Genomic DNA, 288,358 nt, shown 5'->3' with positions numbered 1-288,358 from the left:
ACAAGCAGACCAAGATGGCAAGATCCACCTCTTGTGGTTAAGCTCCAGCATCTGGTACTCCAAGGGAATACACCTTTGAGTTCCAGATGCTGGGGCTTCATCATAGGAGATGGGTCTAAAATGGCGGTGCATTTTTTGTCTGAGCCTATCATCTTTCATATATTCATCGGGTCCTTTTTTAAAAGCTCTCTGTTAGCATTGCAACTTGCGGTGACAGGAATGTGCTTCATTCGGTTGGGGAACCTCTTTTAGTCTGAGGGCTGAATTCAATTTCAGGGAAGCTCGGGGGCAGGGGGCACATTCCAGCAGTGTGTGTGAGTGTGAGTGTGTGATGGTAAAGGCAAAGGAGTAAGGCCAAAAGTAAAAGGCATGTGGCCCAAATACAAAAACACCCCCAAACCCACCCCACCCCCCATCATATTGTAGCTTAAAGCTCTTACTGATAATAACTAAGCCTTAGGAGAGGCATTTCAATCTCTTAGGACAGGAAAAATACGGCGCAATAATCTGGAAACAAGCAAATGACCGCTGGTTGGCCCAGAGGGCATGGCCTTCCGTTTGCTGAGGGCCATGTCCCCTTTCCCTGGGGTGTGGCCATCAGCAAACAGGTGGACCCAGCCAGGAGGGCAGGATTCAGACCCCAGGGGAAGTGGACTTGCCTGCCCCCTGGCCTGAGGTTCTCCACTCTTGTATGAAGCCCACTGGCCAATGAGCATTGATTTTTTGTATTATGAGAGTCTGTGAGCAATTTCTCCTATTCACTACCCGTTCACACGTTCCACCAGATTCATTTAAGTTGCTTGTTGGTACTTATCAATATTCTATTGTGGATGTACAGTAAACTCAAGTAATCATTTGCATATAATTCACTCCATTCTTATGTATGGCTCTTATGTATGGCTCAGTCCTATGCATGTTTAGAAAAATGTCCTACAACGGCTAGCGTTTCCCAGTCAGCATGGGAGTTGCAGGACCTTTTCCTGCCTATACATCCATAGGATTGTGCCCTTATTTGTTTATATTTTTAAACTACCCAATAACAAAAGTTATATGGGTGGATTACATAAGGGTTAAAGAATAAAATGCAATACTAAAAATAAATAATTCATACCTTTACTTGTTCTAATCTAGGCAGCATAGATTAATTAGAAGTACTCAAAAGACATGGATTAACTATACTTTTGTATGAATATATCTTTGAACATTGTAGATTGAATTTATAATACCAAGAAGTCCAACTGGCATTTCTAAGTGAGCTAGAAGGCTTTCCCCCTTTTCTTTGCTTCTTCACCTCTCTGTCTCTGCCCCCCTTGCAACACTGTTGTATATATTGCTGTATAAAAATGCTTTACCTGAGTATTCTTAATTAAAAATTTGGCTTTAATATCAATTCTACATTATATTAGTCTAGGGGGATTTTAACCCAGTTACTCATCCCCTGAAAGGTTAGAACCTCTCATTTTTATGAGATTGCAATCAATTTCTGAGCGGATGAGTTCAAATCTGACTTTTGCAGAGACTGGGGAATGGGGATACCTTTGTACACTAGAAGAATGTATTTATATTTTATTTCCATCTGGACCTCTATTTAAATCAATTTCTTTTTAGTGGCACATGGTAAGCTCAATAGTGTGTTAAAGGCCAAACTATTTTACTATATTTCTGAGGTATGGGAAACAACGCAAAGACTGTTTCCAAAGTGGAATTTCTTCTTACTGTAGTGTAAACCACTTCAGTGCAGAATACACTGGATAAGATGGCCACTAGAGGCTTGGTTGGCAGCTAATTTTTAAGATGAACTGAGGAAGGGCTTGATGGGAGACTCCACGTAATGATTCACTGACTCGGTTTTTATAATCAATGCAGTTTAACTGCAGTGCATGCTGGGCACCATTTGCCTAATTACCTGCCCGGTTGCCACTTGTCCTGTTGTTTGAGGGGGAAGCAGCTCTCAAATAACCCAACAACAGGCTATGGGTTATTTGAGAGTTGTTTCCCCCTCAAACAAGCCATGCCGCCCGCTTCAGATGACATGACAAGCAGTGCTTGGGCAGGTAATTAGGCAAATGGCACCCGGTATGCACCGCTGTTTAAACAAGCTGTGGTGATTGTCATGTCTGAAACGTTATTAATAATAATAATAATAATAATAATAATAATAATAATAATAATAATTTATCTGTATCCTGCCTTTTCCCCAATACTGGGACTCAAGGCTGCTTTACAAAATTAAAACATATACAGTTAAAACATATAAATAGAATATACAAAAGTTAAAAATATAATTAAACCATGTATAGTATTAAAACATTTAAAAGATTAAAAAGCAAATAAATAAAAACAAATCCAACACATTAACACAGGCCCACACTATTCCCAAAGGCATACCAGAACAAAAAAGGTTTTGCCTGCCTCTGGAAATACAGCAAGGAGGGAGCCAATCTAGCCTCGCTGGGAAGGGAGATCTAGAGCCTTGGAGCATCCATTGACAAGGCCCTCTCCTGTGTTCCCACCAAGTGTGCCTGTGATGGTGCTGGGACCGAGAGAAGGGCCCAGGGAGAGTCTTCTGATGTAGATCAGGATGTGTATCCACATCCTGAGCCACAAGTTATTAGCAGCGGTGTAGTGAAGCCATTATTATTAATGTCAGGGATGCAGCCCTGACATTCATCATCATCATCATCATCATCATCATCATCATCATCATCATCATCTCTTTCTTGCTCATGGCAGCTTTTCTAGACAAACATGACAGGCTTTGTCAAGTCATTCAGGAATTTTCTGACAATTGAGCATGTTTTAATTATGACTGCTTTCTGGATGTTGGTGTGGATGTATTTTGGTAGGTCCAGTTTCTGAAGATTTTCTGTATAGTTTTTTGATGTGATGCCAGTAACTGATAAGATTAATGGATTAATTGTGACATTTTCCTGTTGCCATAGTTATTTGACTTCCATGGCCAGTGGTGTATATTTTTCTCTCTTTTCCTCTGCCTTTTCAATGACATTTTTGTCATTCGGTATTGCTATGTAAATGAGGTTTTTTTTTCTTATTTACATTTGTATAATGCCTCATAGCTGAGGCTCTCTGGGTGGTTTACATAGGATAAAAACACTTAAAAACAATATACAGAATTTAAACTCACAAAAACATACAATTTAAAACCACAAAACATACAAAAACAAACCCAGGCTAATTACATATAGCTAAATGCCAGGGAGTAGAGTAAAAAAAGATACTATAGAGCTGGAAAAAGTGCAGAAAAGAGCAACTAAAATGATTAAGGGGCTGGAGCATCTCTCCTCCGAGGAAAGGTTACATCAACTGGGATTGTTTAGCTTGGAAAAAAGGAGGCTAAGTGGAGACATGATAGAGGTGTACAAAATTATGCATGGTGTGGAGAATGTGGATAGGGAGACATTTTTCTCCCGCTCTTAAAATACTAGAACCTGTTGCACCATGTCCTGCTTGTTCATCCCTGGCTGATGGCTGGTTGGCCACTGTGTGAACAGAGTGCTGGACTAGATGGACCCTTGGTCTGATCCAGCATGGGACTTCTTATGTTCTTATGACCTGGCGCTGAAAAGATAACAATGTTGGTGCCGGGCGGGCCTCGTCAGAGAGATTGGTCCACAATTGGGGGGTCACCACAGAATGTCTGGTCAGCTGCAAAGTATTGTTTTGTCAGTATGAATTGTTCTGTCCCAGTATATTTTATGATCTATTATTATTGTGCTGACATAATTTGCTACTCCCTAGGATTCCCTTTTCTCTCTGAGCTTAACTGTAGTTTTCACAGTAGCTGGGGTCGGGAATGAAATTTCCTAACCAGAATATATTGCTCCTTGTTGTAATGCAAAAGCATTGGTTGGTATGGCTCAACACAGCTGCCTGCTGCTGGGGGATTGGCTGTGGAGACTGTCATGATGAGCAACTGCACTTCAAAATTTAGACCAAAGTTGGATCAGGGCCACTACTTATAATTAAATAAAAAGCTGAATTTGCTATACAAAAGTAAAATCTTCGGGAAAGTGTGTGTGTGTGTGTGTGTGTGTGTGTGTGTGTGTGTGTGTGTGAGAGAGAGAGAGAGAGAGAGAGAGAGAGAGAGAGAGAGAGAGAGAGAGCGAGAGAGCACAAAAGGGTAAAAATCGTGACTTGATCCCAAACATAAACATGACAGGGACAGTTTCCTGTGGTGATTTTTGTAATTTTAATTTCATCTTTCCTCAATGTAATGTAACTTCTATACACACAACTGTTTTGTTCATTAGTATTCTTTTCTTTGAATCCAAAGTATAACAGCCTTTCTATGAATGATTGTGCAGTCATGACACAGCTGAGGTGAAGATTTAGCTTCAAATAAATCATTTCCACATTCTTGCTTAAGTGGCTATTTTAGAGTAGGGAAACACATTTTCTATTGGGATGTAATACTGCGATTTCCTTGACCCCAAGGTCTGAACAATTTTTGAGCCATGTAGGTTTAGTATTTAGCTTAACCAAAAAGAAGGGGGGGGAGATTGTAAATAAAAATACTCCAAACTGTGGAAATAAAATTTAAAAAGCATTTTTGGGAAATTCTTTTGACAGATATGAAGTTCCATTCCTAGCTTAATTAAAATAAAGGCCAATATTTATGGGTTGGATCCAAACTTAGTCATATTTAGAGCATACCCAATGAAATCAGTGGGATTGAAGTTAGTCATGACTAACTTAAATACTATAGCTTTCGATATGTCTACTCTTAAGTATGACTAAATCTGGTCTTGGGGCCACTTATTACTAAGAACATAAGTGCCATGTTGGATCAGACCATGGGTCCATCTAGTCCAGCACTCTGTTCACACAGTGGCCAACCAGCCATCGGCCAGGGACCAACAAAGCAGGACATAGTGCAACAGCACCCTCCCACCCATGTTCCCCAGCAACTGGTTCACTACTACTACTACTACTACTAATAAATAAGGTGTGCACCTTGAGATATTTTAAGAGTGAACATCATGTTTCAATTGTAATATGGTTGCAAACATATGTATTTTTCTTTTGTCTGGGAACAGTGATTGGCTGCAGCCTGCGCCAGCTCCAAGTTTTCGAAGGCCCTTGGCCCAACACCTTCAATTGGCTCCTCAGTGAGCCTACTTTCTCACCATTTTCCACCAACTGCTGTCGCTCCTCATTCTCTTTCTCATCGTTGCTACTAGATGATTTGCTTGACACACAGAGAGCCAATGAGCCAACAAGCAGTGCATCTAGTGCTTCCCTTCTCACCACCACTGTTGTTTGGGCAGAGCAAGGGGTAGGCTAACAAGCCAGCTGCAGTGGTAAAGAAGAAGAACAGCTCCAGGGGGCGTTTGCCAGTGGGCCCTTGCTGCAGTGTAGGCTCTTGGCAGGCACCCAACCATGCCTACCTGGACATCAGCCTTGGCTGCAGCTTTGTGCTACAAACATAAGAACATAGCCCAATAGCCAAACTCACCCTTCCCCAACCTTGTGCCCTCCAGATATTTTGGACTGGCTGGGGATGATGGGGGTTGACTTCCAAAACATCTGAAGGGCACCAAATTGGGGGAAGTTGGCCCAACTGGATCAGATCAAGTTTCTCTCTCCTGTGTTTTGTTTCAACAGCGTCCTGCCAGGTGGCTCTACGAAACCCAGAAGCCTAACATGAAGGGAACTGCCCTCCAACGTTGTTTTTCTTCCAACATTGTTTGCATCTGAACATGGACGTTCTTATTACATCTAAATTTGGGTTGATTTTTTTTAATGTGTTTTATGAATTGTTCTCGATATATTAGTGAAATGTTGATATTATTTTGTTGTTGTTGTTGAAACTTTTACTAATATTTCATGCTTTCAGTTGAGGAAAGGTGGCAAATAAATTAAAGTCTAATTTAATCAGATCAAAGCTTTTCCTACTGCCTTTTGCACTTCTTCAGAGGGTTCCCCTGGTTTTCTGAGGCAGATTTTGGGGGCGGGGCAGAAGGGGCTCTTCCTTGAGCAGGAGCGGAACTGAACTCACAGATCTTTGGATCCAAACTCACACCTTTTGACAGAGGCACTTCATACATTCTGCAGTGAATTGGATGATGGCATAGCAGGCGATATGCCTGAATCAAACTTGAATGTTTGAGACAACAGTACTGCTTCTTTCCATTGCACATTTATTAATCTTAAAGAACAGTGAACCAGAGTTAAGCTGAGGTAGGTTCAAAATCTTGGTTTTGAATTATCACCTGTACTAAAATGTGAAAAAATACAAGAGTTATTTGAAGAGGTGGATTCACAGCTATTATTCCTATAATGGGGTGACGTTTTGGCAGTCGCTGTGCATTGTTAAGATCATGGAACTGAGCTGCATGAAAGGTCTAACATATGTTGAAGTGATCCCACCCTTGCAGCAAACAACGTTTTCCCCTCCCAAACTATGTAGAAATATCATCCAAACCACTAGTTTGGTTTGGATGATAAACCACTAGGAGGAGGGCTTTCTCCGCTGTGGCACCCTGGTTGTGGAACGAGCTCCCCAGAGAGGTCCGCCTGGCGCCTATACTGTACTGCTTTCGTCGCCAACTGAAAACCTTTTTATTCACTCAGTATTTTAACACTTAATTTTAACTTAAATTTAAATTTTACTGTTTTAACTCTGTATTTTAATCTTATATCAACTTTGCTGTGTGGTTTTATCCTGGTTGCGCTTTTTATACTGTATTTCGTAATTGTGTTTTTAACCTGTTGGGTGTTTTATTGTGGTTTTAATTTTTGTGAACCGCCCAGAGAGCTTCGGCTATTGGGCGGTATAAAATGTAATAAATAAATAAATAAATAAATAAATAAATAAATAAATATTCAGTTAATAGCTAAAAATGTTTCCTCAATGGATACTAATGGCTGGAAAATGCTTGTTCAATGGCTTTTGATGGCTGGTGGCTACTGGGTACCTTTATCAGTCAGATAAATTATGTTGTGCTGGAGCAGTGGTTCCCAAAGTGGGTGGTACTGCCCCCTTGGGGGCGGTGGGATTGCATAGCGGGGCGTTAAGAGGGAAGCGGGCAGCAGGGGGGCACTCAAGGTGGTCTTTTCCGTACCAGTTTTGGTTACAGAAGAAAAATTCTGATCGCTCTCCTGCACTATGGAGAGTGGTTCAGAAGCTCCTGGTTGCATTTCCAACATAATATTTGGTGGAATGTGGTTTTAGCGTGGTCTGCCTACTTCTCTCCAAGCAAAGAAATCGACTCCAGACTACTAAACGTGGTGATTTAAGACTCATGTTAAGTGACTTTAAACCAGACATTGGGAAACTTGTATCACTTCATCAAGCCCATCCATCACATTAAGAATTTACAGAATAGTGAGGTACTCTACCCTAGGTGCTAAATGTGATATCTAATATTCTTGCTAAATGACTATCAGACTTTGAAAAGATGATATCACTGGATCAAGTTCATCAATTAGTTTTAATTGAATAAACTAAAAACATGTAATTGGATTTTGAATAAATATTCAATTAATTGTTACTGTTTTGAATTTTATTGTTATTATCTTCCTTAGTGGGTCGTTGAAAACCGCTATTCTGAATAATGATTTTTATAGTGTAGGGTAGGGGGCACTGGGCATGAGTTTGTGGAACCAAGGGGGTGGTTACCTGAAAAGGTTTGGGAACCACTGTGCTAGAGAGTAAGTGACCTCTAGTGCAACACTAGTAACGTTAGTGCAATGGGTTTCCATGGAACACCTAACACTACTGATGTTGTGCTAGAGGTTGTTTATTCCAGTGCGCTGCAATTTACTTTGCACGACTGTTTTATTGATACTGCATTATGTATTTGCATGTGTGTGACCACAGAGAAACAAACAAAGTTTGAAGTTTTGTAGTTGGTTTGAAACATATGCTGTTTGCTTTGTGGGTAATGGTGCCTTTTAAAAAACTGTTGCTTGCCTCCTTTCCCCATTTCACTTGCATATTTGTAAATATCTCTTACAAAAAGCTCCTGTTCTTTCACCTCACAAGGAAGTTGACTCTGTAAAAGGCAGTACCCATGAAAATTCCTATTGTTTGGGTAAATGGGGAACCACATTAAAATTGTATGGTTGGTAGAGAGAAGAAACCTCACGTAAATTATTTCTAGGAAAATGCTTAGTGACGCTTATAATTATTCAACATTTCTGTTTTTCATTTGTTCTCATTCAGTGGGAAATCTTTTCAAGACACCTATTCATGCTAAATGTAAAACTTTCAAAATAACTTGGCCTTGAAGGGCTCAGAGAGATAGATACGAGGATGGATACATTAAAAAGAAGATGGTTTTAAAATGTGTCAACATAAGATGATTATTTTTTGCTATTGAAGTTAATTGTAAGTCTGCCCATTTTTATCAACTAATGAAGATACAATATTGCGTAGTGCTGCCTATTTCCTTCCAAATCACAAAAGCTGTTTTTGTGATGGCTAGACAATACAGAGCAAGAATGTAAATTTAAAGATGCACTTTCACTAGATTTCTCTGGTAAAGAACAATGCATTATTATGATTTTATAATTATGTTTTAAATAAGGTTAGTGGAATAAATTATGTGGCTTTCCTGGATTGTAATTGTTTTGTTTTACTGAAGAAGTACAGATGGAAGGAATTAGGAATATGTTTTTTTCCCTCTTTCTTTTTCATTCTTGTACTTTCAGGAGAAATCTTTATAAAATTATTGCTTGATCCTATGCATGTTTATACTGAGTGCAATGGGATTTACTCCCAATTTTGTGTATATAGGATTGCAACATCCCCACCCCCCACGCTATGATTTCTCCACAGTCAGGAAATCAAGAAACATGTGCTAGATTCACTTGAGAATATAAGTCAACAAAGAAAGATCTGAAAGAGGAAGATTCAGGTCTCAACCCAGATTTGCTGCCCCTAGCGCCAGCAACAGAGTTGCTAATGGCCCCAGCTTCTCTGATTTCTCTTAATTCTCCAGTTGAAATACCATGCATGTGTGTGAATGTGTGAGTGTATGTGTTTTAAGGACTAGCTTGTAGCTTAGTGACAGAGCACATGCTATGCATGCAAGTGGTTCCAGGTTCAGCTCCGGGGAAGGGTGGAAGAGACTCCTGCAAACCCTGGGGAGATAATACTGACCTAGATGGACCAATAAGGCAGCTTCCTATATGGGCATCATATTTCCTTTGGGTTGTGTCCCCTAGCCTAGACAATGACTGCGTTCTTGCATTGGAACTGCAACCTTTGCCATTGGGGATGATGATGATGATGATGATTACATCTGTTCAAATATAAAAGCTCTGAGTAGAAGGCATGGGGATTTGTTACCTCCACATTCAGCTGCATAAACCTCAGAGAGCATGCTATGGAGATTAAGGCTGCAATGTTACATGCACTTCCCTGAGGCTAAGTTCCACTGAAATCAGTAGGACTTCTCCCATCTCCCCCAGTAAAGATTAATGGGATTGAACTGTACACATTACCTCCGATGACTCAGGCATGATTTTGCAATGACCAGGCTCTTGCAGATTAGCAGAGTGCAAGAACAAAACAGAAGAAGCTAGATATGGCCTGGTGCCTTTTAGGTCACTGCACAGTGTTGCATCATTTGCATTGCTGTGGAATTATCTGTCCTTTCAGATCGAGGGGTGGGTGGGCACGGCTAAAATGATTGTCGGCCTTTCGCTTTTGTACAGATGTTACTCTGTTGGGATAGAAAGTTGATTATACTTAAAATGAATGGTTTACCTTTAAGCTCTGTTTCCACAGAAAAATTTATCTCATGCTAGTATAGCTAGTTGAAAAACATTGTAACATTTTCCTCCCTCCCCTCCCCCTCAACTTCAATATTATGTCTCGTTGTGGTTTTTTAAAGTATTCATTTATACTCATCATTTTCCTGAGTTTGTGATTCTCAAAAACTGAGGTACAGAGAGGTGTTAAGAGACATATGGCCACTAACCCATTTGCAGCAAATGGATAGTGAGTGTGTTTAAACCATGGTTATGTAGCCATTATGGTTAGGAATGGTTCACACGACATGTTAAGCCATAATGTTTAGCTCAAAATGCTTAACCACTGTGGCTTAGCGTGTTGTCTGAACAGGGTCATAGGAAGTATTGCTTGATTTCCCAGCCAGTCCCCCTCTTCCCAATCCCACTATGTGATTGTTTCTAACAACAGTCACTCAGTGACCTGGTTTGCACGTCACAGTAATGCAACACGAGTTAATTCACCTATGGCGTTCTGAGAGGCATGCTAGCCACCATTTTGAATAGGTGAGGGCATGCCATGAGTTGTCATTTTATACGAATCCAGCATCATGGGTTACCTGAGGGTTAAACAACCCTCAGATAACCCTAGAACATCCCATGGGAACCCCATGGATGAATTAATCCATGATGTGACATGCGAACTGGCAATGAAAGTCAACTTGAGGGCCAGGAAGACAGGTTTTTTTTAAAAAAAATCACTAAAAAATAATTAGAAAAAAGATATGGTCTGTTTCCTTTTAGGTCACTGCACAGTATTGCATCATTTGCATTGCTGGATGACCTTATGTGAGAACTGTTGTTTCAGCCTCAGTTCCCAAAATAGGGAAATGATAATACTGAGCTACCTTACAGGACTGTTGTACACATTATAGAGATGGTGTATGTGAATTCTTTGACCGCTTACAAATTATTAAGAAGCAGAGGCTCATTAATTGTGTGCTTCTCCTCATCCAGTACTGTCATGGTGCTTGCAGCCAGTGGCTTGACCCCCTATTTTTCATTCTTTTATTTACTTAATAATTTTATATTCCACCCTTCCTGATAAGACATTTACAAGGCAGCTCAAAAAAATATGATACCAACACCTGAAAACAAGAGAAAACAGTAACAACGGTAAACAATAATTTCGCAGCTAGGTAAAAGGAGTTAAAAACCTTCACATGATGCTGAAAGGATGTTGGTGCCAGACGAACCTTCCCGGTGAGAGCATTCCATGAATGGGACACCACAGCCACAAAAACTCTCTTCTGCCACAGAGAGTAGGGCACCTTGAGGACGCCCTCCAACATTACCTGAGAGTATGGTGGCCACAGGGGACCAAAAAACTGCATGCTATAAGTGAATAGCTTGGCAAAGAAGAGACAGCTTCTCCTTTGCACCCACCACAGAAAACAAGCAGGTTGCTGGATGACAGACAGGTCTTGTCACACTTCTGTGAGCTCCCAGGAAGCTACTAAATTTTTTTGAGAATAACTTTTGTGAGCTTATTATTTACAAGGCTGGTGTATGAGCAGACTCATGTTAGAGGCTTAGGGGGCCATGTATCTTCTTTTACAGGGGACAGTCCTCTCTTGTGTAGGTGGGGAGTTGAGGAGGGCCCGTAGCACTGTTATCAACGTGGAACTTCATAGCTTGCTATTTAGCTTGTTGCTTCTGATTCGGTTTCCTGCCTCCTTGGATGGTGTTTTTTTTTTAAAGAATCTTCAGCAAAGACATCCAGTCTGTGGTATCTACATATGGCTAGCGCTAATATTTATAGCAACATAATTCCCCCCCCCCCCAATTAAATAAAGTAAGAAAAAAAATGACGCCTGTGGAGCTTGAGGGATTTGACTCCTGTGGAGCTTGAGGGATTCCTGGAAATGCCTGCTGTTGAACTTGTGCAATTGTTGCCTATTGGGTTTCTTTTACTACTGTCTTCCTCCAACATTTGCATTTTATAGCCGAAGCCATTCTTATGCTGATTTATCAGCTCAGAAATCCTCCCTTTTTAAAAATCTCGTGATTGCTTTAGAGAATTCTGCCATAAAAACAATGACATAATGACATCTGAGAGCTAACCTAATCATTTAGATCCAAAGGAATACTCTAGTCTAGTTTATTTTTCCGTGCAATTGTCCCGTTAAACCTATTCATTTGCCCTACAGAAGGCAGAAGAAGAGGGTAAGAGGAACAGCGTTAAAAATGCCTGGATTGAGTTACAGCAGCAACTTGGCAGTTGGAAAGGTTTAACAAACAGTGCACATTTTTTTTGGTTCTTTAGAAAAATGTCACTAGAGTGAGTGACAAAGAAAGTTCTATTAACAGAGTTGTCACTCGTGAATGGCCCCAACCGATCCTGTGCCTCATGCACACAACGGAAGGATTTCCTACTTCATGCTTCTTTTTCTCTTCAGCTTACTGTGAAAGTCACCGGAACAGGTTGTTTTTAAAAAGTTGGCAACCACATGTAAGAAATATAAAAACTGACCAGGAAAAGAAAGGTCAGGACCTCTTTTCATTTGCAAGACATATTATATTGTAAACTTGTAGGAAATGTTATCAACGCTCAAATGTCCCCTCATTTGGGGTACAGCATTCAAAGACTGTTTACTTGTATTACCAACTTTTCTTTTCTTTTTTTTACTAGCGTGCCCTGTACTTTTAACTGCAGCTTGGTATGCAGAAATTAAGCAGGTGAAGCTTCCTGTTTAATACTTGCATGTCTGCTGCTGCTAAAAGGCATTACATTAGAACCAATAATAATAATTATTTTAAAAGTTGGCAAATCTATTGTTCATGCAAGCTTCCCCAGCTCATTGTACTTGGTCAACACTGGAAGTGTAAGATGCGAGATTAAGTGATTATACATGTTGCCACCTTTCTTTTCCTTTTTGGTCTGGTGGGGCTCCTGAACCTTTACCAGCTGTTTGTCTTGATGAAGGGTTTGCCCCGGGGTGGATTTGGAGTGGCGCCAGGTCATCTACATGACACAGCCGCCATTGCAAAGCCATGAGGGGGAGGGGAACCCCAGAAACTTGGCTTAAAAAATGTCAGGCACTTACCCTGACTTTTTTTAAGGGGAGGTGTACTACAGCCGTTGGTGCCCCCTGATTGGTCACCATCAGCTGGGCTGAAGGGGGAAGGGGGCGGACCAGGAGCTCCAAGTCCGGCCGCTCTGTAAATGATAAATAATAATAATAAAAAAACGGGGCGGGGGAGAGGAACGGGTCAGTTTGCTGCTGCCGCCAGGCTAAGAACCGGGGAGTGGGAAGGAATGGGACAGCTGGCTCTCTTCCCTCTGACCTCCCTCTGGCTGCCCTGTTCCTCTCCATCCTTTTTTTAAATCTGTAGATGCAAACCTTCACATCTACAGATTTTTTTAAAAAAAAAAACCTGGGGGGGGGAGGAATGAGGCAGCCAGAGCAAGGTCAGAGGGAGGAGAGCTGGCTGCCCTGTTCCTCCACCCTCCTTGGTGTTTGGTGTGGCAGTGGCGGCAGTAGCAACTCCACATTGGCCCTTCTTCCCGTGCAGTGCCAGGAAGGAGCACCAATTTGGGAGCCCGAGGCCTCGCGGCGCAGACCTGATGGGGTCTGGTAATTCAATAGATGGTGATGCAGTGATGGGGGAAAACTTCACCTAGTGAACTTCTACCTCTCATGCACTGATAGGGGCACAGAGACTTCCCCCAACCCACCAATATGTGGCAACTTCTTTATGTCCTTATATGCAGAACAGCTCAGGAAGTCTATTCCACATTATTTACTAAGCAGAGGTGGGGATACCTTACTAAAACAACCAACAAAACAATGAAAAGGGCAAGGCGTAAAGTTAACAGTGATGTTTATTAGTTGAATAACTGGTTTTTTGGTTTTCTTTTTAAGCTGCATTTTTTCAAATCTTTGGCAGTTTTGTTTTCTCTCTGAAAAGGAAAGAAAAGGGAGCAAGTTCTATGAAAGACCTATCTAGCTTGAGCTGTCCCTAGAAAAGCCTTCTTTCCCCAACCTGGTGCCCTTTGGACTGCAACCACCATGAGCTCCAGACAGCATGGCCATTGGCTAGGAATTGCAATCCAAAACATTTGGAGGACAGCAGGTTGAGGAAGGCTGCCATAGTCAGAGCAATCCTATGCCTGTTTACAAAAAAGTAAGAGCCACTATGTCCAATGGGGCTTACTTCTAGATAAGTGTGCTTGTAGCCCTAGTCTAGCATCATCTTTAACAGTGACTTGAGAGATTTCTCTAGAAGCTCACAGACGTTATGGTTTGTTATTATTTCAGGTTATTTATTTATTACATTTCTACATTGCCCCATAACTTACATTCTCCGGACAACATCCAGTTTATCCCAAACATCTTTGTGGCATGATGGTGGGTCATCCAGGTGCTCTGAGAACAAAAGAATTGTCTGGGTAGGCTAGAATGTTGATTGATTTATCTCTAAAAGGAGTATACCCAGAGATATGGCTTCAGATAGAAAGGCTAAGTCTCCAGGAAGTCTAGGAAGAAAATGTCAACAACTGCTTAGTATAGAAGCCTTAGATTATGCAGATCATGGTGTCTATGTATATAAACCCCATGTCAAGGTTCTTATTGTAATTTGTGCCACCATGCCATCCCCTCTGAGATTTGAGCCAATAAGTAGCTCTGGGTGTTTCCTCAGGTGGTCAAGTCAGACACTGACTGTCTGAAGTGAACTTTTAATCTGTAAACAATGCTCTGTATCATGCTTCTGTGGGAACAGATCTCAGAGTAGTGGGTGAGTCAGCAACTTGAGTGTGGTCAGAGAAGTCATGTGCTGAAGTCTAGAGATTCTCAGATGTTTCCTGAGGCAAGATGTGCCTGAGGTCTCTAGGCATCACCTGTGCCTGATCTTATGGGTGGTGCACCAGCTTTTATGTCCATGCAAGGGCCATGCTGGCATTCCCCTCTCTTGATGACAGCGACATCAAAAGCAGAATTGTTTTATCACCTCAGCCTGGAAATTCACACTTCACACCCCAGCCTGGAAATTCACACTTGTCAGTCATCAAGTGTACAGTAAAATCACAGGCAGAGAAGTTAAGTGGTGCACTGGCATGGGAAAGACAGCATCCTGGCGAGGAAGGGCTGTAGCTTGGTGCATGTTTTGCATGCACCAGTTCCCACTTTCAGTTTCTGGCTAAAAGCCAGCATCAAAGACTGGCATGTTTGGGCACCTACTGAGGGCCCTAACCCCAGCAGTGACCCCCTGAAAAGAGCCCCCTGGACTTGTTCCTCCTCAGCAGCCTGCTTGCTCACCTGCCTCTTGCTCTTGCCTTGACTTGCTGGTGGTGAGAAGAAGGAGCAACAGATGCCACTGCCTGTGTCGTGTTCATGTCTGTTCCCTCTGGCGTTCACACGTGCTGGCAAGCTGACTCAAAACACTCACATCAGTGAGACTTCTTTTATTGAAGAAATCACATGGTAGACAAGCTTAATGGTTACAGAGTCTCCAAAACACACTTAAAGCTGAATGATGGTTAGAAAGCGTTAGGCTCTTTTTTCTGAAACGATCCTTAAGGCAAACACCCGGAGAGGGTGTGTGTGAATAGGGTACGCCAATAACAGCTTTGAGCTTCTCCAGACACCGCATACACTGGCACCTCAAAGGGACATGGCCAATCTCCTAAAACAAAGTCCCAGGAAAGGTTGCTCTGAGCCACCAGAGCCGGGCAGAGAGATCCATCACATTCTTATCAATCTCAGCCTGACAGCCTGCTTGCTCACTAGCTCTGGGCCTCCAAGCAAACAAGCAAGTGGCACCAATATTAAGAAAGAGGATGAGGAGTAATATCAGCTGGTGACAATGGTGGTGAGAAGGAAGGCTCACTGAGGGAGGGGGCCCATACAGGGTGTCTTGCCCAAAGGTCCTTAAAAACCTAGAGCCAGCACTGCTCTGGGTCTTCAGGAAGGGCTGGGAAACACCCAGGGCTGGGAAACACCCAGGGCTGAAACCTCAGAGAACCTCTGCCAGTTGGCATAGAGTGTACTGAACTAGATGGACCAATCCTCTGACTTGTATAAGGATGTAGTGATGCCCACTAATTTGGATGGCTTTAAAAGGGGGTTGGATAAATTCCTGGAGGAGAAGGCTATCAATGGCTATTAGTCCTGCTGGCTATATGCCACCTCCAGTATCAGAGACAATATGCCTGTGTATGTACACCAGTTGCTGGGGCGGGTGCTGTTGCACTCATGTCCTGCTTGTGAGTTTCCCATTGGCAGCTGGATGGCCACTGTGTGAACAGAATGCTGGACTAGATGGACTCTTGGTCTGATCCAGTTTGGCTCTTCTTCTGTTCTTAAGTCAGCTTCCTATGTACTGTGTGAAGCAGCAAGTGACACCAAACAAATCTCTGGTCTGTTGTAGCCTGATGTTTGATCTGGCCTTCCTCCAACCTGGTGCCCCTCAGATGTTTTGGACTTCAACTCCCATCTGCCGCAGTTAGCATGGCCATTGGTCAGGAATGCTGGGAGTTGTAGTCCAAACAACTCCCAGATTGGGGAAAGCTGCCCTGTTATTTCTGTTTCCACTTCCTGTTGTCGTCAGTGGGTGGTGTCGGTGGGTGTGTCAGCAGAACTGTGACAGTGCTCAACTCTGTTATGTTTTGCTTTATTGATGTGTAGGAGGGGATGATCCCTGTCAAGTTTGGGTTACAGGTTAGAGATATAATATCACAGTAGCATTCATAGGCAGCCTCCTGAGGCAGGGGAGTGTCAAATGCTCTCCAACAAGCCACGTTATTATTGAATCATAAACTGGAAATTTAAATAAGCCTGTAATCCTAAACATGCTTACTTGAAATATATCCAATTCAATAGCATTTTAGTAGAGACGGTACATTTTGAATGGGAGCGGTGTTGTGAAACATATGGCTATTTTTCCTTCAGAAACCAAATGAGTGGGAATGGGTGGGATGGAGCTTGCCCCTCCAAAATGCACTTTGACCCATCTGTGCTCCCAATATGGTTCCTGGGGACACTAATGGAAACAGAACCAGGTTTTTCATCTGAATGAGGGCTGCAGAATCTTTCTTAAGTGTTATGTGCTGCTGGCTTCTGAATTAATATGGGTGTAATGGACCTGAATTCACTATAGATGTAGTGAATATAGTAATTATTAATATTTCTGTAGCATTTGCTTACCTTAGCACAAGGGATGCTCTCTTTTTTGCCTTTGCACCTTCCTCTGTTGCATTGGCAGAATATCTCCAGTTCATCTAAGCACATTAGTCCTCCCTTAACAACAACAACATCAATCCTTGATCATTATTAAAATGGCAACTTTCATGTAACCTTCCTAAATAATGATTCTTTCTTTCCAGGGCCTCAGGACTGCAAATATCCTAAGGCATTCCTTTCCAGTTTGCATGTTATCTCATTGAATTACTAGATTAATGCAAAGAAAATGGCTCCCGTAGAAACTTCTCTCAAGATCTCAGTGGACATTACCATGGGGCCACAGGTCTGATTATTATTAGCATGGAATACTCCAGTTGTTTCACTCAAGAAATCCTTTGCACATACATTATTGTGGAAATGCTCTTTCCAGAGACAGGAACCATCAGGCTTTGCCTGAATATAAAACAATGGCAAGTGCATTTGAAACAAAAGGTGTGTAGTAATTGAAATATAACACAGGGGTTGTTGAATTTTTTTCCACCCACAGCAGGGGGCACAGCTGTAGTTTATCACAGCAACTTGCTGCCTCCTATTCCATGTGGGGATGGATCGACGGCACAACATAACTCTTAGCAATCTGTTCGTCTTTTATTAGCGGGCATTTGTTTCAAGTGTTTGCTATGTTAAACTTGCATGTTTGTATGCTTAAAATGCCATGGTATGAATAATGACTTTGGATGTCTCTCTTGCCAGTTACGATAAAGCTATTGTTTGATGCCCTACAGTGATCCAGATGATTCACAGAGTAGTAACCACTTAACATCTTAGGCCACAGCTAGACCTAAGGTTTATCCTGGGATCATCCAGGATTCGCCCCTGCCTGAGCGCTGGATCCCCTGTGTGTCACCTAGATGAACAGGTTTGACCCCTGGAAGATCCAGGGATTAACCTTAGGTCTAGCTATGGCCCCAGTCAGTGGTTTGGTTCTAGATTGGCCATTCTGTTCACAGAAGGCACCAGGATCCAGCATAGGCTACCTGCTGGAGTTAGCCCTCTCCTCCGATAGACCCCAGAGTCACTTCTCATACTAATCTGGAGAGTCTTCCAGACCTTTGCAGTAGCTTTACAAGAAGCACAGGGGGAAGGAGGAATTGTGAAGATCACCTCTCCGCCCACTTTCCGAGCATGAGCAGAATGTTGCTGAGCACTGCTCTGAATGCTACCCCATGTATTGTAGCATGGACAAGTAGATTCTTTCATACTATTACTGCCTCTTGAGATACAATCATTCATCTTGAGATATTAAGAAACCTCCTTGGAGTTTATGGAATTTCTGATGTATGTATAAATTTAGAGTGTCATCACACAGGGGGAAATCGCGTTTGCTTACCGTCGCTTCTCTGCTAGTGCATTTGTCCTTCATTACTTCTTCTTTTGAAAGAGGAGTAAACAACTTGGCCCATTCAGTGGGCCATTTTGATCCTGCTGCTTCTCCTGCACAGAGCAGGAAATAGTGGCAACTTCCGTCTGAAAAAACAAGTTGCACTGATTGTGGTGTTTTTTTCTCATGTGAAAAAGGCTAGAAGGGGCGGCAGGTGCGCGGAAGGCAGATGATGTCGTGAGAGGGACCTGTGAAAATTGTGAGTGCCCAGTAATGAGCGTGCAATAAAACACTCATCTGAAGGAGCTCACCGGCACTTCATTAACTACCTGCAGAACTGGAATGTTTTGAGTTTAGGGTCTTGTCTATACACTCCAAACACTCCATCGTGGCTGCACAGTTGCGCCCCGTCATTTATGTGATGCAGCTGCCAATTTTCAGTCACATCAGGCTTTTCCCTTTGAAAGTGCACTTTTGCTAAGTGACAATTTACTGAGAGTTTTTTCTTTGATCTGATGTCACCACAGTTGTTTCTCTGTCTGTCAGTGGTGGCTTTGGTTCGAGTTTAGAAAGTAGGGGTACCTAAGGAAGGATCCCAGTGCAGGGTAGGTGTGGGGAATGCAGGGCAGGGGGTGGGCTCAACCTCATAATGGCTGCCATGGCAATGTAAAAGGCAGGGAAGAAAAGTAAGGGCAGTTAAAATATGTACAACTCATAAATTAAATGAACTATAGCAGCACATCTGCACTGCTACGGGCTTTCAAAGTTGCGTAGAGCTGCCTTTAAAAAAAAGAAAGCTTTTTGCGTTTTCTCCAGTCCCTCGATATTTGCTCCCAATTCCCACTGTCTGACAACGGTACTGTGATTTCCCCCAGGATGGATAGCCCTGGCTCACTCCTGCCATGCAAGTCTTTTGATTCAACTTCGTAGCAGCGATGCTGCGTGGTTTGGGGGCAATCAGGATGCAAAATGGAGTCGTATAAACATGCCCTAGGTCAGGGGTGAGAAACCTCTTTCAGCCTGAGGCCCAAATTCAATTCCAGAGAAGCTCTTCCACTGGTCGGCGAGGCTGAAGGCAAATGAGGTAGGGCCATAAATATCAAAAACAAGACCATATTGTAGCTTTAAAACGTATGTTTTATAAGTTTGAAAGATATTGTTGCATGATGTGAATGACACAGTTAATTGCTGCATTTCGTTTCTCCACTTGGTTTAACAAAATTTCTTCTCATGGAAATGGCTAAGCACAGTGGCCGGATCTACACTACTGCTTTAAAGTGCTTTATAACCGTTTTAACAGCTGTATCTGGAGGGTGTCCTGGGTCCCAACAGTTGTCAAAACGGTTATAAAGCGCTTTAAAGCAGTAGTGTAGATCCCAGCAGCACCTGAAGTGGGGAAGCCGTGGACTCTACTACTTCAGGCAGGAAACAACCTGACTGAATGCTCCCCACAAAAAGCTTCCTGTGTATAGAAAACTAGCATGTCAGGGAGAAAGGTTTTATTCCTCTCCCTAATGTACTAGATTTTGGTAGTGATTTCTTGTCCAGAATACCAAATCTATGTGTTTTAAATGATCGAATCCTCATGAGTGGACCTTTACTGACTCATTTTCACACTGGGATCTGCTTGAGATTATCCATGAAAACTACTGAAATTACAAGCACATCTCAGGCTTCTTAATTTTCTGTATAATTTTGCTGCTATATTGTGTTAAAATAGTTTTTAAGTCTGTGATATCTTTTAGCACTGTCTGTATTTGATGCTTGTTTATTTTTGTCTCTCTGTTTTAACTGTTTATTTTATTGTGCTGCTTTTTGATTGGCTGTATATGGATTTTTTTTCGTGTTTTTAAATTTTGTTTTACGTCGCCTTGAGAGCAATTTGTTATAGGGTGACTAATAAAGTTTAGGAATAAAATAAACATTGGACAGAGCATCCCATTTTGAATGGGTTCATAATCTGACGTTGTAGCTTTGGCAAATTTTTTTTTAATTGCAAAACAATTTCAGCAAACTTCTCTGCATGTGAAAATGAGATAGTCAAGGCATCGTATGGTAATTTTGATTGCCTCCAATTTAAATGTGCAAACCTGGCCTTCAAAGCAAAATAGAAAAAGAAAAAAAGGAAGAGCCGTCTGAGGGTGTTTCCTTCCAAAATGAGTTGAGAAGGAGTCCAATGTCAGGAGCTCTTATATTTAGCGCTTTGAGGAGAGCTTCTTAGCGTTTATAGAGCTGTGTGCTGCCTGTGACATCTGAGTGCTATGCAAAGGCATGCACAGTTGGGACTCCCAAGAAACAGCCCAAAACTGCTTTAATCCTTCCATCGACAACTGCACTATTGGGTTACACAGTTTTAATCCCAGAGGAGTTGTCTCTTGACATTAAACTGTCCAAATAGTATTTATATCTGCTGCTGCCTTGCAAGATCACTTAACCCTGCACAGCAGTTTAAAAGTAGTTAATGACAGCCCCAGCTTGACTTGCCCCTTATGAATGATCACATAAGTTCGACCTGTGCTGTCATGGTTTATGGAGGAAGGCAGTTTGTCCATAGCCTGCTGCTTCAGCCCCAGCAGGTAATTTGAAATGAAATGAGACAGTTTCTACAAGCAGATTGATTTGGGAATCTTGCCTGTTCTTCCCTTTGACCCTTGACAAGTTGACACTACAAAGATTGTGACTTTAAAAAATGATTGGGTGCAAATACATTTAGGGAGATGATTTACCGCGTGTTAAAGCAAGGACAAGTGGCATTCGGAGTGAAGCTGTGAGAGGGAAGGTAATTGTGAACTTTTAACAACTCATGTTTTATGTTTCGGTATTTCATTAATTATCTGACCCGATGAATCTAATGATCAAAAGTTAGAGCAGGATCCATTTGAAAGACCTCAAAAGCCAAACTCAACTCCTTAGCTAACACAGAAATTTGTGAATGGACCGTTAAAATGCTGCTTTACAAGTACCTCCTAATCCTGTTGAAGCCCGTTGCATTGTCAGAGGAAATAAGTCACAAAACCGAAAAGCAAGGGTTAAGTCTGAATGTGATGCTCTACGGATTGCTATTTGAAAATATGAAACTCATGGATGACTCACTTCTTTAACCTCCTCTATATGCAATCATGAAAACAATCTTAAAACAGTGAGATGGAACATATCGGTATTGGGTGTGCAAAAGTACAAGGCAATTAAAGTCATAAATGCCAGAAAGAGAGATAAAATCTTAATTATGTATGAATAAGTCTTTTCTTCTAGTTTGATTAAAAATAGCTCAGATGGTGGAGCACCTGCTTTGCATGCCGAAAGTCCGACGTTCAACCCCCAGCAACTCCAGGCAGGACTGAGAACGACTTAGGCCTGAGCCACTGCTAGTCCACACAGACCAGCCTTTCCCAACCTGGTGCATAGCTGCTGGAGGATTCTGGGAGTTGTAGTCCAATCCATCTGGAGGTTGGATAAGGCTGGCATAGACTATACAAGATGGACCAACAGACTCAGTATAAGCCACTTTCCTATGTTCCGATTAACTTTTCAATTCTATCTATCTATGGAGCTTAGTGAAAGAAAGAAAAAACCTTGCTATTTTTAGCTTGGAGTTGTTGTTTTGTCTAGAAACAAAGTTCAGCTTCACTAAGTAAGGACAAGCCTATCTCTCCCTTTGGAATCTCTGGGGCTTAGAGTTACTTCATTTGGCTCGACTGTCCCCTAGTTGTGCCTTATAATTTTGCTTTTTCCAATAATAATCTGGACCTTTTATGTGCCATTCCAAAATCAGTGGGTCAGATCCAGAAAAATGCATCCCATTGAAATCACAACTAAATCAAAGTCCCATTCATTTCAGTGGGACCCAAGTATGATTCTCTGGATCCATCCCAATAACTTAATATACTTGTTACCCTAAAAACCATCTCATGGTTATCCAGTAGGGATATATAGGTAATGATATTTTTGAAGAAAGCAATGGGCAATGTCCAATATTGCACAAGTGGACATCCTCTTGAAATAGAAATTCCCATTCCCTTCTCCTTTCGCACACACCCAAATTTACTTCAAGTGTTCCTCCAACCCTATGGAACAGATTTGTGGGGCAGGGGTTGCAGAGATGAGGGGGTATAATTTCCTTTCTGTAGACAAACAAACATTCACCAATGGAAGGCCCCAGTTTGCTTTCATCCAATAGAAGTATTTCCATTATAAAATTAAATATAATATTTAGCAGAGCTTTTATACCTAACCCTTGAAGAGCTTTTATACAGAAGGCATGTATTGTGCACTTATCATTTGCTACTCAGTTATTTATGGGTTTTTTAGACAATGTTGTTACCCCCCAATTTCGCTTCTTTTTTCAAAGAGCCACTTGCAATAAGTTTTTTTAGAGCAGCGGAAAAGCAGTATCATTTGTGAAAGTGAGAGAAAACACTTTTCTCACTTGTGTAATTGTGCTATTCCACTATACCACAATGCCACCTAGAGGTTATATAGTGGAAAAGCACAAAAGGAAACACTGAAAGTAAATACAATGGATTAACAGCCTCGCATAAAAAAAGCCTAAAGTAAGTGGTTTGCTAGCCTAATCAGGATTTTCTAGTGCATTACACAAGGAGCACTGTATTGTGCCAGTATAGGTATGACATGCGCTGAATTACTAGATCCACCTTCTACACTGCATTAGCCAAAAAGTCTTTATGGGGCAGAGTGATGGGAGGCAAAGGAGAGAACCAAGGGGATAATTACATTGGAACAAGAGGATAGTGTTACAGCAGCATAGAGAATTTTAGCCAATTCTTTTATAGGATTTGCCTGCCAGTTTTTGTTATTAATTTATCTATTTAAAAATATCTTTTAAAAATATATGCCCCACTTCCCTGTAGAAAATACATTTAAAGGGGCTTATAAAAATCATAAAATATGTAAAACAATAAAACAGTTCAAATTATAAAACAATTCAAACTCTAATACAACAGTTCAGATGACTAAAGTCAGTTTCACTCATGAAAACTCAAAGCAGCGCAAAGCAATTCAGTATAAAAAAAGGAAGACAGAGAGCTTCGGCTATTGGGCGGTATAAAAAATGTAATAAATAAATAAATAAATAAATAAACAAACTTTAACCACAGTAAACACTTAGCAAAATAAAAAGGTCTTAGGGGTCGCTGGAAGCTTCAAAGAGCTCCCGCTGGAGTGGTTACCCCAATAGAAAAGGGCCTGTCTTGCATCCCAGCCAAATATGTCCCTGAAAAGTGGCGAGATGCAAAGCTGGTTCTGCGATATGGGTAGGCAGGATCGTATAAGAGGAGGAGGCGGTCCTTCAAATATCGTTGACCCAAACTACTTAGGGTTTTTATAGCTAAGAAACATTTTGAATTATGTTTGGCGACATACTGGAAGCCAGTGGTGATGAAACAAAACAGGTCATATGATCAGCAGAGCGGGCTCCAGAAATCAATTTGGCCACTACGTTTTGCACCATTTTATTTTAAAAATAGGCACATTTAGTGGTTAGGTATCAGTTATATAGAAATAAATGCAGCACACAAAGTCAATTCATGTATAGGCTATACTGAAAGATTTTCTTTATCTTTTCTTTTTATAAAATCTATTTCATTCTAAACCTTTTAGTTGCAGGATAAGTCTTGTGAATTTCATCTCCCTTTTCTTTTCTAAAAACATTGCGACCTAAGTTCCATACTGGCATCATTTTAAATTATTTACTACTCTTTCCACTCATATTTCCATTGAGCTATGTTAAAAATATTTTGCTGAAATGTTTCTTTATGTTGTCCATTGGGTTTAATAGACGTGCCATTTAATAAGCTCTCTACCTGTAAGGATAGACTATTTGACCTCTGTGACCTGCCACTGGTAGACATAGTATAAGATTGCTTTGTGAAATAAAGCTGTCGGTAACATCAACAAAATAAAAAATGATCGTATTCCAATACTCTCTGCTGAGTACTATGACAGCACTGAAATATGGAATAAAATTGAAAGTAGATTAGTTTTGGGCCCTAAGTCATGTTTTGACAAGATATAAGAGAAGGGAACATATCTTTGAACTTTTAGTTTTAAAGTTTTTTAATGAAAATATTTATCATTTTGTAAGGTTCCTTCTTTCTTTATCACAGCTGGACTGTATAACCTTAAAACAATCCATTCTGTTATTGTGAGGGATATAAATACTGGGCTATCTTTTATATTAAACATCATAAAGGATACATGCGCCGCATGGAATTGTGTGACACTCATATCTGTAAAGGAGTGTCATGTTAATAATAATAAAAAAGCTTATTGGGGAGGTTGAAAAACCAGTCATTAATAAGCCACATATTTTTAAACTATGTAGAGCATGTAAAATACTCAAGACAAGGAGGCTGCCTTTGCCATATTTTCTGCTCGTTCTCAGAAATGTTTTAAGATCTGAAGCAACGGTGGTAAGTATGCCTAGCTGGATTAAGTAAGTCCCTTGGGGAAATGGAGTTTTCAGCTTTAAAAAATATCAGCAAATGCATACATTTAAATAAATATTATTTTAGATCCTTGCTACTTGGTTGAGGGCATGATGCTTCAAGTACTGCTGCTCCACGACTCCTGTTATTCCGGTGGGACTTACTTGGGTGGATTTGCACCTTTCGTTAGTCAGACGATGGGCATAAGATGGTACGACTCAGTCTAAAACCATTTTAGCCATGGGTCTTCGGTTGTAGCCATCATGATTAAAATTTGCCAGCAATTTTTTCCGAAAACAAGTCAAAAATATTTACATGGTGAATATCTTTTCTGTAAAGTTTATGGCACAGAATCCTAGTTTGTATGCTCTGCTGTAACTAAGCTCCAAAGTACATGTAACCAAAATAATCACACTTTTTTTGTTGTTGTATACCATGGCTTCCATTTCATTCCCTTTCCTCTATTGTTTCTCCCCTATGTGAATTTTAGATTGTAATTTCCTGAATACTCTGGGAAGTGCCATGCGTGCTGCTGTTACTATCGATGTAAATAAACAATGGTAAGGGGGGAAATGAAGAGGCAAATAGAAATTTTACAAAAGCAAGGGCAACAATTCACTGACATAAACCCGTTCTACCTATTGTTGCCAATAGCTGTAGATTCTTTAACGTAGCTCATTCTAAAATGAAATAATGAACACTAGCAGTTTTGAAAAGGTAAAAACACGTGGCATTTTTGCAGAATTGAAATAGTTTTGCCTGAGTTTAGTCCACTGTAGGTGTAGTGTCCATACTATGCAGATCCTCATAGGACAGCCATTCCCAACCTGATGCCCTCCAGATGTCTTGGACTACAACCCCCATTATCCCCAACCAGCATGTAGTCCAACACATTTGGAGGGCACCAGACTGGTAAAGGCTGGCAGAAGGCATAACAAAATCCCATTTCTTCCTTTCCATGATGGTGCGAATGTACAGTAGGCCCCGTGACAGATGGTTTTGTGGAATGAGAGGCATGTGCGAATATCCCCGTTCAGCCCTGCCCCTCTGTTGGATATTAATTTCATTAATTTCATTTATATCTCACCTTTCTTCCATGGATCTCAAGGTGGTCTCAGTGGTCTGCTTCCTTGACATTGACCAGACATAGACTTACTTGGCTTCAGTATCAATGCCTTTGGACAATTCCTTTTCCAAGCAGTGGGGGAAAGGCTAGATAGGGATCTGCAAAGCATGTGCAGCCCTCCCATTCTCCATAATGGCCTAGTGCACCGAGTATGCATGCTAAAAAGAACGTAAGAACAAAAGAATAACCATGCAGGATCAGACCAAGGGTCCATCTAGTCCAGCATTCTGTTCACACAGTGGCTGACCAGCTGCTGACGGGAAACTCACAAGCACGATATGAGTGCAATAGCACTCCCCAGTAACTGATGTATATAGACTTACTGCCTCTGATACTGGAGGTAGCACACAGCCATCAGGACTAGTCACCATTGATAGCCTTCTCCTCCAGGAATTTATTCAACCCCCTTTTAAAACCACAGTGAAGATTCATTTGCATACAGATGCCACCCACAATAGACTGAATTGCACCCTGTGTGATTTATAATATGTATAGAAATTAACAGAAGATAAATAATTAACTACACTCCCTAGGTATATTTTATTTGGCCTGTTCCCATCTACTTAGTGCTGAACTGTACATTCAGAAGTATCATGTGATACAGTCCTTCCAGACTGCAATAAATAAAAACATCATGAAGCCAGCATGATGGGAGGTTTTTGGCATAGTGTGGTGCAGCCTTCTCCAATGTAGTGGTCTCTAGATGTTGGACTATAACCCCCATGGTCAATGGCCATGCTGGTTGGGGATGATGGGATTTATAGTCCAACACACCTAGAGGGCACTAAGTTGGGAAAGGTTGGTATTGTCAGCACTCTATAAAATAAAACCAATTTCAAACCAAAACAGTTTCAAGTGTAAAGTGATGCAAATTGGGGCAAACCCTCCCCCCGCCCCAACTTCACTTATATGCTACTGGTGACTGACCAAGAAAAAGATCTTGAGGCTATGGTAGAAAGCTTGATGAAAGTATCAACCATGATGAAAGTATCATGGTTGCTGTGAAAAAATCAAATTCCAAGTTAAGCAAAATTAGGAAAGGCATCAAAAATATAACTGCCAACATCATGCTGTCCTTACACAAATCAGTTGTGTGACCATACTTGAAATACTGTATACATCTAAAGGATATTGTAGGATATTGCATTCTCTTCCCCTCCTTATTGTTTTACTATGATTTTATTAGATTGTAAGCCTATGCGGCAGAGTCTTGCTATTTACTGTTTTACTCTGTACAGCATCATGTACATTGATGGTGCTATATAAATAAATAAATAAATAATAATAATAATAATAATAGGTGTGAAAACTGCAGAGAAGAGCAACTAAAATGATCAAAGAGCAGGAGCAATTCTCTGATGAGGAAAGGTTACAATGTTTGGAGCTGTTTAGATTAGGAAAAAAGCAAGTAAGGGGAGACATAATAGAGTTGCACAAAATTGTGCATAGTGTGGAGGAAGTGTGGACAATTTTCTCCCCCTTGCATAATATTGGAAACTGGGGACACCCCATGAAGTGGAACGGTGTGAGATTCAAGACAGTTGAAAGGAAGTACACAGTGCATAGTTAAACTATGGAATTCTCAAAGACAAGTTGTAGTGATGGTCATCTATTTGAATGGCCTTTAAAGGGGATTAGACAAATTCATGGAGGATAGAGCTATGAGTGGCAACTAGTCCTGATGGCAATACGCATGCCTGGGTACACCATTTGCTGGGGAACATGAGTCGGAGGGTGCTACTGCACCCATGTGCAAATGTAATAAAGAGTGTGGTTTTATTTAAAACGGTAAATTGTCATGTTTGTTTGTTTATTTAAGGTATTTTTTTATCCCACTTCTCATCCAAAAAAGAGCAACTTACATGCAATCAATAAAACAAGACGGTCCCTGTCTGCAGGCTTACAGTCTAAAAAGACACAACACCCAAGGAAAAATGGATGGGAAGGCAAGGAAGTGTGTGTGTGTGGGAGTCTTTCAGCAGAGTTGGTAGAACGGCCCTGCATCCCCTCTCATCTCCCTCTGAACAGCCTGCTGGAATTATCTATATTATATTACATTACATTATATTACATTACATTATACATTACATTATATTACATTATTAGATTGTAAGCCTATGCGGCAGAGTCTTGCTATTTACTGTTTTACTCTGTACAGCACCATGTACATTGATGGTGCTATATAAATAAATAATAATAATAAAATAATAATTACATCGCATTGTATAACACACACACACATTTTCTTTATTGCTACTTTAATCTGGTCATTGATGGCAATAAACGGACCCATTCACTACTCCAGGCTCTCAGTGGCTTCTCAGTGACAACATGCTTTCCCATCTTGATGTGGAAAGACAGCCTTGGAGCAGGGAAATAGTTGTGTTCCCAGTTAAAGAGGAACTGACTACATGGGTTCTCCCATGAAGGCACAATGAAGTTTGCAAAGGTGAGGAAAATTTTGCTACGTGGATGTGTCCTAAGATGTTCCTCACACTGGTTCCTTCCAGACAAGGCTTCTGTCGTGCCATTGCCCTGCTCATTTATAGACGGGAGTCCAGATGTTGTTGTCATCCTCATATAACCATCTCATATTTTCCCACTGCTTCTTCCATTGTTTTTCTTGAAGCAGACTGTGCTCAACATCTAAGGTCCTCCTCCGAGTGCCTATTCTGAGAGAAGCTCGGAGGATGGCAACAAGGGAGAGGGCCTTCTCAGTGGTGGCCCCCTGACTGTGGAATGATCTCCCCGATGAGGCTCGCCTGGCACCAACATTGTTATCTTTTCGGCGCCAGGTCAAGACTTTTCTCTTCTCCCAGGCATTTTAACATCATTTAACAATGTTCAGTTTGTTTTAATGGACCCCAGAATTGTTGTTTTTAAATGGATACTGTTGTTTTTATACTGTTGTTTTTATATTTTTGATGGTTTTTAAATTTTGTATACTTTTTAATGTTTACTATTTTTAACTGTTGTAAACTGCCCAGAGAGCTTCAGCTGTGGGGCGGTATATAAATGTAATAAATAAATAAATAAAATCTGTAAAGGAGAAAGGCATTGGGTTCACACAACATGCTACCCCACCATGGGTTATCGTACTGTCTGAACGCAGTGCGTTTCCCGCAGGGTGACTTGTTAATGATGCAGTGTGGTTTATTTTTCTGGAAGAGGCCACCTTGAGAACCCATGGCTTGTTGTTGGGCTGTTTGGTGTGGTTAGCAAGCAACACTGCATAGTTAATGAGCAACCCTGCAGAAAATCCACTGTGTTCACTCAATACGATAACCCTCGGTTTAGCACCATTGGGTGTATTAGTGTGTTGTGTGAACCCACTCAGAGACAGAATAGCTACACAATGCCTTCTGAATGGTAGCACTAGGATTTCTCTATGTAGAAGCTTCCTAGGTGAGGAAGTTAAACCCTCCTCCCCCATTTTATCTTCAGACTCTGACCAGGCAGACATCATGACTTCAACATCAAGTCAGATACCCCTCCTCCAATTCACCCCCACTGCTTTTTGTAACATCTTGCCTGATGAAGAGATATGGGCCAGATTTACACCTTGTGTCAAATCATTATGAATGTGGAGTAAAAAGCAGGATGTAACATTATGAAAGCGGAATATGGAATGTGGATTGTGCCCCAACAGTTATCAGTGCACTTCAATATCACGATAAAGCAGTAGTGTAGATCTAGCCATAGAGATCTTAAAAGTGTGCACATTTTTGTGACCTTTGACGTGGCCTAATAAAGGGATTACACTAATATAGATTCTGGATTTTTGTCCCCCCCCCCCCGCCCCAAATACAACTACCTTTGTTTTTTGTGAATCTTTAAAATCCACAACAGCTAAAATGCAATAATGATGGTAGAGTAATGAATTTATTTTCATTCCCCATCCCACCATATTTTAGCTCATTGAAGAGCTGGGCCATATGTCATTGTTCATCACATGTTGATTTGTTGCTTCAAGCAGTGACTTGCATGTCTTGCATCCCAGATTTATCATCCCAGAACATTTATGTCATCTATTGCTAATTCAAATTTCCAGTGGGGACAGTTCACACAATTGCTTGAGAGTCATCAAGTATGGTACAACTGAGTGACAAGGGGGCATCAAATGTAAGCCGCCTTGTGAGGGCAGTATGCCCTGAATGGCAGGTTAAAAATCTCTTAAATGAATAAATAATAAGAGATCAAAAGTTGAGCAGGCATCTGTGAACTAGCCCTAAGTATGCTTATTTCTGTTTTTCAGATGCCAAATAGTAATTAGGCCAGTGTCATTTACATTTTATGAAGTTCTACCTGTTTCTTAGTCTCTCCTGCTGCAGCTATGCTACCCTGCCAATCACTAAAAGCAGGAATCACACCTTTTTTCATCTCTTTACAATTTGGTGTTCAAATTGCCTGAACAATATGCCTTAGTGAGTGCGATGGAATTGTTTTTCCTCTTGAAAATGTTCTGCTAGTGAAAACAGAAGACAGTTACTTGCATGCCATCTTCCTCTGTAGCACTGTTAATGTAGATGACCAAAAGATGGCAGCACTATCTTCATTGTGATTGCCCTCTCTCATTATATCTGCTTTTTTGTACATGCACATAAAAAATAAAAATAAAAAAATGAACACTGATAAAGCATCAATGACCAGTAGGGGAAAAAAAGGCAAAACCTGGGAGTTGTGCACTCCCAATTGTTTAAAACACATAGACCTATACTTTGCTAGATGTTTGTTTATGGTTTTTTTTAAAAAAATCATACATTACATTGTATATAGGATTATATACAATGAGCTCAAATATTTATTTATTTATTTATTTATTGCATTTCTATACCGCCCAATAGCCGAAGCTATGATTTCATGTAAATACATTAGTGTAAATGGAAGCCATATTTCTAAAAAAGAAGCAGTGAAGGACAGAAAACCCTCTAGCTTTTTTCGCTAGATGTCTACTCTTATTGTATGAAGTGTAAATTTCACCTGTTTCACATTTTTCTTTAGTCCTTTGTTTTGCAAATGCATACTGAAAGACAAATTTTGAAAGAAAGCTTCTACATCTGAGCTATACACTTTGGTAGATACAGATTTCTTTTACTATATAGATGGGGCTTAAAGTCTTCTCAGTGCTTGATTTGTTGTGATGTCTTCTAGAAAAGAAGTAGAATCTCCAAAAACCTGCTAACAAATATTGCTTTCCCAACCATTGACAAAATGTAAAAGAGGATAGGGCTCCTGCAACTTTAATAAACTAAACTAAACAAACAGGAAGGGAATTTGATCAGCTGTAGTTCCAAGCACCCAACGCCCGCCTGACAAACCACATCTGTTGAAATACTCTCTTCTATAATGATCCAGGTGCCCCCTCCTTTTTTTGTACCTGAGCATCCCATGCTGGTGCCCTCCAGATATTTGGACTACAATTCCCAGCATTCATGGTGGTTGGAACATATGGACATTGAAGACCAAAACATCTGGAGGGCACCAAGTTGGGGAAGGCTGCCTAATCCTTAACTTTGGGCAGGTTTAGTGTTATACGTATATTTATACTCCTATGAAGTGCTCAAATTTGTACAGAAACTATTGGCTTTACTTTCACCATTCCCCCCCCCCCAATTTGATGATTCATACACACACACACACACACGCACAGATGTAACTTCCTTCAAACTGTAATTTGCATTTCAGAGGGACCGTTAATAATGCGGAGAAGCATTTTTAGCAAGACAGGAAACAGTTCTTGCTTCTTAAAAGTAAGAACAAAAAATAATAATTCTAGTTTAACAGATCAACTGTCTCCCCCCCCCCCCAACCTGCCCCAAGAGCGAGCGAGAATAAAGCATGTTATCCTTGTTGAAAATCTGAGGACACTCTTGAGCAATGTGAAACGCACTGTCCCACTGGGGCTGAATGAACTTGTTTCCTTTGTAGCTTCAACCTCACTTGACCTGGAAGCCAAGCCATGATGATGAATGGATGCTGGGTTCCTAAATGGCAATGCAGCATTCACACTACTGCTGAGCTGCCAATTGCTTAGCCATAGAGGTGACATCTTGGTAGTGTTAACTGAGGCAGATCTAACCTACACATGGAGTTCCAAAGGACATTTCCAGAAGTTACTCTTGTATAGCTGCTTCTTCTCTTCTCTTAAACAAATCTAATTGAAAGATAGTGTCTGGAGGTGATGACAAAAGGGCATTTCTGCCGCGTCCGGCAAAGCCTGGGCGCGGGGAAGCTTTTGTGGGTGGGGGGGATGAGCACGAGACGTGCCCATCGCTTATTGGATGGACACATCCGGGCCTTGGTGGAAGGGTGTGAAGTGGCTATATATGTTTGCCTTACCCCTTCCACCTCCTCTTTTGCTGCGCGGCTGTCGGAGAGTTTACTCCGAGCAGCCGGCTATCGCGGGAAGGGAGAGACGCGTCCTTACCAGCGCCGGAGCACGCGGAGGAGGCTTCGGAGGGAGAGGCAGCGTCACCAGCAGCAGCGAGGCGCTGAATTTGGCCCTGTTTGGGCCGCAGGTTTCTGGGGAGCTTTTTCGACGCCTCAGCAGCGGAGGATCCCTCCAACTTGGGAGCCATCCCTGACCCTTACGGGCACTTGAGTACTCCTTGGGGTGGCTTTACGTTGCGGGCGGGGGGCAGAGAGGAGCAGCGGCAGTAGCTGCTGCTCCGCGCGCGAGCTCCCTGCATCGTTTACCTGCCTCGTTGCCTTGTAAACATCCCCTCTCGGACCTGCGTAACTGAAGGCTCCAGCCAACGCCTGGTCTCCCCAGGCCAAACGGCAGCAGGGAAGCGCCTTGTGAAGGCTATAGGCCTCCGAGGGAGGCAGCGCGTGCGCGTGCGGGGCAATGGGCTGCAGCCTAGTTGCAGCCTGGTGGCCACGAGGCTTGCACTACAGGCCTTGTGAGAAAGGCTTCTCAAGCCCAACTCAAGTTTTCTTGTTTTTGGGGTTGTTTTGTGTTCAGTAATTAAGTATTCTAAGTTAATTTTTGAAACTTAAGGTTGATTTGTGGGACATTTGAATGTATAAGTCACAAAGGGTTTGTTGGACGTGTGTTGGATTTAAAACCGTAAATAGTAGAGTTTTAATTTTATTAATTTTTAATTAATTATTATTATTGTTATTATTAATTTTATTATTATTATTATAATTTTTTCCCCTCGGTTGGTTGTGGCACATTTGAATTTATAAGCCACAAAGGGTTTGTTTGAGGCTTGTTTGATTTATAATTATAATTAGTAGGTTTTAAATTTATTAATTTTAATTTATTATTATTATTATTATTATTATTATTATTATTATTATTATTATTAGTGTAGGAGCCAGCCACTTTGCTGAAGCTAAGCAGGGTGGGTCAGAGTTTTGATAGGAGACCAAATTGAAAAGTTGTCTATCATTTAATTATTACTAAACATTTGGTTTCGGGATACAATATAGGGTTGTTGTTTTTTCCCTGTCAATTTGCAAATTTAATATGGCTTCAAAAAAAGGCAGAGGTGGTCCAAAGGGCAAAGGGAAAGCCCCACGCATGCAAGCAAAGCGTGCCAGGCCCCGAGGGGATTCTTTGGATGAGGAATTGGATCCAAATAATGCTTCTCTTTTAGCTAGGATACAGGCAATGGAAAAGGAGAAAGGGTTGAGGGTCACACCTTTGCCTACTCTCTCTGTTAGTAAGGGCACTGCTGTCTTACACACACGTAAGAGAACTCAAGATAATTTGTTACAATCTCTTGCTAGTAGGATGGACATATTAGAGGCATCTACCAGTCAGGGTGTACAACAGCAGCAGGAAGACAATCCGGAACCAGCACAAGAAAACTAGGCAGTACAATCCACCTTGCCTGTTGATACAGCGCTGGCTGCACCGGACAGATTCATGACAGGTATGCCCAGTGAACAATTGGATAGTACAGGTACAACAGGACAACATATTTCTCAGAACCACACACTAATGCCCCCTGGGGGATGGTATACTTGGATTCCCGGGCCTGCCTTTACGCAGATGCAGGGTGTAGGCAAGCTCAGTTTGGCTGCACCAACAGCATCAGTTGTACTTCAGGCCTCCAGTAGTACAATGAGGGGGACAACTCAGGAAGCCAGTGATATAATGACTACTAGGTCAGCAATACCTCCACCTCCACTGGTTCCTGTTGTTCAGTTGTCTTCTACTGGGCAGGGCATAGAGCAAGGAACCATGGTCACCCCCGCCACTGAATCGGCAGCGACAGTTCCACCAAATAACCGTAGAGTAGACACCTCTACGGTTGTTTCTGTCAATCCAGTGGCGATGGAGAGCAAAGGGCAGGGAACAGTGGTGCCTAGCAATGTATCCGGAGCCACGGCAGGTTCACAGGAGACAGTAAGTGTAGGAACTGGTGGTCAGACTTCTCAAACAGGAGAGGCTTGTGCAGCAGTATGGGGAGGCCCAGCTGGGGACATTCCATCTGCGGCATCTGAGTATAAGCAAACAGCTCAGGACCTGTTGGCTGGAATCGATCGGCAAGCGATACCAAAGGTAGAATCATAGAATAGCAGAGTTGGAAGGGGCCTACAAGGCCATCGAGTCCAACCCCCTGCTCAATGCAGGAATCCACCCTAAAGCATCCCTGACAGATGGTTGTCCAGCTGCCTCTTGAATGCCTCTAGTGTGGGAGAGCCCACAACCTCCCTAGGTGGCTGATTCCACCGTCGCACTGCTCTAACAGTCAGGAAGTTTTTCCTGATGTCCAGCTGGAATCTGGCTTCCTTTAACTTGAGCCCGTTATTCCGTGTCCTGTACTCTGGGAGGATTGAGAAGAGATCCTGGCCCTCCTCTGTGTGACAACCTTTTAAGTATTTGAAGAGTGCTGTCATGTCTCCCCTCAATCTTCTCTTCTCCAGGCTAAACATGCCCAGTTCTTTCAGTCTCTCTTCATAGGGCTTCGTTTCTAGACCTCTGATCATCCTGGTTGCCCTCTTCTGAACACGCTCCAGCTTGTCTGCGTCCTTCTACTACACCGCTTGGGTATTATTTACTCCCTGCTACATGTGAAAAAATATTGCGGGGGGAATACATTGACCTTTTCGCATTATTGTACATGGAGTTAGAGCCCAAGGAAAAGGAGAGGGTCGGTGAAAAGGAGTTTGAAAGATTGAGCAGAAGAAGGGTGGTGAGAACTTGGGCCAACTGGTTGCCAGGTTATTTAATTTATATGGGGGTCATTCAACAGCGATTCCCAGAGCGGGGATATGTTTTAACTAAGTACCTTGATGTAATCTATCGAGCGTACACTGAATATGAAGGCGGAGCATGGCTCATATACATGAGGCATTTAGGAAGAAGGCGGCGTTCGATCATTCGGTGCAATGGGACTTGTGGGATCAGGACTTGTGGTTACAATTCATGACCCCGACAAGGCCTGCTTCTGGCGAACAAGTGGACATTGGGCACATTATTACAAAACAGCAACCCGCACACAGCGTTGAGGGTGGTGCGGGGCAGGGGGTTCAATCCCGCCTTCCCTGCTGGGATTACAGTTTACGGGGAATGTGATTTAGGACCCCTTGTAAATTCAAACATGAGTGCACCATTTGTGGGAGATTACACCCCTCCTCTCTTTGTCCAAGAACAAAGGGAGGTCGTGGGGGACACAAGGAAGGACAAGGGGGTAGAAAGCGAGGTGGCCCCTCTCAGCAGTCTGGTCCAAAAGGGCCCCAGTCCAGTTAAAATTGTTCCTTTGAAGTACTGGTTGTCTGCATACTCTAACAGGTGGGATGCAACAATTTTAGAATTAGGTTTTTCACAGGGTTTTCGTATACCGTTTGAGGGCCCTAGGACAGCAATTTTCGCATGGAACCAGAGTTCCGTGGCCTCTAAGAAGGAGCTTGTAAAGGAAAAATCCAGAAAGAAGTATTAGCCGGTAGAGCTATAGGACCCTTCCATGACATCCCAATTAGTAATTTCAGAATTTCACCTCTAGCAACAGTGCCCAAGAAGAGCCCAGGTTAATTCACAACTTGTCCTTTCCCAGGGGTGATTCTGTTAACTATCATATTCCGAATCATTTGAGTTCTGTCAAATATGCATCATTTGACTCAGCTGTGCTGATGATCCGGAGCAATGGTCGCTGGGCCTTGATGGGGAAATGCGACTTGAAGTCTGCCTTTTGCACGACCCCCTAGTTGCCTTGAGGCAGGTGAAGAAGATAACTCTGGTACAGCTTCAGGGATTGCATCAACCCCATCACCATGTTCGTATCACCAGAGATATGAAAGAGGATATGGACATCTGGTTACAATTTCTAACCCGCTTCAGTGGCATTTCCTTTTGGCGGCAGGATTTGTTAGTCGAGGCAGAGATGCAAGTCCACGTGGATGCATCCAGCACATGGGGATTCGGGATGATTTGGGGCGACAGGTGGTGTGCCTAATGCTGGCCTGTGGAATGGTTGGATTCTCCGACTTGTAAGGACTTAACCTCCCTGGAATTTTTTCCAATTGACGTAGCAGCCCATATTTGGGCGTCTGAGTTAGCCAACTCAGTTGTGCACTTTTGGTGCGACAACCAGGCCACTGTCCAAGTCATCAATCCCTTGTCTTCATGCAATCCCAGGGTAATGTGTCTTGTGTGTCTCTTCACGCTACATTGCCTTAGGCATAACATCTTATTTAGAGCCAGACATATTCCCGGTTTAGAAAACGCCATAGCTGACGCTTTATCGCGTCACCAGGTTCAGAGGTTTCAGGAGTTTGCACCATGGGCCAGGCAGCTTCCGGAACCAATGCCCCTGGGGATGGAGCGACACTACTAACGATTTTAGAGTTCGTCGCATACTTGAGGGTTGGGCTAGGGAATTACCAAGCAACCCAGATAGTAGACTTCCTATCTTCCCTGAGATTTTGATGGGTCTTCAGGCTCAGTAGTGTCTGATCCGCACGTCAATTTTTTGAAAGAAACTTTTTCATGCAGCAGCATTAACGGCCTTTTTGGGGGCTTTTCGGATTTCTGAATTGCTGGTTTTGTCCAAACGTGACACGTCAGTTAGGGCATTGCAATTGCAGGATCTGCAGCTTACACTGCTTCGGGTGGCAATTGCCCTTCGGCGATCCAAAACCGATCAAGAAGCTAAAGGTAGCCAGGTGGTGCTCGGTCGAGCTTACATGGAGGAGTTATGCCCTGTAACAGCATTATCCGAGTTCCTACAAGTTAGAGGCAATACACCCGGTCCACTCTTCTGCCATCAAGAATTTTCTCCTTTAACCAAATTCCAGTGTTGGGTGGTATCAAAGCGGGCACTGCAGGCATTTGTCTTGCAAGACGGGCATTTTGGTACCCATTCTTTCAGAATTGGCACAGCATCTACAGCGACTAATATAGGTTTTATTGCATCCAGAATGCAAGTGATCGGGAGATGGCGGTCCAAAGCCTTTAAGGGATATGTGCGTCAACTTCCTAAGTTTTAATTTGTGCCTGTTCAATGGTTGATTATTCCATGTTTGTTACAGATCTCTGGAGTGGCCGAGCCCCAGTTCGGGTTGCCCTGTGTGGGCACAGTATGATCTTCTGGGCCAACAGGAGGGCGTCTCATTCTGCTTTTGGAACACAGTTGGGCATGAGTCGTCGTGCCAACCTACAGTGGTGGGGCCGACGCAGAATGCGGTGGGAGCGCCTCCTCCCCACCTTGTTTCAGGAGATGGTTGGCCCGCCCCCGCAGGTGTTGCTGTTACATCTCGGGGGGGAATGATCTGGGGCTGCTCAAGGGCAAGGCTCTCATTTGGCAGGCCATCGAGGATTTTCAGGTTTTCAGGCAACAATGGCCTGGGGTGGTGATCATATGGTCTTGCATTCTGCCCAGGTTCGTCTGGCGGAATGGGCATGACCATTGGGCCATGGAAAGAGCCCGCAAAAAAGTGATCACCGAAATTTACAGAGATCTACGCAAGCATGGCGATATCAGCATTCAGCACCTTTCAATTAACTTGAGCCGGAGGGAGCTTTAGAGGCAAGATGGGGTACACTTATCCGATCTTGGTAATGACATATTCCTGAAAGATCTGCAACAGGGCATTGCTAGTGTTATTTTGGCTAGGTGGGGGGGCAGCGACTAATCAAGTGGCTTGTCGTACCCTGTGGCGCTAGGTACGGGCATCCATAGGGATTCTGAATTGGTGAGCATTTACGGGCGCTATTTAAAGCGATTGGTAGGTCCGAGGCTCCCAGTTTTGAGCCCAGCGGCCTAGCTAGGGAGATAAGACCTACCTTTGGGGCCAACCCTACTCATCCACTCTGAACCGGGCGGTCTGAGTTGGGGGTGACAAAGGAAGGCTCCCCTACCCCGACAGGGGAGGCCCGTGGGGAGACGCATGGCGTAGCGCCTCTACACGGGTCAGGAATGACTCGCCCGATTGAAGCGGCCTGAAACAGGCTAAAATGGATGCCCGATAGGTTGCAACCCCCTCTTGCAGATCGCTAAATAAATAAGTGGCCCTGTTTAAACCCAGCTATGTTGTCTGTCTCGTTATTTATCCACCTGCACTCCACAAGGGCATTTCTGCCGCGTCCGGCAAAGCCTGGGCGCGGGGAAGCTTTTGTGGGTGGGGGGGATGAGCACGAGACGTGCCCATCGCTTATTGGATGGACACATCCGGGCCTTGGTGGAAGGGTGTGAAGTGGCTATATATGTTTGCCTTACCCCTTCCACCTCCTCTTTTGCTGCGCGGCTCCCTCCCTCCCTCCCTGTAAACAGTGTGGGCTTGCTGGTTGCCTTGTTGGGGGCCAAGTAGGAATTTTTTACTCATATACTGAATTGTACATGAGTTTTTTCGCCTACTTCACACTGTAAGACAGCTTGGGAGTTTAAATAGGTTGATTTGCTAATTTGGTCACATTTATTTGGCGCTAGGTACGGGCATCCATAGGGATTCTGAATTGGTGAGCATTTACGGGCGCTATTTAAAGCGATTGGTAGGTCCGAGGCTCCCAGTTTTGAGCCCAGCGGCCTAGCTAGGGAGATAAGACCTACCTTTGGGGCCAACCCTACTCATCCACTCTGAACCGGGCGGTCTGAGTTGGGGGTGACAAAGGAAGGCTCCCCTACCCCGACAGGGGAGGCCCGTGGGGAGACGCATGGCGTAGCGCCTCTACACGGGTCAGGAATGACTCGCCCGATTGAAGCGGCCTAAAACAGGCTAAAATGGATGCCCGATAGGTTGCAACCCCCTCTTGCAGATCGCTAAATAAATAAGTGGCCCTGTTTAAACCCAGCTATGTTGTCTGTCTCGTTATTTATCCACCTGCACTCCACAAAGGCATATATCTCACCAGCACTAGATATGTTTCCACAGCTCCGGATATGTTTCTGTAATGCGCAGAGCAGCAAGAGCGTGTCAGCTGCGAAACAAAGTTTACGATGTTTTTGAAGATGAGGTTAGTTCCTGTCAGAAAATGACCAAAGTCTGATATGGTATGTTGAGATGTTAGTTTATAGATCTGGTGGAACTTGTCAAGATGGCTATATTCCAGAATTGGTAAAATATGGGACGGGGAAAATCAAAAGAGAGGAAGTGTATATGTGTATTAAAGTGTTGTAGTATGATATTGTTTCTTTACTGCCAGACTAATCAGACTAACGACTAAGAAAGTGGCTGCTGGCCTACTGTGAACTACCAGCTGCAAACAGAGAACTATAGTAATATTGTTACTTATGTAGCATTTGGGCCTTTTCCTGTCTTATGTGAATGGGCAAGGATGTTCACACAAGAGGAATCATCCGCCCCCATTTTCCTGCTGCAGGCCTTTTGCCCTCTGAAAAGCCGGAGATGTGGGGCAGAGATTTGCAGTGGAAGGGTGGAACTGAGGAAAATTGGGCTGAGGCAGCTTGAGCAAATGGAGCTTTAGAAGGTATTAAACATTTCACAGAAATTCTCAGTAAACCTAATGCAAACTTGTATGGGAGGTCAATATTATTATTCCCACTTTACAGATGGGTGGTGGCAATGCTGATGCTGAGAGAAAATAGTTGGCCTACTGAGTTTGTGGCTGAGGTGAGATCTGAGTGGGGACTTTTCGGCTCACAGCTCATACATGCAGTCACTGTATTATATCTACTGCCCTATTCAGGTATTTTGTATCTATGTACAGGAAACACATGAGGAGGGAGTGCTCTAGCCCTGCACCCTTCCTTGCACATTTTTGTTGCTTTGTACTTGTGGAGGATGACTCTCTGAAGAAGAGAGCCTGCTGTATGTGTGGAGGCTCTTCACACCATTGAGAATTCAGTTTTCAGTTCTCACCACACTAGTGCTGCTATGTCCCAGAACTACTCTCTGGAGAAGTGGAGTGCTCGTAACATATGTTTAAACTAGACAAATAGGTGCAATACAGTATAACCCTTTTCTCCTCCCTCTTGCTCTGGAAGTAAATGTGCATTTGTATATTTAAAATATTATATACTGGTTTTTCTTGTACAGTTCAAGGCAGCTAACGAAAAACAAACAAGCAAGAAGAATGCAGTCAAACAATGACAAAATGCATCCTTCACCCCAGTAGCAAGCCAGAAAATAGATGTGATTAAAAAGTGCAGCAGTAGAAAATATAATAGAAACATTAGTAAAATTTATGAAATGTTCTAAAAATATGTAATTTGAAGGAAAAAGTGGAAGAAAGATATAACTCAACCTTTTCCATAAAGTGAATGGGTACAGATTTGGAAAAATGTTCCATAAAGATTGACTCAAGTTCACCTAAAGGAAAGTTTTATAGAGTTTAGTAGCGGTCAGCTTATCCATTATAGGATATTTTTTAACTGTAAGACAGAACGTGATGTGCTTTGCATCATATCCTATTTTTTCATATTTTTTGTACATGTTCAATTATTAGAGAGAGATTATCAGGATAATAGAAGAAATAACAAACCACACTTTACCAGTAGAGCTTAAATTGATTATCCTGTGTTATTTGAAGAATATAGTGCCAGAATCTGACTTGTAGTTAGTAATTAATTAAATTTATTTATTTATTTTATTTATTTATTACATTTATATCCCACCTTTTTTCCTCCTTAAGAAACACAAACTGGCATACATAATCCTCCTCCTCTCTATTTTATCAATACAACAACCACCCTGCGAGGTAGATTGGGCTGAGAGTCTATGACTGGTCAGTGAGCTTCCATAGCCAAATGGGTACTAGAACCCGGATCTCCTGACTCCCAGTCCAACACATTAGCCGCTGGGGAAACAAAGTGATCTCTTTCTATGTCAGAATGGTATTTAAAGATATGGCATGTTGCTGTCATGTCTAAGATTACTCACTATTTCAGAAATCAAATGGGGAGTAATACTGAAGGATTTATGAAAAAGTGGCTTCTGTGTGTAGCACATTGGCATAATAACTTTCAAGATACTATTCAACCTTTTGGTTTTTTCCTTTGGTGTGAATAATTGTGATATTTCATACTATGAAGACTTTTTAAGAATTATGTGTATTAAAGCAGTATGAATTGTAATAATTAAAAAAGAAAAGAAAGAAAAAGAAGGGTTGCATACTGTTTATGATGAAGCCAGGCAACAGAGACCAGCTCCTAAAGGCCAAAAGCCTTTCTAAACAGGAAGGACATGACACTGCACTTGTAAAGTGAAACAGATTGGGACAAAATGTCCCAAGTTCACATATACATTAGTGGGGTCTGAGCTGGGAGTGACTGACCAGGAAAGGAATTTTGGGATTGTGGTGGATAGCTCAATGAAAACATTGACCCAGCATGTGATGGCTTTGAAAAAGGAATCATTCAAAAAGGAATTAAAAATAAAATTACAAGTATCATAATGCTTTTGCGTAAACCTGTGGGGTGATCACACTTGCATTCAATTTGTAGAGCTTGAAAAGAATCAGAAAAAGTCAACCAGAATGTTGAAGGGGCCGGGACAAGTTCCCTATAAGGAAAGGTTACAATGTTTGGGGCTCCTTAATTTAGGGAAAAGGTGAACAAAGGGGGACATGATGGAAGTGTATAAAATTATGCCTGGTGAGGAGAAAAGGGCCCTCCAGATGTTTCGGATTGCAGCTCCCTCCTTCCTCTGCACTGGCAAGTTCATACAAGAAGAAGCAGTCTTTCAGATGCCCTGGCCCTAAATGGTATAGGGCAGCCTTCCCCAACCTGATGCCCTCAGATGTTTTGAACTACAACTCCCATCACCCCCTGCCAGCACAACCAGTGGTAAGGGATGGTGTAAGGTGTTAAAGGTCATAACCAGCACTTTGCACTGGACACAGAAAGAGCCTCAAATATAGATTGGCACTACTTTAAATCAGTGTCTAGCAGCTATATAGTTTTCATTTTTACTTTAGAGTAAGTGCAGTGCACCTGATCCAGATCTGTAAAGCGCCCCTGGCCCCCACATGACTGTCCCCATCCAAATTGGGGACCCTGCGCATACTCTAAAAATGAAAAGACGTTGTAGCTGCTAGGCACAGATTTAAAGTAATGTTTGTTTTGGCCCAGAGTGCACAGCAGTAGTGTAATCGTGATGCAAATAAGGCATGTGTCAGGTCTGCCTTCCCTAAAAATGGATTTATCTGGTGCTCCAGAATAAAGTGACCAAGGACAATACCTACTATGATTGTCGCCTGAATATCCAGAGTCAAAGCTAGGTCCAGGAGGACTTGCCAAACTCTGATCCTATGTTCTTAAGGGACAACACAGCCTGAACCCAGTTTTCTAAATTGGCTGTTCTGCTGTCCAAGAGCACCTCTGTCTTGTTTGGATTAAGTTTAAAAGCAACAGCCCTCATTCAGCCCTTCACATGTGGGCTGGATGAGGCCTGGTATCTCCAACTGGCCCACCACAGCTGACTCCAATTGCCAGCATCCCATTTTTAAACAATTAAAAAGGTTCTCAGATGCATTCTGGGGAAAAGAAGATGGTTTATCTTCTCAGCTCTGGTCAGAATGCCACTGCTCGTCCCTGCTGTTGTTCACCACCTTGTACGTTTGCCTGAGGAAGCCTAGCAGGGTGGTGGTTAGTAGGAGATGTTGCCAAGGACTCCTTGATTCTCAGCACCGGCTCCATGTGCAAATGCTTCACGCATTATCGCAGCCCTTTTTTTAATGCCCTGCTTTTCTATAGCAGGTGAACAAGAAGAAGTAGAGGAACACATCAGGAGGCACAGCAGTCACTGCATCATTTCTCACTAAAGGGGCAGGCAAAATCTTAGGATTGCAGTGCCAGCACTCTTGACTAACTGAAGTGAATAGGGTCATTCTTAGCACTGTTCAGATCACTTCACATCCACCATCTTCAGATCACACACACCGAGGTAGATCATCGTCACCGTCCTCCTCCCTGTTTTGGAGATTGACGACTGAGAAATAGCAGCTTGCAATGGAGGTTGGCTGCTTCAATTTTGGTGGGGTTGCGATTCCATTCTGGGTATCAGTCAGAGCCAGACAGGACTCTAAAGGAAGCTATTATTATTATTATTAATAATAATAATAATAATAATAATAATAATAATAATAATAATAATTAATAATAGCTTCCAGTTTGGGGCTAGGGTCCAACACCTTGGATAGCTCCTTTAGAGTTCTGGCTGCTTCTGACTGAAACCCAGAATGGATTCACAGCCCCACCGAAATCGGAACCATCAGCCTCTGCTGGCAGCTTGCCTAAAGTCCAATGTCTGACAGAGCTATAGTCAAACTCGGGGCTTCCTTGTTCAGCCTCTGGGATGACACCAGTGGTATATCCAGGGCTCCCAGGATTGAAGGCTTTTAAAATTATTATTAGACATCATCATCATTATTATATGATGATGTCATATGCCACCTCCCTCAGGACTCCCTGTACCCTCTGAGCTTATCTGCAATCCTTACAGTAGTTGGTGGGCAAATGGATTTTCCTAGCCGCAATATATTGTTGTGAGCTTTCCCTGTTGTAATGCAAAGTATTTGTTGTAATGCAAAGTATTTGATCTTGGATGGGCAGTTGAGAGCCATTAGCTTTACAAAAGACATATATAATACACAGAGAGAGATCGAGAGGATCAACACAGATGCCTGAATTAATATTGTTTTTACTCTCCTTGTTGGCGGGGCTATGGGGGACTGTCATGATAAATCCTTCACTTCAAAATAACCACTGCACCACTGGATGACACCAGTGCTAATTTAGAAAAAATGTAATACTGTGCAAGTAAACAAGGTTGCTTAAAGCTCAGTGGCAAAGTGTGAGGATTAAAGGTAGTACGTCTGTTGCCTTTAAGAGAATTTAATTGACTTCCTACTGTGGTTAGCAAGGTTGGGAAGGAACTGTAATTGGGGGTCTCTATAGTAGCTCGTTTCTGGATCTTGTCATGCCGGGAAAGTAGACTGATTTTATAGCGTACAGAGTATTCCCAAGGGGAGCAAAATCTGAAGGAAAGGGTTCCAGACGACTGAGCGTGGTCCATTTGGTTCACTTTGCTGGAATTACTGTGAACCGGTAACTGAAATCTACTCTAATGAAAAAGCTTTAGGGGCAGATTTTGTGGCTACCAGAACAAAGGGAGCTGTAGAGAATAGAAGATGGAGTCAGAAAATCCAAAACAGCTTTCCTTAAGACAAGGTCCTCTTTTGAACTTGTCAAAATAAGCAATGTGTTTGCTTATTTTTCTGTTCTAATGCACTTCTGATGTGTATGTGTTTGCAAAATCATAGGGTAGGTAACTTAAAAATAATGGATTTTCTGGAGGGATACTCATCATAAGCCTGAGGGAGGAATATGGTATCGTTAAAGCCTTTGCTGTCATTCTATCAGTCAGAGAGAACAAATGTTGTTAAGCGAATGAGTACTGAAAAAGGAAATCCCCCATTAAAAGTCTTGCCTCAGTGACAAACTTTCTGGGTGGCCCTAGGTAAGTCAGTATCACTTAACCTCGGTCTACCATATGTAATTTTGGGAAACCCAGCCTATTGTCGCAAGGCTTACTGATGTGAGATACTGGAAAAGGCCTTCAGGAAAAAATCACTATAAATGCACTATTTTCATGTCACTAAAGTTAGGGAACCAGTTTATAACAGCATCATTGGCATTTCAGTTCCTGGTTCTTCTACGTTTACATTTTTTTTTTTTTTTGCAGGATATGTTGAGGAGTACAAAGGGTCATGGATTCTCCACCTGAGAACTCCTCTATCGATAGAATGAAATGGAAATTGCAGGGTGGTTTTGTGCCTCTTCTCAGGGCCCCAGAAAAGTGGAGTGCTTCTTTCTAAATAAAGTGTTCCTTGCATTTTCCTCAGGCTCTTTGAATATAGAATCTGATCAAGGGGAAAAAATTGAATGTAATAGAAATCAGTTCTCATTGCTGCTTTATTCATTTGATAAAATGGGATGTTTGTGAATGGACTTCCATTGGAATGAACTATTTTCATGGTAAATGGGCGAGCATTTGAATAGACTGGAGTGTGGAGAGATAGATAATGCTACTTGTAATGATGCCTGTGACAGATGATGGCACATGTCAAGTTTTAAATAAATTTAGTGCTCTTGAAATGTGCTGGATTGCCTGCAACTGAAATCACTCTATTTAAGAAGCAGGAGCAATGTCACTGCAGCAGTGTTTGGTGGGGGCTCCCAGTCTGGCTTTGAGAAGAGAAGCATTAGGCGAAGAGGCTGCGGCATTGTCTTAATTTCCTCAGAATGTCTTTGGGCTGTGACATAGTGGAGCCCAGAGGCATTCTAGTAAAGGTGGCACCAGTGGCAAGCTTGCCTAGTGGCTATCTTCTCAGCACCAGGCTGAGAGCTCCCACTCTGCAACCCCCACTCTGCCCTACTATTGTCCGGTATTGTGCTGAGAACCATCTCCTTCATTTTTAAGGGATGCTGGCAACTGGTGTAAGCTAGGGTCTTCTGAGGCCCCCAAAAACTAGCATTTGCCCAGTCATTCCAGCTAGTGTTGCTGGTGCTGGCCCTGAAGGAACGTGTTGATTTTTTGCCACTTGTCTTGGAGTTCAAAAGTATGGAGGGGTTGTCAGGCATGTATTTGGCTGGTGGGCAGTGTTCAGCTTGGGTTTTATAAAGTTGTGTGGGCCTATTCTGGGATTGATTTTGGACATTTATTTAGATAATCATGCTAATTTTTTAAATTTTTATTTAGTAATCATGCTATTAGTATCACATCAGGTATGGTCCCCAGAAGTAGGGTGTAAAACCTGTAAAACTCTCTTTTGTAAACCACCCAGAGAGCTTCAGCTATGGAGCAGTATAGAAATGTGAATAATAATAATAATAATAATAATAATAATAATAATAATAAGAAATTGTATATCCAGGTGGAAAGTTACCTTACAAGTGTACATTACATTTTTTTCATTATCTGGGCCTATTATAAACATTTGACAACTTAAGTAGATCATAAATTATTCTAGCTTCCAAGATATTGAGAAAAAACAAAACAAGGCAATGGAGCTAGTGACAGAGGAAGGGATTGTGTTCCCACCCCTCTGAAATTTTATTTTATTTTGAAATAAATTAGAAAAAGAAACACAGTTATATGTAATAATATAACAAGTTCAGTAAAGAAATAAAGAAACCTAAGTTTAATTCTTAGTCTATTCATGATATGTTGTGGAACAGCTAGAGTAAAAGAGCTGAAGTAAAAGCTCACTTTATAATGAAAGAATTAAAATACAAGTTATATAGCATATTATAAGACGTGTGTGTCAGAAATATATATAATTATATTATATTATGCAACAGTACTTAGTTGGAATTTGATCAAAAGTTTATTAGCGAAGGAATCTTCCTCTGAAGAATTTCTTGCTTATGTAGACCAAATCAGATATATTTTATATAGAGTCTCAGGCACCTGTGTATATCCCTAAAGTAGTAATCCACCTGGGGTTTAAAGAGGCTTTTAGAGTACATGGATCTGACTGTGGCTGAGATCTGTGTTTTGTTCCTTTTCTGTAATGTTTCTTCCAGATATGGTGGTATGTGTATTGCACAGTAGTATGTCTTATGTTACAAATGTGTTGTATAATTGGTCCTTAAACGTTGTGCAGGTTAGTATATTAGTAAAGTGATTATGCTTGGCTGTTAACGATGCATATTTTAAAATAAATAATCTAGGAAATGAGGTTGCAATTGACATTTTAAGTAAGAGTGTGAGTACTATACTGTATGTATTTGTTTATTAGGGACTAAATTGAAGTTAAAGATTCATAAAATCTTCTTGTTTGTAAATCTATTTTCTTATAGAAAATCCTTCTGCCCATACATAATGAAGGTAGTTTTATTTATGCTGCCATTTCTTCACTAGAATCAATTGTTTGTTTCAGTTAAAGACTCCAGATGTTAGTCATGCAAGTTTGGGTTATTCTGCATCGTGGTTTTTATAGTCTTGAGTTTGCATAGGGTAAAGAGGTATTTTTCTGCATGCACAAAAAGTGTCCCTGAGAAGTAAATCCCATGGAGGTCAATGGGGCTATCTCTCAGGTAAGTGTGTAGGGTTGCACCCTCAAGCATTTAAATGCAGCCTGAGTTCTGTAGTTCTAAGACTTGCTACATATAGATGACCTCCTCTCCGAGTCCCACACCATTGCAAGGATTAAAACAACAAAGCAACAACAACAATAACAACAACAAAAACTAAGAGTATTTTAACAATGAATGCATTGACAAAAAAAAAGTGGGTTACAGAAGCCACACAGCTGTTTTAGTACACTATTGCATGTTAATAAAACTAAAGGTTTTGATCAGGATTCTGCTTTTAAATTAATTCTGCAGCAACTCATATTGAAACTGCCAATTTATTTCCTCACAGGGCACCTGAAGTCCATCTGGTGTTAATGGTGTTCAGTCACAGCTGAGGTAGGCTGACTATGAACCAGTGATCCAGAGGCAAACAGCTTTCATAGCCCATCACCAAACTGCCTGAGCCACCCAGTCTCCTGCAGTTCACTCATCTTTCTGCTCTCTTAGCTCTCATAAGTTAATCTTTCTTCTCCTATGTCTAATGTGATAATCTTTCTTCTCCTACATATCTGCCTTTGACTTCCTTGACAGTAAGGCTGACAAACATCCTTGGCTGTTTTCTCCCCCTCCATTGCACAGAATACAGGTTAGTCAGGAATATTGTTTGAAGCAAAGTTGATATATAAAAAATAAAATGACAGTGGCTGGGAAACTCCTTTAATATTAACCTTTTGCACCAGCAAGTAGTTCTCTGAGTGTTTTTAAACCACTTGTTCTAATAATGAGAAGGTGGCAGGCAGGCAGTATGACAAATATTGTAGCAATGGTACAGGTACAAGGAGGGGAATGTTTTGTTATTCTGGATAAACTAGACAAAAATAGGCTGAATCCTTCCAGCAGGTCTATAGCTAACACCAAGCAATGCCTTTTCCTTTGCACTGTGATAAACGTGTTGGTTTGCTCACTCTTTTTAATTTTTTTTTGTTCTTTCCCCCCCTGTTATTTTGTGAAAGGGTAGAACAAAGTTTATCAAACTTTGGATAGGTTAGGCACACATTTTTTCTAGATTAAAATGAAAGGCACACTTTTCAAACATTACACCTGAAAAGGGTTTAGCTTATAAAATAGCAAAGGGTGCAACCAGTTTTAATTAATATTAACATACTAATTGCTTCATTTATTTATTCATAGGATTTCTACCCCACCTATTATCACTTGATTCCAGGTGATTTGCAGTAATGAAGATAAGACTATAACAACTTACAACAAAATAATAAAAGAGCATTAGAATAGCAGAATGCAGGAAGCATAAGTATTTCAATAATCGAAAATAGATTTCAAAAGGCTGGGAGGACAATAAGGGTTTTGTCTGGCACCTAAAAGATAGCAAAGTAGGTGCTAAGGAAGCCTCCTTGGGAAAGGAATTCTACAAATTGGGTGCTATGGACGACAGTCCAATTTGATCAATAAACAAGGCTCCTGTGTTGATGAGAAGCAAAAAGAGGATTATTGAGGTGGGGAGAAAAGCGAAGTGAGGGAGGAACTTGGTTTAAATAACAGTAATCTATAACAAACACTACATTTGCATTTCAAATGGAAGAATTACAGTGCAAACATTCAATACGTTGCAAATCATAGGACAATATTTCACGTCTATATAAATTTAGTTTAAGCACTAATTCATAAACAAAAGAATTAGTATATTTCTAGAGTGCCTTCCTCTTAGCCTCCCCCTCCACTTTATACTAAAAAGGGTTACATTCTTTTATAATATGCACCAACTTTATGCCAAGGGAACTCTATCATGGTGCCCTTAATGAGAAACCATTTACCTATTCCCAGTATCACCCAGGCACTTTTACTTTTCACCTCCTCTCTTCTCACCATTGGGACTCAAGAAAAATCCCAACCAACATTCACATTATCAAAAATCTGCTCCTGTAGTGTCGTCTTCACTGAGTTTGACCCACTGGCAGTGACGCATCATCTCTAGCGGCCTGGTTTAAATATCTACTTCCTCTAACAGCTACAAACCTTTATGGCACAGTTGGATGATGCATGCTTGAACTTGGGGCAGGAGCTTCTCAATGGGTCAGATGGTTCACTGATGGGTCCCTTGTCATTCCTTGTCATTCATAAATTGTGGGAGGGCAGCAATTGTGTTAAATTAAAGACTTAATTTTTCCATACCCCTCCACTTTCCTTTCCCCTTGTGCATCATGTCTTTTTAGATTGTATTACTGATTATATGTAAGCCACTGTGAGAGCCTTTTTTTTGGGGGGGGGGATGAAGAGTAAGATAAAAATAAATAAATGTCCTTCCTCAACCTCCTACTGTTCTGGCTTTCTGAAAGCTCCTGCACTTGCCTCCTCTCTGCAGCCATTCACTCCCAACAAGTGGATGATACAGAGCAGGGCAGTGGGTTCAACCTTCCCCTCTATGTGATGGTAGTGACAACCTTCCCTGCTATGTGATCGTTAAGTATATGTAGTGAACAGGGCCGGCAGACAGTGGGAGTACACTGCATTGCCCACTACTGCCTACCTTTTCCTCCATCCATCACATTGCATGTCATCCTCTCCCTCCTCCTTCCTTCCCCATCCTTGTCCTGTCAGGTGCATCACATGTTGCCCCCTCCCCCTGTAACACAACCTCTTTCTGCCATTGTGTTGCTTGTCACCCCTGCCCACATTGCACAGCACCTCCATCCGGTTACCTCATCTTCTGTCTGCCGCCACCTGCCTTCTGGATCGCTCTCAGGACGTGTTGGCCATAAAGAACTGTACAGGCAATCTCTTGGGACACCCCTCCCACAGTGCCCAGCTGTGAAGAAGGACCCCACTCAGAGCCAAGCATTTGCATCTGGCCAGCTCTCTGAAGAGCTGTGCGGGCTGCGTTTTCCATTCAATGTAGCTCTTCAGAGAGTCCGCCTCAGGGCTACTACAGGTGGCTGTTCCGGAGAGCCCCACTGGCCACTCTCTCCCTGTGGCACTTGCTGCAGGAGCAGAGGGAGCATTCATTGTGTGTTGCTGGCTGGGTGACAGCTCCAGAGAACCCCGCCGGCCCCGCTCTCCCTCTGCAGCAAATGCCATAGGACAGAGTGGCCAGCAGGGCTCTCCGAAGCACTTAGTGCAGTGCTGCCTGATTTGAGTGGGGTAAAAGCTAGGGGCTTTGTGGGGGAGAAGGGGGGAACACATAATTCATCCCTCCTCCTGCTCCACTGCCTGAGGCGGGGGATTCACTGCTCTTCATGGGAGGGCCGGCCATGGTAGTGATCGCCCAAATGGAGCTACAGTCATCCTTAAAAGTCTGAAGATGGGCCAATTTTACATCTGTCAAAACTCATGACACGAAACTTTCTTCATAACTGAGGGCCTTCATTCAAGCCTACAGCAAAGAAGAGCTGTACAAATATCCCCTGCTGTATTTTGCTTGTAATCAAGGTGCCTTGGACGGTGTGTGCACCAAATTTCCGGTACCTAATGTAGGATAACGACTGTAGGAGGCATGACGTTCTAGTCAATTAGCTGATGCAAATCTGATATTCCATTTTCCCCCTCTTCTCTGTTGCATTACATGATTTATCTCTTCAGGAACAGTTACCACTTATCTTTACAGTTTTTAATACTGCCCTGGAGAATAAACATTTTATTTCTGCAAACAATCTCCAGGAATAGATTTTTGTTGTTGTTACTGAAAGCCGTTTGTTTTTAATAATACACATTGACTTTTAGTGCCTGATTCCTTATGGAACCATAAAACGCAAGCCAATCCCAGCATCTGACTTCCTCTCTTTGTCAACTTTTTACCAGATGTGCTGGATTGTCTGTATGTAACTGATCAACTTAGGCAAACAAAGTACTAAGCACATAAAAATGGCCTTGCTAGTACATCTCGTCCAGCACCCTGCGGCTATCCGGATGCTCTTCAAAGTTCACAAGAAGAGTATGCTGGACATAGCCACCCCCTACCACTTATCTCTAGCATGTGGCAATTCAAGGTATACTGCTTCTGGACGTGGAGGTTTCATTTTTTGGGCTATCATGTTATAGTCTTGTAGAACTGCATTGGAAATTCTGATGCAAAGTCGTTTTGAATTTGAAAAGAGACTAGAGGTAGATGTGCTTACTATCCATTGTCATTAGTTCCAAGCAGAAGGAGGTGACAACTACCAGCAGGATCAGAATTCATACTCAGATTTCCCGGTTCAACACGGCCATCCATCAACTAGTTGCATCAGTTTGGAAGTTGTTTCCTTTGATGTTGCTCTGGTGGAGAACTGCTGGTCAATTTTTAAGAACACTGTCCTCCATATACTTTGTTGTCCTCTCTCAGTGTGGGCCACAGAACAGGAAGTGGAATAGCTGTGTTGTCCAATAGATAGACTTGCTGTGTTGTGTTGGGGTGAAGCAGGCTGGCTTGTTTGTAGGACTTGTGTGCTCCTGTGATGAAGAAGGGGATTGCCACCTAAGTACTTGTGGTGGTGGTGGTGGTGGTAAGGAATCAGGAAAAGTATTTCAGAAATGGTAGGGCATTGTTGGAGGGGAATTTTGCTAAGTTTGGCCCTCTCTATTTTCAGAAATGGCCCCACAAATGCTTTGTGCTATAGTAGGGCAAATCTAGACTCGAAAGAAAGATTTTAAAATTTAAAAGCTTCATCATAACTGAAGTACACAATCTGCCTTGGATAAAATTCTGTGCCTTTCGAGTTCAATATTGATAACCATATAATCAGAGTGGTATGCTCTGTGGTGCCAAAATAATCCAAATACTGCTCCAAGAAAAGCTGGACCCTGCAATGGTTATAAATTATGAAAATTCAGTTACAACCATTCTGTCTTTTCTTCCTTAATGTATTTTCTGCGAAAAAAGGTGACGGGAACATATGGGAGGGTTACGAATGGAAAACAACGATGTCTGGATCCCCTGTAAAAATTTCATGATTGCAGGATAATTGCACAATAAAAGCTATTGAACTATGGGGATGAAAAAAATGGTGGCACCATTAAATTCTGTGGGATTGCAGACTAATTTCTAATTCTGAGAAAATGTGTTGGCACTGATCAGTCTAACTACATTTCAGTTTGGGTTTGTTGTGCACTCAAAGAGAAAATTAATTTTTACATGAATGTCTGATTCTCTCCCCATAGATTCAAAAATCCAGTTTCCTTTGCCCATACTAGCTCAAAGGGACTTCCAATCAGATGGCTCCTAATTTATTTGTTTAAAATGTGCAGCTATTCAGTCTTTTCCTCCTTACTTAAGAGATGTTTCATGGAAAGAAAAAAGGTGAAAGAAGTGGTGGGGGCTGTTCATTTCTTAGGCTGTTCATTTCGAGAGGTTTCCTGCAAGTGGTACGCTCCCATGTGTTCCTCTCCATTCCATTAGACGATCAGGTGTGGTTCTGAATCCTGCCCTTCACCCGGGTGAGGTTGATGATCCTTGATGGTGTAGAACCACCTGGCTTTCAACTTTTCTAGCAGCTAGTGGAAACTTCTCTTTTTAAAGGCAATGACATCTAGCTGCCAGTATCATGGGCAATGCTTTGTTTTTAGCTATCTCTGTTTTAGGCTGTGCACAGGTGGACTTGCACAGAAGAGTGGTTGTGGGTGTTCTGCTATGGGGCAAATAGTGTGTCCCCCTCCCCTAAATTTTGCATCATTATTGAAACCTGCACCTGATTCCAGACTGAAAGCTGATTGGCACTCTTTCCAGGCAAGCTGTCCTCTTTTTTGTACTTCAAGCACCTGCCTGATTCTCTGCTTAAACATTCCTTAGGCATCTATTTCTTTTCTTTTCTTGACTTTGAAAACTGTCCCAGGAGTGGGGAAAGGTGGCTTTGTGACTGACAGGAGAGCTAGCCAGTCAACATTGTCCTCAGCACTGCTCTGAGAAGTTGCTTTAAGGTGAAGCCAAGAGCTGGCCAATCCATACTGTGCAAATCGGGCTTCTGCTCCAAGCCAGAATAACAGGTGTCTCCTGAGCTTTATACAGAGCTATTCTGGCTCTACAATTAGTCAGTGTGAGACAGACTCCTCAGGCAGCCATTGCTGGGGGCAACAGCAGAGCACCCCTCCCAGCTGTTCCCTCCCAGCCTCCTGGCTGTTCACATCCTCCTGTGCATACATCCTCCTAAGGATGCATACATCTCGTCCTTGGGTGAAAAGAACATTGATCTAACACTAGTGGCCCAACAATGGTGATGCTTGCTTGCATTCTGGCCTTGGCTGGCTATCTGTCTCACACAGTCACTTTCTCTCAATGTGGCACAGGCAGCACTGTAAGGAAAAGCCTCTGCCTGAGGGAACAGGCAGCCCTGGCTATACATTCTAATATGCGTCGTGTGTGCACATGCATGGCTCTGCTTACAAGATGCATGCTGGCACCGCTGCTGCATTGCAACATTTCTTTGAGCCAAGCAGAGTGCTGAGTAAATGGCAGCAAGGTGTGCCATGCAGCCCTAACCTGTTCCCCCTAAATTAGCCTGCTGACTCAGGTGTGGTGGAGGACATGGCCCTCTTGCCAGAACTGAAGTAAGATTCACCTGCTGGTCTGGTTCGTTTCTGTACATGGGAAGTGGGATGGGGTGTGGCGCCATGAACATATGTGTCTTTTACATTGTTTTGGGGTGTGTGTGTGTGTGTGTGTGTGCGTGCGTTTTAACAAGTTTTAATTTGTGATGTTACATTATGCTGTTTTGTTGAATTTTTCTATGTTGCTTTGAGTGCAATTTTGGCAGAAAATGTGGCATTTATACGCTTGAAGTGAATGAATGAATGAATAATAATCAGCCCAAATCAACTGATTATGGTCAGCTAGTATCAAAGAGGAACCGATGTGGTGTGGCATCAGGGCAGCAGCCGTGCCATCAGCACAATATAGAGATTGGGTCCCACAGTGCATAACCTTTGCATGGGTGTGGTGGATCTGAGGTCACCTGTCATAGTGGATTGGTTTTACTTTGGTTTTGTTGCCATGTAGGCCATCAGTAGTTTAAACAGTGGAGGCTGGTGGCTCCTATTTCAGTGGGGCTGTGAAACTGCTCTGGCTTTCAGTCAGAACGAGTTGGAACTCTAAAGGAGCCATCCAACTTGCACTTTGGGGGTCTGCCTTTTGCATGGCTCCTTTAGAATCCTGACTGGTTCTGACTGAAACCCAGGGCGGATTCACAGCCTCACTCAAATTGGAGCCACCAGCCTCCACTGCTTTTAAACCGCTTGGTCTTTTATGGTACTTCAGTTTCAGGAAGCAATTCCAGTCATTCAGTGAAGTGTGGCGAGTCCTCCACCACCAGCTGGCACTCACTGCTCACTAGGAGCCCTGGCATTAGCAATCCTCAAAATATGTAATTATAAGATGGAAAGCTGGCATAATGTAGTGGCTACATATGTGAGCGATGAGCCTTCAAGTCTCTGGTTTTGTTCTCATGCCAACCACAAAATCATCAGGTAGGCTTAGGGAATCCACTTCCCAGCTGCAGTATTGGGCTAATATTATTGGTCTACCTTGCAGGTCTGTTGTAAGGATTACTGGGATAATGTACAAGAAGCAATCGAATCACTTGAAGTGTTAAATATAGACATGTTAGGTAGCATTATGGTTATTATTATGATGAGACAGTTGAGATGCTTTGGGAATTGTCTTTTCATTTCCAAGTCTTTCTGAAATTACGTTATTTAGAATCAAGAGGGCAAAGCCTTTTTCTTTTGCCTCCTTCTTTCCCCTTTCCAACTTTCCAGAGAATCCCATCATGCCAGCCAATGCTATTTAAGTTATGATAGAGGTCTCTTATGGTAGCTCAATGTAGTTTACATTAGAGCTTGTATGAACTTGGATACTGCCCATGTTGTTTAAAAGCTTCCTGCTCTGGTGCTTCAAAGAGTAAAAGGGAACCTCTCTAAAAATAATAAAAAAGCTGAAATGGTGTAGTGTAGCAGGTACCTGACACTGATCAGACATTTGCACTTCCCTTCCATTTAGCCTGCTATGCCCTTGTTTACAAAGTGGGGCTTGTCTATCTGCCCTATATACTCCATGGTGGCTATGCAGTAGCACTGCATTGTTTATACAATCCAGCCACCAACTCACAGCCATCACGGGCATTTCTTCAGGAACTGCACTTTTAAAAAGTCGATGACTTACCATGACTTTTACCTTTACTCCGAGGTCACTATCTTCTTTGCTCTGTCTGTTGGTAGTGTACTCGCTTTGGATTGAGGCTGGAGAGCTGTTCCTGGGGCAGATTGAAGCCCAGGGCAGCTTGGCGGATGCGTGGGGAAACTGGAGAGAGGGCGAGCTCAATGGCTGAATGGCCGCTGGCATTGCCCAGAAACCCCGCGCTCCCTCCCGTTTGTGGAGATTTGCCTCCCTCATCCCGCAGCTGCGATGCTGTGGGGTTTTGAGGAAAAGAGCGGCAAAGCGACGTCATCAAGACACCCTTCCAGAGTGACTGGAAACCAGCTAGGCCTCAACAAGAATCAGTGCAGCATAACTTCTGAAAGGCAATGGCTTTTTGACATTCCTACCTCCTGCAACACTTCATCCTTTTGTCTGCATTTTTCATTTCAGCTGCTGTTGCATCTCCTCTTCACCCTTTTATCTGAACTGTTGCTGAGATCATTCTTACTGCTTTCAGAATCGCTGCTTCTCTGGCCAAAACGGGATGCAGGTTACTGACGTGGTTAAAAAAAATAAATCCAAACTTTGCTCCTGCTTTGTTGGCATCCTGCTGAACAAATTGATGCCATTTTCTCAAACATTGCATCTTATGTTTCCATATGAATGCCTCCACTTTAATCACTCCACATACCCCACATATTTCACTAATATCCTTTGTCTCTGCCTTGCGCTTGATTCTTAGCACTTTCACTTTTTAAGGCCTTGTAGAACTGATTGTTGCCTACAATGTGTTCCTTGAGATGTTTCTCCCCCATTCTTTTCAGTGTAACGTTTCCTTTGTTTCTACCTCCTTCCCTTCTCTTGATTTTTTTTAAAAAATGTTTTTGGTACGTCCTTGAGTCTTCTTCCACCCAACCTTTCTGCCTGCCTTGTGGGAGGTTAGGTGGAAAACTTTGAACAATCTTGTTCTAATATAGATGTCTTAATGGACCAACAAAGGATATGTTCTGGTTGTGGATAGACTTGATAATTTAGCACTCAGATGCATTATATTTGAGACTTGAAGCAAGGTAGTGTAGATGAGAGGTGAAGGATGGCGCGGAGGCATGTAAATGAATAATAATTTTACAGTTCAGAGTATTATAAACTCTTGGCTGTTTAACTATTATCATTCTAGATTTATATAAAATGATCAATTGGCACCAATTAGAATATGTAATGACCTTGCTGGAGGGTTTTACTGCTGGGACTTTGGTTTTAGAATGCGTTTTAGGTTGCTTTCCAAGGTTTAAAGGCCCTCACGTGCTTCTCATGGAATTAATAGCATTTGTGTTTCTTGCTCCCCATACTTTCCAGCTGTAATCATGTTACCTTTGCATGTATTTAAAAAGATTATTTTGCAACATTTGGCTGTAAGGACCTTTGTGATTTACTGGAAGGTTCCCCTCATTCATTTGCATACAATATGAGAGTATTTCTTCTTGCATTTAAACGTCTTTCTTTTAAAACAGTGGTTAGTATTAGCTTGTGCTATGCTTTTGAAAAGAAGAAAAACTGGGACTAAAAGACAGCAATGTCTGGATCCTAAACCTGTCTTGATGTTGAATGCTGTTTTTCATTAGGCTTGAAGGATCTATTTTATTTCGGTGGGTGGGTTTTTTGCTTTTACCGAAATGCTTTTTTTACTGACCAGATGCAGACAGAAAATCCTGGCTCAGGAGGTGGAGTCAATTATCTACTGCACCTAGTAACCAAATCCTGGAATATATAAAAATCTACCTGTGAGTTACCCAGGCATCAGGGATTCTAAAACAACATTTTAAAACTAGCCAGCAGAGTTGAATAATTACATGGGGCTCTTCCACACGTCGTACTCAGGGCGCTTCCATCCGCCCCCAGTGCACCCTGAAAACGATCGTGTAACTTGCCTGTAAAAGAGACGAGGAAGAGGCGTCCTTGCCGCCACCCACCTCCCTCCTCAACGGCCGGGACAGAAAGCTCGGCGGAAGAAGGCGGGGTGGAGAGCGGAAGAAGATCTCCACCCCGCCTTCTTCTGCCAAGCTCTCCGAGCCGGCTGGCGAGGAGGGAGGTGGGTGGCGGCGACAGCGGTGGCAAGGACGCTTCTTCCTCGGCTCTTTTACAGGCGAGTTACACGATCGTTTTTGGGGTGCACTGGGGGCGGATGGAAGCGCCCTGAGAACGACGTGTGGACGTGCCCATGGTCAGAAGCAACCAATTTGTACTCCCATTTTACAAATGAGGAACACTGAGGCTGACTCATAAACAATTAGCAAAAGGCTAGCTATGGTAGAGGAATTCCGCCCCTCACCGTTTTATTTGCTCTTGTTAAAGTGTTAGGAGTTGGAAACTTTTGGAGATCTACTGCAGATCATCTGGAGATCTACCAGCAGATTCCAGTTTACCTTCTGTCTGTCCATTGGCTAAAGTCCTTGGGATGGTTTGGACAACCCCCTTACCCAGATCCACTCCTTTATTCATGGTCTGTCTACCTAGTTTGTCTGACCTCCACCACCACCAGATGTTCAGGCATGGGTATAACATTCTTAAAGGTGTACATGCCTAAAATACAATGTGGGCAGCAGGCTCAGGTGAGGCGGCCAATCTCCCAGATGAAACCTGGGAATCACCTGTGTTATTTGGGCCTATACACATTGGATTTTATTCACAAATCCCCTTAAGACCATTACACTCACACATGTGCATCCAGTGATGTTGGAGGCAGGACAGGCATCTCAGGAGGGCAACGTGGGAGGCACGCTCTTGCTTTCCTCCATATGCAGGGGAGTGGAACTAAGTAAAGTGTAGGATCTGATCCAGCTCATAGACAGCTTATACGTGTTATTGGCCAAGAAACATACACAAAGATAGAAGTGCCTCGTGAGGATTCTATTATGGCCAACTCACCTGGCAAAACAGGCACGCCTTTTCCATTTAAAGCCTGTTCAGCCAGGTGATCGGATCAGAAGCTGTAAAAATGTGCAAAATACCTTTCGGTTGATGTTCTAAAAAAGAAATAGAAAGATCTCTCTGTATTTGATTTCTGTCAAATTGAAAGATAAGTGTTACAAAATGGTTTACAGATTATTTTCAGAGTCAATAAGATTGAAATGAGTGTACCCTAGAGTGATTAATCGGTGTTGGGAATGTTGTGTGGCAGGAGCTGAATTTCCTTTATTGTTATAGCCAAAGCTCTCTGGGCGGTTCACCACAATTATTGCTGGTAGGTAAGTAAAAAGATTTAATTCTTGGGGGAATCAGGTTTGAATGCTATTCAAGATATTACTTGTCATTGGATCCAGCTGCTATTTCACTTGGCTATATAAATATATATTTTGGATAAGGAGAACATGGAATGATATGTATTCACTTTCAATTACTGTGATCTGCTTTGGGAGACAATCTCTTTGGCTGAAAAGCTGGATAAAAATGTAATAAATAACTAGTGAACTTGTTAACCACAGCAAGAATTGAAACATAAAGTCAACGTCCTCTGAGGCCTAGACAATGCCATTGCTGGATGGATTTTAAGAATATAGAATGTCCTTAGGAAAGGAAAGGTACCTCTTGTGCAAGCACTTGAGTCATTGCTGACTCCTAGAGGGATGCCTGCTTTCACTGACATTTTCTTGGCAGACTTTGTAGTGGGGTGGTTTGCCATTGCCTTCCCCAGTTGCAGTTACCTTTCTCCCAGCTAGCTTGGAAGGATGGAAAGTTGAGTCGACCTGAGCAGGCTGCCTGAGAACCAGCTTCCTCTGGGATTGAACTCAGGCCATGGGGAGATCTTCGCCTGCAGCGAAACTTTGAGATGGAAAGCAGAGGGAGAGACTTCATAATTCCCCAATAAAAATGGCCTGTATTTAGTATTAGTGAATACTGGTGTACTAGTGACTCACACCCTTCCCCATCCTGGTGATCTCCAGATAGGTTGGATTACCGGCTCTGGTAGATGAAGGGAATTGGCACAAGTAGGAAGGTGGAAGAAAGAGAGACGAGCTCTGGTGCCGTGTATAGATAAACAATGAACTTTTTATTTTTGTAAGCAATCACGTTGTTATATAGCCGGAGCCTGATTGCATAACTCTATGTAAACTGCCCCAAGCTTCCTGGAGGAAGGAGGAGATGCAACTCTAATATTAGTATATTCTGGTCAAACATGATAGTCTATTGTAATTTCTATAAATCCTACATTCTCTCTCTCTCTCTCTCTCTCTCTCTCTTTTAAAAGCATAATATTAAAAGCAGTGATTACCTGTTGATGCAGTTCCGTTTGCTGTTCTATAGTGCTTTTGAAAGTGAATTGCAAACAAAAACTCCCTTTAGCAAAAACATTTCTGCGTGGAACTTTGAAGCTGAGCAATATCTAAAGGCTCCTAAGTAAGTGTATTAAATACTTTAAATATTATATGCATATGCCATAATAAATGGGTTAGTCTTTAAGGTGCCCCAAGACTCTTGGTTGCTTTTGCTTTAAATATTATTGATGTGTTAGAAAAGTAACTGATGATGTGATGACATTTTGGATAAAGTGACAATCCAATTTAAAAGCTGAAGCTGTAAATATCTTTATCTTGAGCATAAATGTTATGTGTACTTTTCTGTCTTGTTAGTCCTTTGTTTTATTCACTTTGAAATGTGATTTTTTTAATGAGTGTTGTTAAAGATTTTAATGAATGACATTATTCTTGCAATAATTTCATTATACATTTACAGGTTGCTGTGAAGAAGAAACGTTTGTGAAAATTAATACGTCCCCGATCTGGCATCAATTTTTTTGGTTCAATGCTCTTTATAAAGATGCTGATGCAAAAAGTCCCATATATGGTTAATGGGATCTGAACTGGTTGAGATAATCTAGCACAGGGATCTTGGGGCTGTGGTGGATAGTTTAGTTAAAATATTAGCACCGTGAAGCAGCAGTGAAAAAGGGAAGTTCTATGTTAGTGGTTGAAAATAAAACAGCTATATCATGATGGATTGGATCCAGGATCTGCCTTTCATTGACAGAAGGGTTCCGCTCATGGAAGGTGCCTCTGCCTAAGTTTTGGGGATCCCCCCTCACCATGTAGCAGCGTCTCCAGACCCTCCATATAGCATTTTCAAAGGTCTGGAAGGGCTTTTCAAAGCCCCCTATTCTGTGCAAGGGACTTCCAAATTAAAAACACATACAGTGCAATCCCAGAAGAGGGCAACCAGGATGATCAGAGGTCTAGAAACAAAGCCCTATGAAGAGAGACTGAAAGAACTGGGCATGTTTAGCCTGGAGAAGAGAAGATTGAGGGGAGACATGATAGCACTCTTCAAATACTTAAAAGGTTGTCACACAGAGGAGGGCCAGGATCTCTTCTCGATCCTCCCAGAGTGCAGGACACGGAATAACGGGCTCAAGTTAAAGGAAGCCAGATTCCGGCTGGACATCAGGAAAAACTTCCTGACTGTTAGAGCAGTGCGACGGTGGAATCAGCTACCTAGGGAGGTTGTGGGCTCTCCCACACTAGAGGCCTTCAAGAGGCAGCTGGACAACCATCTGTCAGGGATGCTTTAGGGTGGATTCCTGCATTGAGCAGGGGGTTGGACTCGATGGCCTTGTAGGCCCCTTCCAACTCTGCAATTCTATGATTCTATGATTCTATATATGACAACACAGAAGTAAAGCGTATTATTGGGCAGATTAAAAACTCATAAAGAAAGTAAATATAAATAAAAATAGGATCCCAGGTAAATGGGTATAGCATTGCAATCTTAAGAAACAAAATGTAGTCGTAAGTTCTAGAAACATGCTTTTTTAAAAAACATGAGCACTGAGATCTTCAGGATGCTGAAATCTGGGCCTATTGTTAATTTACCCGTGGCAGCCAAGGAATATGCACTTAGTCAAGCCAGTTAAGGTAGTCTTTGTAGCATAGCTCTTCATGCCAATATTACCTCTGAAACATTAAATATGATTAAACATTAAACATTAAATTTCTCATTGGATACAGTGAATATATGTTTGGTTCAGGAATTAAAATTTATTTCCTGTGTGTGTGTGTGTGTGTGTGTGTGTGTGTGTGTGTGTGAGGTAGCACTAATATTGGTTTCAACATGATATTGTCCTTCCTTCCTTCCTCCTCACCCCAAAGCTATCACAGTACTCAGCCATGTGGCATAGCTGGCAGGCAAAACAATTCAGAGAATATGAAGAACAAACGTACTTTTACTTAAAACAGAGAGAGTTCTTCCAATATGTGGGGTATTTGGCACATGAGAGGCAATCCTTGTAGTTACTCCGTAGTAATGGAACTCTCTTCCTCTATATGCCCATCACGGTCCAAGCATCTATGTTTTCTAGAGGTTCTGTAGAATTCCTTATTTTGGCCAGAGTTAAGCAGGTATAGCAGGGTAATTTAATTTTGTTTTATGCTATATATGCTACAATTAAGGTCCATATTTAATACCCACATTCATATGTGAATATTACCAATCCTGTTTAAATTGTATGAATCTCTGAAAACTCAGAAACACTGATGAATGCTGACTGTCACCTGAATGTCAACATCAGCATTAACTTGCCTATGTCCAAAACCTGTGGAAATACTTATCTTTTAAGGGGTGGGGAATGTCTCATGAAATTCAACAGAAATTACCGCATTCATATGTGAAAATTGACATTCACCAAACTTTCAACATTAATTGTCACATATATGTAAAGTGAATGGGGTAGATCTCTATTACTACTAATACACTTTTTTGTCTTAAGCTGTTGCTAACTGCCTTGAGCTTTGGGAAGAAGCAGGATAGAAACTGGACATAAATCATTAAAAAAATTAGCTCTGAAAATTGTGTCTCAGACGATAAACAGTTTCCCAGCTGCCCAGGAGTTAGTTTCAAAGAGTGTTTTGTTAAATTTACATATGCTGAATGTGTCTTTCTCTGCTGATTTTTACTGCTGTGTCGTGCAACTGACATTCCACTTACTACTAAAAAGTGTTCCATGTGGAGTTTTCTCTCTGAAATCCTTTGGTCTGAGTCCTGTGAGTCTTCTTGAGTGTCATTCCAGCTCCAGTAAGTAATGCCGGTAGCACAGGTAGATGGATCTGACAGGGCTGAGAACTAACAGCGTGTCAGACGCTTTTCTCCAATGAAGGCTATAGATCAGAGCTAGGAATCCGCTGGAGCCGAAGAGGGTGACAAGGGAATAACATCCCTTTCTCTTCCATCGACAGGGGTAATAACTCCTGGCTCTCTAGGGACAGATTGTAAAAGCCAATAGCTAGAAGCTATGAAGCAGGGAGGGCAGAAGAATTGAAAATTAAAGAGGGAGTGAAAATTTGGTGTAAGGCTTTACTGAGAGGTTGGAATAAAACATCAAATGTCACTCGTTTAATTGCCTTATTGTTGATGTGGGGGGTGTCTTGAAATTTTAATTTTTATTACTTTAAACAGCCTAGTTAAAATGATTAAATAACACAAACAGTACTGAGGTGGGATATATATATATATATATATATATATATATATATATATATGTATATTCATATGTTTTACATCTGTGGCTTGCTTTTATGTACTGTCTTCTATTACTTGTTGAAATAGGGAAAAATGGATAACTAACCCTTTGCAGAGCTATTGCAAATGGTAATGCAAAGTTCATAAAAGAGTAATTTCGGTCCTTGAGCGTACATTGGACCCATGCTTCCTTGCATATTCTATGTATACAAAATATAGTGTGCCAAATATATTTAAAACATATTTCCATATTGCATTTATATTAGAAAAGATATATATTAGTATATTTTACTTTGAGTTCAGGGAAGCTAGATAGTTTCAAAACCATTTAAACTTCAACCTCAATCTTTTTTGAAAAACTATCTGGAGCTACACTAATTTTATGCATTTAAACTACAGCCTGAGATGAATTATTTAATTCATTTACAAAACAAAACAAAAAACAAAACAAAACAAAAAACTACACCAGTTTATGTAATCAAAATCTATTTAAGATATAGCCTCAAACCATTAATTTCTGAAGTAGGTTTAAATAAGTTTAAATAGGGTTACTCCAAAGCAGCTAGTTTGAGATTGTCAATTTAACTCCTTTTAGGTTCTCATTCTAATGCTGCAATTCTGACCTGATGGTATGAATGAGGATATGATTTTCAGCGTTAGATTTCCATCCTGAGACTTGAGGTAGGTATATTTTAAAAACTAATTATAAAATAGTATCCCCAGCAAATCAAACACTACCGTTTTAGCTTTACCCTAGCCATTAAGAACCAGGAAAGTCTTTATTGCGTTTTGGCATTAAAACACACTGTACATTGAAACGATCTTAAATTCCATATGCAGGAACTTTTACAGATTCAGATTCAGACTGCAACTCCCATTTCCTTCAAAACAATTACTCTTGAGTAAATGATTGCCACGGGTGCATGTACAGAAAGGCAGAACAAAGCAATCATAATAGGCCTGGCGTTGCCAACACCGGTAGCTACAAAGTGGCTCTTAAGAAGTGATGTGCTCAAAGGTTATCTTTGTTATATGAGATGTACTTACTTAGTTTTTAAAGTGCGACTGGTGTTTAGTTAAATCTTTTACAGACTCAGTTCACTGAAGGTGACAGAAGTACTCACTTGAGCTCAATGAGAAGTAGACATGACAGTAAATTTTTCAGTCCCAGACAGGGGATCTTGTTATAGGAGTCAGTATGGGGGTCAGGGCAGTGCCTGTTGATGATTGAGGAAAAGAGAAGTAAATTCATTCTGCTCCAGGCACTTTGTCAAGTGCCAGTAGCTTACCATTGAGAACTAGTCACCCGTTCGAGTCTTACAGCCCTAGAGGTCACTCATTTGATATAAATCATAGCACTGCATAGGCTCAGCAACCCATTGCCATTCGGGATGAAAATAAAAAAGAGGAATGCAGCCTCCTGAATGGAAATGACTCTGAACGTCCCACCACATGTTGCTGTTTAATGCAATATGCGGCTTGATATTGATCTCCAGAATCAAGTCATTAAAATGTGCAGGGTTTTTTTTTTTGTTTATTGGAATGAAGCAATTAAATGGTTCAGTTATGCCAGACCTTACCTTTTCTGATGAAAACTATTGATTTCTTGCCACAGCTTTATAAGCGACAATGTTTTTGATTACTCTTGACAAACCTCCTTGGAGTGTTAATTAAAATTGTACCAGATGAGCAGGTGTGGGAGATCATTAGATTGCCCGGATCACACACCACACTTCATATTCTGCAGCCTTGCATAATGAATAGGGCACAAGAGGGGGAAAACAATATCTTAATCAGCAGAATTAGCATCTTTGCTTTTTAAAAAAAAACAAAACAAAAAAAAAACCCCACAGCCAACTAGGTGGCATTCAGTTTTACAGTACCAACATCTATCAGCTGTTGGGGAACTTCAGTGTCACTGAATACACGTCCTCTTTAATAATAGTAATTTCTTTCAAAGGGCAAGTCTAGTGACTTTTATTTTTAAAGCATAAAATGTTATGGTATACCAGAAAGGCAAGAGACTGGCATGCAAATAAACTTAGTTCCACTAAAGCCATAAATCCAATAACCTTATTCATGCAAAAAATGCTATGCATTTCAAAAGCAGAGATATTTTCACAAGTATCTCATAGATTTTTTTTTATTCTTCAGGTTTTTTTGGTAACTACGTTAAGAAAGATTTGGGTAGCTTTTGAAGTCAAGCCAATTAAGCACCTTAATTCACAGATGTTTTATTGTGTATATTTATCACACTTGACTTTCTAAAAAGGCATTATAACTGCAGCCTTTTGCACATTTTATATAGACATCCTGATCTTATGCATGGATTCAGCAGGGCTTACTCAGAGTAAGCCACACTGAACTTATCTGTAAGATCAGGCTGTATGAGAAGGTACTTACACTCAGTGTTCTTTTTTAAATAGCATCTGGTGTTAAACATCTAACACAATATCATGATTGGCATTGACAGTGGAAATCTGCTCCATTAGAGCTTCCCAGTCATAGTCATGCACACAAGATAAACTGGGGAAGGAATTAGAGCTCGGTCAGCCATTCTGGTTGGGCATACTGGGAGCTGTAGTCCAACACATCTGCAGTGCACCAGGTTGGGGAAGGCTGAATTAGAGGAAGTGAACGAAAAAAAAGTACAAAATACTTGAGGTTTAGCTTCGGGGCGATACAGAGAAATGTGTAGATAGATCCTGTCTTGTAAGTAAATGGAAAGCTTCAGCTTCCATTAATTTGATTGGTGTACTCTAGTCAGCAGTAACTAAAATCCTGTGTGATGTGATGGCAGTGCAGCCTGTGCTCTATTTGGATAGACAATTTGGGACTTGGATGCTTTAGGTTTATTTATTTTTTACAGCACTAATTTACAACCCTGTGAGCAACCCAGATATGAAACTAAGAGAAGCATGAGAATTTTTGCGCCTGAATCATAATATGAATCTTCAAATTGCAAGTAGAGGTGCATCCCACATTAATGCACAGTTCACATAAATAGAAAGGGAGGTGGGGAAGGTTGACTTTTATTTAGATATGTCATTGAATTGGTCATTCCTTTGGATTTTTGTTAAAGTATGCTACTTCTTAGAGATTTTAGTAGTTTAACAATTGCAGTGATACGTTGTACTTTTTTATATGTACCGTATACTTGTTGAATGTGTTTTCTCAGGATCATAAATAACACAAATTAAGCACACTAATTCTTTTCTAAACTAATGCATGGATGGATGGATGGAAGGAAGGAAGGAAGGAAGGAAGGAAGGAAGGTAGGAAGCAAGAAAGACAGCCAAGGGGCTGGGAAGGAGGATGTGACTATGTGCATTAAGGGAATTGTAATCCTAACCTCTGGGCCAGATCTACACCTTGTGTCAAATCATTACGGATGTGGAATAAAAAGTAGGAAATAACACTATGGAGGTGGTATGGGGAATGTGTCCTGCGCCCCAACAGTTGTCAGTGCACTTCAATACCGCTATAAAGCAGTAGTGGAGATCTAGCCCTGGAAGATGTTATATAATTGTTGGAATATACTTGTTGAGATTCTTTAATAATTACTCTTTGGTGTAGTGGATATGATACTGGGCAGGGGCCAAGGGAAACTGGATTCAAAACCCCTTTCAACCACAAAGTTCACTGGTGGCGGCTTTGGGCAAGTCACTAGCTAAGCTTACAAGACTTCACAGGGTTGTTGTGAAGAAAACAGAGGATGGCTCCATATATACCACCCTGACTTGAGATCCTTGGAAGAAAGACAGGTACATATAAATAAAGAAGTACAGTGAAAGTCCAAGCACTGGCAAAGTTTAGAAAGAGGCTTCATCTGAAACTTATTAAAAGGTATCTCTTTAGAAACACGTTTAGTTCAGAGAACAATTAAAGAGTTGGTTCTTAGCTTACTTTATTCATCATGGTAGTTTATTACATGCCATTGGGGAAAACTAGTGAGAGGCAAATAACTAAGTGCTTAGGGTGGCCAATTATGCATTGCCCCCAAAAGAGGAAATGTATCACCCCTCCCAAATTTTCATAACATTTGCATCTGCTAATTCATGTGTGCAGATGCAAAATTAGAAACATTTACTATAATTTCATGCTAGGCTGTGACTAGGTAACCTGTGGAATTTGCTGTTCAAGTGCTAACGGTGGATGGGAAAATTCAAGGCCCCTGCTCTCCTTTTTTAAATTGTTCTTTATCTTTAAACTTGATTTGGACTGTAGAGCCCTTCCAATAAAGGACACACTCAAATAGAAGACTGTCCTCCAACATTCCTTCAAACTGTCCTCTGTACACTAGGACACCTGGCCACCATTATTATTAGTAGTAGTATTCCGCCTAATTGTGGGCAGAATCCAATGGGGTGCTTATGCTCCAGCTGATTGTTTTATTTCCCACCCATTCCCTTGTGCAAGCAACTTAGTGCTTCCGGGGCAACCTGGAATAAACAGAAACATTCCTTTCTAGAAGTGGGCAGGTCAACGGAGCTCACATAAGGGAGTTCTGCTGACCAGCTGCCGAACAACTTTGTGAGCGTCCTGTTAGATTCTGCCCAAAGTGTGCCCCCTACATTTACTACCATGTTTGCAACAGGATACTGAACCTAAAAGAGGTAATTTGTCATAGAAGGTTGTTACCACATTGTCTTTAGAGGCTAAAAATCAGGTGGTATAGGACCAAGCATGTCTTTAAGTTACTCAGGCCTAGTTCACTCATGTGCATACATCCCTTGATTTTTCTGTACTTGTTGTGTATACATTTGAAGCCTATTCATACCTTTGAAGTGTGCAGGCTGTATACACATGTGGAGGAGAACCAGGATTGTAATGGTAGATGCTACCCCCCAACATTCATGGGCACATATGAAGCTGTGAATAGAGCCACACACACATATATCTATACAAATATGAGGTCTCTTCCAAACAATAATGAACCCTGAAAAACAGAAGAGAGTCCTATGCATGTATACCCCTTCACATGTGTGTGCTTAGGTTGCACCAAAAGCTTGTTACCATAATCCATTCATGTGTGTTCAACTGAATGTCTGAAAAGGGCCTCAAGGACTTGCAGTTGAATGTGTGAACTAATTTCTGAGATGATGAGGCAAAATAGACGTGCTATGACGATATATTTGTGGTGACCCAGTAAGGATTTTTAACTGTTGCTTTTATTACTATACATATATTAAGAGACAAATTGGTTATGCACCGTCCTGAAATCTTAAATATGATGAAGGATGGCATAAGTATTTTAGTATGGCATGCATACTAAAGGGACCTTAGGGGCATACACCTTGGGGCTATTTTGTTTTTCAAATGCATTAATTAATTTTAATTAATTTAAACATGTCTGTTTGCTGAGGGACAGCCCACCCTCAGGGGAATGGAGTGGACCGACCCATCTCTCATGGGCTATAGGGGTGCACCTTTCCAATGTTTCTGTGTACATTTGCTTGAAGTCTTCACTGTATCAAACTAGGGGTTATTCCAACCTCTGCTTAGCTAGCTCTGTTAAATAGTAAATAAATAAAATAAAATATGCTTGACCCAGTCTCAGTTGGAATTTTCAGAGCAGAAAATGAGCTGGTGAAGATTTTTGTAGAAGGGTAGGAGACTAGAATGGATGATCCCCTTTGAGCTACTTCTCTAACATGTTTTAATACAGTTACTCCAGATATACTTTCTCAGAACGTTTGGAATGATCAGCAGTTATTTTTAATTACATTGTAGAGCGCTGGCTCCAGCTTTTTGAAGGACCCTTGATCAAGGTATCCTGAATGGTCCCCTCCCTCAGCGAGTCTGCCTTTTCATCATCATTGCCAGCAGCTGCTACTGGTCCTCATTGTCATCATTGCTACCGCTTGCTTGCTTAACAACCAGTGAACCAGTGGACAGTGGCATCTTTTGCTCCTCCTTCTCGCAGGTGAACATGGTAGGCTGTAGTGATGAACAGGAGGGGCAACTCCAGAGTGCTGTTGTCAGTGGGCCTCTGCTGGGGTGTGGGTCCTTGCCAGGTGCCCAAGCATGCCACCTTTGATGCTGGCCCTGGCATTGTAAAATTGTGTGTGTGTGTAGCAATGTACTCCTGAGCTGTTTGCAGGGAGGGCAAGATATAACAGTAGTACATGCATAGTATAATAATAGCTGTAATAGTAATTTATTTCTGTCATGACTCTTTTTCTGTACAAGGATCATGCAATACTACATAATTCTTAAACTCCTAGTCTTCTGCAAAGGTAATACGTATATAGTAACTGGAGGCTGGTGGGCCAAATCTGACCCCACATATTTCAGCCATACGAAGAAAGTGACAGGTGCAGCACCTTTGCAGGGATTGAAATTAAGTTGTCAGTCCACTTCCTTACTTAAAACAGCTTTCCTGAAAAACTAATTGTTGGACAGAGCTTTTGGGGGCCAGTGTGGTGTAGTCGTCGGACTGAAAGTCAGGAGATCTGGGTTCTAGTCCCCACTCGGCCATGGAAGCCCACTGGGTGACTTTGGGCCAGTCACAGACTCACAGACTCTCAGCCCAACCTACCTCACAGGGTTGTTGTTGTTGTGAGGATAAAATGGAGAGGGGGAGGATTATGTATTCCGCCTTGGGTTCCTTGGAGGAAAAAAAAGGTGGGATATAAATAAATAAATAATAAATACACAAGGTACCATGACAATGCTATCAAAATACGATGCAGCACATTGTTTTATGCAGATGGAACAGTCTACAAGTTTTAAGATATTAATTTCCTCCTTTATTTCAATACATGAACATTGCTTTATTTATTACTAAATTGTTCTTTTGTTGCTTTCTGACAGCTTGATTTGTAGGGCTGGTTACATATCAAATGAGCCAAAGTCTCTTGGAATGAGTGGCTTTTTTATTCTTTGATCCATACTGAAAACCATTCCCGTCAGCTGATACTCTCTGAGTTGCTTGGAAGAACTTTGGCACAGTTTGCCTAATCTTACAAACAGTAAAAGCTAAACTCTCCTTTGATTAAAAATAATAATAATAATAATAAGCCAGAAGACTTTGGCATGGAGCCATTAAGGATGCAGGCGACGCTGTAGCTGGGCTGACAGAATATTTCACAAAACAGTAAACGTTCTCTTGAGGGTCCCTCAAAAGGGCTGCGGCACTTTGCTTGTACTTAACATATATCAACTGTCACCCGACGGCAGTCAGCGTTGAACGGAGCACAATGGAACATCCAGATGGGCTAAACAAAGTGAACAAATGTTCAATTCTATTAAAAGCTGTTTACATCAACTTCCAGTATTTCATGTGGCGAAGGTTTATATTGTCTCACCTCTGAGCTGCTCAGCTCCATCCTCTGCCTACAGAATGCCTTTGTAAACTATTGTTGCTTCTGTGTTAAAATAGCGGTATGAAAATGCTTTCACTGTACGTGCTACAGAGCATTAGAACAGCAGGAAATGGGTCATTGTATGCTAATTGCTTACTCTCAAATATTTCCAACACTACTTCTCTTCAGGTTTCCATTTCACAGAGCCCCTTTGCAAACTTCACTCCCGACCCCACGATTCTTCTAACATTCTCGCAAACTGCAGTGTGCGTATCGTCAAGGCGTTTTATCTCATGGCGAAGGTGCTTGAAATTGGGCTGCCCATTTGAGGCATGATATTAGGCTCAGCCTACATTTGGGGGTGGGTGGGAATAGTGCAAGAAGCAAATAGTGCAAGAGAGTGGCCCAAAGAGCATTGATAGTATGATTTTGTGTGTGTGTGTGTGTGTGTGTGTGTGTGTGTGTAAGAAGGTAGCACCATTTCCAATCACGGTTAGTGTTTCCTAGGCCGAATCTACACTAAGCAGAATATTGCACTATGAAAGCGGTATGAAAGTGGTATATAAAAGGTAGGAGCCACACCAAGCAGGATATAGTGTTATGAAAGTGGTATACGGTATGTATCAGTGGGCCCCAACAGTTGTCCATGCACTTCAATACCGCTATAAAGCAGTAGTGTGGCTCCTGCCTTTTATAGGCCACTTTCATAGTGCAATATCCTGCTTGGTGTAGATTAGGTCCTAGTTTACTTATTTTGCTACTGTTTCTGCTGCTAGCTACCTAAAGTCCAGCACTGAGAGTATAAACACTAGGACCTCAAGCATCCCTGTCATTTATGTGGACAGATGTCTCTTGCTGCTCCTCTTGAAGCCCATTGCCCCATCTTTTCTCCCTGTGGATGGGCCATAGCAGAGCACATGCTTTGTATTCAGAAGTTTCCAGGTTCAGTCCCTGGCATCCCCAGGTAAAACTAGGAAAGACCTTTGTATGAAACCGTGGAGAGCTGCTGCCAACACAATTAAAAAGAAATTAAAAGAAAAGGCTCTTATAATGAAAGGACATAGGACGCTGCCTTATACCAAGTGAAACCACTGGTCCATCTTTATGTATATTGTCCAGCTTCCTATGTTCTTTCATTATAAGAACCTTTTCTTTTTTCTTTTTAAAAATCCAATTTTGTTTTTCTCGATGCACCTGTTCACAATTTTCAGCCGTTCACCAAATTTCTTTTAGCAGACCTGACTGCGTTATGATTCCAGAAAATAGCTGCTTCATAATGCCAGCTTGGGTCCCTACCTTTTTCCCAGTTCACTTGCATCAAGTTTAGCGCACAGACCTTTGTACGTTTAGATAGAAAAAAGTTGGACAACTCTCAGCATTCCCACTTTTGTCTGTGTATGCTAAAAATCCACCAGATTGCACCCTAAATTAATTAATACAACCAGAATAGGAATTTGTTTGAGACATGGAATAACGGGCTCAAGTTAAAGGAAGCCAGATTCCAGCTGGACATCAGGAAAAACTTCCTGACTGTTAGAGCAGTACGACAATGGAATCAGTTACCTAGAGAGGTTGTGGGCTCTCCCACACTAGAGGCCTTCAAGAGGCAGCTGGACAAGCATCTGTCAGGGATGCTTTAGGGTGGATTCCTGCATTGAGCAGGGGGTTGGACTCGATAGCCTTGTAGGCCCCTTCCAACTCTGCTATTCTATGATTCTATAAGTGTGAAGATTAAAAGAAGAACAGCAACTAGGGCCAGATCTACACCAAGCAGGATATAGCACTATGAAAGCGGTATATAAGAGGCAGGAGCCACACCAAGCAGGATACAGCACTATGAAAGTGGTATATGGTATGTGTCAATGGGCCCCAACAGTTGTCAGTGCACTTCAATACCGCTATAAAGCAGTGGTGTGGCTCCTGCCTCTTATAGACTACTTTCATGCCACTTTCATAGTACAATATCTTACTTGGTGTAGATCTGGCATAGGTTGAAACGAAAATGAGTGGAAATGGGATGAGAGTGCTTGTCTGGGGGTACTACGTAGTGTAATGTGACTTTGTTTATTCTTGTTCATTAATTAGTACAATAGATCCACTCTGCAGTAAGCAGGTTCTCTGTGCTTACCGATGTCCAGTTTTGCTTGCTATTTGTTTTATGTGAGGCCTGTACCTTCGAGGTGTCATTATATCAGACTGTTGCAAAGCCCCTGTATTCATGCTTGACAGAGGTCAAAACGTATGCCTTTAGATGAACCCTTGGAGCCAGATTGTCAATCCAAATGCAAGCTGCTCCATTTCCTGTTTATGCCTGTGCTGAGTTACATATCCGGACTTGCTTGCCTTCAGCTGCAGGTTTTTCCGTACTCCCTAGGAGATCCCATCCTTAAAATGGTTTCTTATCATTTAAACCAAGCTGCTGGAATTTTGCTAATTCCTGTTTTACTTAACTCACGCTAAATGCTGTATTAGCTGAAGGCATTTCACATTAAGAAAGAGCAATTTAAGTAGTATGTATTATGCATTATCACAGAGAGTATTAAAGGTAGCATTTTGATTCCAACTTTACTACCTGTCAGGGAGGGTTCCTGTAAACAAACCTGAAGTTGCAGACCATTGAAATGTGGTCTTTTGACTGAAGATCAGTGCTGCTGCTAGGGTTAGACCTTGAAGCCAAAGTCCAGGGCCCCCTAGCCCAGCCCCCAGCCCCATATTGTCACCCAGAGAGCACCAGGTGATAAAGGTATCAGGGTAGCAGAAGCAATGTTTTTTGAGGTTATGTTCTATAAGAAAATATTTTTTAAAAATTGTATTAGAATTTTTTATCAATGCACGTGTTCTGGCATGGTTGGATTCTAAGGCACATCTAACCCTATTCAGCCAAGTCTATAAAAGCTTTTTGTACTTTGTAAATACGTAGGTGGTAGAATCAGGTTATTATAGAGAAGCCTGGACTCAGTGGACAAGCTGAATGACCTTCCCAGTGACCTCTAGAGGCCAGGGGGACCTCTAGAGAATGACCTGGTTCACACTTAACAACAAACCATGTTTTATCTAACAATGGTTTGTTGAATCATGGTTGTTATGTGTGAACTCAGAACTATAGTGTAACTATGGGTTGTTAACCACAAACAACCCATGAAGAGAACACATAGTTTGTTGTTGGATTTCTTCTTGGGAGCTGGGGGTTGTTTAAACCATGGGTTGTCATTACATGCAAACCCCAAATTGTGGGTTGTTCATGGGTTGTTTTACCTGGCTACAGAGGCAGCAGGCAAAAGCAGTAAAAGGAACTAACCTATTTAAATGGCACTACTGTAGTGCTGCAAAGGCATTTGGGATACAGAAAGAGAGAGAGAGAGTTGGCGAATGAGGAGGGAACCAGACATCCCAGGGACTGAGAAAACAAACCATGGTTTGTTCAATCGTCTGCCAGAGAAACCCTATGTAGGGCAACAAGCCATGATTTAAATAAACCATGGGTTAACATTACATGAGAACCAGGTCTCAACCAAAGTATCTATAAAAATATTGGAACAACAACAACAAAAGATAATTAAAATAATCACACTGTCATTAATATGTAATACCAAATATTTACATGATGTGTATTAAATATGAAGGGAATCCACCACTGAGCAAAGGTGTAACATTTGAAGCCCTGACCCTTTAGATAGAGTAAATAGCCTCTGGCAAAAGTATAAGAAGTGATTTTTAAAATAAATAATTCAGCTGCCTGCAGTGGAAGTGCCAAATGAAGCATTGTATACAGAAGATAATTGGCCAAAGTAGTAATATAATAATAATAATAATAATAATAATAATAATAATAATAATAGTTCAATCAAGTGTTGAGGGTTTGAGGTTTTCTTTTGTTGTTGTTATGCCTTCTAAACAGAAAATATTTTGGCATGTCTATGTTGACTGGAGAGAAATCCCTAAAAACTCATCTGAAAACACATAATGTAGTTTCACATTAATCGTGTAGATTAAGCAGGTGTGGAGATGACTAATGTCTAGATGGGAGTCTGAACCACTCCCCACCCACCCCGCCCAAATATGCTGCTCTAAGCACCTTGGAGGAAAAGTAGGATACACAATGTACACATTTTAAACAGAAAGTGACTTTGGTTTAACTGAGAAAAGTGTAGCATCCTCTTGAAGAATCCATGTGCATTTTAACAGTCATTTTTAATGCTATGCTGGCTTGGATGTATAATAATGGTTTTGTGAAAATTAGCACTGAATTAATGATTGATGGTTGAGGAGGGCAAGACCTCCTTATGGAGGCTATGTATGGCTACTACTAGTCATCACTGCCTCCAGTATCAGAGAGAGAATGTCACTATACCAGTTGCTGGAGAGCACGAACAGAAGGCTGCTATTTTACTCATGTCCTGTTTTTGGGCTTCCTATGGCCGTCTGGCTGGCCACCGTGTGAAAAGAATGCTGGACTAGATGGGCAGTTGGTCTGATCCAGGCCAATCTATATTTTTATGTGGTTTGTGATGGAAATTATTTGGTATTGCTGCCTCCTGTTAAAAAGGCAGTTAGCAGAGCAAAAAACAGAATGAGCATTTACCAGTCCCACATGCAAACAAGGCTAAAATAAAAAGAGACAACATCCTTCTTTAGTGAAGAAAAGGTAAAGTGGTTTAATCGCAATATTCTTATATGTAAATACTGGTACACTATAGAGTTTCAAACAAGAGTTTGTTCAGTCCATTTCTTTGTGTTCTATAACATCGGCAGTAGTAAGAGCAAGCACATGTGCTCCCAACAATGATGGGAAGTCAGAGAGGGGGGGGGCAGGGGAGGGGAGGAGCAGGAAACCACACTGTAGACTATAGAGATTCTAAGGCTAATTATGTATAAAATTCCCATGCATTAATTAGCTAACAACTCTGCCCCCTTTCTGTAACTTGCCGATGAGCTTGCAATATTCCCAACAGTTTTCATATGCAAAGGTTGGGTAGGTGATGGAGCTTACTTGAATATTGGAAGGGGCATGAAGAAAAGAGGCTCTGATCCATTTCCCTTAAAATAATAATAATAATAATAATAATAATAATAATAATAATAATAATTTGTTACCTGCCTCTCCCTGTGTACCTGCGGGGCACAACATCCCCTCAGACAATTAATTACTCAGTCTAAGCACTTTTCTCCTGGCATCAGAGCAGCTTCAACAACTGACTGCATGGAGGTAAGACAAACGTGTGTGTGTGGGGGGAGGGGTTAGTGTCTTGCTCCCTTTTGCTCCTTTTATTAAAATAGGATTCTCTCCCTCCCACTTTATATGTGAATGGGGCAGACATATGAAGGATGACCTCTTCACATCGAGATTGGTCTTTAGCCTGCGGTGCTAACTGCAGTTAATATGCACGTTGAGGAGTGATTGGCACATTCATGCATCATTGTGAGGATGATGGAACTATGTAAGAACAATTGAATTTCTGCTTGTATGATCGTAGAATCATAGAATAGTAGAGTTGGAAGAGGCCTATAAGGCCATCAAATCCAACCCCCGGCTCAGTGCAGGAATTCACCTTAAAGCATCCCTGACAGATGGTTGTCCGGCTGCCTCTTGAATGCCTCTAGTGTGGGAGAGCCACTACGTCCCTAGGTAATTGGTTCCATTATTGTACTGCTCTTACAGTCAGGATGTTTTTCCTGATGTCCAGGTGGAATCTGGCTTCCTGTAACTTGAGCCCATTATTCCGTGTCCTGTACTTCAGGATGATCGAGAAGAGGTCCTGGCCCTCCTTTGTGTGACAGCCTTTCAAGTATTTGAAGAGTGCTATCATGTCTCCCTCAGTCTTCTCTTCTCAAGGCTAAACATGCCCAGTTCTTTCAGTCTCTCTTCATAGGGCTTTGTTTCCAGACCCCTGATCATCCTGGTTGCCCTCCTCTGAACCCCCTCCAGCTTGTCTGCATCCTTCTTGAAGTGTGGTGCCCAGAACTGGACGCAATGCTCAAGATGAGGCCTAACCAGTGCCGAATAAAGGGGAACCGGTACCTCACGCGATTTAGAAGCTATACTTCTATTAATGCATCCCAAAATAGCATTTGCTTTATTTGCAGCCACATCACGCAGTTGGCTCATATTCAGCTTGTGATCTACAACAATTGCAAGATCATAAGAACATAAGAAGTGCCATGCTGGATCAGACCAAGGTGCCATCTAGTCCAGCTTTCAGCATTCCTCGCTAGCCTCAGCTCATTCTCAGCTTTAGGCTTCCTGATGCCGTTCCTGCACTTCTGTGCCAACTTATCTGTACTCTTCTTTTGTAACTTGGCCTTCCTTCCACTTCCTATGTGTCCTTTTTTGTTTTCAGGTCATCTCTAAGCTTTATGTGGAGCCACATTAGTTTCTTCTGTTGTCTTCTATCTTTTTTCCTAGTTGGAATTGTTTGTAATTGGGTCTTTAAAATTTCCGTTTTAAAAAACTCCCACTCATCTTGGACTCCTTTTCTCATGAGGGCCACTTGCCGTGGGACCTTACTTATTATAGTTCTGAGTTTATTAAAATCATCTTTCCTAAAATCCAGAGTACACGTATGGCTACACTCAGCTTTTGCTTCCTTTAAAATCAAGAACTCAAGTATGATACTTCCCACTGCACAGGCAGGTGAAATGTACTTCTAGCATGGTTCATGGAAAGCAAGACCATGAGTGTTTTACTTTTTACAGCACAATCATCTACGTTCCACGGAGTACAATGGGACTTACTCTAGCATAAGTCTATATAGGAGTGCTCAGTACTCCTATTACTGTATTGTTGGAAACAGGAACTTTTAACCCCCTTCAAATTGCATCATGTTTGTGTGGCAGAACATCCCATGCGGGAAGACACAAACTCAATTTCTATGCATCTACTCTGAATTGTGATTTAATAAATCACCACTCAACCCATTTAATTGGTTGGAGAGATTGATTGATTGATTCACTGAAAGGATTTTTCGGACACTGCCCACTCTAGATGGCTTACAAACATAACAACTAAAAATCACAATTCCAGTATTATATCATACCCAGATGTACTCTTGATAGAATTTAGTTGACATATATTTCAGCTTAATTGTAAACATTTAATACTTGTTGTTTTTGTTCAGATAAATGTATGTTATTGCTTGAGATTAATTAGTTATAAATGAAGATAAATTCAATTATCTTGTAGATTAACATTACACACATACACATGAAAGGGTAGTTTGCGGTTGTGCATCACATTATAATTTGTGCTTATGGCAAACAGTTCAGACAACTCTTTCATCAAAAACATGACACATTCCAGGCTAAAAATACATTGCATATTATATCCAGAGTAACTGTGTGAGTTGGAATTATGTTCTATTGCAGTCAACCGGCATTCTATATGAAGTTCCCAACCCAGAGCCCCTTTCTTATATGCCCTGCTTTCTTAAAAGCAGACAATATTGTGTGCATTGTGGGGAAAATGTGACGGTGCAGTGAAGATTCTATCCTATTAAAGAGAACACAAAGCCCATGTGTGCCCAGGACTCATGGGGCTGTTCTGATTGTGACCCTTGTGTTCAGGTTTGCATACAGGAAAGAATAATGATTGAACTTAATGACTGTAATGTTATCTTAAAAGATGCTCCTAATGAATACAGAGTAGCTTTCAAATATAAATGTTAGGGCTGTCCACTATTTAAATAATCTTTGATTGATCACCTGAGATTTAACTGATTAAAACATTACATAGAAATTAAATTTAAATAACTTTGCATATTACCATACCTTTAATATAGACGCCTTTTGAGATGTCGAAAGAAAAGTGGCACTTCTTACAATTTAATAGCCTTCATTATGGTCTTTTTGGTGCCAGGAAAAGGCTTCCTCCCCCCCCCCATTTTTTAGTCCTTCAGTTTTATTTTTTAATGTTTGTTATAGTGTTTTTAGATCTTTACATTGCTGCTGGCTTTTACTGTGGTTTTCACTTTGGTTTTATTCTTTTTTAAACATGTAAAGGTTTTATATTATGTTTTATCATGCTGAATTTGGTTTTTAAAAATTTTTTGTGAGCTCCTTAGACAGCTTTGCCTATCAGGTGGTATAGAACTGTAATAAATAAAATAATAAATTAATTAAACATATGACCTGATAGATGGAAATGCTAGTTTTAATATTTTCTTTTTCATTCCCTATTACAGGAGTACATCTGAACACTTCAAAAACAAACAAGCCATACAACAAAATAAATATAAGCTTAACTCACAGCCCCTTAGTTTAATATTTTCTCCCACTACTTAATCAATTAAAGCTTTCATCAATTTCTATTTTATTTATTTATTTATTACATTTATATAATTTATATAATTACTGTTCTCATTAAACTGGTTACATCTGGATGCTCTAATAAATGTGCGAGTTCTTCGTTGCTATTTTTTTTAATGATATAACTATAACTTTTCTTGGGTGACTACAATTAAGTTTGAAATCTCTCCAAAATGGCACTTTGATTTATATAAAAAAGAGAAGATTAAAATTTGAAGGATTTTATTTGTCCAAAACCGGTATTCCACATAATGTAATTGACATATGGTTTCTGCCCAGAAACCATGTAATAAAAAGGGCAAGGTAATGTAGACAAGCTGAGATTGAAAAAGTAAAAAAAAACCCTTCATTCCGTTATCAGTTGTGACTGCAAGCTTCATATTTATTTATTTGAAAGATTTATTTATTTATTATTTCATTTGTATACCATCCAATAGCCGAAGCTCTCTGGGTATTTCACAAAAATTACACATCACAATACAAGATAATAATAATAAAAAAAATCTCTAACATACAAAATTGAAAACAATTTAAACAGCTAAAACAGTTACAATAAAATACTGGACCAGATAAACACAGGTTATGTATGCCTGCTCAATTAAAACATATTCTCAGGGTGTTTTACAACATTATCAGTAAAATGCAATAACAATGAAACAGCCTTCCCCAACCTGTTGTCCTCCAGATGTTTTGGAATACAACTCCTAGGGCTTGTCATTATTATTATTATTATTATTATTATTATTATTATTATTATTATTTTTACATTTTTATACCGCCCAATAGCCGAAGCTCCCTGGGCGGTTCACAAAAATTTAAACCATGAAGAACGTAATAAAACAACCAACAATCTAAAAACACAAATACAAAATACAGTATAAAAAGCACAACCAGGATAAAACCACGCAGCAGAAGTTGATATAAGATTAAAATACAGAATTAAAACAGTAACATTTAAATGTAAGTTAAAATTAGTTGTTAAAATACTGAGAGAATAAAAAGGTCTTTAGCTGGCGACGAAAGGGATACAGTGTAGGTGCCAGGCGGACCTCTCTGGGGAGGTCATTCCACAGCCAGGGTGCCACAGTGGAGAAAGCTCTCCTTCTAGTAGCCACCTGCCTAACTTCCTTTGGCAGGGGCTCATGCAGTAGGGCCCCTGTGGATGATCTTAAGGTCCGGGCAGGCACATATGGGAGGAGGCGTTCCTTCAGATAGCCTGGCCCCAAACCATTTAGGACTTTGAATGCTAGTACCAGCACTTTGAATCGGGCCCGGACCTGGACTGGCAGCCGATGAAGTTGTAAAAGGACTGGCGTAACATAGTCTCGCTGGCCAGTCTCTGTTAGTAAATGGGCTGCCCTGTTTACCCCAAATATGGCTTGTTTACTCCACTGTAGCTGCGCATATTTACATTTTAGGACACACAAGTCAGCCGTCAGTTCTCCATAACGTCACGTTTGAAACGCGATAATGCGCATATTCGCATCTGCGATTTAGCGCGACTTTTCAATGATGCCTGAGTTTGCTCCACGTTATGCTCATGTGTTGTTGGGGGAGTTTAATTGCATTTTGACAGGAGGGTGGAGCTTTGGGGGTAGGACAACATGATTTGCCGATTTCCCACCAATCTGCTGGCTCGTTTCTTTGTGCCATTTTTAGGTTGAAGTACGGAGCTCTGCTGAAACAAAGACACGGAAACGGGCAGCCAACCTCCTCTGCAGCATCGTTCCTTCCTCTCCCCCGGCTCCGGTTTGCTGTTACATTAATCTGCGGAGCTCTGCATATACACTATAATGTTTCTTCGTCTCTACTCCATAGGATCGTATATCCCATAATGCGATAATGCACATATGCACATTTACAACTGCACTAAAAAAATAAATAAGTCAGGAGATAAATCGCTGTTGCTGCTGCAGTGTGAGGCTCTTTACCTACATTCGAATCAATGAAAAATTGGGTTTATATTTAATGAGGATCAATCCCGCTGTCGTATAGACGAGGGCCTAGTATCCCCCTGATTTTAACAATAGTTAAAGGCAACATTAAAAACAATCAAGACCTTACAGTACCAATTAAAAAGTTGTGGGGGGAGGTGCTCACCTGGCACCTAAAAGATTAAACACAATATACAGGCCTAGTGTCAGCCCACAGCATCAATTGGGTGCCTGCTGGTGTCTCAATGCCTTACCTGTGACCACGGCTAATGGCTGCTTTCAGCCCTTCCTTATGTTTCCCCCCTCCAACTATGAACACCCACCATTTTAATTTCCCATCAGTCTGGGCCACTGAAAGTAGTCCTTCCACTTGGAGCATTTTGGGAAACGAAGATGACCGCTCCTCTACCCAGGGATTCAGTGGCGTTTGGAGAGGCACACCAGGTCCAGATTGCAGTGGGCCTACTAAAGACCTATTCTGTTGTTCTCATCAGTCTGTTGTTTGAACTCATTGTTGCACTGAACACATGCAGGGTGACTCTGTGAAGAACTGTCCATGCAATCCAGTGTTTCAGTTCTTGTGGAGCACCCCCACAGATCAAGGAGGCTCTCCTTTTCACAAAGTTGCCCTGACTGCGTTCAGCATGATGAGAGCGAGAAGGGAAGGTGTCAGGTCTAGTTCGCTCCCCTCCTCATGTGTTTAACAATATACTGATTAGAACGCCTGAATAGGGCTTAAGTATGGCTATGTCTGGATCCAGCGCATTGACACTGGCAAGGCTGTGCTTTGGTGTGTCAAAGTATTCATATGAAACATCACTCTACTTTTAAAAAATCGCCCTGTAATGGCTTCATTACCTCTGCCACCACTTCGGCAATTTGTCTGAATCCACCTGTATGTTCCTATTATCACTTTGTATTCTTAAAAATTTGTCCGTGTTATTTTTAAGGTCTCCTGCAAAATAGAATTTCTGGTTTTAAAAAAGTTTGGGTCTAGATATTATCTTAACAATTAGTGCTGATGATTCCATGCATCCCTTTCATCTCCTGTCCATTTATTTCTGCTATAATGAGGATGTATGATGCCTCTCTAAAAGCAGCTGGAATGAAAACAAACACATCTACCAAGTTTGGCAAGCAAGCGAACAGAGACAGATTAATTTTGTTGTGAGCTTCAAAGGGTTCCTCAAAAAGGCTCTTTCACCGATGGTAATGTGGCACACTGTGCCTGTAGCATGGAAAGTCTGAGTTGCATTCTTAAGTTAGTACAGTGTGGGAAACTTGATGGACAATAGCAATAATGTTGGTTTCATTTCTAATTTCAGGTTCTTTTAAAGAAACAATCCCAGTCATTAATTTGCAAGCCTCTATTTTTTCTGGATTAATGACAGTCTTAGAAGTTTTTTTGGGGGGATTACGTTCATCTGGTTTTTACGTGTCTTTTCTCCTTGCAGATTGAGACAATCTGGTGACAGTAATGTCCACAGTTGTATTAGCAGTTGTTCTTAAGATGAGGTCCACTGTGCTGTTTCAATTTGTTGGTCTTAATTTGCTATAACTTAATAATGTTATCTGTTTGGTTGTTCTCTGTTAGATGTATTTTGTATATTAATTGCAATGGTTGGTGATTTAGCAGTTGTTCTTTAGATAAGGTCCACTATGCTGTTTTAGGCCCTTTGTACACTTAGGGATTATCCCAGGAAAATGGAGGGACCATCCCTGCCTGCTCCTGGGATCCTGTGTGTGTCATTTGCGTGCACAGAGATGATGCTGGGACGATCCCTGGAAAAAAGGCAGGTGTAGAAACGGCCTTAATTTGTTGGTTTAAATTTGCTATAACTTTTAATTTGATAATTTTATCTGTTTAGTAGTTCTCTGTCAGATGTATTTTAATTGCAGTGGTTGGTGGCTGCTGCAAATATCTATCTATCATCTCTTTCAATTGCTTTGTATTTTTGAGAGACGCTGTGCAATTGTATAAACTGTATTTATACAGTTGTGTATGTATACAGTTCTGTATAACTGAAGTTGTTTCATTCCTAAATGTGCAAGCAAGATGCTTAGCCATTAACACAATTCTGTTTCCAAAAGACTTCTTGAAGTTCAGTACATATTCAAAATAGCTGGAAAACAATCCAGAAGTATTCTAACAGCCTTAAACTGCAATCCTATATCCACTTACCTGGTAATAAAACCCACTGAACTCGATGGGATGTATTTCTAAATGGGTATGTATACGACTGTGCCATCAGAAGAGGGATTTGTTCTAAGCATGTTGTTGTGATTTTCACTCCACTGTCTCCAGTTGATTATTTTATGTCACTTTGCTAAGGACTTGGTGCTAAGTTCATAGACATCACAAACCATGTAGCTACAAGCAGGGCCCTTCATCAGTTGTAACATCTTCCCTTCAGACTTTGGGATAAATAGACTTCTCCATTTACCACTGACACGTGTGTGAGGAACAGCCCATAACATGATTGAACTCCATTGATTTTTCATAAAAGTTTAATAAGACGATACAGGTCAAAAGCTTTGCAAAATTTGCAATAAATTTTGGCGACTATCTGCACTAGACTTCGCAGGGAAAGCTGACATAAGAGGAGTGAAAGTACTGGCTAAGAATATGAAAGGTAACGAGCACTGCGAAACTTTTTGATGAGTTCTTTTAAGCTCTCTGCACTGACTACTTTTCCTCACCTCTTCAAATTAAATCCTTATGTTTAAAGATTTCATTTGTTAGGTAATATGGGTGTTTCATCAACAACATGCAAAAGAAAAGCACCTTCCTCACAGTAATGTCTGAAGACACTTTGGTGCCCAAGATAGACAATTCCAAAGGCAAAGCATTGTAAGAAACTAAATGGACCTTTTCTGTCTTTAATCAGGGGTGCAGAACCGCTTCCATTTTGGAGCTCTCAGCAGCCACATTCCAGTAGTGGATAGGGCCAAAATATTTTTTTAAATCAGCATATTTTAGCTTTAAGCTCTTACTGCCATAGGAGAGACATTTCAGCCTTTAAGAATGGGTGGAAAACTGCACAGGGAGAACTCCAGAGGGCCAGATTTGGACCCTAGGAGGGCCTGATTGGGCCCCCGGGCCTGTGTTTCTACATTGTTGCTATAGTATCCTAAAATGTACTGCCTGAGTTGGGTTAGTTAATCCTTCCTAATGGTAGGGCTGATCTTGCCCCCTAGTACAGAAGAAAATTGTACCAATTATGGCTACTTAGGGGCTGTTTTAAAAAATGGCCCCTTCTGGAGGGTGAATCTCCATGATGACCCATTTGACCATATTGCATCTTGGGTCTAGCAACTTTCGTTCGTGAGGTGGGTCTCTACTCACCCCAGTGCCCCCGTACACTTCCCTAGGTACTCACCCAGACCACTCATCCTAATTTTTATTTTAAGATTTTTTTTTTTAATTTTCTTACTGGCAGCTAGGATGCTACAAAGCAAAGTGGGAGACTCTAGCTTCTGCCCTCTACATTGCCCATGGATCCTTCTGGGCATGTTACTTATCCTTCTTTGTGACGAGCCATGCCCATCCATGGCAGCCATTTTATGGTTGTGTCCAGGACAGTTTCTCAAATTTCCAAATGTGGCCATAGTCTGAGAAGATTGTCTACCCCTGCATTAAATGCATGAGTGTGTGCGCACAGAGGACCATGCCCATTGTCCCTGCCTATGCTAGCCCTGCCCCCAGATCTCAGTGCATTCATTCACCTGTATGCTCATGTTCAGCTGTATACACATAGGTGCTCCACCTAATTTGGAACCGCACTCATGCAAGATTCCAAATCACATGGCGCACTTACATATGTACAGCTGTACGCGTATAGGGTATAGTCCCCCCTTTCAGACCTCTTGATTAACCCAGAGGATTCTAGGGGCGGGTCCAACAGATGCAAAGGCAATGGGGACAGGGACAGCAGGTTCAATCCCGCTCCCACGTATTAAATGTGTGTAGAGAGCAGCCTTCCCTAATCTGGCGCTCCCTCAAATGGGCTGGACTACAATTTCCATCATTCCAGCCAAATCAGCCTGGCTGGGGGGATGAAGGAGTTTGCAGGCCAGGTTCAAGAAGACTGACCAAGAGTGAGCTTGATAATGGTTTCATTGTCTACTGTCAACTTGTTCCAAGCACCGTTTTCAGATTTAAATTGCTATCAATGGCTTTATGGTGTAGCATTTTCTTTAGGATGCCTTGGGCGTGAATACTGTCTCTTACCTCTTGGTTTTTTCTTTCTTTCTGTCCTTTCAGTAATCCCTCCCAGCTTTCTTTCAAAACGGTTTGTTTATCTTCTAAAAATATCCATGGAATAGACCCAGCAGGGTTCAGGCTTGGGGCTTTCTCAAAGAGATTATTGTTAGTCATTCTCTTTAAGATGCACAGCATCGGAATTGGTCCCTAGTTCTTCTGACCAGTGTATTATACTAGCTTTCAGTTTCCTGAAATATCTGCCAAATAAGCACAGATGGAGATAGTAGGAACTTTTGGCTTGCTGATAACAGGGATACTGGAATGATGTCCCTTTCTGACATCTACACAGAAAGCATGTTGTTTTTTTGCAGAAACTAGCATGTCGCAGAAAACAACCCATAAACAAGCAGAGGATACAGCACCAGCAGGAAGGAAGGCCAAGAACAGACAAAAAGGAAACAATTTTGCTGGTAGATGCTGATTGTGTTTTCAAGAGTCTGAACATGTTTTGCAAAAAGTGAAAAAGATATGGCCTTGAAAACAGCATGCTATCTCATGTTTATAGAGGTAGTTTTATGTGGTGTCCCGTTAAGTTTGCTCTCTCTGTTTACTATGTCTTTACTCTCTGTGAATGGGCCTGTTATGATAGTTTTGCCTAATTATTGGTTAGGTAGTTAATTATTGGTTCCTAATTATTTGGGGTCTGCGATTGGGCAAAAGCATGTCATGGTTTTTAGAAGTTGTGAATGGTCTCTTGAATGAGCAGTTTGCCTATAGTGATGGAGTCTGAAATAGTGTTTGGCAGATTATGTAAAAGATGTACATAGAGGGAGAGTGTGAACAAGTGAGTGATAAAGGACTGAGCGAGTTGACTGCCAGTGAAGCATTGAGGGGTGCAGGGTCTTTCTGTTTCTGGGGATTTGCCCTTTTCGGTGTCCCTGTGTGCCTCCACCTATGCTCTGCTTGTATATTTGTAAACATGAAAATGTAAATTTCCAGTAAGCTATCATTCAAAGGAAATGACATCCAATTGTGCTGCTCCCAGGAACTCCTCACAAATCAGAGATGCTGTGGATCTGTACCAATATTTTCAGTTGTAGGATAATGAGCCTAAATGAAGCACCACCTGTCTTTTTAATGGGAGAAGGCATGAAAAGTCAGACATCATTGATGCAACCCAGAAGGCATCGATTGATTGAGGTCAACACAACTTTTGCGCCAGCCATGTATGGTGCCCTACAAGAGGCATAATGAACCCCATGTTTTCTAGATGTTCTGTGACTGCAAAAAGAGGGGGGTGGGTTAGTAAGAACCTCATAAACTCAGGATGCAATCCAGAAATTTGCTTTGCACCTTTAAAACAATTCATTAGCCAGGAGCCAAACAGCAGTGGCTTTGCCCAGTTGTTCTTTTCTTGACCACACCTGGGATCCTGCTCATTATAGCGGATGGGGAGGGAGGGGGAGAACAAATGGATGAAGGAAAGATGAATTGACCAGGTCTTGGATTCTTTATCTCCTGCTTCATAAATGTTTTTTTAAAAAACAAAATGTATTTATTCCTCTATGTTGTTTTCCTGCACTTCCTTGCAAGGAGCGCAGAGTGGCAAATAAATAAATAAATAAATATGCACAGAGCAAGGGTCAAAGTAAATGTGACATAGCAGCTTAAGAATTTAAGCCCATGTACCTTCTCCTCTACAGCGGATGATGATGATGATGATGATTTGGAATCTATTGTAAATGATAAATGTTTAAAATTTAAAATAGAATTCCCACTTCACATCTGCTTTGGCTCAAAGTATCTGCATTGTAATATTGCTTTGGCTGTTTTTTAAATAGAGATGTGCCTTCTAGATTTTATATCTAGAAACCAACCAACCGACCAACCGTAAGCAGGACACTGTAACTGGAAGGTAGCCTGCATTCAATTTGCAGGGACGCAGGTCAGGACCAGTGAAAATGTAACTGTTAAATGAATAAATTCTTCCAGCAAAACTGTGTTTTAATCTACCCTGTTCTGTCCCAACTCCTTTTTTTTTTAAAAAAGTTTAGTCTTCCTTGGTTTTAAGACATTTTTCCTGGTAGAATTCTTTCCTTTCTTGCTCAGAAGTGTGTGTGTGTGGGTGGGTGGGTGGGTATGGTGTGGGTATACACACACAATCCCAGGCTGCAGATAGACTTGCATATAACATCAGCTAGCTTCCTATCCTTGTAGCCATTCATCAGGCTGTTGATTGCTCTGCCATTGAGAACAATGCAAGGAAGCATCTTGGAGAGGCCTACATAGTTCATGTGAATTGCCTAATGTGTTTGTATAATAAGAGAAACTGGTCAGTGATTTATTTAGAGAATCACCTTAACCCTCTTACAAGATAAGCACTGATACTTGGTCCTAGTACTCTACTCCACACAGAAGACCAAACAGGTCTAGGGGTGGTTTCTGATGCAGCTTTTATTGTACAACGCTGCCTCATTCACAGATTTTTTACCAATGTGTATATGTGTGGTGTCCAAATATCTTCTTCAATGTGTAGCCCTCCCATGTTTTCCCACCACTTCTTCTGTCTTTTTTTAAAAAACAAAAACAAACTAGAAAACATCTGTCATGCAGAAAAGATAGAATAGCTGCACAATGCCTTTTGATCACTAGCAATAGGAGCCTTCTGTCTGGAATCACCCCAAGTCAGACTGGATTTACACGAAACGTAACCAAATTTAATCAAGGAAGCTAGAAAGTAGAGCTGGGTTTCATTGCCGCCTATGGTAGGCCTAACATCATTCTCATGTGATTATTATTTCAATCATACACAATTGGTTGGCTTGGCTAAAGTTTGTTGTCCCTCATCCAACCTCAGATCTAGTCTTTTCCAAGTCAGCTGAGGTGAAGGACATCAACTTAGTTGACTGAATTGTCATAACATGCTCATTATTATTTTTGGTGAAAAAGGCTCATGCATTGTCATAACATGTTCGTTTTCACATTGAAATAGCTTATCACATCTCCTAAGCCACTTCCCTTAGGAAACAGCAAAGCAGTTTTGGAGAGTGGGCGAGACCATGGCAAGAATGGTCCAGAGGATGGGAACATGGTGATGTTAACCAGGTCTAGTCCTGTAAGAATGTTTTCTAGGCGGCCATGAACTGTTTGCAGGAAGAGTGAGGTACAATATAGTATAACATAAAGAGAAAATGTATGAGTACGTAGTTGGGACCTGGACTGAAGAAATGACCCTGACTTTAGAATAGCAATGATTTAATATATGATGTAATCCTCATTGTAATACAATTATCATTGTATTACTACACAGCATTGCCAAGCAAACTGACTTATTTGGATATGGCAGGACTTATGGTGTGGTTTTGTGGAAATAATTCTCTTATTATATGCTTGTTTTAAAAAAGTTAGCCTTGGAGGGCACCTATGTTGGAAACACATTTCAAACACTGAAAAAGCTCATCAGTACATGTTATTGTTGTAAAGATATTTTTCAAATTGCTGCTAAGAAGTGTTTCAGTGTTAGTTGTGAATGTTGCTATGTGGTGCAGAAAGCAGAATAGAGCCATTTAAAAATCAAATGACTTTTTTTTAAAAAAATCAGTGTAGCCTTTTCACTGGATTTACAGTGAAAGACTAAGCAAGACTCAATTAAAACTAGGCTCAAGAAAACATCCTATTTGCAAGAATACAACTGATTGCAAAATGTATTGATACCAAAAAGATAGGCTTCTGGTTTACTATCAGAACCATTTTGTAAGCAGTTAATGATTCCCTTAGTAAAGGTGATTTTTTTTGTTAAAAAAATGTTGTTATAAAATATGTATTAGGTCATTTACAATACAGTCCTGTTCATGTTGCATTGACTTCAATGGAGCTTACCTCCCAGAAAGGTGTATATGGAATTGTAGCCTAAAATAATGAAATCTCTCCCCCCGTAAACAACTGTTTTATTTATAAATGTTAAAAGAAGACACCCCAAAATTTAAGCTGGAAAAAAACCCCATGCAAAACTTATCTTGATCTTTCTAGGTGTTGCTATGTATTTGAGTAATATGTTGTCAAACCTGCGGCATTCCTAAGATGTATTAAACTAATATTTCATAAGAATGCCACAGCCCTGATGATGTATTAATGTCATACATCGTTAAGGCACCATTGCTCTTATGACATATAGCTCAAAATATTCCCATATTATTCCCACTACCTAGGGCATCTCGATTTGCTAGACCTGGGAAGGTAGAAAATGTTTCTGCGAGCAAAGGTGTTGAATGTTTGCAAAGGGGATGCAGACACAAATACATAAATAAACTAAATATATAAATAAACTAAATTTGGGTGGAGGAAGCAGTGGCATGCATCACTTTAATGAAATAAAAATTAAAAGGGCTTGATCTAAGCTGTAAAATGCCTGCATGAAAAAATATGAACCACTGAAAAATATTAACCTTCCTTTATATAAGACAGCTTTTTGGTGCACTTCTTCTGTGATGTGCAAAGGACACGTGATATATCTTATTCACAGTAGATGGGTGAGGCCCTAACACTTCAGGAATTTGCACATCCCATTCAGTTTTCACCTTATCTGCATCTCAACATGGATCGATGCCAGGTTAGTCGGGATATGTGAGAGGGCCTTTTCTGTAATCACCCCTCTGTCTCTCCTGGGATGTTTCTGTGGCTCCCCTCCCCACTTTTAAGCTTCCATTGCCAGGTGAAGACATTTTTTTTTAGTTGTGCTTTCCATTAATTATGATATTTTAAGCTGACTGTTGCTTTGCTGCTTCTGGATTTATTTATTTTTTTGCTTTTAATCGTTGATTGTTTTATTGCATTTTGAATGCTGTTAACTGCTTGAGTACTATTTTGGTAAGTGGAAAATTGGGATATAAATAAATGAAACAAAAGTCACATTAAGGCCATAATCTTATGGTCCCTGGGAGGGTTCCCAGGGGAAGCAGAAAAAGGAGGAGGAGGAGGAGGAGGAAAGAAAGAAGCGTAGTTAGCGTTCTGATCACTGGAACCATGTTAGGTAGCTCTACCTTGAAAGTGCATTATTCCAAGGGTTTGGCTGCTACGGCTTTATTTCTACTTAGTCTGCGAGATAGGCCCGATCTTTGACTGAATTCTTTTAACCACAAGGAAAAACAAAAACCCTGCTGTTTGGAAAATAAAGACAAAAAGAAAGATAAGTCTTTGCTTTTCAGTTTCTTAGATTTTCAGTTTCCCTTAAATTTCCTACATGGTTCACCTTTGCAGATAACAGAACAGTTAAAAAAAAAAAGTCTTTTGGCCAATAACCTCTCTGTGTGTGTGTGTGTGTGTGTGTGTGTGTGTGTGTGTGTGTGTGTGTGATGGCTCCTGAGAGACTTGTTTGGTTTTGACAGCAACTCGAGTAGGGTGGCGGTGTTACAAGTAGCTGTGATAGGTCACAGACAGCTTTGACATCTTGGCACATTTAGTGACGAGAAGCAGTTCTCCGAGCTAACAGATGCTACTCCGCCATTCTCTTTGATCACTACATGGCCGCTTAAGAGGTACCGCTGCTGCAAGTGTGTCGTTTTCATTCCAGAGGCGGACTACTTCTGATATCAAGTGACTGCCACTGGGATTGAAACGGCGGTCTGCATTACATGGGAATGAGGAGTCTCCTTAGGGCATCTGCTAGACATAATAAAAAGTTCCCTGTATCCAATGATCCGGTTTCTTTTGAGATGTTTCTGTTAAAAACGGAGCAAAAAAGACCCTATTTAGGAATGCATGAAGGATCCCCTGAAGTTAAACAAACAAATAAACATGCTGCTTTCAGTATCATCTCTCCCCCTTCCACTATTGAGCTTTGTGGAATTTATATTTAAAAAGGGCAAATTATTCCCATTAGAATGGCTTGGGATTCTTTTAGAATATTATTTATCTATTTAACAATATTTGTGAATCACTAATATTGAAGAAAAATGTAAGCGACAGGCAGAGGACAAGATTTCCTTCGCAGGAATGCCTGCAGAGGTGGCCTAGAAGAGGATGCTGAAGACCCAGAAGGGTTGGCACCTGCCTAATTTGCAGTGATAGCCAGAGAGAGGGCACTGTGAGTCAAAAGACCCTACTCCGAGCCATGATGGATTGATTCTCTGAAATCTTGGGTACCACCAGGAGGGTATCTCCTAAGGAGCACAGCAACCAAGCAGTCTGGAAGGGGATCCTTAAACTTGACTTGGCAGCATATACACAGCCTGTGCAGTTCTATCAGCATCAGTGTAATATGCTGGTGATAACATGATACTCCATGGCTGGGTCATTTTCCTCAGGGTAGGTGCCATCTGCTCCTTGAGTTACTCTAGAGGTAGAATGCTGGTATATTCACTCATGTAATAGCTAAAGGGGAAAACAATATCTGGGTTTAAGCCTGCCCCAAAATTCGCATGTGTGTAGGGGAATTTTGGGCTATTTTTCTTTGAATAGCGGAGTCCCAGGCCATATCAGAAGTCCCCATAATTTCTAAAATGTGGCTGAGGAGGATGTTGTGGTTGTTTAAGGAACTGCAGTCAAAAGCCATGGCTGGTTCCAGAGATTGTGAAGGTGAGGCAGATGCCAAGGCCTTGAAGCTGTCAGGACTGTGGGCACGCTGAGGAGATCTGAGTGAGCAGGACAAACAAAACCATTGCAAAGTCTTGGAATGTGATGAAAGGACAGCAATGGTATTTGAGAATAGAGCCCTTTAGGTGCGTCATTGAGTGTTGGATGGTGATTGACATTTGCTAAAACTGAATTTGATATGTATAAATTTATATTTATTTAATCCCTGTCCAACCTTTCCGCCACAAAATGGCACTCAATATGTAGCTTGGCTTGCTTGCATGAGTTATTTGACAGAGCGCTTTTGGGTGTGCTTTCTTTCTTGCTTGCTTGCTTGCTTGCATTTCTATACCACCCAAAAGCTGAAGCTCCCTGGGTGGTTCACAGTTGATCTGTTCCTCTGCTCCTTGCAAGTTAAAGGATCCACCAATGGTTTCTTACCCACTCCAGCTCCAAAGCCAGCCCCAAACCTAAGTGGGGCATTCCTGGAAGGTTTTTTAAAAATGTCTTTAAGATTTGAAACCCCCATCACATGTCAGAAAATGGTTTTGAAATTCCCAGTAGTGGTTGCTATGCCATACAGGGGTTACTGGTGGTCTAGAAAACCAAGCCAAAAGCCCAATTGTCTGCATTGTTCTTTGGATCCCAGCTTATATTAACTGAAAGTGAAAGAAATAAGGCTGTCTTATTTCTGAATGATAAAATAGGAGCATTATTTGTGGTATATTTATTAATATTGCTTTTGCTAAACCCATCTCGAAGATTCTTCCTCTATTGACCAAACCCAATGTGAGAACTATTTCCTGGCCTAATCTTATATATGTGACTGTCTCCTCAATATATCAAAGAAAAGTTGTAGCCTTCCAGGTCAGATGCTGTCATCTTGACCAATGACCTTGTCTTTACTGTTGGGCAGATTAGTTTTCAACCTGATCTGATCCCTTCAAACTGTTGTTTTTCCTGTTTTTATGGTTTTTTTTGGCAATTTCTTTATTTCTGGTCACACAGCCAATTTCTCCTTTGCATTCTTGGATCTATGTGTGGGGAGATTGGAATGGATGGTGGTAACTTCCACAGTAGCCTTGTTACTTTCCATGCAGTTGAAGTATGAAAGAAAAGAAAGGATGTGTAAAGAGAGATTTTATGGGGTTCTAATTAAAATGGAAGTTGAAGGGAAAGGTGGCAGGGAGAGATGGGAGAGAACAGTCTCAAATATTCCAAGGTGCACTGAAATGTAAATTGCCTTGCACATCCATCCATCTATCCATACATTACATTTGGTAATATTCCATGTGAAGGTACATCATTCCATGATGTACCAAAGGTATGCTTCAAATCTTTTCTTTTTCTTTCTTTTTTTTTAAATTCCAGCTTTTCTCATTTATGGTTCCTTAATTTTACAAAAATATTTACAAGGATTCAAAATTGGGCAAAAACGTTCAAGTTTGTCATCTCAATTTTATGTGTCATTGTGTTGAAATATTTATTTAATACATTTCAACACCGCTTTTCTGCCAAGGCACCCAATGATGATGAAACAAACAAGCAAATGTTCTCAGAACGCCCCCCCCAAACCCCCAATAAACACCAGAAGACTATTCTCTCCGCCCAATTGATGGTCCCTTCAGGAGCATCTTGGCCTGGGATTCTCCTCCTCTGTCTTCTCTCAGGGCACACAGCTCTGAAGGAGGCCCAGAGAAAGTGTGGGAGGGATTGCCCCAACAGTCCTCTCAGGCCGTGGATGGTCTCTTCACAAGCCAATGGCAAAAGCTCCCTGGTCTGGGTTTCCCCCTCTTCTGAATTTTGAATATGAAACTCAAAACGTAAGTACTGTAGACGTGTTGACGTCTATTATTTATTTATTTAATGATATGTATTAATTGCTCACATTAAGTGATGTACAAAAACATTGATTTTTGGCAGACGTCAAATCTCATAAGCTGGTAGATGTCGAGTACTGCTAGAAATGAAATACTGTTGCATGTCACCAATCCAATACTAGTAAATACCAAATAATACCAGATGCTAATTATCCATGTATGTCAAACATTGTCAGAATGGTCCAATTTTCACATGTCAGCTATCAATCGCTATCAAAACATGTAGTGGCATACAAGATTTTGCAGGGTTGGTGAGGGGAACTAGGTCAGAGCTGCGGTATTTCTCCTAAAGGTGTTCATGTAGGACAGTCTTCCACAACCTGGTGCCCTCCAGGTGTGTTGGACTATAGAGGCCATGCTGGCTGGGGTTGATGGGAGTTGTAGTTCTCAACACATCTGGAGGGTCCCAGGATGAGGAAGGCTGACCTAGGATATCCTGTAGCCTTGGGCCACTACTGCATCAATAGACCTTTCAATATCAATGAAACCATTCACGGGATTCAGTAGAAGAACATGCATTTATATGTTTTGCTAGATCAAGGCCTCAGCAAACTTGGATATGGTGACATTCTGTTTATAGTGAAGCAGGCGAAGACTTCCAAATTGTTTCCATACTTTGAAACAGATGAACTCTACAACTACAATCCCATCACAGCCGAAATCAGCTTGCAGTGAAATTATTTGGGGTGGGTGGGTGGGGGGTGAGGAAGAGATTGTGCTACCCCCCCCCCAAAAAAAATGACTGTGTTTTAGGGGTGATACTTTTAAGAGAAAAATTCCACTTCTGGACAAGTTGTGAGAAAAACATTTCCAATTTGTTCAGTGGTTTTAACATAACATCAGCCCATATCCTTGCTGTTTTCTGCAGCAAAGTCTGAATGGAATGATTAAACATGTTTAACTACTTCAATGTTTTATTCCTGAAATGTGTGCATGCTGGATAGAGACAAGCGTCGGATGTCAGATACAAATTAATAGCAGCGCCACATAATGAAGCAGCTCTTTAAAATACATAAAACAGGGGTGCAGAACCTCTGGCTCAGGGGCCAAATCCTGCCTGCCAAGAGTCCCAATCTGGCCCTCTGGGGTTTCTCAAATGGCCACCCCCCTTCCCTGGCACCCCCTTTCTCCCAGCCACTGATCGTTCAGTGGTTTCCTCCTCCCCACCCTGCAGTTCCCCCACACCATTCTTAAGCATTAGTTACTGGCAGTAAGAGCCTTAAGCTAAAATATGCCTCTGTTTTGGCCCACGCTTTGCCTTTGGCCCTGCCCCTTTTGCCTTTGACCCCGCCTACCACTGGAATGTGGCCAACAGTAGCTTCTCTGAAATGGAATTTACCCCTTGGGTTGAAAGAAGTTCAACATCCCTTCAAAGCAATGATAATAATTAATCACACTGTGTTTCTTGTATTTCTCCTTGATTAAAAGTGAATCAGGTTGAATATTAAAGAAGCCTAATGAATATTCTAGTGTTATGATATTGCTATTACCCCCACCACTTCTCCATGTTAGGCTATAATGAATGATTATAGGGTGACCGTGTGAAAACGAGGACAGGGCTCCTGTATCTTTAACAGTTGAATAGAAAAGGGAATTTCAGCAGGTGTCACTTGAATGCATGCAGCACCTGGTGAAATTCCTTCTTCATCACAACAGTTAAAGTTGAAGGAACCCTGCCCTCAGAGTATAAAAGAAGGCAGGGCTCCTGCAGCTTTAACTTGTGTGTATACTCCAGCTGCTTCCTTCATGATGATTAATGATACATAGAATGTAAGCCTGTGCGGCAGGTTCTTGCTATTTACTGTTTTACTCTGTACAGCACCATGTACATTGATGGTGCTATATAAATAAATAATAATAATAATAATGGACAGGGCTCCTATGTGTACATACATATTAACTTTAGTGCACGGAGAAGCATTGACTCAGTCCAGAATCTAATGCATTACTTCCCCCTTACTCACTGCACATTCCCAACTCAATTAGTTACTTCCTCTTTGGTGCAAACTATAATTTGGTTTTTGCATCTAAAATTGCAAACTATGATTTGGGGTTGCCCTCCTCCAAACGAAAATTGCCATCCACAATTTGCACTCATGACATGGAGTAGAGCAAGTGCAAACCATAGTTTGCTGGTTTGAATGTAATGACTGTAAGGGTAGGGTGAGGGTTAACTGGGCCTTGGGACTGGCATGTCTTTTAATTTATGAATTTTGTGGTTCCATAGGAAGGGAGATAAGAACCAGGCAGCTGTATGAGGGGGAGAAGACTGGAGCCAAGCTGATTGTAACTGTCTTGTGTCCTTGAGTGATTAACCATCCCGGGCGGAGGTGTGAAGAAACTCCACGCATCAAAGCTGAAGGGAGGGGGGAAGGAGCAAAAAGAATAGTATAAAGACTTCCTTGTGAATAGAACAGGGGGTGTCGGCTGAGTTCGGTCTGGGTGACGTATGACTTTGTAGTTTTAGTTTTTAGCTTGCTTGTTCTGGGTTCTTATACATTTATGCATGCTTTTATGGTTTTATTCTGCTAATCCCATGTATTCCTACCCTTTTCCTAATAAATGGTCTTAAACCTCATCTTGTGTGAGCTGTGAGTGTCTGTGCCTGGGGATCCGTGCTAAATCCAGTTAAGAAGCTGGGCGCTCTTCCTTTACAATGACAAACTATGGTTTGCGCTCAAGAGGAAGTAACTAATATACTTGTCGCACATGAGGGGAGGATAGCATGTGAGCTTGATGCCCACTCGTATAACATCAAATTATGGCTTGGTGTTACACATGCATTAGACCATTTTGTGCATGGTACTGCCTCCAAAATTCAAATCAAAGAGGAAGCCTGTTCATCCAGAAGTAGTGTGTGTATGTGTGTAGCTCCTAAATGAACAAATGGAGCTTTGGTGTAGAACTGCTTTCCTATGAAGGGTTGTTGACCCATAGAAAAAGTCAGTTGGGGGCTGCAGCTGATGGAAAGATCTAGATGCTGATGGGAGGACTCAGAAGCGAAAATGGGTGGTCTGAAGCAGAGCAGGACTGCACAGTTCCTTCTTTGGGCTTCTCCACACAGAGGCTTTTCATCCCATGATTTTTAGTGGGGCTTCTGCTTCCAGATTCTTTGTGGGATTAAGATGGTACCTTTACATTTGCTTCCCCCCGCATTTCCCCCCTTTATCTGACAGTTCTATATGTTTCATTAAAATTGAGTGGATGTAGTTATAGCGGCTCTTCCACTTTACACAGGACAAATGCAAACAGATTGAAATCATAGAATAGTAGAGTTGGAAGTGCCCCCTAAAGCCATCGAGTTCACCCCCCTGCTCAATGCAGGAATCCACCTTAAAGCATACCTGATCTTTTTGTTACCACATTATTTCTGTTTCAAATTAAGCCACAAAAATACTTCGAAAGTACGAGAGGGGTGCTGGAGTTTGACAATGTCATGTAAAGGACCTGTAAACTTCCATGAGGAATCAATCTCAATCGCAGAATAAAAGCCCCATGTGGAGAAGCCCTTTGTGTGACCTCTCTCTCTCTCTCTCTCCCTCTCTCTCTCTCTCTCTCTCTCAGGATCCCATATGAAATTAGGCTGAGGGCCATATGTGGCCCTTAAATTCCCCACCCCAGGATTAGAGAGAAAATTGTGAACTCTACTGCATTCAGCCCCTGTGATGAGATGAAATCTGAGCAAATTAATAAATAAATTAAATGTGACACTTTATGTTGTAAACCCTCTGAGATAAGGAGGCATCTCATTTTCTATCTGTTTGTTTTTTAAAATGCCTTGCCTTGAGCCTTGCGGAGAACTTAAGTCTCTGCAGCTAAATAAATAAAATAAATTCACTGCTCATTATTTCCACGTAGAGCTGGAAGTTACATCAGTTGCTAAACAGAGTAAAGTTCTCCTGGTATAACATTTCGACCCTCTTGAATTCAATTTGCTATTTTCTGCTTTATTTTGATTATACCAGGAGACCCTGGAATAAATGAATTGGAGTATGGGTTTGCAGATTACTGTTATTTGATGTTTAACACACTAAAACATCTCTTTATCACACTATTTGTACTCTCATCTTTCCAAATCAATGTATGAGTTTGTTATATGATTACATCTGACACTGTGGATTGGTACCACCCCAGGACCATATGTTTCTAAATGTACAGTTAGTACGTGATTGACATGAACTGTACTGGAAATGTCTATTTTTGCCCTGGCTTATTGTACTCCCATGATCATACTTTAGGCTTTCTCCGCTGTGGCACCCCGGTTGTGGAATGAGCTCCCCAGAGAGGTCCGCCTGGTGCCTACACTGTACTCCTTTCGTCGCCAACTGAAGACCTTTTTATTCACTCAGTATTTTAATGCTTAATTTTAACTTAAATTTAAATGTTACTGTTTTAACTCTGTATTTTAATCTTATATCAATTTTGCTGCGTGGTTTTATCCTGGTTGTGCTTTTTATACTGTATTTTGTATTTGTGCTTTTAACCTGTTGGTTGTTTTATTATGGTTTAAATTTTTGTGAACCGCCCAGAGAGCTTCGGCTATTGGGCAGTATAAAAATGTAATAAATAAATAAATAAATAGGCAGTAGAATCCTAATTTCCTTGAAGTGGCTTCAGGAACAAAATTACTCAAATTGAGAAGCTTATAGATAATACTGCGTGCCACAAATAAAGAGTATTTCTCTCTCTCTCTCTCTCTCTCTCTCTCTCTCTCTCTCTCATTTCCCCTTCATCATGTACTGTTTATACATGGCATCTTCTATGGCACACCAGTTGTGGAACGCTTTCCCTTATGAGACTAAATAACTCCTCTCTGTTGGCCTTAAAATGCTCACCAAGTTTGGGTTGACACATATGTGTGATCACTCCAGGCACAGTTGGCTCCAGGCTTAAGTGGGGGCTTGGAAAAGCAGCTTCTTAAAGGTCACCTCTACGGCAATGGGCTGCCAACTATAGGTTAGCTGGGGTGGGGGTGGGGTGCAGGGAGAGTACCGTATAGTGATTTTTATTTCCCACAATGCTGCATTGCACCTCACATAGGATTATTCTGAGGCATTGTGGGAAATCAAATGATTTTATGACTGTCAATCACATTATGACCATTGGATGGAAAGGCAGAGTAGTTAAATAATAAATAAAATGGTGGGGGGAACCTAAAATAATTTGTTAGCTGTCAACAATTCTTTCCATAGTTCTCCACTGCAAATGTTAATTGCATTGGATATTGTCTAAGGATAACTAGTACGAGCTGCGCAGTCACCCATGCAAACATACACATGATACATGTGATGTATGTCCCTCCCAAAAGGGGCAGAAGGATCATTTATTTATTTACTGATACTTCTGTACCACTTAATATAATCAAATCCCTAAGTGGTTTTCATGCCTATCAATGAATCACACATACATTATTAGCAGTTGAGGCTGGTGGCTCTGATTCCAGTGGGGCTGTAAATCTGCTCTGGTTTTCGGTCTGAATTCTAAAGGAGCCATCCAAGATGCTGAACTCAATCCCCCAAATGGGTTCAGCACCTTGGACAACTCTTTTAGAGTTCTGACCGAAACCCAGAATAGATTCACAGCTCCTCTGAAATTGGGACCACTAGCTGCCATTGGTTTTTTGGAGGAGTGATCCTCTCTGTACACACCAGATAGCATTCCCATGGTGCTGAACATGGGCCTGCATCTGTTCCCACCACAGCAAGGATGACTGGGTTGAATAAATGGTTGAGCCCAGGCTCCTCCTCTTACTCTTCCTGTACGGTAGCTTAGTTTTCAAAATTATTCTAAACGTGCACCAAATATTTTTTGCCTTCAGTTCTGCCCGCCACTAGAGTGCAATCCTGGAGACCTTCTCTGAAGTGGAGTTCGGCCCCTGGGTTAAAAAGCTTCTGCACCTCTGGTGTATAAGATTGCAGCCTAACAGTACAACCATATACATATCTACTCAAAATTTAAGTCCCATTGAATTGAATGGGGCTTAATTTCAGATAAGTGGGTTTTTAATTAGATATATCGGGAGAGATAGCAATAACTTAGAACCAAGCTATATGATCAGCAATCCCATGAAATTAGTAGATTGCTGGTGGCAGATTTTATGTTTAAATAATTTCTCACATTAAAAAACACACATACATCTACACCACTTCCATACATACAAAACGGGGAGAAGGTAGCTTTGTCATTATTGACATTCTAGCTTTTAAGTTCAGGGAGTTATTCACTTACAAAAGGGAGCATTCAACCATTCAACCAACGCCCCCCCCCAACCTCCTGCAATATTACCCTATTTCTTCGATTCTAAGATGCACTTCCCCCCCATATAAACGTCTCTAAAAATGGGGTCCGTCTTAGAATCGCGGGTGTGTCTTAGGTTTTTTTTTCTGTTGGTGGTACTGAAATTAGTGTGCATCTTACAATCAAAGAAATACGGTAAGTGGTGCAGTCCAGAAACACAAGTATCATGTGATGCTGCTGCTGCTCATATGTTGTATTTTTAAGCCAGAGGCGCAGGCAGCCTAAAGGAGGTGATACAGATGCAATTACACAGCTGACATATTCTGCAAATGCAAAAGAGGGGCTTAAAGTTTCCAACTTTTGCCCCACTACTTTACTCAGTGGAAATAAAACAAGAAAACCCAGTGTAGATATTTTAATATTTGCATTTATTCAGATCCTGTTATTTATTTTATTATTTATTTAATCAATACATTTCTATAACCACTCAATTGCCAAAGCTCTCTGTGTGTTTCACAGAAAAATCAGTCCTGTTCCTAAAAGTTTCTGAAAGCAAGCAAGCACACAAACATACAAACACACAACTACAACAACTCCCAATCTGATGACTTCTTACTGTCATGCTGTAAGATAAAGACCCGGTTTGCACATAGCTACCAACCTGCTTGTCACTTCCGCTTTGCATCCCAACAACAAATCATGGGTTAAAGCTCTGGGTTGTTTCTCCCAACCCAGCGAGCTGCGTTCAAACATTGTAGCAAACAACACAAAAACAAGGCATTCCTGGACTGTTTTCTTAATCGGACGCAAAGCAGAAGTGGCAACTGGGTGGGAGGCAGCATGTTCATTTGCATGCAGCTCTGACAACCTGAGTTAAATAACCCACAGCTTGTCATTGCATGTAAAGTGGGTCAAAGAGTAGATTTAAATGTGGCACACGCATACTCATTGCATGGCTGCTGCTGCTGCAAAAAAGCCACTTCCCTGAGATAAATTTTCTAAACACCTTTTTACAACATTTAGGCTCCCTCAGCGTGCACATTGTGTTTATCATGCTTTATGTTCCTGGTGACTGTTGGCAGGGTCCTGGCTACACAATAGGCCTGTTCACCTGGTTACCGCAGCCCACAGTGGCTTTGGAAAGGGGTTGCTATGGTTTTTCGTGTCATCCAAACCAGGGTGGCAGGCGTTGTTTGAGGTTTAAACAACCCTCAAACAACTCATGCCCCTTGACATGAGAATACGTGACAAACTGAAGCAATTCCTCACTGTGGACCTAATCTTCAAAGTGGCCACCGGCACATGCTGCTTAAATCAGCCACCCTGGGCTGTGGTGATCGTTCGGACCCAGTCACTGTGTTGGATGAGTGCAAACTGCATAGCAAGCAGTGGTGTAGTGGGACCAGGTTTTGAAGGGTTGTAGCACCATCACTTCTATTAGCAGGGATGCTGACATTATGTGCTATTCCTCTCAGGCTTCTCTGCTCCGAATTTAGCTGCAATTCTCACAAGAACTGAGGGTGGTGGGGGAAATGAATTTTTCAAGCAACAATATATTGTTCCGCGTTGTAGTATAAAGTATTTTGGCATGGTCTTGGTCTTGAACGGACAATTACAATTCACTAGCTTTACGAAAGACCTCCTGAAGGAGATGAACATTGCTTGAACTGCTTTGTTGATATGCATCAACACAGCCGGCTGCCTTTTTGGTTTCTCCGTGGGGGTGGGGCTATGGGGAATGTCATGACGAGTGCCTGCACTTCAACATTTATCACTACACCACTGGTGGTAAGAGCTTTCAAACTAGGCTGGAACAAACACATTGTAACCAACCACCTGTGCATGGCAGCTCATCAGATTTCAACAGCTACCTTGCATGGCATTTTTTTTGTTAGAAAGCTGGGGTAGGAATCAAACATATAAATGTCAGGTTTTGCTGTAAAATGAGGCGACTATGGAGTACCTGCTAGTCTGAAATCCATGGCTGGTGGATGGCACTCAGCTTGATGGGTCAAAACTGGTGGTGGGTCAGAAACACCACAGGGATGCTGGATGCCATCTCAATGGATGAGATTTGAAATATGAACTATATTCTAATCCAGCCTTGCGGCCCTCCAGATGTTTTAGATGACAATTCCCATTATTCCTGACCATTGGCCATGCTGGTTGAGGTTGATGTGAGTGCATAACATCTGGAGTTCAGCTGGCTGGGGAAGGCTGTTCTAACGTATGCTTGTCCTTCAACTGCTTTATAGAGTTAGATCATTGGTCCATTCAGGTTGCAATCCTTTGCACACTTACCTGGGAGTAAGCCCCATTGATTACAATGGGATTTAAAACTGAGTAAACACTCCTAGGATTACATTGTTAGCAACATCACCTATTTTGACCAGCAGCGGCAGCTTTGTCAGCCCTGCTATCCTTTTAACCGAAGAAGACTTGACTTGGGACCATCTGTGTGAAAAGCTATTGTCATAGCTCATAAGGAGTTTTACTATGTTAAATCTCATTGTGATGGTATCACCTCTAGGTTTGGAATAGAGGTCTTCATGTGTCTCAATAGACAGACCTTTCTGCATCAATTTTGTTTTCCGCTTCTGCTTGACATATTATTATTATTATTATTATTATTATTATTGTTCTCAATGTTTGTTTTTTTACAATGAAGTTGTCATAAAAACAATTTTAAGATGATCAGAATGGCCATATCAATATTTATTGAAATAAAAATCCATTGGTGTTGGAGAAAATTCCTGGCAAGAACTGACATGAGACAACATGAACTTCACAGATACAGTAAGAGAACTTTTAACAGGTAACTAACTGCACATTCTAAAAGGGTTGCATGGATTCAAATGCCAGGCAGCTGCGGAACATATTTTGTAATACAAATAGTCAGACACTACAGATTGTCTGGTTACAAACACTGAACAACTATAAGAAACCAGCCAAAGCCAAAACCTTTGTATTTTAGTCTGCTTTTACTAATATGTAATCAATAAAGCAATTGTAAGTAAATGTCTTGTTACAAAGTGGTTAACAATTAACATTAGTTTTGCAAACTTGGGCAATCAGAGTGATTCTTGGAACCACTGATATTGGCTAATGTATGTTCTAGTTTATTTCGAAAATGTTTCCACTATTCGTTCTTTGCCTTTAACATCCTTATGTTAATGATCTGGTTTTGTCTATAGATAATTGTGCCTTGTTAGTGGTTTTCTTCTGCTTTCAACCTTTAAGTGAAATTTTCCATGGTGTTTCAACAAAAAAGTAAAGGGCTTTGCAAAATATGGACAAGTGACAGGGTAAAAATCCTCACCATTCATATGTATATGTGAAATAATGTCATAGTTACCTCTAAACGCCACTGATGATGACTTGGTTGTTTTTTTTTTAAAAAAAGAAATACTGTCATTTGTCTAGAAAACATAGAGTGAACTATTGTTGTCAAGGATTCCTAAGACAGAGCTGATGGTGTGTGATGTGATACAAACATCTAAGACTTGCACATGCTTGGTATAGCTAAATTTGTTATTCCTACCTGACCACTCTGGCTGTATACACAAATGTTAGAACCCAGGGCATGTTTTTCAGATGGACACTCTCCAGAATACTTATAAAACATGGCTTTCCTAAGCCATAGTCCTCAACACTTCTATCAATGCTGCTTCAGCTGCTATCATATTCAGTATTCTTAGGGTGATGGAAACAGGAATGGCTCTCCCATCACGTAGGGCAAGGCAGTAGATTTTCGGGTACCATTACATGCCATCAAATTGTCCATTCCCCCCCTCATGGGCTAGGGTTCAAAGAGCTATTTTAGATAATCCAAGAATTTGGGTATGCCAAGTGAAACTTTTGATTAAACAGTATACCCTCAAGCTCCTTTAGAAATGCCTTTCAGTTTAAAAGAAGTGTGCCATGTAGGTTTGTGGAATGGGCTATTTTTACCATAATAGAGGTTGTCATTTGGATTTTCTGCTGCAGGCTACCTTTCAGTGAGGCTCCTCAGAGTGGCTAGGGAGGAATATCCAAAGCTGTCTATGTCACAGAACAACAGATGTATTGGTAAAAGGACCTATTTTGTGGCCAGGGAAATATCTCTTTGTTGGAGCAAGGATTTCCCATTTCCCATCCCTCCTCCCTCACCCACGTGTTGCCCTGATCCACATGTAAAAATAATATTAGACCAATTAACATGATGATAAAATACTCTGTTCTGTACTAATACAAAAGAAATACATGTTGTCTTTGGTATACAATGTATGTATAGATATTCTGGTAAGAATGCACCTCTCTAGGTTCACATGAAACAAATGAAGGTGCAAATCACAAATTTTACATTAGATTTTAAATAAACTACATTTAGGATTATGAGGATTTTACAGACATTTACTCAAGCAAATGATCTTAAACTGTGAAGACCTTTGTATGTCCCTGAACTATGAACTATAACTTGAAGACATGCTGTAATAAACACATATATTTGGCTTCTTTATTCTGGCTACATTTTTTTTTATATAAAGATGAAACCAAGGAACAATAAATTAGCATCATAATTGTCTACAATGAAAACTGTGATATACAATATAAATAAACTATTTAAAAGCCAGCAATCTTCAGGAAAACAAAGCTAAGGGAGTAGAAGTTTTATACAGTTTCTACAAGTGATTGTGCAGCCAATAATCTAAAAATAAAAAAAATAAACGTATAAATGAGATTCCCTTTTTGATTTTAGTGTCTCACGACATACAGTAATTAAGTACTGGTAAAACAAATTACCAATCAGAAAGCAACGTTAAGGAAATCACGGCTTTGCAACATCGTCACAGCTCCCCCCTCCCCCGCCCAACCGGACCTAACAAATGTAAACACGATAATCTTTTTTTTATTTTTAGTTTCAAAAATGTAAAGTGTTAATACTTTCCTCTCCTAAACTTATGTTGATCCACATCTGTACAGTTACCATTCAGAATTCTGAAATAAGGCAAACCTTTCATCGCTGTGGCCCTACATTTTATAATACTGATATCTTCATTTTGGATAGTGAGATAATTCTGCGTCCTTCTCCAATATTTGTTCTGCAGGAGACTTTGGTCTACGTAGACACAACAGTATCGCTCTTCTGTCTTCACATAAAACATTTTTGAGTAATTGCTTTAAAATGCCTTTTCTGATTTCAAAGCTGTACTAAAATGGACTGATCTTCAAACTACCGATAATACTAACCCACTGCTTGGTTTCAACAGCTTATACACTTTGAGTATCTTTTTCTTGCATAGGTAAAAGCATTTTGTCTGTTGGCTTTTTATGGCCTACATCTTGATCCAGAGGTTAGTGAAAGCTGAAGTACTTGGATTTCCTGTGTTAGGGTGGGTGGTAGGGAAGAATCTCCAGATGAAGGGTGGAGTGGGGTGGGTTGCTACATCAGTGCAAGAGAATGTGTGATTGTATAATGCATTGCATTCTCCCCTTGCACAGGTGTAGTCCCTGAGATATAGCCACTGAAGGTTGACAACATTTCAAAAATATCTTCCCTTTGCCAAACCAGGGGTGTGTAGCCAAGAGGTAGTAATGGGAAAGGATCCAATGTTGAAATTGCACTATTGGAAACCAACGCTTAAGCAACATCAATAGCACTTGCTAGCATGATGATTTTCCTGGGAAAGACATTGTGCTAGCAAGTGCTATTGACATTGCACATGCATTGGTTTCTGCCAGCATGGCATCAATAGGACTAATGGCAGCACACCAATACATTCTTCCCAGGAGAAGAAATTGGCAGGTCAGGGCAGAGTGAACAACCAAACCACCCTAGAATTAGAGCGAGGGCATAAACAGAAGGGTGGGTGGTAGAGCAAGGGTGAAATCTGGTTAATCACGGGTAGTGTCAGGGTAGAATTAGGCAGGTCACTATTGCAGCTTGGTTACAACAATTATTTGTCAGACCAGTTCTGAAGCCCTGTTTGGAATCAGCTCCCTGGCTCCAGGGGTCCCAAGGACTCGGCAGAGCTCACTGGCATTGGCACTGACCCAGGGTCTACAAGTTGCCATTTTACATTTCTCACAGTGCCCCTGATGTAGTGTCACTCCAGGGCATAATCTGAAATTTAAAATGGTGGCTCATGTCACACATTGCTGCCAGGTAAGCCCATAGCCAATGTAGAGGAGATCCACCAGAGGGCAATTTGCTGAGGGTCATTCACTTTTAAGATCCTGATAACTGCCAGGATCTGATTTTATTGGTTAGACCAGTAAAAGAAAGGTCCAACTGGCCATTCTAAAGCAGGCCTGCACAACCTGCAATCCACCAAACCAAATGCAGCCCACCAACCACATAATGTACTTGACGAACCTTCTCCTTTCCTTTGCGGTCCCAGGCAAGCAGCAAAAAACAGGGGACTTATTGGGTTCTTGGTGCAATCCAAGTCTGCTGGGCTGTATTTCACTTAGTGGGCCACACGTTCTGCAGGCCTCCTCTTGAGCTGTCTGCACAGCTGTTTCGGAAATGAACCCCAGCTGATAGACTTCTCCTGCCCTTTATGCCAGTAAAGATACTCGTGGGATGCGGAAGAGGTCATGAACAAAAGGGCCAGTAGGGTATGATTGGAAGTCACTGAGCTGAATTCCTTTCTTGAATCCAAGTAATTCATTTTAATTCAGATCAAGTGTGGCAGATCAAGAGATGCTACTGCTTGAAATCCCTAAGAAGAAATACTGTTTTCTGTTAGATGACGGCCAAGAGACTGAGTAGTATCCACAAGCTTATTTGGCACTAAAAGCTTTTGAGAAGCCATTCCTGTGATGCTTGCCCTGGAAAAATACATGGTCCAATGGCAATTGCTTTGGAGCAGCTTCCTCCTGACACTTGTTAGACATTCCTCCTTCCACTGATGGAAGAGAGATACTGCCTGGCTGAATGAACATGAACACAATGGCAAAAGCAAACTTTGGAAACATATTAAGAATGTCACACTAACCTTGTGAACATAATCCCCTCCCCTCCCCATATTAACTATTTGCAGGCCTGAGTCACAGACAGTCCAAAAACCAGGCTTTATTGATTGATTTGTTTGTTTTGGTGGCGCTGCTATGTGTATGCATGTGTACTATGAAAGTGGCCCACCCCAGACCTTTAATACAGATTGGGGCTCCACATCTTTCTTCAAGGAGAAACAAGAATTCAGTCCGTGGAAGGATGACAAAGTGTGGTGACTGCAGGTTTGCATCCTTTAGAGGTGCTTTCAGTCCTGCTAACCAATGAAGGGGAGTAGCGCTTAACACATCCCCTTGATCTGTTAGCTGAATAATACAGATAAAATGTGCTCCTAAGTGTCTCCGTAGTGGCAACTGGCAAAGTTTTAACTTGCGAGAATTGTTCCTTCCTTTTGTTGGGTTTCATTTGACATTGGCAATGGTATCGATATCCATTTGTAATCTCCTTTCATTCCAGTGATAAAGTCCTATACAAGTTCCTTTGGGGAGACTGTGTAGTGTTTGATTCACAGTTTGCAATACAAATACCCTGATACATCACTTATTTTCTATTAAGTATTTGATTATTATAACATTTTACATTTTATTTTTGCAAAGTTTCTTTAAACCAAGTTCTTTCAATTAGTGTCGCTTGGAGCAGTTCAGAGTATTTTTTTTCTTTTTTCAAAAGCAGAAGCTGGGTAAAGGATATAATTTATGCTCTCTTTGCATGCAGCATTTCAATGAGGAGGTTATTACATGGCACATCCCCATTCAGGTGTTTGTAGTAGAGGTATTCTTCAGCCTGCATACTGATCGCCCGGATTTCTGGGAGTCGCAGGAGAAGCTGCCCGAATTTGTCTGTTTGCTGTGGATAGTTGCACATTGTGTAGTCCAGCAAAGCAGTATTCACTTGCTCTTGAACACCTTCCACCAGCTGGAAGTTTTCTAGGTTTTTAACATCTGAATAAAAAGTAAAAAAAAAAAAAAAGACACAATCACATTTTTTTTTAAAAAAAGATGCATTTTAATTCCTGTTTACTAAAATGTTCTTTCACTTAATGACTATATTTTCCTCTTGACAAAAGAATGCTTTACATGCTGCTGAATATTCAGTTAAATCCCTTTGCCAAGTTTCTTGGGAAAATGATCACAGCGTAGCTTTAGCGGAGTGTCTTGTTGAAATTCTGCATATACCTCAGATCAATTAGACACCAATGGATTTTGAGCAAGGTCAACTCCCCCCCCCCCACTCATATCTTACGGAGGGAAAGGTTGAAGATTCCTAACATACAGAACTGTAATATATTGCCAGCAAATGAGTCCCTGGAGGAAGGCGTAGCTTTAACCCGACATATTACACAATTCATATAATTCTGTATTAATTTTTCTGACCCAAGGTGAAATCTCTGTCCAGGGTAGGCTGTAGTTAATTCTAATAAAAAATGACAGGATACTTGTTTCTTTTTGACATTTACTAAATTATTCTGAAAGCCTTTGACTTGCCTACCCTTATGCTAATGAACCATCTGGTACACTCCAGTGACTGCCAAAATAACCCGCCTGACCCGAATCCCTCAAATATATATTTTTCAATTACTAAGGTTTCTCTCTCTCTCTCCCCTCACCCCACCTGAATTGAAGCCATTGTCCTTTAGGCAGATTGACTAGTATATTTTATGGTTTTTGAATGTTGATATATTACTTTTTCTGGCTGTTGGATGGTTTGGACTGTTTCTGGTTTCCAGAAGTAAAATAGTTTGCAAATATTTCCAAAGATACTGCATTTACTCAGCTATTTCAGTGTCTCCACTGAATTCTGGAGCAAAAGCGACTTCTGGGAAAGACTCCTCTTGAATCAACTTACTACTCTAGTAGTCTGCTTTTTAGGCTAGGATGTTCTGGATCACCTAACTCCCTTAAGGGCAGCACAGTGTTTCCAAAGGTCTGATTACAGAAGGATTGAGAGGGAAATACTGATCGAACAAGCTTTTTTCCAGAATGAGTGCAGCCCAGAACCTGTGACCTAATGAATGTTGGGAATATTTCAATCTTATCTGCAAGTTACAGAGAGGTGATCAGTGCTGCATTTGGCTGGGTAATGTGTGGGAATTTGGGGGCATAGTTAGCCTTAGAATCTCTGTAGCCTACAGTGTGGTTTCCTGCTCCTCCCATTCCCCCCCCATCTCTCTCTGACCTTCCACCATTGCTGGGAGCAGTTGTGTTTGCTCTCTCTCTCTCTCTCTCTCTCTCTCTCTCTCTCTCTCTCTCTCTCTCTCTGTCTTGCTGGTGTTATAGAACAAAGAAATAGACTGAACAAACTCTAGTCTGAAACTCTACTCTGTGTCTGCATTTTTATGCAAGATAGGGTGACCATATGAAAAGGACAGGGCTCCTGTATCTTTAACAGTTGCATAGAAAAGGTAATTTCAGCAGGTGTCATTTGTATTCATGCCGCACCTGGTGAAATTCCCTCTTCATCACAACAGTTAAAAGCTGCAGGAGCCCTGCCCTCTTTTGTATTTGGTCACTCTAGTTGAAGAGGGCAGGGCTCCTGCAGCTTTTAACTGTTGTGATGAAGAGGGAATTTCACCAGGTGCTGCATGCATACAAATGACACCTGCTGAAATTACCTTTTCTATGCAACTGTTAAAGATACGGGAGCCCTGTCCTCCTTTTCAGATGGTCAATATTGTGAGTAGACCATTTTACCTTTCTCTTCATTAAAGAAGGCCGTGGTCTCTTTCTTTTTTCCTTGTGTGCATGTGGAATTGGTAAATGGTTGGTCTATTCTGCCTTTGGTTTTCCTGTGCTGACTGCCTTTTTAACAGGAGGCAGCAATACCAATTCCCATCAATGTATCGGTGGATTCTCTCGCACGCTTTCAATCAGTGGTGCCATCAGGGCAGGACTTTGGGGGAGAGGTCCAGGGCCCCACTCAGCAGAATTAGCAGGAGGGCCCCAAAAGGCAGCTGTGAAGGCTTACCACATTCTGAAGTAAGCGATGTAATACACATTAGCATCTAAAGAGCCCACCCAGTAAGACCATAAAGTCCCGGGGCAAATGCACCACTGCTTGCTTTCATTGCTTAACCCTCACATTTACTCTTTCTTCTGCCTTTCCCCTTTTCAACTTTTCTGTTTTGGCAATGAAATCAATACATTCATCCCACTGTAAGAGTAGCTATGCCGGTTCATTTTTGGGGAGTGGGGTGGGGCGGATAGGTCATGCCCAAATGTTTAAGTGGGTTTAATCAGATGATGGACTCCATAAAAATGTACATGAAAGGATTTTCATTTAGCTGCGATGCTAAATGATAACTGCTTAAAATGAGGCACTTCTATCCTTGGAATACATTTCTAATAGTACTGACTACTAGTTCAGATAAATACATGGCATTTGCAACAGGGAGCGTTTATATAATTGATAGCAGCCAAGTTTTCCCCCTGCAGTCCCAGATATTTTTGCCATGGCATCCACTTGCAACATCATGTAAAATTTATTTGTTATTGCATTTATATCCTGCCTTTTCCCCCTCTAAGGAACCCAAGGCAGTGTACATAATCCTCCTCCTCTCCATTTTTATCCTCACAACAACAACCCTGTGAGGTAGGTTGGACTGAGAGACTGTGACTGGCCCAAAGTCACCCAGTGAGTTTCCATGGCCAAGTGGGGACTAGAACCTGGGATCTCCAGACACCCAGTCCAACACTCTAGCCACTACACCACACTGGCTTGTGATATTGTGCTACTTCCTAACACCGCTTCTTTGGTGTCTATTTATTGGCAAAGCCATTTCTTCTTCTTCTTTCTAAAGTGCTGAACATTTGTGTATTCAGCTAATTCTTCCACCCCACCCCACCTGGTTTTGTGTTTCTGCACAGAGTAAGTTCTTAGGTAGCAATCAAAAGTTGGTGTGTGAAAATATATGGTGTGGCATATATTTTAGAACAGTCCTAAGGTCTGCTCTGGAGGTGTTTGGTCTGGAGATATTCTTCATTCATAAAGTATTGGGTGTCTTTGAGATCATGTTACCAGACTTGAGGCAAATCCCATTAGTTCTACAGCCATTGATAATAAATGATGAGGCAAAACCAAATCAAGGAGAGAGGGGAAAAAGGTCCGCTCTACCTAGAGACATGATTATGAAAGTTCAAATGCATGATGGAAAGTCAGTAGTGATGTCCAGCACCCTTATTCTGCATTGGAATTTATTCAAAAATTTGTCATGAAAATTTATGTCTTTTTTTTTAATAAAATGTCTTCATAACACTCTAGTTTATAAAAACAAGCAAGGTGGTGAGAGACAATTTTCTGTCAAAACTAACACTGAAGGGAAAATATTAAATAAATGATGCCTCTCAAAGTGCTCCTTCTCTCTTTTAAACAGACTTTAAGAACAGAGCAAAAATTATAATTACGTCTTGTTAGATGTTGCTTTTTGAATAATGATATGTATAATAGGTTTTGCATTAACATGTATTTTAAGTGATCATTTTGGTCCCCTTTATATTGCAAGGGGGAAAGAGGAGGGACAAAGAAAACTTGCTTGTTACTGATGCTGTAAAATCTGTTTTAGTTGCACCTACAGCAGTAGAGGCATTTGATTTATTTATAGAAAATTATTTACCTTCTGGAAAAAAAAAGTCTCTGTGAAAAACTAATGGCAAATGCTGCGGTAATACAAATGCATTGCCAGCAGAACTCTATTGATGTCAGCGATGCCATAAAATCAAATCTGTAACTTTAACAAGACAATCTTTGGAGCTTAAAGCACTTCTGCTCTTTTGTGGTATCCAGGTGCTTTATACATCTGAGTACAAAATTGAGAGTCCCTGTGCTTAAGCATAATCTAAGAAATCAGCATTTCCAAGTTCTGAAAGACTTGTACAATTAAAAAGGGTGGAAATGGCCTCCTTCTTCTTCCTATCAATTCTAACTACAAGGAAAAAAAAACATTTTGTGTTGCCTCAGTAAGTACCAATCTCTTATCTCTTCCACTTTATTCACTCAGGGACTAATTACCAACTTTTTATATGAAACAGTCTTACTCTGTGCTCACAGTGGGGCACATCTCTTTCCCCATCCTTATTGGAGAGTAAACCCTGAGGTCTTATAGAATATATTATTATTTTTTACAAGCACTTGCAGTAGCATTTCTGTCAGACAGAGAATTTGTCTCCTCTATAGCTTACTTCTGAAGATAAAGACTGTGGTGGTTTTTTTTTTAAAAAAAAACACACCACAGAGGTGTCAGTATTAGCTCTGCAGTCACTCTAAAGATCTGTCAGCATTCCCTTATAACCCCAATTTTCAATGGCTTATCCTTCCACCACAAAACAGAGCTTTTCGCTCAAACTTTGCATACAAAATTCAGCTTGAAGAGAGTACGTCCGCATATTTTTTAAAAATGGGTCTGGCCTTTAGAGGGGGGAAAATATAAAAATATTTAGGTTTCACAGAGACTTCCTACCCTTCTCATATTTGAGACATGAAAAACTGAAATTTGGTGCATGATTAATCTACAGAGAATGCATATTGGTTTGGGAATTCTAAAGAGGAATATGAAAGGGAATGAGAGATTTAACTTTGAAAAGTGGTTACTGTGAAGGAGCTGTGTAAGTACTTTTCAAAGAAAGTTAATTTATTTTCATTGCACAACATGGATATTTGACTGGCTGCATTCACCAAACACATCACCCGTAAAGCCCTTCACCCTCATCTATATTAGCAAATGGACCCAGCTTTGCATGGGTGGGAATTGGCATTCGCAAAATCTTCAAGATGTCAGAGTTAGACCAGAGTTGTGCCTTTCTGCTGGCATCTCTAGAGATTGCCCCTGCCATGATGCACCCTATAGACCCCTAAGAAAAAGATCTGCCCAATCTATTTCCCCGAAGAGGGGTTGCCCTACAGCAGGGGGAAGGGGATAGGCCTATCTCTCTGGCCCTCGACCTACTAATCTCTCCTAGCTTCAAATTGTATGGATGGGCAAAGCTAAGTGCTGATTAGGGAAGTCTTCTCCTAGCAGCTGAAGATGTTACTGCAATTAATTAAAATTAATTAACATCTTAAAAAACAAAATTCCCTGAGGTGCTCATTCCTAGGGGCTCTTTAGTGAGCACACCAAGTTTCAAGGGTCCAGGTTTCACTGTCTTTGCTCTATGGCATGGACAGACAGACAGACAGACAGACAGACAGACAGAGACATCCTCTTTTATTATTATAGATTAGAATGTAGTTGAATGATGAAATGCCAGTGACCTGTAACAAATGGACCTCTCATGGGGTCAACATAGAGCACGTCCACACGGGAACCAGACGTGGATGAGCGAAACAGTAAAAAAAAGAAGGTTCAGTGCTGTCGAGTTTTTTTCCTATGTTCCTGGGTAAACCATTTATGCATTGTCCAAAAGAGGGAGGACAAAGGCAGGACAAAAGAAGAGATAGTTTTGCATAATTTTTGCATATTCTAATTGATATGTAGAAATGCAAATTTAGAAATAATTATAATTTATATACACTGCACAATCATGTGGAAGACTGAGACCAGTTGACCTGTGCGCTTGCTTGGTCTACTGACCAGGTGCTAACTGCTGATGAACAAAAGTCTTATGGTTCTTTATCTTTAAACTGGACTTGGCTGGGCAGCCCTTCAAACAGAAGATGCCATCAAATAGAGGACTATCCTCTGTAAAGGGGGACACATGGCTCCTCTGTATGTTGCCATTATTATTATTATTATTATTATTATTATTATTTATTTATTTATTTATTTATTTATTTATTTATATAGCACCATCAATGTACATGGTGCTGTACAGAGTAAAACAGTAAATCGCAAGACCCTGCCGCATAGGCTTACAATCTAATAAATCCAATGGAAAAAATCCATTGCTCCTGTGAGATTATCCCCACAGAAAGATGCATGTAAATCACTTGAACTTCGTGACATCAAGTAACAACATGAATGTATACTTGAGCCATCGCAGATAACACAGCTCCACAGATCGAACAGTTGTGCTGCTTCTCATAGGGCTCATCTACACCTAAGGGTGTAGCAGGAGGGAGGGGGAAGGATCACAGACTTACCTGCTTCCGCGACCCTCCCCCAGCTTCTATATGGCCACTCGACGTCCCAGAAGGGAAGAGGGATGTTGTGGGCACCATTCTTTTTTGGGGGAAGAGGAGCCTGGTTGTGCAGCCCCGATCTGGGAAAATATTTTTTTAAAACTCTGTGGCCAACCCCCCCATCCCAGGGTTGGTGAAATTGCTGCCCCCTGGAACAGCTTCGTGCCCATTTTGAAAGCCGGAGGAGGCGGGAAGAAGCTGGAACAGGTGTCCACTCCCCCCCGCAGAGCTTGGGATCTTCCCAAGACCACAGGAAAAATTGGGATAACCAAGGTCTTGGTTATCCCGGAGAAAGTCTCTGCCCATCCCTGGTTGCCCCCTGGATCCCCTGTGCATCATATGAACATACAGGCATGCTCCTGAGCTGAACCCGGGATAACTGCATGGTGTAGACATGCCCATAATCTCAAACACACATTCAACTGCAAGGTGTCATGTGGATTAACCAATGAGCTGCTCCCAGTCTTTCACAAACACTTCTGTAATGCTGAGAAAACACCTCCCCTTTCTGTTCATTTTCCAGCCCTCCTTGTTACAGTGCTTGCTTAGTCATTTAAATTGTCATCGCTTTCAGTTGCCCTCACTAACATTATCACATAACCAAATCTTCTTGGATAGGTAGATTTGTGACATCATCATATTTGCTACATGATGAGATTGCCAGTGTGATTAATTCAGGAAAGCAGCAGTTGTGGGGAAATATATATGCTGAAACTTCAGTAGTTGAAATAAAGGAAACAATGGCTTTGAACAGAAATGTTAAATGATGAATATTTGCTCAACCTAAGCATTGGTTGGGAGAAATGTTCTCCTTGGTCAAATTGCTTGTTTTGATCTGAAAACTGAAATCAGTGAATATTTTAAGCAGGCCTACTTCATACTGACAGAAAGTTATGAAATAAGGACAAAGACATAAAATATTTCCTCTTTTTTCCTACTAGGTCCCAGTACTTCTAATATGTCTTAATAAATTCTGATCCACTTACTTTCCCCCATGTGGACTGTACTGCCTCTGTGCAGCTTATGATTCTGTAGAGAGTTGAGAATCATCATGGATTGCTGATACATAGCTTGTAAGAAACAAGTGCCTTGACTAAACGCACCCAAGATCCAACATTCATCCCTGTGTATGACCCTCTGTATTAAAACAATCCATCTTGAAGGCTAAGTACACTTCCTACATGAAACTCTAATCAAAATACTTCCTAAGATACTTCCTTGTAAAATGTGTTGTTTTGAGTTGCTGACAGTTTTCAAGAATACTAATTACAAGTGAACAATGCATCTGCTGAACATGGGAATTATCATCTACCAAATATGTTGTGTTCAGACTGAACACTAACAGCCACATATAGCAGTTTTCAATGAAGTGGAATCTGCTGAAATAGTCCCATGAGTCAGTAGGTGTGAACATCTCCCACCCCAAATCAATTATCCATGCAACTTGCTTGCAAGCATTTCCATAAATGACCTGCCTACAAATTTATGTTCTGGGGATGACCTATTCAGATTTAAAAAAATCACACATAAATAACTGAAAATAGCCAATGGATGCAAAAAGGCTAGGTCAGAAGTGGACCTGTGTTGAAGACCTCACTTGATAGGCATTTCCACTTCTGTATTTGGCTCTCGTTATTCAGTAATTGCTCAAAGTAATACAAGATAAAGATCCTTGATAACTTGTCATGTGATTTCTGATTGTGTCACATCTGGTAGTGATATACATGCTCCATTGTTACTAGCTCACAATGATTCTAGGGGTGCTTCTCCCTTGGTAGGATAAGATAGGGTAAGGCCTTCTTCCCTCAAAAGAACTCCTTTAACTCTTCCTAGGATTAGAGATCCCCTACTGAATAGGCACCGTGTGTTTCCACAGGATCCACATTCACAAGAGATATGGTTCCCATGTCTTTGGGGCTTCAAATTAGGCCATTAAGCCACGTAAACAAGAGCCAAAAAAGGAAAACCCCAACAGTGATGCCCAACAAGCCAAAGGCAAAGGGGTAGAACAAAGGATGTTGTTTATTATAAAATCTGATGTATTTCGGACCCTTGGGTCCTTCCTCAGGGTGATTAGGCAAAACAAAAGGTATCACTTCTATTTCATACCTCTCAGTCCCTTAAGCCACGTGCCAGTTTCTCTATATATTGGGTTACTGTTTGTTAACCTATATAAATTCCTAACTTCTCCAGTGGTTGGACACTGTCAACCACTTCTCAACACCCTGAGGAAAGAGAAAGTAAAGCTAGATGGATGTCAATAAGTTTTCATGGAAGATGGGATGGAAAGGCCATATGAATGGAAATGGGATATAAGAGGAAATCATGAACTTTTCAAAGGAAAGGACCAAGGGAAAAACATGCAAGGAATGGCAGTATTAGGCAGTTTGCAAACTGGTATAAGAGACCTCTTACAGTATACCAATAGTGTAAGCTGGTGCTATGGGTTTTCTGGGGAAACATGTCATGCCAGCTTACATTATTTGCATACTGCTAGCGGTTGCTTATGCTAGTTTGCATCAATAGTGCAAGTGGAGCAGCAGTTTGGGATAATACCTCCCTGATTGTGCACTGCCCTAAAATCCTGATAGGATGAAGGGCAGTATGTAAACGCTTTAATAAGTAAACAAATAAGCAAGCGGGAAACTTCAACCAGCAAGCAGTCAGCATTTTCTGTGAAAGAAAAAGTGGGATTTGTTGAGTGAATCTCCCCTTAAAGGCAGCCTAAAAAGAATTTCAAGAAAGTACAAATAAAATAAATTTGTTCTTTAAAAACAAAACAACCCCTCACCCCAATCTACAAGCGAACAAGCTGGGCCAAGTACATTACTGGTACTTAAAACTTTTGTCAGTGGCCTAAGACCAAATATAGCAGCGTAATTTTCTGTCACTATCTCTTTACCCTGACCATAAAATATTTTAAAGTTCATTGGAGTGTCAAATAATGGATACATTGTTTTGGAAGTCTGGCTTTTTAAAAGTGCATTACAACAACCAGTGCGTTGCATTCATGCAGAAATAATAGGTTAGGCTCAATGATGGTTTCTTTTAAATGCAGGATAAGATGCTTACATAGTAGGAGAATGCTGGAATTATTGGTGTGAATCCCATTTCAGCTTCTAACTATTAAGCATAGCTAGAACTACAATTTGTTACAGACCAGTTCACAGCTCAAATAAAAGCACATTTTACAACATTTTATGGCATCAGGCTGCCAGGTGTATTATTTTAAAATTATGTTTCTCTTCTTCTTCTTTTTAAATGGCATGTAAAATGGTACCCTCCTAAACAACAGATCAGCTATGCCTTCTTTCCTTTGCTAGATTGGAAACCCTTTGAACCAGCAACAATGCCTTTTGACATACAGAGATGAGTGTTTGGGGCTCTCTCCTGTAACAAATCACTACCAATTCAGCCCCAGAACTCATTTTCAGTTCCAGAGCTCAGCATATTGAAAGTGGGAAGAAATGATAATGCTGAGTCTGTGTATGCAGAGTTCCTTTCTTTCACCATTGAGGGAGCTGGCTACCCCTCAGTCAACACAATGAATGGGGCTGCTCCTTTTGTATTGTATAGAACTGAAGGAAATGTGGAAGTAACTTCTTATAGGTAAGGATGGGCAAATTTACCCCCAAGTGAATTCATTCTTTACTGGGAAAGTAAGAAATTCTTCCATGTGAGCTTGGATGAGAGTGCTTTTGTACTGTGAACTCTCATTCTGGGTATATGAGTTTCTGTGCATGCTCAATGTCAAGGTGCATCTTTGGAGCAGTGGTTTGGAATTGCATAGCATGGCATGACATCATGCCCCTTTTCTGATTGGTTGTTCTCACATGGCTTGCCTGCATGATGATGTCATGTGATGTTTACTAACTATCAGTAATCGCTGGTATGAGCATGCCCTCTCAGTCCTCATCCTGGAGTAAAAAGCAGCTAAGGAGACTGCTTGAAGTAAATTTTGGGGGTGTCTAGGTGGTAGCACAACTGAAAATTTGGGGAGGGATATCTGTGTACTTCTTTACTGTGCCAAAGCTCACATTCAATTCCAAATAGTGGAATTAATAGTGACTTTGTAATACATTGACCCAGACTCACTACAAAGGTGAGAATTATAATTGAACGAGTTTCAACCAACAAGCTGACTAATTATGAAATTCAGTAGCATTGCTATGTATAGGTGGGGATTTCTGCATGTTCATTAGACTTTTTGCCAACTGCATGGAACCACAAATGTGAATTAATAAGAGTTGTACCTGCTTTCCTCATTTAAAAACCTTATTTCAGATAGAAACTTTAGTCTTGGCTGTATTTTTGATTAAAGGTCTAATGAAGAACCATAGCAACTTCTCCAAATTATGAGAAGAAAGTCGTTTTTTTCTTGCTGAAGAAAGTTATCCATATGCATTTTACTACAGTTAAAACACAGTCTTACAATTCTTATTGAAACCCCATGACTCAGGCTATGTACATTTATAACATTAATCTATATTTACCAAATGGGGAAAATCTAAGAACATTAAAAAAGAAGCTTTTTCTAGGAGAAAAAAAAATCTGTCATCACTTTACAAAATATTTATACTTTAGTCTCAAGTTTTCATTTCACTTTCATTCAAAAACTTCTGTGGTTTTATTTTTTCTTCCTGAAGTTTTCTTATGTTATTAGAATAAGATATGTGGTATAGTTTGTTCAGGTGGCAAGTCCAGACTATGAATAAACCAGTGTTATCATATGAAAGAGAATTAAGCAGGCAGATCCAAGTGGGGATATATTAAGCCAAATTTTAAGCTCCAGTTGTTGAATTTAGCTGGTGCTAGATGTCTGGCTTGCCTCAGGATAAATTCAGCTAATCGAATGAGGAAAACAGCCTCAGGTATGATGAAAATTACAAGAGATCTCAGTCGAACACTTCTTGTTATAAATATTAGCTCAAAGGCATTCTTCTGGTCTCTGGAATGAGGATGATATTTGCATGTAATTATAGCATTTCAAGCTTTTATGAGCTTGGTTAAAAAATGTTAGTTTAGCTAATTATTTCATGGAAGTGGTTTGGGGATTCCACAATACCAGGAACTCTACTGAACAATACAATATGAGGGCCCTATATGAGAAAGATTGCTAAGCTGCAGGTTTTGAGGGAAATACTTATAATAGGTGTGTACCGAAGCATTTAGAAATGAGCAGAAGCAAGTTTCTCTGCTGCAGCATGAACTCTGTTTGCACCCAGCATTCGTGCCTCATGAACAGAAACTGGATCGAATGCTGACTTCTTTGCTCCTTGCCCTAGCTTTCGATGAGTTGTTCACTTTGCCTTTCTTTTGAAGCAATTTACTTATTTATCAATTTACCAAGCAGTTTTAGATGATGCAGATTTTCTAGACCCATTTCAAACCGGCTTCAGAGCAGGATATGGACTTGAGACTGCTATGGTCACCTCAGTGTATGATCTACACCTGAGTATTGACAAGGGGAGTGTGCCCCTGTTGGTACTTCTGGATCTCTCAGCAGCTTTTGATACCATTGACCATGGTATCCTTCTGGAATGCCTGAGGGGATTGGGAATTGGGGTCACTGTGCTTCAGTGGTTCCGGTCCTGTATCTCAGGCTGCTTCCAGATGGAGATGCTTGGGGATAGCTGCTCCTCAAAGAAGGAGGTGTTGTATGGTGTACCACAAGGTGCCATCCTATCCCAAATGCTGTTTAACATCTACTTGAAACCTCTGGGAGAGATCATCGAGAAGCATGGGGCAGGGTAATATCAGTATGCTGCTGACACCCAAATATATTTTCTATGCTTTTGACAACAGCATCCACTAAGGATAGTGTGTCTCCTCTGAATGAATGCTTGGAGGCGGTAATGGGCTGGATGAGGAAAAACAAACTGAAACTGAATCTAGACAAGACAGAGGTGCTTACTGTTAAAGGCCCCAGCCTTGGTTTGGAGGTGAGCCAACCAGTTTTGGATGGGGTTACACTCCCCCTGAAAGACTGTTTGCAGCTTGGGGGTGCTCTTGGATCTGTCGCTCCAAATGACAGCTCAGATAGATGTGATGGCCAGGAGTGCCTACTATCAGCTTTGGCTGATATGCCAGCTGCGTACCTTCCTAGAGTTGGAAGACCTAAAGATGGTAGTGCATGTGCTAGTAACTTTGAGGCTTGACTTCTGCAATGCACTGTACATAGGGCTACCTTTGTGCCTTGTCCAGAAACTTCAACTAGTACAAAATATGGCAGACAGGTTGGTCACCAGTACATCTAGGGGTGACCATATTACACCAACTTTAAAATCACTTCACTGATTCACTTCACTTCACTTCACTGGCTGCCAATTAGTTTCTGGGCAAAGTATAAAGTGTTGGTCATTACCTTTAAAACCCTACATGCTTTTAGTCCAAGTTACCTGTGGGATTGTCTTCCCCTGTACAATCCACCCCACACACTCAGGTCCTCTGGGAAGAATTTACTCCAGTCAGCAAAAACTAGGCAGACAATTGTTCCCCAGAGGACCTTCTCTTCTGCCACTCCCAGACTGTGGAATAGCCTGCCAGGAGAGATTTGTGTTCTGGAATTTAAGAAAGCCATAAAAAATGAACTCTTCCAGCAGGCCTACCCAGTTGAATTTTGTGATGCCTTTTAATAATGTGCTGCCTTTTAATAATATATTAGTTTTATGTGTTTTTAATCAATTATATGTATTTCATGGTGTTTTGTATTTGTGTTGTACCCCGCCTTGATCCAGAGGGAGAGGCAGGTAATAAATAATAATAATAATAATAATAATAATAATAATAATAATGTTCAAACATTTGAGTGAAACTTTAGTTTCCCAAGGCTAACCCCCATTCCCCATTTAAAAATCTGCTCTGAGAAACTGAAGGAGGTGGCTTCATGGCCAACATGCTTGACTGCACTTTATTTTTAAAAGGATTTTAAAGACTTTTTATACTTTAAAAACTGCTGGGAGAAGGTGGGGGAACATGGCTTTCTGATTACTACAAGGTCCAGCCAATGAGTGCTGTGCAAGTCCACCCTGCAAAGAAAATGAGAAGAACAGGTTTTCCCTGTGTTTGATCACTGGGGGATAACTGTATGTGCACCCAGAACGTGGTGAGTATGTTTCGACAGTAGGGTCATTGCTTGAAGTATATATAATACATTGATTTGTATCCATTCCATAGTTTACAGTAGGGGTGGGCAATGAGACATTTTCTTCCCCCTGGAAGCCCCCCCAGGTCCTAAGACATGGGGTGCCACAGAGTTCATAGGGTGCCCCCCAAAGCAAAAATAACAAATGTGACAGCTGAAACCCTTATTTGCAAGCTAAATTTGACCCTTTTAGCACTTCTTAGTGCTAAAAGCACCATTATTCCACCCCAATAATATTTTCCTGCTGCTGACACATTTGCTAGTTCGGTGGGGAAGGGCACATCAAGAGTTGGCTGGGCTACGTGTGGCCTTCATTCTGCATGTGGCCCAACCCTAGTTTACACATAGTCAAGTTACCTGTGGTGACTGAGCTGGGGTGCCAGGATGAAGCTGCTGGAAAGGCTGCTGTATAGGGTGTAGCACCAGGATGATGTCAGGATTAAGTGAATTCCCCACCATGTTGGTATATACTACGGCAGACAAAAATGGTTTGCTGCCACAGTGGTATGCTCTCTAAATCAATAAGCCATATGGAAGCACTCCTTTTGTGGCCAAGGGATGCTGAGCCATCAATAGCCTGAGTTAGCAGCTTTTCACCCTGCCAATCACCATTATATGCATTGGAAGAAAAAGTCTCAATAACATCTCTTTGCCTGAGTGTGCATTAAGCCAAGAATGATCAGACTTCAAGGACATTTATATGCTTCCTTTTCCTTGAAGCAATCCTATTAAGATCACAAGTCAAAAGAAAAGAAATATGATTCAGGGACTGACTAGCATTTAGTTTCTGACCAAACAACAAAGGGACAAAAACTACATCGTTGATGCCTGATTTCATAAGGAGGCCATTAAAGCCAAGTAAACATCAATAATTTTGAGGTATAATGGCTGGGATTCAAAGTGTTGGGTCTTGGCTTATATAAATTAAAACTGTATCTACTCACTGTGGGGAAATACATAGCTTGTGTCTGAAGGACTGTAAATCCATAGTGTGGATTGCTTTGTGCACTCCAGAGCATGTGGCAAGTTTCAGCAGAAACACTGACCACAGAATGCTGCTTTCTGCATGAGGGAAGTCTCATACAGAGACCTTGGTGCTGCTGCTGCTGTTGCAGTACCACTGCAGTTGGTGGAAAAGGACCTTTGAGGCAAGACAGAGGATGGCTGGTAATGGCCATGGAAGGGGACAATGAACCAAGTCCAAATTTAGAAGGATCTGGATTCAGCTTGCACTGGGGTGAGGCTACAAAACAGGGCAACCCGTTTACTAACAGGGACTGGCTGGCGAGACCATATCACGCCAGTCCTTCTACAACTTCATTGGCTGCCAGTCCAGGTCCGGGCCTGATTCATAGTGCTGGTACTAACATTCAAAGCGCTAAACGGCTTGGGGCCAGGTTATTTGAAGGAACGTCTCCTCCCATATGTACCTGCCCGGACCTTAAGATCATCCACAGGGGTCCTTCTTTGTGAGCCCCTGCCAAAGGAAGTGAGGCAGGTGGCTACTAGGAGGAGGGCTTTCTCCATTGTGGCACCCCGGCTGTGGAATGAGCTCCCCAGAGAGGTCCTTCTGGCACCTATACTGTACGCCTTTTGTCATCAGCTGAAGACCTTTTTATTCTCTCAGTATTTTAACAACTAATTTTAACTTACATTTAAATTTTACTGCTTTAATTCTGTATTTTAATCTTATATCAACTTCTGCTGCATGGTTTTATCCTGGTTGTGCTTTTTATACTGTATTTTGTATTTGTGCTTTTAGATTGTTGGTTGTTTCATTATGTTCTTCATGGTTTTAATTTTTGTGAACTGCCCAGAGAGCTTCGGCTATTGGGCGGTATAAAAATGTAATAAATAAATAAAAATAAATATTTGAACAGGGGTAGTTTGCATTCTGAATCGAGCCACTTCAAAAAAACCCCACACCCCTCACTTTTAGACTACTTAGCCCAGTGACTCATTATTCCTTTCAGCCAAACCATTCTAATATAGATCTATAAAAATTCAAATATTAGACTTCCTCTCTAGTTTCTGTGTCTTTTAATGGTTCATAGCAGCCTTCTAGGTCAAACATAAAGCATGAAGATACCTCTTTAGGATTTTCAGGCAGTGTCTAGTAAGGTTTTGCATCTCAGATTTTTCAACAGTGAGTTTTTATGACTTCTTAATACTGGGAAATGTCACCTTCTGGTGAACGCTTTCTCTGTAATTAATGGATATCCATTTTTCTCAATGGGTCACCATGTGATAACTTTTGGATACCAACAGCTGAAAGTCGACATTAATTTCTAATGGTTGAATGTCACATTGTTGAATGTCAGTTTTATGAATGAGTAGCCACAGAGGAATCAGAGTGACATGTCTACATAACTCAACCCCTTACATAAAGATCCAAAGGCATAGTCCTCTGATTTTGAACATTTTGGATTAGCAAGAGAAGTGCTCTTTGTCTGCCCAATTGCTAGTTAGTCTTTGTGGGTGACACAGAACTGTTGTACAGTTATCCAAACAGGTAGGAATGGATTTTTAAACATGAAATGTGGCTCAAAGCATAGCATCAAACACCATCCATGAATCATGAAGCATTATAGAAACAGAGAGTTGTTGCCATTTATGGTCTGACAATTTGGTATGAAAGAAAGATGGATATAAAATACCTAAAATAGCTTCAGTACTCAAGCATCCCTGATCTTTGTGAACCGCCCAGGGAGCTTCGGCTATTGGGCGGTATAAAAATGCAATAAATAAATAAATAAATACTGACTCCACCTCCCTGAATTCAGCCATTTATAATGAACACTTGAAGCTTTTTCTCCTGTCCTGATCGCTGTTGCTTATCAAAGTGCACCTCATGCAGGTTATTGCACCATTCACTTTAGGCCAAAGAGTATTTTTGAAATATGGTGAACATTAACACAATTAAAATGCACAGGTCAGGCCAGGTGAGTGCACCAGAGGGATTGCCACACAATGCACACAAATGTGTCATTCAGATTGTTCATTTTCTCCTTTAGCCTTTGTTGTTGTTTGTTAAATTCAGATCTCATCGTAGGGAAGACAGATCCACCTCGTTACCTGCCTCGGAGAAGAATTACTAGCTAGGATAACCTGACTTGAAGCCCTGGTTGTGTCCAAAATCTGAGATACTTGATGTTTCAAATTCAGACATCCTTCATTTAGACCAAAATAACAGACATTTATTGTGTACCTTGCAGTCAGTGACTATTTAACAGCGGAGAGACTCTCACAGCATGGTCCTCTTTTACTTTATGTGCTCAGTAATGAAAGTCCACTATTGATTTTTCTGTAGCTGCTTGTAACTATTATAGTTGATACATCAATAGAAAAGGAAAGCACAATGTTTCATAGGAGGCAGAAAATCAGAGAATACACCATGCCGGGACAGTAAATCATGCCATAATCTCCGGAATTGATAGATGGTTACTGCTAACTTGAAACCCATGGCTTTTTCTGAAAAGAGTGGCCTATAATCGCCCAATATGTCCTAACAGACTGAGTGTCCATAATAGTGCTAAAGGACACAACACAATGTTTCACTGGGTGTTTTTTTTTTAAAGGTTACCAAAAGCTGGTCTGTTTTATACAGGAAGGATTAATTATTTGCTATTATTGTATACCTTGCAGCCCAAAAGGAAGAAACAGAAAGAGAAATGGGTTGGAACGTAGGGAGGATTTCAATAGGACTGAAATTAATTTGAAGAAACCAATCAATGCATTAATTTAGGGCAGGCCCTACCATTAGACAGAGTGAGGCAGCTGCCTTAGGCAGCAGATTTTGAGTGTCATGAAAAGGCACCAAATTCTTCTTCTTCTTCTTCTTCTTCTTCTTCTTCTTCTTCTTCTTCTTCTTCTTCTTCTTCTTCTTCTTATTATTATTATTATTATTATTATTTATTTATTTATATAGCACCATCGATGTACATGGTGCTGTACAGATAACACAGTAAATAGCAAGACCCTGTCGCATAGGCTTACAATCTAATAAAGTTGTAGTAAACAATAAGGAGGGAAAGAGAATGCAAACAGGCACAGGGAAGTGTAAACAGGCACCGGGAAGGGTGAAGCTAACAGTATAGAGTCAGAACAAACTCAAAGTTTAAAAGCTATAGGGAAAAGAAAAGTTTTTAGCTGAGTTTTAAAAGCTGTGATTGAGTTGGTAGTTCTCAAGTGTTCTGGAAGAGCATTCCAGGCATGAGGGGCAGCAGAGGAAAATGGACAAATCCGAGCAAGGGAAGTAAAGACCCTTGGGCAGGCGAGAAGCATGGCATCAGAGGAGCGAAGAGCACGAGCGGGGCAATAGTGTGAGATGAGAGAGGAGAGATAGGCAGGAGCTAGACCGTGAAGAGCTTTGAAGGTCAGCAGGAGAAGTTTATATTGGATTCTGGAGTGAATTGGGAGCCAATGAAGAGATTTCAGAAGCGGAGTGACATAGTCAGAGCGGCGGGCCAGGAAGATGATCTTAGCGTCTTATTTTTACTGCCAGAGAAGGGGAGAAGTGCTTGTGGGATTCCCCACCCCATGCCAAAATAACATGGTTGGCTTTGGGTGCTTCAACTTAATGGGTTGGGGACACCATTTGCTGCTCCATCTCAGGCAGCAAAATGTCTTGGGCCTGCCCTGAATTAATTGCTAATCCATGGATTTTAATTCAGGTTTTGATCAAAGTTGTTCTCTATGACTCTATGACTAGTCCCACTAGTTTAGAGGCTTTGGGTGGGGAGGATTATAACTCCTTCTGGTTTTTCCATTCCCCTGTGGTGGTGGTAGTGGAATTGTGTGTTTTTAAAGCCTCCACTGGAGTCATGTCAGCTTTTGTTTTGTATACAGTTGTTTTTATACTGTTGTTTTTATGTTACTGATGGTTTTTAAAATTTTGCATACTTGTTAATGTTTAGCATTTTTAACGGTTGTAAACTGCCCAGAGAGCTTTGGCTATGGGGCGGTATATAAATGTAATAATAAATAAATAAATAAATAAATAAATAAATAATCAGGTATTGTGGCTTGGGACCACAATACCTGATGGAACGCCTCTCCCGACATGAACCGACCCGTACGCTGCGCTCAACATCTAAGGTCCTCCTCCGAGTGCCTACTCCAAGGGAAGCTTGGAGGATGGCAACAAGGGAGAGGGCCTTTTCAGTGGTGGCCCCCCGACTGTGGAATGATCTCCCCGATGAGGCTCGCCTGGCGCCAACATTGTTATCTTTTCGGCGCCAGGTCAAGACTTTTCTCTTCTCCCAGGCATTTTTAACAGCATTTTAACAGCATTTAACAACGTTAAGTTTGTTTTTAATGGACCCCACAATTGTTGTTTTTAAATGGATACTGTTGTTTTTATACTGTTTTTTATGTGTGTGTGTGTGTTTTAAATTGTATACTTTTAATGTTTACTATTTTTAAATGTTGTAAACCGCCCAGAGAGCTTCGGCTGTGGGGCGGTATATAAATGTAATTAAATAAATAAATAAAATAAATAAATAACCCATCCATGAGTGGGGTGAGAGTGGAATTTTGGAGAAGAAATGGTTTGGGGAAGGTTTAATTCTTCCCTCCTGGAATATGCTATTTCCAATCCGAATCAGGACTGCACACAGTTATGCTAGAGTAAATAAAACTATCAGGTTTAGCTACATGCTATGCAATTAGCATAACATGTAGCTTGACCCTCTGATACAACCAAATTAGTGCACAAGGCACACAACTACTATAGTATGAAAAAGAGAGTCAAAGATAGGGTGAATAATTATAACAAGCAAATACAGACCCTGAAAGATAGGTCAGTATTTTTACTCCTACAGTTCAGATGGAGAACTGATAGCTGCTTGCAAATTCAACTAGTGAGCTTCAGGTTAAGTTACTCAAGACTATGCAACACTCAATAAATGCACCCCATACTTAAAACTCAGAGTCTGAGTTGGATGGGGCATTTGGTTTTCTCAGTGATAGCAAAGCTGGCTGGATTCACTTATAGTGAATTAATGACTCTGAGCGGCTGCTGCCCCCTTCCCACATATCAACACAGAAAGTATGATACCAGATCCCTCTGACCACTTCTTTCAATCGACACTCACAAGATGGTAGACATCCAAGAAATCCCACCTGTATTGTATTTTGTACTATAAACAGTCACTTCTCTCCAGCCGAACATGCTAAGACCAAAAGCACCGACATGCAGAATGGCTGAGGGCCAAACTAGGTGTACTTAAAGAAGGCTTTTAAATTCTGTGATTGGGACTGGCTATGAACCATTTCAAAACCCAGCTAAAACCCTGTAATCTAGATTGGGACTGTGAGTAGGAGGAGAAAGGATAGCCCCTCCATGCCATTTTCTCACCAAAAAAATCACTTCAAAGCTGCTATTTGCCCTGATTATGTAATTTGTCAACAAATTTGTCAAATAGCAGCCTTGCACGTGTGTGTGCATTTGTGTGACTTTCAGAAAGAAAGTGTTGCAAGCGAAAAAAGGTTAAAACCCCTCCTCACATGGTGGACTCCCAATCTGGGGCATGTCTACACTGGGGAGAGAACGGGGCAGGATCTCGTGATATGCTGATCATGAGATCCTCCTCTTTGTCCACATGTGGTGTGCGACGTCCAGGGAGGAAGGAGGACGTCATGCCCGCCATTATTATTTTTTAACAGAAGATGAGCGCACGAGTACTCCAATGAAAAGGTCAGTTTAAAAACAAAACAAAAAATGATCCCACTCCAACCCCCCACCCCTGATGCTTGGCCCTGTGCTTGGTTCCCGGCTCCTCATGTTTACTCGCGAGGAGCCAGGATGAAACCGGGACAGCTGCCTACACCTCCTGCAATCTCGGGATGACCCTGAGACTGTGGGAAAAATCGGGCTAAAAGCTGTCTCAGTTATCCCGGGGAAATGGAGTGATCTTCCCTTCCTGCCCCTGGGATCCCCTGTGCATCATGTGGACGCACAGGGATTATCCTGGGGCAATCCCCAGGATAAGGCATGGTCTAGACATGCCCTTGGAATAGGCCTCTCCAGAGTTGTTGTTGTTTTAAAAAGAGTTGTAGTCAGTCAGAAAGTAGAGACTAAAAAAATATGCTTGACACATTTTCCTCTGATAACTACCTAGCCAGATGGCATTTCAGGTCAATACAACGCAATTCTGACCTGTTGGCATCCAATATGATTCAGCCATTTTAGCTGGATTTGAACTATGCATTGTTGCTTTTCAATCTGTGGTTAGCCACCTAATCCTTCAAGATACCATGGGCTATAATGATAAATAAAGTAATATTTTCTGGGGATACATTGTTTACCAGTGATAAATGTTCACCTTATATAATTATTGGTATTTATCATAACTCGTCATAATCTGTCTGAACTGAGATGTAATTTTAATGTAAATTGATTATTTAATTGCAAAAAAGGAGCAAAGCACTTCATTCAATCATCTGACTTGAAGCTTTTAAAGAGAGAATTTGAAAACCAACACAGAGTGATTCTATCTATCTATCTATCTATCTATCTATCTATCTATCTATCTATCTTATATATGGCTTCAACCCCTTGCATCCAAACTGTTAGAATGAAAATATTTGAGCTATATTCTCAGAAAAGGTAAGGTGGCCATACAACCGAACCATAGCTCTGTGGAAAAGTGCATCCTTTGCATGCAAAAGGTCCCAGGTTCAGTCTCTGGCATCTACAATTTTTTCAAAATGGCTGTCAAGTAGCAAGGTTGTGAAAGACTAGAGCAGAATAGAGTATACTGGGCTAGCACAAGGCCATTTTTCAGAAGCACAGAAGGAATACTTTTCATGACTGTTTCTGCTACCACAGATTTCTGATGTTCTAGTAGCATCCTTTGTGTTGATTCTCTTACTGTATGTATTAGTTGATATATTGGCAATATTGGGCTATATGGACAAAGAATCCATATATCTGGAACAGGGTCTGGAAAGCGCAGTGGAGTGGCACTATATCACCCTGATATAGTTCTGCATCATCACACAGGCACCATAATAAGCAGAAAACATGACTTGCAAACCCACTTCAAATCACAATTTCCAGTTCTGGTTTGCTGGCAAATTGCAAACCATGGTTTGCCAGTTCAGACATTGTGCCACAGATAAGCTACTTTAACCATGGTTTCGCATTCCTTTCATTTATTAATTTATTTCATTCCTATGCTGCATAATAGCCAAAGTTTTCTGGAAGATTCACAAAAATTACAAAACAAAAACATAATATAAAAAACTTTAACATACAACATAAAAAACAGCTGTAACAGTTACAATAAGATACCAGAGACTATTTAAAAACCCATCATATGACATCAGATGCCTAGGAGTAGAGGCTAGTCTTAACCTAGTGCTGAAAATATGACAATATTGGTGCCGGGTTGACCTTGATGAAAAGAGCATTCCATAATCAGGGGACCACCAATAAGAAGCCCCTCTCTCTTGTTGCCATCCTAAAAGTCTCCCCCAGAAGATGCCCTCAGATGATAAGCATATTATATGGGTAAGTTCATACCGGGAGAGTTCTCCATCGGCTATTGTAGTCCTGAGCTATGTAAAGCTTTATCGGTCAAAACCAGCACCTTGAATCAGGTTCAGAAACATACAGGTAGCCTGTGCAAGCAGGCTAGAATCAGTGTTTTATGTTCAGACCTCCTGGTCTCTTTTGTCCATCTGACTGCTGCATTTTGCACAAGCTCCTTTTTAACCATTTTCAATGGTAGCTCCACACTGAGTGCATTGCAGTAATCTAACTTGGAGATTACCAGAGCATAGATGACTGAAGCTGGTTAGCAACCAGCCATCCTTGCATAGGAAGAACATTTGCCATCGTCCTAAAGTTGTTAAGATCTTCCAGGTCCAGGGAGACTTTCTTCAGGAGTGATCTCACCACCACCTCTTTCAGGCAGCCCAAGACCACTCCCTCTCGCAAGGAGGCAGTAATTATTTTCTTGCCCCAGCCAGCTGTTCTTATCCTGCCAGTTTTTAAAAATTAAGAAGGGCAAGAATCCAATCTGAAAGTGGTTGCTCGAACCTGTCCAAGCACCTTGTCAATATCTCTGAGCGGTACCAACTGAAACTCATCCAAGAAAACTGAACTAAACTGTGCTGTGGATACCTCACCTGATTCATCTCCTATAACAGTGAAATCTAAGTCCTGATTAATGCAAGGGATTTATCTTAGAAGTGCCTAATAGATCACAGCAGCCTCTGATGGCTCATGGTTAACAACCCATCGTTAAACCACATTGTAGGGTTCGCATGTAACAACATCCTACAATTCAACAGTATCCCATACTCAACCAGCTCAGCCAAACACTATGGAATTTCTAGCTCAGGTTGGGATTAGGCAGGAATAACTTCTGGAAAAGAACTGATTCCATAAAACAGAACTTCGAGACATGTATCTAAGCTATAAGAATGTTAGATCTGTTCTATTCTCATACGGCAACTCACATAGTAGATAAGTGAACTATGATCAGCAATATCCCTGGTTCAAATCCGAATTCAGGTATGAGTGCACATATCTTAGGCTGTCTGTAATGTGGAGTACATTATACTGGCATAACAACAAAAACAACAATGAAGAGTTTTGTGGCACCTTAATGGCTAACAAATTTATTATGGCATAAGCTTCTGTGGACACTGTTAACTCCATCAGATTATCTATGAAAGCTTACAACATACTAACATGGATACCCCTCTAGGAATGATGATGATGCCAATTATCTTTCCTTAGATCAGTGATTATGGAATACTTGGATTTAAATCAAGTAAAGAATGAGTTATAGAATTAACATGGTGATACCCCAAATCAATGATTAAATGGACATTTCTATGAATGTCCTGACATGTGTGGTTTGTTTATTTATTTATTTATTTATTAGCCTTTTAAACCACCCAATACACCAAGTTCTCTGGGTGGCATACAATACATTAAAAACACAAAACATAAAAACAATAAACAATAAATCAATGAGTAAAAACAACGCATAATAAAACCAAGATGAAGCTAGCAATAAAGAGTAAAAACACTACAACACATAAAACCAAAGTAAAACTGGTAGCAAAATTTAAAAAATCCAACTATAATCTAAAAGTATTAAAGTAGTTCTTAAAATGCCTGGGAGAATAAAAAGGTCCTCACCTTTTGCCAAAAAGACCATAATATATGCACCAGGTGAGCCTCTTTGGGGAGAGGATTCCACAGATAAGGAGCCACCACTGAAAAGGCACTCTCTTTTGTAGTTACCCACTGTACCTCATTTAGTGGGGTCACCTAGAGAAGGGCTTCAGAACTAGAGCTCTGGGTAGGTAAATATGGGAAGTGAGTTTCCTTCAGGAGACCTGGCATTAAGCTGTTTAGAGATTTAAAGGTTAAACCAACCACTTTGATTTGGGCCATAAATGGACTAGCAGCCAGTGCACATGGCAAAGTACATCAGAAATCCAACCACCAGTGTATTTTGGACAATTGGAAGTTTTGGGACCATTTTCAAAGGTAGGCTCACATATAATGGAGGACACCAGAGTGTGAATAACTGTTCCAAAACTCTCTCTCTCTCTCCAGGTAGAATATATCAAGAAATACTTTTGTAAGCCGCTGTGAGAGCCTTTTTTGGCTGAATGGCAGCATAAAAATGCTTAAATAAATAAATAAATAAAATAAAATAAAATAAAATAAATATCAGCCTAAACTGATAAAAGGCACTCTGCGCCACCAAGGCCACCTGTGCCTCTAGTGACAATGATTGATCTAAAAGCACCTCCAAACTTCGAACCTTGTCCTTTGGCGAGGTGTGTGTGCGTGTGTGCAACTCCCTCCAGAACAGGTTGAACCACACTTAATTGGACAGACAAACGACCCACAACAATTATCTACATCTTGTCTGGATTGAGTTTATTGGTCCTCATCCAGTCCAAAGCACTGGTTCAGAATATCCACTGCCTCATCTGTATTAGATGATAAGGAGAGGCATCATAACTTACCCAAGTTGTGGCTCATACCTCAAGAGCCCCATGACATATTAAGTTGTGATCTTAACACATGCCATTGGGACATTTCCAAGTCCAGTGACTATTCAAAACTGACTTCACACTATCAGTACCATTATTACCCACTTTAAATCAGGCTTTGCTGGTTTGTGAATCACAGTCCCAATGACTCAGAACTTCGGTGACACCTAAAATCCAAGTGTCCCAACTTGATCTCTCATAATGAACCAAATCAGTAGTCACACGCCTAACCTGGAAGTGATGATATATCAGGCCCAAGAGGTGACAGACAAGATGGCACTCACCACCCCATTCCATTTACAGAAGCCAACCAGGTTGGCAGTTGAATCTTCAATAGTGGTGATAGGACAGTGTCTTTCACTACACCTAACTTAGTGGGTGCACAGCAGGCCTCGTGGAACACAGCTCTGTCCTTCAAGAACTTGTCACACCCCACACCCTCCAGCATCTGCTGCTTGAGGTGGCTGCCCCATTCTGCCTAATGAGAGGGATAACCCTGTGGGATATAAGGCCTTTTTACAGACCCAAACAGTGCCAGCGTAAGCTCTCCTGCCATCTGAGACAGGAGAGCACACGTGCCGCCACCATCCAGCACAGCTGTTTCCGTCTCCCCCTCCCCTGCTGTCGCCTCCATTCCCCAGCTGCCTGAATAATCTATCTCCCCGCCCCACCACCTGTCTCTTCCTGTCTGCATGCTCACGGTGTCTTGCCCTGCCCCAGCCCAGCCCACTTCACTCACCCCTTTGGTGCTATATCTCCCACCCTATGACTGCTGCTCTCTCAAGAACCACATCTGCCAGAAAAGAGCCACGTCTTCCAAGACCTGGCCAGACCCAGGCTCGAGGGGGCCGTTCTCAGAGCCAGGTATTGCGGGAGGGGGGTGTCACTGGAGATCAACTGTACAACTATCTAATTTGATGGCAGTTTTCTCCCTTTCTGTCCATCAACATTGAAATAACTAATCTATATCAGCTGGTCCAAATACAGTTTACTATTCTTATACTAGACATGTTGCCGCATCAGACATTGACCACACTGTTAGAGGTAGATGGTATAAACACCAGGTTCAGTTACTACCAGTATGTTTTTGTTTGTTTTTCATCCTAGGAACTCTCTGTGAAAAGTGACAGGCATTGTACCAAGGAGTAAACAAGCAATTAATAAGAGCAATTATAATAAAAACCCTCAGGATAAATATTTTGTCAGAAGTGATTGTTTGGAAAAAAGACATACTTAACGAATAGCACTCCTCTCTATTCCTGTTAGCTGCCACCCTGTAATAAATGTTATTCACTTCTTTCCTTGTTATAAATACATATTGATTGGGTTTAAACTCTGAACTTCAGAATGAGTTATATCTGGTCATTGCTAAACTGCTTTGCTCACTAGAAAAAAAATCTCACCCAACACCTATTATACCACTTTAATTAAGACAAGCGTCAGCTTTATGTACAATTATTTGCTTCTGCCAACTCTCTGTGGTGTAAATATTGAGCGACCACCTCCCTTGAATGCTAATCAATCCTTTTTGAATTCCAAGCATTTCCATAAATTTCGGGAAATATATATTTGCTGGCATCACCCTTCAATATGTATGTTACTCAGAAATGAGGACTGAGATATGTGCTTCTGTTGGCTTCTTCTGTTTGGCCAATGAGTGATAGTATTTTTTCCAGATTAGATTATTATGTTGAGGAAATTAAAGCACTGTCTACATTCGAAAAGTAATGGAAACCTTCTTGTCTATATGAGTTCAGTAAGTAAAACCTAGATAATGCACAAACAACAGTTTGTGAGGAATATATTACAAAGACCTTCAGTGGTTATCTCTCTCTCACACACACACCATCCAGAGAGACTGAGGTAGGGTGACCATATGAAAAAGAGGACAGGGCTCCTGTATCTTTAACAGTTGCATAGAAAAGGGAATTTCAGCAGGTGTCATTTGTATATATGGAGAACCTGGTGAAATTCCCTCTTCGTCACAACAGTTAAAGCTGCAGGAGCTATACTAGAGTGACCAGATTTAAAAGAGGGAAGGGCACCTGCAGCTTTAACTGTGGTGATGAAGAGGAAATTTCACCAGGTTCCCCATATATACAAATGACACCTGCTGAAATTCCCTTTTCAATACAATTGTTAAAGATACAGGAGCCCTGTCCTCCTTTTCATATGGTCACTCTAACTGAGGCAGATTAAGAAAGACACATAAAATGTTTAGGACAAACCAATTCATTCCAAACAAATTGTCCTCATAGCTATGTGGTGAGGCCCTCTGAGGAGCCATCAGAAGTTGCGAAGGGCAGTGTAATCTCCTATGTATCCCCAGCTAATTGCATATAAAGCAAAATTATAGCCACACTGTCCATGTGGAACATCCAAAGAACTATGAGGGGAAGTAAAAGATGAGGGAAATTTCACAGGATCATTCTATTCATCCTGAGACTACTAAAGAATTTCACCTAGAATTTGAGGTGAATGCGGTATGAAGAACACTGAGTTTAGATAAGACCAATAAATGTTCTCAAGGAGCTTTTGTACATCCCTAATTCCAGACCGAATAGCTGTTTGTATGAGAGGGAAACTGTCTGCCCACAAGCAATGCAAGATAATTAAATAATCTAGTCAGATAGTGGTGATTTGACCCTTTGGCTCCAGGGGCAATCAGTGGCAAGTGCCTGGCAAAAAGGAGGGTTCTCCCTATTCTCCAGAAATGGAACTACTGATCTTTGGCCACTTGGCAAGAAGTGGAGTTTCAGTTTGGGGCAAGGTTTGAAAAGCTCTTAGACTGACCATGTTGCTCAATTGTAACTATTGAAGGTTATATCAGACATGCAAACTAGATTCTTTTGCCTAATTTAACAGATGGCAAAATTCAGCCTTCATTGGCACTTGGTTTGGGCTAGTAAGGTTGAGGATTTAAAATGTTTTAGTCAGCACAGAGTGCACACAGTTGTCGCAAAAGGTGGCATTGTGGCCTGCATGAACACCAGGGTGTTCTTTGCTTTCAGTAAAAGCCTGATGTTTGCCATACATAATGATTAAATGTTTACCATTTCTACAAGTCCCAGTTGTCTCTTGTTAAGTGAGACACGGGATCAATAGTTGCTCTGCAATTATTTGCCCATTGATAAAGCCTTCATTTCTTAAATGAAGTACATTTATCTGTGGTCTTGACAGTGATAAGAGAACAGTACCCATCAGTCGCTGCCTATTCTAGCATTAAGCTCAGCAGACAGACAAGGGACTGGACATGGGTCAAATGATGTCTAACTTTCTTCCTATTGGCATTTCACTTTACAAACTGTTCACTTGGAAGCTTTGACAAATCATCCTTGCTGAGTTTGAGTAATGAAAGCTAGCAGGACAAATGGAAAATTTTGGCAAAGGGAAAACAATGACTGGATTGCAATTGATATGGCTGAGGCTGCTAGGAATGGGACACAGTAAACAGCAGAAGTCAGGCACACCTGAAAAAAGAAGGCTAAAGAAAAACAACTTCTATTCTTATATATAAGTGTGTGTGTGTGTGTGTGTGTGTGTGTGTGTGTGTGTGTGTGTGTGTATGAGGTAATGTAAACTGTTTCAAAGAATACAATTATAGTTTATAATTCCGACTGGGATTGTTGTTGGACAACCACTTAAAAAGGAAACACATCACCAAAAAAGAGGATGAAAGAGGGCTCAAAATTTGTCTGGAATTGTACATAAGGGAAAACTATGTGATAATTCTAAAGTTAATTAGTAAGAAATGAAATATTTTAACTCTCTCTCTGTGTGTGAAACAATAATTTCTGCATTTTAAAAATATGTTATTTTTCAACAGCTGTGAGAGCCAGTGTGGTGTAATGGCTAAAGTGTCAGACTGGGAGTTGGGAGATCCGGGTTCTAGTCGCCATTCGGCCATAGAAATCCACTGGGTGACTTTGGGCCAGTCACAGAGTCTCAGCCCAACCCACCTCACAGGGTTGTTGTTGTGAGGATAAAATGGAGAGGAGGAGGATTATGTACGCCACCTTAGGTTCCTTGGCGGTAAAAAGGCGGGATATAAATACAATTAGAGTATTGAGAATTTGAAACTTTAGACAGAAAATAGTTGCTTCTTCTTCTTCTTCTTCTTCTTCTTCTTCTTCTTCTTCTTCTTCTTCTTCTTCTTGGAAACTGGCTGTTTAAAATGTTTACTTCTGTTTAAAATGATTACTTCTTGAGAATTGATCGTTGCATTAATGACAGATTAACTTCTCAGGAAAAATGTGTGCTTGCAGTAAGTGAGAATCCTGTTGACACTTTGAATTTGTTTGATGTTAAACCAAAACACATCTTCTTTGGAATTAGCTGTGACCAACTCAGGTTTTAGAAGACAGGTCTTTCTCAGAAGTTCATTTGTCCCACTCATAGTTAAGATTCAGGCAGCGAGCTAAGGTGATACTATTTCAGGGAGACTTTGATCTAATTGAACAATTGCATCTTGTTTTGTGCTTTTGCTCCCCACCCTCTTTTTTGGCTGTCTGTTGTAGTTTTAGTATTTGTGGTTTTTCTATTGATTATTTATTGCTTCTTGATTGTTATTGTTTGATGTTGTTTCTTGTTTTATATTGTTGTTAGCTATCTTATAGACCCTTATGAGTGGAAAGGTGGGATATAAATTTCTGAGATCAATAAACATGCTGAAGAAGAGAAGTAGGTCCCTAATGCCCAAATTTTGCTTCTGTTCTTCATTTGAAACAAGGCTACCTCTCCTTGCCAGAGAGCCTAAAATATCAGGGCAGGGCGCAGTAGACATCCTAAATGAATGCAAAGTACTTGAAGTGGCTGATGAAAGTGATCAAACGTAAAAACTGTTTAAAGTAAACGTGAGCATTTTTCAAATGCAATTCAGATGTTCAGCTAATTTAAAATACCACTGAAGTGCGACGGATTGCTTTAAATATTTCATCACAGAGCAGGCTATGGGGCTCCTTAGATGTTTCGGTTGCACTGCCTAATGTGTGTGAAAATATCTTACATGCAAAACTAAGGTAAGAGCTGTCTTGCTGTCCACTCAGTTAATTTATGGGAAAAGATTAATTCCTGCTAGGGCAGCTTCCCCTTTCCTGATCATCAACATCTGGGATGAGACAATCTCAAAAGCAGAACCAGAGCGTTTGAAGGCTGGCTGATGTCTACTTTTGTCCTAAGGAGTTTTAAAAAAGAATTTATACCTGCATATGATTGGTGAGAACAACAGATTTTAACAAAAATATCTGTATCTTATTATGCTTAAGCTGTATACAGACACAATATTAAGGTATATAATAGAGTCACACAGGATTAATTCAGGACTTACACAAAGCTCTGGGTGGGATCCAGGCTTACACAAACAGAAACGCTCCTCCTATTGGCTAGAGATTTATGAGAGGCTCTTGCTGGCAGGTAAGTCGGTCATTTGTATTTCAGGAATGATTTGATGACTAGTAAAGTCTAAGGAAACCCTCTGAGGGGAAACTCCTCAAAGCAGATGCAAAGTACATTCCACAGGCCATCTGCCTGGTAGCCCACTCTACTAGTTTGGCCATACAAAAAATATGGTATAACATGCTAATAGGCTGCAACGATTTTACCCATTCAATATACGCATGATAACAATTTGTGCCCATGTGGTGACTACTATGGCATATGCCCCTTCAGCTCTGCATGTTGTATATATTTCAATAGTAGAGTTGCAAGGGGCCTATAGAGCCATCAAGTCTAACCCCCTGCTCAATTCAGGAATCTGAACCTTAAAGCATTCTTGACAGATGGCTGAATGCCTCTAGGGTGGGAGAGCCCACTAACTCCCTAGGTAATTGGTTCCATTGTCATACTGCTCTTAAGAACATAAGAACATATGAAATGCCATGCTGGATCAGACCAAGGGTCCATCTAGTCCAGCACTCTGTTCACACAGTAGCTAACAAGCCATTGGCCAGGGACCAACAAGGCAGGACATGGTGCAACAGCACCCTCCCACCCATGTTCCCCTGCAATTGGTGCACACAGGCTTACTGCCTTGAATACTGGAGATAGCACACAACCATCAGGGCTAGTAGCCATTGATAGCCTTTACCTCCAGGAATTTATCCAACCCCCCCGCCCCCTTACAGTCAGGAGGTTTTTCCTGATGTCCAGCTGGAATCTGGCTCCCTGTAACTTGAACCCATTATTCCGTGTTCTGCACTCTGGGAGGATCGAGAATAGATCCTGGCCCTCCTCTGTGTGAAAACCTTTCAAGTATTTGAAAAGTGCTATCATGTCTCCCCTCAATCTTCTCTTCTCCAGGTTAAACATGCCCAGTTCTTTCAGTCTCTCCTCATAGGGCTTTGTTTCCTGACTGCTGATCATCCTCGTTGCCCTCCTCTGAACCCCCCTCCAGCTTGCCTGCATCCTTCTTGAAATGTGGTGCCCAGAACTGGACTCAAGATGAGGCCTAACCAGTGCCGAATAGACGGGAACCAGTACCTCGCATGATTTGAAAGCTATAGTTCTATTAATGCATTCCAAAATAGCATTTGCTTTTTTTGCAGCTATATCACACTGTTGGCTCATATTCAGCTTGTGATCTACAATAATTCCAAGATCCTTCTCGCTCGTAGTGTTGTTGAGCCAAGTATCCCCCATCTTGTAACTGTGCATTTGGTTTCTTTTTCCTAGGTGTAGAAGTTGGCATTTATCCCTATTCAATTTCATTCCGTTGTTTCCAGCCCAGTGCTCTCCAGCCTACAAAGACCACTTGATTGCTGGATGACATTCCCCTTTCCTCCCAAGCAGTTTCTATTCTGCCTGTGACCAGCAGTTTCCACTCGTAGAGTATATTTACAAGACTGAAGGACTGAATTCTAGGCAATAGCTATTCCCTTAGCTCTTCCTTTCTGTGGTGACCCAACTAGCAACAATACATGGAATATCCTTCGTATACCATACTGTACACTATTAATCCTGGAGAAAGACCAAACTTAGGGAACTCTCTGCCATTAAGACTGGATGGTTGAGATGCATGTTTATTACTATCTTGCTTTACAGGAATATCACAGTCCATCTCATACTGTTCATTCTACAATTTCCAGACCTTTTGCCCAAAAGTTTACAGCTAAAAAATACAATAAAATAAAAATGAATGGCCCTTACACTATGTTGTGTAAGTCAAATTGCTTCATATCCTTCCTTCCTTCCTTCCTTCCTTCCTTCCTTCCTTCCTTCTTTCCTTCCGTCCGTCTCCTTACCCTTCATTTTTTAACACCAGCATAATGCCTCTCTGGAAATGGCAAGACTTAACACTGTTTTATTTTAATTTACTGACTATCACTATATAATAGTATCCGTGGGTAAAAAGCTAATTTAAATTCTCTTTCTTAAGCCAACAGAAATGTCACAAACATCTCTCAGCTTGATACAACAAAAATTCTTCTCGATAATATTTTTTTTTAATTACTGGGAAGTGATTCCCCCCCCCATTGAAAGAACTGATTTAACTAATTTGTCTTGCATAGATATGTTTCCTGTCCTTCTTATGTCACAATCTCTCTTCTTTAGAAAAGACATTTTCCCCAAGGGTTTCTTCAAGAAAAACTCACACCTATTTATTCAATTTTTTTTTACAGTGTGCAATACTAGGCAACTATACGCAGATTTCATTCCCATTATGTTCAATGGGACTTATTCCCACTTAGATAGCAACCGTAGACACACTTACCTGAGAGTAATTCCCATTGAACACAATTGAACTTTATTCTGAGTAGAAATGTATAGGAAGTGGTAGACTTCAGCAGTGTCGCCTCTTTCCCACCTCATTCTACTGCATGTGTAGACACAGGCAAAATTCAGAAATGCTTCTCAGATTATATGAGCCTCAAAACATGTACTTGAAAGGGTTACTGTTAGCCCCCCCAACCCTTTTTAAGGTAAGGCAATGCAGGGTATTTCCTCAGACCCGGAGAGGCCCACATTGCCATTGACAAATGATACACCTCAGTTGAGGGAAATGATGACCTTGACACATTCAACCCCAAGATCTCTCTGAGTTTTGAAAAGTGGGGTTTTGTGGGTGGGATATAATAAAACAGCATGATAAAGCCAATCATGTCCATCTAAGTATTGATTAAATAATAAGAATACCTACCTAAACTGAATAGCACCAAAAATTTGAGACACACGAACTCTCGTAGATCAAACTGCAGAGACCGTAGTTTTGCTACCAGTTCCTGTGCATGGCTCATAAGATTGTTGAGTGTTGCTCCTGCTTGAGATGCTATGACTGAGTAATCCACCTGTAAAAGAGTATCATATTTCTTTTGGGTCATCATAACTAGAAGGATCATGATCATCATCATGATCATCATCATCATCTCACACTTTGGTTTAATAGAATCATTAAGCACTCCTGTGTCTAATAACAGCTTTGATGGAGGGAGGAGCTACTATCATAGAGACTATGACATTAAGGAGACAGAGGTTTGTTTCTTTTTAAATTCACCTTACACACAGCCGTCTCAATCCTGAATTGTTCCTGTCATAGCTTTTCTTTATCAGGGAAAAAAAACCTATACACATCAAATGCAATCACACATTTAACATCATATCTCGTCTAACATATCTGACAGGGACGTTGCGAGGTTAAAATGGGCCAATGCCATCTATGCCTCTCTGAGCCCCTATGAGGCACGATGCAGTACAAGTATCACTTCCATAAATATACACATACATATATAAAATAACATTCTGCCAAAGAGCTCTCGCTGTCTTATTTGCTGCTGGTATTTTGTCAATGTATGGTTGCATTGTTTTCTTGATCCATTCTGGAATAATTCCCTCGTTTTCTGATGTTCAGGAACAAGGGACGTTGCTTATGTGGCCAAAATGGGCATCATCCACACACAAGAGGAAAGCATCAGCAGGCATAGGGAAACCCCAAATTTTGCAGAGGCATAACAAATTGTTAGGAAAATGAATTCTAAAAGGAGGAGTACTCTTTTGCATACTTTTCTGAAGGTGGAAAGAAGTTCTGATTCCATCAATGAGTTGTTGATGGAACAAAAGACACCGGACAGAAGATACGGATTTCATGAAGCCCACACAAAGTGGATTAAAGAAAATCTATACATCCCCACGCAAAATGTTCTAGTAATTGTATGGCTGAGGCAACGTTTGCACCAGAGGCTTCCTGGATTATAGCTCATACTCCTACAGCCTTTTTTTTTAACATTATATAGCAACAAACCAATGTTTTCCACCAAGCATAAACTCAACAGGGAGCTACAGCCAATTCTGTCTATCTGGTGGGTGTATCCATAAGTAAACAACTTATATCTGTGGAAATCGCCATTTTACAGCCCCACCCCAGGACAGTAACAAGCTTATTGTTACAGAAAGATTGGATTGCTGTGAAGACATCTTATTCACTGATGAGTTTCCTCTCTGTGATTTGTTGGGAAAATGTAGAGGGAAGGGGGTGGGGTGGAAATCCCTTGGTGAGGTAACCAATTGTAGTTTGTGTAAGAGAGAAAAGATGATCTTCACTTCATAATAATAAGTTAAGATGTTCAGATGAATCTCATGAATATCAGTGTGCCTGGACTCTTGCGATGATAACATAATGGGAAACCCCAATCGGTAGATACTCCCACCCTCTGCTACTGGAGGGCTCTTAGGCAACGAGCTCCTCTTTCAGATGAATTTAATATTTGCAGAACCAGCAAATTTGTCTGGGAGGCAAGTCTTCATCTGCCACTCATCCAGAGCCGACTGTATTAAATTTTTATATTTATTGACATTTCATTACCATAATTGACTGCACTTGGTTCCCTAGTAGAAGGCACAGGGATGCCTCCTAAGCAGGAGAATTGGTCCCTTGAGTCGGATTTGCAATTAAAAACAAGGCAGAATGGATTTTTTTTTATTGTGTAAATATGATGAGTTGAATTTTCAGCTTTAACTAGAGAATACAGAGCACCGAGAAAACCTTTTTCACGAGTGAGCAAAATTATGAGTCAGTGCAAAGACGACCCCCCAAAGGTGTCAATCAGTTTATATAAACTCAACTGTGCATGAAAAAGCCCCAGTTAATGTCTCTTCTACTGGGTGGGGGGTGGGAGTGTTCTTATTAAAACGAATATTAACTTCTCTGCTTAGTCTATGGCTACTTGTCTATGAAAAAACATAGGCTTTTGAGATAATATATATCTAAAAATGTAGGATTTAAAGCCAAGGGGGAGGGAAATGGCTTTAAATCAGGACATGTTTGATTCTTAACTTGACCTACGGAAGGATATTATCCAGATATTTAAGACCTAAACATAGAAAAGAACCTTGCTTAAAACCCTGAAGCAGCCTTCCCCAACTTAGAGTCATCCAGATGTGTTGAACTACAACTCCCATGGAGCATGGCCACTGGCTGGAGATGATGGAGGTTGTAGTCCGACACATCTGAGGGAGGCTGCCCTGGGAAGATGCTGCTAGTCAGTGTCAACAAAACTGAGCTAGATAGACCAATGGCAACTTCCTGTGTTCATATTCATGTAGTGTAATGTATCTACTTACCCTTATATGAATTCAGCCATTTATCAGGGAAAAAACCCTTAGACATTAATAAATTCATGCATTACTACAGAAGATTAAAAATAATCTTAGGCTCTCTATGATAATAATAGGCTCTCTATGATAGGTCATAGCATTTTCATTAATCTTCATGCACTCTAATAAGGCCCATTCAAGTTTTTTTTTTTGCCATTCTTAATGGAACATACTTATCAGCAGATATGCTGACGAAACTTGAAATTACCCTTTTTGTTAGTGGAATCTGTTACGTTTGTAATGCCAATATGTGTAATGTGTACCAAATGTGGCATGTGAACTTTAGTGTAATGGACTTTAGTATTTTTGTTAGTTAAACTGACATTGATTGTGATTTGATACTTATGTTCTTTGCGTGCATGGTCTGCATGACTAAGCATCTGAAACACCCCCCCCCCCCCATTTCTGCGCAAGTCCTGAATTTGGATAATTTAAACCTTTACTTTCCAAAGGAAATGTAAACATCCCATTTGCAATGCTCATGCTCACTTTAACCCTTTAGTTACTGTTTTCCAAACCAATGAGTATAAAAGTTTGGATATGAAATCCTTCAACGAACTAATCATGTTTGAAGAAACTGGCTCATGGGTGAGTAGCCACCCCTTGTCCAACATTTCCTTCTTTCTCACTCATGATGTCATTTCCTTGGTTTCATTTTTGTATCCAGCTAGCCAACTGATGCCATTTCTCTCAAATATTGTACAGAAAAGGTGGTTTTTTTTCTTGTTTGGGAAGTAAAAGTTTACTTTTGATCTGAGTGCTGGTAGGTAGCACTGTGAGGAGATATGGGAAAGAGAAGCCAAGGAGGAGGAGGAAGTACTACAGCCCGGGGCACGTAGTGGGCAAGGAAGAGATCTTGGTTTGGCAGATAGAGGTTCTTCTTCAGTAGCTCCTACTTGTGCCACAGCAACTCTTTCTGGAGACACTCCCTCTTGTTCCAGTGGCTCCATACCAACTAAAGGAGCTGCAGGAGGACATGTGAAGGGAACATAACGTAGTGATGCATGTTGCCATGACACATAGCATGATGCCACACTACAGTTCCCAAGATGCACTTTCCAAAGATGCACGCCCATGAGCGACAATTCATATATACACAACAAGGAAAAAAATATAGTCAGTAAGAACTTCAGTGGTTTGGAGAAATCATCCCCAACCTGTTGTCTTCCCATCATTCCCAGCCAGCATGTCCAGTGGTTGGGTTGGGGATGATAGGAGTTGCAATCCAATGCAACTGTAGGGCATCAGGTTGGGGAAGGCTGTGCTGGAGACTACAGGAACAGGGTCGGCTCTTTGGTTCTACTTGCTCTAATTCACATTTGCAATCATTCACATTTGCGTTAAAGTGCAGCTGTGTTGATGTACATTAGTTAATTCAAATTAGTGCTAATGCTAATTAGTGCATGTGGAATGAAATTCTGGTTTTTTTAAAAAATCCAATTTCATTTGTTTTCAATTCTGAGAATGATTAAAGTTAATGATCTATGGAGTTAATTAGAACTTCATCTCTATTGATGTTGGTGCTGGGTGCTCTAAGATAAGTAGATATTTGTGTATATTTCTCTAGTTTTAATTGTGCTTTCATCTTCTTATTGTATGTTAAATAAGATGGCATCAGCTAAAAATGCTGTCTTAATGCTTTGACCAGGATCTGGTCTTGACACTAGTGCAAATTCACAAGTCATGATTTTGCACTGGCAGAAAACCAGCCGTACTTGATAATATGTGCCAAGAAAAGAGTGCAGGTGAATTAACACTGGATCCTTATGCAACCTTCTCCCTTCTAGCAGCAATTTCAATTAAAACGATTATACTGACTGTAAAACTAATTTAGTATGCCACCAATACAAATTTGCAGCATTAACTATGAGTACTTCATGCAGATTATTTAAATGATTGCAAATTACATTTTATCTACAAAGATCATCTTTTTAATATTATATAATTTTTTTTTCCAGCGGGTACTTTTGGGGAAGGGAAGCAGAGCACTTTCATATGTAAAGAGCAGAAACGGGCTCATCCTAGATAGAGAGACAGCTAGCATAGTGAAAATCAGTTTTCATTAAATTAATTAAAATTGTGATGACTTCTACAGTATACGATGCCTGTCATTTTAACATGATATGCCAATAATAGAAGATAATGAATTAAGTTGCCAGCAGACCTTTCCCTCAGGATGATGTTATAGAGGTTGCTAATTAGTTCTAATATGCAAATAGTAAAACTGATAACTCTTCAAAGGGCTATAAAACATCGTATACATTCATAGTGCAATGGTGCATTACAGAGCAAAAGAAACCTAGTTGCAATTTCTTGGTGTGTGCAGCTTCTTCAGCCTCCATACAGTGAAATGGAGGGTGACGTCAAATAGGTAAGGAGGCTCTTCTGTGTACATACGTTCCTAGCTAGTTGCACACATGGTTCTTGACCCTCATCCCAAAACAGATGAAAGGTGGTATGAGCAGTGATCTGAGTGAAGCTGGTCATGATCCGGTTGAGCTTTTATATTGTATTTTATATTATGGTTTTATACCGTTGTTTTATACTTTGAATGGTTTTAATTTGAGCCAAGTACATTGTTGGTGCTATATAAATAAATAAATGAATAAATAATATTTTTTGTGAACTGCCCAGAGAGTTCCGGCTATTGGCGCTATAGAAATGTAATAAATAAATATAAATAAATGTACAACAGCCTACTACTGCATGCATATACCATCAGTGTAACTAGAGACTGCAACATATACCAGGAGAGGGGAATCTTCAAATCCGGCCCTCCTGGAATTCCACTTCAGCCCTCTGGGGTTCCTCAAATGGTCCTACCCTCTTCCCCTGCCCCTTTCCCCCTTTGGCCCCACTCACCACTGGAATGTGCCCCCCCCCAACCAAGAGTGCCTCCAAAATTTAATTTGGCTCTTGGGCTGAAAGAGGTTTGATCCCTCTCTGTTAGCTGTTCATGACAACTGGTAGCCTTAGATGGGGATGCACATCCCCCAAAGGCACCCAGGTAGTGCCGTGGGGCCCAAGTAAGTATCATGTTGTAGATGGTTGAAAAGCAATTTCCAATTAATACTGCAGGCTTGTGCAAACTGAGACCCACCAAGATGAACACAGCCCATCAGCCACGTTTGGTGGCCCACCCGGGATTTGATTAACCTCTTGCTTTTGCTGCCTGCAAAAGCAGTGGGTGTTTAAGCCCCTGGCTGACCATAATACATGGCTCCGGGGTTGTGTTAGGCAGAGTGGGTTGCATCATGCAAGCCCGATCTGCTATCTAAACAGATACATGCTTGCAGACCTAGATGATGCTTATTACAGTCCCTGCCAGGTGCTAGGGCCAGATTTAGGGACAGGCAACCCAGGCGACGACCGCCTGCAGAGCCAGGCTTGGGAGGGCGTCCATCCCGGTTTATCTGCTCAGCTATCGGCTCAACAGCTGAAACAAATATTATAAGCAGTTTTTCTTCACTTGTAAAGCTGTTAACAATGATCTGTGTGGTCAGCATCACATTAACATCCATATGTGTGTGTGTGTGAGTGTGTGTGTGTGTGTGTGTGTTTAAATTTGTGGGGAAATTTGCAAAATGAGTGCCCATTCAGAAATGGTGTGTGTTCGAGTGATGGTGATCAGATCCATGTGTGCAAAGTTATTGTCCCACATGGCAGGGATAGATCATGCACGCAAATAGTGCATCAATGTCTACATGGGTGACAAATCCAATAACATCATCATCATTAACAACAACAACAACAACAACAATGTATTCTAAATTTTTACAAATGGGGTGAGGCACTGAAGATGCTCTTCACTTGGGTGTCGTCTGTTTTAGGGCTAGTCCTGCCAGGTGCTGTACAAATTAGGAACTTTGCTCCGAATGTGATTTTTCACCATCCATATGAAAATATCAGTTTCAGTTGTAGCAATAATTAAGTTTGGCTATGCTGCAAAAACAAAGCTATGTAGCTTTAATGTGGAGCAAGTGAGACCTATCCTATTACAACTGAATCAACAAACTTAACACGCTACGCGCACTTGGCTCTAGGGTGATTTATAGCCGTATCCCAAAAGTTGCTCCACCAGCAAATAAGAGCTTTGGAAGGGGCATACAGACCGCTGCAATCTCATGAGCTGTCACTGCCTGAAGGTGAGAATGAAGGGGAAATGTGTTAGTCCCAGGTGCCATTATACTAGGAATTTGGGCCAATCTGCCACCCGGTTCAATTGAAAACATCGTTCTGCACTGTCTGCTTAAGGTGCTTATGCATCCGCTTATGGATTTGACTGAGAAGGACGTCAGAGTTAATACTTTGGGCTGCTGATGGTGAAGGTGGGGGCTGCCTCAACCAGCACTGGTTGCTGAATGGATAGTCACCTGAGCCTGGGTTCAGCCTGCTAACGTCCTCCCAGCCCCTAAAAGTAAAGGCAGGAGTTCTCCTACGCATTCTATTGCCATGACACTTGCAATTTCACCTAGCAAACTCCTTCCCTTGAGAGTCCTGACAGAACTGAAAGGGAACAGGAGGAGGAGGAGGAGGAGAAGGAGGAGGAGGCAGATGAACTAACTGACAATGTGTCTCTATGGCTGTAGTCTTGTACAGTACACCCTGGAGGCCACATTCAGTGTCAGCAGAGCCCCTGAAGGCCACACGTCTCCACACACAGACATTCACACATACAAAAGCATTCCCTATTACCTTCTTTATTAGAGAGCCCAGCAACCATTTTTAGGGATGTTGGTGGAGCTCGGCAAGGTTCCACTAGCTCAGCCCGCCCCCCGGGCACAGTTGGCAGATCCTTGAGCTGGCCTGACTTGGGGCGCACCAGGTCAGGCCAGCTCATGGTTTCCCACCTCTTCCTTTTGCTCGTGAGCCTCCATCTTGCACAAAAATCACGGGTATAAATACCACAGCTATTGCATTTTGTGCAAAACCGCAGCCGTAAATAGCTTCATTTACACAGAACCGACCTCCAACAACTTACTGTTGCTCTCTGCCCCCAAAATTGTTGCATGAGACATCCGCCTCACTCTGCTTGACCATGTGGTCTTGGGTACATTCTGTTGTGGCCCAGTTTTGGCACGAAGTAAAAGGTGAAATTGGGAGCGATTGCCAATCCCCTCCTTGTAGACAGAACTGAGGGTGGGAGAAACTGCCCTCTGTGCATGGAGGGGTGTTGAAACATGACAGGTAGGTTGCTAGTTGCTAGGCCATTACGCTAGGTACTTTGGATATTTAAAGAGACAGGCATGTTATTCTCGGGTTCCTGCACAGCCTGTTCTATAGGATTTAGCTGGGGAAAGGATGGGAAGTGACAACCTAGCCTAGAATTGTGTGCGTGGTGTTGGTGATGGGGAATAAAATGGCCTGGAGTTGCTCAGGGGTAGAACAGTAACAAATAAATATTCCACTTGGCATCTGCTGCCCCTGCCCCCTTTCATCGCCATCTCTAGTAGTGGGGGTAAGATAACACAAGAGAGTCTTTGTAGTAAGTGCACTACCATTTTACTTCGCAACCTTGAGGAAATTTAAGTTTCTTTGAAAGTGTGTGGAATAAACTTAGCGAAAACTGGCACACAAGGGGCAGAGGGGTGGGAAACAGTCACCATATTATGCTTTTGACCAAGAACAATTCATTCCTCGTTCTTTTATGATGTTTTGGTGAAAAGTGTACTTCATTTGCGCATTTTAAAACTGTGATTATCTCTGCTGGCGGGCAGCATTTAGTGCAGCAAAGGAAGAAATGAGTAATGGAAAACTTGGTTTGAAGCGACTGCTGAAGGATCAGATCGTAATTCTTTATGTATGAATAAACCAACATTTGTTTATTTCCTTTTCCCTTCCCCACCTCTTTCCTTTTGTGTTTATTAAATTGTAAGTTCAAGGAAGAGATTGATGACCAAAATTGGAAAAGAAATCTGCAGAGCATTCAGGGTTGCAATGGGTGAATCTCATCAGAAACGCACATGAAGTTGGGGATAGAAACAGCTTGACCAGGGAGTAAGTAGCAGGACAGGGTCAAAAACGAAGCCAGTCCAAATTAGATATGATTCTGATTTAGTCTGAGACTAAAATGAAATTTCTGGAGGAAGTAATGAGAATTTGGAAATTAGAATAAGGTTGGGGGAGCATGTTAATGTTAATCAATGATTATATTAAATGGAATTATGTTAAAATATATGTTTATTAAATTGTTTAGTATGTATTATTGTGTATTATGGGGTAGTGTTTTATACTGTATTGTTTGTATTGTTTGGGAAGTTTAGAAAATAAAAAATTATATTTTAAAAAAAGAGACTAAAATGAAATTTCCGAAGGCATCTTATGATTCCTAGTCAGTGTGCTTGAGTCTGTTACTCTCCGAATGTGATGAAATGCTCTATTTTGTCTTTGCAACCCATGTTCATTTATTTAAAGGCTGTCCAGGTGGCTTGTGGCATGGAGCCGCATGGAATTATCTTGCATGGAGCCACATGGAATAGGTCTTAGCTTTTGGAATTTCCTCCCCCAGGTTTGATGCGTTTCCTGGGCGCGTAATGCAGCACAGTGCTCACTGAAATCAATGGGACTTCAAACTGCTTAACTTTGACTGGATGATGCCCAGGGTTAATGCAGATCTGATCAAAGGGTTTATTCAACCGACTCACATATAATGTACGACTTTCTGCCTGATACGCAGCACATACAACAATCCTTGTAAGCACAAAAGAATGGTCTACATGGTTTAAATTAGGGCTAAGTCTCCTTATGCAAATTCTGGATAGCAATTGAATAATGTAGATTGCACTCCAAACAAGCAACTGTTTCCTCATATGTATATAAACTGAGGCAGTTTAGGTTTCAGCTACTTAAATGCCAGTGGACCATCATTTGGTTTCACTTTGAATCAGAAATAAAACGCACAAAATGCATTCTGCCTTCCCATGACACCGTACGTTCCTTTCCATTGGAGCTGAAATATGTCTTCAAAGGGTACAGTTTTGATTTAATTTGCCTTGTCGCTCTCATTTACTTTGCCTGGTTATTGGAAATTATAAATGAACATGGCCGTGATGCATGGGGACGTTCTCTTGCCTGAACCTGTCAAAACGATGGTAATCTGTGCAAGATCACAGGAGTGTTCTGATGCAGGTTGCAGACATTTTATTGGGACTTGTGTGGCAGAACGTCCTGGCAGAATATGACTGACGTGGCATATATGTTTGCCTTTAAAGCTATTGCTGATTTCCTAATTTGACCTGCCTTTCCTCTCCTTCTCTTACATTCAGTGTCTTCCAAAATAGCCCAAACTGCTAACTTTGTCCTGTATCTCAGTCGCAGGGTATTGCAGAACAATGTAATCAGGTTGTGTTCACTCTGGGCAGTATCCAACGTCACATCGCCGCTAACATAAAATATGTTGTGCTAGCATAAACGATTTATAGCATGATGCCAATAGCACTTGCTGGGTTTTCTTGGAAAACCTGAAGAGCCAGAATAAATAATTCTTTGTTAAGGTATGAATTCTGTTACGTACATAAACTGTGTACACTGAACGCAAAATGTGCTTCTCATAATTTATCCTGCTTTTCGGCAGCCATGGAGTTTAGCAAAAAACTTGCCCTTGGCACTGATGGCTTTGCCCAGACAACTGGAAATTCTGCTCAATCCCACTTCTAGTTTAGATTTGTCTTAGCACTGACTACAAACTTTCAAGCATGTTTTCACAGCGTCTAAGGATGTTGAATTCTGTACTCAGTCAGTTCCAAATCCTATGCTTGCAGAATGATTAAATCCCAAAGATTAGAGGGAGCCAAAGAAAATTATAATGTGTACCCATTTTTTGGTATTGTTTTCTGTTGGACTGTGATCTCACACTTCTAGCCTATTGTATCTCATTCACAGTGGTATATGAGTACATTTTTAAAAGTGTTTATGTTTATATTTCCTTTTATATGTAGCTATCATCACTGAACCATGAACACCATATCTGTGTCATTTTACTTGTGCTGTATCACAGCCAATACCTCAGTTCAATGGGAAATGCTTTCAGTGTAACACAAAAGTGCTATTCTTTGGAAAGAGGGTTAATTACAAAATCGACATGTTTAACCTGCAAACTCACTTGTTGCCCGGTGACTAGAAGGATGGAGCCTTCTTTCCCATGTACCACTTGCCGATAAATATGATCTAGAATTAAGAGTTCACTCCAGCAGTTTTGAAGGAGCTTCATTTGGTCATCAACCTGTGGGCAAAGAAATATAGCAAAAATTATCGTGAGACCTTGGCGATATTATTCTTACTCTTAGTAACTTTTGAATTTTATAATAACAGAACTCTTCGGTACATTTTAAACATGATAGTAGCACATTTGGAGTTGCTTTTCCATTGGTCAATCTCATGCCGCTGATGTCATAGCCTGCAAACACATAGGTGGGGTCACAATTGTCCTTTCCATAGCATCATTGGTCAGCTAGAACTGTGCACCCATGTGGTTGTAGACCTTTAAATGTTAAGGCAGTGTGGCACTGCTGTAATGTTTAAAGCAGGGGTCCTAATGTCACACCCGCTGGTATCATGGGTGGCTGCAGGGACCTCCAATGGCCCTCACAAAGCTCCCCACTCCCTGCCCCCCTCAAAAAACATTTTTAAATAAAAACTTTGGAAAATGTTAGGTTAGTCTTCTTCCTCTCCTTTTCTAATCTCTACCCTTGTTCCTTCTGTCTCTTCTACCCCTTTGCCTTGCTGTTTTTCCCTCCCTTCCAGCCTCTAGCTACACTATTTCTCTCCCACCCTCTTTATCTTGCTATTTCCCCCTCCCTCCCAGACCCTGGCCTCACCATCAACCTCCCCCCCATCTCTTTAGCTCGCTTCCCATGGCAGCCATTATATGACTAACCACATCCTCCATTGTGTGACTAGCCACGTTTTGTGATGTTTCCCATCAAAATCCCAAAGTCCAAAAAGGTTGGGGACCCCTGTTTTAAAGGGTACCAAATCCAATTCTCTGTCTTCAATGCTGATGAATAAATTCCATTCCACTTCCCTCCCTGGTTTTCCATCTCCCCCTCAACAGTCTCTTAGCATCCCTTTATCTCCGAGCATGCTCAGTCCTCAATGCACTGTTTTGGGTCCCCTCCCAAGGTCCCCCTCCCCTGGTTGCGTTTGTATTTCTGCAAACCTCAGGTTTCCCCGAGTCATCTAATATTTCCCTCTTGATGCCATTTTGACTACATGAGCAATGACACTGACACCATATTGGAAATAGAGATGATGATGAAGATTGATTAGTATTATTATTGAAAGTAGATTTTCTGTTTGTCTCAAAAGTAATCCAAGGCAGCTAACAGCATTTACAATAAAAGGAACAAAAACACTGAAATTCAGCTAGACAGTATAAAACAGTGAGATAAAGCATACACTACAACATAGCCACAAAAGTCAGAACAACACCAACATAAATTACCACCTTGTATGAGCAGCATGAAACGATATAAATAAAAATACCAGCAACATCAGTACAAAAGACCACGCTTGTGTGTCAGAAACCAAAGGCCCTTCTGAAAAGAAAGGAGTTTGCCAGGCAATGAAACGTCAAAAGGGAGAGGACAAGATGAACTTCCCTGAGGGTATCAGTCATTTCCTGATGCTGAAGAAATACCTCTTCTATGCATACCAAATGTAAACAAAATGTGTTAACTAAGTATTGGTTCTAGAAAGTGGAAAGACACACCTGAATAAGAATAATTTGTCTTTCAGTGGAATGTTTCTTTAATGGCTAGAATAAAGCAATTTTCTAGTTGTGTTCTGTATAATATCCAATAACAAATATCCCTGGCACTGCAAAGACTCACACATTCATTCTGGCATTAGATTTTGTAGGTCACAGGTGCCTCAAACATAGGTTTACTGATGTAAGTGGCACTATAACAGAGAACAGATTTTAAAATTAGGATTTGGGCTCACAATGACATTTGCCTGTAATTCAGCAGGGGCGTGATTTCAGTTTTCAGAGGGGTTGGGGTGTGTGTCAAGATTCACAGCAATGCTTGAAGGTCTGCCCTTGAATATGTTCAAAGTTAATTGGAAAAAAACGCATCCTGTATTTTATGAGCATTTGTGGTCATTACTTTTTATATCTGATAATAATAAGAGACAGAGGTGCTTTGGGGGAATAATGCTGATAAAGTTGGCTGCACTGGGATACTTGTGGTGGCTTGGGCAGAAATAGTCTTATTTTTTTCTTGACCCTCCCCACCACACCAATATATTGAAAAACTCTAACCAAGTATACCCCAACATGATTTGGTCTGCATACATCAAAGTATGGTCATTTAATCCTTGACACTGCCTTTAAATTACCAGGCTTAAAGCAGTGATGGGGAGCTGCCAGTCTGTAGGCCTCATTTGTGGTTCTTCAACCAGTGGTTCTCCATCCAGCCTGTGAAGCCTTCTTGGAGCAAGCTTTGGACCCCACCCCCTTGAAGAATTCTTGCTGATTGTACATAGTGAGGATTCAGATTTGTGCTGCTCATCATCACAATTGTGCAAAGATGGCAACCGTGTGCCATCTAAATCTTTTTTGCTGAGCAGGGAGAGGCATGGAAAAAAGCAAAATGGTTTGGGGCAAGACCAGATTATGGCCTTAGCTAGACCAGCCTCTATCCCGGAGCGAACCCTGGGATCGTCCCTGTGTGTCCACATGACGCACAAGGGATCCCAGGATCAGGGAGGGATCATCCCTCCCTGGCCCCGGGATACAGCCCTACACTTTGGGCTGGCTTTTTCCATGGTGTGGCCTGTTGCTGCGGCTTGAGCCGGCTCAGCACGATTACTTGTGCGGAGCCAGGAGCCACACATGAGGCTAGGGTGGGGGTAGCGGTGAAATCAATTTGTTTTAAAAACCTTACTTTTTGTCGCTCAAGCGCTCGTGCGCAGCCAGCCCTTTAATTTTTTTTTAAATGGCAGGCGCGATGCCTCTCTTCTTGAGGTTGTCACACCTTACTTGTAAACGGGGGTGAGATCTCACGTTATTCACAACGCGAGGTCTCCCCTCTTCTGCCCTGGACTTTCAGGTAGGTCTAGCTAAGGCCTATGTCAGGTAGAGATTGGGGCTTTGGGGGGTCCAGGCCCACTCACCTTACACTAAAAACGTTTTGACACCCTTGACTTAAAGTAACGAAGACTTTCCCTTGGCTTTTGTTTATGAGTCAAAAATGGCAGCCCCATTTCTACTTCCCCTTCCCTTTATAACGTCTAGTAGAACTTATTCCTGTTGCGATGTCACAATATTCTCTATATCCCCACTACCATGCTACATAACTTGGTTGCTGCTAGTACAGGATGAGAAACAAATGCAGATTGCTCAGACATCATAACACCACATGGTAAATTGTTCTACACTTACAGAGGTGGGGTGGAGAGCTAAACACATGGCTGCCATTTTTGGTGACATTTTTGGTGTTTAGAGTAACATTCAATTTGTCCCAGTTATGAGCCAAAAGAACCCCTGGTTAATCCAACTGTGAAAATGTGTATAACATTATTAGTCTTTTGGCCTAAGAGCACTATGCAGCTGAGCTGTTGAGTGGCCCATTGGATTTTGTGAGATCTAGTATGGTACACAGAGCAGACAATTTATTATGGGTACCCTCCAACATTAGTTACACGTCACACACCCTTTTGACAATATAGCTAGGTGAAAGAAAGAGGAGTGGAACATAGGAGATGGATATATTACTAAGTCAAAGTGAAGCTTGTGTTATCACAGGAACAACCTTGCTCTGTCCCCATGCTGCATGTTACCATGATAATTCATTTCTGCTTAGGTCGTAGAACAAGGTTGAGCCTATATTAAAAAAAAGCTCCTTTTGACTTTGCCCCAGCTGTATTTATTTCCTGTGCCATTTCCAACAAAGCCACCTGGTATCTGGAAAAGAAGATTGCAGTCAGGCCTTGTCAAAAAAGTATGAGTCCCAAATCCTCCACATCTTTTCCCCTAATGTGTCAGATTGGTTTCAGTTATAATACTGTGTTTTGTTCCTCAGCACTGTTTTACTAGAAAGTTGAAGAGAAATTGTAACTGTGTTGTAACTAAGACTGAGAGCTGGTGGAATAGAAATGAATAGAGTTGTCTCATCAGTATTGTCAGAGTGATTATTGCAAATCATTTGACAAAAAGTTTTGGGGCTTTTAATGTTTTAAATAAATGCACAGAGGGATGGATCCTGTGCTGCCTTCCAGCTGCAGCCCTGCCCGCCACATAGAATCCCACCTGAGAGGGTGTTCACAGAGGATTGTGGAATGAACATGGCTTGAAAACACTGCAAATACCCCGTTGGATGATGATGATGATGATGATGTTCATCATCATCATAATCTATTAATTACTTTTCTGTGAAATGACATTCAAAGGGAAATAAAGGGCAAAGGTAGGCCCATGTAAACATGTAAAACTACAACTAATAAAATCAATACATTTAAAACAATTCTAAAATGAAGGAGTCTAAAACTAGCAGCAGTGCAGCCAAAGTCAAGAAAACCTAGGCCAATACCCAGGGATTGCTTTGGCATTGTCCTGCTGGTGGAAGCTATGCAAGGGTGGGGGGGCACCACAAAGGAAACCCTGCTTTGTAACACACTTCAACTAATTGCGCAACACATACCATCTACTGCTCTGAATATTGCATTCCATTCTATGAAGTGTGTGCACAGGTAAGGTTGTACACCAGGCTTCCCCAACTTGATGCCCAGCTCCAGAAGTTTGTATCTATTTATTACATTTATATCCTGCCTTTTTTCCTTGAAGGAACCCAAGATGCCTTGCATGATCCTCCTCTTTTCAATTTTATCCTCAAAATAACCCTGTGACGTAGGTTAGGCTGAGAGTTGGTGATTGTCCTAAAGTCATCCAGTGTGCGTCCTAGCTAAGTGGGGACTTGAACCTGGATTTCCCAAGTCCCAATCGAACAGTCTAACTACAATGCTAGAATTGGACTACAATTCCCAGCATTCCTGAGCATTGACCTTGCTGCCTGGGGCTGATGGGAATTGGTCCAAAACATCTGGATGGACACCAGGTTGTGCGCTGTCAACCACAAACATATTTGAAAGATCTAAGCACAAGATGCAAAAATGCTCAAAGAAAATGCTTTCAGCAAACATCAGACTTGACCACAGGCAGTGACTCTGGAAACTGCACATTCCCTTTGCAAGGGAGGGGGCCTTTCTGAAGGTTCTGAGAGTCATCAGCATGTTACTAAAGCTTACCTGCCCCTCCCAAGTTTGTAACAACTCATTAGCAAGCCAGTGCTGTGCAAACAGTGTGAAACAGCAATGTCAGAATAAACAATCATTGCTGTGCTCCTGCTGTTTCATACAGGGCTCATAAATGTAACAAAACAGGACAGTAGCCAACAATTCACAAAACATTTAGCTCAGCTTCTTTGGAGCTGATCTCGTTCTGATGTGGAGACCACGCATGGCATGGAGGGTAGCATACATCCAGCACTGCTACACCATGGAGTGGCTACCACACAGATCTTAGAATATAACAAGCTGCCTTATATTGAAGCTATGACTCCTAGCTTATAGTGATCATTACTCGGTGAGATTCCACAATCAAGAAAAATAAAACAAACACTTGGATGCAACATTGTTCAATTAACAGGCTTTCAGCAAACATCTGTTTCAGCCACAGGAAGTAACTTTGGAAACCAAAAAATCACTTTGTATTGGGAGCTGCTTCTTTTTTTAAAAGGTCTGAAAAACACCCACATGTTATCAAAACTTACCTGGCCCTCCGAGTTGTACAAGCTTGGGGAGCATTTACCTAAGGATTTATCTGGGAATTCGATATACAGAACTTGATTTCTCCCTCGAGCTGGCATCCTCTAGATTTGTTGGACTACAGCTCCCATCATCCCCAGAACACACAGTACTGGCTGGGGCTGATGATGGGAGTTTTAGTCCACATGTGGAGACACTAACTTGGGGAAAGCTGAAGTAGATTTATTATAGAAAATAGATTTATTAGACTTTAAGGTGACACAAGGCTCTTTGTTGTTTTTGCTGCCATTAACACAGCTACCCCTTTAGAATGTGACTTCTCTAGATGATTACCAGATGCTTGGACTTGGTTCACATATATCTGCATATCACTTGACAGTTCTAACCCTGATGACTGACAGCTAAATGTGTGAACTGGAACAACTGGACACTGAAGTTTTATCTATGGTGTTAAATCTCAAATGGCCCATTCACACCTCCATGCTATCATTTGAGGGTGCAGTCAGCTAGTGAGCCTGGCATGTGTGAACCAACAGCCCTTGATGACTAACAGAGGAATGTGTGCACTGACTTCATTGAAATATGTGAGTTCTTTCTGTGGTGTCACACCTATAATAGTCTATTCACAAGTGCATGACATCCTTTGAGGTAGCAGTCTCGGACTAATGAATGTGCATGCAGGACACACACGAACGTGTGAAGTATCCTACGCAGGTACACAGGAGTCCAAAAAACAAAACAAGTGACCACTAGTAGTGCATCCAGTTAATAATTTTTTATAGATTTTAAATTTGTAAAAATCCTAAAATTTATTTTTTTATAGTTTTAACAATTTTTAAACTGGTGACTGAATCTGGTGTTTTATACAGAAATGTTTCACATTTTAAAATCTGTTTACATATGTATATGTTTAAAAATGTAAAGCTATAAAATTTAAATTTTAGAATTTAATTTTAATATATATATTATAAACTGGATGCGCCACTAGTGCATTTTTTTTTGGAGTGCTGTACCATGGACATCGCATCGCGTACATATCGGTAGATAAGAGTAAATTCCATTGAACACAGAGAATCTTGTTTCCAAGCAGTTATGCTTGGAATTAGATCTTCAAGAGAACGGGTGAGTGTTCAAAGTGGGTACTATACACAGAGGCCCGATCCCCTGCAATGCTGGGTGCAGTGTCCCTGCCCCCGACAGTTCAGACCTTGCTGTGTTGAGTGAGAAAGGTCTGAAAGGAAGCTCTGCTTGAATGCAAGTAGAACTCTCAGTGTGATCAGGCACCCTTATCAGACAGGGTCTGTGATCATGGAGAGTGTTCTACTTGCATTCAAGTGAATATGAGTAGAAGTCCCTTTCAAGCCTTGCTGGTTCAACATGGTGAGGTCTGGAGCGAGAGGGGAAGGGCTAGTGCACCCAGAGACGTATGGGTAGGTGGTACCCATTTTCAGCCGTCATGTGTCCTCTTGAACATAGATTGGCAACAAGCCTGAGGCCCAGGCATTGATCTACCAGAAATGTAGATCTGTTCTGTGTCATAAACATTATTGTAGATATATACTTTGTGTTCCCCACCCTGAAAAAGCCCAGTGTAAGAATGTGTACTCATTTAGGTAGAGGAAGAAATTTCTTTTAAATATCTAGATATTTAGATTCCATCTGAGAGTTAAAAAGTAAACACGGAATGAAAGTGAGGCAGAATAAAAGCCTGGGGATTTGAATAGACCACAACGAGTCCGGAAAAACCCTCTGTTGGAAGTGAGCATTCCAATGCAGACCTGCAGACTAATTAATAGTTAACTGTGATAAGGGGCTTTCTGATGCAATGTAGGCCGAGACCGTCATCATTTTCATTCCCTTTGCGCTCTCTGCCTACTTTGTGCTGATTATTCTCTTTGAATCTATCACTCATTGCTCTTTACAAAGCTGTCGCTCTTCGTGCCCTCTCAAATGGGTGGAAGATGTTTATTGCAGCCGGGACTGGCCTTCCCTCAAGGCAAGCTGAGGTGGCTACCTTGGGCGGCACTTCATGGGGAACAGCACATCTGCTCTGGCAGCAAGTGGGTGGGCTTCTCTTCTTGTGCCAGCTTGGTTGGTATATGTGCTCCTGATGTTTCCCACCCCCAATTCCACCCCAAAAGGCAGTGGGCTTGCTGGAAGGGATGTAAGGGAGAAGTTGGCAACAGACATCGGAAAGTACTCTGGGCTAGCGGCTAGTGGTGAGTCAAAATGGCTTCCCAGTGACCAGGCTGAGAAGCTTTGTATGAATTGGCTCTTTGTTCTTTTGCGTCACAAATGAGCAACACAAATGTGCGGGCAGGTGGGGACTAAGAAAAAAAAGTGGACTAGTAACTTTTGTGGCCTTCTGAAAGTCTGCTAGGGGTACTTACTGCCATCACCCATGATTATTAAGTGTGAGCCAGAACAAGTGGGAGGTTCAGAGATTTACACTTATGGATAAAGAGAGCCTCCTTTCCTACAACATTCTTTGATCTCTGTGAAATGTGCTAGCCAAGCACCTGAGTGAGACCAGCCTTAGGCTAGGCAAAAGAACTAAAATCAACTCCAGTTTCCAACTGAGTATATTTATTCAACTACAAAGTCCTGGAACGATCAGTTGCCTTAAAAAACCCCGGAACATATAATTAGCTAACTAAAAGTGACTTATTGGGAACCTGAATCCTAAGAATAACTCACCAAAGCATTTTTCAGGTGTGTGTATGTGTGTGCAGGAGGGTTAGAATGGCAAAGTCCAGTCTGATTTTTTAGCAGCTGTTTGAATGCAAAGCAAGTTTTCACAGGTATTTCTATGGAAAGTATGAAGCTGACCAATAAGTAGCCTGAAGGACTTGATCATGCCTGTTTCCTGGTTAGGGATGTGCTGAAGTGAGCGGGGAAAGATTTGGTTTGTCATAACTTATTTGTAAGGTCGGGCAGTCATGATATGGGCTTCACCTTGTAATTGGCTTTTAGATGAAATCCTCATGGATGCGGCACTGTGTGCAAACTAATCATGGCAATAAACTGCTGCTATTTCACAAATAAAAGGTTGATCCCAAGATCTACACCCCCAGCAGCACCAACAACGCAGAATCTGGCTTTTCAAAATGTGTTTCCAGAGAAGTCTATTGGAGAACGCCAGTTGGAAACATAGTATCAAGTCTCGGTTGTCACTGAAACCCATAAGTTGTAGTTAAAAGTAAGTCTTATCTCAGAAATGCTGATCACTCTTCTGAAAAATGCTTTGTGCTGGCATGAAAAACGAGGGAGGTTAGTATAGTACAAAAGTCATATTGTTGGAGAGTCTATTCTTCCCAGAGCCCAGAGCCTGTCAATCATGATAAACTTCTGTTTCTTTTGAAGAACACTGTTGCTGACAATCAGTATGAAGAAGAAAAATGTGTAGGTTTTGCTGAAATGCATTTTGAGTTTTTGCCCAAACCACTTTCCCCCCAAACCACACTAGTAATAACAACAGCAATAATAAAATCATATTGCAGAACAAACTGAAATATTCAGCAACTGTAGATCTATTTCCACGTTGCTTTTTGAAGATCTAATTTGGGATGTGGCGCACTTATGATCCTGCCTGTTACAGGTTTTCAAGGTCTACAAAATTTGGGAGTGTGACATCAGATGAGAGCTTGGATCCAATAGAACAATAGCAGAAGTGGAAGGCACTTCCACTCGTACAATTGGGGGGAAGAATGCCAGATATGCTGGGAACACTCCATGCTGTGAGCAGAACTCCGCTTTGTGATGCTTGGGATACAAACTATTTGTTAGGATGATTGCTAAAATTTACAGTCACCAGAACTGTCATGCCATTAGAAGCTAGCAGTTGAATTGCATGAACTTGTTGTAGCTTGGTTTAAAGGCTATCAAACTGGTGGAGAGGAGGAAGAATAAGTAGGCCACACATATCTCGTTTGCTCACTCTTCCACTAATCATCAGCGTCATTCATGTTCTGCAAGCAAAGTGTTTCATATACGTTATCTTTGTTGTGAGATGAACCCTGTAAAGTAGGACTGTGTTATTATTCCCACATTGCAGATAGGATGGAGAGGCTGGGGAGAAATAGTTTGCTGAAGGATACTTATGGGGTACATGGCAGAAACACAAGGCTTCTCTAAATGAGCGATTTATAGGATGCTCATGATTGACTACCCACGGAAGTTTGTGGGTTGATTACATGACATTGTCAACAGCCAAGACATCTCCTGTGGTTTCCTGCAGTAATTCCATGTTTTAAAAACACAGAGCTCTAATTTTTCTAATTTATGATCGATTTATTCCACAACTAGATGGTGGTGTTTCATTGAAAAGAATAGGCTGCAATAGCATTCCCTTTTCAATTCAAAATCTCATAGTAGCTGTTAGTCACTGCCGCTGTAAACACGAAAAGTTCCAAGAGCTGGTATGGGTGCAGGTTTTTTCTTGATGTAGAGATGCCCACAATTTGAGCCAGAGACTTCCTGATTTGAAACTGTTCCAGCAAGAGTAGGCTACTTGTTGCCCTCCAGATGTTTTGGACTAAAATTCCCATAATCTTCCAATCATTGGCCATGGTGGCTGGGGCTGATGGGAGTTGTAGTCCAAAACATCTAGAGGGCATTAGGTTCCCTGCCACATCCCTCAGCAAACAGATCTCTCCCACCACCCCATGAAAATCTGAAGAAAGTCTGAAACTTAACAGTTGTAGAGATTACTTTTGGTCAGGGAATTTTCAGGTTGTCTCAAAAGCAGCTACAGATCTATATTATTCCAGCAGACTGGTGAAGCAAGCCAAGAATGCAAAAGACAAGAAACATAGGGGAACTTATTTCTGCCTGGAATGTAAAGAACATTGCCAAATTGTTAACTGGAACTTCAGCCTAGTCTCAGTTCTGGGCACAACTGTGGTTTATGAAGCCAGAAAGGAGCATCGGGGTCATGTACTCCTCCCTTGCCCCTCCTCTCACAAGCTAGTTCTTGAGCCTTATTCCTGGCTTGCATTAAACCAGAGTTCCCCATTACATCTCAAGTGTGGAACCCTGGTTTAATCTCATTTATGTAATCTGTATAATAAAATACCCCCATCAGTCGTAGCTCCTCGCTCTCTCCTTTCTTCAGGACAAAGGGCAGATAGCAATGGCCTTTGCTTGCAGGAGCAGCAGCAGATAGGCAAGTGTGCAGTGGCTGCTGTTCCCAGCTGCCACTGCAGTTTGCTGATTCATCTGAACAAATAGCCTGGCTGCCGTTTTCCATGCCCTAGCAACCTCTCATTTGGATTATTGCAATACATTATATGTGAGGCTGCATTTGAAAATGGCCCAGATACTTGAGTTGGTCCAAAACAAGGCAGCGAGACTGGCCAATATGATTTTACTATACCCAGCAGTATATAAATGGCACAAATAAATAAATAAAATACATAATAATATGCATTAAAAAAAGGCTTAGAGCTCCATCAGCTGAGTGTTTTATTGCACACTCGTTATTGGACACTCATGGATTTTTGTGGGTTCCTCTCACAACATCATCCGCCTCCCGCCCCTTCTAGCCTTCTTTGTGCGACAAAAAACCCCACGGTAAGTCCGACTTATTTTTTGAGATGGAAGTTGCTGCTAAGCAGTGTGATCAAAATGGCCCACTGAATGGGCCATGTGCACGTTGTTTACTTCCTCTATTGAAAGAGGAAGTAATGAGGGACAAACATGCGGGCGGAGAAGCAATGGTAAGCAAACACGATTTACCCCTGTGTGTTTTAAGATCCTTGTCCTGCAGCTGGCTTTTATCAATTTCAGTAGAAAGCACAGTATACAATTCAATTACCTTGGTATTTTCCCCATACAGTTACGTAGGCAAGTATGCTTTTATCTTCTTAGTTTTATTACTTACAATTCAACTAAATTTTAATCTTTGTAAACTCTTTAACTATAACAACAACCGGTCTGACATTGTATATTTGTCCATTATTTTATCTCCAGAGAAAGTGCTTAATGAGAACCATTGGAAATTCCACACATATGCTCCTTTTATTGGGTTAAATGTTATTGCAGCTTTTACTTAGGTATTTTTTATTTATTCTGCTTTAAACTTTTTAACATTTTTATATGAAGTTTTCTTCCATTACACTATTATATTTGATGGTTTTAAGAGCTTCGGCCATTGGGCAGCACAAATAAATAAATAAATAAATAAATAAAATGGCCCAATGGCAGATAGGAACAGTTTCCACAGTGACTACTGGTTTACCTGTTTTCCCCTCTTGATCAGAGTGGCTTGTTGTAGCAAACATTGTTGTTTGCTTGCTTGGGGTGGGGGGGAGTGGCAGTGAGAAAACAGCAGCTCCTGGCTGCCCTTCCTGTTCTCTGGTGAGTGAGGAAAGGAAGGAGGAATTACTCACTGCTGAGATAACACAAGAAAGGAAAATGGCCCAATCCCATCAGAAAGGAAAATGGCCCAATCCCTTCAGGGTTTGCTTGGTGTCACTGCCCAGAGGGGTTGGGAAAGCAGCCATGCTGCTGCTACTTTGCGTAAGTCACAGTTCAGCGGCTTGAAAATAACTTATCTTGATGTATCAGCCGATAGGGTCTTTCCCTGGAAAATAGGCACAGTTGGAGTATATGCAACTTTGTACACCTTCAAAAACCGTACTGAAGTGGGTCGAGTCAGTCAAGGGCAGATTGGCAAAGAAATCAAAACCAAACTAGGAGAGATGTGGGAGTAGTGTGACCATTTGAAAAGGAGGCCAGGGCTCGCGTATCTTTAACAGTTGCATAGAAAAAGAGATTTCAGCAGGTGTCATTTGTATGCATGCAGCACCTAGTGAAATTCCCTCTTCCTCACAGCAGTTAAAGCTGTAGGAGCCCTGCCCTCTTTTGTATCTGGTCACTCTAGCTGAAGAGGGCAGGGCTCCTGCAGCTTTAACTGTTGTGAGGAAGAGCAAATTTCACCAGGTGCTGCATGCATACAAATGACACCTGCTGAAATTCCCTTTTCTATGCAACTGTTAAAGATACAGGAGCCCTGGCCTCCTTTTCATATGGTCACCCTATGTGGAAGATCCATGAAAAGGGTCACTCATGGCCTTTAAAGCTGGGTGGAATAAACCTTTTCCTGTGCATTGATTCCTTAATTACAACCCCCCCTAAAGTTGCAGGACAAAACAGACAGGCATCATAGAATAGTAGAGCAGGAAGGGGTCTATAAGGCCATCGAGTCCAACCCCTTGTTCAATGCAGAAATCCACCTTAAAGCATTCCTGACAGATGGCTGTCCAGCTGCCTCTTGAATACCTCTAAGGTGGGAGAGCCAACTACCTCCCTAGGTAATAGGTTCCATTGTCATACTGCTCTAACAGTCATGAAGCTTTTCCTTTCGTCTGGCCAGAATCTGGACATCAGCCTATTGTTCCGTGTCCTGCATTCTGGGATGATCTAGAAGAGATCCTGGCCCTCCTCTGTGTGACAACCTTTCAAGTATTTGAAGAGTGCTATCATGTCTCCCCTCAATCTTCTCTTCTCCAGGCTAAACATGCCCAGTCCTTTCAGTCTCTCCTCATAGGGTTTTGTTGTTTGTACTTGTGTAGAAATGAAGTAAATGAAGAAATATTTTGCCCTGTTGGGCACAATGCAGCTTTGGAAGGGAAAATGGTGTTCAGTTGGGTGGTGGGTGGGGAAAGGTTCATGGTTATTAACACGAAGTTCCCATTCAGCCTATCCATGGGTTCATCTGTGTCTTGCCTAGTAAGGTCCACTAAATGTCTGTTTGGCCCAGTAGAAGCAAGACAAGGTTTTGCAGATCCATTTAATGGGTATGTAGGCAACTAATTCCAAATCAGTAGCTGGAATCCCCAATGAATCATGGAAGGCCTTGTTGGTGCTTTCACCAGACCACCAGAAATAGAGCAGTTATTTCATAGGCTTAAGGCAGTATAAAAGCATTGCCCCCCCCCCCCCGAATAATGATATATGGATCTTGAACTAATGCGCTAGACCAGTGTATTGCTACCAAAAAGGCTAGGGCACCACTGGAGTAGCACAGTCTTCTAAGGCAGCTTGTATCTCTCCTCCCCATCCCTCTGGTATGCTAATATTGAACAGGGTTTCTGAACTCCTGAAGAGTAGACAAACATAAATTCTCAGCATTTCACACAAACTCACAGATGGTTTCTAAGTTGGGGGAAAAATAAGGCCATAACTGGATATTTGGATTATGCAAGACATCAAACATAGTTCCTGGCATTTTCAAATTAGCTTTTGTGGAACTTCAGTTGTTTTTTCACTTTGTTTTTGCTTTGCATACTAGATCACATGTAGGGTATTCATGCTTGACACTCAGCATTATTTCTGATGAATTATAAATGTAATTTCCAGGGTTTCTCCTCATTCTTTCTTTTTTCTCTCTTAAAAAGGCAGGCTTCTTTTAAAAAAAAATCCTGTTGAAAACTCTACTGATAACACAGGTATCAAAGTGATGACAACTGAGTTCCTGAAGAAATGCACAGCAAGCATTCTCCTAAGAGAGCTTGATCCTGAATGGTCTTATGTTGTGCTATTCTTACCTAGCTCAGTCATTCCACTTGGGTCACATGGCCACCTCGAACCTAAATACTTTATGTGAAAGTAAGCTTCCTTAAAAGCAATATTGCTATGCAAACAAGGGAGTCGCGTGGTCTGTTGCTCTTGCTGGACTGTTATCATTTCGGAATGAAGGCAAGTGAAGATGGACTTGAATGCTACACAAAACGAAAATAAAGCCTGCTTGCATGAAGAAAACTAGCCTCTCATGGAGAAGAGTTCAACCTCGCCTCCTCCTGACTTGCTAGTTTTCCATGTGTAGGGAATTCATTGACCCAAGTGGAATTACTTGGTCACAGTGGTATAGGCATAGGTAACCTTGAGATTGGATTACTGCAATGCCCTCTATGTGGGGCTGCCCTTAAAGCTGCTCTGGAAGCTGGAGGTAGTGCAGAATGCTGCAGCTTGGCTGTTGTCCGGAGCTGCCCCTTTCCAGCATGTAACACCTTTGCTGAGAGAACTGCACTGCCTACGTATTGGCTACTGGGCCAGGTTAAAGGTTCTTGTACTAGTATATAAAGCCTTAAACAACTTGGAACAAGGGTACAGAGAGAGCCCCTTCTACTTTATCAACCTGCCCGTCACTGAGGTCATCTGAAGACATGCTCCTGGTGGTTCCACATAGACCTATCCTCCAACTGGAGTCCATCAGGGGAAGAGCCTTCAGCATGGTAGCCCCCCTCCTATAGAATTCCCTGCCTCTGGAAGTCAGGCAGGCACCAACTTTGTATTCCTTTTGGCACCTCCTGAAAACATCGCTGTTCCAGGAAGCCTTCCCTTGACGAACAGCCACGGTTCACTTTGCATTTTGCGTCTTTTAAAAATCTATTTTGATGTGTTTTTATTCTGTTTTTTTATTTTATTTTATCTTGTACACCGCTCTGAAATTTTGAATATATAAATATTGTAAATAAAATAAAAAAATAAAAAAATAATGCCAGGAGGAGTACACAGAGTTACCAAATTCTGCTGTTTCTGAGGTTTAGCTCTTAATTCAGACCTAAGGGGAGTCTACACCATGTTTAAATGTTGTAAACCGCCCAGAGAGCTTCGGCTGTGGGGCGGTATATAAATGTAATTAAATAAATAAATAAAAATAAATACACCAGCCACTTATTGCAGGACTGTATTGCAGTCATCACTAACACGGCCCATGATATTCACCTGCTCCCGCGGTGATCTCGGCTCCACTTCTCAATTTTCCCGGAATATTCCTGACGGCTTTTGTTGCGGTTTATCCGGGTCTCCCGCTTCCATTCTGAAGAACGTTTGCGTTGTGCCCCTCCTTTGAGAGCTCGTTGCTGTTCGCCACAACTTCCAGGCTCAGCCAACAGCAAATCAGCTGTGAGGGGCATGTGCATGGGTATCGGAGGTGCGTGGGAGTGGACCTATCCACTATCGCCACATGTTTTGGATGGGTATTGGCGTGTTTTGTTGCCAAGTGTGTGTGTTTATTACAAACATATCGCTGCGCAGGAGCGCATATTTGACGGAGTTCCTATCCCCCATGTGTTGCTGCATATCTGCGCTCGTGTGCATGCCTCATGAGTCATTAAAACAATATCAGTGCTCTGTAGCCATGCCCACTTCTGTTGATTCACATCCGCAAGCGGTGTAATGGGTCAGACGTGCTCCTGCAACAGCACTCCTGAAATTGCGGTACACATCAGTGCCGTTTGCCCCGTGAGTGCCGATTATGGAAGTGAGGAACGTTCGGAATCATCCCTCTTCCGTGCTGAAATGCTTGCAGGTGTAAATTAGCCTCTAGTCATGCTTTGAGCAGCTCCATTGTAATCTATAGGACTTAAGCCATCATGGCTAATTTGATTGCAGTGGGGGGGCCTCTAAACATGATTATGCCAGGATCAACCCAATATGTTCAGGACTCATGCTGTCAAGTCAACTGAACTGGAATATCTGAGCTCAGGCTGAGTTGGTCCTATATGTTTTACGAGGACAAATTTGGCTGAAATTGGGATTCTGGCATGCCTTTACCTTATCATTTATGCATAATTTATATAGCACTTCACAATTTTGCTCTGATGAGTCCTCAAAAGATTGCCACTATGCCTGTTTTACAGACAAACAATTGCGGCTGAGACAGGTGGTGACTTGCCGACTTCTACACCTGGTTCTGAAGTTCTATTCTATTCTATTTTATTTTATTCATTTATTTATTACATTTCTATACGGCCCAATAGCCGAAGCTCTCTGGGCGGTTCACAAAAATTAAAACCATAATAAAACAACCAACAGGTTAAAAGCACAAATACAAAATACAGTATAAAAACACAACCATAGAATCATAGAATCATAGAATCATAGAATAGCAGAGTTGGAAGGGGCCTACAAGGCCATCGAGTCCAACCCCCTGCTCAATGCAGGAATCCACCCTAAAGCATCCCTGACAGATGGTTGTCCAGCTGCCTCTTGAATGCCTCTAGTGTGGGAGAGCCCACAACCTCCCTAGATAGCTGATTCCACTGTCGCACTGCTCTAACAGTCAGGAAGTTTTTCCTGATGTCCAGCCGGAATCTGGCTTCCTTTAACTTGAGCCCGTTATTCCGTGTCCTGCACTCTGGGAGAATCGAGAAGAGATCCTGGCCCTCCTCTGTGTGACAACCTTTTAAGTATTTGAAGAGTGCTATCATGTCTCCCCTCAATCTTCTCTTCTCCAGGCTAAACATGCCCAGTTCTTTCAGTCTCTCTTCATAGGGCTTTGTTTCTAGACCTCTGATCATCCTCGTTGCCCTCTTCTGAACACGCTCCAGCTTGTCTGCGTCCTTCTTGAATTGTGGAGCCCAGAACTGGACGCAATACTCTAGATGAGGCCTAACCAGGGCCGAATAGAGAGGAACCAGTACCTCACGTGATTTGGAAGCTATACTTCTATTAATGCAGCCCAAAATAGCATTTGCCTTTCTTGCAGCCATATCGCACTGTTGGCTCATATTCAGCTTGTGATCTACAACAATTCCAAGATCTTTCTCATTTGTAGTATTGCTGAGCCAAGTGTCCCCCATCTTGTAACTGTGCATTTGGTTTCTATTCCCTAAATGTAGAACTTGGCATTTATCCCTATTAAATTTCATTCTGTTGTTTTCAGCCCAGCACTCCAGCCTATCAAGATCACTTTGAAGTTTGTTTCTGTCTTCCAGGGTATTAGCTATCCCACCCAATTTGGTGTCATCTGCAAATTTGATCAGCATTCCCTGCACCTCCTCGTCCAAATCATTAATAAAAATGTTGAAGAGCACTGGGCCCAGGACTGAGCCCTGCGGCACCCCACTCGTTGCCTCTCCCCAGTTTGAGAAGGTTCCATTGATAAGTACTCTTTGAGTCCGATTCTGTAGCCAACTGTGGATCCACCTAATAGTTGTTCCATCTAGCCCACTTTTAGCTAGGATAAAACCACACAGCAAAATTGATATAAGATTAAAATACAGAGTTAAAACAGTAAAATTTAAATTTAAGTTAAAATTAAGTGTTAAAATACTGAGAGAATAAAAAGGTCTTCAGCTGGCAATGAAAGGAGTATAGTGTAGGCGCCAGGCGGACCTCTCTGGGGAGCTCATTCCACAACCGGGGTGCCACAGCGGAGAAAGCCCTCCTCCTAGTAGCCACCTGCCTCACTTCCTTTGGCAGGGGCTCACGGAGAAGGGCCCCTGTAGATGATCTTAAGGTCTGGGCAGGTACATATGGGAGGAGGCGTTCCTTCAAATAACCTGGCCCCAAACCGTTTAGGGCTTTAAATGTCAATACCAGCACTTGGATATTCTACTATATCCAAGATTGTGTGTGCTGCATTCATACACACACACACACACACACGAAAAAGTTTGCACCCAGGCAATCCAAATTCTATTCCAAGAAATCTAAATTATGCAACCTATTTCAATTATGCAATTAATTCCAAAATCATACTCTTTTCTACAATTTATGCTGCATTTGCTAGCCATACAGTACAGCAACAAGCTAGGCAAACCCTGATGCCCTACTCATAACCATCTGGGGCGCTTCCAGGTGGAGATTTCCTTTCTAGCACTAACGATCAAAAGACACGGTGCATTTTTTATTCAAGGATTTTTTTTTCCTGGTAAGAGAAAAAGATGAAAAAATTGGTGGGAAAGCACAGAAGGGCTACAAATGGAAGGTGACAGTGCTAAGACATCCACCTACCCCTGTTCCTGGAAACACCCTCAGACATATGATTCATCACATCTAATTCATCTCTGGCTTCTAATATTTCAATTTGTATATTTTCACACACATCAAAGCTCCATCAGACCTTGGAAGAAACGCTGGCTGACGCTGGCTACCGTCGCTTCTCTGTGGATGCTCAGTTACTTCCTGTTTTCAAACAGGAAGTAAACAAGGTGCACGAGGGCCAATCAGTCCCTCATTGTGAACACACACAGCAGGAGAGACCAGCAACTTGGGTTTAAAAAATATTTCAATGTTTTTGTGGTTTTTCTTGCAGCACAAGGAAGACCAGAAAGCGCACGAGAGGCAGACGACATCATGTGAGCTACCTCCGAGGAATCCGTAAGTGCCCAGGAACGAGCGTGCAATAAAACACTCGTTGGATGGAGCTTGATGTCAACAATAAGGACTAGAAACAGTTTTTGGGGTTGTTGTTTTTAAAAAAGAAAGCTGAGAAACTCAAGAAGCTTAATTCTATATCCAAGACCACATTCCTTATTTTATTTCCCTGTGGAACTACAGCACACACACACACACACACACACACACACATGCAACTTTTTCTCTGAAATAGATATATGGTATATGATATGTATATGCATTTCCCATGTTAGATTGCCTGGTGCCCCGACTCGCCACAGCCTAACAAAATGTTCTTTCAGGTCTCAAAGCAGGGGATGAGCCCTCTCTGAATAGACAAGCGCTGCATTTTAATTTGTATTTATTTTGCAGTTTTTACCCACTTTAATTCTTGGTTCAAAGAGGTTTACAATATTTATATGAAAATAATTTAGATCATGGAATCAGAAAAATGAATCAAAATTGCCGTAATTAAATGAGATCATCGTCGTCATCATCATCATCATCATCATCATATGAAAACACCAAACCACAAACTACAGCAAGGCAACATCGGTAGTATAATCACAGGTTTAGGACAAATAATCTTCACTTTCCCCCCCATTAGTAACAGCTTGTATTACTTGTTGTGGAAAAAAAAGCCACTAAGGGCTCACCTGCAGTGTTTAAGTGCATTATGTAGCCCCCACCCCTTTTGGCTATACAGCAGGATCTGCTTGCAGCTACCATATTTCTTCGATTGTAAGATGCCATCGATTGTAAGACGCACATTAATTTCCACACCAACAGGAAAAAAAACCCTAAGACATGCCCGCGATTCTAAGACGCACCCCATTTTTAGAGATGTTTATATGGGAAAAAAGTGCATCTTAGAATTGAAGAAATACGGTATTTCCCCCTTTAAAGTAACAACTGTGCAATCCTATGCATGTTTACTCAGAAATAATCTACTGTATTTAATATAGCTTCCTCTGAGCTAAGTGTGCATAGGATTCCACATAGAGTGCAATCCTATACGTGTCAAATCAGTCATTCTATATATGTCTAAGCATTGAGTCCCTTATAAGTATGTATAGGATTACAGCCTTAGTAAGCTACTTGTGAGCTCCCATATTAGATGCACACTCTATAGAAAAAGAGAAAGAACGGAGGAAGGAAATAAATAAATGACTTACAAAAGTCAAGGAGCATAGCCTTCACCAAGTTTTGTTTCGTTGTTCAAAATTTTAAAAACTACATGAACGCTCCTGCCTAGAGATATATCAGCCTCCAGAATAACTCAGTTATAAATGGCAAAAGAGTGTTCCAGACTTGAGAAGATGACTGTGCCACACATCTTCAGTAATGTCATAGACACTAGCCAATAGGTACCCTGGCATTTGTACAACCTCAGTACACACCATAGCTTCAAGAACAATAGCTGTACCACCTGGAAGAATTATTACAGGCCTTTGCTAGACCTACTGTTAAGTCTGCGATGGAGGAGGGGAGATCCCGCAATGCGATTATCGTGAGATCTCGCCCTCATTTACACGTAAGGCGTGACGATCTCAAGAAGAGAAGTGTTGTGCCCGCCATTTAAAATTTTTTTTTTAAAGGGCTGGCTGCGTACTAGCGCTTGAGCAACTGGAGGTAAGTTTTTTTTTTTAAAAAAAAATTGCTTTTTAAAAAAATTGCTGCCAATGGGCGCAGCTCCCAGCTTCTGCGCGATTACTCGCGCGGAGCCAGGAAAAGCCATGGAAATGGGTCACAAGCAGCCCTAGACCACGGGAAAAACTGGGCCCAAAGTGTAGGGCTTTATCCCGGGGCCAGGGAGGGATGATCCCTCCCTGACCCGGGATCCCCTGTGCGTCATCTGGACGCACAGGGGCGATCCCGGGTATCAGCCCGGGATAACCACTGTTCTAGCAAAGGCCACATTTTCCCAGTAACACCATACTGTAGTGTCAGAACAACAACATCATAGGGAAACTAATTTTCCCACAACGGATGCGCTAGTTGGTGATGACGGTGGTAGGTGTGTGTGTGTGTTGTGATGTTTGGATCCAAATAAGGAGTACATTTTGTACAATAATTTATTTATTTGGAAAGACTGTTAGATATGGGTTGTTTGTGTTCTAAAATTTACAATGCGAACATAAGGGAAACTTTACATGTGATTTATTGAAACCTATTCCAGCTTGAAAAATAGCTGCAAGGAACAATGAAATAATTGCATTTGATACACTGTCAAGCAAGAGAAGAATACTGAATAATGCTTGTAAAGACAAAACACTGGTGACCAGCATATGTCAATAGAGATTTTAATCAAAAAGCATTTGTAGTCTACTATGTAATTAGTGGGACAATCTACTCAGAATAAATTCACCTCTCTTGCTTACCTCTAATCTGTTCTCAGGCACACATCAGTGTTATGCTGAAAATTTCTCCCACATTTTTTTGACCATTCTTATTCAATTTGATAGAAAAGAAATTGCTTTCAAAAAGAAATTCAACGGTGAAGAAAATTGAAGAGAAATTCTCATGGGTTGAGTTTGTATTTCTTGTGTTTACCTTACTTTGGAGACGCCCGAGGAGTGTGCAGAAGTGTACTGTTTCTCATTGTACAGTCAGCCTGTAGCCTCCTTGGCTTCCCACACTTCAATTAGAGCGCAGGGGAAGACATTGACCCTGTTCAGGTGACACGCTAAGCCACGGTGGTTAAGCATTTTGAGCTAAACAGTATGGCTTAGCGTGTCGTGTGAACCATTCCAGACATGGTGGCTACAAAACCTCTATTTAGAACATGCTGCCTAACCATTTGCTGCAAAAGGGTTAGTGGCCTAACTATAGCTTAGTGTGTTGTCTGAACAGGCCCAGTATGAGGTAATTTCTTCCATAGGGCTTTTTCAGATCAGGAAGTGCAGGCAGCCTGGGAGGCTGCGGAGCAATGGAGTGATATGTAATAGAAAGGAAACACACATGCACACAGTGATTAAAACACGACCAAAGTGGTGGCAGGTTGCTTTTGAATTTTGCCAGTGCAACAGCTGCAAAAAGGGCATTTTGCTTTATAATAGGCGCCTTCGGCTGCTGCTGCACTGTCGGAATTCAGTGGCAAACAACCTATTTTCCTTTTTAAAAGGGCTTTTTCTCCTGCTGCCACATGGTGGGGCAAGAGAGGTCCTCAAAAAAGACAGGAGAGCTACATACAGTCCACAGGATGCATGTTAATAACCCTTGTCCTGGATGCACATCTTAAAGGATCTTTCCAGAAGATATAATACAACAAAGCTCTCTCTCTCTCTCTCTCTCTCATTAGTCACATATTCACACCAGTATTAAGTAGCATTTAAATGGAGTGTACAGGGTGACCATATGGAAAGGAGGCCAGGGCTCCTGCATCTTTAACAGTTGCATAGAAAAGGGAATTACAGCAGGTATCATTTGTATGCATGCAGCACCTGGTGAAATTCCCTCTTCATCACAACAGTTAAAGCTGCAGGAGCCCTGACCTCTTGACAAGATACAAAAGAGGGCAGGGCTCCTGTAGCTTTAACTGTTGTGATGAAGAGGGAATTTCACCAGGTGCTGCATGCATAGAAATGATACCTGCTGTAATTCCCTTTTCTATGCAGCTATTAAAGATGCAGGAGCCCTGTCCTCCTTTCCATATGGTCACCCTAGTGTTGAAACCACTTCATATTCAGCAGCCTTCTCCAATTTGTGGCCCTCCAGAAGTTTTGGTCTACAACTCCCCAGCATTCTTGCCCAGTGACCATCCTGGGTGGGGCTGATGGGGGTTGAAGTCCAAAACACCTAGAGGGCATCAGGTAAGGGAAGGCTAGTCCACAGTATCTCAGGCTTGGTCTCACATGGGGGATAGAATCCAGAGTGGTAGAGTGGTCTGTGCCACTTCAGGCAGCAACAAAAGCAATGCCTGCTTATGAATGCTCCCCTGGGGGACGCACATGCATGCGTACCCATGCCCACTCACACCCACCCTCACATAGGAGAGGGAAGATTCTAGTCCACCATGCTCCCTGCTAATTTTCTACTTACAATAATTTGAGCTCTTTTTATGTATTCAAAAATACGATCCCCTCTTGATTCAAGAAGCCCTGGTTAAGGTTAATCCCAGTTTGTTGGGTTAGCAAGCTGTGGCTAATAAATACGGGATTAGAAACCTTCCAAACTCCTTCCCACAGCAATGCTGGAAGAGAGGGGGAGAGGGAGGGAGGGAGGGGGCATGCAAGCCGAGGGGGAGCTTAGGTACAGTCCCATCACAATAAACCATAGTTTGTTGTGACGTCTGAATGCAGCCACTGAAAATTGTTCTGCTACAGTTAAGAATAATTTCAAACTAATCACACAGTGGGAAGAATCCTACACTTTCCTCGTGCTAGCAGAGCAGACTGTTAGTGCAACAGGAACTAGCGCTCCCTAAAATAAACATGGGAATGTACGGAAACACTAGGTCTGGAATGGGGTAGTTCAGTGACTTGCCCCATTCTGGAAATGTGCATTTCCGCTTGTTTGCGTGCTTATTTTAGGAACCACTAGTTCCTGGGCCAATCTACACCAAGCAGGATATAACACTTTTAAAACAGTATGAAAACGGTATATGTAATGTGTCCTGGGCCTGAACAGTTCTCATAACCCTTATAAACCGTTATAAGCAGTAGTGTAGATCCTACCCCTGTTGCACTAGTGGTCTGTTCCACTAGTGGCACAGAACTAGTGTAGGGAGGTTCAGTGGCAGTGTAGCCCAAATATCATAAATATCTCTTATGAGGGACTAGAGCTATATCAGGGAAAGTAGTTGGAGTTTGGGTTGTGGGATTTCCATCATCGTGGTTGCTGGAGTGGTACAGTCTAGCAACTAATCAACTCACGTGAGGCTGCAGTCTGGCCAGCGATGGCTGATGGGGTGGCATTGCTATAGCCAACGGCTGGTGCTGCTGAGTGAAAATCTAGCAGCATGGCTCCCCATTCCCAGACTCGTGGCCATTCTACATCAGTGCCAGAGGGTGGCAAGATCCACACTATGCAGTTGCGTGGCTGCGGATGAGCTAGCAGCATCACACATGGGCTATGGATGACATCGGCCTACATTTGCATGGGGCTCTGTGGGCCACTCTGACACTGTGCACCTGCACGATGCGACCTTCCCCTCTCCTGCCTGCTGCTTCTCAGTTGCCATTCAGTGGCAGGGACTCTATACCATCCCATGATTAACTTGGCTCTGCTTGTCTTCGCTTCTGGAAATAGGCTTTCTAATGTAGCTTTGACTGACAGCTCATTTTTAGAGTTCAGCTGGGGCCAAGAAGAAGAAAAATAAATAAATAAATAAAAGAGTGAGCTGGCCTGCTTAAGGACGGCCTCCTCTCCACCCACTGCATGCATTAGATGCTGTCAATGAATTCAACCAGACCTTGATATTCCAGGAACTTGGTATTCTGGAGGCCTTGGTACGGAGGAAACTGGATTTCTCCTGCCGCTCCCAAGGATCCCTTGGCAGCAGATGCCAAACATTCTCCAATGGAAAGTCTCATACAGAGGCAGCAGGCAACAAGCCTCTTGTTAGGATTATGACCACATGCGTTTAAAGACTTCTTAAAAAATGAAGTTTCTAGCTCTTACAGACGTAGATGTGAAAATATGGCTTAAAGTAGGATAGGATACGAATAGTTAAAGCAGGGGTGCAGAAACTCAGGCCTGGGAGCCAAATCTGGTCCTCTGGGGGGGTCCCCCAAAGACTCCACCCCCTTTCTCTGGACCTGCCCCCTTTCTCCAGCCACCAATTGTTTCCTGGTTTTTGTGCTGTGGTTTCCTTCATTTTAAAGGTTGGCTGCATTTGGGCAACACGATAGTCAATGGTGAGATAATAATCAACTCGACAGTTGTTTGTCTAGGGGTACTCCCCACATAATATGATAATAATCAACCAGGGTGTGGATTAGGATCAGAGTTGAGCTGACTATTAGTCCATGCTGAGTTGACTCACTTATTCCCCTACCCTCTCTCTCTCCTCAGTCCTCCTGCTAGTATCCCATCAGCCATTGTTGCTGAAAATCTGTCCTGCCAGCTGGACTAGAGTGGCAGCCGCTGCTTTGACCACTCTTGCCTTGCGACTTTGTGGCTGACGAAATAACCAATGACGGCCAAGGAAATAACCAACAGTGCCCTCCACACAACATGATAACCAACAGTGGTTCAAATAGCCAACTCTGCATAGCATTGGTTGTTTGCATTGGTTATTTTAGCCAAATAACCAACTGTTGGTTAAAAAACTCCTGACACGCAACATGATAATCCATGGTGGCTTAAATAACCAACCATCAACTATTTAAACCACCGTTGGTTATCATGTTGTCTGAACCTAGTTGTTGAGATGCCTCCCCTAAGGTTTAGTTAGTGACAGCAAGAGCTTGAAGTTAATATATGCTGGTACATTTGGTATTTTTTGCCGTGCCCTTTTGTCTTCAGCCCTGCCTACCACTGAAATACAGCCTGAGATCTTCTCCGAAATGGAATCCAACCCTTAGACTGAATCCATTCACATGAAGGCTAAGGATGAACGAATCTGTTGAGTCCATCCAGCTTCTCATTTTTTCCTATGTTAAGTTTGTTTTGTCCCACATCACTTTGCGAATTTGTCTTTTTAGAGTCTGCACAAAAATGCATACCAATTTTCATGTGGGCTTATCAAAACATACCCAGCTCTATATGTGCTTTTCGAAATGTACACATTTTACACCCTTTTGTAAATATGCACATTTTTGGGGAAAAAGATTGTCACCTTATACAATTCAGTTTTGTGTGCGCATTCCCTGAATATATGCATTTTTGTGTGCACCTTTTCCTGTTGTATGCGTTTTGAACGAATTACCTCCTATCTTACACAGTTTTGTGCACATTTTTTGACTTGCAAACTGCATTGCCAAATTTGGGGAAGTTTGGCTTTTGCCATATCACTGCATTCTGGTTTGTGTGTACATTCGTGAAGTGTGAATTTGGTAGGTTTGCCTTAAAATGCAAACCCAAGGAATTTCTCATCCATCATTACTGAAGACAGCCTATTTCAACTGGTGCATGAGGAATACAAGCCAACTTTTTTTTATGTTATCAGCCATGCTAATGAAAACCATATGCAATTTAGTTTGACCACACGCAACTGATATGTGCATATTAACTTTGGCTCACTGACTTTCGATATGTTTCCTTTGTGGGGCTCAGGAATGGCTAAGTTGTCCACAACTATTGCAGAAATAATAAAATTTGATTTTGAAATACTGGACGTTATGTTTGCGGTGAATAATCAATCCATTTCAGGTCTTTTATGTTGCAACGCTTTTACACAGAGGCCATTCAAATGTAATAGTAAAAGCTTCTCCTATTCTTGTCCCAAATAGAATCCTCAGAGTCAGAAATCTATCAATCATTTTTTCACACTTGAGCATATCAATCCACAAAGGGGAAGTGCCAATGAGCGATTAGATCGATATGGTGAAGTATGGAGATTGATCTCATCCCAGAGCAACTGCATTAACGGACCGGTAAAAGAGTGACCTCTGCCCTGCAGTGTAAATTATCTGCAGTACTGCAAACCACATGTCTGAATTAAGACTTCAGTTCACTGCTTTTAATAAATCTGCTTTATTGTTGAGAAGTATATGTAAAGATTAAAAAAAGGATCTACGGGAATACAAGTGTGCTTTCCCATGGTCAGCCTTAAAATTGTCAGGTTGATCTGGGTGTCCTCTTTTACCCATCATGCAAAATGATTGTGTGGCTTGGCAAGAATTTCATGGCCTGCTCTTATGTTACTAATGCAGCACCCTTGCTATCCTCTTGTAGTTGACTCCTGTGGCACTCTAGTTATAATAGATCTATCTATCTATCTATCTATCTATCTATCTATCTATCTAGAATAATACAAATGGAAAAATTCTTGCTAATTTCCATATGGCCATAACTGTGATGTCAGATAATGGGCACTTTTCTTCTGATTCCATTGGGTTCACACAAGGAAGCTATGAGTGCCCATAGAAGCATAGCAGTCCACATCCCTGGAGAATCATGCTCATTTGTACATAGGTTTATAATTTACTAACCTATAACGCAACCTGATCCAAAAATCAATTGGGTGTCAATAACCAGAACAACAGCTTTCCCTTGAGCCCAGTCGAAGACAAAAGGCTGTACATACATCTAAATGATAAGTTCACTTCAATAGTAGGCTCACAGCTAAACCCATGCACATGTGTATACAGCTTGTTTTTGCGCATTAAATAAATGCAGCATTGACTAATGTATTAGCAATCGCTCATACAAATATTTCTGTCTTATAAAAGAGTATACGAAAGATCGAATATGTGTTTAATGCATGGGCTGGCAACATATCGCATGCCAATTACATGCGCCCCCCCCCCCTGGCTGTGTCCCCATCCTTGGCAGGTTTGCTGCTGCAGCAAAAAAGCAGTGATTTTGCAAGGTGTGCAGGGAGCGTGCACCTTATTTGCGAGCTGAATTGGGCATTTCTGTTTGCAAACAAGGCATGTGCTTACTGCATAGCTTGCTTCCTTGCAAAGTTACTGCTTTTCCTTTTGCCACTGTAGCAATCTCAGTGGCAGTTTCAATGCAGCCCCCAACCCCTGGATGCTGCCCACTCCTAGTTTAATGGGCAGTTGGGGGTCTGTTCATCAAAATCATGAATCACAATCCATCTAAAGTTAACCACTTTTAAGTCTACATTTGAAATGAATGTGTCAGGCACCGCTCCTATGCACTTGAAAAGAAGGGCAATCCATATGCAATATGAATCAGCCTACTAGTTGCTTAGACCAGTAAGAAAGGCTGCCCCAGAAACTTTTATAAAGGGAAGGGGGCATCACTTATTGACATATTATTGCAAGCAAGGTAGCTTCTTTGGCTATTGTGGCTGGCCTTCCTCCACTGGTTAGAACTGCTAGTGGCATACAGGCTGAATCCGCACTATATTTCTACATTTCTGAAGTCACTGTGGACTTGTGCTGGCATAATAGCCCAGTTTTGGCTGGATTGTGTTGATATTTTGTTGTTTGGAAAACTTAACTTTTCATATTTTACTTCCCTCTCCCCCCGCCAATTTCCCCCCTCCATTCAAAATCTCTGAAGAATATACCTCTTGTATATAAAACACAGTTTTTAATACTCTATTTTTATTATACCAAAATGTCTTTATCCTTCAGAGTATAATTGAATCAATGAATTAGAGGAAGGTTACTAAAAAAGGATTAATGCATTTTTAATGACACGCAATGATATAACTTCTGTTATTCACTAAGAATAATGGCAGATCTATCAGGTTTGTACAGATAAGAGCTTGGTGAGTTTATCTGAAAGCCTATATAATGGCTCTCATTTAGCTGTAACCGAGAAAAAAAAAAAGCCATAGACATCCCATTTAGCTTTACAATTCATTGTTTATTTATATGATCCCCCTTCCACCTTATGACCAGTTCACATGCCTAAGTGAAGAAATGAAAATTTGTTTAATAAATATACATTATTTATTCGCCTTAATAATATGCATTTTAAGACGCCACTCATGCAGAATCAAGATAGAACTGCTGAAATGCTCAGACAACACCAGGGGGATTTGGTTCGAAACTCTTGGGTTATTACACAAGAGGATGTTGTGCAGTAACAATGAAAAATATTTCAATTGGTGCACGACGCTGATCTCTTGTCTTTACGTATTCTGCATGATCTATCTTTCTACTGTATCATTGACTAATGCAGACCTAGGTGAACGGAGGAGCAGACTCTCATTATGATCACCATAACTAACCATCTATATAGCACCGTAGAGCATTTGAATAGCTTCTCATACAAGATCTCAATAATCCTCACAACTGACTCTGGAGCTGCATTCATGGCACCGGGTTGGTGCCATCTCCCTCTTCAACCCCACACTTCCCCTCCCCTGGGGCGGCATCAGGTTTTTTGTGCAGCCATCTGGGTCCCGGAACCACCCCCACCCTCTTCCTGGGGGAAGGCAACCAATCACTGGTCGCTTTTCACCAGGCTCCACCCCTGGGTTAGGCTGTGGAGCGACATTACACAGTGCAAACACCATGTTGATGTCACTCCCTTTGAAAATGTCAAATAAGACCATCAGAGGGAAGCCACCACGGGGGCTGTGAAGCTGTGCTTGCATTGTCTAACCGACGCTGCACAGGTCCACAGCCTTTCCCCATGTATAGACAGCCCATCTGTAAAATAAGTCGGCATTATTACCCATATATTGTAGGAATCGGCAGGAGCAGTGGTGGTGGACGGAGGCGGACAGATTGGCTTAGTGTAACAACCTTTAACTAAAATATGCTGGTATTTTGGGTATTTTGAGGCCTGCCCATTTTGCCTCGGCCCTGCCCATGCATGAAATGTACCCCCCCCAAAAGCTTCTCCAAAACAGAATTCAGGATTCAGACTAGATAAACCAGACAGAATTCTAGCAAGTGAATCTAGTTGAAGCTTCTGAACCTTTTTTAAGGGGAACCCCAGGCAGAATGCTTTATTTTAACCCAAAGGGAATATTATCAGAGCATGGATCACCATGGCAAGACTATCTTTATCCAGGAAAGGCCATAGTTTGACAAAACAACCAAAGCTGGTCAAACGTCCCCTGAGGCACAGAGGCCACCTAGGCCACCTGGTGACAATGTTGGATCAAGGAGCATCTGTGTGCCTGGCTTTTCAGGAAATTAGGGGCCAATAAGCAGCGCATCACATGGTAAACATCATGTCCACCATGGGTTTTCCATCTCCCTTGTTCTGGAAGCAATTCTCCATGTCGCTGAATGAGCCACAGCTAAAATGCAGAGGAACGTGTCCTCCACTGCAGCAAAAAGAACAGCTGCCAGAAACAAAAGGAAGAAGCCCTGGCAAGATATGCAGAGTTGCCAACCAGATTTTCTGGGCTCAAGAACATTTCCACTGGGAGTGCTTAAACCTTTTCTCATTGGGACATGTTTTATGAATGTTCCTCTTCTGTGATGTTGTCTCCTCCTCCTCCTCCTCCTCCTCCATTATTTCCAATAGGGTTATAGGATTTTATACATTTTGTTGACAACCATTCATTGTTACTTTCAAAACTGGATTCCAGCAGGGCTGCAGTGACCAGTACAGGGTGGGGGAGCTGACCCCCCGCAGAGATATTTCAGCCCCTGTCCTAAACGTTCAGCTTTCTTTTCTTTTTTAAATGTAAGCCTCTATCCCTTTTAGATGTTGAGATGTAAGCATGCAGGCAATAGTCTAACCAATAGCTCACAAAAAAGTAATAAAGTGGAAGTTGCAATCCTGTACTCACTGACCTCAATGGGACTTACTTCCAAGTAGACAAGTGTAGGAGTGTGCCGAAATACAGCCTACCGATATAAAATATGGCCTCATGGGGCTGCCTCAGGTGATGGAGCAGGGAAAGCCATAAAAATACTTTAATCTTTGGGAGAAGAACGTGCATATTTCAAAGATGTGCACATTCAATGCATACATTTGGAAAAAGTACACATGAATACACACAGGATTTTTTTGTGCAAAACACAAAACCAAAGATTGCAATCTGATATGGACCTGAGACACAATGAGCTTTTAGATGGAATTCTTTGAACTTTGATGAACACGGGTTTTGCTTGCAATTCACCCTGCTTCATATGTGAAAAAGCCACCATGTGCTCAAGATACACACGCACATCTGTTTTCGCCTTGTGAAACCAAAGGCCAATGGTCACTTTGGTGTGCAGAACTAGTCGTGTAATTCTTTGGATCTAGCCCTTAGTCTGCAGTGACAAATCAATGATGTGCTGATTCCCTACACTGGAGCTGTTTGGATAATACGTTTCTATGATATTAACTTAAAAATACAAGATCAGTTGTCAACTGACAGCAAGTGTCTTGGAGGAGGGGGTGGGATGTACTGGAAAGCCATCAACCAATTAAGCAAGCTCGGCTTGACTGAAGACTGACTGGACTGATCAATTATTCAGATGAACATTTCATACCTAAAGATGGGAATTCGTGTTCCCAGAAGTAAAGGACCCAAATAACAACCCCTCCCCCCTAATTCTGTATATGTGAAAGTGGATAGAGATAGTTGCACTACAGTAGCTCTTTGTTTTGATCATGTCACCCTGCTTTTAAAATCCCTCCACTGGCTTCCTATCTCTTATAGAATCCAATACAAGCTTCTTCTTCTTTTTACTTTTAAAGCCTGTCATAATCTGGCTCCTCCCTACGTTTTGTCCCTTATTTCACTTCATCGCCCTGCTCGTGCCCTCCGCTCCAATAACACCACGTCTCTTACCTGCCCAAGAGTTTCCACATCTCTCGCTCGTCTTCGCCCATTCTCTCTCACTGCCCCCTATGCCTGGAATTCTCTTCCAGTGCATTTGCAGACCACGACGTCAATTTCTGTATTTAAATCTCACTTGAAAACATTTCTTTTCTTGAAAGCTTTTTAACTGTAGCATGGTCATACTAGTCTATATTTAGTTTTAATGTCTCCTACCCCTGTTGGTTTTCCCCCTCCCTCCCCTGTCTGTTACAGTGATTTTAGATTGTAAGCCATATGGCAGATTGTCTTGTTTTCTTTTATTCTATACAGCACCATGAAAATTGATGGCACTTTATAAATTATTATTATTATTATTATTATTAATAATAATAATAATAATAAGTAGCTCAGTTACTAAGATAGCTCAGTTACTTCCTGCTGCTTGCTAAAAGCTGCCATTTTGGGGAATGGGTTCAGCATCTTTGATAGCTCCTTTAGAGTTCTGACTGAAACCCAGAACGGATTCACAGCCCCGCTGCAATTGGAGCCACCAGCCTCCGCTGACTGAAACCATTTAAAATGGTTTATTGCTACACAGTGCAAATATATTGAATGCTACAGCAGTTCAGTGGGAATAAAAGAACTCAGCTGCAAAGGTACAAATCTGAATCCCAGAGTTCAAGGCAGGGGACTGCCGGAATGGCAGATTGAGGGCAGAATCTGCTGCCTCACGCAGCCTACATTATATGGGCGGTTTCTACCGACCCAGTCTAGAGTTTCAAGAGGAGAACAGAAGGCTGAGTACATGCTACTGTGCTCCTTCACTCCCTCTTTCTTTCCTCCACTTTGGGTACAAACACCTTCCTTTGGATCATCTGTTCAGATCCAAAGAGCAGGAAGAGCAGGGGATCAGTTCAAATGTGTAGGGAAAAACTGTACACGCATAAGGCCTGTAATATCGCCTGGCGCAAACGTTGTTATCTTTTCGGCGCCAGGTCAAGACTTTTCTCTTCTCCCAGGCATTTTAACAGCATTTAACAACGTTAAGTTTGTTTTTAATGGACCCCAGAATTGCTGTTTTTAAATGGATACTGTTTTTATACTGTTTTTATGTTTGTTTGTTTTTAAAATGTATACTTTTAATGTTTACTATTTTTAATGTTGTAAACCGCCCAGAGAGCTTCGGCTGTGGGGCGGTATATAAATGTAATAAAATAAATAAATAAATAAATAAATATGAACAGGGACCCTTTTCGTATTCAAACTATGAAGGGGGTGGGCAGGATGAACAGGTGTGCTTGCACTCCCATCTCAACACATTTGCTTGCCAAGGAGATTATGCACGAGAAGACGGCTTTGAACAAGAGTCACATTTGCTGTTGATACCTCTGTGGGGCCCTGCAGACACAGAGATACGTACATATAAGAGGCACATAATTTGGGCAAACAGGTAAACACACTTGTTTGTCCTTTTAAAAAATCTGTTTTGAAACAATTGCATTATTTAGCTAATGTTTGCAGTCTGTAAAAAAAAAAACACCCCATGCTCTTCAACGGCCGTCAACAACAGGGAGATCAGAAATAGATGGGGCCAGACACCTGCTGACAAACAGTGACAAATTCCACTGACACAACAGTGACCCCCAGTTTGTCAAGATTTAATTAAGGGTATAATTAAGTCAGTGGAACAGAACACTAATGAGTGGTGTTTTTTTTAATATGGGTAATTACACCTAAGAATACAAAGTAAGACGGGGCTCTAAATATATCATTAAAATGAACACTATAGAATGACAAGCAGAGCGTAAAGCGTGCCTTTTTGGTGGAGGCATGCCAGTTTGTTAATGGCTCACCCTTGATAAAGTGTTTGCCGTTTAAGACGCCCGGTTTCATCGCCCCTTTCCGAATTCAAAATTTGTTCAGTTACCCTGGGAATTCTGCCAGAAAAAGTCTGGATCATGTCAGGACAAACTTGTTTCCAACTATAACGCTAATTGTTATTATGTAAACAAAATGCCCATGGGAGTTTAAAAAAAAGGGGGAATGTAGATATGTTTCTGTAAGGCTGCAGTCTTATACACATTTACTTAGAACAAAGTTCCATTGAACTCAATGGGACTTCTGACTTGAAATGCATTGGATTGCACTGTAAGTATCACAAATTTGGTGAACGCTGACATTTACAGGTAATTGTCAAGATTTTAAGAAGCTCAGTGGTAAAAATAAAAGAAATGTTGACATGCACCAGTAAATGTCAAAGCCAACTGAGTATCTTCAGTAAAAGTAGAACTAGATATTCCAAAAAAATGTGTGGCTGTCACCCAAAACAGCAGCCTCTGGTATCTCTTTCCCTCCCCTCACTGTTAGTGATGAGTCTATAAAAACAGATGATGTGGATGTGATGCGATGTCTTGGATCATGGTTTCAAGTTTTCCCACTTCCACAAACAGCTGCCAATGAAGTAAAGTGGAAATGGGGTAACTAGTGCAGTGATGCTACCACACTTACATACTAAGCAGGGGGCTGGACTCAATGTCCTTATAGGCCCCTTCCAACTCTACTATTCTATGATTCTAAGCTTACATTTTTACTTACAGTATGTAAAAGTAACATTATGTTGAGAGAGAAGAAGGCGCAAAGCTGGTTTTGGTGCCAGACATTTATCTCTTGTAATATTCTGTTCAATCATCAAAATCCATGACATTTCGATCATTTACCAATAAAGAGCATTTGCTATGCTTGGGATGTAAATGTGAAAAACAATCCTCATAATGCCAATATTTTGAACATTTCCCATGGGCCTGTTTTTTTTTTTTAAAAAAAAAAATCTTAAGAATGACTGGCAAATGTCAGCATTCATTGTCATTTGTGAGACATAACACAAAATAGGTTGGAAAAATGTGGATGAAGTGTAGTATACATTTTTAAATAAAGAAATCAGTTGTAACTACAATACTACCTGCTGTGGTCCTGATGTTACAAATATTGAAATTAATGTGGCCATGAGTGAGATGATGACAGATATGTCTATTTATGTTTTGACACGTTTATATCCCCAATCTCAAAGAGCTCTGGGTGGCATATATGGGGCTATCTCATTTTATATATGAAGGGTAGTTTAAACTGTCCATTTCACTTTCTCTCAAATTCTCATTTATCCAATCTTAAATGTGTTTTGTCCTGTTTCTGCATCAGTTTCAGATTTTTTAAAAAAAACACCTTTGCACAATTTTAATGCATTTTCATTTCCATTTCCCTTATATATGCATTTTCAACCACTTTCCCTTAATATAATGCATTTCTCTGTGTTATTTTTACTAATATGCTCAACTTTGTACACATTTTACCTAATATACACATTTATTTATTGGCGAACTGCATCACAAAATCAAGGTAAGTGCAAATTTCAAAGGTTAACTTCATTTTGGTTCACAAATTTGTTTGAAAGTGTGATAATCACAGGTAAATTCTCATTGAAATGCCAGCCAACAAATTTCTGCCTGTGCATCCCTATTATACACAAAACAACCCTGTGAAGTTGATAGAGATAGTAACTTATCTACAGCTTCCCAGTGAGAGCTGAGTCATACTTTACACATCAGTTGTGCTATTTGAGACATTTGATTGGTCTTTGTTATAGTAATGTGTAAAGTGTGATAGGGTGCACATTTCAAAACATACAATTAAACATGAAAGGGAACCACAAACAATCAGAACTTCCCAGTATGTGTTTACCACCGCCTCATTCTTACAAATGGCAGACAAAATCAGTAAACTTGCCATGACTATATCATCACTTCAGGCTGAGGGTGAGGCCTCACATGATAGGATGTTCTCTCACGAGGGGCGGGGAGGATTCCTGCACATAGAAATCTAGCAACTCAGGAAGAAGGGAAAGCCAAAACCCTGACATCTCTGTTTCTATGCAAAGGGAAATTTAGTATGGAAAAGCAGTCAGTCATGTGAAACTCACCAATTCAGCTGCTATTTATGAGACTGAGGCCCACATGTTTATGGGAATGGGAGGGAGTGTGTCTCTTTTCCTCAAGTTTAGCGCCGCAAACACTGATCGTGTGAACTGGGATTTGAACCTGAGTTTTCCTCATTTAAATTTAACATTGTAACCACTGCACCATACTGCAACTGGGAAATCTGTATGGGATGTGGTTATGTTGAGTGAGGGGAAGGTATAGCTGGGCATTCAAAAGCTGTGACATCAAAAGTTATGGTGAAGCTGTGGTTTATTATTAACTTAAGGTAGATTTCGCAACATAGCCAAGTCATGATAAGCTGTGAACTCATCTCAGGCCTAATTCACATCTTATCCAAATGCTATAAGAGACACTTCACTGTCTCTTAGAATGTCAGTTTGGTAACATTTGTAGTGATGAAGCACGAGGTTCGCCAAATAAGACAGATCTTTCCACTTCAACATTACTTCTCAATCTGGCTTCTGGTCTTGTTTGGGACAGAAACTGCTTGGGTTGCCCTAGTGAACGATTTACACTGGCAGAGTGGCAGGAAGTATCTGTACCTGTGGATTCTCCTGGATCTCTCTACACTTTTCAATATGACTGGCAATGGTATCCTTCTGTATGGTGTCCCAGAAGGTTCTGTCTAGGCCTCTTCCCCCACCCACCTATGCTGCTTAATGTCTGCATGGAACTCTGGGAGAAGTCTTCTGGGGCTTGGGGTGTGCATGTGTGCAATCAAAGTACCAACAACACCCCCTCTATCTCTGCTTTATGATGCAGCTGTGAATATCATAGAATCATAGAATAGTGCAGTTGGAAGGGGCCTATAAGGCCATTGAGTCCAGCCCCCTGCTCAATGCAGGAATCCACCTCAAAGCATACCTGACAGATGGCTGTCCAGCTGCCTCTTGAGTGCCTCTAGTGTGGGAGAGCCTACGACCTCCCTAGGTAATTGGTTCCATCATCATACTGCTCTAACAGTCAGGAGGTTTTTCCTGATGAACTGTTTGAGCTCAGTAATGGGCTGCATGATGGAGAATAAATTCAAACTAAACAGATAGTCTGTTAACTTGATATCTTATCCAACCAAATCAGTGGCAAGCGTTCAACCCATGGTGTCTTATTTTGCCTTAGGGAGCAAGTGTGGCATTTAGGGGAGCTCTTAAATCCATCATAGCTACTGGATGTCTAGGTGGCTTCAGAAGTTTGTAGAGCCTTTTACCATCATTCATTTGTGCACCAGCTACATTCCTTTTTGCGGAAAGATGATCCCCATTCAGGTGGGCTCATCTTTCCTCAAAGGAGATGAGCATGTCAGTCCCACTCTCTTATGTAGCTAGTTTTATCACCTCCTGCATGTAGGGTACTCTCTGAAGGGGAAAGCTTCTATCTGTGCTGGCTCTCCCCATGATTTGGAACCCTGGAAGATCAGGATTCACAGGGAGAGTTTCTGTACGTAGAAGAGGTTCTCTCCATCAGAAAGTCAGCCACCAAGTGTAGGGGTGGTGGAAATGGGTGAGGTGAGGAGAGGACATTCATCCCCACTCTCTTCTCATGTACTTTGCCCACATTCAGTAGCCCTGAATAGGGCTACTGCCTAACCGGAGGTACATATCCTCTAGTAACATCTGGGCTAGTTTACTGTAATGTGTTGTACTTAGGTTTGCCTTTGAAATTTTGTCCAGAAGCTTCATTTGATGCAGAACATGGCAGCCAGCTGATTAACTGGGGTTGTCCAAATTGCCTGGATGTCACTCCAATGGACTATCTTCCCCCACATGAACTTGTCTGCCAATAGAGATCTTCCACAGAGCCTCTTCTCTAGGTGCCCCTATGTTTGAAAGTTAGTTGGTTGGCTACCAGAAGGGGCCCTTTGCAGCAGTGGTGTCCAAACTTTGGGATTCCCTTCCCAGACATATTCCCCTGGCACCATCATTGTTATCTTTCAGGTGGCAGGCAAAGTCCGTTGTGTTCTCATGAGCTTTTATGGCATTGGATTTAAAGTCCTAGTTCTTTGTCTGGTTTTTATTGGCTTATGATTACTTTTTTATCTGATGCTTCTTATCACTGTTTGTCTTTTTCTATTGCATGATGTGTGTTTGTGTTTTTAATGTAGTGCATGGTATTTTTTTTTAAAATGTTTCCATTGTGAGCCACCTTGAAGTTATTCAGGGGAGGGGGGGGGGAAGAAAGAAAAGAAAGAAAATAAGCCAGCAAGCAAATGAACAAATAAATGCACCAGAGAGGTGTGTGTGTGTGTGTGGGAAGCTACTCGGGATTCCTGACGCATTCTGCCCATTTGTCGTTCTATTGAAATCAGACCCACCAATCCATCATAAGTTGCCGTCTCTTTCACCTGATGCCTTGGAATGATGGGAATCTTCATTCAGTTGAGCGCTTGGTCAAAGAGCAGAGCAAGGTCAATGAAAAATTAATTGAAAGCAACCTGTATGGTTTCCTATGTGGGAAGACGGTTCCTTTACCTCCCCATTAGGGAGGATGTCTGTGATATAAACAACTCCTTTGTATTCTCCACAATAGATAAGGATGATATAAGGGACTTTTTAAATATAGTACAGAGAGACCAGCATTTCTGCAAAGTTTATACTATGCACTCCCAGCTGGTAACTTATACTTCATGACAGCCTTTTATCCGTTATCAGAGCAACAAGTTAAAAAGAAGATCGTCCCAATCTCTAATGCCCTCCGTTCAGTTTTCTCTGTAGGATTTCGGATGCTAAATCTTCTTGTTGAACAAGCCCTCGGATATCCTTGCTCCTGCTGCTGATGACTCTCAAGTCTTTAGCCCGCTTGTCTAACTTAAAAGTCAGCAGAATTCCACAGGAACGGAGAATGATTTGTTTTTACAACTGTACTTTATCTCCAGAGAGGGGAGCGGAAAAAGCAAGATATAAGAACCCCGCTCCTCTCACAATCCAAGTGTGTTTTTCCAATGATTGTCACAGAAACAGGAGTGGACCCGAAAAAGATACGTAAAATTGTATGTAGCAATATATCTCTTTGAAGTTTATTTCAGCTTGAGCCTCATCTTATCTCGAGCTTTAATATCTCTTAACAACCAGCTTAGAACAAAGCAAACACAATTCTGTCCAGAGAACACAAAGGGCATCTCCCCACGGGAGATTATTGCACTCCTGGGTTAGGTGCTTCAGCACCTAACTGACAAAGCCACAAACTATCCAGCATTTCACAGACGAAAAGAGGGTTTACTCTTGGCATCCAAACCAAGGTGTGTCAGGAAACTGACCATTCTGGTTTGGAACAGGGGTGGGAAACTTGTGGTCCTCCAGAGATTGTTGGCTATGCTGGCTAGGGTTGATCAGAATTGTCGTCAAACAGCAACTGGAGGGCTGAAGGCTGCCCAACCCAGGTTTAAAAAGTTGAGTAGTTTTATCTCACAGTAGGTCTGATTATATTATATTAATTATAGAAGAGATGCAATATTTACTGTCTGGACAAGGTGTTATGAGGGAATGAAAGGGAAGCAATGCACTGAGAGTTTGTATTCCTTGGAGGCTGGGTAGTGTAGATGAGGCCCTATATAGGACCTGCCCTCAGTCTCATCTTCAAATCTTGCTATGGTCCGAAATCTGAACTCTCATGAGATTTCCAGCTCCTCTAGCCATCATGATAACCATGATATTCAGCCTTTGCGAAGTTAGCCTCCAGAGAGGTGACTTAATAATTTACCTCCAGCTGCCACAACCTACTCCCCTTTCTGAAAAGTGTTGCCACAGGCTGGGGGTGGGTGGCTTTTTTAAAAACAACAACAACAGAGAGTGAGTTTAATAGTTTATTGTACAGTGGATCAGATTACATTCACTATAGAAAAGCTGCAACTCAAACACATTCAGCAATGTTTATTCCAGAGGTGGGCAGCTTTGGGAAGTCCAGGGACATTTTTGGTCATGACCCCCCTGCAAGGATGCATCTTTCCCCCTACAACATCCAAAAATAATATTAAAAAAATAAAGTAAAAAAACAAGTCATCTGAAGTGGCCATGGAATGCCAAAAGGGTCAGAATTAACTTGTTTAGCTATGGAGCACTAAAAGGTCAAAGATACTTCAATATGGCCACTCGGGATACCATTTTGTCCCTCTCTCTCTCTCTCTCTCTCTCTCTCTCTTCACACAGTTTTAGGGAGCAGCAGGGACTGAAGCAGGGGGCAGTGGGGGGCACACTTGCCCGTGCCTCGTTTACTCTCTGAACAAGATGATATGGAGGTGGAACGAAAGGGGAGCCATGCACTGGAGTTTTATATTCATCCACATCACTGGCATGTATTTATTAGGATGACCATATGGAAAGGAAGACAGGACTCCTGTATCTTTAACAGTTGCATAGAAAAGGGAATTTCAGCAGGTGTCATTTGTATGCATGCAGCACCTGGTGCAATTCCCTCTTCATCACAGCAGTTAAAGCTGCAGGAGCCCTGCAGCTTTTGACATTCTTGTATAGCTCCTGCAGTTTTAACTGTTGTGATGAACAGGGGATTTCACCAGGATCTGCATGCATGCAAATGACAACCCCTGATACACACCTTTTGTGTGTGTGTCCCTGAGATGAACAGCATTGGAAAGCTTGCAGATTGGCTCGATAAAATGCAAAGGAGGTACAAATTGGATAAATCCATTTTAAAAAGCTCTCAGCTGAGCAAATTTCTCACTCATCCCTAGTGTGTAGTATAGATTAGTCAAGTCATTGGATGGTATTCCCATACTATACGGCCTTATCATATTTGGATCTCATCTACCAGCTTGTAGATGTGTTTTCTTCTCCTGTTTGAATCATTTATCTAAAGTGCTGACTGTTCCTAAGCTATATTAAGAACTACAACAGAAACTTTGCAAGAGCCAAGCTGATAGGTTAGCTCAGTTGCTCTGCAGGCCAACGGATGTAACAAAGTTAACACCAGGAAGATCAACTTTGTGATCTACTGGAACCTACAAACATTGGAACAACAGGAACACAAAGATGTCAATTTATATAGTAGACTAAAAATGGGACTTGTTATAGAAAAAATTCCCAGTGGATTGGGTCCTTATTACACAATGGCTATCTGCAGAGTCCCTTTTAAATCCTGATCTAGTTAAAATGGCTTTATTTGGCACAAATTAGAGGACTCTGGATTACAAAGAAGAACCTAAGTTTGCAATAACTAAGTTCCTATGTAACTCACTCTACCATGTGGCCTTTGTACTCAAGTCATTTTTCCTGTCAGTAAGTGAAGCAGGAGTAGGTCTTAGCAGCTGAAGGACTTATTAGTAAACAATGTACCCTGTTAACAACTTGTTCCTGGATGTGTCAAACATACAGTAATACTGATGATCTAGTACAAGAGTAAGCAACCTGATGCCCTCCAGAGGATTTGGACCACAACTCCCATAATCCTTGAAACCATGATGGCTGTGGATGATGGGAGTTATAGTCCAAAATTTCTGGAAAGCACCAGGTTGCCTACCCAATAAGAATATAAGTACATAAGAAGAGCCATTCTAGATCAGACTATGGCCTTTGCTAAACCAGGCTATATCCCAGGCTCAGGGAAGGATCAACCCTCCCTGGCCCCAGGATATAGCCTACCCCTTTCAGCCTGATTCTTCCCACAGTCTTGGGCTGAGCCCGAGACTGCGAGCGTGTAGCTCATTCTGGGGCTTTTCCCGGCTCCGTGCAATTACCACAGGAGTGCTGCGCCCATCGGGGGCAGGGTGGGGGGAGTGGGGAAACTTTTTTCTTTTTTTTTAAAAAAAGATTACCTGGGCTCATGAGCATTCATACGCATTGTCCCTTTAAACAATAAAAAATGGTGGGCATGATGGCTCTCTTCGTGAGCTTGTTGCGCCTGACGTATAGACTAGCACGACAGCCCGCGATAGTTGCATCACGGGCTCTCCCCTCCTCCGTCGCGCTTTTAAAGGTAGGTCTAGCAAAGGCCCAAGGATCCATCTAGTCCAGCATTTGGTTCACACAAAAGCCCACAAGCAGGACATGAGTACAACAGCACCCTCCTGCTCATGTTTGTTCCCTGACAAATCTAGTGATCTAGTAACGCATTATAGACCAGTGATTTTTCAACTGGTGAGTCATGACCCACTACTGGCAGGCGTAACTTATGACCATTAGTTGGAGGGCAGAAAACTATACATACTGTATACAGGCTATATAGTAGGGTGGGGAAGAAATATTGAATCAACCAAAGCATTCATGAAATTGATTCAGGAATTCAAGGAGAAATGTTTGCATGATGAAATGGCTCCCCTCCCAAATTTGTTTCTCCAAATCATTTCACTGGTTCTTCAGTATATTTACTTGGGAGTAAGTCCCGCTGAACTCAATGGCACTTACTTCTGATTAGAAATGAATGGGATTGCACCATTACTCTTTGATCTCTCCCCCACCTTGACCTACCCAAACTTTTGGGTCTACTTTTAAAAAAGGTCTTTGATGGGGAGGGTGGGTATCTTTGCAAGACATTCTTATTAAGAATGAAAAAGAAATAAAAACACAAAACATGTTTTTCTTAATACTTCAGGGTTAAAAACAGGATTGCACGGAACAGTGTTCTGTGAATTCATATTTTTAACAAGCCTGCTTCAATCAGTGCCATTTGTTTGGAGGGGTATTTAACATTGTGGCTCTTGAACAAAGTGATGTAAAAGACTGTGTTTTTCGGTAGCTATTAATCTGCTACCCAATATCACAGTGGCCCCCAGTAAGTGGCAAGGGAATCAGCCATATTGTATGGTGGCAGCCATTTTGAATTTCCCAAAATTCGAAAAGCTCCTCAGAACAGGACTTTCTGAGGAAAACAAAATGGCAGCTGCTCCAATCATTTTCCCTCCAAAAGAATTTCACCTCACCCACAAAATATCTGAAGCAAAACTGCTGATTTTGAGGCAGCTATTGTGGTTGAAAAGTGGACCTTGTCAACTTGGTATAGCCCTAGGTTGTAAGCTGTTTGTTGGTAAACTCTTTCAGATGCTATGCTGAACATGCGTAGAAATGGTTTGATCTCTGCTCCCTCCTCTACATGTACACAATTACAATATGTATACAACTGAGGAGAAACATGGAAAGCAATTGAGGCTAAAAAGTGACCAAGACAGAAGGAAGAGGAGAGGGAAGAAGGGAAAGAGAAAAAGTTATAGTAAAGGTAAATTTGACAGTAATCCAAAGACTGGCTTGCATACTCTGAGGCTTTTGATGGAACCCTTTTTAGCACAGCTTGTTATTCCCCTGAAAAGTCCATTTTGAATGCCAGCAGAATCTTTGGAGTCATATCCAGCACAGCAAGAGATGCTGTAGCAGTAGATTGTAGAGGAAATTGGCACAGTCCCCATATGAGCATAGAGTTGATTTAGATGTGCTCATGGAACAATTTAGATCCCAGCCAATATATAAGATTATTTAAAAGAAAAAAATGGAGTGCATGTCTAAATTCCAAGTTGGAGTTAAAGATGGCTCCTGGGTCTGAAAAGGTTGAAGACTATTGCGATATAGACCACTGTAAGTATATGAATACTTCTTTCTTTTTATTGCATCTGATAACTTCAGATTTGCACCCATGTTAAACAAATGTAAAACAGCATAGACTCCGCATGGCACTTTCCAAAAAGACAATGTTGTTAAAATCCAAATATATTTCTTTGACTTGTGTTCCACAGACCATTCACCCCCAAGTGCTTGGATTTTAGTTAATTTATGGCTCAATTCTAGACCTTGAACCAGTGAGTGGATGTGTAAATTGGACATACAGTCTGCTGGGCTAGCACAAAGCCATGAAACATGGCGTTATGTTGGCATTGCAACGAAGCTGTACTGGCTTGCAGCCAGATGCATAAGCACAAATTATGAGCAACATCAAGATGTGCTGGAACCGTAGGATATGCCCACACTCAATCTTTTCCCACTTTCATTATAGCACAAACTGGAAGTTCAGACATAATCCCCTGGGGAAAGGCACAATGTAGGTAGCACAGGATAATCAGCCCAGCTATGATAGACAAGAAGCAGACATCCCTTCCTAAACTCATGTAACTTCATATATGAAGCAAGCACTCAACAACACGATTGGCAAACTGTGATTCCCTCCAAAAAAAGGAGGACAAATAGACTTGGTGTCTAGGGACATGTCTAGATGGGGCGATATCCCGGGGATCACCCTGGGACCGTCCCTGTGCATCCACATGATGCACCGGGGATCCCGGGAGCAGGGAGGGATGATCCCTCCTTTCCCCGGGATATCGCCCTACCCTTTAATCACAGAGGTGTGGCACGCCATCGCAGTTTCATCCCAGCTCTTCAGGAGCTCTGTGCCCATCGGGGGTGGGGTGGGGTGGAGCGGGAATAATATTTTTTTTAAAAAAAAAAACTTACTTTTTCATTCGAGCGCTCATCTTCATTGAAAAAAATGGCGGGCGCAATGTCCTTTGTCCTTCCAGGACATTGTGCGCCGCTTGTAAACTGTGGGGGAATATCTCGTGAGCATACCACCACGAGATCCTCCCCTCTTCCTCCTGCAACCCCGTGCACTGTAGTCATGCCCTGTGTCAGACCAGGCACCTTCCAGAGATTTTGGCGCTCAACAGCTATCGTTTCTGACATTTGGCATGCTGGCTCGGGCTGATGGGAACTGTTGTCCCAAAGATCTGGAGGGTGCCTGGTTGCCTACACTTGATATGTAGTTGGGTAGGCAGTCATGTGTAAACACAGGTGTGTGTTGGTGAGAAGATCGGACTTGATCCTCTACTAGACAAAGAATAGACCTGGTCTAGTAAACATATGAATAGGGCCCTAGAAAAACGCCATGTCTTGGATTGATGTGCCTACATGGGCTCTGCTGCTATCTACATCTGTCATGCTGTACCCTCAGTAATCTGGGTGTGGGATCAGATGTGCATCTGTTTCCCAAAGAAATCCCCATACCATTGTAGGAGGTGCAAGAGATCATCTAATCCATCACTGCTCTTCACAGGAATCCTAAAACAAGCTTTCCTACACATAAAGCATTCTCAGCCAGAGGAAGGAAGTTCCCACAAACACTCTTGGTATTGCATTTTATTGCAGAATTGTTCTTATATAATGAACCAAAGTCTGCCTTCCTGTTATTTTTAGTTTCCACAGGTGGAATACTGACCCACAGAGAAGGAGATTGTGATAAAGATTGGTGCAATAAAGAGGAGGTGAAACCAGAGAAGCAGAATGACTTAAGAGTTCCTGGTTCAAAGATCAGTTCAGGTATAAACTCATTGGTTGTCTTTAAACAGGTTACTATTCCTCAACTCCATTTCTATGAGGATGATCTGACCAGCCTGCTAAGGAACATGCAGAGATGCCTTGTACTGAATCAGGCCATAGTTCCATCCAGCTCAATACTGGATTTCAGGGTAGGTCTTTTCCAGCTTTGCTACCTATGATCCTTTGAACTGCAGACACCAGGATTGAACCTGGGCGCTTCTTCATGCAAAGCATGCACTCCAACATTTAACTCTTTGAAAGAATGTTGTAAACACTATTGAATTGATGCATGTAAAGTACTTTGAGCACTGTACAACGGTTAAGTATTTCTACTATGGCCGTCATGATTTTTATGACTGTAAATGACCTCAAGGGCATTTACCAGTTGGGTGGTATAAAAATCTAATTAATAAGTGAAACAAATAAATATTAAAACCCAAATCTCAAAAGTGGCTATAGGAAGAACCCATTTGGGGGACGACAATGATAGAAACTGTTCAAACAAGGTGCAAATAATTTGCCATTATTTTCCCCAATGCGTTCATCTATCAGCTTTGAATCACATTTTCCTAAATCACTGATTTCCTTCCCCTACCCTTCTAGCGCAAAAAATATTGAATCATTCTGGTCAACAAAACATCCAAAATATAAAATTGTCCTCTCTCTGGAAAAATCTTTTGAATGAAAAAGTAATGAAGAGAGGAGTTGCAGTGAGACATACCTTAATGGTACAACGGGGGCAAAGGAAGTTATTGTGGGTCTCATTTGTGGGGCTAAGGAGTTCCACTGAAAATGGCAAGGTATTACTAAATATAGAATCAATCATAGAATCAGAATAGTACAGTTGGAAGGGGCCTATAAGGCCATCAAGACCAACCCTCTGCCCAACGCAGGAATCCACCGTAAAGTATATACATGCAGGATATATATATATATATATAATTAATAACAAAGTAACGTTTAGGGCTTTTAAGAATAAGTGAGCCACTTACAAATTAAGAGTGAAAAACAGAGCGAAAAATTGCTATTTGTACAACCCGCAATAATATTTCTGTAATTAGAGTTAAAAATGACAACTTGTACAACCTGCAATCATAGGTCTCTAATTTCTAGAAAGCCCATTTATTCTTAAAAGCTCTTTATTGTTATTTTGTGATATGCATCTTTATGCAGGCAAAGGTCACTATAAAGGCTTTTATTAAAAGATTCCTTCCCTCCCCCTGCCCTGCCGACCCAGCGTATAAACACACACACACACACACACTTGATTCCTAACATTGTTTCTGTTTTCCTTTTGCAAGGCCGCCCCTTATCAAGTTATGTATGAATGAACAGAAGTGCCTTTCATCCCGCTCTCCCTCCTCCCAAGCTTGCCTTAGCGGTTCAAAAGGAACGACTTAAAATAGCAGCGACAAAAATCCAGCCTGCAGCCTGCCAGAAGACCCGCACACGTCCGATTCTTAAAGGCATGTGAAAGGTTGGAGAGCTCAGCAAAATTTTTATGTACGGGAGCAGGCCCAAGGAAAACTCACACGCCATAACCAATTGTGGACAGAGGATCATCTATCAGCAGACAAATGCAGGATCTCCAGAATGTCTCTCCTCAAATGAAATAATATATCTTTGAAAGCCAATGCCTGTTTTAGGCCTGAGGCCCATATATCAAGCCTGAGAGGCTCGTGGATACGCTCCAGGGCCATTAACCTTCCACCTGTTTCCCCTTGTCCTTCAGGATGAGACCCTGCCCTTGATTTTACTCCCTTCCCTTGTTCATCTTCCGACAGAGTGCAAATGTAAAGCAGAGGGGCCCGCGAAATAATTCAAAGGCAATGGACCAGGGACATGGTTACAAATCTCTGCCATTGGCACTGTGACTTATGCAGGCAGTTTGTCACACATGAGCCAGGTGACCTCTATGACATAACAGAGAAAAATATTGCCAGAGATCAAAAGAGGAGGCTTGGAGCGCTGTGGCTAACACGGGGGGTGGGGGTGGGGGTTATAAAGCGATATTAAACACCATCCGAACATTTCCCTTTTCTAAAGTCTTCCACCCCCACCCACCCTGGACAAAGTCAGAAATACTGTTTTTCGCTGAAGAAACACTTACATTTCACAAAATGAGGAGCGGCTGCATGGGGAAATGACTCCTCCATAACCCTTTATTTGTTCTGTCCATACAAGCAGTGATCTGGCTTGCAACTTCTTTCAACTCTTCCCCCAACCCCCCAACTTCTTTTCGGTCTCGTACCCTGCAACGCTCCTCAGCTGAAAATCATGTCCATTTGTTAATACACCCATATTCTCTTCTTTGCCTGCTGTATACTCACTGTATTCACTTCTGCTGCAGCAACTGTCCTGCAAAGGCTTCTGAAGCTGCATGCGGTCTTATAGAATGTTTAATCTGACAATGGATTTGACTGTACTTCTAGCTAGGGATGTATGGATTTTGTTTAATCCGTTCTGTGTTTCACGGACTGTCAGGCATCTTTCGTTCTGCTTATCGTCTGCTTATTGATGGCATCTGATTTTTTTATATGAGAATTTTCTTCATTTGCAAATGCATGCTTCAGCTAACGCATTAGTGCAAGTACGCATTTGCAAATGAACAAAATACACCCACCCACCCAATAAAAAATTAGTTTGCAAGTCCACAGAATCAACATGCGTTGGAAAAAGTCAGAATCCATAGGTCGAATTCATAGAAATCTGAACTCATTCGAATCCTTTGCTGATTTCTCCAACATTTCTACTTCTAGCTCAGCTGCAAATGCATGCAGCAACGTTGACTATACTGGATTATGCTGGCGACGGAAAGGAAGGTGTGCACTGGTATTTGTCGCCCATGTATCATACTCATGCACATGCTCATACATTAGATGCACGCATGTCAAAATGTATCCCCCTTTCCACCATTCAGAGATTTTGCTTTTGGATACTTGCAGGAGACTGAAATCTGACCCATCCTAAAGCAGTGCACACAAAGAAGTCATCTGAAAAGACATCAACAGTATCTCCCCAAAACAGGGATGATGATTTTCTAGAGCCAGGTACCAAAACACTACAGAACATCCCTGGGATTATATGCAGTTTCAAAAATCAGCAAAGGGCAAGTTTTAAGATGGGTCCATTTAAGGATGATTACTCTCACAAATGAGCCATTAACTAGGGTTTTATTTCCCTTCCGGGAAATGTGGTAACTCTGCACATGGTTTGGTGCTAGAGTTACAAACCAAAGAGGGCAGCGGTTGAGTAGAAACAAAACAACAAAAATGTTTTTGAATTTCTTTCGATGCTTTCTGAAAATAATGATGTAACACCAAATGGCACTCAATGTATTATGTATATGTTTATCTGTCTTTACAGATAATGGAATTGTTTTTCTGAGGAAGCCAAAATATACGCGAAACAGGACAAAAAACCCAGATGCCTGTAAACTTTGAATCAACTTTGAAGCTTTGCTTGGTGTAATTACCTTATCTGACTTGAAAAAAATACATGTTTCATTTCATTTTTACACCTTCGCCAAACAGTAGTACTTTATCTGTGCTTTTTGTACTCTACTGACTGTTTAACACATAATTTGTATATTTGTATGAATTGCTTTGTGTAATTGTCTCTATCTGGGGTGTCACCCAATACAATTACAGCTGTGTACTCGTTAGCATTTGTTTGTTTTGTTTTTGGTGCTAGAGTTGCCACTCATTCATAATTTTGATGAATGGTTCCTATTTCAAGAGTGCTTTCTATAAGATTTAGAAAACTGATTAGTAGCCCCTGGCCTTAGCTAGACCTAAGGTTTAAACCGGGATCATCCCAGGGTCATCCCTGCCTGCTCCCAGGATATCCTGTGTGTCATTTACATGAACAGGGATGACCCTGGGACAATCCCGGGATAAACCTTAGGTCTAGCTAAGGCCTCCGTCTTTATTTTCATGGAAAGAAAAAAAAAAGTCTAAATAAATTTCGATCACCTTTGCCTTCAGTTTCAACGATACATGTTTGTAGAATAGGACAGGCTTTTTGAAGATTGAAAATAATAATACTGTAAATGTGCTTTAAAATGTAGAATAAAAGAACTAATGAGAGCCAATTGGTTTGTAGATATGCAATGCATACCATTATTTGGTTTGCATTCCCCATTCTGAAAACTGGTATATTAGATAAGAGGGTCTATTTTATTTTCTGTGGCTTTGAGCTTCGCTATACGAGGCATTTTTTCTGTGCTCATAATTCCCTACTCCCAATTGTTTACGAGTTCTTTCGATGACGTTGTCACCCCCTCATTTTCACCTCTGTTTTTAAACAGCACTTCCAGCAAGTTTTTGTAGAGCAGGGAAATGGAGTATTATTTGTGAAAGTGAAAGAAAAAGCTGTTTCTACTTGTGCATTTGTATTATTCCGCTATACCACACTGCCATGTACAGGTTATGTGCCACATAGAGGTAGAAAAGCAGGAAAGAAAATGCTCTTCATGTAGTGCTCAGATTTCAGTTCTGTGATGAAACCACAAGTAGATACAGCAGATGTGTAGATGTGTAGAACAGCCTAGTGTAGAAAACCTCTTTATGCAAACTTTTTTCCTAAAAGTTGGTGGACATAAAGGGGTTGTCCCATTTTAATATCCCAAGCCTGTGCGGTAAAGGTTAATCGAAGAGTTAGTGACTTGTCCAAGATCAGTTGATGGGCCTCATGGGTTAATAGGGTTTTGATCTATGACTGACATTGGTAGTGTTCACACATCACTTTAAGCCACAAATTCTGCCTTAATAAACCATGATGTGAATGAGCTGAGTGTTGGTACATAAAGCCCACTCTCTTCTCCCTTCTCAAGAGTAGATAAACAAACCAGGAATGGATAGTTTCACATAATGTCTAAATCCAGGATTATGTTTAAGTATGCCCAAACAAGCAAGGATTCATAAACAAAAACAAACCCTGCTTTAAAGCTGATTTACAATCCTGGCTTGTTTGGCGCATACAAGCTCCATACACTAGCATGCTGCTTATTCACATCATGCTTATTAAATCAGGATTTTGTGCTTAACGTGACATGTGAACATGACCATCCCATCTATTAGCTATTAATCACTCCCTTTCCAAGTCGTTATTGAATATATTTAATAATGAAAATGACCATGTATTCATAATTATGTAACTGCATGAGTAATGGTGAAAGGAAGAAAGGATTTTTGGTGAATGATTAGATTGTCCCTAATTGACCAGGTTAGGTGAAAAACTGTATTTGATGATACAGTCAACACACACACACACACACACACACACACACACTGTTAATATACTAAGAACAGCACCAATGAGTGTTCTTATTATGAAATATTAATATATTCTGAAACTGTTTGATGACCACACTCTCAAAACCAAACTTTTTAAACTACAAAATATGTTGAGGCTATAAATCTAATTCAGAAATACATTTGAATAAATAAATGAAACTCGTGATTTGGGATTGGACCATAACATTTCCAAAGATTGCTTATCAGATTTCTTCTTCTTCTTCTTCTTCTTCTTCTTCTTCTTCTTCTTCTGACAATCAATTTAGTTGTGCTATTGAGAAACATATTATACAATGTGACCCTGATTTACAAATGTATTGTGTATAAAAACGATGGCCTTCAACCCTAGGAAATGGTCAGTTGGAAAGGAACAAATCTTAATCAGAAGGAATTTCTACTCTCGATTCATCAGCATAGGTTGTACAGTAACCATGACACTTCCCAGCTGTTTTGTACATTCAGGAGTTCTCTGTTGGGTGCAGATGAAAGAACAAGGCCTAATACAATCCACCCTCACCCCTGCAGCGAGTTAATGGCTTGTCTGGTATGGACATTTAATTTTTCCTTTTTCATAAATTATTATCTGCCTTTACAATCCAGTGCATGATGATGATGAAGATGAAGTGTACATTCTAAATGTTACAGTCACAACTTCATTCTGAATTACTCAAGGCACATGAGACAGCAAGGGCCAAACCGGATCAGAAATTAGAGATAAATGGTTGCATTGCTTCTCTGTCTCTCTGTCTCTCTCTCAAACACACACCCAGACATCCCCTCCCCATTTGAAAGGGGACTATGATACTAGGGGAAGCATTTTAAAACTTTCCTCCTCTGCCATTTTTCTAATGCAAAGCTGCTCTTTGTCCTATTAAGGAAAACATATATATGATGTTTTCCCTCATGGTGAAAATGGTGGCACCAGGGCAAGTCGGAGTTACATCAGTTACATGTCACTGGGGAAGAGATTGAAAAATGTCCCCACAGCGTCATGGTCCTGATCCAAATTGCCCCTGCCCCCAGCTTCTTTAAACACGTACATTAAGGGTGCAATCCTGTGCATATTTAGACAGGAAAAAAATCCTATAACTCCCAGCATGCCCCAGATAGGATGAGTTGTGGGACTTTTTTTCTGTCTGCATAGGACTGAGCCCTAAGAAAAGGGAGATTGATTTCAGATCATCCACACATTACCTAGTTTGGCCCTGAAACACTTCAGTGTAAAAGCGGATTTACTTAGCGCTTATTTTTAGACCCCATTTCATAGACACTATGGCTTCCAAAGCGGCTGGTGACAATTAAAACTGCACGCCCAACCCAAAAAGGCCCATTAAAAATATAACAAACAATTAAAAGGTAAACTAGGGCCTCAGCTAGACTTAGCGGTCTAGTGGGATGAAGATCTTGCAATATTTTTATCGTGAGATCTCCCCCTCTGTTTACATGCGGCGTGTGATGGCCTCAGAGGGCAAGGACGTCATGGCTGCCGTTTTTTTAAAAGTTCTTAAGAAGAGCACACGAATGCTCGTGTGCAGAAAGGTAGGGTTTTTTTTAAATTTAAACTTAATCTTCCCCCACCCCTAATGGGCACAGAGCTCCTAAAGAACTGGGACAACCCACAATGCCCGCCCACATGTTCCATGGTCTCGGGATCATCCCGAGGCAGTGGAAAAAGTGGGCTCAAAGGCGAGGGCGAGATCCTGGGGCAAAGAAGGGAACATCCCTCCCTGATCCTGGGATTCCCTGTGTGACATGTGGATGCACAGGGACGATCCTGAGGATTGTCCCGGGGTTTCGCCCCATCTAGCTAAGGCCTATGTCTGAAAACTGGCAGCCAACAAGACGGGAACATCTTTGTCATTGCCAATCTAGTCAACAAAAAATAATTTCCAATGTGGAGTGTCTTCATATCACTATTCTAAAAGCTCGAGGCAAGCTGACCGAAGAGATCTCCCACAGATAGGAATCCCAGAGGGAAAGCACTACAGTGGAGAAAGTCCTGGTTCTGGAATCCACGAACTGAAACCTACTGCAGAGTAACATGGCTTCTCTCAGTGGTTCCAAGTCATGAGGGGGGGTTGTTGAGGAATTCATGACAGGATGTATGGGAACAACAACAAAAACATCTGTTAAGACACAATCCAGATAAAGTGAAACACATTGATTTCAACAAGAGAGTTAACCATTTGCTTAACTCTCCAATTGAAACCAATGGGACTTCCTGTGGCTGCGTTGTGCCTATTCTTATTGTTTTGTACTCTAAAGGTCACTTTGGTTGAGATCCAAGTGTTCTTGGAACTCATGAATAATTCCAAACTTCGTCTAATTGCAGGCCAACCTAGGTTTGGAGGCTAAAACCTCAGCAACCTCCAGAGGATCAGAACTTATCTGCCATGAGGTGAATGAAAATGGACTTCTGATAGAGAATATATGCAATTGTGTGGATGCATCCGCAAGATGAAATCCATACACTGGAGCACTTTGATTTGAAGCTCTTGAAGAGTTGCTGGCCTTAAAGCCATGTCCTGGCTGTGTTTGCTCAGTGGTATGGAAAAGGTTTTCTAAGGGAACGGCGTGGACCTTCATGCTCTGTAATAATTGATAGTTTTTTACATCTGAACCCCATCATAAGATATAAGTTCTAGTGAATATAAGAATGTAAGAACAGCCATGCTGGATCAAACCAAAGATCCATCTAGTCCAGCATTCTGTTCACACAGTGGCCAACCAGTTGCTTGCAGAAAACTCACAAGCAGGACATGAGTGCAACTTCACCCTCCTGCGCATGTTTCCCAGCAACTGGTGTACATAGGCTTTCTGCCTCTGATACCGGATGTAGCATATAGCCATCATGACTAGAAGTCATTGATAGCCTTATCCTCTATGAATTTGTCTAAGCCTCCTTTCAAGCCATCCAAAGTGACGGCCATCGCTGCTTGCTGTGGAAGTGAATTTCGTAGTTTAACTACATGCTATGTGAAATGCTTAAAGAAAACAAAACTGTTCTGAATCTCCTATCAATCAGCTTCATGGGATACCAGGTTCTAGTATTATAAGAGAGGACAAGAAATGTCTCCGTATCCACTATACACTATGCATAATTTTATAAACTTCTATCATGCCTCTCCTTGCTCACTTTTTTTCTAAGTAAGCTATTCCAGACATTGTAAGTCTGAGCTTATTGCACACTTGTTACTGGCCACTCATGGATTTTGGTGGGTCCCTCCCACCTTTATTATTATTATTATTATTATTATTATTATTATTATTATTATTATTATTATTATTTTATATAGCACCATCAGTGTACATGGTGCTGTACAGAGTAAAACAGTAAATAGCAAGACCCTGCCGCATAGGCTTACAATCTAATAAAATCATAGTAAAACAATAAGGAGGGGAAGAGAATGCAAACAGGTACAGGGTAGGGTAAGCAGGCACAGGGTAGGGTAAAACTAACAGTAGAAAGTAACAGTAGAAGTCATTGTCTGCTTCCTGCGTGCCTCCCAACCCTTCTAGCCTTCTTCACGCCACAAAAAAACACCCCAGTAGGTCCGACTTATTGTTAAAGATGGAAGTTACTGCTATCTCCTGCTGTGTGCAGGAGAAGCAGCGTGATCAAAATGGCCCCCTGAATGGGCCACGTGCACGTTGTTTACTTCCTCTTTCAAAAGAGGAGGGACAAATGCACGATTGGAGAAGTGATGGTAAGCAAACGAGTTTTTCCTTCATGTGATGACACTCTTTGAGTCATAGGAGAGTTGCTGTAGCCCTAACTTCCGTAAATATTTACTGTAAATACTCCTAGGCCAGTGGTTCTCAACCTTTTTCGCTCCGTTCCCCCCTTTCACCATTGTTCAGAATATAATTCCCCCCTTCCCAAGATAGTCTAACTCAAAAGGTGCATTACAAATCATATGAATATAATATTGAAAATCTTTTATTTTTTCTAAAATAAAAGGGGCAACGCAAAGCATGGGAGCTGAGAATGTAAAAGGGCCAATGCTTTGCATTGCCCCTTTAAATGGGAAGCTTGAAACTTCTAGGATTGTGAGGGAGGGAGGGAAAAGAGAGCAAAGGCCTGGCTTTTGCAGACAACATGACACTTTTCTGGGACATTTTTAATAACATGTGTAGGAAAACATAATCTACAGGACATCATACTTTGCTGAATAGTGGTCCCAATTCCCCCCCTGGAACCCTAAAATTCCCCCCGGGGGGAATTCCCTCCTTGTTGAGAACCCATGTCCTAGGCATTTATCTAATAATTGTCTATATCAGAGTTCAAGTAACCTATTTTCTTCAGGACAGTACATAGTTAAACTATGGAATTCACTACCAATTTGCATGTCTTTAAAAGGTGGTTGGATAAATTCCTGGAGGAGAAGACTATCAATGGCTACTAGTCCTGATGGCTATGTGCTACCTCCAGTATCAGAGGCAATAAGCCTATAAACACCCATTACTGTGGAATATGGATGGGAAGGTGCTATTGCACCGTGTCCTGTTTGTGTCACCTATCAGCCTCAAAAGGACCCCATGGCAGCTTAAAATGTAAAAACATTAACTTTCAAACAATATCCTAGTCACTTTTGTATATAGTTTCTCCCCCTCCCCAATTATGTTAAGTGATCTGTGACATCATTTTGAGGTCCTCCCCTTCGTTTTTGGATATATGACATCACTCTTATTAATAGGGTGGCTGGGTGTCTTCTTTTACAGAAGACAGTCCTCTTTTTGAAGGGCTGCCAGAAAACAGATCTCTATTTGTAGGTGTCCTGTATTTGAAGAGCTGACCAGTCCAAGTCCTGTTTAAAAATAATAACACTCATACTGGGTCACCCAGTGCTGTCTCTCTGGCAATCATATTATGCTTGCGATGTGATGATACAACATGTGCATCATTTTCCACTGCAAGTATTTAGGACTCTGGGATGCTAGGCAAAACCAGTTGAAGCTTAACTGGATATTACCTATAATTTGAAAATAATAATCGGAGATCAAGGTTCATTGCAGACGTGACAGTGGTTCCCTGCAAACCACAGTCTGCAACTCAGGATACAGCCTTGGGGCAATGCTCTCTATCCTAGACAGCAATAAGCATGGTTTAAAGTGACATCCATGCCACTGCTAACCATGGCTCTCTTGTAAACTGGAATTTGCAGTTATGGTTTAAGAATTCCATCACACCAGCGATTTCTCTCTCTCTCGCCATGCCTGGTATGTGTTTTTGCAGCACGGCACTCACATGACGTCTTCCCTGTCCTGTGCTCTTCTCACCTCTTCCCCTCCATTTTCCATCTTATTTTGGAGCAGGGAAAGTCTGGTTCCCCCCCATGTGCAATAAAGCCGCTCCTCCATCCCATGTACTGCTGTCCTTGTGCTATATCGAACCATTCCATTTTTTGTTGGGTGCATGTGTGTGGAAGGGTGGTCTTGCTGACAAAAGAGGAGGGCGGGGTGGGTCTCCACTCAACTGTTCAATTATGAAGGGGGAAGGAGAGAGAGAAGCCATGGAGAAGGTGAGTGAGGCTGCCACCGCCACTTGTGCCCATTCAGCTCTATGGTTGTTACTCCTGAGTAGGCATGCCTAAGTTTCCTGACCAGAACAACATCAGCTTCCCATTGCCATAACAACATTGACCACAAACTTCTCCAAAAACTAATTGTAATATTTTCTCTTCACTTATATCATTTAATGTGATCTTAAGGGAAAGTATAGTGTGTTGTTTTCCTGTAATTGCACAGTTTCAGGCTGCTGTACTATTGTATTTGCACAGAAATAAAAATATGTAAAAATTAAAAATTAAAAAATTAATTGTAGGGGGAAAGAGAATGTAGGGGGTGGGGCAGGAGATTTTTCTGGCACAGTAGTGATACTGGTGAAAAGATACATCAGCTGAAATATCACAACAATGCACAGACGTGAAAATGCCCAGAGCTAGACTTGCTAAGGAAACGGAGAAGGAAACTGTAGGCTGAAATGGGGGGAAAAGTAGGTGTGATGGAGCTCTAAATCAGCATTCCTCAACCTGGTACCCTTCAAATGTGTTGGGGTACAACTTCTATCATCCCTGCCAGTTCATTTATTTTATTTACTTATTGCATTTTTATACCACCCAATAGCTGGGTGGCTATCTCTGGGCGGTTTACAAAAAGTTCATCACATTTGGAGGGCTCCGGGTTCAGGAAGGCCGGTTTAAGTGAATTTTCAAATGAATATTTGGAGAGAAGTTGCTTAGTGTAAATATGGCTTGGGACAGTGCACATATAACTATAAACCATTGACCCTGTTCAAACGACATGCTTAGCCACGGTGGTTTCTGTATTTTGAGCTAAACTTTATAGCTTAGTGTGTTGGGTGAACTATTCTGAACCATGGTGTTGACATAACCACAGTTTAAACATCCTCAGTGACCATTTGCTACAGAAGGTTTAGCGGCCTAACCACGACGTGTTGTCTGAACAGGCCCATAGTTAATGCTGAAAAGGGCAGAGGGAATTTTGTTCTGGAGAAAGGAAGAGGGAGGGTGTGGCTTGCAAATCAATTGTGATTTGCAAACCATGGTTTGAGGAAACCGACTTTATGTCTGCATCAGACCACTGCCACGCACTCTGAAGTGTCTGTCTTCAGAGGCATGTTCTACATTATCCAGGTCGTGTGTTTATTTATTCTAGTCTTACCACAAATGAAAACAGAAAGTGAAGTAGGGAAATTGGCTGTCTAAAGGAAATCGTTTAATGAAACCACTGTTTACTGTTAGCAATGTGCCTTGAGATTATGCCCAATGTTATAAAGGTTTCTGGAAAACCAATGAACCCTTGAAAAGGAATGATGTGGCTGTTGAAACACAAACACACACACACACAGAGACACTGAAGATCCGCTTCTTCTGAGTTCTGTCAAAAAGCATTTCAAGCACCCTGTACCAAACCTTACTAAAAAGTAATGTTAATTATGTGGCTCAGGCTTCAATCCTAGACACACTTACCTGAGGAGAAAGTCCCATTGAACTTAATGGGACTTACTTCTGAGTAGACATTGGTAGGATTTCACTGTAAAGGTGTCTAGTTTAAGGCAACTTAAGCCATCAAATAAACATTACTGAAACAGAAACAGATTTTTTTAAAAGAAGGAAATAGATCAAACTATTATTTCTAAGGCTTTAAAATTATTTTACACAAACCTGAACTTTGTAATTGTAGCTAAATGTTACTTAAATCTGATGTTTATTCCTGTGACATGACCATTCTGGAGATCCCAAGAGCTATTATATTCATGGGCACAACAGATGTTCCTTTTATATCCTGATCAGCAACTGAATTGGGCTGAAGTCTTTGATTTAAACTACTTTTCCCCCTCCTCCAATTAAACACTTTTGCTGAACTGGCTTATGGATGAGCAGAATAACAATTCAACAATGGGAAATTTCAGCAGAATTCTGCCAATGAAATGAGAATTGTATTTTATTACAAATCTTATTTTTCAGAATTGTGCTGTTGGATGTGGAAATGGGTGTCAAATTTCTACTAAATATACTGGTGGATTTTTTTAAAAAAATAATAATTTAAAAAGCTGAGAAGCAAACTATTTCTTTCTCCAATAGTATAATGAAGTCAGGAACAAAGTTAGTTAATAGTAATTTTACTCTGGCAAAACATTTAAATGGAAATCATATAAATATTTTATGAAAATTATGAATCATAGCCTTTGTGGGGGGAGGGAAATAGCAGGACAATTCTTCTTTTAAATATTAAGGTTTTCCAATGTTATCTTAGACACACTTGACATGATCTAGCCACAGTTCACCATTTTAAAATTGGTGGGAATCATAGGTAAACATACAGGTGAATTTGACACAACAAATGCTTAATTCTAATCAAAGCTTAATTCTAACCAAAAGTCCACTCCTGTGAAAACATTTTCTCTTAAAGAGAGCCCTGCATCTAGCAAAAGATATATAAACCTGTGCCACCACCCTCACATTTTCCCCCGTCCACAAACAATTTCCGTTGGGAAAAGTGCCACGTAATATTGACAGTGACAACAAATTGTATAGCCTGGTGAACATCTGTTTCCGAGTCGCTCACCGATGCTGCAGGTTGACTACTTAGGAGTGAGTTTGTCTTCACAAGCTGTCCAGCCACAAAGGAACTGGAAATTGCTAGTACGGAATGGACAGGCATTATTATTGGAACACAGGAAAACTTTATCGCCCTGCTGGGATGTTCTGTATCTTTTTGAAAGATTGGAGGTTGGGGTTATGTTAGCACACATTTGCCCATTGGAAAATTGTTTCTAATGGGAGAGAAAGAGAGAGAAAGAGAAAACTCCTTTTTGTTCAATGTGCCCTTGAATACATAGAAGTTTGGATACAAACGTATGTAGCAAAAAACATCGTTTTGTATTAGGATGCCACAAATCGTAGGGACAAATAAGGGAAGAAAAGCTGTTCCTTAATTCTAAGTGTTTGGGGACAGGCGGCCGTTGACTGGTAGGAATGGGAAGGAACTCAGCACACGCTCAGAGGCATTTGTATCATATATTATGTCATATCTATTTCCTTTAAAAAGATGCATGGCTAAAGATGAGAGGAGGCGATGGCTAGAAGGTGAAGAGGCTCGCGACCCAAGCCAAGAATGCTGGCAATAGCATTCTTTTGCCATTTTACACCGCTGGCTCCGAACGCTCAAAAAGTGCAACATAAATATGTCGTACGACTATAAATACAGCGAGACGACAACCCATGCAAGCCAGCAGACCAAACTGACAGCAGCCAGAGACCGAATGAAGATAGATGTTTCCATCCTATCCACTGACACCCCAGTAGGCTGATATTTCCTCTGTTTAGCAAACAGGCCTGTTAAGGAATTTCCTTGGCAAATGGACAACATGGAAACATCCTTCATCCCCCATAGAACTCATGAGCCAGCTAAAACCATTTCCTATGCTATGGCAACAATATCTGCGTAAGGTTAAACAAGACATTTTATACCATCCCTTACTCAGTCCACCGTATCTATTTCTGGACGTCTTCTTTTGTTCAACCTTTGCTAATAATAGTGACCTAGCTTAGGTGGTATTTATAGTCTTTAAAGACTTGTTGCCTGACTTTTCAGAACACTTTATTCATGTATATTTCCTGTGTTTATTGTTGCCTTTACGCTTTTTTTAATCATCATTAAATGTACTCGATCCAAGATTTTTTATTTAGCAACACATTTTCAAAGGAACCTTTCCTCCACCAAATGAGCAAGCCAGATTCGGCCGGCAGCAGATCACTCTGCGCCTGTGTGTGTTAACTCAGAAGTATGAGCCGCACTGTGTTCAGTGGGACTTGCTCCTGGACAAATATGTATAGGATTGCAGCCTTCGTGTCAATGAAGAAAGCTTTTCGTTTCTTTCCAGTTGCTAAGGGCAACGTTGAAACACAGCACAGTAAATAAAAGTTTTGCTAAAAGCATATCTGTCCATCTGGCCAAACATTTCTTTTTGTACTAAATTTACTCACTCGACGTGTCATTTCCTTGACACAAATGTTACAGTTTGCTAAATTATTCTGCTTGAGGGTTGTTCTTTTTATTAGCACAATCCTAAGGACTGACCCTATGACAAGAAAAAGGGAATACGGTTGGACACAGCAATTGAAGAGGAATATGAGGTAATTACAGATAACAATATACCACAAAGGCAACCAGAGCTGGCCCTACCATTAGGCAAGTTGAGGTAGCCTACCTTATGTGGCAGATTTGGGGATAACATTAAAGAGCAGCAAACTGCCAATAATTTAGTTTATTAAGATATATGTAGCACCATGAAATACCATTTGTGTGTTGCTTCAGGCACCATAATGTCTTGCACTGTTTCTGGGAGTAATGTACCACATTGTACATCTAACTACTTACCAAGCTGGTTATCTATAGCAGGAGTGGGCAACTCATGACTCTCCAGATGTGTTGGCCTACAACTCCCATGATCCCTCACCATTGGCTATGCTGAATAAAGCTGATGGGCATTGAAGACCCAAACATCTAGACGGTCACAAGTTGCTCACCCTGATTTATAATTTTCTGCCAAGAAGTGGGAAGCATTTCACCACTCCTTTGCATACACCCACACCCAGATTTTAATTTGGGTGACAATGGCCTTAGCTAGGCATAAGGTTTATCCTGGGATTGTCCCAGGGTCATCCCTGCCTGCTCCAGGGATATCCTGTGTGTCATTTATATGAACAGAGATGACCCCGGGATGATCCCGGGATAAACCTTAGGTCTAGCTAAGGCCATAGTGTGCTAAATGTCTCACCAGTTGACAGACTATTACAGGTGAGTGGCATCTCAAAACAATGACATGCACACCTGTGCCAGATCTACACCAAGCCGGATAGGACACTTTGAAAATGGTTTGAAAACTGTATATGGAGTGTGTCTTGGGCCTTAACAGTTGTTGATAAAAAATTTAATAAACCGTTTTAAAGAGTAGCGCAAATCCTGCCCTGTAATAAGTAAATCATCAATCTGTGTTCACCCAAGTGGCTGTATTCATGACATTCATTAATGTTGTTCATGCTGGGCAGGAAAGAGAAAAGAGCCCATTTTAAATTAAACGTAAGTTCTAGCCCAGTGAGGCCTATCTTTTGGACAAGTCCACAGTATGAACTAGCACTTTATTACAGATGATGCTATCTACGCAGCCTCTTCCAGTCATGCCTTGATGTGATTTTTCCTCTGGTTAGGAGGGTCAGTGGGCAGGCAGCAATGGAGTGTGGGAAAGGCAAGCAAGCAGAACAGGCCTGTCTCTAGGTTGTAAGAAGGCCCAAACCTCACGTTTCTATGTGGCTGTCCCACAAACCACGGCTAACCTTGCCACTTATATCATAGCTTGCCTACCCATGTTCTTCTAACCAGTGTTGGTTTTACAGTCTGATGACTCCTTGGAGTGGAAAACCATCTTTTACTGCAGCGCCATGTATATAGATTTTGAATTTGTTTTTTAAAAAATCGCCAGCCACTTTTCAGTCATGGCTTCCAGATAAAACATAAAAATACAATAAAACCATACAAATCAAACAAATTACACCAGGCAGTAAAAAATCACCATAAAAACAACAACACAATATATAAACCTTTAAAAGCCTGGGAAAATAAAATTTAAAAAACGGTTTTCACCTGGCACCATGTAAATAGACAAGTGTATAAATAAATGCATTCATGACGATAATGATAAATCTAGATCTATCTAAATATAATTGTCACTTCCCGACATTCCATTCTTTTGTCCGTTCTAGTATGAGTAAGAATTTCTTCGATTGTAAGACGCCATCGATTGTAAGACGCACACTAATTTCAGTACCACCAACAGAAAAAAAAGCTATTCTAAGAATAATAATTGCACCCGCGGTTCTAAGACGCACCCCATTTTTAGAGATGTTTATATGGGGAAAAAGTGTGTCTTAGAATCGAAGAAATAGGGTAGATTGGTTTGCTTGAAAATGTGGATCAAATGAAATCCTGTAGCATCCCTAATTCAAAGTGCTGTTTTGATCGTTAAAGTCATTTGTAACATAAGACATGAAAGAGACATGTACATATCTACATTAAGGTCTTCAGCAGAGGACCTTCTGTGGAGGGAGGGCTACAATGGAAAGAGGCTTCTTTGTGGTGGCACCCCAAATGTGAAATGCTCATCCCAGAGAGTCTGCCTGGTGCCTCCTTTGTTCACCATTCAGTGCTAGGTAAAGGACTTCCTTTCTGCCAGGCCTTTTAGACATCATTTTAGTCCTATTGATTGTTTTAATCTGGTTTGTTAAGTTCTTGCTGCCTTTTAGCTTGTGCATTCATTTTGATTTTCAGATTTACAGATTTACATATTTATTATAGCCCGCCATAAAAATTCCCAAGCCAGTTTATATAAGAATATATTTTTGTACACACAGACACCCACACCCACACCCACACCCCTTATGTAAATTGATGTGGGATTTTATTATGGAGGGAAGGAATAACAACATCTAAAAGAAATACAATAATAAATGCACTGCTGGATCAGAACAGCTGTTAGAACTGGGAATGCTGTGACCATAAGGGAAAGTAGGAAATCTACCTCTTGGTAGTAAGCAACAAGGTACTAAATGTGCTATGAAAGTGAACCTATGAGTTTGGTCAATACTTGTCACACAACTCTGCTGCTTTTTCCCTCCCCCAATTCCCTCCCCCTTGAAGTGGGCCAGAGTCAACACACACAGTAATATTTTGGAATGGAAGCTTTTTAGAATCAAAAGAGTTCCAAAGGGTCACCTGTTCTAGTCCTTTGCCCTAGAACAGGTTGTGCTATACACATGTGACATCTGGCAAATGCTTTTCCTGGTTTCACTGAAAGCCTCTGGGAAAGGACATCCCACATTCTCTCCTGAGCCCCACACCCATGGGTGAATGGCTCTTACAGCTTGTTTTCCCCACCCACCCACTCTCTGTTTCTGAAGTGAAAGCTACTTTCTCTGCATTTAAAGCAGCCTTCCCCAATCTGGTTCCCTGTCAGATGTTTCAGACTACAACGTCCATGGCCGATGGTCAGGCTTGATGGGAATTGCAGTTGAAAACATCAGGTCAATGAGCCATTAGACATTTTGAGAAACTATGTGACATGTTTCCACATCCTATTCTGCACCATAGCCTGACTTTCTTGGGTCCAGTGTATCTTCCATACCAGTTCCATCTGGGCTTAAGAATGGCTGATGCCAGCTCAAGTGATTAATTTATATCTTTAGTCCTTTCCTTCAGTGAGCTTGGCTCTCTGTGAGCAAACTGGCTGCAGCTCAAACCACATGTCAAACACCAGGATGTGTCAATACCTTTCTCCCACTGCTGCGAAGATACCTTACTTATGATCCGGTCTTTTCCCATTTCTGTATATCACTACCCCACCCTCACCCCCGCCTTCATACCTCTGCTATTTCTGAGGAGGGGCAAATGACCCACAGTTCTGCAAAGGGAGAGCAGGGCCAGCCTCAAAAGTAGGCATGGTTGGGCACCAGCCGAGGGTCCACACCCCAGCAGGAGCCCACTGACGAGCCCCCTAGACTTGCTCCTCCACGTCACCATTGCTTCTTCACCTGCCTCTGACCAGGGCCCAGGCAAAAATGGTGGTGAGAGGAGCAACAGCAGCAGCAGCAGAATCCACTGCCTACTTGCTCACTGGCTCTCTGCCTGTCAAGCAAGTGGTAGCAATGAGGATGAGAAAACAAGAGCATCTGGAGACAATTGCTGGGAGAACATAGACTCAGGGAGAGAGGGGGGCCATTGACGGTGTCTTGCTGGCATGGAGGGAGAGCATCTTCTATCCATCCACTGCAGCAAACATTCTGCCCTCCTCCCACCAATGCTGTCCTAGACAGCTATCTGCCATCACACAGAAAGGTCAACCATGGAAGGAGCACCCTGCAGAGTCAACTATGGAAGGGCAGGCCCTACAGCTTCCCAGCGTCTCCTACTTTTTAAAGTTTTGGCCTGCAACTCTACAGGACAGAGGCCTGCCTTTCCCTTACTGCTATCTAGTGAGGAGGTGATGAGATACAGAATAGCTTGAAATTTCATTCTCATGGCAGTCAGGTGACTTTTGACCAAAGGATGGGAAGTGAATCTAAGCCGTGCTTAGAGATGGATGAATCTCTCTGTTTCGCTTCCTCCCACATTCTGATTTTTATCGCAAGCTTTTTCCATCCCATATTTGAAGCATTGTGTGCATTTGGGGTGGGTGGGATTCTGCCCCCCAAATGCACTGAAATAAAAATTTGACCCATCTGAACAAGCCAAAAGCAATAGGTACTGCCATTCCCAAAATGGAGAGGACCGTGATGCACCCACCTGTTATGGAGCTGTTGAAGAGGAGGAGGAGGAGGAGGAGGAGGCGGTCAAGGAAAAAAGTGGTGGCAACAGGGATGGGAGGATCAGCAAGGCTCAAGTTTCACAGGGTTCTCCGAGTTCCACCTTGAAGCTTCGTCTGCCTTGCTCCCATTTCCGACAAAGCTATTCTCCCTCTCTCTTTCAAATGGGTGCACTTTTTAAAAAGTCCATACTTCCCTCCATGACTATGATTGACTCACGCCTGAAACTGTGTGCTTTTCCCAAAACATGAATTTTTCAATTGCCCGTTTTTCTAAAGTACGCACTTTGTGAATGCGATCACAAGCTGGGGAATTGGGCTGGCTTTGCCTACAAAAGGCATTTGCAGTTGGGGTGTGTGAACAAAGCAAGTTCTTACATTAAAGAAAGTGAAGCAACATTTTCATACAGCCCCAGGGGGCAACCCTAATTCAACACTAACACCGTTGAGTACACAGGGTTTCAAGAGCTAAACACTCAAAGCCCTGGGCCTGGATGGATGGCTCTGTCAATGGCAGTTTCTCCCATATTCGATCAGTTTTTTTAGAACTCAAGTTATTTCTGCCCTATGGACAAATTGGCCAGCTTTTCTTAGCCACCCCTAGCCAGGCTGGGCAAAACAGCAAACCATATTTCTCCGACTCCAGAACCTTATTTCAGCATCACGTTCTACAACACGACGGCCTGACGTACCTTAAGTTCTCGGAAGAAGATGCTGCTCCTGGCCCACTCGACAATCGAGAACAGGGTTTGGTCCGCCATTTTGCACATAAGCCCGAAGGTGTTGAGCTTTTCGTGTTTGCTCCGGTTGGCTTGCTCTTGCTGCAAGTACGCCATGATCTTACCCTGGACCTGCGGCTCGTCCGGCTCACACTTCAAGAGTTCCAATATCAGATGGGGAATACTTGCCGGCGAGCTCGTCTGATGGTAACCATCCATGTAAGAGTAGCCCATTATCGACTCGGGGGAGCTGGTGTAGGGATCGGGGTACTCGGACTTGATCGCGCGGTTCGGAAAGTGACCGTAGGCCTGGTAACCTTGTAGGCTGCCGTGGGGCGGCATTGTCATGCTAATTGGAGAGGTGACAAAGGGGCTTCGGTCATAGTCTGTGGGAGGCAAGGCGGTATGGTTGAGAGGTAGGCCCTTGGAGGCAGAGTGGATATTCTGGATGGCGGAGGATATGGTTAGGTCGGTGGGCATCGCTTGAATCACCTGAGTCATGGCTTCCAACTTGAGTCCATTGGCTCGGATGAGAGCTTTCTTCTGCTGCTTCAGCGCCCTGTCCCTCTTGTACATTGGTCCAAACTTGTTTCGACCCCCACGCATCCGGTCGGCTCTCACAGCTGTTGAAAGTGGAGGTGGAGGGGGAAAAACGGACAGGCATTAAAACTGTGTAGATGAAGCAAGTGATGGCATATACTTGAACTTAGGCTCATTCTTAGACTGTAGCCTCCTTGGGGCAGGGACTCTCCTGAAGGAACATGTTCACAGTCTGGGCTGGCTCATTGATCCAGCTTTGTCATTGGAGGCACAGGCTGCCTCTTTGGTGCCGAGCGTCTTCTACCTGGACAGAGATAGCCTGGTCTCAGTGATCGATTCCCTCGTAAACTATTGTACTGTCATGGGTTATACATAGGCTACCTTTGAAGCTAGTTCAGAAACTTCAATCAGACACAAATACAGCAGCAAGGCTATTACCTGGTACCCGATCACATCACATATGAGCCTTGCCAACAGCACTGACTCCTAGCTTGTTTCCAGCTCAACTCAAAGGTTTTGACCTTTGAAATCCTTCATAGCTTGCAACCAGGAGACCTGAAAGACCACTTGTCCACTTGTAGCTGCCCAGAAAATCTTCAACAGAGGCCCTTTTCGGGGTCCCTCCATCTGAGGCATGGCAGGCAGCTGCAGGGGAAAGGGCCTACTCAGTGGCGGCACCTTTCCCCAGGGAGGCTTGCCTGGCATGTACTGCAATATCGTTTCAGTGTCAGGAAAAGTACTTTTTTTTCCAGGCCTTTTAATTATTTGTGCATTGTTTTTAATTCCACTGGCTGCTTTTATATTGCTCCTTTATATTGCCTTTTTTAATGTTCATTTTGAATCTCGGTTTGTTTTAATTTGTTTTATTGACATTTTTATAGCATTTTGGTAAACCTTCCCAGGAACCTACAAAGGACATGATATAAATAAAAATCATGTGTGTGTGTGTATAAGAGAGAGAGAGAGGAGACAAAATATGTTCTTTATTCCAAAGTGTGTGTGTGTGTGTGTGTGAGCCAATGGGCATGATCCGATCAAAATACAACACCTTAAAGTCCCTATTAATTCCATCAGAAAAGAGCTAAACACACGCAATATTTCCACCAAAATCAATGGGACTCAAAAGTACTTAATTTTGTCTTGCTTGTGCCCAGTCCTTTCCAGAAATGAATTCTAAAATGTTCACCATCTTGTTCCTAATTGCTCTACTTAGCCCAGTGAGGGGATGCTATTTAGAGGTAATTGCTAAATTCTCACAACCTACGTTGTTCGAAAATATAAAGTTCATAGGTTTTGGAGGGGTGGGTGAGAGAAGAAATAACAGCCAATTACTAATAGTATTCATTCCCTTTGGTTTGGTTTTAGCCATAACCATTTCAAGAACACTTTGGTTTCCTCAGCCTTTGGCGAGGGTTTCCCCAGATAGGATGTACATATACCCCAGATAGGATGTACATATACCTTTGTCACCTGCACCAAAGATGCATGGATCCTGCAACTGCTGATGTCATTCAGCTGGTCACCAAATCGGAATGGGGGAAGAAGTCAAGGAAACCCACCCCAACAGCTGCTTTGGCGATCAGAGCGGTTGGTTGCTGTCACAGCAGTGTGTCGCCAGAGCATATTTTTGAAAGCAGGAACAAGAAGGCTTCTCCAAGCCTCCCCTTCCCACTGGCAATTAGATAGCAAGAAGGGCCTTTGACAGCTTGGTGACATGCTGAGATGGCTGGAGGTGACGTTCCGAAGCTTTTATCTTAAGGATTAGCACGCCATTAAAAATGTATTAGAAGTCCTAGGTACACAGAGGGCCATACATTATCATAAAGATGTGTTAACAATTAATGATTTCAGCCTAAACTGTAATTTATGAACTAGAATTTAAGACCATGTATCACAATCAAGCAAACATGCTTATAAATGTCACGGGCATTTACGATTATGAGAGCATGCGTTTCTTCCCATTCTGCTGATAACAAAAGGGAAGTTGGGTTAGGAGACAACAGCAGAGGAGCAATTAGAGTTGGGTTTTCCGTTTTTGTTTTTGTTTAAAGAAGCACAGCAACTACGTTTTATTTTGAGTCACTAAAAATCGACACACATGATTCAGAAGGTTTCCTAACAAGCAACAGTTACATATCCCATCCTTTTCTGAATTGTGTTAATGTACTCTGCCATTTCACACCGTTGGTCCACTGATGATGGTTGCACTTTTGTGAAATCAGATGCACAGATCCTGTAAGTTAATGAGACACACTCTCTCTCTCTCTCTCTCTCTCTCTCTCTCTCTCTCTCTCTCTCAGTCTCTCAGTATTGTGTTAATGAGACTGTGTATTTTTTCAGGGATACCAGAAGTGACTTACATATTAAAGCAGTATGAATTCAATTCTTTCCTTGATGATCAAGGGAATTGAAAGGCAAATAAGTACAATCATGATTTGGTCAGGAAAGGACATCCAAAGGTCTATTTTATATTGAACACCATGGTTTTTGGGGATCCCTCTCTCATCTCAGCCCTTTGAGCCTCCCAAAACAGCAAACTTGAAACTTGGGGCCTCCAGAGAAGCCATCAATATAGAGTGAGGGGCTGCATCTGAAAGAGAAAATTGAATGCTTTCCCTTGTACACCTAGACGTGCTTTGTGTACTGCTGCCGTAGGACTGCAATCATTATTTCCAACACTGTTCTAAAATACTTTGTGCTGTCAAAAGAATTCCCAAGAGCTGCTGCTATTGGAACAGATAAACTGCCACACCCTTGTGTTACATTTTTATGCAGCCTTTCTTAGATAAAAACAAAACAAAACAACAACAATAATAAACGAGAGAGTACTAAATATAGTAGCTGCTCTGAGGACAGAACTAGATGTTATGAAGACATCCCCCTGAAATGCTAATACCCGGGGTAGGGAGCATTTAAAGGGAGAATATGCAGAGAGATGCTCAACCCCTGACATCTGATTCTCCCTTGCAAATCTTATAGATAAATTACATATATACACACACGTACCCTCAGCCATGCTTTGAAACAGAAAGCAAGTCTGCCTGGAGGAAAATGTCCTAGTGGAATGTTTTTGCAGAAGAGGATGAGAAGACATGGAAGGACTTGAGCATCATCTCTTCTGGCCCACAAATTACTCCCTTAGTCACGCTATCTTGGGAAATGCAACATTCCGAAACATGCATTTGACAAGCTCACTTCTATCTCCACCTTGATCTAGTCTGTAGAGCATAATCTAGACTGATGTAGCTCCATGGATTTTAACAGAATAAAATTTGTTTCAATATAGGCTTAAGTGCCCACAAGCAGTAGTATTCTGGAATAAATGCTTTGCAGACTGCAATCCCTACTTGCTAAGTTGTGACCTACTGTAGATCCATACTTAGGAAAATAAGCTCGGCTGCCAATGAGGGGAAAATACTTTATTTGCCTTTAGCTGAGTAATTGATGAATCCGTTCTACAATTACATTTAAATAAATTGGTATATTATGAAAACACCAATACTGGTGTCTTCCTGAGGTATCAAAGAAAGTGTGGAATAACTTAGGAATTAAATAAGGAAAAGCTATCTCCGTGTTGTGAGAAGGGCAAATATTTGGCATAGCCTCTAGAACCAACAGAGCCTCAAAAATAAACCAGTGTGTTCTAAACAATTGGGCACACAAATTTAAATTGGTGCCCACCCATTAATCAACTTAAGCTTTCGGTTATTAATTTATTGACTAAAGCAGTTACTAAAATGCAGTAATTGTACACAATCCCCTTGTAAAACATTGCAAAATTTAAAATCATATACAGTCTCATTGATTTCAGTTGGGCTTTCTCCCTAGTGAATTTGGTTATGATTGTCCTGTTAAAACACCTATGAAAGGAAACACTGATTGAAATGCATTATACATTCAAAATTAACTTTGAAAGCTGCCACAAATTGCGCACATCATTCCTATAAAACTGGTATTGATAATGAACTAACTGAGAGAAAACTGAGTGTCTTGTTATGTCAAGTGTTGCACAATATGTGAAAGGTATGGGGCCACGTCAATACGCCATTGTTAAACACGTTATTGAATGTGTTTGGGGCCTTGCAAAGTATTTCGTGACAATAAAATTCATTATGACTGTTTTCTTTCTTTTTTAAAAAAAAGAGAAAAAAAAATCAAAATGTCCCTGAATTTCAGTTTTGAGTTAACTATCATTCCGTGGGTTAATAATAAATTTCCAGACATTCAAATCGTAATTTACTATCAGTAAATGAATGCAACGTGATGCAATTCTTAGCCTGCATTGGTGACTTACACAAAATGGCCATTGGCTAAATGTACTCGAATTTCAATGCTGAAGTTTCAATGTAAACTTAGAAGTTAGAGGGAGAAAGGCTTTCTTAACAATAGCAAGTTTTGAATCCTGCAACTTTCGCGGCCCATTAGAATACACATGGTTTGTATCATTTAGTAAAATCTGCAGTTACATTCCAGAATGTTTTCTTTCTCATATGGTTGGTTGTTCTCTGATGGAACAACCAAACAAAACTGGGGTCTCTTTCTTTCAAATGTATGCCAATGATTATTTGGTCAATTATTATCCCAGTCATACAATTCCTCCATTCAGGAAATTCCAAAGATAACTAAGAATGGCCAATTATGCGTGAAAAAAAATACCCAATATGCTAGACCTCTAATCCCATTTGTATTTCACACCTTCATATATAGCTGGAATGGTTACTGTAGAAACAGTGATCAACCTGCCCTTCAGTAATATCTACTCCCAATTTAATTCTGTTAGTTTAAAAGAAATAATTCTATTGGTTTGAGAGTTTATGGTTAACTCGAATGCTCTACATTCTTTTAGTATACCATAACTACAGAGTTATACTCGTGGTCTGCAACGTCTGTAATACCTACATTTAAAGTAGCCTTCACACACAACAGCAGCAAATATAATGGGGGAGCCCTTTTATACACAAGGATGACTAAGGGACCATGAGCATCAACAGTTTTGACCAGCCACATGGGCTATAAACTTGGAATAAAGCCCCACTGGCAGCAATTTTCAGCGCAATCCTATACATTTCAACTCAGAAGTAAGCCCAATTCAATCCAGTGGGCTTGCTTCGCTGTAACTGGTATAGGGATTCAGCCTTAACTAACTGAATGTACACCTAATCATTTACATATAATATACGAGGCTGCTTACATGTTGTGTGTTTTTATAAATATGCAGGAACAACTCTATGCCTTACCTTCCAACTTCATTCCAACACTTAGACATTTTTGAAACCGACAGTAAGGGCAACGCTTCCTTTGAGTTTTGTCAATCTGGCAGCTTTGATTTTCTATGCACGTGTACCTTTTGTTGTTCTGGACCGTTCGCTTAAAGAACCCCTGCAAAACAGAAAATGTTCACCCAGTTTGCACAGGTGGCTCATTCCAGGAGATTCTTTCACATTCCGAAAACCTTCACCAGACCCATTTCTCCACATTCATTATGCCAATGGAGCACTTATGAAGCGGCAGGCTCAATTCCAGATTTCTCCATCCAGTCCCTCAGAGGAAACCCACCAGGCCACAGACAGAAGTTTTTCTGAGGCTAGTCTGCATTGGTATTGATTTACCTCAGAGCTCGGCGAGACTTCCGTATTGCATCCCTAGCAATCATCTACAAGCAGCAGTTTGCCGAAATAATCTATCACATATTATATAAAATATTTAATTAATTCTATAGAATGAATGAGAATCTTTTTCAATTTTGAGTGATTGGGTGCAGAATTTTGAAAAAGAACTTTCATGAGGTGCAGGAGAAATATCATGTGTGTTGTGTTTTGGGCTTAACCCCTTGTTCCTCATCTGAAAAAAAGGATAACTACTTGTAAGTATATTTATTTCCTACCCATACTTGTTACTCTGGCTGCCCCTCTCCTCACTGGTTTGTTACTCTTGTCCTTATCTTCTATCTCCCCTCTTTGCCTATTGTCTAAATTTAGATTGTAAGCCCTTTGGGGCTGAGACATTTGTTGTTGTTACTGCTGCTGCCTATGTTAATTTGCAAAGCCCCACTGATTTATATATTGGTGGTGCTATATAAATAACTACTACCTCTACTGATGATGATTCTGAAAATCACATGCTATACTAGAGCACAGATTCTCATGCATCTTTATGGTATGTATAGAAACAATACATAATGGACAATTAAACTGCAATCCTATTCACACTTACTTGAGAAGTAATGTTGCTATTCTACATAGATACAGTTAGCTGGGAATAAGCTCCATTGAATTCAGTGGGGCTTACTTTTTTATAGGACTGTTTTGTATGTCACCAAACTGAATGAGACTTTCTGCTGATTAAACATTCATAGTGACAAGCTGCTGTGGTAGAAAGATTTTTGTATACTCCTAAAATGGTGTATACTTCACTCAACAAAGTGCTTTAAATTATATTACTTTAGTATAGAGAATGGTGCCAAACAGCCTGTTTTACAAGCATTTCATCTTGAGACCACTAGAAGATTTCATCTGAAAATATGATTATTTTAAGGAACACCATTTTTTTTTTACTCTTCAAATCAAAAGACATGGCTGACTTTACTAGCTGGTTACATAGGACTGGCCTCTAATTTGAGGCCCTTGGTGAATATGTATAAAAATGAAATGAAGGTGCAAAAATATTCTCCATTGTGATGTATGATGTTTAAAAATCATTTAATTGATTTCCACTTGATCACCTTCCAAATAAATATTGACATACAACACAGTGTGTGTGTGTGTGTGTGTGTGTGTGTGTAAGCATAAAAAGAATTACAACAGAAATTTACATTTGCATCCTGAGAGATGAAAAACCTGAAACAGTTGCCTTCAATACTGTAGCCCTGAAATTTATCAGGAACAAGATACAGGAACAATAATACTCAATGTATATAAATCAACTAAAATCAATATTGAGGACAGCTGGGAACAAAAGCCCCTCTACAACTACATCACTTCACGACAACCAAATATTTAAAGGCAGTAAATATAGCTACCCTATCCAGAACACCAGAGTGGGTTTTTCTTTCCATTGGCTTAAAAAGAGACATTTCCTGCTCTTTGCAAAACTCCTGCCTTTCCAGAAGTTTACATATGTTTGCAACATTCTATCCCAATCACAAGAGTCAGAAATACATCTGTCATGCCTGTTTATATACCGTTTTCAACCACCCCCTTTCCCATAAAATAAATTGTACAAAACCTTGCAGCTTTCACAGGTAAGTAGTCCATAGTGATACCCAGAGACTTTATCTCCACATACTGGACACAATTCTTCAAGGTCTTCATCATATGAGTAATTCACCATTTTAAACTGAGACACTGAGGGGGAAAAAAGATAGGGGGAAAAATAACACCCCATGAGAATGTATGCAAATGTTTCCGTCACTTCAAACTTTGATACATCACTTCTGAGCTAAAGGGAACAATTCCTGGTCATGCACAGTTCTTGTCCACCATCCCCTTTAAACTCTCAAACTGGGCAAGTATCATTTTTAATCAACAGCAACACCCAATAACTTTTAATTGGTGACCTACGACGTCTCTTTCCCGATTAAATTTAGGAGAATAGTCTGCCAAAGCCACCCATCGCAGCCAGCACTCTTAAAAGTACCTTTCTCAATTTGCAGTTCCTAATCCAACTAGTTCGTACCTATGCATGTTTACTCACAAGTAAGCCCCACTAGGTTCAGGACACCACGCTCCTAAGGAAACGGGGGCAGGACGGTAGCCTTAGATTTTGTTCGTCTTATTATTCGACTTGGGTAAATTCCTCCAATTCATTTGCAAAAGACATGCAAACAACATTTTGTTCAAATGTAAATTTCATCTGGACTTTTTAAAAGCAGAAGTCCTCCTCTTTAAACGATCGCTTTTGTCTCAGTTTCGCAAGTTCGGTGTTCTAACAACCGTCACCTTTTTAAATATTTACCTAACCTCCATTTCAAACTTACAAAGCCAGCAGCTTGAGTCGAAAACCAGTGTCTTAATCAGATGATTATTATTATTATTATTATTATTATTATTATTATTATTATTATTATTATTATTATTATCTCTAAATCTTAACATCCCCCCAAAACTTTTCTAAATATTCATTCTGCTAACCAAACGCTGCTCCTTTCTGCTTAAATCTGTCGAAGTCATGGGAACTACTCCAAAATTGGACAAGGATCCGATCCCGCTGCTCGGCGTCGAAGTTTTTCTTCCAAACTCTTTCAGACGCTGGCAACTAAAGCAAGGAATGGACGCGTGTGCGCGCGTGCGGTTGTTGGGTTTTTGGTTTTTTTAAGAGGGGTGCGTGCGCGTGTGCTCTTCTTTCTCGGTGGCAAAGAGAACCCTCTAAGGAAATGCTCGTCGCTCTGGTCGTAAGAATTCAACCCCAGGAGAAAATCCCAGCAGATTGAGGGCGAGGGTTTCTCCAAGTGAGCCAGTTTCCTGAAGGGGGAGGGAATCGGTGTCCCACCGGCCCGGGGGTGAAAAAAAAAAAAGGCGCCTGAAACATAAACAGGAAAATCTGCCGGTTTGAGATCTCACCGCCCCCCCCCCCATCCGCGCCGCCCCCGGTCCCGCCCTACAAACGCTCCCAGGCTACCTAAGGCTAAAAAGCAGCTGATCTCTTGAAGGGAAGCTCTTGTCATGCTCGTGAGAGCACAGGCAGAGAAAATGTTACCCTGGGCTCGGGGGTGGGGAGTGGGGGGAGGCTGCATCAGCTGGCACGTTGCGAACGTGGCCGGGGCCCACCCTCCCTTCACCCCCCCCCAAAGAGCCCAGTCAACAGATCGTCAAAAAGAAAGGACGTCTTCCTCCCACCTCTTTGCCCTAGATGCACCATTTTATACGTGAAGAAGCCACCGGCCAGAGAATTAGGGTGATGATCACCCCAGGAACGGTGTTTTAAGAAACGAGAGAAAGGACTCGGGCAGAGTGGCCATGGCGGGGGTGGGGGTAGCGGAGAGTAGAGAAAAGTGACCGGGGCACTGGCGAATTAAACCCCCGGGTCCAAAGAGGCTCGTGCGTTTTGTGGTGGGGGCTGTTCAAGTCAACCCGAGGGGATCCTTCCAGGCATTTCTGAGAACTTTGCAGGCCATGGCCGAGGACTCGATTCCGAAGTAGGGCCGGCGGGAAGCAAAAGCAAAAGTCCCCTGCAGAGGGTGGCGGGTGCGAAGTCCTTTCGGAAAAGGCTTCTCCTCGGCCAGACGCCTGAGGCCGGGAGGAAACGGTGGGAAACGTCAGTCCCCACCCCTCCCCACGCCGCCGCGCTCGGCGATCGAGAACCAGAAAGTGGGAAGTGAAATTGACAAGGCAGGACGACGCCACTGGCCTGGCTTCAGGAGGGGCGTCGTGGTGGGCGCAGGCAAGGCCTGAACGCCGGGCCGTTGGCTCAGATAGGAAGCTACGTTGCACCGAGGCTGACCAGGGCTCTGTCTAGCCCAGTATTGTCCACATGGACTGGCGGCAGTGGCTCTCCAGGGTCTCAGGGGTGGGTTTCTCCCTCCGCCCCCTCCCCACAACCCAGAGCTGCCTGGAGATGCATGGTCGGCATCGAACCTGGGGCCCGTCTGCATGCAAAGCACGTGTTCCAGCTCTGAGTTACAGCCCTGCTGTCTCTCGTTCACATGGCAAGACCGACACAGGACAAAACGCTTCACAGACCAGCCCCGAATTATCCCGTATCTATCTATCTATCTATCTATTATTATTATTATTATTATTATTATTATTATTATTATTATTATTATTATTATCATTTATATACCGCCTCATAGCCGAAGCCCTCTGGGCGATTGCTGATTACCAGAAATGCAAAAGGAAGATGCCCTAAAAAAAAAAAAAAGTTTTGTTTTGGGAACTTTCTAAATAAGTATTGGGGAACATCTCTCTCTTTCTCTGTCTCTCTCCCAACCCCACCTTACCTAATTCACACAACCTAGCTTTGCAGTTGACCTAATGCCAATTCAGAATCTCAAACTACTTAAGCTGCAATCCTACACACAACTAAACACTTACTCCTGGGTAGACGTGCATGCAAATGGTTGCACTGTTTGAATATATATATATATATTCTGTGACACACACCTCCCTATTTCCCAATCGGAAGAGGGAAATGCCTTAAGAGTCAGCTTTCTAACTCCAAAACTTTCTCCCACCTTTCTGTGCACGCACCCCACCAACATAGACTTCATGCAGCCCTCGTCTAAGTGCTGAAATTGGGTGGATGGGGCGATAGATAGATGGCTGGATCATTACTTCACCAGTTGTAAGTGGAAAGGGACATCCCCTTGGGTATTATTAAAAACAAAATAGAAGAAGAAGGGAACTAATGGGTCAGGAGAGATATGGCTGGCTCTGCTTCGACCTGTGCTGCGGGGCAGACCTGGGGTGGGGTGACCTCATGGGTGTCTCACGACATTTCAGTGAGGGCTTCCCCTCTTCCCCCATCCCTTCAGGTTCCAACTTGTGCTTCCGGTGGGACTCTCGGTGGGGGAGAAGAAGAAGAAGAAGAAGAAGAAGAAGAAGAAGAAGAAGAAGAAGAAGAAGAAGAAGCCGCCGCCGCCGCCTCCCCCATCTCCCATTCCTCCCACCGACCTCGACTTTTTGTATTATCCAAGTCCCAGTTATGTCGAAATAAACGGACCGCTGTTGGCGATTCCGGCTGCCAGTTTAAGGGTAACAAAAATCCCCCTGAAGTCTCTGAGACAGGGCACTTGTGTTTTCGAAAGCGAACGAGAGGGATCCCCTTTGGCTTCTCCACCTAGAGCCATTTTTGCTGCCTGAGGCAGAGAGGGACCCCCCCCCAGCACTGCCCCCCCAAAAGAAAAAAAAGTCAAGGTGCAGTTTCCAAGGGCAGCCAAGTTGTTGACTGATGAGGCAGACAATCGCATAAGTGCCTTTCACTGTGGTCTCAAAAATACAACAATCATGAATTAAATCACTGCCCTTTTCGGGACACTCCAAATCAGCCACCCACCCTCTGTTGGGACCGCCGGATCCTCAAGCACGTAGACTAGGGGAAAGAGCCCCACCGACTGGGACGCGCCGAGGAGATGTTCCTCAAGTAATTCAATGACTTGGTGAAGTCATTCTAGATAACGTTGATGTGTTTAGGAGCAGCACGCCTGTGTCAATGGGACTCGATAAACACGCCACTGTAAACACGTCGGCTCGGAGGCGCTGATTTGAAAGGAACCGACTTCCAAGTTAAATAAACGCCAGGGAAGATCGCAGCCCACGAAAAGTCTGCAGCTCCTTAAAAGCGTGCGAAGTTGGGAGGAGATCGCCTCGAAAACAACCGATGGAGGCCGCAATCCTAAACCAACACACTTACGAGAGAGAGAGTGAGAGCGAGAGCGAGCGAGAGAGCAACCCCCCTCCCGGAATTCAGTTGGGACTCACTTCTGATGTCTTGGATCGTGTTTGGGAAGCGTCCCTCCCCCCCAAAATTGGGTCCCACGGAGTTAATGGGTCTCGCTCCTTAGCAAGCGTGCTTTACGACTGCAGGGCCCCAAACGCCCCATGACCCCCGCAACTGAACTGATCGGGCATCCACAGGAAGGGGGATTCTAGGAAAGTGACTAAAGTGGATCCCAAAGTGGCCCTCTTGAGTTCTCTGCTAAGATCGATCATTAGTTTTCCTCAGGGAAACACACACACACACAGAGACACGACTGAAGCACCCAAAAGACACTTGGAAAGAAGGGATATGCGATAGGGCACGACTCTCCTAGTTCCCAGAGACCCTTTCCCCTCCATCCCTCACCCCTCTCACCGAAGATGCTAGAGAAAGATCAGCTGCAAAACCAACCAGAACTCAAACAAATAACACCCCTCCGTATTTAACAAACTGCTCAGGGCGCGCGCTTGGTTCTTCCTCAGTAGTTTCTCCAAACTTTCCTGCCCCCTTGATCCCCGATTTTCTCTTCCCCCCCCAGTGCCCAGGAGCTCGAAGGACCCCCCCAGGGGTTGTACCCAACGTTAGTCTTACGTAGAGTAGTCCCACTGAAATGAATGGGGCGTAACTTAGGGTCCACCACCCACCGGCCGTTCTGTTCGTACTTTCTTTCCCAGAGAGTTTGCCAGAGCCGATCGAGTGTTTCCAGAAACTTTTCTCAGCAGCCCTCCGGCCTTAAAGAAGCGCCCGGGGGCTTCGTAGGGCGGGCTTCCTGGGGGCTCCTGCCGGTCTGTACTAGGAAGACAGCCGGTTGCAGCCCAAGGGCTGTTTAAATGGTCCCCCGCGCTCAGTGGCCCTGGGACGGCAAGCTGTTCCACGTGCGTATCGCGGAAAGAAAGCCTGTTCTTTGGCACAGCAGCGGGATGGATGGTGCGGGTGTGTGCGTGGGAAGGGGGAAGAGAAAGCATTTGGGGAATAAGAGATCCCCGGGATCGGCTGCCTGCTGCGGGAGTCGGCGAGCGAGGGAAGGACCTCTGGAAACCAGGCACCGCGAGGTCTTTCCCTTCCACCCCTCTCAGCGCCGCCCCCGCCCCCTGTCGATCACAGGGATCTGTGAGCCGGAATGAGGAGTCTCGAATCAATTAGATCCCCTTTGACCACCACGCGACCTTGAAGCCTCTGGTGGTCAATCGCAAGTTTAGCCGCACCGACTCTCTAGGACAACGCCGCGAGCAACGAGAAGGAGGCTCGGAAGATCCTCTCTGCGCCTTTTCATCTCATCGGATGCTGGCGCGGGGGTCTCCCGCGGAGTCCCATGGAAGCAGCTGCCAGCCCGGCTACTCCCTCCCGCTCTCGAACGGCGGCTGCCTCACGGGATCTTTTTCCCGGAAAGGCTCGACTGGCGTCCCAGGCTGCCTGATTCGGATTCTGTCATTGTGCAAGATTAGAGCGATCTACTTTCTGTCCTTTCTGTGTGTGTGTGTGTGTGTCTGTGTGTGTGTGTGAGAGAGAGAGAGACAGAGAGACAGAGAGAGAGACTTTAAGTTCTCCTGTTGGCTCCCAGTTTCGCAAGGTTGATTCCTCGGCCCCCCAACTCTGGATCCGCTCCTCAAACAGAATAAACAACCACACTCCCCCCCCCCCAACTTTCTCTTTGCAAAACGGTAGACTTCTCCAGTTTAATTCGCTCGTCAAAGGACCTCACAGCTCGCTGTTGCTGTCCAAAGAAGGCATTAAGAGATTTCCGGGTAGAAAGCTTACAAATTTCCTCCTCTCTCTTTCCTCCAAACTCCCACCTTTCCCCGCATAAATCGTACTGAAAAACCGTGAGATCTGTTTTATTGTGCCAACTCCTGTGGTTGTTTGGCGTAAATAAATAAATAAATAAATAAATAAATAAATAAATAAGTTTTGGGAGTGCCCCCCTATTGAGAATGCTGGTCCTTCATTCATCTTTCAGAGAGAGAGAGAGAGAGAGAGAGAGAGAGAGAGAGAGAGAGAGAGAGAACACCGGATCGCAAGTCCCCATGACTTCAAACCGCGCGGAGCTTCTCCTTGCCGGGAAGTGCTCAGGCGCCTTCAGGGGCGGGCTTCCTCGGAAGTGCGCCTCCGGTAGCAGCCCGACCTGAGATGCGTTTACTTGGAAGACAGTCAAATCTGACTGCCGAGGCACTCGCTCCCGGGTAAAAGTGCGCCGCGCGGAGCGCAATGGGGACTTGGCGCATGGACTCACAGGATCCGGAGCGGGTTTACTCCGAAGTAAATCCCCCCATTGGACAATCCCTACTCTGAGCATCGCGGCCCGAAGCTCCTGAAAATTACATCTAGAATTATTATTCGTATTATCATTGTCTGGAGCCTCAGGCTGCGATCCTTGGAGAAATGCGCCTTCTCTCCCCACCACCAGGGCGCTTTCGAAACCGCCCAGCCCGGGAGCCTGAAAGTTGCGGGAGGGGAGGAGACTGCAGCGAGCCCTCCCGGCGCGTAGGGGGAGAGGCGGCTCGCCTTGCGCCCGCCCGCCCGCTCGCCTCCCTTCCGGCCGGGCCCCTCCGAGCTCGCCGGCCCCGCTCGCTCGCCGGCGCTCCTTACCTTGCATGTTTTCCGGCATCTGCCCCCGTTCCCCATTCGATCGCGCGAGTCCCAGGGCTTCGCTCTCCACTTTGGGCAGCATGACAAGGCGGCCGCGAGCCGAGCGGCGCTCTGGGGCGGTCCGGCGGCACCTGGACGCGGGCGGGGGAAGCGGCGACCAGCAGGACGGACCGAGGCGACGGCTGCTGCGGCTCCTGCTGCGGGGAGGGCGCGATCGGCAGCTGCCGCCGCCCTCCTTACCCCTCTCGCTGCCAGACGCCGCGGGCGGCTTGGCAACCTCGGGGTGGAGCCTCCGCGCGCGCCGAGCGCCCCGGTCCCCAGATGGGAATGGAGCGCCCGCTCTGCCTCTCGCTTCGGGGGATCCGCTTAAGGGGAAGGAGCGTCGGCGGCGACGGAGGAGGAGGAGAGGGAGGGAGGGAGGGGCGCGCGACCTGCGCCACCCACCCTCGCCCTGACCCCCTCGCCCTGCTGCCCCGGTGCGGCGAGAGGGCGGCGAACTTCCGAGTCTCCCTACTCCGGAGTCACTCTGATTCTGAGCAGATGCCTAACTCCGCTTGTCTGTACGAAGAAAGAGGCGCTTCCCAGCAGAGGGAAGAGAAAGGGTGGGGGGTTAGTGAATGTGAGCGTTTGTGTGTAAAAGGGGGGGAGGAAACGAGGAGGGGGGGCGACACTACCTGTGCAGCCAATGAGGAAGGAGCCCAATCGGTTCTTCCAGCCCACCTCCTCCTCTTTTGCATCCTCCTCCACACCCCCTCCACCTTGTAAAAGTTGTTAAACCGGACTGACCCATTCATTCTTCCGTCCTGGTTAAGCCGGGGAAAGTCGCGTGGGTCTTAAGGTCTGGCTGCGGCATAGTGAGCCGGTGTGGTTCTATGCCACTTTTGTAAGAAAGAGATGTTAAGCAACGCCCCCCCCCCCCTCCCGCAGCAACTCCGCTCCCCTTATACTACCCCGGGGGTGTAAGAGCAGAGAACTGTCGGTTCCTCTCAGCCTCCGGGGGTTTGGGATACCGAGGCTACACTGCTGCATTGGAGTGCATTGAGAAGTCTTGGATTCACATTCCATGTACTGATTTCGTGGTGTTGTTTCCTGCTTTTTATTCCACAGTTGTAAGGCTTTGAGGTGTAGATCTGGCCCGCGAGGGAGCTGTCGCCTTCTCGCCTTCCCTCCCCCCGCCACCGGCGCCTTGCGACTCCAGTCCACCAAGCACCGCGGGACTCCCTTCCAAACAAGCGCGCCCAGGACCGGGGCTCTGCGCTCTGAAGTTCTTATGCACGCGCTCGTTTGGAAGGAGACGCTATTGAGCCAACCTCGGGGGTGGGCTGTGCTGGGGGCGTCGCTTCGTTCTGAGCAAACGCACGGACGATCCGGCTCCGAGGGACGAGCCGGGGACAACTGCAGCTCGCCTCCAAGAAATGTCCGAGGAGGAGACAGAGATCGGCGTTAGCGGAGTGCTCCGAGAAGTCACCAAAACCCCGTGCTAACTGCTTAGTAATTGTAGGTATAGCTCGAGCTTGATCTTGCCTTGTTGCATTCTGTACAAAGCTCCGAGGAAGTGTCATTGTGAATCGGAACTCTCTCTAACACGCCCCCCCCAACGCCCCCCTCTGTGCCTCTTATGGGTTGCGACTGTTTTGCACGTGGAACACCGATGTCCCCAGGTGTTGCCAAATCACCTTACTTGGGGGAGAGGGGGAGAGAAAGAGTTTTTCACGCTCTCCCCCAGCTGAAACTCTCTTTGTGTTTTCAGGATCCCCAGGCGACGGAAATCGGAGCAGATCGGTCTGTGTGAATTCCACGACTTACTACCGCCTCTAGCTTCCTGTGTCCTGACAATCATAAGACGGGCCTCAACCTCCCCCCCCACCTCGCCCCACCCGCTGCCCAAGTGTAGGGCTCCCTGACTTCCGATTTATTCCGGTGGGAGAAATGGAAGCGCGTGCCCGATGCTTAAAGTTTCCCTTGAAATCCACGGGACTTTAAAAACCAAACAAAACGTGCCTCGTTTTGGATGGATCGTGCCCCGCAGCTTACTGAAACGACCAGAGTGAGCTCAGAAGAAGAAGGTCAACCAACCAACCAGCCAACCAGCCAACGTAGGGAAACGCTTTCTTCTTCTACGTCCTTCTGAACTTCCCCAAGTCACTGAAAGAGATGCCAGCGCTTGAACCACGGATCCCGTAGCGGCGCGTGTGCCGCGTTGTGCGTTTAAATTCCCTGCACTTTCGGGGGATGCCCGGTCGCGATCAGCTTGTCCTAGGGCCGGCGTTTGATCGTTGTCATGATTACTTTCCCCATGGTCTTAATCAAGACTTCGCTTGCCGTTCCTGTTTAACTACAACAACACTACAACACTCCAAAAAATAAAATAAAATAAAATAAAAAATTCCCCCACCAAAAACAAACGAACCAGAAAACAAAAAAACCACCCTGGGAACCGCGGAAGACTTTCTATACTTAGAAAAAGACCTTCCTTGCGCCGAAATTAGAGGCAAAGCAACTTCCAGCGCTGTTGGGACGGATGCCTTTCTCTTCCTTTCTAATATAAAACAACAACAACGCAGACCTGTTTCTTAATGCAATATTGAGGACCTCAGACCTAGAAACGGTTTATGTAAAAGTTGGACTGGTTTTAGGAAACGCGCTTCTAATGAGCAGGAACTCAGGCGCTGATGGTGGCGGGGAGCGGGGGTGTGTGTGTCATTTAAGAACTATTATGGAGTGGCCGTTATCGGCTCTGAAGTGTTCTCAAGAAGTCATAGCACAGAAAATTGGAAGTCCTGGTCCTTCATTCTTTACGCGCAAGCAAGGCCTTTTCTCTAGCGCGTAAAGGACCAGCAGCTTCCCTCGCCTCGCCTTCTCCTCGACTTTGATTGTTTGCCCCGAAGCTACAGGGCCGGTGGCTCCACACGGTGAATTAAAAGAGCTCCGTCGCGACAGCCCCCATCAGCGTTTCTGCCCAGGGCTCCCTCGCCTGCCTTCTCCTGCCAACGCCAACTGCATAGCAGATACTACTACCAAGGACCAGAGAGGACCTTCCTCCCCAGAGGGTCTTGCTTGCTACTCCCCGTCAAGTGGCAAGGGGAGAAAACCAGGGCGCGCTTCTCATGTTGGTTCCGAGACTACGGATCCACAAACCGGTTAAGTGTTTTGCAGGGCTCCCTTCCTCTGCCCCCACCCCACTCCCCATGACTGATAATGTGATTTACTCCAAGCCACTTCCTTGGGATATTTTATTATGAGTATGATTTACATTTATACATGCCTTTTCCTCCAAGGAGCAGAAGATGGAGTATATAACCCTCCTTCTCTCCATGATATCCTCACAACAACCCTGTAAAGTAGGTTAGGCAGAGAATCAGTGATTAGCCCAAAGTAACCCAGTAAGCTTCATGGCCCAGTGGGAACTGGCCTCCTGGCCTCCCCAGTTCCGGTCTAACACTCTAACGGCTACCACTACACAAGTCCTAGCAGAATTTCATAGGCTATTGATCACAGCATGATCCAAAGAGGAGGAGGAGGAGGAGGAGGAGGAGGAAGGCCTGGACTATTGTGGTGACTACAGGAGATGCTTAAACGTTAGATTCATGTGTGTATTAAATCTCTCCAGAAACTCAGCCTTAGCTTGGAGATATGAGTGGGCCCGCTACCTCCTTCATCTCTCTCCTGACGAAGGTACCCAGATTTCAGTTTTGTTGAGCTGGTAAATTTCACTGCAAAAGAGAGGAAAATGTCCTTTCAAGGACATAGTAATAGGAGGCGTTACTATATTTCTGTAGCCAGGATCCTGAGCCCAAGTCATGGAAGCTTTTTGAGCATCACTAGTAATTGGTCCAGCCAGGCTGGACCAATTAGAAAACACGTCGGCATCCCCATCATCACATCATTCTGGGCGGGGGACCAGTGGGTAGGCAAAGCCTGTGAGGTATATTACCTGTCTATCTAGGGCCATATAATCTCTCTATCTAGTGACTAGAGTCTAGTCGCAGACATATTAAACTATGAAAAAAAAAGGTGAAAAAAGTAATAGCGTCGAGTAGATGAAATTGTATCCATTTGATACCCACTCTAACTCAAGTACTGGGGCAAAGGAGAGTCTACTTGTCTAAATGCCTGGTGTCTTCCACTAGTTTTAAGATGGTTTCAGGCCATAGATAGGTAGTTCTCCCCCACCCCCCACCCCGCACCGCTTCCCAGGAGAAGGACGAATTATTTACTACTAGATCTACACCTAGAGGTGCCGTTTCTACACCTGCCTTCCCCCCGCCCCCGCGATCGTCCAGGGATCATCCTTGTGCACCCAAATGACAAACAGAGCATCCTGCGAGCAGGCAGAGACGATCCCTCAATTTTCCTGGGATAATCCCTAGGTGTAGAAAGGGCCAGAGACTTCGTCGCTGCAGGGATGGTGTTGGGGAGTTGTCCGAGAGCAATCTTGTGCCTGCTTATTTCGGAATAAGCTCCACGAAGGCTGCAATCCTAGACACACATTGAACTCCTTGGGCCTGTCTTCCCAGGAGACGGCATGGATCACAAATCTCGTCACCCCCAGCCCACTATAAACCTAGTGTGACTTGCTTCTGAGAGTCAAGAGCTACGGCTGAGACTTCGGCCCGCCTACACGGGAAGAAGCTTACTTCCGAGTAGACGCGTGACGATAATCGCGCTGTAAGTCAATCGATCAGACACAACCAGACCAGAGGGCAGGATGCTGAGGAAAAGCGCAGGTTTGCTCAGCTCCGTTTTCTCCAGAGTAACAACGTAGGACAGAGCCGTTCTCAAAGGACTCCAGGGGCTGCCTTTAATTTAACCGCGAGCCTTTCGCATCTCCGATTGCCTGGAGGAGCTACTTTAATTACCCTGACTTCAAACCCACTTCCTCCAAACTCTTCTCTCTGTCACGTGGTTCTCTCTGTCTCCCCTCCTGAGTTGCACTTTGGTTGAAACTTTTGACTGGCGCTTAGAACTTATATGGCGCTTAGGTCCACTTAAAAAAAAAAAAATTAGAATCGCCAAGCAAATAAATAAAAGAGGGGTTTCAAAGTGTGGTTCTGATCTGAAGCCACAAAGGTTTGGTTTAGCCAGGCAGTGTTGCCCAGCGGTTAGATTTCAAGCTAGGAGTGGGGGATCTAGGTTCAGATCCCCAGTCAGCGATGAAGCTCATTGGTCATTGTCCTTCAGCCAGTGGAGGCTGGTGGCTCCGGTTTCGGTGGGGCTGTAAATCTAGTCCGGGTTTCATTCAAAAACCAGCTAGAACGCTAAAGGAGCCATCCAAGGTGTTGAAGCTATTTTGGGGATAGGTTTCAGCACCTTCGATAGCTACTTTAGAGTTGTGAATGGTTCTGACTGAAACCCAGAAAGGATTCACAGCCCCACTGAAATCGGAGGCACCAACCTCCACTGTTTGCAACCAATCCTACCTCGTAGGGTTGTTGTGAAGATAAAAGAAGGTGATGGAAGAGAAGGCTGGATGCGAGTTCATTCTATGGAGCAGGATTCAGCCAGTCCTGATCTCTCTCCCCTTTCTTTTGAAATGCAGGCACAACCCTTCCAGAGCATAGCAGCTGTGCAGCGTGGTCCTATATCAATGTATTTGGGAATAAGTTCCCTTGAGCTCAATGGGGCTTACTTCTGAGGAGACATGCATAGGATTATGCTGTCGATCTATTTACTCAGCAAGGCCCCATGGAATGAAATGAGACTTACAGCCCAGTATTCCGATCTTAAACTGGTCTCGTCGGAAAAAAAAAATAAGCAACCCATACAAAAATCAGTATGACTTCCTAATATTCAACTTCGGCTGGATCTCACCCAGTTAAGGTTGCAATCCTATGCATGCTTAACTGGGAATAAAGGGCACATTGAACACAATGGGTCTTACTTCTGACTAAACACGTGGAAGATTGCGCTTCTTGGTTGTAAGCGCCTTAGGGGCAGGAAGTTTGCTGATGTTCCTCTCTAAAGCGTTTTGCCTGGATCGTGTCCGGGATTTCAGAAAAGCAAGTAATGCTTCCTTCTAATTTTTCTAGGATGGTCTTGCATCATCCCGCAAAAGTATGTGTGTTTGGGGGGGGGAAATTGAGGGGGGATCTCTTTCTTTTCTCTCTTTGGCGTGTGCAGAATGCTTCACCAAAGACAGTACCAAGTGGGAAAAATCGACGTCTCAATACTAAATACGTTTACTTGGAAGGATGTCACATGGATTACATGGAAACTTAATTCCAAATAGGTAATTCTGACTTCCAAATAAGTAATCTACTCAGAAGAAAGCACCATTGAGTTCAATGGGACTTACTCCCACATACATGTGTACAGGACTTCAGCTTTAGAATTGCGGCATGCCTGTGTGTTCCAGTGGGTAGCGACTTGGAGGAGATTTTCCAAATCCTTCCTCTGCTACGGACTCTCTAAATGGCCTTGGGCATGTCACTTATCTTTCAGTTTCAATTGCCCAGTCTGGATATCAGTGACTTGTCTCGACAAGGCTTTTATGAGAAGCAGCAAAATTAAAAATACAAACCATTGTGGAAATGATAAAGTGTCTATTAATATATATTTTGGGTAATGTATATTTGGGTGAGAGTCTAACAAAATGAACAGCTAGATCAAATGTTTGTTTACTGGGAAATTACTCCTATGAAGTTCAGTGGGACTTAAATCCATTGAGATAATCTCCCCCCTCCCCCGCAAAGTACAATGACTGGGACACATTATTACACCCCGATTCTCTAAACCTTAAATCCAGACGCAGAATTCTTAGAATAGGCCCATTTAAATCCAGTCCTGATTGACTTAACTCCTATTGATTTCAATGGGTCTATTCTAAGTATGACTCTCGATCCATCCCAAATTGTCTTGGCATCAGCCGGAATTCTTTCCAAGATAAGGTGTTCTGCGTGGCGCGCGCGCGCGCGCGCGTTATCAAAGAGGAGCCGTGTTTTATTAAGCCAAGGCGATTTTCACGAAAGCCTTTTAAGGGAACCGGGAAGCGTTTTGTGTTGCTGGGACCAGCTCCCTCGCCCTCTTTGCCTCTGATGAACCTCCACCACAAAGATGCAAAGATCACAATGGCACACAAGCGGGTGGGGGGAGTCAGTGGAGGCTGGTGGCTCCTATATCAGTGGGGCTGCGAATCCATTCTGGGTTAAAGCCAGAGCGTTCAAGGAGCTATCCAAGGCGCTGAATCTATTTGGGGGCTAGGGTTCAGCACCTCCGATAGCTCCTGTAGAGTTTTGACTGGTCCTGACTGAAACCCAGAGGAGATTTACAGCCACACTGATATAGGAGCCACCAGCCTCCAATGGAAAAAGGTGCGCTTCGTCAGGCGGGAGCGGGAAAGCCGCTTCCCTCAACCGCCTCGTCCAGAGTCCACCAGGTGCTCCTTTTATAAACACCGCGCTGGGGAGCAGCTTGGGAATCGGCTTGTGTCAATTCGGGCAAGCGCGATCCGGGTCGAGGAGAACCGACAAGCTCCCAACTTCTTCCTCCCTGCTCTGAAGCGGTCCTTCCCCACGTCCGCCCCCGCCTCACTCTCCAGTACACTGCCTCCTTCTTGCCCTATAGGCAGTCCTCACTCCTACGTCCGGATCTGTTCAAGGATTCCCCCGGTCTCCCCGACCAGGTCTCTGACTTGCTCTTTCCAAGGGGGAACCGAGGCACCTGGCAGCGCATTTAGGTTGGCGCCGCGCTCGTCCACACCCGCGCCAAGTGAAATTGACAAGGCGCGTTTAGCGCTCAACCCCTTGGCCAGTTCATCGAAACGGCTCCTTGTTTTTGGATTGCGCAAAGGGAATCGTCCACCACAGAGATGGCGTAACGACGACTCCACCTCCCGCTGGCTGCTGGGTCAGTTCCTCCCCCGATCGCTCGTCTTAATACCTTTATCTCACAGTTACAAACGCAACCAAAGCATTTCAAAACAGCGTCCCTTGAAAAACTCCACCCCAGGCACTGTTTCCATGGCTTGGGCCCAAACCTGAGGACGTTGCAGTACTTCTACTCAGAAGTAAGCCCCAGACATTTGCTCTCGGAGCAGCAAAGGACGCCCCCCCCTCCGGGTTTACTCCCAGGTAAGTGGGTATAGGCTGCATATCTATGGAAACATACCTGGCAGTAAAACCCATTGAACACAGGGGGATAAATGGACTTGCATGGGGCTGGAGAATATGTCTTCTTTTTCTTTTAAAAAGATCTCTTCTCCCCATTCATTACTAAATTGCAGTTAAGGCTGCAATCCTATGCACACTTATTTGGGAGTAAGACCCATTGATTTCACTGGGATTTATTGCCAATGACACCAAGCTAGCAAAAGTTAGATAATTTTATGTCTGTTTAGTCAGAAGTTCCATTGATTTCAGTGGGGGCGTAATGCCATCAAGATGTGCACAGGACTGCAGCCCGAGTCCATTGAAACAATACTATACAGCTTTACTCAGAAGTAAGTCCAGGTATGTGTGTGTAAAATACTAAGCTAAAGTTAGTTGTGTCTTGGGCTGAGTTGGAGGAGCATTTTAAATACTTTAGCAAACCCATAAAAATATACACACCTTCCAAAGTATTTGCTTGAGAACATTTGACACAGTTAGTTCACTGATTTCTGTAAGACATGTAGTCTAATCCTAAACACTGTCAGTGTTTAGAAGTAAGTCCTATTACTGGGAGTTCAGCAGCATTCGTGATTACTTTAAGGCACAATCCTATGCATGTTCAGACAGAAAAAAAGGCCTTAAACTCTCAGCATGCCCTAGCCCTGCATTGGGAGTGGGAGGCCTTTTTTTCTATCTATAAACATGCATAGGATTTCACCCTGAATTTAGTTGGATCAATGGAAATGTGTTTAGGAACCAGGTGTTCATTGCATTTCTTTTTATAAGCCGCCTGATTTGAACAGTTAGTGTGGTGGTTGGGGAGTTAGTGTAAATTAAATAGGGAAATGCTGGAAGTTGTAGGAATTATGCCGGAAGTCTCTTTGAAATGAATGAGAGCTGTAATAGAGCACAGTAACACACTTGTGCAGCTCCTATTTATTTGAATGGATTGTGTACAGAAGAGCTTCTGTCGGACTTATCACCCGGCATTTTTTTTTTATATCTGGAACAAGTCTGTCTGGGGAATCCTGGGAGTTGTAGGACTTTTTCCTGTCTAAACCTTCATAGGATTGTTCCCTAAAATAAGCCAAAGGGCCATCTTGAACCCTTTTGGGGAGAAAGGCAATATACAAATTTAAAAACAAACAAATAAATGAAGGTAGGGCCTTGCTTCAAGGAGCATAGAATCTAAATTCCCCCACTACAGCACTAGTTTTCATCTAGCACGCTTTGATAAGATCAGTGTGAGTGAATCACCCTGTAACAGGCTGATGCTTCAGGTGGCCATAGCATCAGTTGGATGGCAATAAATGTTATACAAGTTGCAAAATTTCACAGGTCGAAGTGACAAGTGCCTTGTTTTCTCTTTCCACCTAGTCCAGTTTTTCAAGTTAGTGCCCTGGTTCATCCCCTTAGGCAAACACAACAAACTCCTAAAACTTTACATTATCAGGAAGTCTGTGATTTTTATAAGAGGCAAGAGAAATAAATAAATAAATCTCAGAAAGTGATTTTATATGGAATACTTTAAAAAATAGCCTTAGAAGCTCAGTTGATAACTGGAGATTTGAGACATGAGGTCACTGTGAAACCAAGAGAGGTAGCAAATGGCAAGAAATTAACCAAAACATTCATTTAGTTTCCATGTTTAGATGCATTAGCATCTTGTCCATGCCAGGATTTACACTACTGCTTTATAACAGAAGCCTCGTGTGGCGCAGACCAGTAAAGCAGCAGTTTCTGCAGCTGAAACTCTCCCCACGGCCTGAGTTCGATCCCAGCGGAAGCTGGTTTCAGGCAGCCGGCTTCGGGTCGACTTAGCCTTCCATCCTCCCGAGGTCGGTAAAATGAGTACCCAGTTAGCTGGGGGAAAGGTAATAATGGCCGGGGAAGGCAACGGCAAACCACCCCGCTATAAGGCCTGCCAAGAAAACGTCAGCGAAAGCTGGCGTCCCTCCAAGAGTCAGCAATGACTCAGTGCTTGCATGAGAGGTTCCTTTCCTTTCCTTTCCTTTATAACAGTATTGCAGTGCACTGACAACTGTTGGGGCCCAGGACACATGCCACATACAGTTTCTAAACTGCTTTCATAGTGTTACATCTTGCTTGGTGTAAATCTGGCCTTAGTCTCTGGCGTAGCTCCAATTCCCAAGCCTCACAGTGAGGGCAGAAGGGTTGGAAGGATAAGTAAATTCAGTTTTTCTCAGTTCTTCATTATTTCAGTCTTATTTCATTTGGATTTTGAACTTTGAGAATTTTGTTTTTTTAATTCACGTGAAAAAACATAGGCAGTTTGGTGCACATTTCTCCTAATGTATGCATTTTTGTATGCATTTGGCATAATAAACAATCCACCCCAGCAATTTTCCTAATATAATGTATTGATTTTGCAAAAATTAGGCAACAGCACCTTAAATTTCTCCTCCATCTCTAGGTGGCAGTGGGAACTGGAGCAGGCTGCCTTGGTCCTCAGATTTTTTAAATATTTTTTTTAAAGCTCAGGTTTCAATGTGCAAACAGCAAAAGTGTGCTTTCTTCACACACAATTTTATCATTACCAGACGTGTACCCAACTGTTGCTTTGAGAACTGGAATTGCCCCAAAGTGCCACATATATATTGAAACAGCAACAAAAAAAGAAACAAAATATATAGGGTTGGCAAGACCTGTTCTGGCTCACCCTTTACATCAAGACACAACCCTCTATATTCACATGTTTCTAACTGACCATAATATTGTCCAGATTCCAGAGGAATATAAATTGGGAACTTTAGGTACAAACTAAAAGGCACCACAACAGAGACACTTCTAGGCAGGCCTGGTTCCGAGACATTTTGCTGAGAGCCATGTCACGCCCTTTCCCACGGTCGTGTTGCATGCTCCTTCCCTTTGCTGCCACGGTGTCGGCTCTGGGAAGAGCTGCATGACTGGAAGAAGCAGTTGTGGGGCTGTTGTGAGAGCTGGTCTGGACCTTGCAAGCCCAGCAGCTGCTTCTTCCAGTCGCATGGCTGTCCACAGAGCAGACTTGGCAGTGGTGGCAAAAATCACAGGGTGTGTGATGAGGGAAACAGAGGGCCCCAGGGAGTCCCACTCTCACTGTATCAAATGCCAAAGTGGGAACTCTTCAGGTGGCAGGGCAGCATTGGTGGGCCCTATTGGCCAGGGTGTGGGTGGGGGGAGTGGTGCAATTCACCACTCACCCACTTCACTGCCTGATGTGAGGGCCTCACCCTGCCTCATGGGAGGGCCAGCCCTGAGCAAATGGCACCCCAACCCATCAAGGTACATAAGACTGAAGGGTGGTCATGTTATTTTGACGTTTGAGGTAGAAAATCCCACAAGCACCTCACACCTTCTGCAGCAGAACCACAACAACAGTAAATTAAATTAGTAACAATTTGCTGTCCTCCTTTCATGACACCCCAGATCAGCTGCCTGAGGCAGCTGCCTCACTCTGCCTAACAATAGGGCTGGCCCTCCCTGAGGACAAAGAATGTGCTTAGTAAAGCACCTCTGATTGGCTAAGTAAACAAGCTAAAACAGATAATCTGACAGGGCTCAGATTGTGAATTAAAAAAATTATCATATATCTTCCAGGTGAAAGACCCGATGGGTCTGAAGGTATGTTAGGCTCAGGCTATTGGCAGAGATTAATTCTGGGGTAAATTGGCTTTATCAACTGATTACTTTGCGTTTCTATGCTGGTGTCTCCCTGCTCATGATGAACTCTTTCAGGAAAGACAAAAGGAAGTGCTTTTTTGCACACAAAATACATGAATAAATATGGAATTCACTGCCACCAGATGTGGGTCTTTAAAATCTTTAATAAGAATGAGAGAAATTAATGGAGGATATACAGCCAACTCTTCTATGAGGCAGGGTGAGTCAACCATCTCAGCTGGCAGATTTAGTGAGGCAGCAGCAACAGCCTCCCACAGCCAGACCTCCTGAGCCTCCATGCTGTTCCCTCTGTTGGAGGACAGAGTTGTGTGTGCTACTAAGCCAGGCCTGCATCCTATAAACTATCTTGCTTCTCTCAGGTGGGGTGGAGATACTGTCCTGCCACCAAAGTTGAATTAAAATTCAACTTCCACTCTAGTTCACTTTTGTATATGAAGTGTGTGTGTGTATGCCATCTTGTTCTTTGATTTAGGCAGCAAAATGTTTGGGGTTAGTCACGGGGATAGGTCTACCATTGGTAACAGCTATGATAGCTCAATGGATCCTCCATATGCCGCAGCAGTATACATTTGTACACCAGGTGCCAGAGGCCAAAGAATAGGTGAGATGATTTAAGCCCTGCTTGCAAGCTTCCCAGAGGCCTTTGGAAATGAACACTGGACACATCAAGCTGAGCTTGATGGACCCTTGGTCTGACTGAGCTGGGCTTTTCTTATGCTCATCCATCATCTAGGGCTCTGCCGAGAGCAGAAGCCACAGTTCAGCACACATCTGTTCAACACACATTGAGGAGGACTTTTAATATGTTTGTCCCTACCCTAGTGTCCTACAGATGTTTCTCAATGACAACACCCAGCATGCCGCCTGACCATGGGCTATGATGGTTGGGGCTGATGGGAGCTCAAGTCCAAAACATCTGTAGGGCATCAGGTTAGGAAAGGCTGAAATAGGGCAATAATCATGGATCACTAATTATTTGTACAGCACCTTGCGTATTGTTGGAACTAAATAAATTTTATGTAATAGCAGCAGCAGCAGCAGGTAGATCTAACTTTGCTTAGAATTACAGACATAACTCTGACCTAAAAACTATATCACTTCCACCTTTGCTTTAGACTAGCCAGTGTGTTATTATGGCCAGTGTTAGAAAAGCTTTTATAGAAGATCCTCAGATTGAAAGAGATTCAACATTCTTATTCTACTGTTCTCATTGGTATGATTATTCCTTTATTTCTGTTTTGTGTAACCCCTTCCCCCCTTTATATGTTTTAATGTGATTTTAGACTGTAAGCCTCTAGGCAGGGTATTGCTGTTTTATTTGTATATTCTGTACAGCACCAAGTACATTGTTGGTGCTAAATAATAAATAAATAATAATATAGTATATAGAGCAATACTCTGTTGTAGTGTGTTTTATGGGGTGGTGGTTGGAGGGTGGTGGTGGTAATTGTGTGTGTGTGTGCCCGTGTGCCCGCACAAAACTCTATGGAGCTTGATCCTAAGCATGTTTACTCAGAAGGAAGCCTTCCTGAACTTCGTTCAGATTTACTTCTGAATAAACACGTGCAGGATCAGGATACACATCTCAGTAAAGAAGAACTGAACTCCTTTGCAAGTTTTATCAGCTTATCACCAATAGCGATATGCTAATGGTGATAAAAGTTCTAGTGGGGGTGGGGAGGGAAGTACACTTTTTATGTAAAACCTGTACCAATGAGTACAGGGGAAAGCTAAATAATTGCAACGTTGTCATTTTCATAGAGATTGACCAGAGAACTTGAAATGAAAGTGGAAATGTTGATAGGAAGAAAATTTGAGAAAGAAGTCTTAAAAGGAAAGCTATTTAAACCATGGTGCTCAAAGGAGCACTGGTCCTCTCTAAGCACTCCCACTGCCCACAGCTAAGATATGCACTGGACACTTGCTTTTAATTTTAAGAATTGGTGTTTTTCATAGTTGACTGAAAATGTTGTATTTCTTAATTTTGGGGGGACGTCTATGTGCTAAATTGAACAAGCATGTGCATATCTTGATTTATCTTGTGTGAAAAACAGTGTGTTTTCTTTTTCTTTAAAAAAAGTCTGTAACAGAGTGATCCTATGCATGATTGCTCAGAAGTAAATCCCACTGTGTTCAATACAGCTTAATTCCAGGTTACTATGCACAGGGCTGCAGCACAAGATGGTATCAGCATGAAATTTCTTTACAGTGAGGTAGAATGTAATAGTGCAATCCTATGCGTGTCAATTTGGAGGTAATGGTTCAGTAGGGATTATCTCCTAGTAAGGGTTTTAGGATTGCAACCATAATCTGTTAAAATAAATTGAAAAAAGGTAAACATCTGAAAGCACATCCCATGCTCCCAAATGTGGTTTAATTCCCTCCCATCTTCTTCCATAAATTCACATACAAAATTTTCAGGAGTTTTGCAACTGACTTCAACAGGACAGGAAACTTACCAGACTCAAAATCATTGCAAGAGAGATTCTATCTAAAAAAACTCAACCAATATCCATAACACAATAAACCATCAATACAAGCCAGTCTTATTTCACCCCAGTGAAAAGAGTGGATGTGAAAATCTGCACCTATCCAACCTTCCAAAATTGACTGGAAGTTTCCAGAAGTTTCAGTTTGGTTCACCAGATGGGCAGGGTGGGTAGAGTATTAAACAGAGGACCCAAAATCGCGAACTTGTAGAAGTAGTAGGACTAAATAATTCACCAAAACAGAAGGCTTAAATAACAGATTAACATACTGGTTATTACAATTTACCATACTAAAATACTACCACAAGTGTACATTTCCATTTACTATTTTATCAGCTGAAAGAGTTATTTTTTTTTTATTATTCAGATCTGAATAAATGTGTATTTGACTTTGTTTCTGCTTTAAAAGATCAGATCACACAAACGTAGAGAGATTTTATGGATTTTCCAAAGGTCCATCAGAATTTTAATTTATTCCTATACCACTATACATGTGATTTATTTCACTACAAATGCCATCTTAGCCATTTCATAAACAAATGCAATACCATTCATGTATAATTTTGTCTGTGCTTTTTTTCTTTAGAGCATTGTTACACAGTTCTTTTGATGAGCATAATCCAGCCTCAGTGAAACACGTTGAAGTCCTGTTTACTTAAATGTGAGAGATTTAAGTGTGTGTTTTACTTCCTCATAGAAATAAGTGGGGCTTCAAAGTGCTTAATTTGGGCGGCATCATGACCATAATAAATATATTATATCTGGAGGAAAATCTGCTTGTTCCATAATCTACACCTCTGCCTTCACTTTTAAATATATTTTATGGATTTATGTACTTCTGAAGCATAAATTTATGCTTAGAAATCTCTTCGATTTTATAAAGTATAGTTCTCCAAAGGTCCATCGGAGTTTCCATCTGATAACCACGAAGAGATTCTATATAATGATGGTTTCCCAATATGGAATGCCTGCTAATGAGGCTCTGATTTAATTCTGCTGGACGGGCTGATCAAAACCGACAGAAAAGCTCTTACTTACCACCTGGAAGAAGTCCATGTTTTATAGGTTCCTGTGTATTGCCAGTATCCGAACCAGAAGACATAATTAGGTGCAAATATATAGTGCCCTTGGGTCGCAAGTATACAGCATTGAGCACAGCAAAAGGTGAGGCTTGTAAACTTATCTGGCCTTGGGACCCAGGCTACAGTAACCTTCAGTGAAAGTCAGGGAGTAGTCCATCAATGGCGCGCGCACGAGCACACACACATGCACAAAAATCCAATAATTCAGAAAGTAACAGCCCTGTCTTTCGGTGGACTCTGTACTTTTTCCAGCATTAGTGACCCTCTGTAAACCAGCCATCTCATTTCATGATGGTCTCTAATCAGAAGAATCGGGAGCAGGGATAGGCTTAGCCTGGTCACATGATCCTGAACAGGTTGATAAGAAGACCCTGTTATAAAGTGACAGCAAAAAAGAGATAAGAACTCTTGGTAGATAACGATGGAGAAATGATTAACTCCAGGGCTGGGGAGGTGCTATGAAGCAGAGAGAGGAAGGCTGTAAACTTGTGCAGGTCAAAAGATCGTACTGAATGGATAACCTCCACCCCCACCCCATCTCAATGTAAAGTGTAACACCTATAAACTCATGTTTGTGCCCTGGCCTCTTGATATCATCTCTTTACAGAGTGGACAACAACCGTGAGCTCTTTGGGCTTCTGTAAATACCTGTGGAAAGCAGAACAAGCAAACATTCATCCCTTAACTTAGGCTTGCCAACGTATTTATTGCTCCACATCCCATTGCAATACCGTGGGGCAAGCCCTCGGTGATTTTCTGTCTGACACAAACCTTTTATTGTACCTATTCATTAGACAGGTGACCAATCCCAGCTTGTTTGTCCGATAGTCACCAGTTAAAAGTGTAAACTATTTTCTTCTTCAATAGCTTAAGTCCTTTACTGCATGGTTAAATGTGATTTATCCTGGGAAAATAATGCCTCACTCACAGTTGGGGTGGCTTTTTATGTCTTTAACCTGACTAAGATGAAGAAAAATTCTCCTCAAACCTTCACAATCATCTCACTTAGAGGACTCACAATTTCATGACCAGCTGACCTTTGCATGTATCTATTCAAAACCATTTCATTCCTTTCCATCTGCATTCTGAAATGGTACAATCCAAATTTTTACTGCCTTACTCCACTCTCTGTGGAGCCAATGGAGACCTCTCTTTGCCATGAATTGTGTCCCCAATCCAGATTGAGGGCTGCACTTCGTGTAAACAAACCAAGAGCAGATGAAGCTACATGCTACATATTTAAAGTAATGTAGTTTGACCCTCTTTCTTCATGATGTAGCAGATAGTGCTATTTTTTGTGAAATACATTCTAGCTGCATTAGTGTAGGATGACATGCGTTTTAACCATATCATTCCTACCTTCTAATGTTGTGGACAGCAATTGTTCAACGTATTAGGTTTGCAGTTGCATAGTGATAAGGCATAGCTGTCTCCTGGATGAGGAACCAAGTTCTCTCTTGGTACCTGCCAGATTCCCTACCCTTCCTGATTTTTGTTTTATTTCTTAAGATTTTTTTTAAAAAAAGTCTTTCTTTTTTTCTTTTTAACTGGGAGGCTGGCATGCTGCAAAGCAAAGTGCTGGCCTTCAGCACCATCTTTATTTGGATTCAATAGAGTAGTTTTGTGTTCTGGAGCTCAGACTCCATCTTTGTCTGGTACTTAGGTTCTTGGGCAAGTTATTTTATTTTAGGGTAGATGTACATTACTGCTTTATAGCTGCTGGGGCACAATCCACATTCCATATACCACTTTCATAGTGTTATTTCCTGCTTTGTATTCCACATTCGTAATGATTTGACACAAGGTGTAGATCTGGCCTTAGTTTTACCATTTTGCTCTCTAGGAAATGAGTGTTTTGCAACCAGCCATGCCCACTATGGCAGCCATTTTATGAATGGGCAAACTATCGCCATGACAGCCATTTTGTGAGAACACCCATGACTAGGGTGACCATATGAAAAGGAGGACAGGGTTCCTGTATCTTTAACAGGTGTATTGAAAAGGGAATTTCAGCAGGTGTCATTTGTATATATGGAGAACCTGGTGAAATTGCCTCTTCATCACAACATTTAAAGTTGCAGGTGCCCTGCCCTCTTTTAAATCTGGTCACTCTAATATAGCTCCTGCACTTTAACTGTTGTGATGAAGAGGAAATTTCACCAGGTTCTCCATATATACAAATGACACCTGCTGAAATTCCTTTTTCAATACAACCGTTAAAGATAAAGGAGCCCTGTGCTCCTCTTCATATGATCACCCTACCTATGACACTCTCTCAAAATTCCAAATATGCCCACTGCTCCAAAATTGTTGGGATCCCCTGCTCTACCTGAATCTGAAGCAGTTCAGTGATATCACCGCCATGTAGCTGGAACAGCAGACCAGATTACCTCTTCTGTGGTGTAGGTCAGGGGTGTTGACACTTTTTCACCTCTAGGGCCAAATTCCATTTTGGAAATGCTCCTAGGGGCCATAATCCTGTGGTTGGTGGGCCGAAGAAAAAGGGGATGAGGCCAAAGGAAGAGAGGTGGGACTAAAACTACAACCCCCCTCCGCTTATTTTACCTTAAAGCTCTTACTGCCAGTAATGAAGCATTAGGAGAAAGGTTGAAACCTTTTAGAATGGGTAAAAACTGCACCCCGGCTGTGGAATGAGCTCCCCACAGAGGTCCGTCTGGTGCCTACACTGTACTCTTTTCGTCACCAGCTGAAGACCTTTTTATTCTCTCAGTATTTTAACACTTAATTTAAAATTTAAAATTAAATTTTACTGTTCTAACTCTGTATTTTAATCTTATATCAATTTTGCTGCATGGTTTTATCCTGGTTGTGCTTTATTTTGTATTTGTATTTTTAACCTGTTGGTTGTTTATTATGGTTTTAATTTTTGTGAACCACCTGGAGAGCTTCGGCTATTGGGCGGTATAAAAATATAATAAATAAATAAATAAATAAATAAATAAAAGCTGGAAATCATCAAATGATAGGGGGCTGGATTAAAGGGGGGTAAGGCCAGAGGAAGGGAGTATGGACATCTGGAGAACCCTGGAGGGCCATATTGGGCCCCCCAGGGCTGAGGTCCTGCACCCCCTACTGTAGGTGCTGTTGGTTAGTTTGGGGGGGAACTGTTCCTTGACTGGGCAATGCAATCTATAGGGTTTCTTATTTTTCCCCTATCAAATGTTTCTGTTTTAGGGCCTAAGGAACTCCTTGCCGCTATAACTCAGCGTTCCAAAACACTACCCTTTTCTGCTCAAGTACTCACTTTAGGACTAGGTGGGATTGCCGGATGGGGGTGCTTCCAGATGAATCTTTTATCGCCCTGCATCATTCATGGAATTTTATGGGTATGGTGTTGTTGTGGTCTCTAGATATCATAGTTTTCCATTTGTAAGCCTTCTACTGCTTCTCCCATCTTTTTCTTTTACTGCAGAAAACCCATTAAGGTGAAAACATCGGATAGCTGTACATTACCTTCTAATTTCTCTATCGGGAGGCACTCTGCAGTTGGAGATTACAGGCCACGCTGGCTTTCTTCCTGAACCATGGAAAATATTGTGGGAACCTTGCAAGCTGTCCAGTTTGCAGATCTGGATTTATTATTTCTTTAGATACAAAGCAATATAACCATAGACATTCCACAAGCATATAGGTGATATATTAAGAATAAAAATTACTGAATTTCTTTGTTTCTTTTGTAACTTGTTATAATATTATGTATGCATATTATTGTTGTGGTGGCGGCGGCTTTATTTTTAAAAACTTCATTTCAAGATAAAATGTAATGGTTAAAACAACAGAAAAAATAATAACAATAACAACAATAATTTGAGAGATTGGATATATGGGCAGGATAATAACCAGGAGTTAGAATTTATCAAATTCTAATTTTTTTCCTCAGTGGTGTTATTTGTTTAAAATGGATCATGAAAGAAGCCAATATCTACAATTTTTCACTTTTCCTTCATTGATAGTTGCAGTTCCAGAATTACGTTTTCAAACCGTGCCTATAGCATTCTTGGATGGAAGTAGAGCTGTCAGAGAAATCGGCAACAGAATCAGATGAATTTGGCTTCCTATGAAGCTGACCTGTGTTTTCCACAGCAGACCATTTTTTTTTCTGAGTTGCATGGATTCCGCAGGCTTTGCAGAACGATTTTTTAAAAAACGTTCCGGATTTCTATGTGAATTTAGCCGTAGAAAAATATTTTATTTTTATTTATTTAAGGATTTTTATGCCGCCATTCAGCCAAAAAAGGCTCTCATGGCGGCTTACAAAAGTATTTCTTGACAATCCCTGCCCACAGGCTTACAATCTAAAAGACATGATACAAAGGGAAAGGGGATTGGGATGGAGGAGGAGGAGGGGGAAAAGGAAAGCAAATTCAGGCACTACAATCTTAGTTGCAAAGTTCAGCAGTTACAGTTGACAGTAGGAGGGAGGGGGCTCTCAGCTGGAGCTGGACCCAGGCACGGTGGAGAGATGCCTGGCTGCTGCTTCCTCCCTCACTGGTGGCCTCTGCAGAGACAGTTGGTAGCAGGAGGGAGGGGGCTCTCAGCTGGAGCTGGACCCAGGCACGGTGGAGAGGTGCCTGGCTGCTGCTTCCTCCCTCCCTTTTAATATGTAAAATTAAAAAAACCACCAGCCCAAAACCTTGAAAATACATATTTGGGGGGGGGAACTTGTGCATTTTTTTGGGGGGGGGATTTTTGCAAGTGAAAATATGCACAAATGCAAATTTGCACACATTTGGAAATTTGGAAAAATCAATTTCTGACAATGAGTGGATGATGGAATAAATGGCACCTTGACAATCCGTGAAATACAGATGGAACAGATTTTACAAAACCTGTACATCCTTAGATGGAAGATACAGGCAGATTTTAACAAAACTACAGCTCTGTAGCTGTGGTCAGGGAAGGGTAGGGGATATCTTGAGTTATTTATTGCATTGCCCTTTGTATTAAAGCCCTAGGAACTGGGGAGTGGTTCTTGGGGCAGATTTTGGCATCTTTGCTGGTAAAAGTATTTATGTGACAATTTGCTGGTTACTATCAGATTGTAATCCATATGTCACATATAAAGCAGCTTTGTTCATCATGCAGCAAAACATATGCATGCAGTCACTCTGAATGCTATTGCAGTTACCCGTGCTGGCGACATGTTAATTTGATCCATGTTTCGTGTTGTGTCATGTTGCTTTAAGTTACGTTGTTTGTAATGGCTATTAGTCACACATAATGAAATATTTGTCTTTAATATCACAAGAGAAAAGGCCTTTCCCAGGATGCTTCCTGCATTTACTATAATATGCTAAAGCATCAAACCTGGATTGGCTGAAGCTGTCGTGGGGCATGTCTACACCATGCCTATTGCGGGGATCATCCCTGTGCATCCATATGATGTACAGGGGATCCCAGGGGCAGGGAGGGGATGATCCCTCCATTTCCCTGGGATAACTGGGATGGCTTTTAGCCCAATTTTTCCCATGGTCTTGAGATCATCCCGAGACCGCGGGAGGTGTGGATGGCCGTCCCAGCCAGGAGGAGAGGAGGCGGGAACGCAAGGAGGCGGGAACTGGCATGGGGCACGGAGCTCTTCAGGTGCTCCATGCCCATCGGGGTGGGAGGGGGGAAAGCAGGATTTTTTTTTAAAAAAACAACTTTTGTGTTGGAGCACTCGTACGCTCATCTTCAGTAAAAAAAAGTAAAAATGGTGGGCGCGACATCCCTCCTTCCTCCCTGGATGTCGCACGTGCATCTGTCCAAAGGGGAGGATCTCGGGAGCAGAATATCATGAGATCCTCCCTCCGGAACGCTGGGAGGTGTAGACAAGCCCATGGAGAAGTAACCTTATTGTCCACAGCTGAGAGTGATCTACAGATTGTTCCACCACTACTGCTCTGGGAATACATCAGAGGTGGGGCCAACTTCTGACTTGCAAGATCCACTTTGTTTTTATTAGGACCTAAGGACAATCAAGCAGAATCAGGTGCAAAACAGTGTGTCAAGGGTGCAGATATACCCTAAGAATTTAGGAATTGGATGGGCTCTGGACACATGTTCAGACTGGGAATTTGTTTTCAACACTACAACTGAGCACACAGTCCTATGATTCAAAAGTCCAGTGCTAGTTTTCCCTCACCCCAAACTCCTCCATTTCAATGGCTCAGGGTGCAATCCTATGAATATTTAGACAGGAAAAAACTCCTACAATTCCCAGTGCTGGCTGGGAAATGCTGGGATTTGTAGGCCTTTTTTCTGCCCTAAAATACATAGGATTGTGCCCTTAATGGCTCTCAACAATCCTATACAGCCCTACCTCAAAATCGTTGAACACAGTGAGACTTACTTCTGAGTAAACATGTATAGGATTGCACTGTTGGGGCTGGCAGAAAAGATGCCTTTTAGTTGTTTTGATTTATTTATTCATTATTATTTAGAATATTTATATACTGTTCCCCTTCAAGAATTTCGGAGAGGTGTACAAATAGAACAAAAGAATAAAAACACATTAAAATACATGTTAAAAATATTGTGAATCAGAAACCCTTGCTGATTATCTGCAAATCACCCAGAACTCTACCAGTATCTACCTTCTGCCTGTGTCAGTTGAACATTATTCTCTGATGGACCTGGTAACCTATTAGATAGACTACTTGCTAGATAGACCACTAGTCTGACCGAGTAGCTGTTAGGCATTTCTATTCATAATATCAGGATCTATCTGATAATTCATTGTAAGAGTATTGGTGGCACTTGGTGGTGAACAGGCTTAATGCCCAAGATCTGTAGTTGGGGAAGTGACACTTTGCGTGAACAAAGGTTGCTCATACAAGCTGTAACAAGCACTCCTGTCCTTAACTTCTAAAGACTTCCCCAGTGACTGCCCCCTTTTTAACTACTCATTGGCCTAACTTATTGGCATGCTGAGAAAAATGGTATTAATGAGGTACATTAGCTACACTGAAGCTTATCTGGAAGGCTCATTTGCTAGAAGTGATAGCTTTCCAGATCACACTGTGAGAAAATGCCAGGTTTTTGTTGTTGTTAAAGAGGCAGAGGGTGGGAAAGAATTCGTATTTGCAGACCAAGCAGCAGGTGCTTGGCCACTGCTGGTCCACACTGCTAGGAAAATACAGATAATTCTCAGTCGATAATAAAACAGAAATCTTCCCACAAAGGTGGAATAGAACAGCAGGCCTTAAAGTCAGCAGTCTTCATGCTTACGTATTCTAAAATGGTGGTGGTGGTGGTGGGGGGGGGGGGCGGGTGAGGAGAGCATGTGCCTTTCCAGATCTTCTTACACTCCATTCCCCATCAGTTCCAGCCAGCATGGACAATGGTCAAAGATTCTCTCTGGGGATGCTGGGATCTGTAATCCAACATGGGAGAACATGTGCCTCTTCAGATTTCTTGAACTCCATCTCCCATCATCTCCAGCCAGTATTGCCAATGGTCAAGGATGATCACGGATTCTGGCTGGGGGATGATGGGATTTGTAGTTCAACACATCGGGGGGCATCACATGGGGGAAAGGTTATTTTAGTCCATCAACTTATTTATTTATTTATTTATTTATTTACATTTTTAGACTGCCCAATAGCTGAAGCTCTCTGGGCGGTTCACAAAACTTATGGAGTTTCCCCACCCCATATCCATATCCTAAAAAATCTGAAATCTAACATTTTGTGTTGCTCTTACATGCAGTAAGAATATCAGTTAGAAAAAGTCAATTGAAGCTGAAATCCTAGGCTAACTTCTCTGGGAGTAAGCACATTGAACTCAGTGGGACTTAGTTTTGAGTAGATTGTATTGAAATCGACAATTTGCATCTAAGACCCATTTCACCTGTACAGCCATCTGTGTGGATCGCTGCTTGAAAGTGAAGCCTGATGGGAATCAACCCTGTGAGGGAGTCCACTTGTATGCAATGGCTTGCCACAAAGTAATTCCAAGCACAACGTTGCACATCCAATACCTGAAGACTGGATTTGTTGAAACTATGTGGGGAGCTGCTTCCTTACACTGCTTCCCTGCACATGGTGAGAGTTCATCATCCCTCACGATGGGCTATGTTGACTAGGGCTAGTGGGGCATCTATGCCATCTCTCACTTGAACACTGGGATTTGATTATAGCACAGCCATGAATTGTGAATGAAGAGCACAATCCTTTACATATTTAGACAGGAAAAAGTCCTACAACTCCCAGCATTCCCTGGCTGGGGAATGCTGGGAGTTATAGGAATTCCCCAAAATATGCATAGTTTTGCGCCCTAAGGCAGGCTGGGAAAGTTAAAGAACGGTCTGTAATATTAATTGCTCAGATGCCTGCTGCAATTCTCATCTTTGAATTTCCCCTATAATTACACCATTAAAACTCCTTTCTTGGGCCTTTATGTTACAATGACACAAAGCAACAATATGTACACCCACCCACCCACAACATATCAAATAGACGAAGGGCCGGTGATCATCACACAAAGAATGTGCCTACTCTGCAGGTCTAACAACACTGACAGGATTTTCATATCAATATATGAACCACTTTCCAATGGGGGCGGTTCGGATACTCAGATCCCCGTCGTGAAAGGATGACTAACCAGTTGCCAAGAAATCAAGCGATGCAGTGCATACGCACGTCTGAATCAGTCCTGTGAGAAGGTCTTCTGCAAACACTCACTCCATGGCTTTGGGGAAGAGGCAGGGAATTGTTTGGGGAGCAGGTGGGGTCTGCCAAGAGAGGCAAGCAGGTGTTGGAAGGGCATAAGGGATATCACAGCGAGATCTTCACGGCTGTGGTAAACAGCCAACACAGCCTTTCCCATTCTGGTGTCCATCAATTGTATTGGGCTGTTGGACTACAACTTCCATCAAGTTTGGAGATGTAGTCCCACACGCCTGGAGGTGGCAGGTTGGGGAAGACTGTGAGAAAATATTGAAAGAAAAAGTGGGGCGAAATACAGGCACCCGGGTGGTGAAATGGGAGTAAATTCAAGGACTGAGATTTCAGAGCTGCAAACATTTAGGAGATACAGCAGGCTGTTCCCTCCATGCTGGGGGTGTGCATAATCTGGAACTTGTGCCCCTTAGATTTATGGGTATCTTGCTTGGAGTTGTGAGAAACATCTGGCATGAGAGAAAATCAACCCTATGAAGTACTGCTGGGTCCAGCTAAAGACGGGGAAGCCCTCGCTGTTAAACAGGACGCTGGTATCCCACCACTTTGCAATGGCTGTGTTACAACTGTCTTTTTCAATAGGAGCAGAGGGAATTCCAGGAAGTATTTACAATGGAAGATGGAAAGGCAGGATGTAAATTAAATTAAGGTGCAATCCTATGCATGTTTAGACTGAGAAAATCGTTACCGTCCCCGGCTTTCCCACTTTTTCCCTGTCTAAGCATGTATAGGATTGCTCTCTGAAGAACTTTGCACATGCACAATGGCCCCTTTGAACTCCAACTCATGTGCGTGCTTTCTTCTTTACTGTATACTCAAAAGTTCATGGAAATAATATCGGTTGTCCGCCATCTGTGTTCCATTGAGTGATTTAGGATCAAATTTCTGAAAGTGATTAGTGTTTCAGAGTTGCTGAGTTTAAATTCTCACTTACTCTCACATAAGTATCCACACCAGTGGCTTCCAACCATGTTCATGAAACCTTGGGGTTCCTTAGGAGGTTATCAGGGTACTTCGGTGAAAAACCCTTTTGCTCAACATTATTAATTACTTTGCAATATGAAGTTGCTGGGGTGTGTTGTAAACTGACCACATCTAGCTTATGTGAAGCAGGGGTGTTGAACCTCTTTCAGCCATATTTAAAGCTCCATCCAATGAGCATTTTACTGCACACTCGTTACTGGGCACTCACGGATTGCTCACATGACGTTGTCTGCCTCTTGTGCATCTTCTGCCCCTTCTGGCCTTCCTTGTGCTGCAACACATTCCCCCCCCCCCAAAAAAAAGTCTGGTTGCTGCTCTCTCCTGCCGGACTGAATGGGCCTCGTTACTTCCTGTTTTCAGGAAGCGACATTGGAGCAATGACAGAGAAGAGACGAGAGTCGTGCGTTTCTACTTAGGTGTGATGAGGTTTTCTGTTATGGAGAATCTCTTGAGGCTCATTCCAGTGGTGGGAGGGGCCAAAGGCAAAAAGGGGCAGGGCCAAATGATCAGAAAGACCAGCATATTTTAGCTTTAAACTCTTACTGCCAGTAACTAGACCTTAGGAGAGGCATTTCAATCTTTTAGAATGGGGTAAAGAAAAAAACACAACTTGCAAAAGCTGGTCTGGAAATTCGGCCAGCACCCCTGATAAGAAGCAATAGTAAGACCTGTCCAGTAGGGCTATGCACCCCCCGAATTGCCTTGGGGTACTTTGGGGCTGGGCCTCTCCTTAGTACTGTGAGAAGGCCCAGTGCATTATGTCAGCACCCCTCATAGTTTAAGGGGTCTCACCGAAGGCATCTTCTTGAGCACCCCCCCCCAAAAAAAAACATAGTCTGCACAGCATTCATCAGAGTGATATCATCCTAACGGCCTCTTTTAACATCTTCCCCTCCGCTGAAGAGTTTATGCAATTACACCTAGGCTTCTTTTGAGTGTAATCAATAGCTGTTTGTTTAATGAAGCCAATGTACACGCTTCAGCTTGTATGAGCTTTTAGCACTGCACTAATGAGCGTTTCCAGTGGGAATTTGTTTTATTTTCATTCTTGAAATTCTCCCTACTTGGTGGTGTTATCTGACATTCCAATTTTAACACAGTGAGGCAGATTTTTTCCGCCTCCTGAGACTCACTGTGAAGGGAAAGGGCTATGATTCCATTAGTTAAAAATAGGTTAATTGGTTATGGCTGCATTAGATGGAAAATAATGGAAAAGACAGAAAGAATGCTTTCTTTGGTTAAGAGTTCAACTCTGACCATTGGCCTAAACATAAAATAGAACTTAGCAGACAGAGATAGCCTGTGTCTGCCTTCTGCTTCCTGAATTCCTGGTCCCGCACTATTGGATGAACTGCTGTGGTGGCACAGCAAGTTCAAAAACATTCTTACTGCTGAGTGGGAAAGCTTGGTCATAGTATGCTTGAAAGGTGGTGCATCTGCTATGAAGGTTTGTCTGTGTAGGGAAGAATGGCTCCAAGTGGCATGGAAACTAAGACGAGATAAACTCTGGTGCTTGATGATCGTGTTAAAAATTGTTTTATTATTTAAACCAAAAATGCTCTGCTCAACGTTTCGGATGTACTGTCCTTCGTCAGGAGCTATAACAAAATATACAGTTTGCTGCTATGAAGGCAGGTCATGCACAGGCTTTAGGGACAGGAAGGACTACATGCTCCAAAAAGAAGCAGAGCTGCCAAGTAGGAGGGCAAGAGGTGGAAAAAACTGGAACTCATAACCCGGGTTACAGTTAAAGGTGGTTGTGACTAAGGCCATGGCTAGACCAGGCCTATATCCTGGGATCATCCCGGGATCACCCCTGTGCATCCACATGATGCACAGGAGATCCCGGGAACTGGGCGGGATGATCCCTCCCTTGGCCTGGGATTTTACCCTACACTTTTAGTCCACTTTTTCCACGGTCTCGGGATGATCCCAGGACTGTGGAAAGTGTGGCTGGGCATCACAAGTAACTGCGAGGACCCAGGACCCAGACATTGGGCACAGAGCTCCTCAGGAGTTCTGTGCCCATTGGGGGTGGGGACAGAGAGGTTTTTTTTTTTAAAAAAAAATACTGTTTTTGGACGAGCACTCGTGCACTCCTTCTTCTTTAAAAATCCAAATCCAAAATGGTGGCCACGACATCACGCGCCATGTGTAAACCAGGGAGACAATCTCACGAACATAAAATCGTGAGATCATCACCCTCCTACCCCCTCGTCTAGCCATGGCCTAAATCCCATTGAAAACAATGTAACAAAACTGCAATCCTTGGGCTAATCTACACCTGCAGTCTTTTTTTAATGGAAGAGGCCTGCTCCCAAAGGTTCCCCGCTTCTGCAGTCACCCCTCACAGGGCACACATGACTGATCTGAACTGCAATTAGAGGAGTGATGTTGCGGGAGCATGTGTGCCCTGTTATGGAAGTTCCACATGTGTATTGGTAGAAGTGGGCAGGGCTAGGCAGATGGCTACAGGGCACAGGATTTTTTTAATTACTTATGAGGGCTGTGCAGGAGCGCAGACACACAGCAACACATGGGGGATATGAACTGTGTCGAATGTGCGCTCCTACGCAGAGATAGGTTTGTATTAAGAAAAAAAAACCTTGGCGGTAAAACATGCTGATACCCATGCACCCCCCCACGAAGCTAATTGGCTGTTCGCTGAGTCCTGAACTCATGGTGAACAGCAATGACCTCGCAAAGGGGGCGGGAGGCACAGTGCAAGCGTTCTTCAGAATGGACGTGAGAGAGCCAGAAAAACTGCAACAAAAGCAGTCAGGGATATTATGCTAAAAGTGAGAGGTGGAGCCAAGATCACCAGGGGAGCAGGTGAACGTCATGTGGCCTGTTAGTGACACCTATGATACAATCCTGGAATAAACAGCTGGTGCAGAACTCCCCCCTAGTCACACTTAAGTCCAATTTAACATAGTGGGACTTCTGAGTAAACATGCAGGAGATTACACAGCATGCTGAAATTTTAGACCCATTGCTTTCAATAGGATATGCAGCTTGCGCCTATGTATGTTTCCCTTAAAAGTCCCATGGCATTCAGTAGGCCTTACACAGAGGTAAAATGCATAGAACTGCAGATGTGCAAGCTGATTTAGTATTTTTTTTATTTGATTGATTTGATTTATGTCCTGCCTTTCCACCAAAAAAATGGTCCTTAAGGCGGCTAACAGTAATAAAACCAAGATTAAAAAAAACTGAGTGAGAACAACAATAAAATAAACAGATTAAAACACAATAAAAACACAACAATAAGAAATATATAAAAACAGAATCCGCTTTGGCAACAGACCAGTTTACATGTCAAAGGCCTGCTTGAATGCAAATACCTTTGCCTGCTGGTGAAAGCTCAGTGGGGGTGGGGTGGGCAACCTAGCCTCCATCAGCAGGAAGTTCCAATGCCTTGGAGCAACCACCGATAAGGCCCTCTCTCATCCCCCCACCAAAAGATGCCTCTGATGGTGGTGGAGCCGAGAGGATGGCCTCCCCCAAAGATTTTAAAACTCAGACAGGCTCATATGGGAGAATGTGGTCTTTCAGGTAGCCAGCCCCAAGTTACATAGGGCTTTCTGCATCATAACTAGCTTCTCAGTAAATATGCACTGTTATTGCTTTTTGCAATTTAAGGCAGCTGCCTCAATCTGCCTAATGGTAGGGCCAAACCTGCTGGAAGGATATGAACACATCAATCCATTGGTTCAAGGCCGGGAGCTTAGAGATGCTTTTGTAGTACTCACAGAGTGGAAGTTGAGCTAGGGCACCTGAGGAAATATTGGAGACCACATGCAGTGGGCCAACGATGATGTTTTCTGATGTTAAAGTACACATCCAAACATCTGCGTGTACTTCGATTTCCATGGAAGTGTGCAATCTTTTGGGTTAGACTGAATTCTTCTCCATGTTTTGTGCCATTCAGTAGCTTAGATATTCCTAAACACTACCAAAGATGTTAACTTACCTTCTTATTTAGAAATCTAGTGAACTTTTTAAAAATGTAAACAAATTTCATCTGTCCTTGGGGACCAAGATGCCAACACTTCTGTGCACTTATAAATCAGGTAACGTAATCCCATCAAGAATGCATGAATTTTGGCCACAGGCAGCTATATCCAAAAGGGGATATTAAACCCAGGATGTTGAACCTCTTTCAGCCTGAGGGCCAAACTCTATTTCACAGAAACTTTTGGGGGCCACATTCCAGTGGTGGCTGGGGTCAAAGATCAAAGAGGCGTGGCCAAAAATACCAGCATATTTTAGCTTAAAGCTCTTACTACCTGAGGAGAGGCATTTCAACCAACTGGTAGTCAGGAAAAAGTGGAGCTAGGAGAAGGTGGCATGGCCATCTGGGGAAACCCTAGAAGTCTGGATTGGGACCCGGGGGGGGGGCAGTTTTTGCCCTCAGGCCTGAAGTTCTGCATTTCTCTATTCAACCATGGCTGGAAGCACAAATATATTCTAAGTGTGTGTGGGTGGTAGTTTGAACACACCTTCCTTGCCCTGAGCACAAAGGCCTCAGAATGCAGCCACTGTGGGCTCATCTACACCAAGCAGGATATTCCACTATGAAAGCAGTATGAAAGCTGTATATAAAAGGCAGGAGCCACATTACTGCTTTATAGCAGTATTGAAATGCACTGCAGGAGCTACACTACTGCTTTATAGTGGTACTGAAGTGCACTGACAACTGTTGGGGCCCATGACACATCTACACCAAGCAGGATATAATACTCTGAAAGGGGTATGAAAGCAGTATATGGGATGTGTCATGGGTCCCAACAGTCATCAGTACACTTCAGTACCACTATAAAGCAGTAGTGTGGCTCCTGCCTGTTATATACCGCTTTCATACCACTTTCATAGTGGAATATCCTGCTTGGTGTAGATGAGCCCTGTGTGTACTTCAAACCCCTCTTGCAATATTTTGCGAGAGACATACCTGCCTTCATCCCAAATGGCTCCTGCTGCAGTTTTTGTAGTTTACAGAAAGTGAAGAAAGAGGTAGGGCATCACCCTTAAAGAATGGGACCCTAAGTGATTGGAGAATGAATTAGGTGTTCTCTGCTTTATCTTGTTTGATTTGATTGCCAACCATGTTGAAAGTGGCTGCTACGTGACAGTACTTTGTACTTTGCCTTAAGCCTCTGCTGCTTTGACACCATTGTCTCAATAAGCTGTTTAGGGTACTATGAGATGCTCCGATGGCATAACACAGTCCTCAAGTCACTAAAACACACAAACTGCTTATTGTTCTTATAGGCTGCTGAAACACTGTCATAGAGATAGTCCAGTTTTACAGCTTTCCAGATATTGGATCAGACACAAAACCAGTACCAAGACCCCTGCTGACCAGTGGAAGTGGGTTAGGGGCACACTCCTATAGCTTTCCATTGGGCAACAATTACCTACTCCAAATTCCCACCCTTCTTAATTTGCATTCCATGATCAATAAATCTGCGGGTTTAAGATGTGAGTTAAGGATATCTCATGTTGGTTAAAGCTACACAAAGCCAGGAAATTGGAAGCTAAGACTGATGCCTTAACGGACGTGACCCATAATCAGGAATGGTATTGTGCAGTGTCACAAATTGTGCTTGCTTACAACTTCCCCTCCACACAACCACACGTTTCATTGGTCTTTTAGGAAATATAGATGGGAAGTATAGGGCACCCGGGAACAACAAAGATGACCCACTGGTCTTGTATTACCTTATGATGCATTAGCCTTACTGCATTGCTAGAGGAATCCTCCTGTGAGTTGACCCATACGTATTTGTTGTAGGGATGAACTTCCCTTGGTTCGCCCCTGCCCCCCAGACTTTGATCTGTTTTCTGCAAACAGGCCTGAATCAATCTGCACTGAGTCAGGCTGGTTCATGGATTTTCTGTATTTTTTAAAAATTGCACAAATAGAGATTTGCGCAAATTTCAGTCTCAATTTGCGCAAATTATGCAAATTGCAGCCAAAATGTGCGCAAACCTCTATTTGTGTAAATAAAAAAATATGTGGGAAAAAATCCTGAATTTTTTGGGGAAAACTGTGATGGGGAGGGGGTGGGGCAGCAGAAGTTCATCCAGCTCCAAAGGGCCAGATTTACAAGCGATGGATATTCCTAGTTTGTTGCTTGTTAACAAGGACAATTTATGATAATGCACAACATCACGAGGCCCATGCTGACACATGCAGTAGTGGAGGCAGGGCTCTTAGGATCAAAGCCCTGGGACATTTTGATAAGAGGGGATGATAACATCATCTGCCACCCACTCAGGCTTCCCTGTATCCTCTGAGTTTAGCTGCAATCCTCACAATAGCTCAGAGGAGGAGGAGGAGGAGGGAATGTCCTATCAATGATATATTATTGTGAGCTATCCCTGTTGTAATGCAAAATATTTTGGGGTAGCAGGGTTTTGAATGGGTAATGAAGACCCATTACAAAAGACCTATAGATACATCTACACCTACATATAGACACGGGCATGTATGCGTGCTATCACACATGTATGCACACAAACACACACACATACACATACAAAGGGAAAGATGGATCAATACAGCTTCCTTCCTTTCTCTCCTTAGGGTCATGGGTATAGACAAAATTACTCAGGGACCACCTTCACCTACATCAGCCTGTCCACAGCACCGGAGGCTTAGTCACTTGGCCACTTTTGAGGGCAGTTAGGTGGGCAAGTACACAGGAAAGGGCCTTTTCTGCAATGCCCCCACACCTCTGGAAAGTTTTGTCATTGGGGGTCTGTCAGGCCCCATCTTTGCAGGCTTTTATGAAGGTCCTGAAGACCTGCTTGTTTACTCTGCCCTTTCCCTGATTATTTATTTTTAAATAATAAATAAATAAATAAATAAATAAATAAATAGTTTTATGAAATTTGTGCTCTTTAATTATTGAATAGGTCTACTTTTCATAGAATCATGGAATAGTAGAGTTGGATTGTTGTACAATGCCTTGAGAAGGCTCATGCCCTGAAAGTTGGCCTAGAAAGTTTTTAGAAAGATAGTCATGATGAGTGCCTGAACTTCAAAATTTATCACTTCTCTCTCTCTCTCTCTCTCTCTCTCTCTCTCTCTCTCTCTCTCTCTCTCTCTCACTCTCTCTGTCTCTCTCTCTCTCTCTCTCTCTCTCTCTCACACACACACACATCCCAGGGTCCCAGCTTACCTGGCTCTATCTACACTACTGCTTTAATTGTGCCCTGCCCATAGAGCTTTGGCTGATGGCCAGTATAAAAGTGTAATCTTCTATATAAATAAAAATGTAAATGTTCGTTTGTTCCTAATCTAAAATCTCCGAAAGTTCTTCACTGATTGCTTTGAAATTTTGACACAACATTGCATTCGAATACGTGCGTGTTTTTATGTAACTATATTATAGATGGGGACAAAAGTGTGTCTTAGAATCGAAGAAATAGGGTATAAAAAAGCCCAGAGGCCTCCTCCAAGCCACTTATGCAAATAGGAGAGAAGTCATTGTGACATCACCAACCAGTAGGTCAATCCACTGCCTCTGCCTTCTCTCCTATTTCCATGTTCTCTCCTATTTGGTGCCATCTAGTGATGTTTCTCAGAACTGCGGCCTTCTATGGAAGTTCCAAGTTCTGAAGAAAGGTAACTGCCAGGAGATTCCAGCCTAGCAGAGGGGCCAAAACCCACTAACCTCCTCACCACATCTGTGACAGGTAAAAACATGCTTTTTTTAAAAAAAAAACAGCACCATCTGTTGGACGTAAAAGGAACACATGCTGGTCAGGCTGGAAGATACATAAGCAGCAATGAAGCTGTATGGCGAATTCTTTCATTTCCCATACATGAACGAAGTCCAGCTGTTGTTCACTTAGCAGTACATCTAGAAAATTGACAACGCGTTTATTTCACAGCTGCAAATGTGCAACAAATAGCCCTGAATCCACTGGCTACAACGTTAACTGCTTTCTTCACGTTATGTCAAAATGATGCGTGCTTCGTTCCATGTAGAATTGCATTGTGAACAAAATTACAACACGGGTGATCTTTTGTCATATGTGCAATCAAATATTCCTAAGCTAACGCTTGAGCAAAATGGCATTTATGATCAAATAATGCAAACTGTCAATAACGGGGTTGGAGAAATCTTCTTCTTAGATGCGCCAGGAGGAACTGGTAAAACGTTCCTAATTACATTGATTCTGGCAGCAATTCGATCCCAAAATGACATAGCCTTAGCTCTTGCGCCGTCCGGAATAGCTGCAACATTGCTACCAGGTGGAAGAACTGCTCATTCCGCTTTGAAATTGCCATTGAACATGCAATTCATTGAAACTCCCACGTGCAACATTTCCAAACCATCCAGCATGGGAAAAGTATTGCAAAAATGCAAACTTATTGTTTGGGATGAATGCACAATGGCGCACAAAAAATCGCTCGAGGCTCTTGATCGATCATTGCAAGATTTGCGTGGAAACATCAGACCATTTGGGAACGCATTAATATTGCTTGCAGGAGATTTCAGGCAAACATTACCTGTAATTCCTCGCTCAACACCAGCGGACGAAATAAATGCTTCCCTGAAATACTCTACTTTGTGGCGACACGTAAAGACGTTAAAATGAACTACAAATATGCGTGTCCAGCTGCAAAACGATCGATCAGCTGAGATATTCTCACGTCAATTGCTGGAAATTGGGAATGGAAAGGTGCCGGTTGATCTGACCTCAGGACGAATTTCATTGCCTCATAACTTCTGCAATTTAGTGACGTCAAAAGAAGAATTGGTTCAAAAAGTATTTCCCAATATTCAAACCAATTATAAGAATCACGATTGGCTGAGTGAACGAGCTATTCTTGCGGCCAAGAACAAAGACGTCTACAAACTTAACAATATTATTCAGTCTAACATTCAAAGCGAGGCAGTCACATACAAGTCCGTCGACACTGTTGTGGAAGCAGATGAAGCGGTTAATTATCCAACAGAATTTTTGAATTCACTCGATCTGCCAGGGATGCCACCGCACGTACTGCAATTGAAAATCGGCGTGCCAATTATCATGTTGCGAAATATCAACCAGCCAAAGCTTTGCAACGGCACACGGCTTGCAGTAAAAAAATTACTGAGCAACGTCGTAGAAGCAACAATCTTGACAGGCCCTTTCAAAGGTGAAGATGTCCTCATTCCTCGCATTCCTATGATTCCAACGGATATGCCATTACAATTTAAGAGATTGCAATTCCCAGTTCGATTGGCGTTTGCAATCACCATCAACAAAGCTCAGGGCCAATCTTTAGAATTGTGCGGTTGAGATCTAGACACGGATTAGTTCTCACATGGACAATTATATGTTGCGTGTTCTAGAGTCGGCAAACCAGACAATCTCTGTATCTGCACAGACAATGGAACAACAAAAAAAATTGTATACCCACAAGCATTGTGAAATTAAACATATCAGAAATGTGCGCTTTCTCTTTTCTTTCTTTTCCATTTAACCTGACTGAGCCACAGCAATGCATGGCCGGATACAGCTAGTAAATAAATAAATATAAATAAATAAAATAAATAAATAGTGGTATTAAAGTGCATTGATAACTGTTGGGGCACAATCCACATTCCATATGCTGCTTTCATAGTGTTATTTCCTGATTCATAATGTTCGCCTGGTGCCTACATTGTATTCCTTCCACCGCCAGCTGAAGACCTTTTTATTTTCTCAGTATTTTAACACCTAAATTTAACACTTAAATTTAAACTTTGCTGTTTTAATTCCGTATTTTAATCTATATCAATTTCTGCTGTGTGGGTTTATCCTGGTTGTGCTTTTTATATTGTATTTTGTATTTGTGTTATTAGACTGTTGGTTGTTTTATTATGCTTTTCACGGTTTTAATTTTTGTGAACTGCCCAGAGAGCTTCAGCTATGGGACAGTATGAAAATGAAATAAATAAATAAATAAATAAATAATTTTTTATTCCACATTATCCAAAATACTGCAACAAATATTGTGTATCCTATGAGGAATAAACATTATTATTATTATTATTATTATTATTATTTATTTATATAGCACCATCGATGTACATGGTGCTGTACAGATAAACATGCAAGAGGAATATAACATTACCATGATGGGGATCAAAATGATTTGACACAAGGTGTAAATCTGGCCCCAGAAAAGATTACAGGGTTCCCATCTTGGGACCATAAAGATGCTTGCAAACTGGAGTATCTTGAAATACTGCATCCAAATCCAGTCTTACACAGGCTCTTGTGTAAAACTGGACACCAATAGCTTTAGCTGGTGGAGCTGCCAATGTTGGACTCCAAAACTACCGGCACCTTGGGAAAAGCTGGGGTTCAGAGTCCAGGCAGGTAGTGCTAGGGCAGAACTTAACACTGTTAATTAAACACTTGTTTAATAAACAAATGCCTTAGCTAGACGAGGGGTTATCCCGGGCTGATACCCAGGATCGCCCCTGTGTGTCCAGATGACGCACAGGGGATCCCAGGCTCAGGCAGGGATTAACCCTCCCCAGAGCCAGTGCCAGACTATTTTGTGCCCTAGGCAAGGTGAGCTACTTTCAACCCCTTCCCCCAAAATGCCAACATTGATTTTTAAGAACATATGTTTCCTGGAAAAAATAAGAAGCACAAAACTTGAAACTGCTAAATTTATTTTAAAGTGCAAGAAATACGTCATGCCAATTATAGCAAACAAATTGGAAAGGAACGTCTATGGGTCTAAAATGCATTATTTAATAGGAATATCACCTCCAAATCATCTCCCCCAACTCACACGTGCGCGCGCGCACACACACACACTCAGCATCACTCACTCCAAACAAACACACGCATGAACACATGCATTCACTCAAAGACCCCATGCACCCCATTCACCTATACATTCTCTCTCTCTCTCTCTCTCTCTCTCTCTCTTCCGGGCACGTTCTGGAAGTCCGAACGTGGAGCCGCCCCACCCCCACCTCAGCATCCTTGGCTTCACTTTGGCTGGAACGGGGCGCCATCTTGCCTGCCCAGGCCTGGCTGAATCCTTGGGCCAGGCTGGCTCACAGCCAACGCACTTGAGTGCTGCGCTGCGCCTGGTGCCCCTCTTAGCTTGGTGCTCTAGGCGGCTGCCTGAGTGGCCTCTATGGTAGCACCGGCCCTAATCCTCCCTTGCCCCGGGATAATGGGCACCACTTTGGGCCCGGTTTTTCCTGTGAGTGTGTGGCCCGTTGAAGCAGCTTCTCCCCGGCTTTGCGTGATTACTTGCGTGTAGCTGGGAGCCACGCATGGGGCACTGCACTCCCTAGGAGCACTGCACCCATTCGGGCTAGGGTGGGGGGAGCAGGGAATTTTTTTTAAAAGAAAACAACCTACCTGCCGTCGCGAGAGCACTCCTGTGCTGCTGGCCCTTTAAAACATTAAAAAAATGGCGGGTGCGACGGCTCTCCTCCAGAGCTTGTCGCGCCTTGCGTGTGAATGAGGGCGAGATCCCACGATAGTTGCATCGTGAGATCTCCCCTCCTCTAGCAAGGATTTACAGGTAGGTCTAGCTAAGGCCATAGTTGTCTTGACCACACCAGTAAATGATTGGTTATTTGGCAATCCTAAGCAGAAAACAGGAAGGCCCAACTCCCTGACCACTCCAACTTCCTGACCACTTCCAGACTCTCAGCCTATTCTACTTTATCAGGATGGTTCCTATATTATCCACTCAATGCCGTTGGCCATCCCCTTTGCAAACATCTGTCTCATACAAATGTTGGGTGGTGGGGCCATTTTATAAAGTCAGATATGCACCACAATAGCTCTCTCTCTAGCCTAAACTCTTTGAGCTAATATGTATGTCTTGGCTGCACTGGTGAGGCTTTAGACCCGGGTTTGGCCTGACCCCACAACCAATCCAAGTGGCAGCCATATTTTTTAGGGGGTGGGTGGGCAATAGAGAGTTGTGCCCAGGGCCAGATTAAGACATGCTGATGCCTTAAGACATATCAATATCCAGAGGCCCCATACCATAAAAATAAAGAGAACAAAGTGAATTGGGAAGGGTACTGCCCTTATCCCATCCCAAATTTCTCATTAGATTTTTCCTGCAGACTGGCCTTCTTTACATGACATACTCATTTTTATGTGCAGAATTCAAGCGTCCCATTCCTAAAACCTCACTTTCAGCCTGAAGTGTACAACCTAGGTTCAGTTTTCCTATGTGCTTACATAACTCCTGTACATTGATCCTGTAAATAATCCCAAGCCAAAAATGGACTGTATTGCAGAGGGGTGCCAGCCATAGCTGCAGGAGAAGGGGTAGAAACTGGAGATTTTCTATCCCATATCCCCTTGCCTTCCTTCTCTTCTCCCCAAAACTGAGGACTTTGAGGCTCTGGGTTGAACAGGTTCATAATCTGACACCATTGCTTTCCATTACAAAACACAACAGTGAGCAACTGTCAGGGGAAAAACCTTCGCTATTCTACATGGTAAATCCCCCATTGAAAGCTTTATACATTTCATTCACACAGGCTGATGTGATGAAACAGCCTTCATTGTAGTGCAGGTGTCCAGGAAACCCGGCTGCAAGATGGTTCCTCCGCAGAGAGATCAAATGAGCTCAGCCCCGTATCTGTGTTAAACATTTTGTCATGTTAATTTCTTACTTTGAAAAACAACAACACTTTAACCAGCAATGAAAACAGCAGGCAAAATATACAACCCAAAGGCAAGAAATCCTGTTCTATCTCTGTGGAGGTATGGGCCAATGCCATCCCGTAACGGAGTAGGAAGAGGTCAGGATGGCTCGGCACAGAAATAGTTCTTACGGTCATCATTGTTTTCACTGCCGCTATTAGGACATCTGTTCCAGGGAAAGTAAAGGAAATGCCTAGAAATGGATCTGCCACATTCAGGCTGTTCTTCCCATTCCTAAAGTATGAAGCAAGCCTGTGCCAAGACATGGTGTAGAAGACTGTGACCACCTGACCTGTGTGCCATGCTCAGTCTGCTATCCAGGTGCAAAGTCATGGTCCAGTTCTGCCTTCTGATGGTTCTTTATCTTAAAACTGGATTTGGACTGGACATCCCTTCAAGCAGAGGATGCCTTCAAAACGGAGGATGGTCCTGTGCCAGCCCTTTAGATAGAGGACTGTCTTGTGTAAAAGAGGAAATCTGGCCACCCTAGAACCTAAACTCCTAAGAATAACTCACAAAAGCAGCTTGTGGTGGGCTGGCTGGGACTCCCCAGTGTGACTGAGCCTTAGCTTGACTCTTTGCCAAGCCCTCAAAGTTAAAAAGACATTTTCAAAAAAGAAAAAAGTCTATAGGGACTGGGCAGCTCACCCATAGAAATTCAAACCAACCAATCAAGGGCCTGGGAGGACCTGACCGGGCATCCTCCAGGTGATTCTTGCATGGAGCTGTTTAACATAACACTGAGTTGTAAGGGGCAGGAAGAGCTTTCAATAGGGGAGTTACCATGTAGAATAGCGAAGGTTTTTCCCCTGTCAGCCTGGATGTGTAGTAATGCAGAATTTTGTGTCCTATAGATGCCTGGTTAGGTGTGTGCAAGTTTGGCCATGTTCTATGTTCAGATGCATTTCTAGAAGGTAGGTGGGGTGGGTGGGTTTGTCAAACATAGGAGGAGGGGAGATGTGGAGCTTAGACTATCCCCCTAAAAATGGGAATATTGCTGACCAAGATGATTATCAGGCATGTTTATGATACCTGCGCATGTGCAGCATTGTAGGCAGTCCAAAGCCAAGTGTGAAAATCTCTGATTCAGGACCATTGTCTCTATTGGTTTGACTCTACGCTATATTTCCTTCATTCTGTGTATCCTCACTGACTTGAATATTCTTGCATTAGATAAGCCCTCTCTTAGGCATTGGGTTGGAGCCAGACAAAGGGCATAGTTAGAACAGCCGATATCCCAGGGATCGCCCCGGGATCATTCCTGTGAGTCCACATGACGCACAGGGCATCCCGGGGTGGGGGGGCAGGGAGGGATGATCCCTCCCTTGGCCCGGGATATTGGCAGGCCCTTTAATCATGGTTTTTCTGCAGTCTTGGGATGATCCCGAGACCGCGGAACGTGTGGACAGGCTGTCCCGGCTCCTCGTGAGTAACTGCGAGGAGCCAGGAGCTGGGCATGGGGCACAGAGCTCCCCAGGAGCTCTGTGCCCATCGGGGGTGGGGTGGGGTGAGCGGGGAAATGATTTTTTTTTTTAAAAAAACTCACTTTCTGTGCATAAGTGCTCGTGCGCTCCGTCTTCTTTAAAAAACAAAACAAAATGGTGGGTGCGACATCCTCTTCGTCCTAGGACGTCACGCACCGTGTGTAGACAGAGCGGGAGATCTCGTGATAACCATATCACGAGATCCTCCCTCCTCCATTGCGCTAGACCCATAGGTCTAGCCATGGCCTTATTCATACTTAGAATAAACCCATTGAAATCAATAGGACCTTAACACACATTGATTTCAATGGGACTACATATTGCTATCTGGCTCCAAGCCATTATGTATATTCAGCTTTGGAACCATGGCAATGGATAGGATGCGGAGTTTCCATATTAACTGGAGCTGAGTTAGAAGAGCATGTGTCAAACTCCCCTTCCTTCAGCTACCCTGCAAAAATTATGTCCTCCTACCCACTTTGCAGATGTTCAGTGGAAAAGACCCAGATTCTCAGGCTGCCTACACTGTCCCTTAGCGATGGGATTTATGCAGGATTCATTTATTTGGAGCTTTGCATTGTAAAATGCTCACTTTGCTGAGTCCAACCCCATTTGAAAAGGTGTGTGCATCATTCTATACAGGGGGAAAATTCCAATTTTAATTTTTTTTTGAGCTACATGCAAGAGATTCCAGGGAATGCTGTGTATGCTGTCTGCAGGACTTATCTTTTTGATGAATCAGACACCTTATTTGTACCTCTGCATTTGATGGGCATGTTTTAATAAGGTCTTGAACTGCTTACTCTGTCTTTATGTACCTTCCCTTTCAGCGGTTGTAACAATTGTGCCTCTCGTCTCCTATTAATGGCATGACAAATACAAAGTTTAACCATTAACTTGTAAATGACATTTAATGAATTCAGGTAGAACTGTAGGCTCATGAAGGAAAAGGTGAGGAAAAATAAAAAAAACCTAATCATTTGTTTTAAAAATTAAAATGATGGCAGTGGAGGTAATTTCTGAACCATCCAGGTCTTGGTTTTTATTTCTGGATCTTCACTTTTAAACAACCTCATATCTAAAAAAAGATATGAAAATTATGCATGCATCTGAAATATCAGATTAATATGTGTAAATAATATGCACACATGTAAACAATATGGAAAGCATCATAGGTATTAACAATGTAAGTACTCAACAAATCATATGTTTTGTATATTTCACTGCATTTTGAAAAATGTCGTTTTTGCTTATCTGGTTGATATTGTTCATTTATCAGCCCCATTTTTGTCATGAGATTATTTATTTATTTATTGTACCCCATCATTCTGACAAAACTGGCACTCAAGGTGGCTTACAATCACTAATAAAACTTGATTAAAAAGCAATATTAAGCAAATAGATTAAAACACAATTAAAAACAATTAAAAACACAACAACACAGTAAAAACACCATCCCGCTCAACAGATCCACTTAAACACTGAAAGTCCACTTGAATAAAGCGATTTTTACCTGCCAGCAGAACAACAACAGAAAGGGAGCAAACTTATTAGCCTCTCTCAACAGGATTGTATCCAGTGGTGTCATTCCACTAGTGTAAGAGCTCCATGACATGAGGGAAACAAGCTCCCTACCGTTGCTTCTCCGCCCGTGTTTTCATTGCTCAGTTACTTCCTCTTTCAAAAGAGGAAGTAAACAATCAGCATGAGGCCCATTCAGTTGGCTGTTCTAATCACGCTGCTTCGCCTAAACACAGAAGGAGAGAGCAGCAACTTCCGGGTTTAAAATATATTGGACTTTGTGGAGAGTTTTTTTGTTGTGCAAGGAAGGCCAGAAGGCGCGCGGGAGGGAGACGACATCACGGGAGGGACCTGCAAAATATCCGTGGGTGCCCAGTAATGAACGTGCAATAAAATACTCATCGGATGGAGCTCTGAAGATTCTACCAGATGCCAAAACACTTTTTTTTTTATCCTTATGCAAGTCTAACACTTTGATCCTGCTTGCACAAGCTGTTGAACATGCATCTTGCAAGCTTTTGTGCTAGGCATTGCACTAGCTGTTATGCAAATCTGTGTTGCTTTCACGTGCTGTGCTAGTTCTGGATTCTATCTAACACTATGCCTGTGAAAATGACAAGAGCTGGTGTTGTTCTGCTAGCGGTTACAAGTGCTAGAAGAACTAGCACAAATAATGTGTGCAACACCTATTCTAGTGAAATCTGAATGAGTTGTATACAACTCCTTGTGCAACAGCCTGCCCATGCAGAATAAAAATATTGGGTATGACATTTGTACAACAGGATTTCTAGAAATGCCAGAAGGTTTGTGCTAGTGGAAAGGCACCTTTAGATGTAACCCTGTAAGTGATAAAATTAAAGAAAAATATTTGTTTGTTTGTTTGTTTGTTTATTTATTCATTTATTTATACATACACGACCTTTCTACCAAAGAAATTGTGCTCAAGGTGGCTAACAATAATAAAAGAAAAGCAAAACATACTTACATGCTCTTTTAACTAATTCTGTAATAATAATAATAATTCTTTCACATACAAGTAAATAGAGTTAGCAATGGAGCAGTTCCAAGATTATGACAAAGAGATATATCAAGTGACATGTTCTAAATACAAGAAACCCACTGAAAGCAAATTTGAAAGGTTGATTTTGTTTTGTGTAGAAAAAAGAATCAATGCATTTTAAAATACAAAATGAACACCCCCCAAAAAAAATTCAGGGGAGGATTTAAACACACACACACACACACACACACACACACACACACACACACACACGTACACACAAACACCCATGAGGAGAGAAAAAACATTATTTTGTTATTTGTTTATTCATTTGCTTACCTTGGTTTTTTTAAAAAAATCAAAGCTGTGTGCTCATTAAAGATTTTTAGTTGATAAAACATCTGTCATGTAATTGATATATCAATTGATCAATTAAATCTAGCTAATTTTCTTATTAGCAAGACTTCAATTGAATGCCTTTTTTAAAAGGTCAATGAAAGTATCAGTCAATGCTAGAATAAGTTGATGAATCTGTCCATTCAACTGTTATGCAGTCCCAATCCGAAGTATGGTTCCCAGGGGGGGAAAAGGCCTGTTGACCTCAATGGGGCTTGCTTCCTAGCAAGTGTTCTTTATAGGTGCAATCTAAAGCTCGTAGTCCAAGGTGCTAACCCAAATATAATCATGCCCTAAAACATGTGCACTGCTCAAGAATGCAACTGGACAGGCACATTATAATCTACATTGCAATGAGGATGGAAATGCTCAGCGCTGCAAGTGAGGATGATATAAACTGCTTCATGTCCTATCCACATGGAAATACATGGAAAGGCCCCAACCTGGGTTTGGAGGTGTGTCAACTGGTTCTGGATGGGGTTACACTCCCCATGAAAGACTGTGTTCACAGCTTGAGGGTGCTTCTGGATCCGTCGCTCCAAATGACAGCCCAGATAGATGTGACGGCCAGGAGTGCCTACTGTCAGCTTCGGCTGATACACCAGTTGCGCCCCTTTCTAGAGTTGAAAGACTTAAAGACAGTAGTGCACATGCTGGTAACTTCGAGGCTCAACTTCTGCAATGCACTCTACATGGGGCTACCTCTGTGCCTAGTCCGGAAACTTCAATTAGTCCAAAATATGGCATCCAGGCTGGTCACTGGTACACCTAGAGGTGACCACATTCAAATCTCTTCACTGGCTGCCGATTAGTTTCCGGGTGAAGTACAAAGTGTTGGTTATTACCTTTAAAGCCCTGCTTGGGGCTTTGCTAGACCTGCCGGGATAAGCCGGCAGGGAGGCGGGGCGACGGCACGCTGATGTTAGCGCGCGCTGCCCGGGCTTCCAGACGTGGGACGCGCAGGGATGTCGGGATCCCTGCAGCGTCCGCCATTTTTTTAAAAGTTTAAAGGGGCCACGTGCGGCCCGAAGACTGTAGAGAAGGTATGGGGTTTTTTTTAGTTAACCCCCCCATCCGCTCCTGATCTCTTCCTGATCTTTCTCTCCCTCCGTGTCCCGTGTGTCGTCTCTCTTCCTTCTCCCTCCGTGTGTGTGTGTGTTCTGTGTTGTCTGTGCTTCTTCTCCCTCTGTGTGTGCGTGTGTGTGTGTTCTGTGTCGTCTGTGCTCCCTTCTTCCCCCCCGGGATCTCCCCCCCCGGGCCGATGGGCACAGCGCTTAGTGCTGTGGCCAGTCCGCGGCTTTTTGTGGCTACTCGTGAGTAAGCGAGTAGCCGCAAAAAGCCACGGAAGTCTCTAGACGTTCCGCAGCTCCGGCCTCAGGCTGGAGCTGCGGAAAAGGCGCGCCATAAGCTACTTCACTTATGGTGCGTTAGAGGAGGCTTTAGTGCGGCCTGGAGCCGGATTCCCCTGTGCGTCATGTGGAAGCACAGCAGGGAAACCGGCTCTCAAGGTGCACTAAGGCCTCGTCTAGGAACGCCCTTGGTTTGGGTCCAGGCTACCTGTGGGATCGCCTTCTCCCGTACAATCTGCCCCGCACGCTCAGGTCCTCTGGGAAAAATCTACTTCAGTTAGTACAAACTAGATTAACAACTGTTACCCAGAGGACCTTCTCTTCTGCTGCTCTCAGACTGTGGAATGGCCTGCCGGAGGAAATTCATCAACTTGACAGTCTTTTAGAATTTAAAAAAGCAATAAAGACTGATCTATTCCAGCAGGCCTATCCAGTGAAATTTTAGAATGTTTTAAAGATGTTTTAATGGGTATTTTATATCATGTTTTTATACTGATTTTTTTATACTTTGAATGGTTTTAGTTTTTGTGAACCGCCCAGGGAGCGTCGGCTGTTTGGTGGTATAAAAATGCAAATAATAATAATAATAATAATAATAATAATAATAATAATCTGTATGGCCAAGTGGTCCACATCTGCACCCAATCTGAGTGCAGTCCAGATCCAGGGAGACCCAGTGTGGTGTAGTGGTTAGAGTGCTGGACTGAGTCCCTGGAGTAAGTAATTCTTTTTTTTGCAGTCAACAGACCATTAAAATGTCATTTAAATACAAGTATAAGAGAAAAATAGACACAGATGAGGGACAAGACAGGGTCTGTAAAATACTGTTTTAGGATGAAGAGGCCATCATACATGATCTCCTAGAGAAGGCCAAGTTCTCTGGCAGAGATCCAGGTTCTAGTCCCCACTCAGCTGTGAAGCTCACTGGGTGACTTTGAGCCAGTCACTGACTCTCAGCTAGACCAACCTTACAGGGTTTTTGTAAGGGTAAAAATGGAGAGGTGGAGAATCATGTTAGCCACCTTGGGATCCTTGTAAGAGGAAAAGGCAGGATATAAATGCAATAATAAATAAATTTTAAAAAAAATCCTTGGTGAAGTGAACTCTGTGTGCATATCTTACTTTCTGGATAAGGACAAGAGCTGTTCTTATTTTCAGTGCTCACCTCCGACCTTATCTCTTGCCATGCTTTACTCCACTCGTTCAACACTCTGAACAATTATACTTTGAATGAGATCAGGATGTAGTGATCTCACCCAATCCATTAACTTTTGTCCTAGCAGCTGCATTGGCAAGAGTGCAAAGGAAAGTTTGTTTTTCCCAAGATAGTGGTACAGTTCTGTTATTATTATTATTTTTAAATTGTGAACATAATGGGCATATTCTCACGTGTCTTGAGTGAATGGAGATCATTATAGAAGAGCTTCCAAGATGTCCGCCAAAGAATCATTATATGTATTGATTTCGATGGGTAGTGGCCATTGAAATCCCATCAGATTGTTCATGACATCAGGGATTTCATATTGATCCAAACTTTTCTCACTCAATTGATTCATGTGACGTTTGTCAGACTGGGACCTCTTTCTCCAGTTGTGCCTGAGGAAAAATGGTCTTCTACCTAGCTGAAAAGAGATGAAGTATTTCCATTTTAATATATTTATCAGTTCTCTTCCTCTTCTCCTTTGGACACTTATTAGCTATATTTAGGGTGACCATATGAAAAGGAGGACAGGGCTCCTGTATCTTTAACAGTTGTAGAAAAGGGAATTTCAGCAGGTGTTATTTGCATGCATGCAGCACCTGGTGAAATTCCCTCTTCATCACAACAGTTAAAGTTGCAGGAGCCTTGCCCTCTTTTGTATCTGATCAAGAGGGCAGGACTCCTGAAGCTTTAACTGTTGTGATGAAGAGGGAATTTCACCAGGTGCTGCATGCATGCAAATGACACCTGCTGTAATTCCCTTTTCTATGCAACTGTTAAAGATGCAGGAGCCCTGGCCTCCTTTTCATATGGTCACCCTACCCTATATTATTATTGCATTTGTATCTCACAGTCACTTGAGGGAGCTCAGGGAACCCTATATGAGGTTCTCCGAATTTTATCTTCACCACAATCCTTAAGGTAGGTTAGGCTACGCTAAGGCAGTGGGCCTGTTCAGAAGACACCTTAAATCCTGATGGTTAAGGCTTTTGGTTAAGCAGCAAGGCCTAAGATGTCTTGTGCAATGCGTTTTGCTAACCTCTGCTCACTCACACTAACCACAGTCAGACAATCTGCAGCAGGGTTAGCGGGTCTAACCGTGGCTTAAAATCTCATGTGCGACAGCGCAGCTTGTGGTTAGTGCTAACCCCAGAGAACCAAAGTTTCACTAACCAGAGAGCCTTGTCATCTGAATAGGTCCAGTGACTCACACAGGGAGTTGTTTTTTGTTTTAAAATCTCAGAGAACATAAGAATAGTCATGCTGGATCAGACCAAGGATCCATCTAGTCCAGTATTTTATTCACAGAGTGGCCAACCAGCTGCATGTGGAAACCCACAAGTATGGCATGGGTGGTTGTGTTTTCCAGCACAACCCTCCTGGTTGTGTTTTCCAGCAACTGGTGTACATAAGCATACTGTCTCTAATACTGGAGGTAGCATATAGCCATCAGGACCACTAGCCAGAGATAGGTATATCCTCCATGAATTTATTTATTCCCCTTTAAAGCCATCCAAATTGGTGGTCATCACTATACCTTGTGGTTGCAAATTCCAACTATGCATGCTGTCCTTCCTTTTATATTATTATTATTATTATTATTATTATTATTATTATTATTATTATTATCATTTATATACCGCCTCATAGCCGAAGCTCTCTGGCTGGTTTACAAAAGTTAAAAACAGTGAACATTAAAAAGAAATATACAAAATTTAACACCATAAAAAGCATAAAATACAAACAAAACAGACAATATCCATTTAAAAACAACTACTCTGGGGTCAGTTAAAAAACTCAGCATATGCTGTTAAATGCTGTTAAATGCCTGGGAGAAGAGAAAAGTCTTGATCTGGCACCGAAAAGATAACAATGTTGGCGCCAGGCGAACCTCGTCAGGGAGATGACTTGAATCTCTCACCATTCAGCTTCATGGGGTGACCCTGATTTCTAGCATTATGAGAGAGGGAGAAAAAAATGTCTCCCTATCCAGCTTCTCTACATCTAGCCTTACCCAACCTGGTGCCCTTCAAAAACGTTGGACTGCAAGTTCCATTATTTCCAGCCAGCGTGGCCATTTGGAGGGCGCCATGCTGTTATCTAAGCCCAACACTCTGCCATTGACACCGTACTGAGATCCAGGAGTTACCGTGCAGAACCAGTGACACCATCCAATCTGAAACTGAGCATGAGGTCAGTGCAATGAAGGCATCTCAAAGCATACATGAATGTATTTTTGAGAATGTATTTGTGCAAGTGTGTGTGTGTGTGTGTGGATGTGGGTTGAGGGGCAGGGCACCAAGCAGGAGCTATGAAAGCAGTATGAAAGTGGTGTGTGGCATGTGTCAATGGGCCCCAACAGTTGTCAGTGCACTTCAGTACTGCTATAAAGCCGTAGTGTGGCTCCTGCCTTTTATATACCGCTTTCGTACCGCAATATCCGGTTTGGTTTAGATTAGGCCATAGGCTCATCCTTCTGCAGCTTCCCAGCCACTGCAAAGTATTGTGAACCGCCACTGTGATGGCACGTGAAAACAACAGTGACGCGGTAACAGGTTGCAAATTTTCTATTGTCAATCTAATTGCACGTTCAAACAATAGCAGAACTTTTGTTGCATTGACATCATCTTTTTAGCATCTTTATATCTGCCCTTCTGTGTTAAAAGGCTGGTTGGGGAGAGCCAGAGAAAGATTTTTCTTTCTTTTTCGGCCTTACTGCAGAGTTGTAAACCTTATCTCAGCAAATAACATAAAAACTGGCTAATGATCACCAATCTTATTTTCTTTTCTTGCAAGGGATGGGCTTCGTGGGGGGGGGGAGGGGAAAAAGTGTATTTCTTTCAACAGTTCTGAAAGCATCTCAGAGAAAACAGACTTCTCTGGGAATCAATAAAGATAAGCAGCTCTTAAGAAAGCTCGCCACTCCTAGGCGGGTAATTCTTATGAACCATGTAAAGTATCTATATATTTAGATCTGACATTCCTCACCCTTGCATAACTCCAATGAAAACGAGTGGGAACCTCCAGAGCTTCAGCAGGGAGGGGAATGGGTTCTGGCTGTATTGGAGTGGAGTGTTGTCAGCTGGAGGCGTGTGTGTGTGTGTGTGTGTGTGTGTGTGTGTGTGTGTGTGTATAAGATTGCAGCTGGGAAGGTAATTTAAATTCCATAAAAGCATTTTGATGGAACTGTACTATATGTTAAAGGCAATGAGCACTATTGAAGCAGTAGGAGTATCGAAGGGGCAGAGGAATGAAAGGCAACCAAGGCCTTAGATAGAACTAAGGTTTATCCTGGGATTGTCCCAGGGTCACCCCTGTTCATGTAAATGATACACAGAATATCCCAGGAGCAGGCAGGGACGATCCCGGGATAAACCTTAGGTCTAGCTAAGGCCAAAGAGACATATACATGATGCTCAGATAGCACTGAGAGAGTTGGCACTATTTCCATGCTTCTTGCGTTGACTCAGAACGAAACACTTTCTTTTTGGCTAGATCGACATTACTGCTTTAAAGTGGTATGGAAGTGTGCTGATAACTGTTCAGGCACCATCCACATTCCACATACCGCTTTCATAGTGATTTTTCCAGCTGTTTATCCCACATTTGTAATGATTTGAAACAACGGCCTCAGCTAGACCTAGCAGTCTAGCGCGATGGAGGGGTGAAGATCCGGTGATAGTTTTATCGTGAGATCTCCCCCTCAGTTCACACGCAGCGCGCAACAACCTCAGAGGGAGAGGCGTTGTGCCTGCCATTTTTTTAAAGAGACAGGAGCGCACAAGTGCTCGTGCGCAAAAGGTAAGTCCTTTTTTAAAAAAATATTTTCCCTGCTTACCCCACCCCACCCCTGATGGGCACAGAGTTCCTGAGGAGCTCTGCGCCCCACCTCCTCACGAGGAACTGCAAGGAGCCGGGACAAACCATGATGCCCAGCCACACGTTCTGCGGTCTCTTGCACTCTTCCTGCTTCCAAGTCCCACAGCTTTAGCTTGCTGTGAGCATAGAACAGGGGTGCACAACCTCATGCTTAGGGGACCAGATCTGGCCCGCCAGGATTCCTCAAATGGCCAAGAGAATCTGGCCTCATCCCATTTCTTCAACCATTGGTTATTTAATGGTTTCTCAACTTTCCTGTGGTATTATACTCATTCTAAAATGCCTCTTCCAAGGCTTAGTTACTGGCAGGATATGCTGGTATTTATGGTCTTTTGGGCCCACCCCTTTTATATTTGTCTCCACCCACCATTGGAATGTGGTCACTGACAGCTTCTCCGAAATGGAATTCAACCCCCGGGCTGAAAGCGAATCAAACTCCCCAGGCATAGAGCCTACATTCATACAATTGTACACACTTTTCCTCAGTGACTAAAGTGGAATGAAAAAGGAAGTGGGGTTGGTTTGAATGATGTGATTGGTTCTGAAGTGGTACAGGACAAAAAAGGAAGTGGGATAGTTAGGCCAGACTCAGTTATATCCTAATGACCCCTCTATTTGTAGCTATAAGTTAAGGATAGAACATGTTGTTATAAGAAACATGTTGTTATAAGTAAATTCCCTAACCCTGTCTGGAGGCTCCCTCCCTCCCTCCTCCTCTCCATGGCTCCAGCTTAGGAAAAGCTCACAGGTGTGGAAAGAGGGGAAATCTTTCTACCACCACCCTTCACTGTTTCTCTCGGAAGAGGGACAATGGAAGAAAAGAGGAAGTGGGAGGAACAATAAGCAGACAGGGACTTGAGAAAACAACAATAAAAAATACATTGTGTGGCCCAGATCAGCGGATATCTACTGACAACACAATGGTAAGAAACGGATTAATAAATACATGTGCCCGGGGACGTATAAAATCGTAATAAAATAATACGTTTAATGACTCAAAAAAATGACATTTCATATATCTGTGTAGATCCACTCCTGCACTTTTGATCCACTATGTGAATCAAAACTCAGCTCTCTTCTGAAATTCGCACTTTTCCAAATTTTGCAATGGAATTCGCCAATCAAAAAATGTGTCCAAAAATGCATTTATTAGGGAAAATCATGCTAAAATGCATTGCATTAGGAACACTGCTTGTAGGAAACATGTACTTTAGACAAAAACGCATAGCAAAATGCATGCATTAGGAGACAAGGGCACAAAAACAGTTACCAATGTTCATGCGGACTTAAACCCCCCCCCCCCCCAAAAAAAAAAGTTTGGGATGAATGAAATTGAAGACTGGAGAAAATTCTCAACAATCGAGATGAACTGAATTTAAGATTGGAAAACGAGAAACTGAGAAAAATCAGACAGATTTGTCCATCCCTGAAGTTAGCCTTTGTCTGAAAGGGAACTATGGCTTGCCAAAGGCTACCCAGGGAGTCCACAGCTGTGGCTAGATTTCTACTAGGGACTTCCCAGGTCATAATCTTAACCACTATGCTTCCCTAGATCTCCCATCATCAATTTTACGTATATAAATTGGTGGCCTGTCCCACCTTAGTTATACCTCAGCAGTGTTTTTTTCAAAGTGAGACACCTCAAGCATTCTACAAAAAATTTCTAAATGGTGATGGTTTCCCCATCCATGGGTTTAACCTACTTGGTAGCCTAATGAGGAATTAACCCAATGAGTAAACAACACTGTGTAAAGAAAGGCTGTTTATCATTGTTATTTAGGTAGGAGCATATAATCTGTTAGTCTAATCTGTAAGTACTACAAGACTTTTTGTTGCTTTTCATGAATAGCCTGTTAATCAATAGCTTATGGTCTTCCCAGCCCCTTCACACGAGGCAGAAGTGGGTTGATGTTGCTGCTAGATCCTTTCTGTTCTAAGCCAAGCAAAAGGAGAGTGTGGGAAGAGCTGGGGCAGTGTCCAATGGGATCCTGTCACCTCCATTAGTTCTGTTGCACTTGTGGGACCCACTAGTTCCACTGTGGGACTTTTGTGTTCTAAAGGTAACTCCACAAATGAGCACAAATGCTGGTTTCCAGATCAGAACAGGTCAGCTGAGCTCTCTTTTGCAAACTCTGCTAACTAGCCCTGTTCCGGCAATGTGCATTTCCACTCATTTTGAGTCATGGAGCTCATCTACACCAAGCAGATATTCCACTATGAAAGTGGTATGAAAGCGGTATATAAAAGGCAGGAGCCACACTACTGCTTTATAGTGGTACTGAAGTGCACTGACGACTGTTGGGACCCATGACACATCCCATATACTGCTTTCATACCACTTTCAGAGTATTATATCCTGCTTGGTGTAGATGTGTCATGGGCCCCAACAGTTATCAGTACACTTCATTACCACTATAAAGCCATAGTGTAGATCCTGCAGTGCATTTCAATATCACTAGTGTGGCTCCTGCCTTTTATATACCACTTCCATACCACTTTCATAGTAGACTATCCTGCTTGGTGAAGATGAGCCCATGGTCAAGCTGCTCCCATGTTTTCTGCCTGTGCTTTAGACACAATTACTCCAGGTAGATGGAACCCCTGGGAACGACATCCCTGGGGTTGGTTGATTTATTTATTTATTACATTTATATACTGCCCCATAGCCGAACCTCTCTGGGCAGTTTACAAAAGTTAAAAACAGTGAACTTTAAAAACCAATATACAAAATTTTAAACCATCAAAAGCATAAAAACAACAATATCCTTTTATGCCTTCCCATAAAAGCTCAGGTAGGAAAGCGTCATTCTCTAGTCATACCTGAAATGGATTGTGATTAAATAATTAGATGCTTAAATTGCATCCCCTAAACAAGGAAGTTAATACCACTCTGATTGCTCTTCTCAGCCTATGGATGGATGACTCTTTTTAAAATGCGGACCTCAATTTTAATCTTAGCTTCGTTTTCTGAGTGGCATTTAAGTTTAGCTAATTTTGGCGTACAAAATTGTCTCTTAAATGTATTAGCTGTTGCTTAATCTTTCAGCAAATTCCTAAAATGTGTACATAATCTCAACACTTAACACAGGAAACATTTGCGTCATTTTGTTATTTGCATATTGTTTTGTGCATTGTGTTGTGCATCATTTCAGGCTGGAAATGAACACAATTCTTATGATAAGCCCTGTGTTCTGGGCAATTGCTGGCAATTTGTTTTTGATTTTTTTTTTCACATAGGAAGAAAGTAATAAATCTATCACTCAGAAAGAAAATCAGGCTGTGACCTAAAGGAAGAAGCAAATTGTGGCTTTAGGTAAAAAAAGAGTGACTTATCCATGGGGATCATTCATCATGATAACAAAATTGCTGGTGCTCTCTCTGAGCACACAACAAGGAAAGGCCGCAGTAAGCAAAATCAAGAGAAGCTAGCATCCAAATATTTTACTGATCAATGTTCTCAGGACTTTCGAGCAAACAGCATTGGCCATAGTTTAGATTCTAAACTTTACAATAAATACAATTTCCTATTCATCCCTCAAACAATATTTAAATTCTTTCTTTCTTTCTTTTTTTAAAAGATGTCAGTGAAGCTACTAATGCATAATATTCAAGGTGATATCTGCCTCAAGCCATCTAGGGGCAAAATACTGTTTGCATGCATTTCTAGCTAGATGAAGAACTGCATGTGCAAATGGATGCTGGGTGCGTAGTTCTCTTTCCCAATCCAGCAGCTGGGGATGTATGTTTAGAGTCCTTTTTTTTAAAAAAAGAGAGTGAAAATCCTAGCAATTGGCTCTGAGATGGGAAGCAAGAGACTGGCTTCAGACCTCTTTGTTTTCTGTTCCCTACTAAAGAGCTGATCAGTGGGCTTTCAACTTCTTTTTTAAGGGCTGTTGGCTTGAACCCCAAATACAGAAAAATAAACTTGATTTATCATCATCATCATCAACATCATCATCATCATCATTTTATCATATTTAAAGTAGGGAATTAGTTGGTCATCTCCCAATGACCAAAACTCATGAAACACATTTGAATTGAAAGCTCTTGACACTATGGCCTTAGCTAGACCTACCTTTTGTTCTGGGAGAGAGGAGGGGAGATCTCCCATTGGGATTAACATGAGATCTCTCCCATGTTTACAAGTAAGGCACGACAACCTCAGGAAGAGGTCGCTTATTTTTAAAGCGACGGCAGCGCACGAACGCTCGTGTGTTGAAGGTAAGTTTTTTTTAAAATAATAATTTGTTTTTCCCACTCCCCCTCCACCCTGATGGGTGCAGTGCTCCTGAGGAGAGCTGCCCCCCGTAATCGCGCGGAGCCAGGTCAAGCTGCAGCAACGGGCCACATGTTCCGCAGTCTTGGGACCAGTCACGGAAAAAGCAGGCCCAAAGTGCTCTGGAGTTTACACCAAGAACATTGCATTAAGGAGATTTTGTAAAGATGTAACACTTTGAATATTTCAATAAATGCAGTTACTTCAGTTAATTCTTTAATTAGATTTGTATTATTATTATTGTTATTATTATTATTATTATTGTTGTTGTTGTTGTTATTATTATTATTATTAGAATTATGAAGCATGGTTCTTTACATAGGCAAAAATAACATTGGCAGAAAAAGAGAAACAGAGAGAAGAAAAGATAAATCAACAAAGTGCTTATTCCAGGTCTAGATTGCATAGATTGCAAGCCAAGTCCTGTCAATATGAGAGGCTGTATTTTTTTCTTCTGTAATGGTCATCCCCCCCCCCCCGACTGGCTTCTGTCTGTATCTCTAATGGATGATAGAGATAAAGAGGAGAGGATATCAGTTCCACCCGAAAACCAAATATATGTCCTGGAGCTCCACCAGCTGGTATGGCTGAGGCTGCCATTTTTATTATTCCCCAAGTTTGTTAAAAGCCCCAGAACTGTTCTTGTTATAAGACCTAAGAACAGTCCCAAATTAAATCCATTTCTAAACGCAATCAAGATATAAGAATGTAAGAAGTACCATGCTGGATCAGACCAAGGGTTCATCTAGTCCAGCAATATGTTCACACAGTGGCCAACCAGCTGTCAACCTGGAATCCACAAGCAGAACATGAGTGCATTAGCACCCTTGCACTCATGTTCCCCAGGATATGCTGTATATAGGCTTACTGCCTCTGATACTGATGGAGGTATCAAATAGCCATCAGGGCAAGTAGACCTTGATAGCCTTCTCCTCCAAGAATTTATCTAACCCCCCTTTTAAAGCCATTCAAAGTGGTGGCCATCACTACATTTTGTGGTAGCAAATTCCATAGTTTAAAGATGTGATGTGTGAAGAAGTACTTCCTTTTATCTGTTCTGAATCTCCCACCAATCAGCTTCATGGGATGGCCCTGGGTTCTGGGATTATCAGAGACATTCTCCACACCATGAATAATTTTGTACACCTCTATCATGCCTCCCCATAGCCTTCTTTTCCCCCATCTGATGTAACCTTCCCTCATAGGGGAAATACTCCAGCCCCTTGATGATTTTACTTCCCCCTTTTTGCAACTTTCCCATCACTACACTACTTTTTAAAAAGTATGGTTACCAGAACTGTACACGGTATTCCAAGTGTGGTCACAGCATAGATTTGTATAAAGGCAGTACAATTTTGGCAGTTTTATTCTCAACTGAGTTGACATCTTTCATTGAGCTGTCCACCACAACCCAAAGACCTCTTTCATGGCTGGTCCCCAAGGTAGATTAGTTTTAATGATTTCATGAACTCCATAGTCATTATGAGTCTTGGGTCTGATAAGTGTTTACATGTGTCAGCCCATCTTTGACATCCGTGGCCTTAGCTAGACCTACCTGTTAGATACCACCACATTGGAGGAGGGAAGATCTCGAATGTGTTTATTGCGAGATCCCTCCTCTGTTTACATGCGATGAGTGACAACCTCAGAAGGAGAGGCGTTGCGCCCGTCATGTTTTTTGGAACTTAAAGGGGCAGCAGCGCACAAACGCTTGTGCACTAAAAGTAAGTAATTTTTAAAATTTAAATTACTTGCCCTGCTCCCCCCATCCTACCCCCGAAGGGCGCAGCGCTCCTGAGGAGTGCTGTGCCCCATGCGCGGCTCCTGGCTCCTCACGAGGAATCACATGGAGCCGGGTCAACCCACAGTGCCTGGCCACATGTTCTGCGGTCTCAGGCTCAGCCCAGGACTGTGGAAAAAACAGGGCCAAAGGGGAGGGCGAGATCCTGGGCCAAGGGAGGGATCATCCCTTCCTGATCCTGGGATCCCCTGTGCATCATGTGGACACACAGGGACGATCCCGGGGATCATCCAGGGATAAAGCCCCATCTAGCTATGGCCAGAGACATGATAGACAATCCAGAAATAAAGAAGCCAGAGGGCACTGAGGGGGAAGAGAAGACATAATTGAGTAAATATCATGGAATAACTGACAAGCCACTGTTGCAACCTCATTGCTTAATTTATTAATACTGGGCCCAAGAAAGTATAACTAACTTTATTTGGGTTCATTCTATTGGCTACATTAGCTAAATCAATTTGTTAAATTTATGGGTTAAATTCCAAGTTTATTGGCTAAGCTGTTAGACATGGCTAAATGGTCCTATTTGATTGCAATGTGATGTAAGCATAACTACCTTTTCCTGGATTGGGGCCTCTCTCCTAGGATAGGTCATTGGTTTCCTGGGAAGCATTATTGGCTAATAATAAATCTGGCTCAGTTACTATATAGATAAAATACTTTCTAGTTCTGCTATGTGTCTCTCTGTGTCTGTATATGTCTCTGTGTGTCTATGCCTGTGTCTGTTGTGTGTTTGAAGTACATATGGGGATTCAGCCTGGTCAAGTTATTTCCCATCTATTTATAGAAACACCTCTGCTTGCATTGTGCATCAGAGATTGGCATTTAGATGAGCTTTGGATAAGCGGATAATCAATCATATCTGGATAATAGACATCAGTGTTATTGCTCTGCAAGGTTTACACTCTTTGATTTACGCACATAGATTGTTTTTTTTATGATGCCTTAAGAATATTTGTGGCCAAATAATGTTTTTACAACCAAGCCACAAAGGCAAAGCCATTATTTCTTTTAAAACCATCGATCAACTGTATGATTAAATCTGTGCTTATTTTGAGCTTGTTTGGGATGGGTTTCACCAAGCTTAGCTGGTGCATGTGAAAGCATTATGAAGGCTGTGCTGAACTCCACTTTTATTGCTCTGTACACCAAAATTAGTTCTTACACTACTGTAAACCAGATTAAAGGTCAGTTTATAGTATTTAACAAGGACATTGGATTTTATTTCCATTGATCAAAATGGCTGTAGAACACTCAGGGCAAGGTGTGTAAAAATTCACTGAAACATGCAAACAGCTCTATTGTGATGCGCTAAGGGAATCTGTGATGGTATCAATGATGAAGACTCTGGCAGCAATTGGCTCAGCTACCATTTTGTCACAGAAGGCTGGGGCAGGCTGAGAGATTCTGCCTGCCATTGGCAGTACTGCTCTAGTTCTAGACAGAGACAGGGGAGGTAGAACAGCCAAGACCTAGGCCAATAGAAAAAAGGAGTATGAGAAATCAGGAGTTAGTGTGGCCACTTATGAATCACCAAAAAAGAGGTCATAAGAGGTCACAATTCACCTAAAATTAGCATATACTGATTTATATATGTAGATGCAAATTTACAAATTAGTATTATAATGCAATACATCTCACCATAGTGTGGAAGACCGTAACCAGGTGACCTGTACATCAGCCTGTTCAGTCTGTTGTTCAGATGCTGTTCGTGGGCAACTTCAAGGCCCAGCTTTTCCTTCTGATGGTATCTTTAGGCCGGACTTGAACCGGGCAGCCCCTCAAAAAGAGAATGCCTTCAATAGAGGACTGTCCTCTGTAAACGATGACACATGGCCACCAAAGGTCCAAGCAAGGACGTGAGAAAGCAGATGGGAGTAGTCCAGATGCATGGAAAGAAAAGAGAAAGCCAGAGGGAGTAGTTGGAATGAGAAGGGAAGGAAAAATATTAGTGGGAACAGGCAAAGAGGAAAGATGTATATAGTCGGAAGTTGCAGACAAGGGGAAGCAAAGTCCACATGTTGATTTGATTTGATATAATTTCAAAGCATTGACAGCAGGAACTGTTCATTAAAAACTCTGAGCCAAAACTTAGGCCTTAGCTAGATGGGGTGAAATCCCGGGGCGATCCCCGGGATCGTCCCTGTGCATTCACATGACGCACAGGGGATCCTGGGATCAGGAAGGGATGATCCCTCCCTTGCCCCAGGATCTCACCCTACCCTTTGAGCCTGGTTTTTCTGTGGTCCTGGGCAAAGCCCGAGATAGTGGAATGTGTGGCCGGGTGTCCCAGTTCTTCATGGTTACTTGCAAGGAGCTGGGACCCGCGCACAGGGCGCACAGCTCCTCAGGAGCACTGCGGCCATTGGGGGTGGGGTGGAGAGAGCAGGGAAAATACTTTTAAATAACCCATTACCTTTTGCGCATGAGTCCTCGTGCGCATCTTCCCCTTTAAGAAAAAAAGCCAAAATGGCGGGTGCAGCGCCTCTCCCTCTGAGGTAGTCACAGAGGGGAGATGTGTAAACAGAGGGGGATCTCAGGATAAAAACATTGTGTGATCTTTACCCCTCCATTGTGCAATAACAGGTACAGTAGGTCTAGCTAAGGCTTTAGTGTAACTGTAAAGTGTAACTGTAAATTCATTAAATTATTGATCTATTTTTTTTTTAAAGTTTACATCTTTTTTCCTGGTTCCCACCCTAATTTTTCTTTACAATTATCCCATATAAAAAAGCATTTACATAGCTCTAGTCTACACACTAATGTTCTTGTGCTCCATGTATACTAGAAATGGGGCATATGTATCCAAAACATTACCATTTTTGCTGTTTCAGTTTGCTCAGTTGGCTTTTGTATTGGTTGCCAAGTCCTGAACCTTAGGTACTTATTGTAAAATTGACGATGCATCTGGAGATTTTCTGATTTTTGTACCATGCTTTATTTTAGCTGCTGTCAACAAGCTTATGGTCAGTTTCTTATGGAGGAAAGAAAGCAGCTTTATTGTAGCTTTGATTGGGTATAATTAATTTGGGCTTCATAGTTAGCGTATGACCTGTGATTTGCTGGATCTTATCAGAAACTGTATGCGTACACACAACACCCCCCCCCTCTACGTAAATACAACTTCTGGTCTCTCCCACACTACTCCTAACACAAACCTCTCCCCTGTTTAAATATATGTCTGACCTGCTGTGCTTGGATTAAATGCCATCTACTAGAGAAGTCACTTTCTGAGATTTCACACAGACTGGGAAAATGTGAGATCTTTCCATGTTTTTTTCCCCTGAGAAAGTTTGGAACAACCACCATGACCAGGGAAGCTCAAGCCCTATCCTCTCCCCTGATCCCCCCTCCAAAATGTATCCTGGCAAGGAGGAGGGGATGATCCAGCAGGGAGTGGTGGCATGCAGGGTTTCCATTGGATTCCATGTCTTGTTTTTAATGTAAATTCTGGGAATGCCCAGCCAGCATGCTCAACAGAGGCGTAAGCAGCACATTTCATTAGGGTGTGCACTCAGGGATTTTTTAAAAAGGCGAACATTTATTGGATACTCAGTCATAAAGGACATTATTTTATTTATTTATTAAACATTGCAGACACTGATGCCCGACTCCACGTTTGGCTTGCCAGGCCACAGGAGGGCTGTTGCAAGTGAGGGGTGGGGGAATGAGGAGACGCTCCTCAAGCCTTGGCATTGGTGGGGCTTTGTGGTGACACTGGGCAGAGGAGGGGCTTATGAGCCAATGTTAGCCTTCGGGGACCCTCGTCCTTGCCTCTTTGAAGCATGGCTCCCCACAGAGAGGCTCAGAGCAGAGTGTTTCCTTTTCACGCCTTCTGTTGGGAGCAACGGTGCACTCTTTGAGGCAGTGGTTCTCCGGCATGGTGGCAGAGAAATTGGAGGGCAGTCGAAGGACAGTTCCCACTGTGTCTGGATCCCTGCTCAATGGCCCCCTCAATTTGGTGCTTATTGCTTGAGACATTAGGATGTGCCTAGGCACACCCAGCACACCCCTTGTGCACGCCTACGATGCTGAGCATTGCTACAGGGCAGTCTGGGAAATCAATTTCTTAACATCTCTGCTTAATCCATTGAAATGGGAGATACAGGAAACTTCATTTCCCAGTCTCACCAGCCTCAATGGATTCTTCTAAGCATTTCCATACATCCCCCCACCCACATGGTCACAGTCCAATTCATTCATTCATTCATTCATTCATTTATTCATTCTGTGTTCTCTTGTTGTGTTACATTATTGTATTTTAAATAAATTTCATAAACCTGGAAGACAGGACTCACTGGATAGCTAGCTAGCTAGATGTGTGTGTGTGTGTGTGTGTGTGTGTGTGTGTGTGTGTGTGTGTCTTTTTTGCCTCCTTATCTCTCTGTCTCTATCAGTCTCCTGGGGGCTGTCCATATGCAGGGAGAGCCCCATGATGGCTGTAAATTTGCGCTGCCCAGCGATTGGTCGCCTTCCACTAGGAAGATGGTGGGGGCAGCTCTGGTACCTGAATGGCCACCCAGAAAACCCATGCTCCCTCCTCAGAGTAGGGATTACCTGACACCGCCCTGGGAGAGGAAAGTCCAGGGTTTGAGAGGGAGGCAGCACCAACTCTGCACCATGAAGATGACCACCTGTTCACCAATTTGCTTTCTCTTCTCTTAAAACCCTCCACACCAAACACAACAATCTATATAAATAAAAATGAAAAAGAC

General features: G+C 42.2%; 1 protein-coding gene across 3 annotated transcripts; it reads right to left on the bottom strand.

Annotated features, from left to right (window-relative positions):
* Window positions 1-102,022: 102,022 nt before the first annotated feature.
* NR5A2 (nuclear receptor subfamily 5 group A member 2) lies at window positions 102,023-244,528 on the bottom strand. Of its 3 annotated transcripts, none has more exons than XM_063135262.1 (7): window positions 244,344-244,528; window positions 222,272-222,390; window positions 220,285-220,426; window positions 214,481-215,130; window positions 150,287-150,406; window positions 139,736-139,883; window positions 102,023-107,260 (listed from the first exon to the last, which is right to left on the bottom strand). In XM_063135262.1, exons 1-7 carry the CDS (start codon window positions 244,405-244,407, stop codon window positions 107,013-107,015), a joined length of 1,491 nt encoding a protein of 496 aa, XP_062991332.1. In that variant the 5' UTR covers window positions 244,408-244,528; the 3' UTR covers window positions 102,023-107,012. The 3 variants fall into 3 exon arrangements, with proteins under 3 accessions (XP_062991332.1, XP_062991324.1, XP_062991340.1); XM_063135254.1 differs by lacking the exon at window positions 244,344-244,528 and adding an exon at window positions 229,049-229,115; XM_063135270.1 differs by lacking the exon at window positions 244,344-244,528 and adding an exon at window positions 226,040-226,083.
* Window positions 244,529-288,358: the final 43,830 nt, after the last annotated feature.

This window comes from Elgaria multicarinata, chromosome 1, assembly GCF_023053635.1.
Source record: "Elgaria multicarinata webbii isolate HBS135686 ecotype San Diego chromosome 1, rElgMul1.1.pri, whole genome shotgun sequence".
Lineage (NCBI taxonomy): Eukaryota > Metazoa > Chordata > Lepidosauria > Squamata > Anguidae > Elgaria > Elgaria multicarinata.
Note: the sequence above shows the minus strand (reverse complement) of the source record. Positions and strands in the feature narration are given on the sequence as shown.

Excerpts from the sequence above, each read along its gene's own strand:
- NR5A2 (XM_063135262.1), bottom strand. The coding sequence starts at position 244,407 with ATGTCTTCTGGTTCGGATACTGGCAATACACAGGAACCTATAAAACAT. Across the intron at positions 215,131-220,284 it reads TGTTGGAATGAAGTTGGAAG|CTGTGAGAGCCGACCGGATG; the intron begins GTAAGGCATAGA and ends CACTTTCAACAG. Across the intron at positions 139,884-150,286 it reads TTCTAGTCACCGGGCAACAA|GTGGATTACTCAGTCATAGC; the intron begins GTGAGTTTGCAG and ends ACTCTTTTACAG.